The sequence below is a fragment of the Chrysemys picta genome, chromosome 2, assembly GCF_011386835.1.
Source record: "Chrysemys picta bellii isolate R12L10 chromosome 2, ASM1138683v2, whole genome shotgun sequence".
Lineage (NCBI taxonomy): Eukaryota > Metazoa > Chordata > Testudines > Emydidae > Chrysemys > Chrysemys picta.
Genome location: NC_088792.1, coordinates 247,638,663 through 247,927,020, shown reverse-complemented (window position 1 = coordinate 247,927,020; position 288,358 = coordinate 247,638,663). Strand labels below are relative to the sequence as shown.

Below are 288,358 nucleotides of genomic sequence, written 5' to 3'. Positions count from 1 at the left end.
CATCTGGCAAATATGGCCTCCCTGGAATGTAATATCTCCTCAGAATACCACAGTAAAAGTAAAGTAGGAAAGCTTGAAAGTTAAAGGTGAAATATTGTCTAGCAGATGGGAAAAACTAGTGCGTGATGGGCACAGATACATTGAATATGGAAGTTCTGAGGTTATATTATGATTTTAAAACTGCTAAATATTTTGAGGTTGCAAAAAGTTTAGCCAAGCTAAGGGATCACTTCCATTGGGTAAAATGCAGGTAGGATGTAGAAAACTGGTACAGGAAAAATGATACTTACATTGCAAAAAAAAAAAAAAAGCCTCCCCTAAGACAGGGAGAGCCCCTATGCAGTAGAATCTAATGGGGGCAGCAATGGAGCATATTACCATTGATGAGCTTAGGCCTCTGCCTGAGACACAATCTGGTAATCAGTATATGCTTGGTAATCAATATGGAAACCTTTACCAAACAACTTGAAGGTTACCCAATAGGGAATCAAGAGGCTGTGAGAGTAGCAGGGGTCCTAGTGAACGAATTCTTCACCAGATTTGGGGTCCAGAGGCAGTTACACAAAGATCAAGAAGAAGCTTTGACTCCAAAGTGTTTTAGCAGATTTGTAAGATTCTAGGCCTCCATAACCTCGCACCACCCCAACACACTCACAATCTGATGAAATGATGGAAAGGAGACTTCAGGGATTCAGCTGATTACCTCTGTAGAGTAGAACCAAAGGGACTGGGCCTGCATATCCCATTCCTTTGGATGGTTTATAGAACAGCAATCAATGGGAGTACATACGGTGACTGCCCTAAAAAGGAAAACGTGTCCTGGAGAGGCTATAGGCTGTAGAACGTGCCCTGGGGTTGGGGAAGGCTCAAGAGAAGGTAGGTGTGACCTACCCCTTGAAGGACCACGGGCCTGGAGCCAGCCAGCCCTGTCTGGAGACAGAGCCTCTTTAAGAACAATTGTTTGGGCCTGGTAGAAGGGATCCTCAGCCTCGCCTGGGAAGGGGTTGGCTGATTGCCTGATGAGCACTTGATTCCTGTAAAGGCTGGAAGAGTTCAGTTGAGGAAGAGGAGTTACAGGAAGCAGGTTAGCTGCTGTGGCAGGTCCCAGACCAGGAGGACTCATGGGAAGATAGCTTATAAGAGAACTGGAGCAGGGAGGCTCTGATAAGGAATCCCTGTGTCGGGGAAAATAAGCTGTTGGGTTTAGGTTGAATTGTTTTATTGTGAGGTTTGCAGAAGATTGTTGGTGCAACCGATACATGGTACCCTGAAGAAACAACCTTAACAGATACTGTGTGTGACGTTAACATACCTCCCAAAGTTTCAGGTGGCTAAAGTGGAACACAATGCCACTCAGGTTTGGCTTGTCTGCCCCTCTGTAGACAGAGACAGAGGCATGGCGGGGCCAAACCTGAGTGGTGCTGTGACCCCATGCACTGGGTCACAATGCTACTCAGTTTGGGGGCCCTCTCAAAGGAGGCCCAGGGCAAACTGCCACTTCCTCCTCCGGGCAGCCTTGAATGCAGGAAAAGTTCTACTGCAACCTGGGCAAGGGGTTTTGGGGCTCAAAGTGAGACAGTCCCATAAAACCTGGGACTGTTGTGAGGTTTGTGTTGATCCTTTCTGGACTGGGAAGACAGGCCAGCAGCCTACACCCTCATACATAGCTTCCCTTTCTGAGGCTATAAACAGGATCACAACCCAGTCTATTTTTAGTTGCTTTCTTTTTATTTCGATTGGAAAAGACTAACACTGGGCATGTAGCAAATAGCTGTTTTAGTTGATTCTACTCCACATGATGAGTTAGAAACCCCACCCATGCACTGTTTATATTAAGTCATATCCTGAGGACCAATATTTTATCTGTCAAATTAGGGATAAAATTGCCCATATAATTATCACACCTACGCCTTTTTATTTTCTGGGTTTGGCATTCCCTGTCCGGCTTTGCAGTCAGGCCCGGCTATACTACTGCTGCTATTAATCTGTCTTTCAGGAATGTCATTGCCTGCTTAGCAAATTATTACATTGGAATTTCAACTCATAAAATACACTAACTCCAAGACTATGTGCATGCTGGGGTTATGCCCCTTGCAGGTTTTGCCCAGATGACCACATCATCAACATAGACTCAGACACAATCTGTCCATAGCTCACACTAGTGGAATATTTCTGGAACTAAATATATCTCCAAGGAAGTCTCTGAAAACTTAATCTGCCATAGAACCTATGAACTCTACAAACGTTTGCACAGCCGTGATGTGCTCATGTGATGCATCCAATTTTTGTAAACAGCTCTGCCTCTGCCGTCTCAGTAATTATTTAATTCCTTTTTAGTATTTAATAATACACTTGGCTTATGTTCTCAGTAGGTTCTTTGGGACCCATAAGTATTCTGGGGGCCCTCTTTTAAAAAAAGGCACAGAGAAACACAGCTCATCCCTGTAGTGAGCTTATCTATTGGCTTTATGCCACTTAATATAATCATTCATAATTATTTTCTGAACTTTAGTGTTAAGAGCACCAGTGCTCACCCCAAAGTACAGAGACCTGGAAAAACTTGTCTACCCAGTAAATGCTGCACAGTAATGCTCCAAGCCAGCAGAGAGTGGTGAGATCTGTAAGTATGTGGGCAGACTTCTAGGGGGGGAATGCCTCCCTCGCCTAAAATGTTTATGATTATTCATGAAAATAGAAGAACATGATTCATTATAACCATGCCTGAAATCCAGACACATCCTCCCATCGTTATGTAAACCTAGCCCAGGGCCACAAAATTTGTGAAGAGCCACATCTCAGCCTGATTGAAGAAGAAAATGAAGTGGCAAATACAGAAGCCAGCAAGAGTCAGCAGGAGAAAAAACTTAGCAGCAGGAAACAGAAAGAATACAGGAAACATAACAATGAATATTCATTGCACATTATCCCCCAACAGTGTACTAAACAAATGAACAAAACTAATCTCAGTTATAACATGTTTCAATTGTTTTCTGTACATGTTTTTCTTTCTATTTCTCTATTCTTTTGGTCCTCTTTTTCCACATGTGCCTCTCATTTGCATCCTTATTGTCATCCCTATAGTCAGCCTCTTTCTGTCCCCCTTTTCCTTTCTTTCCCTTCCTACAGCCACCATCACAGAAAAATTGTCCCTCATATTGTATAATAGGTGCTGGAACTAGGGGTGCTGCACCCACTGGCTTGAAGTGGTTTCCATTATATCCCTGTATTGTATATTTAATTTACGCAGGGGCTGGTTTTTTAAAGCTGAGTCTCACTTCCTGCAATTACAGGAAGTTAGGCTCTGGCATGTTCCCATTTGTGTACAGTTATTTGTGGGTGCAAAAGGGAGACTAGGTTAAGGTTCCTTTAAAAATCATAACAGTAGTGTCTGTGTCTCAGTCAGTTGCTCGGTTTTTCAGGATTACCTGTTTCTTTATGATCTTTGTCTGAAACTTTAGCTATTTCAGTGCCTCAACCATGAGTGATACACTCCAGCTGTCTTTACAGCTCTCTCTTCTGATTTCTTTTGCATTGCAGTTTATTGTGCTGTCTCTGCAGGTGTGGTCCCTATAAATTATATGACTCTCCCCACAGCTTTCTGTGCATATGTGCACTACCACAGTTTTAAAGCATATTCTTACACAATTATTTTTTCCTGTATATACTTGACTGCACACAGGACATTGTTTTAGGGATTGCTTCGCAGTTTGTCTCACTAAGTATTGTAGAGAAAACACCCAGTACAGTGCTTTTCCCGCTCTGTGATCAGGGACGGCTCCAGGCACCAACGCAGCAAGCACGTGCCTGGGGCGGCAAGCCGCGTGGGGCGGTCTGCCGGTCACTGTGAGGGCGGCAGTCAGGGAGCCTTCGATGGCATGCCTATGGGAGGTCCGCCGGTCCTGTGGCTTCGGCGGCAATTCGGCGGCGGGGACGCCAAAGGCGCGGGACCGGCAGATCTCCTGCAGGCATGCCGCCGAATCTGTGTTACCAGTGGACCTCTCGCAGGCATGCCGCCGAAGGCTGCCTGACTGCTGTGCTTGGGGCGGCAAAATACATAGAACTGCCCCTGTCTGTGATTGTGTCCCCCCTACTGCCATTTCAGTTCTGTCTGTGGTTTTGCGGGGCCTCTCCCAAAGGTCATAATATGTTTTTCTCTCTATTCATTAGCTTGACAGATTTCTTAGTAAATCTTCCAGCATTAGCTGATTCTCTAAGCAAGTGCTCCCAAGCCTCCTTTCTGTTCATCCCCGAGAACACTTGATCTCATATCAAAAAGGCTCTCATGACTCCATTACTTCAGGAATAAGCTTTTAATCTCACATCTGTGAAAAACATCAAAGGTTTCTGCAGTCTGCTGCATCTAGAAACAGAGCATTCAGCATTCTGAAGTTTCTATTTTAATGCTGGTTAGAGAGAACAGCAGGCATCATGTTTGCTCAGGATGACGTCTAAATTGTCTGGACTGTATCTATTAGCAAGTTCAAGAATATTGTATATTCCAATTGTTTGAAACCCTGCCACAGTTAATGATAAGGCAACTGTTAGTTTACCAAACTTCTTGTTTGCTCCAATGGTTGTAAAGTAATAATACCAGTTTGAATGCTTGCCAGCTGCTATCCGTGTTTCCAATTATTTTCAGGGCTGTTGTGGGCTCTTATCATATCCATTATGTTCTATTTTTCTCCTCTCTTTACTTTATGGTTGGTTGGGTTGTCACTATGGAGTTCTCCCACCCTTGTAGTACCATGTCATGGGTAGTCAGTAATCATCCAGAGCTGTAAGAAATGGAGGTCTGAGGATTCAGTTCAACTCATTAAGGCTCATTTGTCATGAAAAGTGACCCAAGCATTGCCAAAACTTAAAAAAGAGACAGACCCCTCAGGTCTCTGTCAGAGGCAGTTGAAATCCATGCAGGCTAAGGCTGCATGATGTGTTTGATTTCCTGTAATCATTTGTCAGCAGTGCTCATTTCTGTACTGTTGGCAAGTTGCTACATTGCATGATGCCATCTCTCTCCTTTCTTCCAGGGTCAGACACAGGCACTTTTTGTTGAGATGTGTCTTATAATATGTGAATGTTTTTCTTGCACTTGTTTGTATTTCTGATATTGGAGTAGAAAATATATCTCTGTCTCAATCTGTCCTTTGTTACAGGGGATGCACAATCACTCTTCTCTGGGTTCAGACTATGCATTATACCTTCCTGTTTCTGCTTCCAAATTATGGTGATTGATTCTGTATTTGGTGAGAGTCTGTCTTCGTTTTACACATTTCTCTCTAAAGGGTTGTCTGCTAGTGTGATAGTTCTGTGTAGCAGTTTAATATTTTGCTGTTTTAGTTCTTCCTAATGACTCATATTTTTGTGTTTTAAGTGCTGTTCTACCCTCTTAAGCAAGTGCATTTGCTTCACCAGTCAGGCAATTAGCACAGTTGAGTTTGGGAAGTAATGGATCACGGATCATGTTTTTACATGGACTTTATTTTGGATCCTCTAGCACTTTGTGGTGGAAGAGCAAAGGAACATACAAAGTTGACTTTTATTGATGGCACTCTAGTCTTTAGTCATTATGGAGCCTTACTAGTTCCAATGAGCAGTAATGGCTAACTCTGTTGTAGGACTGTCCTCGGAGGTTATGACAAGAGAAATGTAGCTCACCATGGATGAAATCCATCCTGCACAGACTGCCTATGCAAGATTGGACAAGAGGGAGAGAAGGGAATGGAGAGGCAACACCAGGGGGCTTCTGCATCCCTTGAGGGTGAAGCCTGAGAGAAAGTCCCATTTGTAGGGACCACTTTTGTAGGCTGGTATAAAGAGTATGTAACAAGGCACTGAACACTGGGGTGCATGTGTGCATCCCAGTGTGCCTACTACTGCCCTTGGACCCTTTAAAACTGGGAGCTGTAGCCTTAGGGTACATGGTTAGGATCCAAAATGTGACCATTTATAAGACTTCTTTGCCTTTTAGCTGAGAGCAGCAAACAGGAGAGACCCAGGGTCAGAGCAGCCCTCATGGTGGTGATGGTGCAGGGGAGGTGTTTATTGTAGACAGAAAAGGCTGCTAATGTGTCTTCTCTCCCATGAAAGCTGGGGCTACCACAAGGGAAAGGTGTGTCCTGTCCTGTCCTCTCCCAGCTGGCTGAAACTGGTAAGGCCTCCGCTGGTTATTACTCAGTAGTTTCAGCTGATTTGTTCTGGTTTTGAGTTTGTGTTTTGGAAATAAAGCAAGCCCTGGACAAAAGGAAATGGAGACCTGAAGCTGGGCTTTATTTTCTGTCCCTGTCTGGTGAATCAGCACACTGGCCTAGAGAGTAGCATTGGGGGTGAGCCAGGGCAGGAACCAGGGAATCCATGATTATGTGTTTGCAATGCTCCCAGCATAATACAACAGTGGTATGGGGGACCCTCATCCAAATCACCAATACAGTTTTTGAATAAAACTGGGCATCACACAACCATTGTGTCAGCTCATTGGTCACCTTCCTCCTACCCCAACCCAATGCTTTCCCTGTTTCTCATCATGTTTTCTTTTGCTGTCCTTCTGGTAGCTTTCAGCCCATGTGACAGTGTGCAGGGCCAAGTCAAATTGGATTAATTTTGTAATTTAGATGTGAGGAACAATATCAGATTCTTTCCTAATGAGCAAATATCATATATTACAGCTACTTTTTGATCACAAGTTTTGCAATTTCCCAGTCTTCCACTGACAAGCAGTAGTAAGCTCGATGTGTTGTCCGTGTGTTTGTCTGAAATTATGTGGAGATATATGCCATCCTGGAAAGTTTCATTGATGTATTGCATTTAGGCGAGAGTGGGTTGGTATAGACAGAGAACCTGTGATATAGTCAAATGACCTTCCTGCATCATACAGTCTCAATGCACTGTGAAGTCATTACAATGGATGACATACTCCTTTAGGGCTGCATTAAGCCATAAAACTCACCCCTGAGTAAGGGGCAGCAGGAGGAGCTCTGGGGAAAAAAATACCTCACAGTCATCTTTCCTTCCCTGCTCCATACTTGTTTCCAGGATAAGGGAGAAAAGGAGAGAAAGTAATTACTACAGCCCATAAAAAGCTTTTCTTCTCCTCTCCTGCTAGCTAGCATGTATGTTGGGTGGCAGGGAGGAATCCTCATTCTTCTCTGCCCACCACCTCAGGGGAAATATCAGGCATGCAGCACCTACTCTTCCCTGCTGCCCACAATTCAGTGAGCCTGCTTTACCTTCTTTCTCTGCATGGCCACATTCTGGCATGGCACAATCGGACCCTTATGAAAGGTTTTGTGCTTTGCTCAGTTTGCTTAGTCATCCATAACTTGAAAGAGCTTAAACTGAGCTGTTTGAACTATTCCCATAGTTTCTCAGAGCCTGCCTTGCCACTGACTTGCTAGGTGAAGCACTGGCATTCACATTTGCTTCAGGGTATTGAAAGGTAATGGAATTTATTTACAAGTAGAGCTGTGTTTTCAAACCAAAAAAATCTTTTCTTTCAAGCTGATCCCAAAAGATTTTTTTTTTCAGTGGACCAAGAAGAAAAAAAATCATTTTGGTCAGACAAAACATTTCATTTTGTTTCTGATGGGTTTTTACCTTTTAATGTTTGTAAATTTAGAAATTAAAAGTCATTTTGAACAAAAAAAATTGAAAAATTTCATTCAGAGAATGTCAAAATGTAATGTTTTGATTTTTTCAGAAAATTTTTAAAGTTTTTTTCCGGTTTAAACAGTTCAGCAAATTGGATGTGAATTCCCAAAATGTTTTGGCCAACCTCAATCTGCATTTTTCAGTAAAGAAAAGTTTCTGCTCTATTGACTATTAAGATTGCCAACGTGGTCCCTTGTTGTCAGCAGGTAGCTGGTAGAATGGGCATTTCTAGATACCCATCCAAGCACAACAAAAGTGTTTGTTAAATGAAACATGCAACCATACAAATGTTTCTAGAACATTCTTACTACTAAAAATCTGGTTCAGGCACACCTTAAATATTCCTGTGTCTACCCCTACCCTTCAGCTGAAGCAATTCACATGGCTTCTGTGCATAGCATAGTGTGATTATGGATTAACAGGTGTGAACTCTGCACGGACTCTGATCATGGAATCTCTAGTGCTATATCTCCATAGGCAAAACAGGCAAACATTGCTTTTTCAGGACCTACAATGAGTTTAATAAGAAGTACAACAAGCAAGCAAAAAAACCTGAATAATGAAAAAGACTCAAGTTAGCACCATATTCTATATCTGCCATTTATTAACAGAGCTGCCCACTCCCGTGTCTACTCTTTCATTGAATTTTTCAAGAAAAAAGCCTAGTAGCCATCACGTTGTTTGCTTTGCACCAGGCTGACATAAACTAGCTTCCTCATAGGAACATTTGAGCAATGCCCTTGGCCGTAACAGAGTGGCCAAACTATTATCTGGCTCCTGATACTGCTTCCCTTCAAGTCCGTTTCTTCCTCTCTGGTTGAAAAGAGCTTGTTCCTTGGGTAAGGAGTCCAAAAGGAGTGGAAGTTAGCAGATGAGCATTCCACTCCACTTAAACAGCAGAGGATGGAGCATTGAAATCGGAAAGTTGGGAATGAGAGCTGGAGAAGAAAAAGTATTCTGCCAAAATGGAGAAGCGGGGAGAAAACAAGCAAGCAGGCAAGGAATGGCAGTGGGAGGCAGGGAAGGGTTTTCCCCTCCTAGCAGATCTCCACAAGAGAAGTGGAAATGAGGTGTAGAAAAGAGAATGCCTAGAAAGGGGGAAAAACCCACAAGAAGGAACAAAGAAAATTACTGACATGGGCTGCCCCAAGACACAGGTGTTTATGTAAAGGTGTTTTGAGGTGGGGGAAGCAACAAGCACAACAGCACTTGTTCAGGAATTTCATTTTGAGTTAGAAGAGGAAATATAGGAGGGAGATGAGAGGGAAAGTGATGCACATGGTGTGGCAATGCAAAGGTTAGAGTGGTGCTGAGTGAATGGGAAGGTGGTACTTGCACTCTGATACTTAACGGGTTACCCTTGCTATGGGGAAAATAGGGGAGGGGAGTGGTACATCTTTTAGGTGACAAATCTGAGGAACTGTCCCAGATTGAGGTGTCATTAGAGGAGGTTTTAGAACAAATTGATAAACTGAACAGTAATAAGTCACCATGACCAGATGGTATTCACCCAACAGTTCTGAAGGAACTCAAATGCGAAACTGCAGAACTACTAACTGTGGTTTGTAACCTATCATTTAAATCAACTTCTGTACCAAATGACTGGAGGATAGCTAATGTGATGCCAATTTTTAAAAGGGCTCCAGAGGACACCCCGGCAATTACAGGCTAGTAAGCCTGACTTCAGTACTGGGTTGAAACTATAGTAAAGAACAAAATTGTCAACGCATAGATAACCATAATTTGTTGGGGAATAGTCAACATGGTTTTAGTAAAGGGAAATCATGCCTCACCAATCTACTAGAATTCTTTGAGAGGGTCAACAAGCATGTGGACAAAGGGGATCCAGTGGATATAGAGTATTTAGATTTTCAGAAAGCCTTTGACAAGGTCCCTCACCAAAGGCTCTTAAGCAAAGTAAGCAGTCATGGGATAAGAGAGAAGGTTCTCTCATGGATTGGTAACTGGTTGAAAGATAAGAAACAAAGGATAGGAATAAATGGTCAATTTTCAGAATGGAGAGAGGTAAATAGTGGTGTCCCCAGAGGTCTGTATTGGGCCCAGTCCTATTTAACATATTCATAAATGATCTGGAAAAAGGGGTAAACAGTGAGGTGGCAAAATTTGCAGATGATACAAAACTACTCAAGATAGTTAAGTCCCAGGCAGACTGCGAAGAACTACAAAAGGATCTCCATTAAACTGGGTGACTGGGCAACAAAATGGCAGATGAAATTCAATGTTGATAAATGCAAAGTAATGCACATGGGAAAACATAATCTCAACTACACATTTAAAATGATGGGGTCTAACTTAGCTGTTATCACTCAAGAGAGAGATCTTGGAGTCACTGTGGATAGTTCTCTGAAAACATCCACTATCCATTAGGAAAGGGATAGATAATAAGACAGAAAATATCATATTGAGATGGAAAGCTCACTCTCCCAATGAACCTTTTCTGCCAATGGACTTTGATTTTTGCCCTACCTGTGGTTTCTTTAGTGAAGATAACACAATGTATCTGCTACAGCTGACATGGAGCTGGTTTCAGCCCCTGGACCAACAAAGCATTTAAAAGAGCCCAAAACACACAGCATCATCCACTTTCCATTAATGGAATGCAAAACAAAGACATTTTAAAATTGAGATGTTTAAAAAAAGAATCTATGCATGCCAAGGAGGAAGGTAATTTTCATCATCGTTTAAAGAGATCAGGAACTAGTTTCAATCTTTGGCTTCTATAAGCCAGTAGTTAAGATTAGCAGTTGTTATAATAAGACAATATTGTTTATTGACAATTCTAATATACATATCACCTGATAAGAGCCTGGTGGGATAGACGGGCGGTGGGAAGTGAACATATACTACTTCATCCATTGGGAAAGTTTTCTATAACAGAAAAATTAAAAAGCATCGATAATGTTAAACTAAAGAGTGTAATAAGTGCTAGCAGTGTTAGCATTTTACAACAGTGTGGAAAAAAGTTGCAACTGCTATTCACAATATATGTGCGTACATAATTAAAATTAGAGTACAAACTCTTACAGGGAGGGGCAATAATGATTTGTTTGCACTGCAATGAAACATGCTGTCAGTGCTGAATAAATAATTTACCCCTGAATATACTGGCTAGCCAGTTTCCTGGGTTAAGGGTGAACCTCTACAGGTGTCCTTGCTGTAGATGAGAGAGGATGTGGTTTTGTGGGAAGTGGAGCTGGTACAGAATTCAGACACACCCTGCTCCATCCACGGAATGAGAAACAAAATATGGAGAGTGACGGTAGCGACTCTGTCCTGGCACAGATCCCAGAATTTGGGGGCTCAGCACTTGGCAGTTAGTTGGGTGTATTAAAATGAAAATAGGACTGTGGAGAAAGAAGGGTGAGAGACAAGAATGGACTTCAATGCAGAATTCAAAGGACGAATGAACTCATCCCAAAGTATGCTTCCCTTTAAGCAAGCAAACTTTAAAGAGGAGGAACAGATAACTGTTCAAAAGAGTTAAATAGCAGCCAGGGCCGGCTCTAGGATTTTAGCCGCCCAAAGCAAAAACAATTTTGCCCCCCCCCCCCCCGCTTATTTAATTACCCCACCCCCGGCCCCGCCTCAACTCCGCCCCTTCCCCAAATCCCCAGCCCTGCCTCCTCCCCCCAGGCTCTCAAGCCTAGGAGGGAGGGAGGGGGAGAAGCGGCGCCGTGCCGCGGCCACTCGGAGTCTCCCCCTCCCTCCCAGGTTTGAGAGCCTGGGAGGGAGGGCGAGTAGCGGCGCGCGAATCAGCTGTTTTGCACGCCGTGGCAGCAGCAGCTGAGGTGAGCTAGGGCGGCCGGGGCACATTTTTAGGGGCGGCATTCTGGCGCCGGCCATGCCGCCCCTAAAAATGTGCCGCCCCAAGCACCAGCTTGTTTTGCTGGTGCCTAGAGTCGGCCCTGGTAGCAGCCAATAAGATTATTCAAATTCCCCATTAACATGACTAACCTTTAACATAATAATAATGAAAAGGCTCTGATCCCTTAGTCTTCCAGACATTTTAAAATATTTTAAACATTAAAAAAACAGCAAAATACTGCCGAGAGAAAATGTTATTTCACTTCAAAGGCCTGGTATTTAGAATGGACCTTGCTTGGCCTCCTTTTTTGGCTTAAGCAAATGCCTGAAAGCAAAAGTGAGGACACAAACTGTCTGATGTCTGGGCAGATTCACTTAGGGCAGTGGCTCTTAACCTTTCCAGACTACTGTACCCCTTTCAGGAGCCTGATTTATCTTGCATACCCCAAGTTTCACCTCACTTAAAAACTACTTGCTTACAAAATCAGATATGAAAATACAAAAGTGTGATAGCATACCATTACTGAAAAATTGCTTACTTTCTCATTTTTACCATATTATAAAATAACTAAATTGGATCTAAATATTGTACTTACATTTGTGTATAGTATATAAAGCAATATAAACAAGCCATTATCTGTATGAAATTTTAGTTTGTATTGACTTCACTAGTGCTTTTTATATAGCTTGTTGTAATATCTAGATGCGTTGATGTGCCCCCTGGAAGATCTCTGTGGACCCCCAGGGGTACGTGTACCCCTGGTTGAGGATCACTAGCTTAGACCATGTCTACATGGGATGTTAAATTGGATTAGTATGTTTGCTCTAAATATAGCAAATTAACTAATCAAATTGAAGTGTGGCCCACATTGCTTTATTATACTGATGTATGGTAGTTTGTTAATCACTGTGTCCACACAGGTCTGCACTTCTCTGAATTAACCGTACAGCATTCTGAGCAGTTACCCCATGGTGCAATGATCCACCACTTGCCTCTATGCATTCTGGGATTTTCTTCCATTATATTGCATTGCATTATAGAATGCCTACCAGAAGCTACAGGAATTCTGAGACTTAGGGACAAACTAATAAACTCTCATGATTCCTCTCCTGGTATTCCGTAATTCATCTGTATTTTGCTACCGCCATTTTTTATTTGCTGTCAGACAGCATGGAGGACACATTGCTGAGCACTGTGATAATGATAGTCATTAGAATAAATAGGATGATGCACATATTGGCAAACACACAGCTGGCTGGATTTGGGTCAGAGGGTTTTGAATCCATGGAAATATGACTACTGGTGGAGGAAATATGACTACAGAAGGATGAAATTGAGCAGTTACTTCTGCAGCTTTACTCAGTAGAGTACTACTTCTGGGCTCAGTCAACTAGCACTGACTGGGGAAACAGGATAATGATACAGAACTTGGATAACCAGCAGCAGTTGCATAACTTCAGGATGTGGAAGACCACTTTCCTAGAGTTCTGTGCAGAGCTCACTCTGGAGCTGCAGCGGCAAAACACCAACATGAGCTTTCCTCTCAGTGTGGAGAAAGGTGGCCATCACAACTGGGAAGTTCACCATGCCCGCTGGCTCCTGGTCAGTAACTAATCAGTGTGGTATTGGTAGGTCAACTGTTATGGGTGTTGTCATGGAGGTGTGCAGTACTATTCAGTGGCTGCTACTGTGCCACATCATAAATCTTGGTGATGCACAGATTGACCTTGCAGAGAAAGGGTTCCCAGACTGTAAAGGGACTATTGATGGGACCCATGTGCTTTTCCTTTCCATCATACCAGGCTGAAGTCTTTATCAATAGGAAGGGGTTTGTCTCTATGGTGACACAAGGCATGGTTGATCACCCTAGAAGGTTCACTAATAGTAACATGGGGTGGTCTGGAAAGGTCCAGGATGCCAGGATCTTTAGAAACTCAAGCCTCTTTTCTGGAATGAGCAAGGTAATTTTTGATTCTCCCAACCAATACAGAAATTAATGAAGTTATGATTCCTCCTGTCATTCTGGGAGACTCAGCTTACCCTCTGTTTGCCTGGTGTATAAAAATATTTACTAGACATCTGGCCAAGAGACAAGAGTGGATTAGCTATACCCTGAATGGATGAAGGGAAGAGTTTCTGAATATTATGGACAGCCAAAGATAGTGCCTCTGAAAATTGCCCCAAGTGCTTAGAGAAGCAGGGACAAGGAGACATTGTGATCTTACTTTGAGGCTGTTAGATGTTCGACTGCATGCGTGTGTTCTTTCTGTATGCTGCACTGGCTCTGGCCAGAGAGCTTGTACAGCAGGCTCTGATCAAATTGCTCAATAAGACCACAAGACTTGGTTTAATCGCGAAGGCACCTAGCCAGGTTTATTGCCAACGAAGCATGGTGCTAGTGCCCCGGATCAATGGTTACAGGTACACTAACACATGTACACCCATGACAATAGACCAGCTCAGTCAGTGGCGGGACTTTCCACTGCCCCCTAGGCCAGACAAAGGGTTAAAGCAAGGTATCCCATCATTTATACACTGAGACAGACAATCTGGGATAAACAACTGGTGTTACATGACATGTTTGTTACCTCCCCAGGTGCTTTTACTCCTGATGTTTCAGACAACATATCACTATTCATCACTTTTGTCAAACCATTTTATCGTGTGCTAGGTTGGGGTGTTCTTTTGCTGGCCTGCTGGAATGTGTTTACATATTCAGTGTGTTTTATCAGTGCTAGCAAAACCGGTGCCGAGTTCATGTACTGGACACTGACTTGCAGGCAAGCACCTGCTTTTGACAGGGCCTGACCATTGCTCACAGCATAACTTTTGCTGCCTTTGGTTCAGGCCTTGCACCAGGCTCATGCTTCAGGCTCTCACTTCCTGCTACAGCAGCCAGCACATAGCTGTGTAATGAATATACTCTAACCAAGGAAATGACTGAAAGGTGTTTGTGTATTGATTTTATTAGGACTTGAGATCATAAGGGTGATATTACATAATTGATGAGGGAGCTGTTCCACAAGGATTTTTTTCAGATGTTATGCAAAAAAAGGTTTTAGCTAACAAATAAGACTACTTGAATAATAACTAAGAACACAATGCAAACTTAAGACCCATGGAACCATGGCATGCCCAGCATACAGTGCTCACAAGCTCCTGTAGGTGGGGCACTTGAAACAGTTCTGCTTCTCCATCTCCCGGTGGGTTGAGTGGCATGGGAAACACCTGCAATTAGACTGATTGAAAGGGAGGTCACAGAATACACCTCTACCCCAATATAACGCGACCCGATATAACATGAATTCGGATATAACGCGGTAAACCAGTGCTCCGGGGCGGGGGGTGTGGATCAAAGCAAGTTCGATATAACGCGGTTTCACCTATAACGCGGTAAGATTTTTTGGCTCCCGAGGACAGCGTTATATTGAGGTAGAGGTGTAGTATGTTCACCATAGTCCGCAGGACAGTACAAGGGTGGGGGACAATGCTTGACCTTTGTAACAAAAGATGTCGTAGCATAGTTGTTGGCTTCTGTATCATGTCCCTTTCCAGGGCCATATACTGCCTTTCAAGCCTTTGGGATTGCTCCTGGATACCCTCTTTCTGCCTTTGTGGCCCTCTAGTGTGATGCAGGCATTAGTTTCCTGAACTTTTCCACTCATCTTTTTTCCTACTTCGGCAGTTTGAAAGCATTTTAGCAGGTGATAAGGCTGATGTATACAGAGGCAGTGGTGGTGTAGCTACTAAGGTAAATCAGGAAAAAAGCAAAGCTACACATTGTCACAATGCTAGCCCTATGCCAACACTGCTGGAGTGTTTTTCCTGCAGTTTTCTAATGCCAGTCCCATCTTCTCTTCCCATGTGGGGGTTTGCTTTGGCATGGTGAGCTGTTTTCTAAGTTACTTCCTCCCTTCTAGGATCCCTAGACAAATACTTCATGGGAGTAGCTAGGGTAAATGAGTCCATATATTAGAGCAGAAATCGGCAACCTTTGGCACGTGGCTCATCAGGGTGAGCCGCGACGGTTTGTTTACCTGCAGTGCCCACGGGTTCGGCCGATCGCAACTCCCACTGGCCGCGGTTTGCTGTTCCAGGCCAATGGGGGCTGCAGAAAGTGGTGGCCAGCACATCCCTCGGCCCACACCACTTTCTGCAGTCGGCGAAACCTGCAGACGCTGCAGGTAAACAAACCGTCCCGGCCCGCCAGTGGATTTCCCTGAAGGGCCACGTGCCAAAGGATGCCGATCCCTGTATTAGAGTATGTTACATTCCAGTCGATTCCCAGTGGACACAGAGGGGTCTTGTTACAAAAGGCAATGGGCAAAGTGGGAAGATACTGAGTTCTGGAAAACACCAGTTGCATGGGCATGCCCAAGAAGCCACAGGGATTTGCAATGTATGTGCCAAAGTGGAGCACTATCTTTTACCTGAAAATCTCTTTTCTGACACCTGTACCTCAGTCCAACATGCACAGCAAAATAAACCAATGTTTGCATTCAGCCAAGTTTCTGAAAAAGTTTAACAATGCTGAGGATGTGATTAGAAATGCTTTGCAATCTCTATGCATTTTGGAATTCCTTTGGAGCCTGATTTTGGCAATTTACCTCAATAGTTAACTGTACCTAAAATTTCATTTGTAGCAATGTATTATGACCCAAAATACATTTTTCTACTGCTGTTTTTGTCTGTTGCTACAACATGCCTGCCATGCAATGTGTTTGAGTTGTTTTCATGCACTGTGATGCTGACATGGGTAGAACAATGACTGGGGGATTGGGCACTTGAGGGAAAGAAAGCCTTTATAGCTTTAACACTCCAACCTGGATGCCAGTTTTTTGGGGAGTGGGGAGGTTGCAATTAAAAGCAGAGCAGGTAAACCAGGGAGACAGACTGTCAGAAGCTGGAAGTGATCACTCAATAATTGCCTGTTTTGTTCATTCCCTCTGAAGCACCTGGTGTTGGACACTGTCAGAAGACAGGATACTGGGCTACATGGATCATTGGTCTGATCCAGTATGGCTTTTCTTATGTTATTACTGTAACTAGAAAAGCTTAAATCCCCTTTCCCTGTAAAGTTTATTGTAATACAGCACAATACTTACTAGCAGAGGTTCCCTTTGAAGTATTTTCAGGGTGGCTGTACATGTGGGACTCTTATGTACTCTGAGTCCAGCATGCCCTACAGTTCCTGGCTGTCTGGAAAACTGTGCTCCTGCTCAGACCCCATACTATATGTGAGGTCTAAAGACACTTACTATGCTGTCCTGGGGTGCTTGCACTGTTGTCTGGTTTGCTTTCTGGAAAAAAATGTCCACCACATCATTCTCTGGGGGTGGGGGAGGTGGAAACAGTCAAGCTGCTCATAATATGGACAAGTAGTAGGAGTATTACCAGAGATCCTGTTCTTGTCCCTTGTCTTCAAGTACTTCTGCAGAAGCTCCTTTGTTTTGATTTGGTACTGGGACAAGATCTGGGAGCAGCCACTCACCTTCATTTGCTCTGACAGCATCTTGTAGATGACTGCATTCCAGTTACTCTTCTCTCCAGCTCGGATTGGATATGCAGCTCTCCATAGGTGGTAATCAAGACCAGGAACTGTGAAGGGATCCATGCCAAAGCGGGCAGTGTTGGGGGTTGGGGCAGCAGCATCACTGCTATCCTGGGTATACAACTGAATGTGTTAACTCAGCACTATCTGGTATTGAAGAGGAGCGCATATACCTGCATCATGCCAGCATTTAAACAGAGGTAATGTCTGGTGAAGATGATGCTCCTCCTCTGGCGGTGGAGACACAAAGGTAAACTGATTCAGGCATAAAGCAGTGCACTATGGGATAGCAGGGAATGCCTGATAGAAGCTACGTAGTTAGAAATGTGTTCACATGAACCTTAAAGGAACTATATCCTGAAGAGTTACTCCTGTTTCAAAGAGGATTAATTACTGTTACCTAAGACACCAATTTTGATTAAATAATGCTTGTACGTGGATACAAGGCACTTCAAAAAAAAAAAACCCAAACAAAAAAGACCCCAAACTAAAATTAATCTTATGCAACTTCCCAAAGTATAGAAGCCCATAGAAATGTACAAGTATATCTATACCTGCAAAATGATACCTCCTGGCACTTGTGGTTATAAGAGAAATACAAATACAAAAAATACAAAAAAAAATACAAAATACAATTTTGAATACAAAAAAACCCATCAAATCCTTAAAACCACAACCTTAAGTATCAAAGTAGACACCATAGCTAGTATCACAATTTAAGATTAGTGCTCCTCTTTTCCTTCAGGGAATCCTGGCCAACAGAGTGATTATATTCACTTTAACATGGATATATCATCAGAATATGAATTAAATATAAATTGTAACATTGAACTGCTTAACTTCTATTTAACGAGTGTTGTGAAAAGTTATTCAAGGCAGCTCCTACAGATTTAGTGTGTTTTCTTCAGTACCTCCATCTAGGAGGCATTTATTTTTGCAGTAGACGCAGAAGTGGTGGGGTTATTATATACCACTGCTAGAGGACTAACCACAGTGCATTGGGGCTCACGTCATCTATCCCATTAGATAGCTAGAAGTAAACACCACATATCTGAAGGTTAGGTTGCAGCAAGACAAACTATAGGAAGGGTATATATTTGCATTAAAATGCAATGGTGCTGTGAAGTTGCTTTAGGCAAGTTAGGAAGCAGGAGTGCCCCAACAAATGTCAGTTACTATTCTACAACAGTGTTCTCTCCCACAGCACTTAAGTTTAAATGTGGTCTTCACTTGACATCAACTATAAACAAAATTTAGGCAAGAAGTTAGTTCTATCTGACTTCAGAAATAGTTCCTCCCATCTACTCCTGGGGGAATTCTGGGCCACAGTGGATGCACAGACTTTATGTCCCCCACTGATTTCTTTGCTTCTCTGCAGAAAAATGACTTTCTGATGGGGAAGCAAAGGGAAGCCACAAGAGTGGTCAGGCAAGTATGTTTTGGGTGCCCAGGGCAGCTGACAGAGAGGTAAATCACTATGGGGCAAGGGACAGGATGGGGAATACTTGGCTGGTAGCTGCTACCCTGCACTAGGCTCAGCTGCTAGTCCCAGCTGGGCTGGAGAGGATGGGGCTTTTTTCCCTGCATGGCAGCCGGGGCCAGGCCAGACCCATCTCCAGATTTCTCCCCCAGCTGCAGGAAGCTCTGCAAACTCTCCCCCCCCCCCCTTCCTGCATCCATCGCTTCACAGCTGCAGGGGGAAGGGATCCATGTACAGGGAGCTGCTCCCTCATCCACCCAACCCCCATGCATCCAGACCCCCTCCTACCCAGACCCTCCTGCCAAGCCTCACCCACCCACAATAAGCCCCCTTTCCCCTGCAACTGGACCACCCCAACAAGCCACCCACACCCAGATCCCCACCCCACCAAGCCCCACTCCCCCAGCATCTGGACCCCCCTGCTGAGCTCTATCCCTCCCACACCCACCTGCTGAGCCTCAACCACCTTCACCTGGACTCCCCTGCAGAGTCCCATTACCATTGCACCCAGAACTCCCCCCCCAAACAAGCCCCTGTGCACCCAGATTGCCCCACACAGAGCCCTCTCAACCCACACCTGAATCCTCCAAACTAAGCCCCTCCACACTTACATCCTGCCTTGCTGATCCTACCCACCCACACCTGGTGCACCTGGCACAGAGGGGCAGGGCCCTGGGGTGATTCTGGGGCAGGCCTGGTCAGGGTTGGGTACAGCCTCACCGCTGAGTCCATGTCCCAGAGGGAGAGGGGAGCTGCATAATGAACTTACACCTTTATGCAGCCAGTGGACTGTGCTCCCCGTGGCCATGCTAGAGCCTCTACACTTATTTGACAAATAAAATTGGCAGAATTTTAAAATATTGTGCATAGAATTTTTATTTTTTTGTGCAGAATTTTTTAGGTACAGAATGCCCTCAGGAGTACTCCCATCCTCCTCTTCTACATTCTAAATCCCACCACCAAAAAAATACTTGGGAGTGCCACCGTACTGACTTATACCATTGCATCACATATTTGTGCATATTAGACATATTCATTTCCTTTTTTCAGGTTGAGTATGGTCCACTGCATGTCATATTCATAATAGAAAAGGTGCAGGCCCCAAGTTTAATAGAGAACAGTTTGAGCTTGACAGTTGGTGTTACCCTCCCCTTTCTTCTTGCCTGGTCATAACCAGGCTCACCCCCCAACCATCCATGAAGATTAATAGGAAGATCAATACAGGATATACACAGTAATAATAAATAATAATATGTATGGGAGAGACACAAGCTTCACAGTAGCTAGGATCAGAATTAAAGACAGCAATATAGTCCAGTAGCCAAGGCCCAATGCTAGGAGTTGAGACCTGCATTCTCAAACTGGCTCTAACTTGGTGTATTACCCTGGCAAAGAAGTCGCATCACTCCTATTTTCCTACCCAACCTTTTGTCTGCCTTGTTAATTTAGAATAAGATTTTCAGAGCAGGAATTGTCTCACTAGACAGTGTTGTACAAAGCCTAACAGAATGTAGCTTCAATTCTGGCAGTACTGTAATGTGTTAGAACTCTCTCCCATAGCCAGGCTTTTAGGGGAAGAAAGGCAAAATGTTCCTTGTGTGCTGCAGAACAAAGTGTTACCTTAAACAAAGTGACGTCTGTATAACTGATCTTTTTATTGAAGTCTATTAGAAGACGGTTGTAGATTATGTCATATGGCGTTCAATAAGTACAGTTATACTGCCTCAGTTCACTGCATACATTTTGAGTAAATCTCCAGCCCATACATAAATACTGGTTCATTTGATCCTGTATATGTGCATCTTTTGTATGAAAAAGATTTTTATAAGTGATTATTGTACACAGAGGATCAGTGTTAGGTTTAACAAGTTAGGTCTTGTACCAAACCCATATTGAGAGCCACACATTAAACATTTCAATATATGTATTATGTTTAACAGTAGAAAAGTGTAATGAAGTCTAAATAATGTAACAGCTTAAATACATTTCGTAAGGGAATGAAAGACAGCATAATGGAGGACAAAAGAGCATACTGACTTATCTAATGACATTTAGTCATTAATATGCAACATACAAAGCCAATAATGACTAACAATCAACACTTGTTTGGGACCTTATAGTTTGTTCTCTCCCCCCCCTCCGAAGGTCCAGTTTGTCATTCACATTCCAGACAACATCCTCAATTTGGGGTGGGGCAGGGTGAAGGAGGAAATGAAGCAAGCTCTGCTGTAAAGATCAAGTTTCTTCTACCCACACAGGGAAGACCAACATATTTTGTTAAGGCTGCAGGCAGTTAAGGCTGCACAGCATTTGTATGATGAAAACAGTGTGTACTATAAAGTTCAGTGGTTGTGGTAGGCTTACTTGGTAGTATTAATGTTTATTGGAAAACTCAAGTAGCTTAATGACCAACCAAGACAGGAAATTATGTTTTTACAACATATATAATATTAATTTGACTCAGAAGATTCCTTAAGTAAGTTAGTTATAACGGAGAACTCCAAAAGGGAGTTAACACCTTCCTGACTTTTTTTTTAATAATTATAATACAACATAGAAGATACTGAACATGGTGACCTATAACTGCTCCAGGGCCTCTAGAAACAAGATCACAACTATTTACTAGGAGAATACATGTAATCAAGAAAGTTTCTACAATAAAAGCCAGAATGATAAGTTTTTGAATTAAAGGAATACCACTAAGTGTATAAAGGGCCACTGATGCTATTTGAGTTGAGAAAGCCCTCAGTTTCATGTTATGCTTATTTAGATATAAAAAGTTAAAGAGGGACTGAAAACTTGATATGATGGCCTCTATGCCTACTTTAGAGTCATGTGTTCAGTAGTTACAGTTGTATAAAATTTAGTCTGAAATACCATGTCATCTCCTTTTAACTTTGCAATTCAGTCATTACAATACAGAGAAACATTTGAGACTTTCTTCTATCATGAAATTGTGGATGCAAGAGAACATGCATTCGCTGATTGAGTTCTTTCAAAGGATTTACAGTAATTGATGTTGTAATGCCAAGAAAACAACTATCGTTATGCATACAACATGCAGGCCACTTAGTTTTCTCTATTGGTACACCTATTTACAAGCTATTTTAATCTTTATGATGTTTTCAATTTACCAACCTATATAAAACATGAGTTAATTTCCCCTGATGTTGATATTTAAGTAATCCAGTACATGTGACCCAGCTGAAACTATCACAACAGAAGAAGTTAACATTAGTGCTAATGTATTGAGCCACCAAACAGTGATTTTCTAGTCTCTTCTTCAGTTCATATTAGAATTCATCATCATGTAATTAAAGGAGATTTTTGGTACCAAACAGTAGTATTGCCTGCCAAGGATGTGACCTTTTGAACAGGCATCACAGTTCTGACTGAAAATACTTCCATGTTTTGCAAAAGGCAGAGTTATGGTTTCATACTGCAAGATGAAGTCTTCCATAAGGGAATTTTCTTATGCAGTTGATTTTTCAGTAATGGCAGAAAGATATTATTGCCCTTAAAGTTGTGCAAAAAAAATCCCCCCCAAAAGCAGAAGACTGTCAACATGAGGGAATTTAAGACTGCATTTGTTTAAGTTACGATGAGATCCCAATATGCTTACCCTAGTTATCTTAAGTTCTGGTTGATTATGGCTTAAAGAGTTGCATTTGAAAGTTAAAAATACATATATATTTGCCTAGAATGTTAAGTGAAGAATGACATTGTCTAAGCAAAATTGGGGGAAAAAAAAAATCAAATCAAGTTAGTTTCCTATTACTTAAAGCATCTTCCTTTCCCTAGGGAGAAAAAAAAAATAAAGGTCAAAACACCACACATACATGCAGAATAACCATATCTACTTTGCAGACAAAAATTCATTCTTATCAATTCTGATATTCAGCAAGATTCCTATCTTTATCTAGTAAGATAGCCATATAGATATTTACAAGCAGATTTTGTTTCATGACTAGTCAAAACAATGTGATGATTAATAGTTATCTATTCCTCTCTCTCACCTACCCCTACCAAACCTCAAAATATTGTTCTAGCAGCATTCATTGATTCAATAGTGCAAACTTGTTTCAAGTCCCTCTTTCCATGTTGTGCCTTCTTCTTGGAAGACTTAGTTCAATAGCACTTTCCACAGTTAATAAAACTTTGGGCAATGGAGGGAGAAATGTACTTGCACACATTTTAATTCCAATGAGCAGACACTCTGGTTTGCTCACCAAGTATATTTTCATCTTCTGATCAGACTAGTCATTGTTATGACAACTTTGGTAAATTGTACATCCATTTAAAATTCAGAATTCCTCATTTTGACATGCACCTACAATATGAGAGTTGAACTGCACCACAATAATTGTAATGTCATCTCTGTACATCCTAGCCAACTCTTCTGGAAGACTAAGCATCTTGGACAGCCGTTCATGATCGACAGTGCCAAACTCATTATTTCCCACTGCATGACGTATCAGATGAGTTGCTGCATTCTGATCTTCAAATGCCGAGGAGATTCTGGCTCTCCTTTCTGTTAGGAGACCGTGCATCTGTCCCAGAGTTACCTTATAACCACCAACAGCTATTGGCTGTTGGTGATGAACTCCAGTGAGATACTCTCCTACAATTCTAACCACGTCCTGCCTATGCATGGTCTCCCACAGGCCATCTGTAGCCAACACCAGGAATTTATCCTGAGGCCTTAATTTGTGATGTATGACCTCTGGCTCAGCTGTGAGATATGGAGGAGTGTGATAGTTAGGAGGGATAAACTTGGTATACTCATTGTCATTCAACTGATCTGGGCCTGATTCTATAACTCTCTTCTGAAGTTCAATGCTCCACTTGAATTTCACATCACCAAAAGCTCTGAAAGGCATCAATAAGCCTAACAGCCTATCTTGTTTTACAACACTTTTCTCTTCAGACTTCGGGTGCTCCAGTTTTACTCGTTCTATTTCACTTTCATTTTGTGCATTATGATCGTAGGACAGAGTGACTGCAGACCAAGATCCATCTTCTTCTTGAACACCAAGCATTGCCCTGCTGTCACCAGTATTAGCAATATGCAAATCAACACCATCTACATGAGCCACGCAGGCGGTTGCTCCTGAAAAGGCCACTCGCAGTACCAAGTAATTGAGAAAAGAGTTTGGATCTCCCACTTGAGCTTCTAATGAAATATCATTATCAAGCCTCTTGAAAGCATTAATTAAAGCCTCTTTTACATCAGTAGTCTCTCCAGTGTTGAGGTCTATGAGCTCCTGCCAGTAAGTTCTTAAACTGTTGAAATACAGTTTGGAAGCTTCCTTACTAAAATAATCATTGGGATGCTTGTGCCACTGTAAGATGGGTAACAGGGCATGGCCACTCTCCACTGCATTTTCTATTTCAAGTAGAGTCTCATGAGGTAACAAAGAGACAGCAATGTAGTAGAAGAGTCTTTCGCTGACAGCCTGAGCACAAGCACAGCCTGCGTGGCCATCAAATACACCTAGAAGCATTCCTCTTGTTTGTAAGCATGTCGCCGCACTCCTCCTGTCTTCTATTGGAGCATTAGCAGGCAACTGGTTGCTATCAAAGCCAAGAATAGAACTTACGTTTTTGCCATCAAATTCTGGGACTTTAAAGCTGTATTCATTTGCTTTCAGAATGCTGTTGACCTGTGGAGGAGTGAGGTAAAATCTCTGTGGTGTGGAAACATAGCTCCTTGCATGGATAAACTGATTAAAATTTTCTTTTGGACAGAGCGTTGCAAGTTTCTTCTGAGGTGCACATCTCAAATGATTGTGAGCCAAATGAGGTGACAAACAACAAAGATGTTTGTGATGGCAGTAGCACACTGTATTGTATATCCTGCCAATCTCGCAGTTACGAATCAATGGAAACAGTTGAGTTGGTGCTGGCATGGCATCAGAGAACAATGGCAGTCTGGAGCTTCTGACAGGAATTGCTGAAAGACAAGAGGGAAAAACACAACATACCACTAGGTTTAGTGACGCAGTTAGCATTAACATAGATAGATTTATATCATAGAAAGCTTAGCTATAGAACAAAATAAGTTAGCGTTTCAAGACAGTGAGGAAAATAGTAAAGTTGATGAAATTGTACACCATTATACACCCACACCTGGAGTCCTTTTAGGGAAGGGGAAGAAGGAAAGGCAGTGTAAAAAAAATGCTTGCAGAAGTGTATCATCTTGTTCAGGAGCAATGTGAACTATACTGTACTTAAATATTTGATTTAGATATTTTGGTCTTCGGTACCAGACACAAAGTAGGAAGTTAAATGAGTACCATCCTTGTATGGTTAGGCGGGTTGCTAAAATAAATTCACAAAGAAATTGGAGGCTAGTAAGCCACTCCTTGGAAGTCTGCTTTCACTTCCCAGTCTCACTTCCTGGGCCACCAGGAGCCAGAGGATGCTGTGGAGGGAGCAAAACTAATTCCAAGCTAGAAGTGGTGAGGTGAGAAGAGTGCCTCAATGCTGGCAGATACAAGGAGCTCTGAAATTCTTCAAACTGAGGGCACATCTATACTGCCCTGCAATTCGGACTAAGGGGGGCACAAATAGCAGTGCACACCAAAGTGCTGCGCTTTAACTCACCCATGTGGATGATGCAGGTGCAAACTGAGCCTGAGTCCCAAGTGCACACTAAGTAGTTCTCTTTGAAGTTTCTACACAAATATCATTAAGTCTCGAGAGCATTAATTAAAGCCTCTTCTACATCAGAAGCCTCTCCAGTGTTGAGGCTCCTGCCAGTAAATTCTTAAACTGTTTAGATTAGTTTGGAAGCTTCTTTACTAAAATTATTGGACTTTCAAGGGAACATTAGTGCAAATGTGAGACCTTTAGGTTTATGCCCACAATGTCCACCTGGGAGAGTTACAGAGCAACACGTGGGTGCACACTGTGGGGCAGTACAGTAACTCCTCACTTAAAGTCACCCGGTTAACGTTGTTTCGTTGCTGATCAATTAGGGAACATGCTCGTTTAAAGTTGTGCAATGCTCTAACGTCATTTGGCAGCTGCCTGCTTTGTCCACTACTTGCAGGAAGAGCAGCCCAGTGGAGCTAGCTGGTGGGAGCTTGGAACCAGGGTGGACCGGCAGCTCCCCGCTCCCTTAAGTTCCCTGTGCAGCAGCTGCCCAGCAGGCTATCAATTGCAACTGTCCCTCCCCCCATTGCCATGTGCTGCTCCTGCCCTCTGCCTTGGAGCTGCTCCCCGAGACTCCTGCTTGCTGTGCGGGGTGTGGGCTGGGAGGAAGAGGGGGATAATGTCAGGGTGTCCCTCTCCCCCCTGCTCCTGCACCCCGCTTACCTCATCTTCCATAGAGCAGGGTGACACACGACAGAGCTCGGGAGGGAGGGAACTTGCTGGCAGCAGCTATGTCTCAGCAAGCTGATCTAATTAACAAGGCAGTGTACTTAAAGAGGAAATGCGCATCTCTCGCTCACACTATGCGTGTCTCTATCTGCTATGCTGTCTCCCCTCCCTCCATTCCTGCTGCCTTCTAGAGTGTGAGAATTAACCCTTGAGGGCTCAGCCAATTGTTACTTCATCATTTTGCAGTAAGGCATTCCCTGGGAAATATCCCACCCTCTGACTCCTCCACCTCAACCAAGCTTCACAATCATCATCACTGTGTACCAGTATTAAATTGTTTAAAATTTATAGTGTGTGTTTGTGTGTATAAATATAGTCTTGTCTGGTGAAAAAAAAAATTCCCTGGAACCTAACCCCCTCATTTACATTAATTCTTACGGGGAAATTGGATTTGCTTAACATTGTTTCACTTAAAGTTGCATTTTTCAGGAACATAACTACAATGTTAAGTGAGGAGTTACTGTATACACATAGTATCCTGTCTAAATTAGGCCTTCTAGAGGGGCCTACACAAAGTTATCTGCACTGACAGTTCTATTAACTTTAGGAATGCCCCCTTAAATTGAGAGTTTGAAAACTAAAGATTATAGCATAAATGAGCCAAGAGATTCATACCTGTAGACTAGGTCTTATAATAATGGCCTTCTGCCTTGTAGAAACAACTTGAGAGCATCTACATTTTCAATTACTAGAAACTATAGTTTGTTCCAATGTCTTATTCTCAGGGGAAGAGTGTCCAGAATAAGATGTTAATGTTCTTTATTAAAAAAAAAAAATTCTCATTACAAAACTAGACTCTCACTTATAAACTAAAAAGGGATTATTATTTTTTTTTTGTAGTTAAGGCTTTTATTTGCAAGCTTTGTGCAAGGGGACAGGAGGACAGATTTCAAATCCCCACCCCAAGATTAAAAAGTGGCTTCTTGCTAGAAAGGTTCAAGACAGGAGCTCTACTACAAAGGAATCAAGCAAAAGTATTCTACATAGCAACTGAATAGATTACTCAAGAACAACTCCCCTAAAAAGAAGCTAGGTTGAAGATGCACTGACCACCACCACATCACTCCAGATAATGGTCCCTGCTAAAGTCATACAATTAAAAATCAGTACATAAGTAATGTTACTAATCAGAATTGTGTGATGCAACTAACTTCAACAGTATTAAAGAATGCATTTGCCCCGCTATAAAGGTGGTCACATAATGAACCAAGTATTTGTTAATAAACTGACAAATACCAATGCCAATATAACATTTGGTGATTACAATTCAACCAGCTCTATTACTTCTCAGTTTCATTCTACTTTTTCTTTTTTCTATAAGATCATGGTATCCCTTTTCTTCATGTGTCATCAGCACATTTCCTCTTCCTTCACTCCCTCCACACTCTCCTCCCATTTTCCCCTCAAAAAGTTCCCCTCTTTATGTCTGTGTATTTTTAGATGAAACAAACACACTTCCTCTTTTTAGCTTCAGTCTCTCCCACCCATCCCACTCCCAGCCACATAGCTCAGAAGTTTTACCAGAGACCTAATACACTGAAGACTATACCCCTTAGTAACAATAGGCTGCCACCCCAATCCTAAGTGAACATGCAGCAGAGCAGGCAAGGCTCTCTCCAACCACAGACTACTTTGAAAGGGCAGGGTGCTAAAATTCTTACCAGCATGCTGTTCCCAGACTCAGCTCAAGGGCTCTATCATTTAGGTCAGCCTCCAGCTAATAACCATCTAATACATTTGAAGCTGCCCTCCCACGCAGGCTTTAGAAGGGATAATATTCCCTGTCATTTTCTCGGCTCTTGCCATAAGGTAAGTGGGTGTGAAGGTCTCCGCTACTCTACCCCTCCTTCACCTTTCTGTATTCAGCTATAGTGGTGGTGTCTCTGCTACTCTACTCCTTTTCTAATTCTGTTTTTGGATCTTCATCCACAATGAATAGCTTTAGTGTCTGCCTCAGTGAAAACTGACTCAATTGTTGTCTGTTTCCATTGCACCTTATGGGGCTCCTAAAACCAGCTGTGAAAACTCATAAAACTGGTTAGTTTTCACTTCTGCTGTTGTCCACAGCTTTCCCCAGCTTCAGCAGATGTACTGAAACACACCTGTCTGTAGACTTAATAAACAAAGCACTGCACTGGTTTACACACAATTCATATCTGGACCATAATAAGGTCTAGGTTGCTTGATTTATTTATTTTTAAAATTAGAGTGAAAGCTTATAACTTGTCAAAGTTGATGGCATTCACCCAAGAAAGCTTCCAACTTGACCTGGGCAAGTAGTTTGGAATGGACAGGCTTGAACACACACACAAAGCATTCCAGTATCACTTCACTAGCTAACTCTAATAGTCCCTTCTATTACAGAAGTATGCAGAAAGTTCTATATACATATTACTTCTGAGTGTCATGTTCACGTACCATCTTTTTTAGCAAGACAAAAAAGTCTCAATAGGTTCTTTAGGTATACTTATGGTCAGAAAAGTGGATATTGGGTGTTCTGTATTTTTTCTTCATCAGATGTTTATTGCATCAAAATTTTATGATTGCTAATTTCAAAGTCAAATTGTGTTCAGCTTCACAAATCACCCTACCCTAGCAATTTTGTAGAAAGAACTCTGCTAAGTTTTTGTTGTTTGATCCATGATGAAGCAAAAATACAAATAATGTTTTGCAGCTGTATTGGCTCTGCAGTGCCACCAGAGGTTAAGTTAGCGAAAACCTTATCTGTACCAGTTTAAAAAAAAACCCACACCCATCAACAACATAGGGAAAACATTCAGAGAGAGGACGTGAAGTAAAAGAGAAAAGCATTGAGAAGGCAGGCTCACGTTTTTCATTTTTGTTTTTGTAACTGCAAACATACTTAAGCTTTTCCTTGCCCTGTATGCTTTACAGCAGATCACATCCTATACTGACATGTGCATGAGCAGCCTATTTTGAATGTTAGCTTTAATAAATCCTGGCTCATTATGCTAACAGTTAAGTGAAGTGCTGAATTCACTGACAAGGTACAGAATTACTACAAGCCTGCTCAGTTACCCCTATAAAAACTGATACAAAGTATGGCCTCAGACCACAACTAGACAGGATATTTTCATGGTGGTCCACACAAAGTAATTTAAGAACCAAGTAGTGAAAATTTGGTACAAGACAAGACAAAGAAACAGGAAGAACTCAAAGGCAAAATTAGTTGGAAATATTACTAGTCAGCTTGTCAAGTGATTAGAGCCAAGCCTTCCTTAAAAGAGCCTCCAGGGAACGGCCTGGAAATAACACTTTTCAGACCATAAATGCTTTATAAACATTGTGTTTATAGCTATGCAGATTCCAGATCTTTTTATAGTGCTTATCACTATAGTAATGTACTATTTAGGTATGAATATATAATTTTGTAACATTTTTAAGGCCCTGGAACATTTGTTTTAGTCAATATATTAAAAGTCACCATATTTTGGTGCTACACAAAAAAATTTGGTTCCTCCCTAAAAAGTACTAATGATTAATTAATTGCATCAGAAACCCCCATATCTTACAATATGAAACCTACCCCATGCCAGTTTCAAAAGCCAACAGAGCTGTTCAGGAAAATGAACCAGTCTAGTCTATTGAGAATGGATGCTGGGGAGAGATGAACCATTAGGCAGGAGTTTTAGCTGGTCAGGTGTCAGCCCCCATTAAGAGCCAGCTAGCCCTTCTCTCGTGCAGGCAGTGGTTCTCAAACTTTTGTACTGGTGACCCCTTTCACATAGCAAGCCTTTGTGTGCAACCCCCCTTTTAAATTGAAAACACTTCTTTACATACTTAACACCATTATAAATGCTGGAGGCAAAGTGGGATTTGGAGTGGAGGCTGACAGCTCCCTCCCCCCATGTAATAACCTGGTGACCCCCTGAGGGGTATCAACCCCCAGTTTGAGAACCACTATCCCTTCTTTAGCTCCCACCCGACCCCAGTCCCAAGTACTCAGCAAGGATGAGTGCAAGATACATACCGATCCGCCTGGGCCCAGGACACACACACATTCTCCTGTCACAACAAGAAGCCGCCAACATCCACAAAGCAGCAGGACCAGCCCAGGGAAAGCAAGGCAGAGAGGTTACCAAGGAGAGCGCGGAGAAAGAGGAGCAGCAGCCGCTCTCCAACATTGAAGGGAGACAGGCGAGACACACACAGGCGGTTTGTGCCGCCAGCGAGCAGCCTTAGCAGCAGCAGCCGCACATCCTTGAGGATGGAGCGCGAATAACCCTACAGCGGCCCCCGCGCCACAGCCCCCGCGCACATCAGCCTCCCCCGCCGCACCGGGAGGCAGCGCGCGCCGCCCCGCCACCCACCACCCCGCGCGACGGCACCAGTCCCCGTCACACACACCCCGCCCCCGCCCGGCTCCGGACGAGCGGCACAGCGGGGTGACGCAGCCCCACAGCAAGGCACAGCGGCTCTGTGGACGTGCCCCCCGGCTAGGGCACTCGCGCAGCCCGCCGCACGCCCCGGGCTGTGTGGACACGCACCTGGCCACAGCCGGGGAGACCCTGCCTGCGCGCCCGGGAGCGGGAGGGGAGGATGGCGCGGAGCTGCCAGACCGGCGCGCCCGGCTCCTCCGCGCACCCAAACGGCAGCGACGGAGGAACACCCCGCAGGCGGGGGTGATGACGCGCCGCGGATTATAACCCCCTGCCGCTAGGGCCGGGCCGCCCATTGGCTGCGTGGGGAAGGGGCCACATGACGCAGGAGGTCCGGAGGCCTGGACTCACCGGCGGTGCCGCGAAGCGGTCCCAGCGCAGCGGCCCGTCCCCTCCGAGCTCCCGGGGGTGACCCGGCCGGAGCGGGCGGGGCCGGCGCGAAGGGGGAGGGGCGCCCACAGCTCTGCCCCTTTGAGGCGGGACGCCCGCCGCGCGAGAGCTAGGCCCCTCCCCCTGAGCCGCCGCCTAACGGCAGATGGGGTTGCCTCGCCTCTGCCGCCCTAGCGCGGGCCGCCGCCCGACCTCTCGGCAAGGGCAGCTGCTGAGCCGGGCGAGCCGTAGCGGCCTGACTCGCTGCCTGCGGGGAAACCTCCCTTTCCCAGGCCCCTTTTCCTCATACGCCCGCCGGAGTCCCGCACCGCTGCTAAACCGGGCTGGGGCGCAGCCCTGCAGCAACGTGCCTCGCCGGGGCACAGGTGCAAAGAGCCCGAGCGTCTCCCGCTGGGACCCTCAGAGTTTGCCCGCTCTCCTTCCTCAGCTTGGGGCAAACACAGCCTTGCCGCCCCCTGCTTTCAGCCGGGGGGAAGGGGGTTCTTGCAGTCCTCCCCCAGCCTAGCCATTTTCCTCTGGCCATTTACTGTACTATCGATTTGGCTGAAAAACTGAGCTACTCGTAAAGCAGCATTTAACATCTGTCCTTCCGTGGCCCCTATTGTACTGGCCTATTTTTAAATACCACCCTGCTGAAAATCATCAGAAGGTACCTCCTGGGCTGGGCAGCAGACTGGAAAACTAGAGCTTATTGCAAATTAGAGAAAACTCCTCTTCCTTGAATTTGCACTTCTGGTTTATGGACTGGCCTCAGACTCAGACTTTCTGCTGTACTCTTCTTACATGTGTCTAAACCACTGTGCTCTTCCACAAGCTGCTAACCCACTCGCAATAGTCAGATAAAGTGCAGAAGCATAGGGGTGTTGTGTTTTTTCCCTCTTCAAAGATTTTATGCATAAGGAGAGAAAGGGAGAAACATCCTTTCCATCAACTTTCTCCCTCTTTGTACAACATTCCAATTTAATCAAATCTATTCGGAATTCATTTTCGAGTTTACAGAATTAGAGATGGCATCTTTTAACAACAAACGTGTAAAATTAGGATGGGCAGACATTAGGAGGATTGCTTCTGGGATTTCTACCAGCCACAAAAATGGGTGATATGAATAAGACTGAAAAGTTAAAGCTAGGGAAATGTCTGGCAGTGTCTATTTGCTTGCTAGTTGTAAAAGTGTCCACATTGAAAAATCTTGGGAAACAAAATTATCTTCTCAACCCTGGAAGCTGCTGCTCTTGATGTGATTGAGGAACAGAGGGGAAGGTATGGGGAACTTTACTTGAAGCATTACCGTTACTGCAGCTGTTCTTTGAGGGGAAAGCAAGAGTACTGTTTGTGAATTATAAATTAATTTTAAAATTACAATACAATTTTCCTGTGGTGTTCACAAAATACTTTTTTAATAGGAAAAAAGTATTAATGCTCACCTTAACCAGACTATTGGAGCCTGCACTATAAAGCTTGGATATTCTGTCTTTTTACTTAGCTTATTCTTGTTTTGTCCTCAGTCAGGACCAGAGACTTTTAAGTACTTAACATGAGCAAAGCTTTTGTTGACTTGCTTACCTCTATACATATACATGGTCTTTTCACTGTCTCCACCCATTCCTATCTTTAGGCTGGAAGAATGCCCACTCACAAGTTTGAACCTTTGCTCTGGCATACTCTGGATGCATTTAAATAACTACACTGTGCAACGTTGGAAGTAACATTCTTTTTGCACATGAAGCGCTTCTATGATAAAATTAAAACATTGGCACTACCTGCATTTTTATCCTTCCTTGTATCTGTTAGTATATTAACATTTGTGCAGTGAAAGCAGTAAAAGAAATGACAGGTTGTATTACTTAAGTCCCTTTGAGATGTCAGAATGTTTGTACTTGGAAACTACTGCTCACTAACACTTTGTATGAAGGTCAAATAGTAGAATATAATGGAAAAATCCTCAAAAATACTGCAGTCATCCAAAACATTACAGTTTAAAATAGTAATATTGTGGTGTGCTGGGTGATTGTGTCATAGCATCTATGTAGGATCTTATGCCATGTCCATCACTGTGGTATTATTGGATTGTATGGTTTTTAAAGCACATTTACTGATCAACAGGATGACCTTTAAGGTGACGATTATTATAGAAAACATATATGCATAACCTAGCAGTGTCTGATAAACATCTCTGTACACGAAGGATTTCATCAAAGAGCATAGAAGATTAATCATTTATATTATTTTTTGTAGCACATAGATAAAAGTAGATTAGCAAAGTGTGCTATGACTATGAGGGATCAGAACTGATAAGTAGTATATAGGCAGGCGCAATCAAGACATTAATTTCCCCCCATCAATGTGTGGAAAGATGAGAGAATGAATGGAGTCAGACTGCATCTGAGTGTACTTGATTGATGATGATAACTACATTCTTTATGGGCATGCAGAAATGGGTTAGTATAAAATCACCACTGAGCTCATGCTATACGTGGATGGAAGCATGAATTTTGGTCATGTAATGCCCAGCGGGCATTAGTTACTGAATAGTTTATTGCTGTTAGGGCAACTCAGACAGCCAGTATCTGATGAAACCTTTGAGATACAAGAAGCATCCAAAAATCATGTCTAGTAGTCACCGAGCAACATTGCAGCAGCAATGGTCCAGTTGTCATTCTAAAATGTTCAAGGTAGGAGCCACCATCATGTTAGAGGTAGAAATGGGCCAAAATAAGTGTTACTGTATTTGAGTATGTTCCTAAATCTCCAAGTCCCTTCCACTACAAATAGGAATATGAGAGGGGCAGTCTTTCCCAGTTCACAGTGGCAAGGTAGTTTGCTTCCGGCTGTAAAATTGGCCCGCCAGCACAGAAGAGGTTAAAGAGAGCTTTTGGGCCCAGCAACCCCCTGCCTGTTATAGCAGCAGCAAATGCCAGGCCTGGAGGGGAGAGAAAAGATGGAAGCCTGACTCAGTTTGTGGCTGACTTGTGAAGAGGCAGGAACTAGCTGCTTCCCTACCTGAGGGAAGGCTCACTAGCCTGCCAGCAGAGGCAGCCACTAGCCAAAAGAGGAGGAGACCTAGAAGCACCCGGCCTAAGGGGAACCTGGATGACCGAAGCGTGGAAACCTTGTGAGGGTAATGACCCCATCAAATTTATGGCTGCCCCACTCAGAGGAACCTGGAACCACAGCAGGATGCTGCCTAGGGTGCACAAGGGGGCACTACTAGAGACAAGCCAGGAACTTGAACTATAGGGGCCATGCTGTAAACTGAAGGGGCAACAGTAGGAAATAGCACAGGGCAGTGAACATGGACTTCCTGCTTGGAGCTCCCCAACTCAGGAGTTGATTTACAAAGGCCCTGAGCTGGGGCCCAGTGGAGTAGGAGGGCCTGGGTTTCCCTACCCCTTGCCTTAAAAACTAAAGCACCCTGAGCACAGAAGTAGGAGGCAGGAAGTCAAACACTCCAACCACTAGGCCAACTGGCCCTTCAAGCCCTCTATTACAGAGGTACATAATCATCAGCCCTCTCTAGCCATGTGGTAGTTGAAGTCTGGTGGTGCCATTTGGGCTCCTCAAAAACTGAAGGATGTGATGCTGAGAGGTCCTGGTTCAAATTTCTTTGCCATTCTCCCTCCTCTTTTGTAAGTAATGTACAGAAGCAGGGGCAACCTGCCAGTTGAATGACTTGTGTCAATGTCATACAGGAGATCAGACTAGTTAATCATAGTCATCTTGAACTCTCTGAATTAGCTGAACTGTTATTAATTGTCAGTTTGGGGAATGTGGAGCTCTTGCAGCCTTGGACTTAGTCAAAGAGAAAATAACGATTAGCTGGGAGTACAGAGTGAGAGTCTCTTCCTGACAACTGTACTTCAAATTTGAGGGTTATAGTCCTTGAGAAGCGATTTGAAATGGGTTCTTGTCTCCACCTCTGAAGAAAATGATACTTCATAGTCTGCTCAGGAAAGACCAAGTACAAAATAAGAGATCATCATATTTAGCACTTTTATTCTTCAAATCACTTACAACCATTAATTCTCTTTTTCATAATGCCCTGTGAAGTAGCAAGATCGATATTATCTAAAGCTGATCATGAAATTGTTGATGAATTATTATTTTTCAGCAAATGCCACTTCCCAAGAAAAGTTTCAAGTTTGATGAAGGTTTTTCAGGTCCAGAATGGAATTTCTTGCCAAACTTAGAGAGGGAGAGAATGCCACCCCCAAATAGCCAAAAGATCAGTGGTTAGGGAACTCACCTGGTATGTGGGAGACCCAGGTGAAAGGTCCTGCTGTGCTCAGTTCAGAGCTAGGACTTTAACTTGGGTCTCTTGCATCCTAAGTGAGTGCCTAACCACCTGCCTTCAGCCTCTTGTTCTCTTTTAATCTCTCATATTGAAGCTGTTCCACTGTGTATAAATAATTAAATATACATTGGGCCAGAGAGAGACCGACTCTAGAGCACTGACTCAGGCAGAACAGGGACTTGAATATCAGTCCCCTACATGTCAGTTGATTGCCCTGCCACCTGCACTATTGGCTGTTCTGGGACAGGAGCTTGCTTACTCATTTTATGATGAAAAGTTTCAAAGTCTCATTTTCACTCTGCATCAGAGCAAACAAACTTTTAAACCTCAGCTTCTTTGTGCATGAACAGAATTCATGTTTTCTGGCCAGCCAGAAATGGGTGGGGAAATTAAGTCACTCTGCCGCTCTCCCTCATTCAAGGCCAAGGTGGAAACTAGCATGAGAGCTGTCAGAGAAGTGACGAGTCTCTGGCTCCCACTGTTGTGCTCAAACTACATATCTCGCTGAGAGCAAGATAGTAAGTGTCCAGATAGCAGTGCAGGTAAAGTGTGATGTAGACTGGAAAAGTTTGATAGTTAAGCTAGCAAGAGATAGAAACGGATTTGGCCATAACAGTCTAATATAAATTCTACAAACAATAGATAATCTGTGGACTTCAAATTCATGCTAGTTTATTGGCTTGCCAAGAATTGAGTTTCTGTATCTGAATGGAATGTTAGATTTTCCCCTCTCCTGTATTCCGGCTGACCAAAACATTTTGTTCTCTTTGAGCAATGCTCATTTTTGTAGGAAACATGCCAAAGATAAAGATATGTTGTTCTATGATTGGTTAGCATTTGATGTCACTTACTGCTGGGGATGCAAGTTCCCAACACTTCTTATTACTTAAGACATGGAGCATCTAGCTGTTTCTCTGGATGAATGGTTTATCATCCAAATATACTGAAATACATCAGTTCCTTTCAGTCGTGTCTGCAGTCAACAGTGGATTGATTCTGCAATGCAGAATTATAGGCAACGATGCATTATTACAGCAGTCAGAGTGTTTCAGTATTCAACCCTGAAGCCTCTGACACAGATTTCCAGAAGAACTTTGGTGTAGCTCATCAGCACACGTTTTCAGTCAGGTGTTTGTAATAAACTTCTGGTTTAAATATTCACATAATTTTACTGAAAGTAAGTTTGGGAACACTGGGTGATACTTCAACTGATTTTGCATCCCCTGCCTTCTTAATATTGTTGCAATATCCATCTTTGCATAGTATAAGAGGCACAATGCTTAAAAAAATGCCAACTTGCTCCTATGGCTTCCATGCCAAAAAGCAGAACAATCTACTATAAAATCTATCTCAAAGTTCTGTGCACAAACCAAACTTTTCTACTTCACAGGCTGTCATACCAACTGACAACCCAAAAATGGTCTTACGCAGAGGATCCATAAAATATTTTGTGGGAGTGGGAGTGGGAGTGGGAGTGGATGTGTGTGTGTGGACTGAGGAAATATGGGAAAACAAGGCAAAGCCAAATACCTTGGCTACTATCCTGGAAAAAACAGTGCATAAAGATGCAGTAGCACCTCTATATAGCATATTCATTAATATATGCAACTGTACAACTAGGGTTGAGAGTCTTGCCCAGATAATTTTCCTGGTTTTGGATGGGGAGGAGGGCTCTTTGGCTGCTGCATTTTTTTTTTAAAAAGTTGACAGATATATCGTATCTGTGGGCAGAGTTTGTCCCATTGCCTTTTATATGATATAATCTTTCAAAAAAAGTAACTAAATTTGCAACTACTACTAGCTACTATCCAGGGGAGGGATTTGTTTGCATTTTTCCTAAGGAAGATTAATATTATGCTTAGTAATAGACAAAATATGTTGTGTTTATCTAATCCTCGTAAGACTATGAAAAACATCCAATATTTAATCATTGTGACAGAGGCCTCATAATGGTTCGCTACTTTGTCAGCAGCTCATCTGGCCTCACATACTCATTGCACCTAACACTCTTGTTATAATCTGTATCTAAAAGGTATCATGTAAGAGATAACTGGAAAATTAATAATTCATCGATCATTAGTATTCTTGTATGATGTATGTATGGGGTATGTACAAAAAGTTATGGATAGGTGCTAGACTTATAGTTTAGAATGTGTTTGGCAAGCAATTCATAAACCCACTCTGCCCTAGACAATGGAATGTATTTGCTTGGCTGACTAGCTCAGTTGTCAGGCAGAAACAATGAAGGCAAATTTACATAAAATGTAAACAAAGCCATCAACCATAGGAGTAGGAGAGAGAGCCTCAACTGTAAAGATGGGGTCTGAACCTCAAATGATAAATAATTGAATTGATTGTATACAATATTACTGTATTATAACAGTGTATCATGCAAAGTCTTTTATGAAAGCTAATGACACTAATGGTGATTAACAGCATTGTAAAATGTATGTATTAACACTATATGAGGAATTATGGATACTCGCTGAAATTATATTTCAAAGTCTGTGACCAAACAAAGGGAGAAACAGGTTCTCTCCCAGACAATATAAATTAAGTATTATGGAATCAATGGAAGCCCTATTCACATATGAATCAGCATTGAGATGGGAAATCTACAGGAAGGGAAGAACAGCATGAGGTCACTCTGCCTCTTGAATCTGAGTCAATGAACTCAGAGATATGAGGGGACACAATGATTTTGGTTATCTTTCACCTATTAAGATGAGGGAAACCAGCACCTTGTACTGTGCTTGTACTGACAAAGTCAGCCCTGGCTGGAAAGAAGAAAGATTGGTAAGAAATCTACCCTGAACAAAGACTATGGTCTTGTCTATACTTACCGCGCTGGTTCGGCGGCAGGCAATCGAACTTCTGGGTTCGATTTATCGCGTCTAGTCTGGACGCGATAAATCGAACTCAGAAGTGCTCCCCATCGACTCCGGTAATCCTGCTCGACGGGGGAGCCTGCCTGCCGGGTCTGGACGGCGGTAAGTTCGAACTAAGGTACGTCGACTTCAGCTACGTTATTCACGTAGCTGAAGTTGCGTACCTTAGTTCGATTTGGGGGTTTAGTGTAGACCAAGCCTATAACTTGTTCAGTTAGTTCTTAGACATTAGAAAGCATATTTTATTTTTATTTGCTTGTATTTTTACTTTTATTTGCATTTTTGTCTTTATCCCTTGTACTTAAACTCCCTTAAAGCCTCCCTCTTTTTGATTAAATAGACTTGTTTTACTTTTCATCTAAACCCAACCCAGTGCTGTATTTGAATTTAAGCAATTGTTAATTCCAGTTGAAGTAATAAGCTGTGCCTTGGTCTCTTGTAACTTTAGTGCCCTGGTGGCCTAGATGGAGTCTGCTCTGCAGGTAGCTTTGGCCAAGAAAAGGCGAACAGAGGAACACAGCAGTCAGGACTGGCTCTAGGCACCAGCAAAGCAAGCACAATTCCAGGGGCGGCATTCTGGCCATTCTTTTTTTGTTTTTCGCTTGGACGGCATTCCGGCCACCCATTTAAAAAAAAATTTTTTTTTTGCTTGGGCAGTTGCGCTTTTGGAGCTTGGGGTGGCAAAAAACCTAGAGCCGGCCCTGGCAGCAGTGAAAGTGCCTTTCACCCCAGGGGCACCTGTTCCAAATTCCCCAGAGTGAACATACATACACACACACACAGGAAGAATACAATGAATATAGGAAAGGAAAATATTTATTTAGGGGGGAAGATAGGGAGAGCCGTAAAACAGGATTGCATTCAACATAAGGCCCCACAGGCCCAATAAAGGAGGGTTTCAGGACAGGTGGTGACACAACCCAGCAGAACTCCAAAACGTCACTATCATTATCTTGTTACTTTAAAAATTGGATGGCTCAAGGGATTGGTAATTGGACATAATCTTTCATTTCTACTCCAGATCATTGTAATCAAGAGTTGTTACCATATGGAAAGCTGTTTGGTGGCCTGTGTGGAGTGGTTTGTTGGTATTAGTTCAGTTCCCTGTGGACAAGTATACATGTTACAGAAACCACCACCATAAATGGTACCACTATGGACTTGCAGCAAGGGCAATCTAAGGAATGAGGGCCAGAACGTGCCTGGCTCTTATATCAGTCCACAAGGGGAAGAGATGAAGAAGCTACCCCAAAGTGGGAAAGGAAGAGGTGGCCATGACGCCTCATCCTTGCATTGACCCAGAGAGCAGGATCAGTGTAGCTCAGTAGAATACTCTGTACTTAATGAAGAGGGATAGCAGTGGATGTCCTCTTGCCCCCATGCACTGGGGAGTTCAAGAAAGAATTCTTCTCCCCCAAAATGTGTGTGGCTGCAATCCAGAGCTCTTTCTAAATGGGATAACTAAGGCCTAAATGAGCATGGAGACTAAAATATCCTCGCTGCTAGAACTGGTGCTCCCAGTCAGGCTAGAGGCACATTGGTGGGCAGTATGAGGAGGCTCAAATTACTGCTGCACTTCGATTTGTTCTGTAAATAAACAAAGGATTTCAGCATTCAGGGGCTGAGCACTTTCAACTTCCATTGAGTTAAATGTTAGGTGAGGGCATCCAGCACCTTGCGGGACTAGGACTCTGGGACTCACCAGTAAAATGCTATCTGAGCCTTTTCTAATAGTATGGTTTTGCAGTTCTTACTGAAATTACCAATACAGTTTCACTTGGCAAAGCCTTCCAGTTCACTTTGACCAGCTTCCTGATTTATGCAGCCAAAACCCCTTCTCTTTCCTGCTTCAAAACAATTCAAAAAAGCCATATGTTCAGTGAAGCATTATGGTCAGACACCCACTCTGTTTTCTATTGTATTGTACTGCATTATACCCGCTCATGCCTTTAGTCTGTTAGAGCTAAGGACTTTATTATTCATTTGGTACATTTAAGATGGTATATAGTGGATAATTTTGAATCCCATCAGAGTGATCATAGAAATGTGTTTGGCACTCTAACTTGCTGACATTAGCATGAACAAAAACTTTGTTTAAAAAGGGATTAAAGTTAAATGTGACGTCCCACCATTGCAAACTCTACAAAGCAAGTAAATAACTTATGGGGCACCTCTTAACTACACCCTAATTCCAGACAGCCTGCTTTCACTAACAGTAACAGACTCCACACTGTCACCCAGAACTTTCTGTCTTCAGCTGATAAAGAAATAGCCACATTAATTTCTTTCACAGTATAATGCAAAATCTTAATTAAAAACTTAACAACACTATCAAATATCCAGTGTTGACATATGGGCAATAGTTAAGTGTGCTGTGCATTATGTATTTGTGGAGGAAGCTTGAGGGTGTGAGTAGGTGGACTAGAATACACAATATTTAGCCAGCATTCAGCCAGTGCAGTTGCCTCTATGGAACCAAGCAGCAGAGATGATAGGCCACCAGTACTGGGGAAGCAATTGGTACCACCTCTCAGCTATGTACTGTCCAGTGCTTTTTTCTTAGCATGGAGGTCTGAGTTGAAGATGCTTATGGAGATAGAGGATAGCCCAGAAATTCAGATTTGGAGCCAGGCTTGGATTCTGAACCACTACCTCAGAATTCAAAGTTCTTAGGAGCTGAGGTTTTAGTTAAGGTCCCATCTGCACTTATAACAATGGAGATTAGAATATTTACCAGACAAAAGTGGTCTGTCACCCACTCCTATTTATTTCAGTGGGAGTAGACAGATAGTTGTAGACTCAAGATTTCTGACTGCTATGGAAGTAACACTAGACAAAACCTAAAAGGATTTTTATAGGAGTTCCCAATTTAAAATGACACACAACAGCCCTGCACCCCCACCCTTTTCTTTTTTTAGAAATGTCTTTGATATTAAGGGCTTGATGAGTTAGCTATAATGTTTTCCTTCTTGGTTAATAAGTAGATCTATTATCTTATGTAAACCCCTTTCACATAAATATTTACTCTGTGCTTTAGACTTTGTCTATTTAGTTTATATGAATATTTAAAAAAAAAATCAAATGAAAGTTAGTTGTTGTGCCCCTTGCCCCTAACTTCTGCTTACTTGTCTGGCTGACTGTCCTTGTAGTGCGCTGGAATTATTCAGACTGCAGATTCATCTCTGGAACATGCTTTTGGACCATTGTCGAGCTCTTTTTGAATTGACTGTATGTTATATAATCAGTGTTTTATTTTCCTTTTGCTTTTGATCATTTTGAGGTGCGCTGACTTCTTAAATTTTGGCAGTCTTTAGCGCTTATGTGAGGCTCTTTTTTGCACTGTTGTAGAAGTTGGTGAGCTGCAAAGGTCATGGGAATGAGTTATTTAAAAACTGACACATGCTGGGTGCCAGCCAGTATAATATAGATAGAAGCTCGAGGGGGCATTTTATGGTTTAAATTTCAGCTTTGGCTATCACAGACTAATCAGACTTTGTCAGTACAGTTTGTTAACAAACTGCACTAACATACAGCAGTAAGTATTCCTATTTCTCTTACGTGTATTTACATGGATATAACATTAATGGTACTTTAAAATACCAAATATATTAACAAGCACCACCATCATAGCCACATTTTAAATAATCATTCATCTTTGATATTTACTGGAGTTAATCACTTCAACCTTTGTTTTTCCTTTTTATCTTTCAAAGGCAAATGCTAGATTAACTTCTTAATCTACAGGTTATCAAAACACCTGTCCTAAGCACAGTGTTCCATCAAACCAACAACAGTGGGCCTCATCCATCCCTCAATATCTCACCAGAGCTCCCACAGTGAGTCTCACCCAATGATATTAACATCATTCAAACGAGAATATGAAAATGGATGAACTTGGAGGTGCTAAATGAACTTTTCCTCATCCTCTATGGTGAATATATTTAGACCGATACTGAACTATCTGGAAATAATTTAGTTTGCAAAATCCAACATCTGCCACTTTGCTGATAAGCTTTATCTCCAGTTTCATGTAGCAAAATGTTAGTAATCTTCATGTGATTGCATCTACCCTTAGCATAAATAAGATAACAAGGGTGCTTGCATCTGGGAGTATGAATAAAAATAATTTAATCAAATCCATTGAGAATTTATAAAGAACAAACCCAATGATTTCCTTTCCTTTTCCATTGTAATTAAATACATTCACAGATTTAAGATATGTGATTAAAATATTGCATGTATGTTACATATCAAAATGATAGAGACACCTTACATAGAATCCAAATGGTAATATATGGGATACATATGCGGAGAGGTACTTGAACATATTATTAACTAAAACTGTCTGCCTGCACCGGCAACGTACTTTTTCTTAAGATACAGAAGCTTAAGGAAAAGAAAGCAGTAAAGAGAAAAAGTGTCTGCCTCATACTCCAGTACAGCAGTTTCCCTCTCACCTTACTAGAGGTCAAGCAACTGGAACACAACATGTACTGCAGACAGATCAGTCCTGGCACACATACAACACAGCTGTGTATCTAATGCTGTATGCCAGCTACAAGCTTGTATTTTCTAGATTGTTGTTAGATCGTTGAGGACATCAGGATCACTATAGTCATTTCAGGGAAGGACAAACATGCCCAAAGGATGCAATTATAATAATCCATGCTCCTTGAAGCTTTAACTTGCACATATGCTGAGGCACAGTAAGCGTAGAAGCTTGTTGCACTATAGCGATATGAAAACAGGTGTGATGTGATGTGAAACGATAGCAGTGATCAGATGCAGTGATGTGAAACCAGACAGTTCTCAAAGCTATCAACACATATTACGCACTTTCAAACAAAAAGGGGTTTCTTGCCATTAATTTTTCTTATGGATTTAAATGAAAAGCAAATGAATCCCTTGAATAACTAGAATTGTGTTTCTTCTCATTAACTTTTTATTTGAAGCCCATTGTCTTTTTGGAGTTAGTGTAGCGAACTGGAAGTGATGCTTGGATCAGAAAGCCTTGCTCATCCAGGGCCAAATCCTGGCTTCCTGTGCAAAGCAGATACATAGGACCCATGTAAGTGTAGGCAGAAAAAGAGTCTTTTCTCCACCCCAGCCTGATAGCAGGAGTGGAGCAGCAACTCAGACATTTATGGCTGTTACTACATCCCATGGGCTGCAGTAAAGTCCAGTATCCTTCAACTACATGTGGTTTTGGCTAGTAAATCTACAGTCATCCTCCCTGACCCACTTCCAAACTCTCTGTGCTGTGGTGAAGCAATGCTCCAATGCACATACACAGGGCACACTGCCTAGACTGTGCCTGAAGGGACAAGACTTTCTCATAAAGATTTTATCTGTAATATTTACTACAGGCAAGGCTATCTGAACCTTCCACTAAAGCCATCTACATCGATCAAAAGAGTTTACAAATACTTTAATTACAAGCATTTTTTCTCTCCCCTCTTTTTCTTTATCCTCCCTCAGCTACTGATGTCCAGGTAGTAAAGACATTCTCACCAGTAGAGACAACCCTACCAAAACCAAAAAATTGCATAACTAAACCATGCCTGATTAATTTATAAATACTTTCTCCCCCATTCCATTTTAATAGGGTTCTCTCAGCTTAAGTTATGTTTTGAGGCTTTTCTAGCGACACCACACAAGGGATGTGGCCTTATCTTAAAGTCAGACACAAACCGAAATGCCTGCCTGAAGAGCCAGGGATTTGTGAGATCCCATGTTGTAGACCAGCAGGCAGAACAAATTGACCTAGAAGCAGATAGTACACAAGTAGTTAAACCCGGGGCTCACACAGTAGTTGACAGGTATTTTATTGCTCATTATGATCCCCAAAGTGTCACAGGCTGCCCATAACAAAATAGCAAAAGAACACTTTAATTAGCCCTAGCCTCTGATTTTGTGTACTTGCGTCCATAACAATATTCTTGTCACAAAGGCAGAAAACAAGAATGATATATAAAACAGAGCAGAACAACAGATATGGGAGAGGAAGGTCAGCATGAGCTTTGTTGCATTCGGAAAGAATCGAGCAAGGGAAGTAATCATCTCACCCATCAGACCAAAACGCTCGTACTTTGTCATTGGGAACCCGAAAGGAAGATTTGGAATCTCAGGGTGTTGGGCAGAGTTTAGGATATTACAGCCAGTCGGAGGTGGATTAAGATTTATTGGCACCCGGGGCACAAAGAACATTTGGGCCCCCCACGCTCCCCTCGCCATAGGGCCCCACCCCCCGCCCCTAGCCAGAAGCCATCCAGAAGCCGAAGCTGGGCCGTGGCAAGAGCCACCCAGAGAGTGCAGGCTGCTGTGGAGAGCTCCGGACCTTCCACCTGCCCTGGGCGGAGGCTCAGGATGCCTGAGAGCAGCCCCAGGCCCATGTCCCTGCCTCCCGGGGATGCTCTCCGGCCCTCACCCAGGATAGGTGGAGGGTCTGGGGCTCCCCACAGCAGCCCAGGCTCCCTGTGTGGCTTTTACAATGGTCCAGCTCCAGCTTCCACCCGGGCCAGGGGGTGGGGCCTCAGAGGGAAGAGGAGAAGCAGGGGGCAAGGCCACAGTTCTGGTGCCAGTGGGCCCCCCCTTCTTGATCGGGGCCCCTAGGTATGGGCCCCATGGACCTGTGCATTAATCCTCCACTGCATCCAGTCCTTTAATCAAGCTATTCTTGTACAGAGGAACACTAGGAGTTGCTGACATGAAGGCAACTCCATTGAAGCCAATGGGGGTGCATGAGCTACAGTGAGAGCAGATTTTTGGCTCAGTATCACAATCTCATGTTATACACCCACAGAAAATCATAGCATTTTACTCTGTGACTAGTATTTCTTAATTTAATTCCTAATTTCACATTTTAACTCTCCTTTGCCTCTCACTCTGAAATTTTACTTACTTAATATTTTGCCTTTAACTGTCCTTGCAGTCAACCTGAACAAGGAATGTAATGTTAATGTCAAATGGCTTCTTAAAATATAAAATACACAAAAAGTTCCATTTAAAATAGTTTATAATCTTTGGAACATCTGTAAGGTAACATTATATGCAATTTATTCTTGTCTAGTTAAGGTCAGTAGCTTTTTATGCAGACTGTTAAATACAGTGAATGGTTACCATAGTTACAGCTGAATCTGAAAATTAACTTTATTTTATTATAATTCCAGCCTCTTACTGCAATTCTTCTTGCTCTGGTACAGTTAAAAATACGTATCTATGTAATTAACCCTGATAGTCAAGATCTCTCTCTCGTTCATTTAAAATTGCATTTGGCTAGATAATGGCTTAAAGACATTTTTAGGTCAGAAATGCAAGAAGGTAGCTGCCAACTACTGTGAGCTAGCAGTAGTACAATATATTGCATTCCTGTTTTTCTGGTTTAAATTGGGTAGCTTAATATGTCATAAATACATATATATATATATATATATATATATATATATATATATACACACACACACACACACACCATAAAATAAATAGATTAAGTTGCACATTTTCCAGATTTATTTTAACAAATATGTATTGCCTGTATGTAATTGCATTATATTAGCATTTATTTTCACTAAGGGTCTGATCCAAAGGCCATTGAAGTTAATGGGAGATTCTTTCCACTGATTTCAGTGAGATTTGGATCAGGCCCGAAAATGGAATATAGCAAGAAATAACAGTGTATGACTTTAAATAATATATACAGCAAACCAAATTCCTATTCCTTTGGATGGAAAAATAACATTCGTATCCTCGTCTCAAAATGACATCGCCATGAACTTTTCCGTAGTTGTGAATAATTGATAATAATCCAGGACCACATGTCATAATGAAAATAAATTGAGCCACCAGTGATGATGTCATTAACTTCAGGGCTTTTAGTGTATCTGGATCTACCCCTTAATTTCATGGGGAAACAGAAGCCTAATCCATAGCCACATAAGAAATCACAATCATTAGTCAACTTCCTCCATATGGCCTAGAGATTAGAAATTTTGACTTTAGGCTGCAGAAACACAGGTTGCTACTTGGTGCCTTAAAGAATTTTTCTCTCTGAGTGAGAACAAACATGAACAGCTGTAATACCTTCCATCCAACAGAGGGCTGTGGGACACATTCAGAAGCCAATGCATTACACTGGGATGGCATGTAAGATTTTTCCTCTCTTTGTAAATGTTTTCCTTGGATTTTGATACAAAAGGATTGCGCAGATTACATTAGAATATTGATCAACTGACCACTTGGCACAAACCCCCGTAAAGTAACACTAGCAAATACAGTTGTTAACTTTGAAGGCTCCCAAAAGTATGGATTTATATTGTTACACACAGTTCTGGTATAACATTAAGAAACCCTACAACTATCACACTTTAAATATTAAAATCAAGCTTTAAAAGTAAACTAATTTAATAAATATAGGTATATCTCCATATCTATCTCATAGAACTGGAAGGGACCCTGAAAGGCCATTGAGTCCAGCCCCCTGCCTTCACTAGCAGGCCCAATTAACTTGCAACACATGTACTGTGATGGCATATGCTTCACAGCAAAATAGAAATGCCGTTGTTCAACTATCCCTATTCTAGGCTTCTTTCCAATCTGAGTCTGAGTCATCTGATGAGTCATATAAGTAAAATGCGCAGGAATTCTGCCACAGAGGAAAAGCACATTTCCCCAATTACTCATAAGTAAAATATTTTTGGAGCACAGCCTGGTGTGTGTTAGGAATATTAAGGGTATTTCTGTTTAAAAAAAAAAAAAAAGGATCAATCATTGCTTCAGCTGCCATTGAATTCTTTCAAAAAGCATGCAGCCTAGATTTCCTTTTTAAAATCACTTTTCATGGCTCTGTACGAAACAGAGTACAATACTGTCAATTTCAGAATCAAATAGAAAATGACTGTTTACTCATTCATCTCTGCATCATATTTAAAATCTATAGCCTGAGGACAAATTGGACCTGCACACTTGTCTGAAATGTGGGCTGTAGAAAGCTTATGGGTTTTAGAATCTTGAAGATGTACTTAGAAGATAAGGATTTTGAAGAAAGAAACTTTAATTGAGCTAGGGATGTATTTCTATCGGTGTACAAAATAATGTGTTGAAATCAAACCCTAGCAGCACTCTGATGTGTGGTCAGATTTCCTATACTAGCTAAAAGCCTGATGAGGGTCAGGGAAAAACAATGCTGGGGAAAAAAATCACAGCTCTTCAAATAGTGCAGGACACCTTCTGCCCTCAGACATTCACGAACAACTCCCACTGACTCCCAGGACATCTGCGGTTTGAGCAACTCAGAGATCAGAACTTGAGCTATCAGCAAACACTGCAGAGGTAGAAATTCAAAGAAAAAAGGAATAAAAGTTGATCACTGTTGTATCTTTGGGTTCGATTAACCATGTGTAAATCAACACAGAACCAAATATAGAACAGAATAATCCCCAAATCAAAGTATTTTCCCTTAGTACATTACATCATAACCTCTAGTATTTACAAACATTACTGCTTGTTATGGAAAACAGTAGTATTATAATTAGGCTGTGAAAAATGAATGAATCTCTGCATAAAGAGCACTTCTGATAGGCTCACTGATAACCTTGTAGCAGGGTCTCTACCACAGTTGCCAACTTTCACGTGGTAAATAAGCACCTCGACTTTCACAATAAGCCAAAAATCAAGCTAATCCCATTTCAAAACAAGGCCAAAAACAAGCCAATTCCTAAGAACCCCACTCTAGTGACTAAATCCCCATAGCGTGCAGTCTGGGACTGTGGTGGGCCCACTGTGCACCCCTGACTCTCTCCCCCCATTACTGTCTGCTACTTGCCCCTGCTTGCTGGGAGCTGATAAAAAAAAAAAAAAAAAAACAAGGCAACAAGTTACAAGAAGCAACAAGCTACAAGCCAAACAAGCAACAAGCTACAAACCAAAAATTAGCCAACAAGCAACACACAAGCCGATTAAGCCAAAAACAAGCCCAATTTCTGCATTTTCCCCCCCCACAGGTTTGGCACGTCTGATCTCTACTCAACGCTGGGATGCTTCCTTGTGATTGTGTCTGGGGAACAGCTCTGCCCAGTCTGACATCCCTTCCTGTCCCTCATTCATGCTGTGGCCCCTCTTACACTCCAGAAGTTGTGGAGGGCTCCCTCTTTGTCACTGGCCCTCCAGCCAGGTCTCTTTAGGGTTTGTGATGTCCTCTTCTGGAATAAGTCTCACCAAACTGGCTGTCTGGGTATCGTTCCCAGAAGTCCTCTGATTCAAAGCTATCCCACTTCCCCAGTGGCTGGTATGGGAACCTGGGCCCACCCACTGCTCCAGGTTCAATTCCGGGATGCTTAAATCTGCAACCAAGCTCCACACGGTTCCAAACCTTGCTGCTGTTTTGCTGAGGCTTTTCTTGCTCTTGCACTCTTCTGGGTAAACCCTTCCTTCAGGCCCTGGGTCCAAAGGCTTTTACTCTCCCCCTAGGTTTCCCTGTTTCCCTCTCTAAGCCCAGAGAGTGACTGCAGGCTTCCACACTGCAACCCTATGCCTTTTTTTTTTTTTTTATGGTGACACAGACTTGACTGAATAGTCTATAGCCACTGCCAACTACAATTCCTCAGTACTTAGCGGTTTATAGCCTCTTGCTCTTCCCTGTGTCTTTCAGTAATGTAACAGCACCTTTTTAATAATACTCCAGTTCCCCAGCGTTTTTAGTAAATCACATGATGTAAACTTTTTTTGCCTTAAGATGTTTGAATTGCTCAAAACGCTTTTCCCTTTCTTTATCAAAGCCCTTACCTACTCAAAAAAGGGGATCAATTGTTTCTTCTACCTTACAGAGTACACATAGTCCATCTTTGTGTCTATTTATTCAAAAAAGATTTGTATTTAAGCCACAATGGCCAGTTACTACTAACAAAAGCACTGCACTAGTCCTATCCAGACTCTGAAGTATGTTGTAGTCTTCAACTCTAGCGGACAATTCAAAAAATTCCGTTTTTACCCATTAATCCAAATTTTTTCCCATTCCTCATTTAAATTTTTCTGTAGTAGGCTTTTGAATTCCTGTTTACTCAAGAGTATTTCTATGGTAATCCTTGCATTTCTTGCAGACTTTTTAGCTGCTTTACCCACCATTTCATTCGGTTATCTGAGTATGCGCTGGGATCCAAGTTAATGCTGCATGTATGCCTATCTTTACTAACTCTGTTATTAGAAATACAATTTTATTGATTAAATCACCTCTACATGCTGGGACACCCTTTTTTATTGCCATAAGGCCAGAGATTGAATGTGAAACAATGACCACTTCTGCTGGGCGTAAGTCCCAGATCCAATTCAGTGCTAGCATTAATGCTACTAGTTCAGCTGTCATGACACCTACATAGTCAAATATTGTTTTAGATGTACTAATTCCAAATTTTGGTATATGATATGCCCTCCCTACTCTTCCAGTTTTTTCTTTTTTACCAGTATGTATTTGACAAAATTGACTCCACTTTTCATCTATTCATCTCTTTTTTACCCATAAGTTTATAAAATAAATCTAAATCCACATTTGGACATACAACTTTCCATTCATAATTAATTGTCCCATGACTGAAAGTTTTGACTTTGTTCAGCTTTCCCGCATCTTTCAACTCCTGCATCCACACTTTAACTCAAACGGCATCTGGAGTTCTAATATCATGTGCTATAGTTCACCTATCAAATTCCCAACAATCCTTATAAATTTGTTTGGTACTTTCATCATTGTAGTTCCCATTACCTTTGGCCCAAAAAGTTAGATCTAGTAGTTTCATTCATAGTGTAACACGCATTTCACTAGAAGCTATCTGTAATACATATATGGATGTAATAAACGCGCTGTACACAATTCCTAATACCTAATTCTAATTTTTTACATGCTGATTTTGATGCTGACCCAAAAGCTTGACAGCCATAGCCAATAACTGGTCTGACTGAGGCGCTGTATACCATCAGCAGTGTTTTCTTATCTACTCCCCAATTAGTCCCAGCAAGACTTTTAAGCAGGTTAATCCTTCCTGTACATTTATCATTAGCATAGTTTGTATGATCTCTCCAAAGTAATGTAGCATCAAATATTACCCCTTAGAGTTTGAACCTTTTAACTATATGTATTTGTTCTCCATACAGATACAGTTCACCTTCCTTTGCCTCATATTAAATGAGGATATTGATATAATAGGCATCACAGAAACTTGGTGGAATAAGGATAATCAATGGGACACAGTAATACCAGGGTACAAAATATATCGAAAGGACAGAACAGGTCATGCTGGTGGGGGAGTGGCACTATATATGAAAGGGCAGTTCTACACTATGGGACTAAGTCGACCTAAGTTACGCAACTCCAGCTACGTGAATAATGTAGCTGGAGTCAACGTACCTTAGGACAACTTATTGCAGTGTCTACACCATGCTGGGAGAAACTCTCCTGTCATCTTACCTTATACTTCTCATTCTGGTGGAGTGCTGGAGTCAATGAGAGCGCGATCGGCAGTCGATTTAGTGGGACTTCACTAGACCCACTAAATCTATCCTGGATGGATTGATCACTGCATGTTGATCCCCTGGTAAGTGGAGACAAGCCCAAAGGAAGCATAGAATCAAATGAAGTAAAAATCTTAAACCAACCAAACTGTCCCATAGAATCTGTCTGGATAGTAATTCCATGCTCAAATAATAAGAATATAGCAGTAGGGATATACTACTAACCACCTGACCATGATGGTTATAGTGACTGCGAAATGCTCAGGGAGATTAGAGAGGCTATAAAAATAAATAACTCAATAAAAATGGGGGGTTTCAATTATCCCCATATTGACTGGGTATATGTCACCTCAGGATGGGATGCAGAGATAAAGTTTCTTGACACCTTAAATGACAGCTTCTTGGAGCAGCTAGTCCTAGAACCCACAAGAGGAGAGGCAATTCTTGATTTAGTCCGAAGTGGAGCACAGGATCTGGTCCAAGAGGTGAATATAGCTGGGCCACTTAGTAATAGTGACCATAATATAATTAAATTTAACATGCCTGTGGCAGGGAAAACACCACAGCAGCCCAACATGGTATCATTTAATTTCAGAAAGAGGGACTACACAAAAATGAGGAAGTTAGTGAAACAGAAATTAAAAGGTACAGCACCAAAAGTGAAATCCCTGCAAGCTGCTTGGAAACTTTTTAAAGATACCGTAATATAGGCTCACCTTAAATGTGAAAAAAAACATAGTAAGAGAACCAAAGAAGTGCCACCATGGCTAAACAACAACGTAAAAGACACAGTGAGAGGCAAAAAGACATCCTTTAAAAAGTGGAAGTTAAATCTAGTGAGGAAAATAGAAAGGAGCATAAACTCTGACAAGTCAAGTGTAAAAAAATAATTAGGAAGGCCAAAAAAGAATTTGAAGAGCAGCTAGCCAAAGAAACAAAAAGTAATAGCAAAAAAAAAAAAAAATGTAAGTACATCAGAAGCAGGAAACCAGTGGGGCCACTGGTCAATTGAGATGCTAAAGGAGCACTCAAGGATGATACGGCCATTGCAGAGAAACTAAATGAATTCTTTGCATCAGTCTTCACAGCTGAGGATGTGAGGGAGATTCCCAAACCTGAGCCATTCTTTTTAGATGACAAATCTGAGGAACTGTCCCAGAGTGAAGTGTCACTAGAGTAGGTTTTTGGAACAAATTGATAAATTAAACAGTAATAAGTCACCAGGACCAGATGGAATTCACTCAAGAACTCTGAAGGAACTCAAATGTGAAATTGCAGAACTATTTGCTGTGTTTGTAACCTATCATTTAAATCAGCTTCTGTACCAAATGATTGGAAAATAGCTAATGTACCAGTTTTTTTAAAAGGGCTCCAGAGGTGATCCCAGCAATTACAGACCTCTAAGTTTGACTTCAGTACCTGGCAAACTGGTTGAAACTATAGTAAACAGAAGTGTTAAACACATAGATTAACGTAATTTGTTGGGGGGAAGAGTCAACATGTTTTTTTGTAAAGGGAAATCATGCCTCACCAATTTACTAGAATTTTTGAGGGGGTCAACAAGGGAGTGTGATGCCCTGTACCTCAGGGGAACACCCAGCACCCCCATGTTCATCCTTTTAAAATGACTGTGTGGTATCCAATGCAAAGTTTGTCATGTTGGGTGTCTTCAGAAGGCTCATGATGCACTGAGCATTGTTGTTACAATAATGTTATAGGTTATAAATTTCATGTATATAGTTATGAGGCTAAAAATGTATCCTCATGGCTTAAAATAAGCCCAGGAAAAAATTCTTCAAGAGCAGAGAGGCAGTTCACAGCTCATCAGGGCAGGTATGGGACAAACCCAGCCCAGCCTCACAGGAACAAAGGACGCTGGTCTAGGCAGCAACAAAAGAATCTGTTGGACTCTTGAGTGAGTCACCCCCCTTCAGTTTGGGACTACGATGAGGTAATGCTCACCTGACTTTGAAGGGGGGGGCGGGCAAAACCAAGAGCGAGGAAAGAACATGATAAAAGGGAGAGACATTTGCCATACACTCTCTCTCTCGTCCACCTACATCTACAGAAACCACACCAAGCGACTGAAGCGCTGATCAAAGGGGAGAGCCTGGCTGAAGAGCAACCAGCCAGCCTGTGGTGAGAAACATCTAAGTTTGTAAGGGCATTGAAAGTGTTAAGATCGGGTTAGAATGCGTTTTGCTTTTATTTCATTTGACCAAATCTGACTTGTTATGCTTTGATTTATAATCAGCTTAAAAAAATCTATCTTTATAGTTAATAAATCTGTTTGGTTTGAAGTGTGTCAGAGATTCCCTTTGGGATAACAAGCCTGGTACATATCAATTTCTTTGTTAAACTGACAAACTCGTATAAGTTTGCAGCATCCAGCGGGCATAAGTGGACACTGCAAGACGGAGGTTCCTAGGGTTGTGGCTGGGACCAGAGATATTGGCTAGTGTCATTCGGTTGCACAATCTAAGGAGCAGCTTACATACCAGAGGCTGTGCGTGAACAGCCCAGGAGTGGGACTTCTCACAGCAGAGCAGGGGAAGGCTGGCTCCCAGAGTCAAGAATTGGAGTGATCTAGCAGATCACCGGTCTGGATAACACCAGAGGGGAACGTCACAGGGGGATACAGTGGATATAGTGTTCTTAGATTTTCAGAAAGCTTTTGAGAAGGTCCCTCACCAAAGGCTCTTAAGCAAAGTAAGCTGTCATGGGATAAGAGGGAAGGTCCGCTCATGGATCAGTAACTGGTTAAAAGATAGGAAACAAAGGATAGGAATAAATGGTCAGTTTTCAGAATGGAGAGAGGTAAATAGTGGTGGTGATGTCCCCTAGGGGTCTGTATTAGGACCCGTACATATTTAACATATTCATACATGATCTGGAAAAAGGGATAAAGAGTGAGGTGGCAAAATTTGCAACTGATACAAAGCTACTCAAGATAGTTAAGTCCAAAGCAGACTGTGAAGAGCTACAAAGGGATCTCACAAAACTAGATGACTGAACAACAAAATGGAAGATGAAATTCAATGTTGATAAATGCAAAGTAATGCACATGGGAAAACAATCTCAACTACACATATAAAATGATGGGGTCTAAATTAGCAGTTATCACTCAAAGATTTTGGAGTCACTGTGGATAGTTCTCTGAAAACATCCACTCAATGTGCTGCAGTAGTCAAAAAAGCTAACAATTTTGGGAATCATTAAGAAAGGGATAGATAATAAGACAGAAAATATCATATTGCCTCTATATAAATCCACGGTATGCCCACATCTTGAATACTGCATGCAGATGTGGTCACCACATCTCAAAACAGATATATTGGAATTGGAAAAGGTTCAGAAAAGGGCAATGAGAATGATTACAGGTATGGAACAGCTTTTGTATGAAGAGAGATTAATAAGACGGACTTTTCAGCTTGGAAAAGAGACAACTAAGGGGGGGATATGATAGAGGTCTATAAAATCATGACTGGTGTGGAGAAAGAAAATAAGGAAGGGTTATTTACTCCTTTTCATAACACAAGAACTAGGAGTCACCAAATGAAATTAATAGGTAGCAGGTTTAAAACAAACAAAAGGAAATATTTCTTCACATAACACACAGTCAACCTGTGGAACTCTTTGCCAGAGGATGTTGTAAAGACCAAGACTATAACAGGGTTCAAAAAAGAGCTAGATAAATTCATGGAGGATAGGTCCATCAATGGCTATTAGTCAGGATGGACAGGTATGGTGTCCCTAGCCTCTGTTTGCCATAAGCAGAGGTGGCTCCAGGCACCAGCGCAGCAAGTGTGTGCCTGGGGCGGCAAGCCGCAGGGGGTGGCGTGCCGGTCACCGTGAGGGCGGCAGTCAGATAGCTTTCGGTGGCATACCTGCGGGAGGTCCGCCGGTCCCGCGGCTTCGGTGGCAATTCGGCGGCGGGTACGCTGAAGGTGCGGGACCGGAAGATCACCCGCAGAAACACCGCCGAATCCGCATGACCAGCGGACCGCCTGCAGGCGTGCTGCCGAAGGCCGCCTGACTGCCGTGCTTGGGGCAGCAAAAAACATAGAGCCGCCCCTGGCCATAAGCTGGGAACGGGCAACAGGGGATGGATCACTTGATGATTACCTGTTCTGCTCATTCCCTCTGAGGGACCTGGTATTGGCCACTGTCGGAAGGCAGAATACTGGACTAGATGGACCTTTGGTCTGACCCAGTATGGCTGTTCTTATGTCTTTATGTTTGTAACTTTCCTTCTCCTTTGGCAGTCGAGTTTTGGCAGTGGAGAACTTGAAAACCCATGCATTTCCCCAGTCAGAGGTCTCTCAATGCTTTGTTGATTCTCTTTTCTGCCACCTCAGTATTCCTTCTCCTAACTTATAGAGCACAATCATCTGTGAAGAGAGTGACACCTACCCTGACACTTATTTGTTTTGGAAGATCATTTATCATAATATTAAATAAGGTCAGGCTGATAAAAATGGTAAGCCACAGAGAAGTGTTAATATTATACATATTTCTCATCTCTGACCTGTGTGTTGCTTTTGCTCAAAAATTCTCTAATCCCTACATACATTCTTCCCCTGATGCCTAGTGCACCTACTTTGTACAATAAGCATTCCCTCCATGGCATGGCATACACCTTTTCAATATCTGGGAAAACAGCTATCATGAAACCCTTGTGTCTCATACTTCTTTGTATTTCAGTTTCTAATTTAGCAGTGTGATCAATGGTGCATCTTCCTCTCCTAAAACCACTCTGCACCTTATCTGTAAAACCATTGTTTTTCAAATAGGCAACCAATCTTTCATTCACCCTTCTGTCCATAATTTTACCCAGACAGGATGTAAGGGCAATTGGACTATAGGCATCCACTTTTGTGAATAGTTTTCCTGGTTTTCATATTGGAATTACTACTGCGTGTTTCCACTCAACCAGTATCACTCCTTTTTCCAATATGGTGTTAAATAATTACAAGATAACATAATGTTTATGTATCTCTCTGAAAGCAGTTTAAGGATTATGTATATTATCTTTACTTGGGATGTATTCTTGCTGATATCAGGTTTCAGAGTAGCAGCCGTGTTAGTCTGTATCCGCAGCCGTGTTAGTCTCTAAGGTGCCACAAGTACTCCTGTTCTTCTTTTTGCTGATATCAATAGTTCTTCTTCGAGTGCTTGCTCATATCGATTCCAATTAGGTGTGCGCGCGCCGCGTGCACGATCGTCAGAGAATTTTCTACCCTAGCAACACCCGGCGGGTCGGCTGTGGAGCCCCCTAGAGTGGCGCCTTCATGGCGCTGGATATATACCCCAGCCGACCCGGCGCCCCCTCAGTTCCTTCTTACCGCCCCTGACGGTCGTTGGAACTGTGGAGCGCGGCATAGCTGTTCTCCACTCTCCCTAGCTTATCCGTTTTTTTCTGTAGATAGTTGTAGTTGTAGTTGTTATATAGTATTAGATAGTTGTTCAGTTTACCTTTTCGTAGTTGTAGATAGTTAAAGGGGATTAAGGGGGTTGTTCTTCCCCCTTTTTCCCCCGGCGCATAGCCGGGCTCATGCCCAAGGCTCCCGGCTTTAAGCAGTGCGCGTCCTGCGCTAAGCCTATGCCCACAAGTGATCCGCACGACTCGTGTCTGAAGTGCCTGGGAGAGTCCCATCAAACAGATAAGTGTAAGATCTGTAAGGCCTTCAGACCGAGAACCAAAAAGGAATGGGACTTTCGGCTTCGGCAACTCCTCATGGAGGCGGCACTTAGCCCGGACACTCCATCGGCGCGTCAGGCCCTGGCGCCAAGCGCCTCGGTGCGCGGTGCCCCTGCGGCACCGACTGCCCCTGCACCGCGGGTGGAGTCGGACAAGCCTCCACGGCACCGGACCCCTTCGGCACCGCACCCGCCGCAAGTGCCTCGGCGCCGATCCTTGTCCCCGGGACATAAGAAATCCCGTAAGGCGCAGGAGACTGCTGTCCTGAAGACGCCGGCCCCCCCGGTGCCGGGGGTAGAGCCGCGTCCACCTGTGGAACACCAAAAGCAGGTGCCTCCTACACCGTCGACTCCGGCTCCGAGGCCATTGAGTCCGGTGCGGACGGGATCACCACCTCGGTCAGTGGTGGAGCCGTGTCTCCCTTCGACCCCAGAGACCTTCACGACGGCGAGAGACTTGATTACTCTCACGGAGCCGGCACCGCCCCAACCACCGGCACCGTTGGCTCCTCGTCTGGTGCAATCCAAGGGAAAACCTGCCATGATGCGCCCCCCATCTCAAGGACTGGACCCACGGCACCGATCCAGGTCACGAAGCAGGTCCCGACGCCGACTATCACCTCGGCACCGGTCGTACTCGCGGCCAAGATAATCGTCGCGGCACCGTTCCACATCCCGGCACCGTTATGATCATCGGTACCGTTCGAACTCGAGACGTAGTTCCTGGCACCGCTACGAGCGACGCTCGACGTCGAGGGGCCGCTCCCGGCACCGGGCCTACTCACGGTCGCCTTTTCCAGGTCCAGATCGGACTCTCGGCACCGACGCGGTCATCGGCACCGATCCCGATCTCGGCACCGCTCACCGGCACCGCATAGGGACCGATCATCTCCAGACCGGCACCGAGCGGCACCGTATCATTCGGAGCTCATCTCGGCGCGATCGGCACCGCCATGGCCCTCGAGATCAGTGTCCCGTTCCTCCGATGGGGCCTCGAGATCGGCATACCCCCCTCAGGGGCAGGCCGCTGAGGCGGACATGGGCCACTGGCAGGAGGTAGCGGAGGATCCCGCTCAGGGACCTTCACACTGGTCGTTCTGGACCCCGTGGGCGTACCACCAAGCACAAGGGGCTCCACCACCATCAGCCTCTCGCTCGGTGTGCTCTGAGCATAGGGCCCCAGAATCCACCATCTCTCGCCCTCTCCCAGGGGGCATGGAGGCTTCCGTGCCCGCACCACCTGACGACCTGGACCCAGGGGCAGGTGATGCTCCGCTCCAGGGCTCATCGGAACATGACCCGCCCTTAGATCCCTTGCCACCTGAGGCATCTTCCTCATCTTCCCCAGATGAGGCGGTGGCGGGCACAACGAGCACAGGTCCACCCCCGATAGATCTCCGGGCACATCAGGACCTATTACGTAGGGTGGCACGTAATATGGACCTACAGGCAGAGGAGATAGTGGAGGTGCAGGACCCCATTGTGAACATCCTCTCTGCGGATGCCCCATCCAGAGTAGCGTTGCCCCTAATCCGCACGATCCAGGCTAACGCCACTACGATATGGCAAACTCCTGCCTCTATTCCACCCACAGCCAGAGGGGTGGAAAGAAAGTACTTTGTCCCCTCAAAGGACTATGAGTACTTGTACATTCATCCCCAGCTGTGTTCACTGGTGGTGTCATCAGTGAATGCAAGGGAGCGCCACGGTCAACAGGCTGCAGCGCCCAAATCGAAGGACGCTAAGCGCTTCGATTTGTTTGGGCGTAAGGTTTATTCAGCTGGGGGGCTACAACTTAGAGCGGCTAACCAGCAGGCACTCCTGAGCCGCTATAACTTTAATTCCTGGAACTCTATGGGGAAGTTCAAGGAATTGGTCTCCCAAGACTCCAGGGAAGAGTTTGGGGCCTTAGTGGAGGAGGGTAAGAAGGTAGCGCGGACCTCCTTACAGGCCTCCTTGGACATAGCAGACTCCGCTGCGAGGACCCTGGCTTCAGGTATCGCCATGCAGAGAATCTCCTGGCTCCAGGTCTCGGGCTTGCCTCCGGAACTGCAGCAAACCCTGCAGGATTTACCCTTTGAGGGACACTGATTGTTCTAGGACAAGACGGACTCTCATCTGCAGAGCCTCAAGGACTCGAGAACAATCATGCGCTCCCTGGGGATGCATGTTCCGGGACCCCAGCGCAGGCCATTTCGGCCCCAGCCTCAGCGGTTCTACCCCCCCCCCCCACCTCGTCCGAGACAGGACTCTGCCAGAAGACGGGGGCGAGGTGGTAGGAGAAGGTTGACCGGCCCTCAACCCGGTCAGAACCAGGGGCCACCTAGGCCACCTTCAGGCCCTAGGCAGAACTTTTGAAGGTGCGGTCGAGGACGGCGCCCCAGTCATCTCCCAGGATCCAGCCCCCTCCTTTCGGAATCGCCTCTCCCATTTCCACCGTGCTTGGTCCCTTATAACCTCGGACCATTGGGTCCTTCGCACGGTGGAGAGGGGATACGCTCTCCAGTTTTCTTCATCCCCCCCCTCCCACCCCCTTCCCCGTCCCTCTTCAGGGACCCTTCTCACGAGCAACTTCTTATACAGGAGGTTTCTACGCTCCTGTCTATGGGGGCCATAGAGGAGGTTCCATTAGAGTTAAGGGGCAGGGGATTTTATTCCCGCTACTTCCTGATCCCCAAGTCCAAAGGGGGTCTGCGACCCATCTTAGACTTACGCGGACTCAACAAATTCGTAGTAAAGTTGAAGTTCCGCATGGTCTCATTGGGGACCATTATCCCTTCCCTGGATCCTGGAGACTGGTTCGCCGCCCTCGACATGAAGGACGCATACTTCCATATAGCAATCTACCCGCCTCACAGGCGCTTCCTGCGGTTTGTGGTAAACAAGTTGCATTACCAATTTGCAGTCCTTCCCTTCGGCCTATCCTCGGCCCCAAGAGTGTTCACAAAATGTATGGCCGTCGTGGCGGCATACCTTCGTCGGCAAGGGATACAGGTGTTCCCGTATCTAGACGACTGGCTGGTACGCGGTCGCACCAGAGAGCAAGTTCGAGCTCACGTCCACATAATAGTACACACATTCCACGAGTTGGGCATTCTACTCAACAAAGAGAAATCCACTCTAGAGCCTACCCAGAGGATAGAATTTATTGGGGCAGTCCTAGACTCCGGACGTGCACAAGCTATTCTACCAGACAATCGTTTTCATACCATCACAAGCCTCATTCGAGGACTCAGGGCCTTCCCAATTACCACAGTGAGGTCGTGCCTCACCCTGTTGGGTCACATGGCCTCTTGCACGTACGTGCAAGTCAGGCATGCCAGACTTCGGCTTCGCCCACTCCAGACCTGGGTATCATCGGTATACCGCCCATATCGGGACAGCCTGAACATGGTGATCACGGTTCCGAACTCGGTCTTGACCTCCCTCACCTGGTGGCTAGATCACAGTGTGGTTTGCGAGGGAATGCCGTTTCACGCCCCACAACCCTCTCTGCACCTGGTCACAGACGCTTCATCTCTGGGTTGGGGTGCCCATCTCAACGAACACCATACCCAGGGCCTCTGGACTGCACCCCAACTAGCCCTGCACATCAATGTTCGGGAACTGATGGCGGTGCGCCTGGCGTGCCAGGCATTTCTCAATCTCCTACGTGGCCGCTGTGTGTTAGTTCTCATCGACAACACCACGGCCATGTTTTACATCAACAAGCAAGGAGGAGCACGTTCCTCGATTCTCTGCCAAGAGGCCATTCGCCTATGGGACTTCTGCATCGCCCACTCGATCCATCTCACGGCATCGTTTCTTCCTGGAGTGCAGAACACTTTAGCGGACCGACTCAGCAGGTCCTTTCAGACGCACGAGTGGTCAATTCGTCCGGACATCATCTATTCCGTTTTCCAGAGGTGGGGATTTCCCCAGGTAGACCTGTTTGCATCTCGAGCCAACAGGAAGTGCCACGCGTTCTGCTCCCTACAAGGGCGAGCTCCGGGCTCTCTATCGGACGCGTTTCTCCTGCCTTGGAAAGACCACCTGTTTTACGCTTTCCCTCCATTTCCTCTGGTCCACAAGGTGCTGCTCAAACTATGCAGAGACCAAGCACAAGTAATTCTAGTCGCTCCAGTGTGGCCGAGGCAACACTGGTACACCACACTGTTGGAGCTCTCGGTTCAGACACCGATCCCGCTTCCGTTGTGTCCAGATCTCATCTCTCAGGACCACGGCCGTCTACGTCACCCCGACCTACAATCACTCCACCTCACGGCGTGGTTGCTCCATGGTTCACCCAGGCAGAGCGGCAATGCTCGCACTCTGTCCAACAGATTCTGCTGAGCAGTAGGAAGGCTTCAACACGGACCACGTACTTGGCCAAGTGGAAACGGTTCTCCTGTTGGTGCGAACAACGAGCCATGTCCCCGTTACAGGCACCCATTCCTCTCATATTGGAATATCTCCTCTCCCTAAAACAGCAGGGTTTGGCGATATCTTCAATTAGGGTTCACCTGGCCGCTATATCGGCCTTTCACCCAGGGGAACTCGCGTCCTCGGTATTCTCTAACCCGATGGTCGTTAGATTCCTCAAGGGCTTAGACCGGATGTATCCACAACAACGTCAGCCCGTTCCGACGTGGGATCTCAACCTGGTTCTCTCCAAGCTCACAGGGCCTCCATTCGAGCCACTGGCCACCTGTTCACTTCTGTACCTATCCTGGAAGACAGCCTTCCTCGTAGCCATCACCTCAGCACGGCGCGTTTCTGAACTCAGGGCGCTTACATCCGAGCCCCCTTACACAGTTTTCCATAAGGACAAAGTGCAGCTTCGTCCACATCCTGCCTTTCTTCCTAAGGTGGTCTCTCCGTTTCACATCAATCAGGATATATTTCTCCCAGTCTTCCATCCTAAACCACATGCTACTCGCCAAGACCAGCGTTTGCATTCTTTGGACGTACGCAGGGCCCTGGCTTTCTATATTGACCGCACAAAGCACTTTAGAAAGACGACGCAACTCTTCGTTGCAGTGGCCGACCGGATGAAAGGCTTACCGGTCTCCTCACAACGCCTATCCTCCTGGATCACGTCTTGCATCCGGACTTGCTATGACCTGGCCGGCGTCTCAACACTGCACCTCACTGCTCACTCAACGAGGGCCCAAGCTTCCTCGACTGCCTTCCTGGCTCAAGTTCCGATCCAGGACATTTGTAGAGCTGCAGTTTGGTCATCAGTCCACACATTTGCAGCTCACTACGCACTGGTACAGCAGTCCAGGGATGATGCTGCATTCGGATCAGCGGTTTTGCACACAGCAATGTCTCACTCCGACCCCTCCACCTAGGTAAGGCTTGGGAGTCACCTAATTGGAATCGATATGAGCAAGCACTCGAAGAAGAAAAGGCGGTTACTCACCATTGTAACTGTTGTTCTTCGAGATGTGTTGCTCATATCCATTCCAAACCCGCCCCCCTTCCCCACTGTCAGAGTAGCCGGCAAGAAGGAACTGAGGGGGCGCCGGGTCGGCTGGGGTATATATCCAGCGCCATGAAGGCGCCACTCTAGGGGGCTCCACAGCCGACCCGCCGGGTGTTGCTAGGGTAGAAAATTCTCCGACGATCGTGCACGCGGCGCGCGCACACCTAATTGGAATGGATATGAGCAACACATCTCGAAGAACAACAGTTACAACGGTGAGTAACCGTCTTTTTTCTCAAGTTCTCACATATAAAACCATTCATTCAGTATAGCATCTTCATGTTTACCCCAACTACATAATAGATCATGATTCTCTTCAATGAACTGTCTTTTAATTTGGAGGAAAACTTCACTTTGGTTTTCATCATTCTCACCCCTTGGAAAGTTTCTGCTAAAACTTCTGCTTTCTCACAAACAGAATTCTTGTCAACTGTCTGAAATGGGCCACTCTCATTACCACTTCAAAAGTTATTTTTCCTCCCTTGGTATCCTGCTGTTAATTGAATTGTCTCGTTAGACTGACCTCACACTTGGTAAGGCAACTCACATCTGCTCATGTATTTATACCTGCTCCTGTATTTTCCACTCCATGCATCCGATGAAGTGGGTTTTAGCCCACGAAAGCTTTTGCCCAAATAAATTTGTTAGTCTCTAAGGTGCCACAAGGACTCCTCGTTGTTGTAGTTTATGAGTCACTTTTGACCAAAGATTGCCTTGTGGGATTGCAATTACTTCGGTCAGAAAGACAAATCAAATCCAAGCCATGGGAATTGTTCCTGTCTCTCATGCTAAGAAGCTAAGACCCAAGAGTGAGACTTCTAATCAGACTGTGATCTTCGGAGAAGCAAAATCACAGGTAAGTAATATTCCCTCTTCCCCGCCCCAAACCCAGACCCTTTGGAGGGTCAGCCCTCCCATTCTTTGCCTTTGGACACACAAGAGGGAGGATATAGGCCTGTATTTCTCCCCAGCAGTATCTACGTTGTTTACCAACAAGAAAAAAAAACATATTTTTACATCTGTCAGCACTGCTGCAGAGACAATATAGCTGAGGAAGAAAAAGCAGACACCATCAGAAAAATTGTCAGCTAAGCACTGATTCCAGGATCCTTTTGTTGATGATGTTTGGCAATAAGGTATGAAGCAAAATGGAAAAACAAGTTGCATACTTACACTTTGCTGAGACATAGTTAGAAAAATCTTACTTTAACTTAAGTGATGAAATAGTTATAGACACCAAAACATCATTTTACAGAGTTACTTTTCTGACCATAATTAACATTTTAATTGCCTGGTTTTTATTTACTCTAAAATGCTTTAGCTTTTAACAGATTTGTGTGTGTAAATTAGATGTACCCTTAATTCCATTTATCATAAATAACCTACATATATATAGTAATGGTAGGAAGTAGTTGGCATTGCAATTATTTGTCTGTAACTCTATATAGGGGCATGCCAGTAACAACATTGAGATTATTAGATAATAAAAATGGATTTTAATTAATTTTGTCACCATATTTTCTATATCAACAATGGCTGTAACACCATTTTGTTCCTTTTACAGCCTCAAAAAAATATTGACGCAAAGAGAAATGATACTGCAATGTAATTACAGGCACTTTAAAAGAATACAAGGATAAGACAAATAAAAAATACAGTACAGAGACTGAGAATCACACAAACAAACAACAAACTCATCATGGCTACAGATATGATAAAGTAACAGATATTTGATATCATTAGTTTCTGGGGAAGAATTGGAGACAGGCTGTACTTTTACAAAAACTGGTTTTAGGTTTCAAGATCTGCTATTTTTTTTAAATCAAATGTTGTTCTATGATTTGCCACATAGATATAGCCACGTAATATTTCACTTTTCATATTGCTCTCTCATATCAGGTCCTATTTCCAAACATGGTTGTTTAGGGCTCCCGTTTTGCTTTTATTAAATAATTCAATAATAAAAGACTAGCTTTTGCTAAATGTTAAATAATGAAATAAATGCAAATGTGTTACAATGAACAAGAGATCAAACATATAAAAATATATTTAAGGCTAATTTGTCAAATAACAAAATGTACAGTTGAGAAAAGGTTCTACTTCCTCTATGCACACAAAAGGGAAGATTTTCAGAGGCACAAATAGAAGCTAAATGCCAAACTTCCATTGACTTCCTGTCATATTAATTTTGTGTCTGATATGTCATCTGTTGAGGACTCTCTTGCATTACAAGGGTGGTGGACTTGGTGATCTAATTTTTCTACCCAACACCATATGATCACAATATTGTAGCTTTGTTGTACCATTAGATCAAGTTGATCAGGATGTTATGGGTCATTTTCAACCTATGAAACGTTGCTGGATGTGAATCCTGAAATGGACCAGCATGCAGGTAATGTGGGCTTGTTGAAGAATATGAGGGATTATTCTCCTTCGCTGAAAACATCTGATATAAATGAGTGCAGTCCTCCAAACAAACAATCCGCCCAAAATAGAAACAAGGGGCTTTGCTCGTATACTGTATTCAGCTTCATGGGTGCAACTCCTCTTCACATCATTGGAAGCTGTCATCCAAGAGGAAGAATTCTGGCCAAAACCTTTTGTTATATAACTCCTCATGCTATCTATCATCTATCCTCTTGTAAAGAGTTCTCCAGATAGGGGACGAGATTTGGCCAGTCATGTAAAGAAAAATTGAGAACAAATTGTATGGCAAGTGGAGATACAGCATTTTTCCAAAAATTCAGATACCTCAAAATATGCTGTTTTGTTTTTAACCTTAGTTTTCATATAGCCACCTCACACCACACTACACTTGCATCACATGGGTTAAGTCATAGCTGTAGTGTAAAATTCCAGGGTATTTCCTAGAAAACGACGACAAACTTCAGTAACTGTCATTTTTGCCTGCGTTCCCAAACACACAAAAACCCCACTACAACAATAAAAAACCCTCCTAGGTCCTGGTGCTGCTTTCCCTGAAAAACATCCATTCTGAACACATTAGTATGTGAAATCTCCACGTGCCTGTTAAATGAGTTCTAACTGTACTTATAAGATATTCTTGTTGAAGAGATAAAGGTATGTGTGCTATCCTGGGAAACTCAGGGGCAGAGTGAACTGCAAACTACTTTCAGTTCCCTGTTCCCGGCGCCCTAGGCTTTTTGTTTGGTCTATCAGCTCTCATTAGGGCACTTTCCAGGGACAACCTCTGTGGCAAATTTTTCTGTGACGCTGCTGCAACTGGAGCATTCTGCTTTGTATTTTAAAAGTCATCTAGAGCGTAAACATTCTGCACTGTTGCACAAAACAATTGCTCCTCCAGTGCCACGTAAATGCCAAAAAAGCAGTTCCTGGGAACAGCCAAGAGCCCCTGGAGATTGCTGCTGATAGAACAGAGCAGAAAGCTTGGCTCGGCAGGTGCAGGGGAAGATGAAGTTATGATGCCTGTTTTTAAAGTGCGTGCATTGAAAATGCTCATCCAACCATTTCAATTTAGGGTGACATTCTGAATAGAAGAAAAAGGAAAATAAAAACAACATACAATGATTAAAAATCCGTAATGATGTGTCCCATGGTGAACAGGGTATAAATAACAACAGCAAGAAAGGGTGTATTAAGAAATAGCATCCAAGTGCTATTGAGTAACATGAAGATTCAAACAAACAGCCCGAGTCCATGCAGACACCTGCCTTGCAGAGGGCTTGTGCTTTAGAAGTAGGATGACCACATGTCCCTAAAAAACAGAAGATGCTCTATTTTCAGGACCTATCCTGGTGTTTTTACAGAAAAACTTGTTTTGTCCATTTTTTTTAAAACTCCTGCCGACTTTGACTAGTTGAACAGCCAGCAATGACAGCAGATGGGCTGAGTGCATATATATGGATCTCAAGAATCACATCCAATCAGGCCTGTCAAATGTCCCGCTCTGCCATCCCCACACCACCACCCTGGACAGACCAACAGTAACCTCACTGTGACACAGAGCACTTGGACTCCTCAGCAAACACTGCCACCTGTGCTGCCTCTCCAGCCCTCTGATTTAATTGACCCACTATACACTTTAGCAATCTGGGCTCCTTATCCAACGGTCAGCGTAGCACAGACCAAGCCACAGTGTTGGCTCAATTTGGGGAACCCCCAATAAATCACAAATACCATGTGTCAACATTTCATTAAAAAATATGTTAAAGAGTGGGTGAAACAGCATATTTCCTTGTGCACAGCAAAAGCACTCCCCTTTCAGCCTTAGTAACGTAATTCTGAGGTTATAGGTTCAGGCAGGAATCACCAAGTTGAGGTAGGTTGGAACACAGGAAAACTGTGATAGTATAGGCATTTACCCTCCAGTGCAACAGCACCAACCCCTTGTGACTGGGGAGTGAAAGGGGTTACCCAATCAGAACTTTAAAATCTATTGGGATTTTCTGAACGCATCTAACTGGGAAGTTAGGAATTCTCTCTCCAAGTTTCTGAAAAGAAATTGTAAAAAGCAACAGAGGGTCCTGTGGCACCTTTGAGACTAACAGAAGTACTGGGAGCATAAGCTTTCGTGGGTAAGAACCTCACTTCTTCAGATGCAAGAAGTGAGGTTCTTACCCACGAAAGCTTATGCTCCCAGTACTTCTGTTAGTCTCAAAGGTGCCACAGGACCCTCTGTTGCTTTTTGCAGATTCAGACTAACACGGCTACCCCTCTGATACTTGAAAAGAAATTGAAATTTTTATATGAGGAAACCTGTAAGACAATATTTTTAAAGTCAACACTGCTCCAAGACTAAATAAACAAGAGAAAAGCTATTTAAATATGTCCCTGTTTCAGTCTTGGCCAGATTACAACTTTCAATCCTCATTTATACTCTAAAGAAAAATTATATTTTATAAATACATTATTTAATCAGGGGCATTCATAACTTCCCCACTAAATCATTCATCTTACATGTACATCTTTCTGGAGCAAACATTTTCAGAGTCTATGCCTCTAGACAGAAATGGGAAATAAATAATTGATGAGGTTTCAACCTGTGCTTTTGTGGATTCTTCAGATATGTACATTCTCTGCAGCAGTCAGCTAGTGCCCAAATTAACTAGTAGGGCTGAAGGTAGCCAGTGCCCCTTCAGCTTCCTACCCTGCTGTAATATGTTCATAGTGAAAAACAGGACAGTGCCTCCAGTGGTGTGATAGAAAAGCATTTTGGGCAGGATGGAAATGGAGAAGAAAAGGGATCCTCTTTATTCCCTCCCCACTCTGGGAAAGAAAATCTGGGAATTGCACAGTAAAGGGCGGGGGGAGCTATAGTGCCAACACAGAAGTAGCTTGGACAGACATGCTTTTCAGAAAAAAATTATGAACATTTACAAAAAAAAATTAAAACTCTATGTGATTCTTTGTAGCCATTGGTCACATTGACCCCGCTTGCCAGAGGAGTAACACATACAACACAATTCAGGAGGATTATTTTTAAAGCAGAAAACCTCAATGACCACCTGATGGTCACCATATTTGTTTACAAAAGCAGTTCAGAGATGCCTGAGAGACATATTGAGCCAAACTCACCCCTAGTTACATAAGCCTTATGGCCAGAAGTTCCAGAGGGGAAAGTGCTCTCTAATATTTCTGTGGGAAAAAGGGGAAAGTGCTGCCATAGAGAGCTTCAATTACATAGGCTACCTACCCACAATGCCTCTAGTGATACCTTGTGAGTCATCATAAATAGACATGAACTTGAATTTTGCGGGGGTAGTGGACTCCCAGAAAGGCTCAGAGGAGAAAGAGCTCAATATGAAGTGGCCAAGGTTCAGCTCAAGGGTCCTAAAACGTGGTCTTGGTTCCTCTCTTATGAGTTGTCATGGAGGACAGCTTCAGCAAGGCCCTGCCTACCCTGCACCTGAATAACTAATCTGAATAACTGAATAACTAATCTGGTTTAGGGGGTGGGACCTCTAGGTATTACCACAGAAAATCTCCAGTCTCCATTTTGCCTTCCTAAATCTTTATTCTGAATAAACAAAAGTCAGTCCACCCTGAGATGGATGCTGCAGACCTTGAGCATGCTCAATACTAAGATAGGGTGAAAAATTCAGTCAATTGGCAAAGTCCAGAATTTCTAAGATGGCATCTTTGCAAAAAGCCATGTGTGTGTAGAGGTTGGCAGAGTTATAACTCTGAAGGAAACAGCAACAGTGAACATGCGCAAAAATATGTTCAGGCAAAAACCAAAACATGCCCAGGCAAAGACCTGACAGCAAATAGCAGTATATAAAGCCAGATACTTAGAGCACAGCAGTCAGTCGGGGGAGAGAGAAAAAGAAGATTTAGTCAGGAAGTGTGTGTCTGAGAAGGAAAGAGCCATGCAGGAAGAGCCGGGAAGCCAGCCAGAGAAGCCAAAGAAAAATTGCTGCAGAGAGAGAGAGAAAAGAAAGCTGGAGTGGAGCAGAGCTAACTGAACAGCAACCACAGTGATTTTTTAAAAGGAAGCAGCAATGGATTTATGTCATATGGTATAGTGTAGAATAGCATATAGAGTTAGTATGTGTGTGTGTTGATAAGAATGCATAAAATTCTGCTATTAATTGCAACATATCTATGTAAACTTTATAGCAATTTAAGATCTGCTTTCAGCAATTTGTTGCAAACTGTCCACTTGCAATAAATTGCTTCGCTTAGAATCATTTAAACTATATGCTATTGTAGTTTAAGTGCTCTTTAACTTGCAATAAGGGATTGGTGTCTCAGATTTTGTGCTTTATGTAGGATTTTTAGGATACATTGTATTAGGGATTATTAGTTACATCATTATTTTGGTTTTGGAAAGAATACTGCCTGTGTCAATTACTTTATCAGAGGATTATATCCATGTCCTTTAGTGTTTCCTTAACAACCTCAGGAACTTTTACCTCAGGAAGAACAGACTGAGGGGACAATAGACAGGTTATTATAGCAGCACCCTAAAATCCATTTTCTGGGGTAACACCTTCACCAAGATCCTCCAGCTCCTTAAAACACCAGTCAGGAAATTTGCACAATTAGATATCAACAGAGCATATATTAATTGAAGTAAGAACTGCATAAATGGCAGATCTCAAAAAGTAGGTGTCAATGGGGAATCATGATTAAACAGTGTGTTTCTAATGCTGTTCCACAGGGATTGATACTAGGCCTGATGCTAGTCAACATTTTCATCAATGATCAGAAAGTAAATATAAAATCACAGTTGATAAAATATGTGGAACAGTGTCCCCTAGCCTGCAAGCAGAACCAGGAAAACCTTGTCATTTAAAGTAATAGCCTGTTCTTCTTCAAGTGCTTGCTCAAATCAATTCCAGTTAGGTGTGTGTGTGTGTGCGCGTGGCTGTTGGAAACTTTTCCCTAGCAGTACCCGTTGGGTCGGTTGTGGAGCCCCCTGGAGTGGCGCCGATATGGCGCTCTATATATGACCCTGCCGGCCCGACCCCCCTTCAGTTTCTTCTTACTACCAAAAACAACAAGGAGCCTGGTGGCATCTTAAAGACTAAGAGTTATTTGGGCATAAGCTTTCGTGGGTAAAAACCTCACTTCTTCAGATGCATAGAGTGAAAGTTACAGATGCAGGCATTATATACTGATACAAGGAGAGCAGGGAGTTACTTCGCAAGTGGAGAACCAGTGTTGACAGGGCCAATTCAATCAGGGTGGATGTAGTCCACTCCCAATAATAGATGAAGAGGTGTCAGTTCCAGGAGAGGAAAAGCTGCTTCTGTAATGAGCCAGCCACTCCCAGTCCCTATTCAAGCCCAGAGTAATAGTGTTAAATCTGGGCTTGAATAGGGACTGGGAGTGGCTGGCTCATTACAGAAGCAGCTTTTCCTCTCCTGGAATTGACACCTCCTCATCTATTATTGGGAGTGGACTACATCCACCCTGATTGAATTGGCCCTATCAACACTGGTTCTCTACTTGCGAAGTAACTCCCTGCTCTCCATGTGTCAGTATATAATGCCTGCATCTGTAACTTTCACTCTATGCATCTGAAGAAGTGAGGTTTTTACCCACGAAAGCTTATGCCCAACTAAATCTGTTAGTCTTTAAGGTGCCACCAGACTCCTTGTTGTTTTTGTAGATACAGACTAACACGGCTACCCCCTGATACTTTCTCACCGCCAGTGACGGTTCTTGGAACATGGTCTCTTGTTCGCAAGTGTCCCACTAATCCCTAGCTCTTCTACTAATCTCTGTATATAGTTACCCATTGTTAGTTAATAGTTCTTAGTTGTTAATTGTAGTCTTTAGCACCCCGCAGGGCCTCGGGGCATGCTGTTTCAGGGCTTCAAAGCCTGTAGTTCCTGCGCTTAACCTATGCCCATTGGCGACCCCCACGACTCCTGCCTCCAGTGTCTGGGAGAAACCCATCAATCGGACAAGTGCAAGATCTGCAAGGCTTTCAAGCCTCGCACCAGGAAAGAGAGGGACATTCGCCTAAAGCAACTCCTTATGGAGACAGCCCTCCGTCCGGAGCAGGATCCGGCCCCGAGTGCCTCGGTGCGGAGCGCTCCTCCTGCGGTGCCGTCTGCAGTGTCGAGAAAGGACTCGGCACACCAACCCAGGAGCCACCGGTCCCCCGGGCCGCAGAAGTGCTCTCCCCTGCATCGCTCTCATTCACCGACTGCCCATATGAAACAGGCCAAGGAGAAGACCCCCAGTGGCCTGCTACAGCCACTGCATCCCCGGAAGGGGATGGTGCAGAGAACGGGCCTATGGCCAACAGACCCTCAGGCCGGGCACAATCATCGCAGGCCCGTCTCCCCAGGAAGCCCCGCTCTCCTGGACTCACCGCAGCTGCACGTGGGGGAAGTTATGATGCCGTCCACCCTGGACACAGTCGAAGCCACTAGGGGGCTCTCGTTGAGATGATGGCGCGTAAGTCTCCAACAACGAGAAATAAGCCTCCACTCCCTCAAGGCATGGAACCGTCCAGAGGCAAGCCTGCTATGTTCGGCCCATCTGCCCCCGTACCTGGATCTCCACACTGCTCCGAGTCCCAGCACTGCTTCGAGTCCCAGCGCCGTGCCTATGCCCCATGCCGGTCTGACTCGCGGCATCAGTCAGACTCGCAGCAGTGGTCTTGCAGCCCCAACCCTCGGAACCGCTCCCACTTGAGGTAGTCATCGGCGGATAGGTCGTGGTCCCACTCGAGGTCCAGGTCCTGATCTGTGACCTCGCAGCACCGTTCTCAGTACCCGCCTCAGCCTGCACGCTGCTCACCTTCCAGGTGTCGCTCAACAGACAGGCACCGCTCTATACAGTGGTACCGCTCTACATCACGGCACTGCAACCCATTGCAGCACCGTTCCACATTGCAGCACCACTCTACTTCGCAGCACCGCTCCCGCTCCCAGCATAGGCACCAACTTTTCCCGCCCCAGACCTGCCCTAGCCCCGCCCCGACTCCACCCCTGCCCCCATTCCAACCCCCTCCCCAAAGTTCCCACCCCAACTTGCCCCCTCCCTGCCCCTATTGGACTCCTTCCCCAAATCCCCACCTCTTTGCCTCTTCCCAAAGCGCGCCGAATTCCCCTTTCTCCCCCATCCCTCCCAGCACTTGCCGCCACAAAACAGCTGCGGCGTGTGGGGTGGGGAGCTGCCGGTGGGTGCAGAGCACCCACCAAGTTTTTCCCATGGGTGCTCCAGGCCAAGAGCCTATTGCTCCCGGCACCAGTCCCCACTTTGGCACCATCCTCAATCGCAGCACCGCTCTACATCGCGGCACTGCTCCCCACCTCGGCGCAGCTCCACGTCATGGCACCGCTCTACTTCGCAGCACCGCTCCACATCATAGAATATCAGAGTTGGAAGGGACCTCAGGAGGTCATCTAGTCCAACACCCTGCTCAAAGCAGGACCAATTCCCAACTAAATCATCCCAGCCAGGGCTTTGTCAAGCCTGACCTTAAAAATTCCACCACCTCCCTAGGTAACCCATTCCAGTGCTTCACAACCCTCTTAGTGAAAAAGTTTCTCCTAATATCCAAATATCCATTTAGTATATTATATAGTATTATCAGTAGTGAACATCATAAGTAATATCAATGTAGAAAACGTTTAGTGTAAAAAACACTGCCTATAGACAGAGTTCAGTGCAGAAATGAATTCTGTATTGAAATCCTTCTGCTTCATGCAAAGCTTGCTGAACAGCTAAACCAAACACATTGAGCTCTTGAAGTCTCTCACTGGGAAACCTTGTCTTCTACCCTAGAATAATTTTTGTGACTCTTCTGCACTCTCTCCAATTTTCAACATCATTTAAAAACTGTGAACACCAGAACTAGATGCAGTATTCCAGTAGGGGTCTCACTAATAGCGTATGCAGAGGTAAAATCACCTTCCTAACTCCTATTTTCTATTCTCTTGTGTATACATCCAAGGATTGCATTAGCCCTTTTTGTCACAGCATTGCCATGGGAGCTCATGTTCAGATGCTTGTCCACTATGAGTCCTAAATTCTTGTTCTGAGTTGATGCTTTCCAGGACACAGCCCCCCATTCTGTAGACGTGGCCCGCATTCCTTGTTTCTAGATGCCTAACTTTACATTTGGCTGTATTAAAACACATTTTGTTTGAATGAGCCCAGCTTACCAAACTATCCAGATTGCTCTGTATGACTGTCCTGTTTGGTGTGTAGAAGACTGTGGAAATAAAAACGATTACTCATCTTTTTGTAACTGTTGTTCTTCAAGATGTGTTGCTCATATCCATTCCAGTTAGGTATGTGCGTACGTCGCGTGCACGGCTGTCAGAAACTTTTTCCTAGCAGCATCCGTTGGGCTGGCTGTAGAGCTCCCTGGAGTGGTGCCGGTATGGCGCTCTATATGCAACCCTGCCGGCCCGACTCCCACTTCAGTTCCTTCTGGCCGGCTACTCCGACAGAGGGGAAGGTGCAGGGGAATGGAATAGATATGAGTAACACATCTTGAAGAACAACAATTATAAAAAGGTGAGTAACCGTTTTTTCTTCTTCGAGTACTTGCTCATATCAGTTCCAGTTAGGTGACTTCCAAACCTTACCTCGGAGGTGGGGTCGGAGTCAAAGTATTGCCGACCGAACTACTGCTCTGCCGAAGGCTGCATCGTCACTAGATTGGTGGACGATGGCATAGTGCGACGTGAAAGTATGCACTAAAGACCACGTTGCAGCCCTGTAGATTTCCTGGAGAGGTACTTGGGCTAGAAAGGCTGTCGACGAGGCTTGCACCCTCATGGAGTGAGCTGTGATGGCAGGCAGCGGAACCTTCACCAAGTCAAAACAAGCGTGGATACACGCCATGATCCAGGAGGAGATCTGCTGGGAAGAGACTGGCAAACTCTTCATCCACTCTACTATAGCAACAAACAACTGGGTTGTCTTGTGGAATGGTTTGTGTGATCGATATAGAAAGCGAGAACCCTCCTAACATCCAGCAAGTGCAGCTGTTGTTCTTGAGGCTGTTGTGTGGCTTTGGATAGAAAACTGGCAGGAAGATGTCCTGGCTAATATGGAAGCAGGACATCACCTTGGGAAGGAAAGCTGGATGAGGTCTAAGTTGTACCTTGTCCTTATGAAGATAATGTACGGAGGCTCAGAGGTGAGGACCTGTAGTTCAGGCACGTGTTGTGCTGAGGTAATAGCCATCAGAAAAGCAACCTTCCAAGAGAGGTAGAGGAGTGAACAAGAAGCTAAAGGCTCAAATGGGGGGGCCCATGAGGCGGGAGAGGACTAGGTTAAGGTCCCAGGCCGGGATGGGGGGGGGTGTATCTTCTCCAGTCCTTTCAAGAAACATCCCACAATGGGGTGTGTGAACACCGAATGCCCAGAATCGTCTGGGTGAAAAGCTGAGATGGCGGCGAGGTGGACCTTGAGAGAACCAAACGCTGGTCTTTCAGGTACAGAAGATAGTCCAGGATACAAGGGATGGGATCCTGGAGCAGGAGCACCTGCCTTTGGGCGCACCAGCTGGAGAGCCTCTTCCATTTTGCCCTGTATGTGGTCCTAGTAGATGGCTTGCGGCTCTCCAGAAGTACCTGCCTCACCAGATCCGAAAAAAGCGAGCTCTGCCTGATTCAGCCACGGATTCTCCAGGCCACGAGGTGGAGAGACTGAAGGTCTGGGTGAAGGAGGTGACCATGGTCCTGTGTAATGAGGTCAGGAGTGAGAGGTAGCCATCTCGGTGACCATGAGGATGGGATACCAACACTGGCAAGGCCAAGCTGGGGCCACCAAAATGATATCTGCCTTGTCCCTGCGAACTTTGAGAAGCACCTTGTGGATGAGCAGGAATGGTGGGAAGGCGTATAGCAGCTGACCAGACCATGGAATCATGAATGCATCTGCAACTGAGCCTGGGCTGTGACTCCTGAAGGAGAAAAAGGTTGGGCACTTCCTGTTGGCCCGTGTGGTGAACAGGTCGATTTGGGGAAACCCCCAACTGCGGAAGATGGAGTGGATGATGTCTGGGTGAATCGACCACTCGTGCATGAGGAAACGCCAGACTGTCTGCCAGCACGTTCTGAACGCCTGGCAGGTATGAGGTCTGGAGAAGGATGGAGTGAGCTAGACAAAATTCCCACAGTAGGAGGGCTTCCTGACAGAGAGGAGACGAGCGGGCTCCGCCTTGCCTGTTTATATAAAACATGGCCGTGGTGTTGTCTGTCAATACTGCTACACAGTGGCCCTGCAAGTGTGTCAGAAAAGCTTGGCAGGCGAGGCGGCTCGCCCTGAATTCTTTGATGTTGATATGAAGAGCCAGTTCTTCTACTTGCCATAAGCCCTGAATTGTCAGGCTTCCGAGATGCGCTCCCCAGCCCAACGCGGATGCGTCTGTGACTAAAGTCAAGGTGAGTTGGGGTGGGTGAAAAGGAACCCAGGTGCCTACCATGCAGGGATCCAGTCACCACCGTAGGGAATCGAGGGTGTGCTGAGGGATGGTCAGCACCATGTCCAGACTGTCATGGCCCGGGCGATACACAGACACGAGCCATGCTTGCAAGGGCCTGAGTCATAACTGGCGTGTTGAACCCTGTAAGTGCAAGATGCCGTATTGCCTAGGAGCCTGAGACACTGCCTCGCCGTGGTTGTGGGGAAGCTACAAAGGTTGCTGATTATCTGTGAGAGGGCCAGGCAGGAACGCTCTCACTTGAGTTGCATCCAGAACGGCTCCAATGAACTCTATCCTTTGAGTTGGGGTGAGCACCAATTTGTTGATGTTGAGAATGATACCTAATCATTCGAATGTCTCTCTGACTGTCTGCACCTGCGATTCCACCTGCTGATGGGAGCAGCCCCGAAGGAGCCAGTTGTCCAGGTAAGGGTAGACATGTATGTGGTGGCAGTGGAGAAAAGCTGATACAGCCACCACGCACTTGGTGAAGATGCAAGGTGCTGTACACAGCCCGAATGGGAAAGCCGTGAACTGATAATGCACCTTGTTCGCCACAAAGTGGAGGAACTATCTGTGAGCCGGGGTGATAGATATATGAAAATAAGCGTCCTTCATATCAAGGGCGGCGTACCAATCTCCCGGGGCTAGGGAAGGGATGATTGTGCTCAGGGAGACCATGCGGAACTTTAAGCTGACTATGAACTTGTTGAGCTCCCATAGGTCCAGAATGGGCCTGAGACCCCCCTTCACTTTGGGGATGAGAAAGTATCGGGAGTAGAAACCCTTGCCTTTGAGCTCCTGAGGGACCTCCTCCACCGCTCCTAGAGTGAGGAAAGCCTGAACCTCCTGGACAAGAACTTGCTTGTGAGAGGGATCCCTGAAGAGGGACGGGTAAGGGGGATGGGAGGGTGGGAAGGAGCAGAATTGGATAGAATATCCCGCCTGTACCGTGCGGAGCACCCACCGGTCCGACGTAATAAGGGACTATGCACAGTAGAAGCAGGATAGACGGTTCAGGAAAGGAGGGGAGATAACTGGGTTGTGGACTGGTAATCCGTCCTCGTGCACACCTTCAAAAGGGGCGCTTAGGGCCCAAAGGGGGTTTGAATTGCCCCTTGGCCTGCCCAGAGGGAAGACGTGACGGCTTGTGTCGATTGTATCTACTTCTCCTACAAGAGAAGTCCTGTCTGGGCCTAGGGGGTGGTCTGCAGTTTAAAGGACTGCTTTTGGGTCGCTGGAGCGTGCATGCTGAGGGACTTTATTGTGTTCCAGGAGTCCTTTAGGCTATGCAGTCTGGAATTTGTTTGTTCAGCAAGTAGTCCCTGGCCATCAAAAGGAAGTTCCTGTAGGGTTTGCTGGACCTCTGGGGGAAGACTAAAGGATTGGAGCCAGGCATTGCACCTCATCGCAATCTCAGACGCCAGAATATGCGCCGCCGAGTCCGCGGCATCAAGGGAGCCTTGAAGAGAAGTCCGGGCGACAGCTTTACCCTCTTCGGCAATGGCCCCCAACTCTGCTTGTGACTCAAAGGGGAGGAGCTCTTTAAATTTTAAGATCAAGGACCATGAGTTATAGTTGTATCTACTCAGGACCGCGAGTTGATTAGTGATCCTGAGAGAGAGAGAGAGAGAGACCCCCTGTGGAATAAATTTTCCTTCCAAACAAATCAAACCGTTTAGAGTTTGCTGGAGGATTCTCAGCAATTTGAAGTCTTTAAATCATGATTTGGGGACTTCAACAGCTGAGTCAATGGAGAGAATTCTTCCAGGAGTGGGTGGGTCAGCTTTTGTGGCCCACATCATGCGGGAGGTCAGACTAGATGATCATAATGGTCCCTTCTGACCTTAGAGTCTATGAGTCTCTTGATTTGGGTGCGGGGGCCTGCTGACCTTGCCTCTCTTTTTCATTTACCACCTCCACCACGAGAACATGGGGAAGGGTGGGTGAAGAGATACTTTATTCCCACTAAGGGATATGAGTATTTACATTCAGCCCCCTTGGCCGTAGGAGGAATGGCGGCAGGTGTTTGCCAAATAGTTTTGGTGTTTGATTGAATAGTTTTTATAATGGGCTAGACCACCCTAGAGGGCCCCTCTGGTGCCAGGATGTCCATTATAGGGTCCGCCTGTTCGACCCCCTCCTCCACTTGGAGGTTCATATTCAGGGCTACTTGTCGGAGGGATTCCTGCAGGGCCCTGTAATCCATGGGTAGTGGCCAAGACGTTGAAGTGCCTGCCACCGCCTTGTCAGGGGACGATGAGGAGGAAGCCACTAGCAGGACTGGTTCCGTGGTGGCCTCTTGATCCTCGGGGGACCGAGTCCTCATGAGCACCAGGCATAGCCTTCACAGGCGGATGTGGGGCTGGGTCCGGGTTTTGTGGAGGGTCCTGGGGTGGGCGGCTGAGAGTTGCCTCTGTAAGGCAGTGGGATGCCAGGGGGCACCCTGGGCCTGATGGTATGCCCAAGGGGTCCAGAATTCCCACTGAGGCTGCCATTGGGGTGCCAAAGCATCCTACCTTAAGCTCCCAGCCCTGATCTGGGTGCCTCAGATGCCCCCCGATGCCCTGCCTGAGCAGAGGGAGGGTAATCTCGAGAGGGACGGCCAAGGGGAAGCAGTGCGAAACTGCACTGGAGAGGCATCCTCCTCTGATGGACGGGATGGGTGCTGTGAAGTGTAGGGGGGCCTCGATGTCGATCGGTGCCAGGGTGCAGGGTGGTTCTGCTGTGGGGAGCGATGGCAGGATGATTCTATGTTATACTATGATTCTATGAAAATGCACATGTATAATGGATTTTATATTAGCCTTTTTGAGCATTTCAAATTGTGGAGTTCAAATTATTTTTAAGCAGTGAGAAAAAAATTATTTATTTAAAATGAGAAGTACAGTGTGTACCTTTCTAGAATGCAAACACAGCAAAGTACTCAAACTTAAAAAAAAAAAAAGATATCTGACATGAAACTTTCAGGCATTATGAACTAAAAACAGGAGATTATAACAAAAGCCCTGATATAACTAGATCTATAATGGGAGCTATCATTATGTAACCCACACACCTTCTGGGTGTGGTGTTGTGTTCCATCTAGTGGCACCGAGACCCCTTAGAGAGAGAGATAAAATGAATCTGCTCTACCGCCTTAGCTAACAGGCAGTTGGCTTTTAGCTCATGCGGTAGAGCAGGGGTCGGCAACCTTTGGCACGCGGCTCACCAGGGTAAGCACCATGGCGGGCCGGGCCCGTTTATTTACCTGCTGACGCGGCAGGTTCGGCTGATTGCAGCCCCCACTGGCCACGGATCGCCGTCCCGGGCCAATGGGGGCGGCGGGAAGCGGCGCGGGTGAGGGATGTGCTGGCCGTGGCGTGCCAAACGTTGCCGACCCCTGGTGTAGAGGCTCATGCACTAAGCTCCAGAGGCCCCAGGTTTGATCCTGTCCACTGATGACCAGGGTTTGTCAGCATTACAAGTGGCCAGCAGGGAGGGTGGCAGAGAGGCATGGCAAGCAGCCATCAGGGCGGCTGGCAGAGAGGTCCAGAGCAGAGCTCCGCAGAGGTGTGGGCAATCGGCCGTTGAGGCAATGAATGAGTGCCTGACCAGTGGAGTGTGTAAGGTACCTCCTTACCCCACCCCCCACCCACCCACCCACCCAGGCTGGGAGGTGAACTGTGCAGATGAACCTCTGAACTCTGGGGCTGCACTGGCCAAGGACAGCAATTGTGAGTGAGGTGCAGAAAAGGGACGGGCATGTTAAAGGGACTTTTGGGTTGCTGGACTTAAGAACCTGAGGGGAAAAAGGACATTACCCAACTTACTTGGGGGTGGGTGTTTTGCTCATGGTGTGTATTTATTAACCCTAGTTGTGCTGTTTTCCCAAATTAATGCTGAGTTACTTCCTCCTTTTATTAAAAGTTTTTGCTACACTCAGACTCTGTACTTGCGAGAGGGAAGTATTGCCTCTCAAAGGCGTCCAGCGGGGGGTAGTGTGTATTGTTGAAATGGAACCCCTAGATACTGAACCCGGCCCTTGTTGCTGCTGGCTCCACTTGGCAGAAGGGTTACATTTTTGGGGGTTACAATTATAAATGCTAAACTTCCAGAGAATAGACTGTGTTCAATACCCGTATGTTGTTAGCATAACTATTCTCATATTTCTAATATTCAATACTGAGTCTGGACTATGCTGAGATTCAAGAATAACATTAAGATCAATATGAAAAGAAAAGTAGATAGTAAACCTTTCTGAAACAAAGAATGTTGAACATAATATATTCACCATACTGAATGACTGTCTTCATGCATTTACTGCCATCTGCTGCCAGATTGAGATAGCCAATGATTCTGTGCATGAAACAAGCTGGTAACACAAGAAAACCCATGTTACATTTAGGGTTCAGAATGTTTTACATAATCTAACCTTTGAAATATAAATGTTCTTATAATGACAAACTAATGGCATTACTACATATCAGGGGTAGGCAACCTTTCAGAAGTGGTGTGTGGAGTCTTCATTTATTCACTTTAATTTAAGGTTTCGCGTGCCGGTAATACATGTTAACGTTTTTTAGAAGGTCTCTCTCGATAAGTCTATATTATATAACTAAACTATTGTTGTATGTAAAGTAAACAAGGTTTTCAAAATGTTTAAGAAGCTTCCTTTAAAATTAAATTAAAATGCTGATCTTACGCCGCCAGCCTGCTCAGCCCGATTCCAGCCTGGGGTTCTGTTCACCTAGGCCTGCAGCGGGCTGAGCGGGGCAACTCGAGGTCAGGGCAGAGGGCTGGGGGATGTGTGGGGGTGCAGGGCAGGGGCTGGGTGTTGGGGACGACTCGAGGTCAGGGCAGAAGGCTGGAGGGTGTGTGGGGGGTGCAGGGCAGAGGGCTGGGGTGCTCGGCTCGTGAGGGTGCTCCCAGCCCCCTGCCTTGAGCCGCTCATGGCAGGGGGCTGGGAGGGATATGCCCTGTTCCACCCTCTTCCCCAAGGCCCGTCCCTACCTCTCTCTGCCTCCTCTACGGAGCAGCGAGCACGCTGCCGCTCGGCTCCGCTCCCCCTTGCAAGGGCCGTCGCCGGCAGGGAGAGGGGGGAGGAGGAGGAGGAGGGGCCGGAATGCACCACGTTGTGGGAAGAAACGGGGGAGGGGGGAAGCTTGGCTGCCACAGGACCAAGCTTCTGCCTCCTGCCCCCGCAGGGGAGAGCGGTGGGCGGGGGGCTGAGTGGGGCGGGGGGCCGGGACCCCCCTCCCCCACTGCTCTCCCCTGCAGGGGCAGGAGGCAGAAGCTTGGTCCTGCGGCAGCCAAGCTTCCCTCTTCCCCCTTCTTCCCCCAGCGTGATGCTTTCCGGCCCCTCCTCCTCCTCCTCTCACAGGGCAGGCAGCGTGCCACTCAGAATCAGCTCGCGTGCCGTCTGTGGCACGCATGCCGTAGGTTGCCGACCCCTGCTATATATATGTTACTAATGGTATTGCTATATATTGTTACAACTTCATACAACCTGAGCAGATTTTGATAAAGCAAAAGCTCATGATAAATTTATTACATGAAATGTAAGGGCACATAACTTTGAAAGTTTTTGTCTTATATTTGAGCATGCTTTATTGGGATATATGTGCAATTCCACTCTCCTCTCTCTGGCAGATTCTTTCTTTTAGAGGACAGGACACATGAATGGTAGGGCCCTGGTTGAACTTTAAAAGCTCCTGCTCCCTGATATACTCAAATGATGGGTATTTTGACTTTCCCAACTCACAAGAACAGAGGTCAATGTGAGTGCACGATTAAAACGGTTCGGAAACCCCTGATCTGTTTCCTGGCGGCAGGAGCCGGTACAATTTTTGGCTTGGAGAGCTGATGTAAACATCTCATTTATCATTTTTAAGAAAAAACAAAGATTTTTTTAAATTAGATAAACATTTTTTGGACTAAGTGCCCCAACCAATGGCAAGGAGCACATTCAGCAGTTATTTCACTGTTTCTTCATCTCAGCTTCCCCAAAGCTGTACTAGCTGGCCAGCTCCTGTACTTGCCCTCTATAATGAACCCCGCATCCTCAGAAAGTAAAAGCATCTTCTGTGAGGTCACAACTACCTTTGAATATGGAGCTGTCCAATGGAAATTCAAGTAACTGTCTATTATAGACTACAGTTTTGCAAAACCTGTTTTATATCCCAAGAGCTAATCTGTTTTTCCTGAAAGAGAGATATGTGAGGGGTGCTGGAAAAGTGTCTACTTCAGTCCCTTTGCATGAGTATATATTTTCTAAGCATAATCTTAAAAAAAAAATAAACATAAGAACAGCCATATTCGGTCAGACCAAAGGTCCATCTATCCCAGTATCCTGTCTTCCAACAGTGGCCAATGCCAGGTGCTCCAGAGGGAATGAACAGAAAAAATGGTTACCTACCTTTCGTAACTGTTCTTCTTCAAGATGTGTTGCTCATGTCCATTCCAATTAGGTGTGTGCACGCCACATGCATGATTGTTGGAAGGTTTTTCCTCTAGCGGTATCCGTCAGGTCGGCCGTGGAGCCCCTAGGAGTGCTGCCTTTATGGTGGTGTATATAGGTCCTTGCTGACCCGCCGCCTGCTCAGTTCCTTCTTGCCAGAATACTCCAACAGAGGATGGGATTTGGAAGGGACATGAGCAACACATCTCTAAGAATGGTTATGAGAGGTAGGAAACCGTTTTTCCTTCTTCGAGTGCTTGCTCATGTCCATTCCAATTAGGTGACTCCTAAGCAGTACTCTTGGAGGTGGAGTCAGAGTTCATCTGGTCGCAGATTGCAGCACTGCCCTGCCAAACTCTGCGTCATCTCTGGACTGCTGCAAAATTGCATAATGCGAGGTGAAGGTATGGAGAGAGGACCATGTGGCTGTGCTGCATATATCCTGAATGGGCACTTGAGCTAGGAAAGCGGCAGATGATGCTTGGGCTCTTGGAGAGGGCGCTGTCAATATCGGGGCCAGAATCTCGGCCAAGTCATAGCAAGTGCTGATGCATGCCGTGATCTAGGATGATATGCATTGGGAGGAGATGGGAAGCCCTTTTATTCTCTCTGCAACAGCACTGAAGAGCTGTGGAGACTTCCGTAACGGCTTTGTGCACTCCATATAGAAAGCCAGGGCACGTCTCACGTCCAAGGAATGAAGCATGAAATCTCTGTTATTGGCATGAGGCTTGGGAAAAAAAAAAAACCACAGGTAGGAAAATGTCCTGATTTATATGGAATTGAGAGACTACCTTAGGAAGAAACGCAGGGTGAGGGTGTAGTTGCACCTTGTCTTTATAAAAACAGTGTAAGGGGGCTCAGATGTCAGTGCCTTGAGTTCGGAGACCCTTCTAGCTGAGGTGATGGCCACAAGGAAAGCTACCTTTCAAGATAGATAGGGCAAGGAACGTTGCCATGGGCTCAAAGGGGGGGGGGGGGGAACCATAAGCCTGACGAGGACTAGACTGAGGTCCCAAGGAGGAAAAGGCTGTCTCACCTGAGGATACAGTCTATGCAGCCCCTTGAGGAAGCAGCCTACCATTGAGTTTCCAAAGACCGACCTACCCTCCACCCCTGGGTGAAAGGCAGAGATGGCGGCCAAGTGAATCCTGATGGAAGAGGTCGCCAACCCCTGCCATTTCAAGTCAAGCAGGTAGTCCAAAATAAACGGGATCGAGGCTTCTGGTGCAGGAGTACCCTTCTGCATAGACCAAATCAAGAACCGCTTCCACTTGGCAAGGTAAGTGGCTCAAGTAGAGAGCTTCCGGCTTCCGAGAAGGACTGAGTCACAGCATTGAAGTTCAGACTGGTTTAACCATGGAGCTTTCACGCTGTGAGGTGCAGGGACTCCAGGTTGGGATGTCGTAACCTGTCGTTGTCTTGTGTGATGAGGTCCAGGAACAGGGGAAGGGCTACGGGCCTGTCCACTGATAGGTCCAACAGTGTGGTGAACCAGTGTTGGCGAGGCCACGGTGCTATGATGATTAATGAGGCCCTGTCCAGGCGGGCTTTGAGGAGGACCTTGTGTATGAGAGGGAAGGGCAGAAATGCATAGAGCAGGTGATTTGCTCATGACAGGTGAAACACGTCCGTGATGAAACCTGGGCTGAGGTTCAGGAAGAAGCAGAAGCGATGACGTTTCCTGTTTCTCCGGTGTTGTGAATAGGTCCAAGTAGGGAAAGCCCCACCTCCAAAAGATGTCCAGGGTGATATCTGCTCTGAAGGACCATTCATGCCCATTGAATGAGTGGCTGAGTCGGTCTCCTAGCTCATTCTGAGCTCCCGGCAGATATGACGCCTCCAGGTGGATGAATGGGCAACACAGAAGTCCCACAGGTTGAGGGCTTCCTAGCACAGGGGAGAGGAGCGAGCACCACCGTTTGTTTATATAAAACATCGCTGTGATGTTGTCCATCAGTACCGACACACAGTTGCTTTGAAGATGAGCTTGGAATGCCTGGCATGCCAGATGGACCACCCTCAACTCTCTGATGTTGATATGCAGCGACAGTTCTGCCTGGGACCACATGCCCTGTGGCCTGATAGTGCCCAAGTGTGCTCTCCATCTGAGTGCTGAGACGTCCGTGACTAACTCTAGAGAGGGCTGCGGTTTAGCAAAGGGTACTCACCCGCGGACCACCTGAGCCTGCAACCACCAACCAAAGGACTCTAGAACCTGAGGGGGGAGTGTGACTATTCTGTCCAGAGAATCCTGACTGGGCTTGTACACCTGCGCCAGCCACATTTGTAGGGAACGGAGACACAACCTGGCATGCTGGACCACATAAGTGCAGGCCACCATATGCTCCAGCAGTTTCAGGTAGTGGTTGTGGGGAATCGGCAGAGATTCTCGATAATGTCCCCGAGAGCTTGGAAGCGGGCCTCAGGCAGGGATTCCCTGGCTTGCGTGGAGTCCAGGAGAGCCCCAATGAATTCTATCTTCTGTGTTGGGGTCAGTGTGGACTTGGGCACATTCAGCATGAGGCCCAACCTGAGAAAGATGGCATGAGTGAGGGCCAGGTGCTCCTCCACTTGTGCTTGCGACCTGGCCTTGATGAGCCAGTCATCCAGGTACGGGAAGACTTGGACCCGACGTTTACAGATGAAGGCCACCACGATGCCCATGTACTTCGTAAATACCTGAGGGACCGCCGAGAGCCCGAACGGAAGCACAGTAAACTGGTAGTGCTGGGCGTTGACCACAAACCGGAGAAATCATCTGTTGGCCAGGATGATGGAGGTGTGAAAGTACACGTCCTTCAAGTTGAGGGTGGCGTACCAGTCCCCTGGATCCAGGGAAGGAATGATGGAGGCCAGGGAGACCATGCGAAACTTCGCTTTCTTTATGAATATGTTGATAGGTCTGAGCCCGCCTTTAGCCTTGGGGATGAGGAAGTATAAGAAGTAGAACCCTTTCCCCCTGAACTCCTGAGGAACCTCCTCTATTGCCCCAAGAGCGAGGAGCGACTGCACCTCCTGTAAAAGGGGTTGCTCGTGAAAGGGGTCCCTAAAGAGGGACGGGGAAGGGGGATGGGAGGGTGGGAGGGAACAGAATTGGCTAGAATATTCCACTTCTACCATGCTCAGTACCCAGCAATCTGAGGTAATCTGGGCCCAGGCATGGTAGAAGAGGGACAGACGGTTCGCAAAAGGGGGAGAAGGATCCGGGAGATGGACTGGTGCTCAGTCTTCGGGCGCATCTTCAAAAGTTAGGCTTAGGGCCAGGAGGCTGTTTGAACTAACTGTGGCCTTGGTCGGATGAGGATCTTGATGGCCTCCTCCTATTGTTCCTGCCCCTTCTTCTGTTAAAGTCCTGCCTCGTGCTCCCCCGAGTAGAAGCACTGGGGAGGCTGGGTCTTGAAGGGCTTCCTCTGCGGAGCAGGTGTATGGATTCCCAGAGACTTAAGGGTTGCCCTAGAATCCTTCAGACTGTGCAGCCATGAGTCTGTCTGCTCTGCAAAAAGACCAGCAGAGTCGAAGGGGAGGTCCTGCATGGTATTCTGGACCTCCGCTGGAAGGCCCGACACCTGAAGCCATGAGCTTCTGCGCATAGTAATCGCAGTGGCCATGGTCCGCATAGCCAAGTCCTGCTGCCTGTTAATTTCATTTGATCACCCCTAGTTCTTGTGTAATGAGAAGGAGTAAATAACATTTCCTTATTTACTTTCTCCACACTAGTCATGACTTTATAGACATCTATCATATCCCCTCGTAGTCATCTCTTTTCCAAGCTGAAAAGTCCCAGTCTTATTAATCTCTACTCATATGTCAACTGTTCCATACTCCTAAACATTTTTGTTGCTCTTTTCTGAACCTTTTCCAATTCCAGTATATCTTTATTGAGATGGGGCGACCACATCTGCACGCAGTATTCAAGATGTGGGCATACCATGGATTTATAGAGGCAATATGATATTTTCTGTCTTATTATCTATCCCTTTCTTAATGATCCCCAATATTGTTTGCTTTTTTGACTGCCACTGCACATTGAGTGGATGTTTTCAGAGAACTATCCACAGTGACTCCAAGATCTCTTTCTTGAATCGTAACAGCTAATTTAGACCCCATCATTTTATATGTATAGTTGGGATTATGTTTTCCCATGTGCATTACTTTGCATTTATCAACATGAATTCATCTGCCATTTTGTTGCCCAAGCACACAGTTTTGTGGAATCCCATTGTAGCTCTTTGGACTTAACTAGCTTGAGTAGTTTTGTATCAGCTGCAAATTTTGCCACCTGTTTATCCCTTTTTCCAGATCATTTATAAATATGTTGAATAGTACTGGTCCCAATACAGACCGTTGCGGGACACCACTCTTTACCTCTCTCCATTCTGAAAACTGACCATTTATTCCTACCCTTTGTTTCCTATCTTTTAACCAGTTACTGATGCATGAGAGGACCTTCCCTCCTGTCCCATGACAGCTTATTTTGCATAAGAGCCTTTGGTGAGGGACCTTGTCAAAGGCTTTCTGAAAATCTAAGTACACTATATCCACTGGACCCCTCTGTCCACATGCTTGTTGACCCTTTCAAAGAATTCTATTAGACTGATGAGACATGATTTCCCTTTAGAAAAACCATGTTGATTCTTCCCCAACAAATTACGTTCATCTACGTGTCTGACAATTCTCTCCCTACTATAGTTTCAACTAGTTTGTCCAATGTATCTGCAGATTGGCCAAAACAGTGGCTGAGTGGCTTTGTTCATTCCTGACGGGTACTTTTTAGCTGGTGCTGCTGGGTAATTTCTAATCAGCCCCCAAATGCTTTCTCCTATGGAGTTCCCCAGGGACAGATTTATAGACAGTGTTGGTGTGAGTGAAGTCGCTAAGAGAAGTGATAGGGCAGTAAGATCTCAGTGTCAACAATATGTGAAGTCCTAATCTACACTGCTGTCTCACCCCATCACAGATGATTAAGATGTGGACAAGAGATAGCTTGTTGAAGATCCACCTGGATACGATAAGAGATATTTTTCTTAGGGGGATGGAAATGCATTTCATTTGGTGATGATGACTATCTATGCAGAAAGGCAAAAAGATGGGTAACTAGGGTATGGTGTTTAGATGCTGCATGTGATTATTAGAAATGGGAGCACTGGCTGTTGGGAGTCTGAAAGGATAGGAAACAGGAAGGAGTGGGGAGAAGTTGAGGAGGCTGAGAGAGTTACAGAGTGTGCAGCTACAGCTTGGAGAAGAGACTTGCACTGTAAGTAAAGTTCTGTTGAAGTTGTTAATACTTTGCCTGGTGGAGACAACATTTTGGCGACGAGGATGGATCTTCTGCCTCTGAACACACCTGCACCCTTTCTGCAAAGCCCAGGTGAGCCTCCAATTGCTTTTACTGCCTGGATCTGTATGTTTGAGACTTATCTGCTTGCAATCAGTGCTACAGAGATTTCTGAAGTAAGAAAGTGTGCTCTGCTAATCCACTGCCTTGGAGCAGAAGGGCAGTGTATATTTTACACTTTTCCCCTTGCAGATGATAAATATGAGACTGCACTCACTGCATTAAAGAACTTTTTTGTGCCAAAAGTGAATGTAGTAGCTAATCGCTACAGATTTCGCGAGCGTGAGCAGAAACCAGGGGAGACTATAATGCAGTATATGGCTTCCTTGAGGAGTCTGATTGTAACTTGTGACTTTGGGAATATGGCCGATGAGATGATTAGAGACCAGCTCATTGAGAAAACAACAATGCTTCATGCAAGAGAACGCTTACTTCTAGAACCACAACTTACACTAGAAAAAGCAATAACCATTGCTACTCAGATTGAGTCAGCTGCAGCTGAAGCCAAAATAATGAGCCAGGGTACAAGAGGCCCAGTCCAGGCTGTGACTCCTTTGCAGAAAAGTTCACTCTCACTGCAGACAAACAATTGCAAAAGGAAAACTAATGAAAAGCCACTGAATCAGCAAATGCAAAATACAGTAAAAGCATGCTTTCACTGTGGATCCCCATAACATCTTGCAAGCTACACAGGATGTCCAGCAAAAGTATCTCAGTGCAATCATTGCAAAAAGATTGGGCATTTTACTAAAGTACGTCGCAGTAGCCAGTTCAATCAACAGGTGCATGCAATTACAATACCAGAGGTTACTGTGCTGAGTGTAGACAAAATCACTGCTGCACATATTCCAGAACAGATAAAGTGCACTGTAAATGTTTCTGCCATACCCTCAGGCAAATCACACTCTATTCAGCTAATGTTGGACACTGGCTCAGCAGTATCTATACTACCTGATTCCATCTATTTGCATTACTTTAAAGATATGCCTCTTACTGAACCCAAACTTCACTTGGTATGCTATTTGAAAAATCATATTCCAGTACATGGCTGCCTGCCAGCAATAGTTACTTTTGGTGATCGCTGTGTAACTGCGGAGTTCTACATTGTCCACAAAGGCACTGCTATCCTTGGCAGAGATTTATTAGCTGCTTTAAATCTCAGGGTAGTTAATGGACGAATTGATCTTCCTCAGCAAAGCACTCTTGCAGTACACACACCAGTTTCAGCTGGGACCCAACTCCAGGTTGAGGAGAAACTTGGCTGTGCTTATGGGTTTCTGCATAAAGTTAAAATGCGGAATAATGTGTTGCCTGTACGACAGAAATTACGGCGCTTACCATTTTCAGTCAGGGAAGCTGTTTCAGAGGAACTTAGAAAACTTGTTCAAAAGGACATTATTGAAGAGATTAACTCCTCGGAATGGGTTTCACCTATAGTAGTGACGCAGAAGAAGGGTGGAGACATTTGCCTTTGTGTGGACTTAAGGGAGCCAAATAAAGCTATTGTGATTGACAGCCATCCTCTTCCTCACATAGAGGAAGTATTTGCAGAACTCCGTGGAGCAAAGATGTTTTCTACTCTTGATTTGCAAAGCGCATACCACCAGGTTATGTTGCACGAAGATAGCAGAGACCTCACAGCATTTATTACCCATGAGGGACTATTTTGTTTTAAACGTGTTCCATACGGTCTCACATCAGCCCCAAGTGCCTTTCAAAAAATGATGTCATTGATTCTGAAGAATCAACATGGAGTTCAGTGCTATTTGGATGATATTATTGTGTTTGGAAATTCTACTGAGGAGCATGACAATAACCTGCAGTCTGTACTAAACTGCATCAGCAAAGCAGGCCTCAAGTTCAATAGGTCCAAATGCAAATTTAGACAAACTGAACTCTCCTTTCTGGGGCATACAATTTCACAGGCTGGACTAAAACCTGAGCCAGATCATATCCTGGCAATTTCAAATGCTCCTCCTCCAACAGATTTGCAAACCTTACGTTCCTTCTTGGGTCTTACCTCCTGGTATGCAAAATTCATTCCCAATTATGCTTCTGTCATTGAACCGTTACGAGAATTACTACGGAGAAGTTCAACCTTAGTGTGTACAACGGATGCACAAGTTAGTTTCGAAAGGGTGAAAGACTTGATTGTACATAGTCCAGTACTTGCATTATTCAGTCCCACATTGCCCACAATTGTAACTACTGATGTTTCTGATTATGGACTTGGGGCTGTCCTCACACAACTTCATGAGGACAACACAGAGAGGACTGTTGCATTTGCTTCAAGGACACTAAGTAATGCTGAGAGAAAGACAGTTGAACAGAATCAAGCAAAGTCTAAGGCTTTCAGAGACAAATGGCGGGGTGCTAAGGAACCAAAGTTTGAGTGTGGTTCCTTTGTTAGAATACGAATTCCTGAAATCTTACGCAAAGGGGACCATAAATTCACAGCTCCTCTTAAAATCATAGAGAAGGGACCTTACACCTATCGACTTTCTGATGGGCGGGTATGGAATGCTTATCTTGCACCTGCCTATGCACCAAGAGGAGATTATGCCAACACCCAGTCTGCATTGGATGACTTCACTGTAGAACCAACACAACAAGACATTGCACTGGAACTGGGGCTTGAGAGACGGCCTGTCAGACTCAGACGACCACCTGCCTGGACTAAACACTATGTTATGTAGTATCTACAGTGTTTTCAGTATAATAGTCCTGCCAACAGTATAGTGTCTTGTTTCATATTTGTTCCTGGGGTTAGAACAACAATGTTTATTTTAATTTGGAAAGTTTCTTAAGAGGGGAAGGAATGTGATTATTAGAACTGGGAGCACTGGCTGTTGGGAGTCTGAAAAGACAGGAAATAGGAAGGAGGGGGGAGGAGTTGAGGAGGCTGGGAGAGTTACAGAGTGCACAGCTACAGCTTGGAGAAGAGACTTGCACTGTAAATAAAGTTCTGTTGAAGTTGTTAATACTTTGCCTGGTGGATACAACATAGGGGCTAATTTTAGTCCATGACTTAATTATGAAAATTAAGTTTTCAGTAGCAATCAGGAATCATTCTTCCATCTTTTCAGTACTTGGAAGCTGCAGCTTTTCCTGAGGACAGTGATCTCACCAGTCTTTTGTAACCCACAGACTGACTTGCTGTACTGTGCTTTACTTGGAACAACCTTCTGTCTCAGAAAAGTCGCACTACTGCTCAAAGGCCTGTGCCTGAAAGAACTGGTGGCACCCAGGCTCTGAGACAGACACTCTTTGTATGCAAAAATCTTACTATCATTATTTAAAGCCAGGAGCATCCAAACTGACTACATATAAGGAATTTGGGTTTTTTTGTTTTTTTGTTTTTCATTCATTCTTTCCTTTTGATGTATGTAAAAAAAAATAAAAAAAAAATCTACCGACTTTTCCTTTTTACTGTTTTCTAGTATTTACATATGGATTTTAATTTTCCTTTCTGCACACTCAGTCCCTTAAAATGTGTCGTGGCATATAACCCAGTCATTGTAAGTTGTTTTTACTTTACATTGACTTTTTTAGCACTGTTATCATAGGGCATCAGCACCGAGCAATAAGCTAGTTCATCCAGCAGATGTGGTGATGCACAATACTGTATAGCGGAGCAGCCATTTTGCTATCCACTCACCATCTACAAAGCCCAGTTCCCATGATGCACCTATGAAAGACCTTCTGCAGGTTGAGGGACAAGGACGATATCACAGAGGCAGCATTCCTCTCCTGTAGATCAGTTCCTCTCAAGCTCCTTGAAGTAGGAGGAATAATACAACCCTCAATCATCATGATATAACCATTATCATTGACCAAAAAATCCCCAAATCCTTAAAAATTCCCTTACTCCTCAGAGAGACACGTACAATGGAAATATATGAAATATCATATGATTTATTACAAAATGTTTACAAGCATAAAGTAGAAATCAACTAACTGAATATGAAAAAGATCCACTATAATTAATTAGTAAAAATATGTAATTGGGAAATTCAATCAAAAGTGTTATTTCTTGAACAAATGTCCACCAAAATGAGAACAAAGCGCAACCGATGCTTTTCATGTAGCCATTATAAAGCAAGTATGAAAGAAAAATTCAACTGCCTAATGGAGGTTTCATCATCTGCAATTATTTCAAAACTGTCTCTCTCAGTTGAAACCACACAAAGTGGGTGAGGTAACATCTTTTATTGGACCAACTTCTGTTGGTGAGAGAGACAAGGTTTTGAGCTTACATAAAATTCTTTCATCTTGGTAGCTGTAGTACCCTCTTTCTTACCTAAATGCCCATAAAAAGGAAATACACAGGAGGAGAGATATTTAACTAACCCTGAAAGAATATTTTTGTATTTACTTAGAATTTGTTTTTAACAAGTGAAACGCGTCCCTCAATAAAATCCCTCCAAACTGTAAGGATTCCAAAGCTTTTGTGTGCTCTGCCTAAAAGTTGTATGCAGTGTTGTTGTACCCATGTTGGTTCCATGATATTAGAGAGACAAGGTGGATGAAGTAATATATTTTATTGGACCAAAAGTGGTATATAAGTTACCAGTGTCTTCTGTGAATTCAATCTCAAAATTAACAAAGAATGAGTGGGAAGCTGCTTTTCAAAGAGGAACTGACCATTTAGGAAGAATGAAAGGGAAAAGGTTATTTCCTATTCAGAGAGAGGTGTTCAGGTCAAAACTAAGCTGCGGATAGAACCCCCATCCATCCCCTCACATAGGCAAGTTTTCTTTGAACAGCTCTTTAACTGGTCACTGAGAGCCAATTACAGAGATAAAAATGCTAGGCAACACATCCATTCAAGGACAGTATTGATGATTCTCCTAGTACCTAATGACTCTCTTAAACCTAAAGTTACTAAAATGACTATAAAATGTGGTACAAATCTTGAAAAATATGCTAAAACGTAAAAAGAAGGGCTAATTTACAAACCAAATTTATAATATAAGACACACCAGAACTTCAGAAATTATATAGAAAGCTAACTTTATTGTAAGCAAATTAACACTGCTAGAGCATACTTTTTAGATGCTTCATTATGCACCTGAGTTGTGACTACTGTGTGATACACACAAACACTGTTATGCAGTACCTCCCCACTGAATTATTTCCAGACTATACTAGTGTAATAAATCTTAATTGATTAAGCTTACTAAGTACAAATTAAGAGGCAGTATAATTGCATTGACTCAAGTAAGCAATAAAATCAAAATATTTTTGAGAGGTATGTTTAAAGAGTGGTTCTACTCTGAAAAGTGACTATATAAAAACAGCATTTTCTTATACAACAGATCTGCATTGCATGCATTCAAGGTCTATTTGCTCATTTTAGTGACAAAAATTAGTTCCTAGACATTTTCACACCTGTTAGCTTGTGGTTAGTCTTGCGTTAGTCAAGACTCAGTGAGCTACCATCTTGTACAAGCCCATTTTGTACCTCAGCAACAGAATTGTTTATTAAGATCTGCTAAGTTACATGTGCAAAGGCATTCAAGGCAATGGGGCTGCACAGGTCTCATGAGGGCATACATTTGGGTTGCAGAATTTTTATTACTGGCCATGATGCATAAGATGGCAAAAGGCTCAGTTTGCAGAGTTGGCAGTTAGAAAAAAAATCTTTATACTTTTCAATAGAGCACATTTGATAAAGAAATAATTGAGAGACACCACCGCAGAACACTACAATGCCATTTATACAGCCGCTATTCAGAGGAGAACTGTGCTTTAAAGCTATCATAACAATAACAATGAACTAAGCTACAGTGAGCCCTATTTACTGTACCTGATTTCCAGGCTATGGCCTCCAATTTGTCCACACCAGCACACACAGTTTTGTGAACTAACACTTGTTCACACAGATATTGGAATTTTTGCACTGAAAACTCTTTACAACAAAACATGCCTGAACAAAGTACTGTGCATACACATACAGTATTAGTATCAGTTATCTGTGTGAACAGGTTTTAGTGCACAGGAACTGTGTATGGAAATATAGTCTTGTGATAAGCTGCATGTGAATAAATGGATGTCCCACTGAAAGTCAGGCCCTCAGATTATGTCATCTAACTCCACCGTGACCTCAGGAGAGTCACAACATTTTACCAGTTAATGGTAACTATTCTGAATTAGCAAGCAGCATTTGTTTTTGCAAACCAAAAGTAAGCATACTGGATCTGTAATGGCTTTGAGACTGAAATCTATGGTAACCACAGCTTAAAGACATGATATGGCACCATAAGAGACATCTTCCTCTTTATGTAGCTAAGAAGAATCTCAAATATAATACCTCTATCAGATATGTTGGCCCTGGGTCAGATAAGCATGTTTAAAATTAAACATCTGCTTAAGTCCCAATTAAGACAATGGGACTTAAGTGCTATTCTTAAATAGTGATGCTTTTCTGAACTGGGATCTTTACGTTTTTTGCTGATGATTGTTCCCTGCTGAATTATCTTAAGACAAGAGGCATGGCTATGAAACTGTGACACCATGCAGTAGAGTAATCATTTACTGAAAAACAAATGTTATTTTAAAACACACTAGAGCAGGGAGACTTTTCAAAGGCACAATTGGGGATTAGGTACTCACCTGCCCCTTTAGCCTTTGAAAATCTCCCTGTAAGTAGCATTTTAATAACTATTCAGCTGATTACATTCCAATGGCTGAAGTAGTTTATGTGGGATATGGTCACTATGTTAAATCATGAGGAAATGCTGTCAGAAAATGGAATAATCAGGGAATATATTAAAACAATAATATAAGAATAGGCGCTTGCACAGCCCTTTCCATCCACAGAGCATCTCAGTGAGTTTTAAAAGATAAGTATCAGTTCTTCAATTTCATGGCTATGAAAACAAGCCCAGAGCAGTTAAGTGACCTGCTCAAGGTCACATTAATTCCACAGAAGATCGGGAACAAGGAATCAAGGCCTCCTGCATCTCCACCCTTTGCCCTATTCACTGGGCCACACAGCTGATATGGTTGTGAGACTAGCAAATGTTCAAACACACATGTGCTATGTTATATGCAATCAATGCAGAAAAAAAAAAAGCAATACTGCCCCAACGATAAATTAGACAAACCCAAAGGGTGGGCTAAAGTGGATCAAACCGCATCAGCAATCACACAATTTAAAACTTTCACGTTGAAGTTATTTTAGATAAGTGAGAAAGATTCAACTACTTAGTCTCAATGGTCTTCTAAGTATTTGTTTCAATACTAGTTAGGAATTCAGGGCAGATCCTCACTTGTGGTGAACCTGAAATACATTTGATTGTATTTCATAGGAAATGCTGTCAGAAAATGGAATTCTGAAAATAAGGGATAATTTCTTTAAGCTATTTTGGAAACATGTATATATGAGGAAAATTATAACCCCAGTCAGCAGCAGAAGCACTAAAATTATCTCTTAAAAAGAAATGGCATATACCCTCACTGAAGGCAATAAATTGATTTTATCTTGTGTTAATGACAGTACTCAGCTTAATTTCTGACTGTCTTGGCGTCACGTATCATTCACTTCAAGACATATGGTTTACTATTCACAACACAAAAATCTGAAAGTTATACAAAAACAAAACTTTCTAGCACACAATATAAAAAGTCAAAAGATTTACATTAATATTTACATAGCACTGCAGACTAATCTGTAGCTCAGGATGGTTTCATTCCATGATTAGCTCTTGTACAAAAGTATTTAATCTTTTGAGTCAATTAAATAAGAAATCTTTCATCCACCAAGGTTTTGGATGCCAAATTCTTCTGCCCAGCAGTGTTACGAATAAACCTAAAAATCTAAAAATAATATTAAACAAGTTTCATAACAATGGAAGAAATATTTTAAATAATTCAATTTCTGTACATGATACAAAATAATCAATCAATTATGCACTCTGTCAAATGTTTGGACTTTCCACAACAGTACACCTGCATTAGACGGGCTTCTATACTAACACTAGGCTTTTTTATTTAGGAATCAAATGTTAAATGACAGATATTATTACATCTCAACAGTTAAGAGGCTGAGCCTAGGGCCTCTAAAAACCTGTAAACTATGATCGTGATAATGGTAACAACGTATGACCTGGATTGTCTCTGTGTCACACTAATGATACTGTAATCCAAGATGTTTTTCCAAGAGTGGAGAGTCAAGCAATTTGTTATCATGTCCAAAATAATAATCCTTTAATTATATTTGCAGCATCCCTTCCCTTCTGAGGAAGAGACTGAACCCTCCAAATATTTTTGATATTTGTACTTATTACATCAGATATTTCTATTCATATCTTAAAACAGTTTATATTCCAAAAATCTTTACTACTGGTGACATTTACAAATCTTATCAAGTTGATCATATATGGAATTGTGTGAAGGAGAAAAAGGAAGAAACTACACATTAATGGAAATACATTCATTTTGGTGGAGATTTCCAAAAGGGGCCTAAGAGAGTTAGGTGCTCAGCTCATTAGATTTCAATGGGATTTGGGCACTTAACTCCCGTTGGTCCCTTTGAAAGTCCCAGCATTAGCTATTCTGGGACTCTGCTTAATTTCCATTGCTCTGTGTATTTTCTTTTGAGTGCTGTTATTTGTGTCCTATACATACATGGTGCATAAACATGCAGTGTAAATTTTTTTTTGGTTCATAAGTCTTTTCTTATTTTATGAGAAAAGCCAGTATTTTTTTAAATAGTTTGTTAGTATAGTTTTCTGTGAGCACACCCTATTAAATACATAGATAAGATAAACTACCTTATTTTTAAAATATGGGGTTTAAAAAATGCAAATTTACCTCCTGTTGCAAATATGTGAGAACAGCTGCTAGGATAAAACTTTGGGAAGCCAAATCCACAACAGAGAAAAACAGTATATCGAAGATGAGAAGTGTGGCCTCATTGCCGTAAAAGAGAACATCGCTGAAAGAATGTCCTTCATCTATAGAAAGAAAATAACTTGTTGCAAAAAAATATAAATTAATTTCTGTGATAATAATTTGTGAAGTTCCCTAATACAGGTCAGTATACCTAAGATTATAAAATCTTAGGACGGGCGGGATCGCTCAGTGGTTTGAATATTGGCCTGCTAAACCCAGGGTTGTGAGTTCAATCCTTGAGGGGGCCATTTAGGGATCTGGGGCAAAAATCTGTCTGGGGATTGGTCCTGCTTTGAGCAGGGGGTTGGACTAGATGACCTCCTGAGGTCCCTTCCAACCCTGATATTCTATGATTGATAAAACAATAATGGAAATTTAGGACAAGGAAATACGTCACAGAAGCATAATCATGATATTGTTCTCATCCAAAAATAACATAATAGCTTTTAAATATAATCTACAATATAGCTTTCCTGACAAAGTGCCAGATTTTCAAAAACAGGTGTGCCACATTCACAACTGCATTCATATACCTACATGCACCTAATCTGAAAGTCTAAACCAGATTGTCCAGATTGATGGTAAATTTAGCCATTTTTATGTCATATGCACCTCCGAGTTCCTTGTCACTAACATCTTGAGCAAGTGCTGACTCTGGCCCTGATTCAGCAAAGCAATTAATTGCTTTGCTGAATCAGGGCCTCAGTAACAGGAGGTCTTTAGTTATGTCTCCTCATTTGGTTTTCAGGACAGAGAAATCCCTTTGTTTTAATATACACCTCTACCTCAATATAATGCTGTCCTCGGGAGCCAAAAAAATCTTACCACGTTATAGGTGAAACCACGTTATATCAAACTTGCTTTGATCCGCCAGAGTGCGCAGCCCCACCCTCCCAGAGCACTGCTTTACCACGTTATATCCGAATTGGTGTTATATCGGGTAGCGTTATATCGAGGTAGAGGTGTAGTATGTTTTCAAGTTCAGATCACTTATCCTCTTCTATGTCTTTTATCAATATGTAACATTCCCTACAGAGAAACATGAATTTATACACAATAACAATAATAATAATAGCAAAGAAAAAGAAACAATATAAAAATATCAGAAAACATTTTGACCAGGAAGCATAAAATCCAGTAACAGATCTACTTGAATATAAGTAATTGGAAAAGAGAAATCCTCTCCCAATTTTTCTACAGCTTCAACGAGGCATGTGTCTAATCTGGTTTCCTAATGGTTAGCCAATTTCCATATATTTTAAGGAAAATATCTCCTAATTGTGGCTTGGCACATTTCATGGAGTCTCTTATCTCCATTTTATTCTCTCAAGAACTAGCCAAAAAAGGCCCAAACCCAACTTACACTGGCTGTGGTTAGCATTCCACCTCCTCTGTCATTTTGTTCCCCTAGGTAGTAACATTCAACTGTTCATGTCATCTTTAAACTATCACACAGCTGCAGATTCCAGATATAGCCCAGGCTCCACAAAATACAGGTAATATAATACTGACCTGATCACCACATGAAGTGATGTGTGGTTATCCCTATATTATGGAAATTAAATGAGGGAACACATTAAGTCTCTCTGCTCTAGTTTAATGGATGCAATGCAGGATTTATCAACAAGTACAGCTGAAATCCTGTAATTTCCCCTGTTCCTCTGAAACTGGTCTTTCTTGTTCCCCCTAAGGAAAGTTACTGCTCATTAAATGTAGTTCAAGTGTGGCCTTGTACATCTGTGAGATACACACCCTTGGCACCACAGGAACTTTCTAGAAAGCAGTGCCTGTTGGGGTTGCACAAGTGCTGTTTCCCAGCACTGAGTATTTGGAGGAGAGGCTATAAAAAAAGGTGTACAGACTCAACCTCCTCGTTTTCTTCCACTAAACCTTGGAAACAGAACTCCAAGAAAGATGGGAAGGTGAGTGGATATTGTGAATATGCATAGGCAAAAGTCTCAAATAACGATAGATCGTGATGAGTAGCCTTGCTTTTCCTTCAGAAAATGGCTTCTGAAAATGCCCCACTTCAGGCAGTTTAACAAGCAATACAATCACCAACTATGCCGAGAGGCATTCTAATTAAACAAGGACTGCTGGCCAGTATCAGACCTAGATGTCAAATCATAAAGAGTACTGTGTAAATGTGTACACAGCTCCAAGTAGCAACCCTTCAGATACCTAAGACCTGTTACAAAGGCATGCCACTGAAGAACAACCCTCATGACCCAAGGTATTGTCACCCTGGCTAATGCACAGCAACTATCTCCCATACCATCACAATTCTCATCCTCACACTTCTCTGTTGTAAACTCCAATTTAGAGTGTGAACCCCAAGGGCAGGGACATGTCAATTTAGTTGTTTGAATAGCACCCTGCACATTTATAGTCAAATAAATATTAAGTCAAAGAGATCAAGCTGATACCATTGTAAAAGATACTTTTTTCCATTGGTTCCATGAACTCCATGCCAATAATTCGTTCCAGCAGCAACTTGTCCTTTACAATATAATCCATATCCTTATGAACCTACAAGAGGAAAACAAAACAAACAAACAAACAAAAAAACCCTAATAATTAGCTCTGGGATCCTCAGGGTAAAAAATGCTAGAAGTGCACTTTACAAAAGGTGGAGAATAACTACTTAAAATAGTAGCATGAATTAAAAGACTACTGTCCACTCTGTTTACTCCGGAGGGAATTCTGAGCCAAACAATTAAAAATTCTGCACACAATATTTTAAAATTCTGCAAATTTTATTTGTCAATAAATAGATGTGGAGGCTCCAGCATAGCAGTGGGGAACAGAAGCCAATGGCTGCACGGAGGTGAGAGATCACCCTGCAACTCGTCCCCAGGACACCAACTGAGTGGTGAGGCTGCACCTGACCCTGACCCTGACACAGCACAAGGGCCAGGCCTGCCCCAGTCCGTGCTGGAACCTCCATATTTATTTATTGCCTCAAGAGTAGCAGGTGAAGCAACTCACCACGGTGAGCAAAACTGTGCCACGCACACCAGGTGTGGGCAACCAGGCTCAGTGCGGCAGGATACAAGTATGTGGGGGGATCCAGGTGTGGGTGAGAGGGTTCTGTGTGGGCGAGAGGGTTCTGTGTGGGCCAATCTGAGTGCTGGCAGCTCAGTGGGGGAAGGTCTGGGTGCAGAGGGCATCTGGATGCATAGGGGCTCGTTGGGGGGTTTCTGGGTGCAGGGGCAATGGGACTCTGCAGGGGGCTCCAGGTGAATGTAGCTGGGATTCACGGGGGGGTGTTTCTGAGTGTGTGGACATGGGGCATGGTGGGGGGGAATCTGGGGAGCTCAGCAGGGGGGTCTGGGTGCTGGGGGAGTGGAGATCTGGGTGGAGCTGGTTGGGGCTCAGAGGGGTTGGGATCCAGGTGCGGGGGGCTCGTGGGATGGTCCAAGTGTATAGGGGGTAGGGCTCATCGGGTGGGGGTTTGAGTGCAGGGGGTGGTCTGGGTGTAGGGATGGGGGTCCAGATGCAGGAGGGTTGGGCAGACAGGGAAGCGGCTCCTCACACAGTGACCCCTCACCCTGCAGCTGAGGAGTGATGGGGGCAGGAAGGGGGGGGGGGGGAGAGGTGCAGAGCCAGAGGATCTGACCCGGCCCTGGCCCAGCCGCTCCGTGCAAGGGAAGTGTCCTTCTCCCCGACCCCCAGCCTTGCTGGGACTAGCAGCTGAGCCTGGCTCAGGGTAGGACCCCCCGGCCGGGACGAGGCTGGCAAGGGCTGGGTGCAGGAGTAGGGGGTTTCGGGGGGTGGGGATGGTCTGGGTGCAGGGGGGGCTCTGGGTGCAGGGAACTCAGCGGGAGAGTCTGGATATTGGGGGTTCCGGATGCATCGGGAGTGGGTCTGACCTGGCACTGGCTGGAGTGTCCCCAGCCCCACCATAGTGATTTACCTCTCTGCCTGTTGCTCCAAGGGGCACGTAACCACTCTTGTGGCTTCCCTTTGCTTCCCCGCCAGAAACTCATTTTTCTGCGGAGAAGCAAAAAAATCCGCATGGGCCATGAATTCTGCCCCCAGGAGTATCGGTTATACAATGAATTCATACTATCTAGGGAACTGATGTAAGTGAAAAGTGTGTTGGCATTACTGGGCCGTACAGTTATTTTTTGCCTTCTACAAAGTAGTATTATAGTAACAATACAATCTCCAATGACCAGTCTCTAACCTTACATCCCAAAATCTCAATCTAAATCACAATCTCTCATCTCTCACACTTTCATTCTATTTAGCCTGATAAATAAAGTCTGTATACGTACATGGTCAATAAAGGAGCCAAGAAATTTGTTCATGGTATGGTATGCCTTAGTACTCTGTTCAAAAGTAGTTGCAGATGAATCTAAAAGTCTAGCAGGACCATGTTTCTGAAAAATATTATGATGTGAACATTAATTTAAAGACTGCACACATCCTTGGTCTGTCATGTTTTAAATATAAACATAGAAAAATGCCAGTGTAAAAAGTATCATACATACCCTTGTTAGGGTTTCATGAATCCTATCATACTGCTGTCTCATCTTGCCTGAAATGGAAATCTGAAATGTTTGGCCATCTGTGTTGGGTAATAAACCTCTTTGACTACACAAATTTTCCTGCACAATTGAAACAACATAAAATAGCATAAAGAAATGGAAATACGCATGTACAAGCCAGAAAAGTCAAGAGTTGTTTCATCTCTCCTTTCTCATGCAAGTACAGAAGGTTAGATATATCTGAATATTTGAATCCTTTGGCACTGTTAAGTCTATGATAGCAAAAGTATTTTAGGACAAGAACCCCTGATCCCAGTTGTTGGGAGGATATTTCCTACCTTAGACCAGCACACAGTTTGTTAGTTTAGAACATCTTTGATCTTCACACACACACACACACACACACACACACACTCACACTCTTACTTCACTTATTGTTAGGCATTTACAATTTATTCAGTTATTTTCCCTTATTTTTTGCTTTCCCTCACCCTCCTCCTTTAAATTCCCAACTCTTTCCATCTTTTCCTTTGTTCCTACTTAAAAAACGACAACCCCCCCCCCCCCCCAAAAAAAAACTAACAGCAAAGGAGGAAAGACTGATGTTTCAAAAACTGATGTTCCCACAGAATGAAAATGCTTCTCTCTAAATTACTTTAAATTAAGCTATTAAAGTGGGGAGGAGATAATCAATTTAAAGGGAACTTTTTAGGGATAAAAAAAAACTACATTTCAAAATTAAGTTTTTCCTTATCTTATTTACTAGAATGTCAAAGTTCTTTGTATCTTTATGATACTCACCTTTTCTCCCTACTTCATCCTGCAGTGATGCAGGAAAACTGAAATTTAATGACAAGTCACTAATATCAAATTAACTTCACTGCAGGATTAAGCAGATGCATATTTTATGATGAGGGTGAAAACATCTATTCAAGCTGATTTCTACAATAAATTAGTAATGCCACCAGAGAGCTGCATTTGGAATTGAAGAATGCAGACAGAATAAACTGTTTTCTGTACAAGTGTTTTTCAGATTTGCCTCTTTATGAAGGTTTCTTAGTAGACACCTCTTTACAGAGTGTTAAGAGAGTCTAAAATCTGCAGTATCAAAACAACAGTATCTAAATACATGAGAAAAAATTCATATTTTAGAAAGACAGAACTTTCAATAACCCAGGGAATCAGTCTTTGAAGTAGAACAACTAATAAGGGATTGCTATTCCAGGACCAACTCTTACAATTCTTCCTTCTCTCCATAAGGAGAGAACAAACTCAGAGTCCAATATGGCATATAACTGTGCATCTGTTATGCACCAAACTATCTACATTCAGTTACAAAAAAGGGAATTAAAAGACATATATTTGTATTTTCTTTGCATACCGCTTCTCTCTTTAGGTTCATATTCATTTCTTCCATATTGGTATCTGCGTGTCCATGCACAGACCGACCATGGATATAATACCCAAAGCATCTGTGTGATAAGAGAAATACTGAAATCTAAAAAACAAGAAGGGGAAAATAATTTATTTAATACATAGATTCAAAACTAAAAAGTTACTAATGGATACCAGCAGAGCCAGCTCTACTACTTGGATAAAATAGGTCCTAAAATACCAAAATATGTGTGTCAGAAAAATGTTTAGTAATGATTTATGTGCAATACATATAATTCAATTTACCTAGGGCCACAAAACCCCTATTGCCAGTCCTAGAGTTCAGATTATTAACAGCAAGTGTCACTAGCTGTTCTGCTGAGTAGAAAAATCTAAGTCAAGGACTCTGGGGGGGGGGGGGGGGGGCGGGGAACAAAAAAACAAACACTATAGCTTTTATTCTAATAAAAAAGTTCAAAAGGCATTCAGTGAAGTAGAATAAATAAGTTCAATGGTTTCAGTTCAACTCCTAGCAAGCTATGTATAACAGAAATCTACTCAGTAAGGAACATCACTTGTCTGTCATACTAAATATGGTTTCTTAAAGCTATCTGGGTCACCTCCATGCAGTAGACTTTAGTTTAGCTCTCCAGCCTAGTTTACACAACAGATCTGGGTTCAGGTCTTTAATTCCACAGGGTAACAAAATCCAGAAACTTTGTGGATGTGATAGGTTTAGCCCAGGAGGGCTCAAACAGAAAAAATGCTGAATGATATTCAAAAACCAAACTTTTTTCTGGTCAAATAAATGACCTGTATTGACTGGTTCTGGTTGTGTTCTACCTTGGTTGATAAGAGGATAGCTACAAAGTCTCAAGGGTGGGAATTTAAACTGGAAGAAATCTGGGGTGGATCCAGAGGGCAATCAGTAAGTGGGGTTACAAGAGAAAGATGACATCAGTAAGGGGTATTTAAATTAGAGTAAAAGGAAATCAATGGATAACCAAAAGTAGCAAGTAGAAACTGTAACCATAAACATATTAAAACAGAGATGCTTCTAAGAGGAAAAAGTTATAATACAAACAAATAGAAAGGCCTACAATAAATGGACTGCATGCCTTCCTTCTGTCCTGATTTGTTATTGCTTCATTCTCAAATAAAAGCATGAAGAATTAGTCATATGCCTATATGGAGTTACATGCCTGAAACCCTGTATGATGTTTATGACAGTTTACTCTTTAGAGCCTAACCCAGGTGTAGGCAACCTATGGCACGGGTGCCGAAGGTGGCACGCGAGCTGATGTTCAGTGACACTCACACTGCCCGGGTCCTGGCAATCGGTCCAAGGGGCTCTGCATTTTAATTTAATTTTAAATGAAGTTTCTTAAACATTTTTAAAACCTTATTTACTTTACATACAACAATAGTTTCGTTACATATTATAGATACTTATAGAAAGAGACCGTCTAAAAACGTTAAAATGTATTACGGGCACGTAATACCTTAAATTTAAGAACCTTAAATTAGAGTTAATAAATGAAGACTCGGCACACCATTTCTGAAAGGTTGCCGACCCCTAGCCTAACCCATATTACAGGCAATTTGAAGCCTTCTTGTACATCACAGCAAGAACCCCAAGCCTCCTGAGGACGCACAGAATGGTAAAGAACATTAGCTTTGGATATTAGCTAGTACAGCATTATATTTAAAGCTAAAAAAAAAAAAAAAAATTGAACCGCTTAATAATTTCTAATATATTAATCAATTTTAAAAGATAACAATTACAGTGATGAAATCAAAATTACTTACATTGCTCATAGAGCACAAATCAACAAATTGTCTTATCTTATCTTCTACAAATCTCTCATAAAATACAGCAAAGAATATGATCTGAAACAAACCAGATTTTTATTTATTAGTTCATCAGCTTTGACTTTCTTTTCTTAACTATAGTACAGCTAGCTTAAAATGCAGCAGTCGCAAATGACAAACTGCAGGAATTGTCAGCTTCACATTGGGCTCAGTAAAACCTGGCTGCCCTTTCTGAGTCTCTCCTCCAAGGAGGAGAGTTTCAGCAATCACTTTAAAGGCTTGGTTTAAAATTTGAGGACACTCCATAACTATTTAAAAACAAAATAAAGCAGATAAGGGAAGACTTCTCAGAAAGGAAATTCAAGATGGTGACTGAAAGGTAAGATCTTATGTAAGCCATGAGATCCCTTGTGACTTGGACAAAATTTTGAAGTGATGACATGCTAAATAAGCTATAGGTCCTGATTCAGCAAAACACTTAGACACTTATAGCTTTGCTGAAAGAGAAGTTACTGATATCCTTCAAGTTAAGTGATTTGGTCAACTAGGGTCATAATGATGATTCAGAGTTACATATTTCAGAGCTGTACCTGTAACATGGCAATGACTAGCCAGAGGACAGTAGACACACCAAATCTCAGAATGCGGCTCCAGGGAGCTATGTAACTCTCACTGCTTCTTGTAAGACTCGAAGAAGAATCCATTAATGCCAGGTTTGAAAATCCAACAACCTGAAGAGAGGTTAAAGAAAAAGCTTATTCTTAAATCAGGCACCTATACATAATACAGCAATGAATAGCATCACTGAAAAAAAATCTGTTATTTTCATTCTAATTTCCTCTTCTAGAGAGTTTCAGTAAATAATAAAAATTAATATAAAGCAGGGACTGGGAAAGCAGGGTCTCCTAGGGACAGTGAGTGCACAACACATGGTGAATTTTAGAAATCACACTCCTCTAATGGGAATTGCTGCTCTGTGTTGACATGCCCTAATAGTAGATTTTTTGGATTCACATAATGGACTATAGCAATGGCATATAAAAATCATACCAAAACACTGGTTTCTTCCTTTAAGACAACTTTTCCGGATAAATCTTTGAAGGTTGCCTCCCATTGCTGTAGGGATTGCAAACATCAAAATTGGTGTTCAATTTTGTATATCAAATGGTATATCAAAATTTGATTTAAAAATACCTCCAAAAAGAAAAGAACTGCAAGGACTTGAAAGAGTGGATTTATCTTCCTCACAGTCTGAATTTCATTCCATTCATTTGCTATAAAATATGTCCTCCATATGCTCACAGGTGCAGCAGCACTTTTTATGCCACCTTCACCTAGAAAGAATACAAAGAGTAAAGCTTTCAAAATGTTATTCTTTGAGAAAGTAATGTCTGAATTTAAGTGAAGTTATACAAACCAGAATGCTTTCAGTTACCTTCAATAGCTTTAAGGATTTTGCCTTTAGGACGCTCCCAGTCAATAAAGAAAACATCTACAGTAAGTTGCGAAAATAGCTTATGCAAAAATTGCAGAGCCTAAGAAAATCATACAATGAAATGTAAATAAAAATAAACTTGCAGTAGCATTTATGAAAAGATAAAAAGTCATAAACAGATACTCTTCCTTTAATGTAACAAAACTATGAATAATACTCCAAACTGTACATGAGGTTGTAACTTCATTATGAAGTTCTGGTGCTATCATAAATTAATTTGTAAAGCATTTAAACATTTCAAAGAGTTACATGTTATTATAAATCATCAGTACAGCTCCTCTATGGGACCTCATACTTAATTGGTACAATAGTGATATGTGCAATGTCTAGTGTTATCAAGAAGATGCAAGCAATGTAAAGTGCATGACAAAAATTGACTTGTTCCAGTCGCCTTACTAGGGAGGAAAAGTTGATGGGCATATTACTATTTTTAGTACAAAACAGTATCCGGCATAATTGAAAATACTTTCCCCATGTAGGGAAACCACTAAATTCTGAAGTTTACAAACAATTTGCCACTCTACAAAGGGAGCGTTTAATGAATTGTACTCAATGGTTAGGAAAGTTTTTTGGCCATGATTTAATATAGTGATGTGTATTCTTCTCTTTAGAATTCAATGTTTTGGTTTCTGATACAGTTTTGACTGTTATTTTACTCAAGTCCCTTTCCACCTGGTACTCTTAAATGAATATGAAAGACTTCCGATATGTGATTATTCATATGATTTCCTTCAAAAGACAGGAAAAATCAATTTTTAAGGAAAAATTATTTTGCCCAAAAGCATAAAACTTTAAATAATTCTTCCATATTTTAATAAAAGATAATATTCAAGATATTTGTAAACAGGCATAATGAAAAACAACATCCATTAAAATGTCATGATTGCCATTAGAGCAAAACATCTACCTTTAGAGCAAAAGCACATCCTACATATGTAACAAAATCCTCTTCTTGAGATGGAAGTGGTAAAAGAACTGAGACAAACTGCTGTGCCTGTAAGTGAAGAGCTACAATTAAATAATATAGACTTCATGTGTAATATCATACTAAATACCAGAGTTGGTTGAAAAACAGTGAACATTTTTTAAATAGATTTTGTTGAAATTTCTCATGTAGTAATTTTGAATTTTTGAAAGATTTTGACTCACTTTATTAAATACACTGCAGGCACTATGAAGTCTCAAGGGAGGGGAAGAAGTGAACACAAACATTAGGCACAAAACACAGAGTATTATGTATATAACTTGCCTTGACAGTCTGACAGAAATGGCAAAAAAAGGAAAATAAAGTTGTGTGTAAAAATATGAATGCAATGTATTTACTCAGAAAATAATATCTGTATCACAAATCTGAAAATTCTACTTACTTTGAAGAAAATAAGCCAGTAAAGCCCTGTTCCCACTGTGATGATAAAGAAAACGTTGGCAAGGTCTCCAGCATAAAACAGCAAGAACTTCAAAACTGTCTGTAATTATAACAGTGTATTATTACATAGAGCTCTAAAACAGGAAAATTACTTTATATATGTATAAATATACTTTATATATATATACACACTGTAATACATAATATGTTATATAGTTCAGTTGTAGCTAATACTATAGTTGAAAATTGGTTTCCATTACAATCTGTTTTCATACCTGCAAGTCAATTATAGGGCTCCCTATCCGCCTCTTCCAGCCAGCAGTCTTCAGAAGAGACCATAAAACTGACAGTCCACCAAGCACACCCAATGCAATCTAAAGAGAATGAAAACAAATTGTTTGCATATTTGTTTTGTCTTTTTTATATAAAAAATTAACAAATACGCTGACAGATTAAGGGAGGCAAGACTTACATCTGTCTGAATTTGAGCCTCTGATTGGTTCATTTCATAATTAACTGAGAAGGAAACCTAAACAGTAGGATACAAAAAGTAAATAAATATAACATATAACAAACTAACTTAATTCAGGTTTCAGAGTAGCAGCCGTGTTAGTCTGTATCCGCAAAAAGAACAGGAGTACTTGTGGCACCTTAGAGACTAACAAATTTATTAGAGCATAAGCTTTCCTGGACTACAGCCCACTTCTTCGAAGAAGTGGGCTGTAGTCCAGGAAAGCTTATGCTCTAATAAATTTGTTAGTCTCTAAGGTGCCACAAGTATTCCTGTTCTTTTAACTTAATTCAGCTGCTACAACCAGTGTTCCAGCTATCCTCATAATGGTCTACATCCTTCACATTCCCCAGAAAAATTACTGAGTGCTTAATATTGCTCCTTCATCAACATGAATCAGGGATAACTTCACTGAAGTAGACTGAGTTACACTGATGTAAGGGAAAAAAAGCAAGCCCTTAATAATTAGTTTGCTCAGTCACAGATGATTTTCCATCAATGTAAAGGAAACCAAAAACATTAAAGGATCTAAAATAGCTCTCCTCAGACTGTACACCTGCTCTTAAAAAAAAATTGACTGAGGTCAAAAGAATATGTAAAGAAGATAGTAAATCTTTGTCCTGTGATTTCAGACTGAATCTCCCTAAGTTTAGCTTTGTGACTTTTGGAAGATCTAAAGTCTAGAAGTAGATGGAAATGGATAGCACATTCAATTGGATAAAAGACTGAGGCTAGTGACTATTGCCTTGGTTTCTGAAAACATGTGTGGCTGCTGCCGAGAGAACCAATATAGTCACTTTAACTGGATTTGAGACTAAAAATATTTAGCTGCAGGAAGACAAGAGTTCATAAAAGGCAGGATGTACTTTCGTAAGTGATTTTGTTGACAGAGCAGACCTTATGTCAAATTTGTCTAAATGAGAGAGTGCTCCATCACAACTGACAGACGAGGGGACAAAATTTTAGATGCATCAGGCCACCCAATTATTATTCTTTTTTTTTTAAACTTTCCCTACTTTCTGGTGTCAGATGATTTGGCCCACCCTACTGTTCCTGTCACTTCCAGCTGATTCCAAATGGCTTTTCTAAAGGCAGTTTTCTTGTCTGATGGGAGGCACTGTTTTACACACACACACACACACACTTCTTCTCTCTTATTTTTCTACACATGCGGTCTCCCCACTTCTTTTCCGTCATGCCACTCCAGCCCGAGCAGCTCTAGCATTCTAGACTGAGTCATCTATCTGCCGCCCCGACCGGGAAAACCGAGAGGTCTGCTGCTTGCCAGGAGCTAGGATACACAATGTGACGGAGAGACTGCCGAGACTCATCAAGCCCTCGGATCGCTACCCCTTCCTGCTTCTCCGCGTGGGCACCAATGATACTGCCAAGAATGACCTTGAGCGGATCACTGCAGACTACGTGGCTCTGGGAAGAAGGATAAAGGAGTTTGAGGCGCAAGTGGTGTTCTCGTCCATCCTCCCTGTGCAAGGAAAAGGCCAGGGTAGAGACCGTCGAATCGTGGAAGTTAACGAATGGCTACGCAGGTGGTGTCGGAGAGAAGGCTTTGGATTCTTCGACCATGGGATGGTGTTCCAAGAAGAAGGAGTGCTAGGCAGAGACGGGCTCCACCTAACAAAGAGAGGGAAGAGCATCTTCGCCAGCAGGCTGGCTAACCTAGTGAGGAGGGCTTTAAACTAGGTTCACCGGGGGAAGGAGACCAAAGCCCTGAGGTAAGTGGGGAAATGGGATCCTGGGAGGAAGCACAAGCAGGAGAGCGCAAGAGGGGAGGACTCCTGTCTCATGCTGAGAAAGAGGGATGATCGATGAGTTATCTTAAGTGCCTATACACAAATGCAAGAAGCCTGGGAAACAAGCAGGGAGAACTGGAAGTCCTGGCACAGTCAGGGAACTATGATGTGATTGGAATAACAGAGACTTGGGGGGATAACTCACATGACTGGAGTACTGTCATGGATGGATATAAACTGTTCAGGAAGGACAGGCAGGGCAGAAAAGGTGGGGGAGTTGCGTTGTATGTAAGAGAGGAGTACGACTGCTCAGAGCTCCGGTATGAAACTGCAGAAAAACCTGAGAGTCTCTGGATAAAGTTGAGAAGTGTGAGCAACAAGGGTGATGTCGTGGTTGGAGTCTGCTATAGACCACCAGACCAGGGGGATGAGGTGGACGAGGCTTTCTTCTGGCAACTAGCAGAAGTTGCTAGATCGCAGGCCCTGGTTCTCATGGGAGACATTAATCACCCTGATATCTGCTGGGAGAGCAATACAGCGGTGCACAGGCAATCCAGGAAATTTTTGGATAGTGTAGGGGACAATTTCCTGGTGCAAGTGCTGGAGGAACCAACTAGGGGCAAAGCTTTTCTTGACCTGCTACTCACAAACAGGGAAGAATTAGTAGGGGAAGCAAAAGTGGATGGGAACCTGGGAGGCAGTGACCATGAGATGGTCGAGTTCAGGATCCTGACACAAGGAAGAAAGGAGAGCAGCAGAATACGGACCCTGGACTTCAGAAAAGCAGACTTTGACTCCCTCAGGGAACAGATGGGCAGGATCCCCTGGGAGAATAACATGAAGGGCAAAGGGGTCCAGGAGAGCTGGCTGTATTTTAAAGAATCCTTATTGAGGTTGCAGGAACAAACCATCCCGATGTGTAGAAAGAATAGTAAATATGGCAGGCGACCAGCTTGGCTAAACAGTGAAATCCTTGCTGATCTTAAACGCAAAAAAGAAGCTTACAAGAAGTGGAAGATTGGACAAATGACCAGGGAGGAGTATAAAAATATTGCTCAGGCGTGCAGGAGTGAAATCAGGAAGGCCAAATCACACTTGGAGTTGCAGTTAGCAAGAGATGTTAAGAGTAACAAGAAGGGTTTCTTCAGGTATGTTAGCAACAAGAAGAAAATCAAGGAAAGTGTGGGCCCCTTACTGAATGAGGGAGGCAACCTAGTGACCGAGGATGTGGAAAAAGCTAATGTACTCAATGATTTTTTTGCCTCTGTCTTCACGCACAAGGTCAGCTCCCAGATTGCTGCACTGGGCAGTACAGCATGGGGAGAAGGTGACCAACCCTCTGTGGAGAAAGAAGTGGTTCGGGACTATTTAGAAAAACTGGACGTGCACAAGTCCATGGGGCCAGATGCGCTGCATCCGAGGGTGCTAAAGGAGTTGGCGGGTGAGATTGCAGAGCCATTAGCCATTATTTTTGAAAACTCATGGCGATCGGGGGAGGTCCCAGATGACTGGAAAAAGGCTAATGTAGTGCCCATCTTTAAAAAAGGGAAGAAGGAGGATCCGGGGAACTACAGGCCAGTCAGCCTCACCTCAGTCCCTGGAAAAATCATGGAGCAGGTCCTCAAGGAATCAATTATGAAACATTTAGAGGAGAGGAAAGTGATCAGGAACAGTCAGCATGGATTCACGAAGGGGAAGTCGTGCCTGACTAACCTAATTGCCTTCTATGATGAGATAACTGGCTCTGTGGATGAGGGGAAAGCAGTGGATGTGTTATTCCTTGACTTTAGCAAAGCTTTTGATACGGTCTCCCACAGTATTCTTGCCGTCAAGTTAAAGAAGTATGGGCTGGATGAATGGACTGTAAGGTGGATAGAAAGCTGGCTAGATCGTCGGGCTCAACGGGTAGTGATCAATGGCTCCATGTCTAGTTGGCAGCCGGTTTCAAGCAGAGTGCCCCAAGGGTCGGTTTTGTTTAATATCTTTATTAATGATCTGGAGGATGGTGTGGACTGCACTCTCAGCAAGTTTGCAGATGACACTAAACTAGGAGGCGTGGTAGATACACTAGAGGGTAGGGATCGGATACAGAGGGACCTAGACAAATTAGAGGATTGGGCCGAAAAAAACCTGATGAGGTTCAACAAGGACAAGTGCAGAGTCCTGCACTTAGGACGGAAGAATCCCATGCACTGCTACAGACTAGGGACCGAATGGCTAGGTAACAGTTCTGCAGAAAAGGACCTAGGGGTCACAGTGGACGAGAAGCTGGATATGAGTCAACAGTGTGCTCTTGTTGCCAAGAAGGCTAATGGCATTTTGGGCTGTATAAGTAGGGGCATTGCCAGCAGATCGAGGAACGTGATCGTTCCCCTTTATTCGACATTGGTGAGGCCTCATCTGGAATACTGTGTCCAGTTTTGGGCCCCACAATACAAGAAGGATGTGGAAAAATTGGAAAGAGTCCAGCGGAGGGCAACAAAAATGATTAGGGGTCTGGAGCACATGACTTATGAGGAGAGGCTGAGGGAACTGGGATTGTTTAGTCTCCAGAAGAGAAGAATGAGGGGGGATTTGATAGCAGCCTTCAACTACCTGAAGGGGGGTTCCAAAGAGGATGGAGCTCGGCTGTTCTCAGTGGTGGCAGATGACAGAACAAGGAGCAATGGTCTCAAGTTGAATTGGGGGAGGTCCAGGTTGGATATCAGGAAAAACTATTTCACTAGGAGGGTGGTGAAACACTGGAATGCATTACCTAGGGAGGTGGTGGAGTCTCCTTCCTTGGAGGTTTTTAAGGCCCGGCTTGACAAAGCCCTGGCTGGGATGATTTAGCTGGGAATTGGTCCTGCTTTGAGCAGGGGGTTGGACTAGATGACCTCTTGAGGTCCCTTCCAACTATGATATTCTATGATTCATTCAGCGCAGCGAACACTTTTAGCACCAAATACTTCCAAACAGAAGCCTATCAGTATCAGAGGCCTGAGTTGCGGAGAAGGGTTCATACAAAGAAAGAATAGAAGGATATTTTGATAGCAGCAGTTTGTGAATGTTTATTCACTGTAGAACAGCTATTCTACTACATGAAATCTCACTTTTTAAATTCTTTAATGCATAGTCATCTATTGCAAGTGACATAATACTAAAAGAAAAGACACTGTACTGTAGGTTTTTGATCTTTTACCAATACTTGAATTTGATTAAGCCAGAACACTCATGCCATATTTGCTTCCTGTTAATGCATGGATTTTAGAGGGAAATATGCCATTTCTTGATCAAAATATTATATTTAATTCACATGAGTTGCTTTTTCTTGCAATTCTTCATAAATTTGTTTCTATTTTTTAATTTGTACTTCAGCATGCTATACCACTATAAAGCAAATACACAATCTTAGATGACTTGTTTTTTTTATAGAAGGTTCAAATAAGGGAAGTGGAAGAGGAAAACATTTTCAACTGTTTTGTTTTAAAAATGTATTATATTTTATTGATATATACTATCTTAATACTGAACAGATTAGAAATTCTGCTCATTTCATCTTTAAATTTGTAAAGTGCAAACTCAAATGTAAGTGTCAAAGAGCTGTGAGCACCCCTGATAATTCTGTCCTGTTAGGACAACGACAGAGAAGAACTCACCATCACACTCTGGGTATCTGGGTTTTGGACAAGAACATCCTTGTAGGCAATGGTAATTAGAGGGGGATAGATAGTTCCTCTCTGAGTACTGGGAATAAGACGAATACTGCAGAAATACAAATAAAAAATATTTTTAGCTAGAAAACACAAACTGACTGGAAAGTAAAATACTAAATACAAAAAAAAAATCTGATCAATAAAATTGGATTTAGAAATAACACTATATCGCAATTAAAAAGTGACTGGAATACAAAGGTGTACTTTCACCCTCTCTACAAAAAAAAAGTTTACCATAGTAACGGATTCTTCAAGGTGATTTTTCATATGGATATGCTCTTAACACTCAAGCTTAGAATCTTCTAGATAGCCACTTACCCCTGCCTTTTAGAATTCTGAGAGTACACAAGCGGGAGTAACCCCACATTGCCTTTCAGTTTCTTCCCTTAATTCAGGGGACTCTGAAGAAGTGGGGAAGGTATGGGAGGAAGTGTTGATTCCATATGGGCAATCATCTAAGATAATGTACTAAATGTGGTTAAGTAACCATTTTTTCCTTTCAAAACTTGCCCCACTCTTAACAGATTAACAAGCCGTTAATCTCCAAGAGATTGGTCCAAAGGTTGTAGTTAAAAGCAACTGCAAGACTGCTCTTTCAGATTGGGTATGAGATCTAGAGGCAAAAGTTGACAAAATAATGTTACATAAGAACCTATACACCTCCAAGCAGCACACTTCCATATTTCACTGACAGACACAATGCACATATATTTAATAGAGGCTGCCTTAGATCTATTTGAATGTTAAGTGTATGGAACAGCTTCCATAAAAGGAGAGATTAAAAAGACTGGAATTGTTCATCGTAGAAAAGTGACGACTAAGGGGGGATATGATAGAGGTCTATAAAATCATGAATGGTATGGAGAAAGTGAATAGGGAAGTGTTATTTACCCCTTCACATACCACAAGAACTAGGGGTTACCCAATTAAATTAATCAGAAGCATGTTAAAAACAAACAAAAGGAAGTACTTCTTCACACAATGCATAGTCAGCCTATGGAACTCGTTGCCATGGGATGTTGTGAAAGTCAAAAGTATAACTGGGTTCAGAAAAAAATTAGATACATTCATTGAGGATAGCCATCAATGGCTAATGGGGACGCAACCCCATGCTCCAGGTGTCCTAAACCTTCAACTGCCAGAAGCTGGAACTGGACAGAGAATGGATCACTCAAAATTGCCCTGTTCTGTTCATTCCCTCTGAAGCATCTGGCAATGACCACTCTCAGAAGACAGGATACTAGATTGACCATTGGTCTGACCCAGCATGGGTGTCCTTATGTCTTCTGGTATGCATAGGTAGCTGAATGTCTCCCAGCTCGTAGCAATTATGCATAGTCTGATCAATCTAGACAGTCTTTGAGTTGAGATGGACTAACTCCTGGGTCCTACCTTCACATGCCACAACATGTCTGGGAAACCTGGGGAGAGGTTTGGCTCAATATAGATAACAAATTTAAGCCCTCCATAACATCTAAAATATTGGAGCATGACCTTCCTCGATACAACTGAGGCTTGGGAGAAAAGATAAAACATTATAGACAGGTTACAGGCCTGTTTGAGATGGAAATCAGAGATCACTTGACACAGGTGTGTGTGTGGGGCACACACAGGAACACTTTTTCCTTGTGAAACATAGTGGCTCAGCTGTCAGTATTATAGCTCTGAATCTCCTGGGCTATGTCATGACTTTAAAAACAGTGTCTTCACAGAGACCTGGTAGAAAGAACAGACTAAAGAGAGTTCATGAGCTTTGCAAGAATCTTATGATCCACATCCCAAGGCAGAGGTGGTTCATTGTACCAGAGGAAGTACATGGAACAAGCCTTTCATCTGTGTACCTTAGGGTGGAAAGATAAGATAATAAAGTGGACCCTGAAAGCTCAAGACAGTTTTCACTGTTTCAAAGTAATACATAGTCTATGATAAAAGCATTTGACTCTCTTGAATCTACTACAGTTTGAATTGTCCGCATGGAGAATCTCTTCCACTCTATCAAGTAGGTCTGGCAGGTCAAAGGCTTCCTTTTTTCCAACAGGATCTTTTGTATCTAATGATTCCAGCTATCCAGAAGCCAAGGTGTCAGCCTGAGACCCCTCAAATTTGCATTTCCCTACACAGGGGAATTCTCCACTGGCCATCTCCTACCATTTTAAGTTCACTTTGTGCACAGCTTATATGGTGAAAAATTGACTTAGACTGTAAAATCCTAACCTCAATCTTAAATGGTGACGAGAACCAGAGGAACTTCAGCACCGGCAAGTCCAGAATTGAACATTCTCATTTTGATGAGAGTGAGAGAGAGCCCTCAAAATGTCCTGCAGAAATTTTGCCTACTTCCTTCTACTTATGCAATAAGAAAGGTAGCAAAGGATACACAGAGAGGCATCTGTTCGAGGGATGCAATCTGTAGGCTTGGCAGAAACAGTGCAACTGCATTTCATAAGGTTAGCTTCACTTGTATGTATGTACAACCTACATGGTCATTTATTCACCTGATGGTTATTTTGCTAGCAATTCGAATTATTCTTGGTTGTTTTCCCAAGTCACTCTCTTGTCCACTTAAACTATCCACCAAAAACATCCGACGAGTCAAAAGCCAATTGTTCTTATTGCTGCCTATGAAAAAGAAATGATAAAACCATATAATGCTTTAAAAATAGTAATTCAAAACTACAACAGGAATGAAATAAGTCTGACTAAAATTGAAGTGATTTACATCATTGTATTAATGATTATACATATTTATTGCTATTATTTGTACAGGATTGTATTAAGAAATTCTTTAGATGATTCTTTGTTAATTACCATATATGTCCATTTAACCTCATAATCTCTGACTCAAACCCCTGCGCCCCTCTCCTCACCCCCTCAATAATGTATAACAGCTACAAAAACAAGGAAATTCAGATTTAAGGATGGGGATGTAGTCAGCCTGGAGTCCCCCACCTTGGGTTTAGTGGTTTTCACTCTCCTTTTGCCTTTGCCCTATCTGCCAGGACAATACAATTAGATGTAGTGGCGTATTAAAATTTTCTAACTTTTCTTACCTTTTCTTTATTTCTTCATTGATTCTCGCTTTCCATTTCTTTGTTTCCTTCCATCTCTCACCCATCTCTTCCTACTTTTTGTTTTTTATTTTCCCCATGCCTTAAATTATTTTTCTCCTTTTCCATCTCTTTTACTCTTAAGTATACACTTTCCTTTCCACCATCTCCTTCCCAACAAGCTCTCTTTCTCTCACCACTTAGCTCCTCCTGATCTCTCTCTACTGGGATTGGTCCACTTCCCAGTGTCCACTGTAGTACAGAATACAGCATATGCAACTGCCAGCCAGCACTGCTGAAGAGGCAGCTAGTGTGCACTTTAGCGTCTTCCCTCTCAGATCCATCGAAACCCTGCTCTTAGAGATGGTCTCTCAGCCCAGGCTAATAGGTCTACAGGCCTCCCTTTACATGTGTACCTAAGGCTAGGCTTCATCCAGAGTGAGAGAAAAAGGGGAGGAAGAGAACTTAAATATTGCAGAGAAGCAATTGATGCTAATTCAGTGGTAAGACACTAAATGCAGATAGTTCTACCAATGTTAGTTTTGATACAAGATCTGCATAAGTGATGTATGTTTGGAGACCTTTGGAATGTCAATGGGCATTAGGAAGTGTGAAAGACACCTTATCTGTGGGTTTCCTTGGCTTTTATAGGTTTCAATTGAATTACTATTTTCTGAAAAATGAACAAAAAACTGGATTTTCTTTTTATACATACTCACATATATAATATTGTGTGTAATGGTCTATGATAAAAACATACACTTTATATAATGGCCTAAATTCACTGGATTGGCTATGCTCTACTTTGCTTCAATGCTGGTGTATCTGGGGAGGGGAGAACAAGAGCAAAAGTGGCATTAAACCTGGGGCCAACAGATACCAGCCCTGATCCTTGGCACAAGAGTGAAAACCTCAGAGCTGTTCTGTATGTCTGAAATCTGGGCCATTACATGTTTGGCAGCTGGGAATCAGGGAGAGGTAGCAGCTCCATAGCCATACCTTCACTGTGTGGGGGGGAAATCCACAGGTAGCTGGTTAAACTGGCTTTAAAAATCTCCTTTGTGCTTCCAGAGCAGAACAACATTGATTTAACAAGCCAGTGGATCTGATCCAAATTTATTAGCACATGCATTATTCAAGCACCATGGTAAATGAATGCTACTATTGTGCTTGAATAAAAAAGACAGTGGGATATCTACATTTGCAGTAATACAACCATGAGCTTGAGGTGAAAGGCTATGTATTAAATTAAAAACAACATAACCCATTATGTACCCTCATGTACCCATTATGGTTACTATTTTACACGCTTAAAAGAAGTTTGCCTCCCCTACACAAATGCATGCAACCTTCTTTCTTCCACATGGTATTCTGTATTCTTAGTTTCCATAGGATGTTAATGTGCTATGCAAGATTCCTGTATCTAGTTTCTCATGTACATGGGCTCACACTTTTAAACAAATCCACACTCATTCATCTGGACAGCTGTATTAGGGGCCAAATCCTATATTCAGTGTGTATCTCAAGTAACCAAGTAGTGTACTGAGGAACTCTGTAGGAAGTGGCAAGGGTGAAGGTAGGGAGTAATCCTTTCTCCCAGATCACCAGAAAAGCAGCAGAATCAGTCCATTGTTCCTGTTGCTCTACTGCCACCTCAGGTCTGGATCAGCTCACATTACTATACCATCCCCACCTATGTAGGAGAATGGATGGTGGATCCCTGTCAATGACAATACTTCATCTATTCCACTCCCCTCCAAAAATAAAATGAAAATCCACCTATATATTAAAGGTGGAGGGAGCCCCCACAGATTTGAATCCCTGCCAGCTCCTTCTTCACTTCCCAAATTCCAGAGATCCTCCATGAGCCTTTATGCACTGGCATGACTGTACAGAATATCAGTCAGGCCAGTGTAGACCAAGCATATGCAGCCAAAATCTCTTACTCCTGCACAGAACGAGGGTCAGGTTTTGGCTCTAAAATTCAAGAAGATTTTGACAACTATGGTAAACTGTGATATATTTAAAATGGAGGAGTGATTTTTAGGAGCAATAAAAACTATTGGTATACTCATGTTCATTTATATTTTTACTGATGGTATGTAATGTAATTCAATTCACAGAACGTGTAGTCAGTATGATATTCCTACCTTGATTCACAGACATTTCATTGTATTGAAGATTTAAGTTTAAAACTGGCACGGCCCACAGATATTGCTGTCCACTATCATCATCATGATATTCAAGATACACATCATAAAATATCGGATTAGCAAAATCCGATAACATCTTGGAAACAGAAATTGTACACTATAGAAAAAATGTGAACAAAATATGTAATGAAATAATTAGATGACAAAAGTGACCTTTTTTATTTTAAAGTTCTGAATTCCTTCCCCAAACTAAGAAATCTCTTTCTTACAAAGAGCATGCAACAAGACATTCCAGCAATTAAGTTGTATAAAATTCATAATTTTTAACTAAGCCACTTGTACTTTAATGCACGTGCACAGACTTCAAACTCAGAAAGTAAGCCTCTAGCTGTTTCCTCCCGTCTTGTTTTATATCAAGAAGGAGAAAGAAACATACTTAAAGAAACATATGGAACAAATATTGTGGCATTTAATAATTTTTTTCCTGTTCTATCACAGAACTTGAGCCTGTTCTAATCATTGGATAGTTTTGAATGCAGCTTAATATGCAAGGTACTAATTAGATGGGGATGCAACCTTTATAATCCAGTTTCAACTTCTGAATCTATGTCTAAAGGTATGTCAACGCCATAGCAGTGTAAACAGGGGTGACGCAGGTGGCAGCTCAAGCTAGCTGCCTGAGTACAAATCTGCCCATACCCCAAGCATAAGTGCTAACTCTGGTCAAGCTAGAGCATGTCTGTCTACCTGCACTGGGAAGCACAGTTCCAGCTGTAGTGTAGACATACCCTTTGTTTATTAAATTTACATCCAACAAAGGGATTCATGTGGCTTATGCATTGCCTAGTCACAGACAAAGAAAGCAACTTCAGTAATTATGGACCAAAACATGACAACAAAACAAAACAAAAAACAAAAAACCCACCACCACAGAGGTGTGAGCCAAGCTGGCATAATTCAATGATCCACACTGAATGGCCAATAGCTTTCCATTTCTATTTTTGATATCTGAATACAGATAAAAGTGAACTCTACTGTGTTTATATATGTGTCAAAATAGTAAAGACTATTTAAAGTCAGAGACATTGGCATAAATAACTGGGCAAATATTTATGTGAAAACTAAAGTGATGTACTGTAAGATTTTCACATCAGCCAAAAAGCAGCTAGAACAGATCTGCTATTATACAGCAATAAATAATGCACTTTCTTTGCTACTTCCGTTAGGAAAATTTTCCAAGTGCAGATAAATTAATTAACAATAATTATAACAACGATGAATAAATAAACCTGTGCTAGGTGCTATACAGTTCCACATAACTTTACAAATGTTAACCAATATACCTAAGAAACCCCCCCCCACCATGAGGTAAATAATTTTTATTTCCATTTTATAAAAAGGGAGAGTGAGACAAGGTGAAAAAGAACTAGATAAGTTCATGGAGGATAGGTTCTTCAATGACTGTTAGCCAGGATGGGCAGGGATTGTGTCGCTAGCTTCTGTTTGCCAGAAGCTGGAAATGGGTGACAGGGGATGGATCACTTGATGATTGCCTGTTCTGTTCATTCCCTCTGAAGCATCTGGCCTTGACCACTGTCGGAAGACCGGATAATGGGTTAGATGGATCTTTGGTCTGACCCAATATGTCCATTCTTATGTGAAATGCAAAGAATCTGAGTGTAGGGATGTCAGGCATATTGTGTCTTTCTATTAATAGTGAGGCAACAGCAGAGCAGAGATTTAAAGAAAAAAGAATCCCTCATTGTTCCAAGTCTCATGCTTATTTCACCAGCCTTCACTGGCTGTATGGTATGTAATGCTGCATTGTTTTGTGATGTGATTGGTATCGGAGACTTAACAAATAAACTCATTTCACTCAGTATGCTAAAAGAATAAGCAACAGTTTCACAAGAGGAAAGCCCGTGCCACGACTCATGGCTCATCTTACTCATTTCTTTTCACACATACACCTTCACTGACAAGATTTAAAAATTACTCAACTAAAAGCTCCAAAATAAAATTTTACTTCATGCTTACACTTTGTTGATAAGTTGTTCCAAAAATATAAGCAGCATTCAGTCTAGTCAGTGTGTCAGGACAAAGCTGCACACAAAAAAAATCATTAGTTTAGACATTTTTGTGTACATTAATTCAGAGGCACAACTTTCTCAACTTGTAGAATACACAATACCTACCTAGTTTATACACCTGCAGTTCTAATTAAGATTTATTTAGTTTAAAAGGAGATACTCCTTTTAAAATCTGAAAACAGAATAAAAACTAATGATTTACAATGGTACTTTGAATATTGCCTCTGCTTGTTCATACTTGTGGGATGCTCTTTGCTCCACCATCAAACTTCTCAACCTTATGGAAAACAATGTCCAACAGGGCTGCATGAACATCCTCTCGTGGCACTGAATGTTCAGACCTGGGGTTACAAATACTATGCAGCCTCACTGCATCAGTTCCTGCGGCTAAACCCCAGAGTCCTATAAGAAAAGAACTCCAAGGGAGAGAGGAAGGTAAGTGGATTGTATGAATATGCAGATGTGACACTCTCAAAGCACCAGAATTACCCTGGCAAGAAACTATTATTTCTCCTTCAAGGTGGCCTCTTCATTTCCCCCATTTGTGGGAATGTAGCAAGCAATGCAACTCTCAGGAAGATTACTTGAGTTCTGATTAAATGAGGACTGCAAAACCATCTTGCCAAAGTAAGCACCAAATTTAGAGAGAACAGAACTGTGTAAATGTGACTAGAACCCCAGGAATCATTACAGACATATTATTGATATTGTCTTAGTCCTACACGCATAATGTAAGACAGGTACTGAGTTCCCTTACACTGGTTCCCAAAGGCTACAAAATGTTTTGTATTTAGGAAATGAACAGTAGCCTTCTTAGTACCTAGGATAGAGAGTCTAGTTTCCCACGGGTGATAATGAGCTTTGGAGGTTAGTGATCTGATTCAGAAGAAACTCAAGACACCACATTTGCAGTAAATTTGGGAGGCAGTAGCAGCACAGTCTTATCTTGAGGGAATATTGTAAAGAAGGATAAGATATTGAAACCTGCAACTGACTTACTCTTCCACAGTGATAGCAGAGTTTGAGACTCTCCAACAGCTGTCCTGATGAGCCTACCAGCGCACTCGATGACAACTCACAGACCTAAGGCCCTACTAAAATGCCTTCCCAATGTAAGGATCCAACAGAGCCAGACTCATTGAACGTTCTCCAGAAGAGTATGCACCTGAGAGCCCAACCATTTATTGTACACACCAACCACAAATGGAAGAGGAGGAATCATGGGCCATGCACACACAGCTGCTTGTGGAAGGGAAAGAACTGAGTTGGCTGGGACCTTGGCTCTAAGTGGCTGATACCACAAGAGGCCGATGCCACGAGAGGCCAACAAGCCATGCCTTCTAGAAGGTTTCTAAGTGCTCAGGAGTTACATTGGTGTGAATGGGAAACCACCTTGAGCAAGAAATCACCTCTAAAAAGCTATTTTTATTAAATAGGCAATTCCATGATCAGAATAAGGTTGCACTAAAATAACTGTAGTTATCTGAACACTCACGTGCTGTATTTGTGCTCCTCTCCATTTTGATCTCTTCTCTAACAGGCAACCAATATTTTGATAGTGTAGCAACAATGTAATTAAAATAAATAAATAAATAAATAAATAAATCACATCACACTTACCTGCAAGACACCTCCTTCCAAATTTTGCCATTTAAGAAAGTTTCCCTCTGCATCATATGAAGCTGCGATAAGCTGCAGTTTTATATTCTGACAACAGAAGGCAAAACTGTTTTAAAAGACTGAATAATAAATTTTAGGCACATCCATCCCATTTTTCAATAGTTTAATACAACCTTGGATATAACATTTCATTTTCTCCTTTTCTATTTGTAAATATAAATATTAATCTTGGTTGCAAGATTCCATGCTTTGTTCCACGCTTTTTTAATTTACTTTCCAACTCTTCTAGTATCATCATCATCATCATCATGTGTGATGTGAAAAGTAAAGGTGGTAAGAAAACTATCTACTAAAACTTTTTTCCATAAGAATTTGCTGATTTGTTGAAATCAAAATGTTCCAGGGAGACAGTTTGATTTTGATGAAGTTCTTTTAGAAACCAGGCAGGGTTCCAACATACTCAAGGCCAAGAATCTCAGGGCTTCCAGGGTCTGTAGTGCTGGGGCAACTCGCCAGACAGCTTGCCTCAGGCAAGGACTCCCTTTTGTGAAGAATTTCAAAATTTTTGGTTTTTGTTCCAAATCAGAATGAAACTAGTTTTCAAAGGAGCAAAATCCCTCATGAAACAGAATACTTTTCTCCACTCAGCTCTAGTGAGACATTAGTTTGGTTATTCCCTAAATATTGGGTGCCATATTATGGCATAGATTTCTAAACACAACGCTTCAGAGAAATTAATAGGGGATCTGCTTAATAATCAATGGACTAATACATTCCTCAAGATATATCCAAGGTGGCTGCTGGTGAAGAATAAGCATAAGGAGGACAACATTGTTTTGGCTAGGTTCTAAAAACAGTAGCTAGTTCTGTTTTTTTTTTTAAATTTCTCAGCAACAGACTGCAGAGAAGGGCATATTTTCTAAATAGGTAGATAGCATCCAAAGGATATTTCCACAGCAAATGATTGTCCCTTTGAAGAATTAAATAAATTATGACCAATACACACTTAGCCATAACATGAAAATAATGGTTTAATCGTTTAAAAAAAACATCAAAGCATTGCAATGTTAGTTAAAAAACCACTGACTAAACTGTATATGAAAACTTGATGATGGTTGTTATTTCTGAATTCAACTATAAGACAACTTATGATAAACTTGAAAATGTAATTGCTAGACAGCTTATTATAACCAGCACCCTTTTTTGGTACTTCATTCAAATTTTAGAGAGCATTTAACTTAAACAAATTTATGAGGATTGTGTGCAAAATAAGGGATTAATTGAATATCCTGGAAAAAAAGGACATTCTGTATTAAAATGTTAGCTAAATCCATGCCTTGTGCAACTCAATTAGCTTTAATGGAATTATACCAGAGATTAATTTGGCCCCTTAAAATATCGTCATGTCTTGTACCTCACAATGCCTACCTTGTTTGTTCCTTTAAAACTGAAGCTTGTAGGGAACTGGGTTGTATCAAGTACTTGAGATGCTAATCCTGGCTGGTCACCGTAGTACAGCCATGGAAGATTCTGTCTCCTGCAAACAGTTATATTTTGTTTTCTCCACAGGACTTTAATATTTCATGCAAAACTATACATGTGTAGTAATTTCTATGTAAACATTAATATTGAAAAAAATGTCTGAATTGATAAAATTATAGAAGATGTAACATACCAGAAGGATACTGAATGAACAGTGCCTAGCCCTGCTGTATTTGCATAGACATACTGAAACAGACCACATGCATCACTAGTGGTAGAGCTTAATGAGTTCATGTTCATCACACACATATTTCCAAGTGCTTGGCATGATGTTAGATTGGAGTACAGCTACAAAGAAAAAAAACAGTAAAGAAAACTATTGCTGATAGCTACATCTTGTTGGTATGGCAAAAATGAGGTAGTTTTAAACCTTAACAATTCATCCCTAAAGCATTACTTTTACTCTGAAGTTTATTGCTTTGTTTACATCTAATGTCTTCCTCCAAGCACACAGCCTACAGTTATATTTGGCTTATGCATGGCAACACACATTCAGTATTATCACCTTTTTATACACAGGCCACCTTGATTTTCAGATTTTATATGTTTTTTAATTTTAGGGTAAAGCAAACAGATGATATAATGGAATAGTAATTTCAAAGTTTGGGGGTAAAAAAACCCTGATTTTAGAATTCAGATTGCTCAGGTTTTACGTCAAAGATGATTTCTCCAAAGATCTAAGAACAATCAATACATATCTAACTTGAGTAAGTTGATAAGCATCTACTTCATCTTCAGCGCATGTTCCATCATACTGAAGATTTACATAACATAGGAAAAAGCAGAGAAGGCAGACTCTGTGGTGATTATTTCTCTTTGTAGAGATTAAAGCTCAATGATTAATTGAAAGCCAATTGGTAAAGCCAGCAGCCAATCATCACTGAAAATTTGAACCAATGATGAATATCAAACAGCCAAGGTAAGATGACCACTGGTCATGCAGGATTTTTTATTTTATTTTAAGTACATCTCTATCCCTATATAACGCTGTCCTCGGGAGCCAAAAAATCTTACCGCATTTTAGGTGAAACCGCGTTATATCGAACTTGCTTTGATCCACCGGAGTGCGCAGTCCCGCCCCCCCGGAGCGCTGCTTTATCACGTTATATCCGAATTCGTGTTATATCGGGTCACGTTATATCGGGGTAGAGGTGTATATCAGATTTCTAGGTTTTCAAATAAACCCGTTTACACATTGTAGCTCTCTTTCTTAAATTCCTTTTGTTCTAGTCACTTGCTGTGACTTGTACAAGACACAAAACTATACGTAGGTATTTATGTGGTCCCCACCCTCTTAGAGTCCAAGCATTTCTTAAACATTAATGGATTAATCCTAAAAAAACCCATTCAACTAATATCATCCCTACTTAATACTGTAGATGGTTGATTGAGGCACAAAGAGGCTAAGTGATTTGCCCAAGATCACACAAGAAATCTGTGGCAGAGTAGAAAAATGAACTCTGATCTTCTCAATCCCTGTCTAGTGCCTTAACCATAAGTGGTCTCTTCTCTGCGGTCAGAAAAGGCTCCAATTAACCAAAGCTGAGCTAATAAAAGAAAAAGCAAACTCAAGTAACAAAATATTTTTAAAAAAATCTAATTTAAATCTCAATTTTCAATAAAAGAAATTTACTCTTTGTAAATTAAGCAAAGGCTTCACCTTTAGGATAAATCAAACTAAAAACCTATACATTCTCATAACCTTTTAGTCTTTTGGGGGGTGGAGGGGGAGAGGGGTAGTCTTTCTAAGATTAATTCCAAAAAAGTGAAGATTCTCCTATACTATAACTCCCACTAGCATTGATTACTGTCTAATGTTCTTTTTAAAAAACACAGTATCAATTTTCTCTGCCATGTATACGGTCATCGCAAAATAAGTTTTCTTTAAAAATAAATTGAATACATCAAGTTTCAAAATTAAAGTGCCATGTATTATGTATTTCAGATTTATCAGATTAATATTTCTTTTAAGTAAAATACAAGATACAAATTCAAAACATGCTCAAAACTTACCCAACAAGCAGCCGCTGATGCTTGTAGGTTTTTCAGAAACCATGCTGATACCACTGTTATACCCTGTAAATAAGGAACCATTGCATCACAGTATCTGCTTTCAGCTGTAAACAGAATGTCAATTAACTCAATATATCAGAGTCTGGAAAATAATATGGCATGCCAATTGAAAGACTTGGGACTATTTTTCTAACTTTTCTAAAAGCTCTTTTCCTTGAAAAATAATGTCCCTTTGGAATTGATCGATCACTCAGAGCTACAGCTTGGTACAAAACAGGTAGACTATAGGAAAGGAAAAGTTTGTGCTGCTTCAGTAAGATACATTTTCTCCAAGATATTAGTGCCTGAACCAAAAAAGAAAGACTTACGCTTTGAACCTGCATGCTGCCACACATGGGCAGATCATACTGCCCTTGAGGGGTGTCAGTGACTTCAAAGGGGTTCTGGGCAGGTACAAGGGTCCATATATGTGAAACAGCTTCAGGGCTTTATTTGCTAAAACTCTCTGAGTTTGATAACAGTAATAAAAAGGGAAATAATGCAACTAGACAGATCTAAAATGAAAAAAGGTATCTTTTGTCTATGAAATACAAACTGAAGGCCTGTTTTCAGTAACTGAAACTATTGAGAAAGCATGACTAATCTTGCTTTAAAACACACTATTTTTCTCCTCCTCTCTTTCATAAAGCACTCTTCAATTCTGAATAGAAGAACAAAAGAATGGCCATACTTGGTCAGCCCAATGGTCCATCTAGCCCAGTATCCTGTCTTCTAACAGTGGCGAGTGCCAGGTGCTTCAGAAGGAATGAACAAAACAGGACAATCATCAAGTAATCCATCCCCTGCCTTCCAGTCCCAGCATTTGGCAGTCAGAGGCGTAGGGACACCCAGAGCATGGGATTGCATCCCTGACCCTCTTGGAGAATAGCCATTGATGAACTTATCTAATTGTTTTTTTTAATACAGTTATAGTTTGGGCCTTCACAATATCTCCTGGCAACAAGTTCCATGGGTTGACTGCTTTGTGTGAGGAAGAATTTCCTTTTGTCTCTTTTAAACCTGCTGCCTATTAATTTCATTGGGTGATTCCTGGTTCTTGCATTATGTGAAGGAGTAAATAACACTTCCCAATTCACTTTCTCCACATCATTGATGACTTTATAGACCTCTATGATATCCTCCCTTAGTCATTTCTTTTCGAGGCTGAATAGTCCCAGTCTTTTAAATCTCTCTTCATATGGAAACGGTTTCATATTCTTAATCATTTTTGTTGTCCTCCTCTATCCTTTTCCATTTCTAATATTTCTTCTTTGAGATGGGGTGACCAGAACTGCACAGAGTATTCAAGATGTGTACATATCATTGATTTATATAGTGGCATTTTATTTTCTGTTTTATCTATGCCTTTCCTAACGGTTCCTAACATTCTGACTGTTGCTGCACATTGAGAAGATGTTTTCAGAGAACTATCCACAATAACTCCAAGATCTCTTTCTTGAGTGGTGTCCACTGATTTAGACCTGTGGTGGGGCAGCTGCCCCACACAGGTAGGAGAAGGGTTTGAGGAGAGGGAAGGGAAGAGGCGGCATAGAACTCAGCCAATCAGGAGAAGGTTTGCTGGAGCAGCCCATATATAAAGGGCTGCTCAGCATAGCAAGGGGCAGTCTTTCCCTGGAGGGCAAAGGAGAAGGATTGTCTGCTGACGAGCACTGGAGATACTGCAGTGCTGGGCAGAGTAGCAGAACAATAGGGGATCTCTTGGCTGACCACGGCCAGACTGAGGCCTTGAAGCAAGGGCAGGGAAGGTGCGAGGGCTACAGGGGAAAAGGCCTAGGGAAAGTAGGCAGAGGGAATAGGAGGAGGGGCAGTAAGTGGCTGCCAGCTATAGGGTTCCTGGTATGGGACCCAGGGTAGCAGGTGGGTCTGGTTTGCCCTACTCTCTTTACCCCTACTTGCCAATGAGAGTAGCCTAAATCCAGACTGCAATTTGCCCCTGAAGCCAGAGGCTAGACTAGAGACTGCAGCTGGCTGCTGAGGTAAGTGGAAGGACTCAGGACTACCTGTCCCTGAAAGGGGGGAGACAGCAGGCTGGGGCACAGCTGGAGGGCTGTGTCCCGAAGAGGACTCTGTGGTCCAGGTGCACCGCTGGTCGAGACAGTGGAGGAAGTGGAAGTAACGGCGGGTGAGACACCGCTAAGAAAAGGCACTCTGGTGGTCCAAGAGAGCTATTTCCCAGCAGGAGGTGCCGTGGCGGTGGGTCTGAACTGCTACAAGACCATCGTTTTGTATGCATACTTGGAATTATATTTTCCGTGTGCATTACTTTGCATTCATCAATATTGAATTTCATCTGCCTAATCACGCAGATTTGTGAGATCTCTTCTTAACTCTTCGCAGTATGCTTTGGATGTAACTATCTTCAGTAATTTAGTATTGACTGCTAATTGTGTCACCTCACTGTTTACCCCTTTTCCAGATCATTTATGAATATGTTCATCAGCACTGGTCCCAATACAGATCCCTGGGGGACACCACTATTTACCTCTCTCCATTCTGAAAACTGACCCTTTATTCCTTCCCTTTGTTTCCTGTTGTGATGGGGTGTCAGCCCCACACTCGCAGAAAAAGGGTTAAAGGCAGCCCTAGGCATGCTTTGCAGAAGGCAGCCAATCACAGAAGGGCTTATAGGAGCAGCCAATCAGGGCTGGGCTGGCCCATATAAGAAGGGCTCAGAACTGAGCAGTTTCAGTCACTTCCTAGAGCTTGAGAAAGGATGAGGACAGGCTGCCTTGCAGGCAGAGGACAGCAAGCACCCTGGACAGCGCAGTGCTGCCGGCAGAAACCCAGAGAGCTCAAGGCAGCTCCTGGCAGGCTGCAGAGATCTGCAGATTGAGGCCCTGATGCAAAGGCAAAGAGGGTGCTGGAGCCTTGTGGCAAGTGGCTAGACGGTGAACTGCAGTTTGCCACTGAAGGAAGTGGCTGGACAGTAGACTGCAGGTCCCCCTGGAAGGGGGGGAACATAGTGTGCACAGCTGGAGGGCAGTGTCACTGAAAAGGATGCTGCGGTCCTGGGAGTGACGTGGGTCCAGGAACAGAGGTGACAGTGGGTGAGACATCACCAAGAGAGGGTGCAGTGCTAATTCCCAGGACAGCCAGCAGAAGGCAACACAGTGGTGAGTCATGCTGTCACACCTGTCTTTTAACCAGTTACTGATCCATGAGGGAAACTTCCCCCTTATATCAGGTCTGCTTACTTTAAGAGCCTTTGGTGAAAAGCTTGTCAAAAGCTTTCTGAAAGTCCAAGTACACTATATTCACTTGATCACCATGTCCACATCTTTGTTGACTCCCTCAAAGAATTCTAATAGATTGGTGAGGCATGATTACAAAAGCCATGTTGACTCTTCCCCCAACAAACTGTGTTCATCTGTCTAATACTTCTGTTTTTTTACTATAGATTCAAACAATTTTCCTGGTACTGAAGTTAGGCTTACTGGCCTGTAATAGCCAGGATCACCTCTGGAGCCTTTTTTAAAAAAAAAAAGTGGCTTCACATTAGCTATCCTCTAATTATCTGGTACAGAAGCTGATTTAAATTATAGGTTATAGACCACAGCTAGTAGTTCTGCAATTTCGAGTTAGAGTTCCTTCAGAACTCTTGGGTGAATACCATCTGGTCCTGCTGACTTATGACTATTTAATTTATCAATTTGTTCCAAAACGTCTCTATTGACACAGCTGCTTTAATCTATGAAAAACTAAGTCAACCAACTGGCAGCATTCCTTAATTTCATGTCTGGATCCTACTGCTGCTTTTTCAAAGAGCTAAAATTTGAGCAGGTTTCCACCAATAATATACATTCACTAGCTTTGACATTTTGAGGAACCATATATTCTCATGAGGTTTTTAAGGTCGGGCTTGACAAAGCCCTGGCTGGGATGATTTAGTTGGGAATTGGTCCTGCTTTGAGAAGGGGGTTGGACTAGATGACCTCCTGAGGTTCCTTCCAACCCGGATATTCTATGATTCATGCACAAAAAGATTTTTCTTCCATCATTAACCACATATTTGTGTGTATATCCAGCATTTTTGCAGAAAACTTCAAATCTTATTTGTGCCCATTTCCCTTTAGTCACACTAACAGACTGATGATGGACATGGTTAATCAGTCTCCTTTGATCCTGTCAGCTAGTTGTCTTAACATAAAACTACTAAATATTAGACCAAGAAGTCCAAGGCTCCCCATGAACTCTGCAGCAAATTGGCTATAAACTCTTTGGAAGGCCTCTGGTTTCTGTGGTGCATTGGTGTGGCAGCTTAGAAATTCTGCAGCAGTCTCATTTAAATTTAAAAAAAAAAATCAAGGTTTTAATATAAAAATTACAATTATTACAGTACATATTCTTGAATATACTTAAGCATATTAAACTGAAAATGTGGAGATGGCCTATAACAGGGGTTGGCAACGTTTGGCACACGGCTCGCCTGGGTAAGCACACTGGCGGGCCGGGCCAGTTTATTTACCTGCTGACGCGGCAGGTTCGGCCGATCGCGGCCCCCACTGGCTGCGGTTCGCCGTCCCGGGCCAATGGGGGCGGCGGGAAGCGGCACAGGTGAAGGATGTGCTGGCCGCGGCTTCCCGCCGCCCCCATTGGCCTGGGACGGCGAACCACGGCCAGTGGGGGCCGCGATCGGCCGAACCTGCCGCGTCAGCAGGTAAATAAACTGGCCCGGCCCACTAGGGTGCTTACCCTGGCGAGCCGCATGCCAAACGTTGCTGACCCCTGGCCTATAATGTTGGTAATCATACAGCCATTTATAGAATAGCTGATTTCACAGCACCTTCTGACAAGCAGCTGATGTTCCATGTAGTTTACCTTAACATTGACCATAGTCAATATGTCGTCACCCTGATATATTTATGTGGTTTTCATGACTCATCCAGTTTTCACGTTCTAGCTTTTCATTTCATATTTTTTTAAATGTTTAAGTTTCTACCCTCGTGGTTCCAAGAAATAATCTTCCAAATATGAATGGAGTCTAAATAATATAGAGCTGTTATTGAGCCTGCAGACAGCCTGAAAAAAAATAATTGAGGGGTGTGAACTCCTCCACTGCTTGTTAATTTTATTGAAGCCTTAATGCTAAAGACTAATGATGAGAATTAAGTAAACATTAACTATACAGTTGCTGATGGATTGAGAAAGGGTTAGGACAATATGCAGGCTTTTTTTAGCAAATCATAAACTTGCTAAAAATGTTACTTTTGGGGTATCAAAATTATTTGTGAAATCAGGTTGAATCTGACATTAGTTTCAGCTGAAAAGCTAACTACTTCAGAAATGTCAATGAACCATTTTGACATTTCATTTTGACTCAACATTTTTGGTTTGATATTTTGTTTTGAATCAACATTCTAAACATTTTGTTTGACTTAAATATTTCAGTTTTTAGTTTAATCAAGAAGACAATTCAGTTTCAGTTCAACTACTAAACAAACAAACAAAAAAAATCAATAATTCATTCAGTTCTAGTCAGGATTTAAGCACATGGAAAGGGAAATTACACATTAGTACATGAAAGAAATAAGGAGGGAAAGACAGAGGGGATGCACAAAGATGGAGAGAAACGGGGACAGGAAGATAGGATAATGTCTTAAATTTTCTCACTGAAAGATGCTAAATAAGGCCCTGAACAAATAGTGGTAAACTAAATTTTTAGTTACTACAGAAAAGAATATTCTACTCTGGATCTTTGTACAAACTTCCAACTTATATCAGTGGGAGATCCACTTTAGATTCAGGAAAGTATACAGTCTTAAATGCTTACATTTGTCCACAGACCATAAAATTAGACAAGAATACATCTTTCTCCAGGAAAAGTTAGACATCTCAGTGTACACAATCTAGAAAAGGATAAAGACTGATGTAGAAAGAGGACAACTGAATTACATAATCTCTGTGGTTTATAAGAGAAGAAAGTGAACACAGTTTTGATGCCTGGCCCTTTCTTTTTAATTATAGTTTTGTTTTACTGATTTCCGGAAGAGTGAAAATAAGTGTTCCCCAAATGGTGTCTCCAAACCCTTCTTATAACCCAAACTACCATTTTACTAAAAGAACAGGAGTACTTGTGACACCTTGGAGACTAACAAATTTATTGGAGCATAAGCTTTCGTGGGCTACAGCCCACTTCTTCGGATGCACGGTAGCCCACGAAAGCTTATGCTCAAATAAATTTGTTAGTCTCTAAGGTGCCACGAGTACTCCTGTTCTTTTTGCATAGGGTTACCATACGTCCGGTTTTTCACGGACATGTCTGGCTTTTCGGCAATCAAACCCCCGTCCGAGGGGAATTGCCAAAAAGCCGAACATGTCCGGGAAAATGCCGGCCAGGCACTTCCCCTCCCGCGGCTGCTCTGCTCCTCCCCTGACTCTTCGGCTCTGTTTAAGAGCCGAGCGCTACGGGCTTTGGGCAGCCCCCCATGCCTCCAGACCCTGCGCTGCCGGAGCCCGGGAGGGGAAGTGCCCGGCCGGGGGCGCAGGGTCCAAAGGCATAGGGGCTGCCCAAAGCCTGTAGCGCTATCGACTTCACAGTTTGCCGGGCAGCCTACAGACCCTGCGCCCCCGGCTGGGCGCTTCCCCTCCCGGGCTCCAGCTGCGCTGGGGAAGCACTGGCCGGGGGCGCAGGGTCTGGGGGCTGCCCGGCAAACCGTGAAGCTGGTAGCGCTCGGGCAGCCCTTTTCGCATGGCTGGGAGTGGGAGGGAAGAGGGGAGGGAGTTGGGGCGGGGCTGGGCGGGGAAGTGGCGGAGTTAGGGCGGGGTGGGAAATGGGCGGGGCCAGAGCCCTGTGGAGGGTCCTCTTTTTTTATTTGTTAAATATGGTAACCCTATTTTTGCGGATACAGACTAACACGGCTGCTACTCTGAAACCTAACATTTTACTGCATCACTCCTTTGGAAGACGTGTGTTGTAACAACCTTCCCTCAACAGAAGAATCTATCAAGGATATCACATTAGTTCAGTAGGGATAAGGGGGAGTTGGAGAAAACGAAAGCTAAACATGCTACCTCCGTTTGTGCTTGCAGCACCTAGGTGTCCAAGTCCTGAACTTTGGCACACACTTCTTAACCCCTTGAATTACCAGGCCAGACCCACAGAGTGAAGAGGTTAGTGTAGCAATTGCTTGAAGATATATTTTTAAAATCACTTCAACTATTGGTATGAATCCACAACTGACACATTTATACCATATTACACAGAATGTTGGTACAACTTCAACATAGTCCGCAACCCTTTTCAATCTTGAATACAACTTGACACTAATAGTTTTTTTGGAGACAGATTCCAACTGAAGCAATACAGTATTTAACTTGCATAGTTCTAATGGTATTTGCAATAATCTTGCAAATAGTTCTTATGTGTATCTTCCCCCAACCTAAAGTAAACTAAGCTAACCCTCAACTGTTTGGAGGTGGAGTGGCTATCATCTATTTAGTGTAATTGTATATGAATTAGCTCACATCTCCCCCCAGGTAGAAGTTAGCTAGTGGGTGCAGGGCCATAGAAAGGGTAAAAAGTGACAGACTATCCTCATGATGCGATAATCAATCTGACAAATCTTGCAGATGCCTTGAACCAATTCTGCACTGATCTACATGGTGATGTTGATAACCAGCCTACAAAGCCTTAAAAGGAGAACTAGGATGAGAGATACTGTTTTTTGGGGTAGAGTCAATGTGGTTTTTGTGAAGGGAAATTATACCTCAATCTGTTAGAATTCTTTGAAGGTGTCAGCAAGTATATGGACATGAGTGATCCGGCAGATATAGTGTACTTGGACTTTCAGAAAGCCTTAGACAAGGTTCCTCACCAAAGGCTCTTAAGCAAAGTAAGCAGTCATGGGATGAGAGAAGGTCCTCTCATGGATCTGGTTAAAACAAAGGATAGGAATAAATGGTTTGTTTTCGCAATGGCGATAGGTAAATAGCAGGGTTCCCTAAAGATCTGTACGGAGACATGTGCCGTTCAGAATATTTATAAATTATCTGAAAAAAAGGGGTAGGCAAAGCTTGCAGAAGATACAAAATTACTCAAGATAGTTATGTGCAAAGCTGACTGCAAAGAATTACAAAGGGATCTCACAAAACTGGGTGACTGGGCAATGAAATTTTTGTTGATAAATGCAAAATGATGTGCATTGGAAAACATCACAACTATACATACAAAGTGATGGGGTCTAAATTAACTGTTACCATTCAAGAAAGCTCTTGAACTCATTGTGGATAGTTCTCTGAAAACACCTGCTCAGTGTGAGGTGGCAGTCAAAAAAGCTAACAATATAGCAACTGTGACGTTGTGCAGTCTATATGGTTTTATAAAAACATAATAAGAAGTGAATATAATGTAACTGGAATATGCTTCATGCAAAAGATCTCTTGTAAGGTATCATTACAAAGCTTATAATCTACTGAGTGTGATCATCCTATTTGTATATATGTACCACTCTGTATCTAAAGCTAGAAATATGAACTATAACTCTGAGGGCCTATTGTAATTATGCGAAGTGTGGGCCACTAATGGTGGTTTGGAATCTTGATGACTCCCATTAACTAGGATCATTGTCTGCAGATGGCTGTGTTTACCTGTGAGTCTTCCTGTATATGTGTGTGCTGGCAAATGGGTAATGAAGTCTTGCAGTGACATGTGATCATGTCACCTGAACTGGAATCCATCTTTTACCTGGTGCTTTTCCAGTGAGGGTGGGTGGAAACCCAGAGGGACAAAAGGTTCCTGCCTTATGCAAAAGATATATAAAGGGGTGGAAGAGAACAAAGAGGGGAAGAGCCATCATGAAGAATCCCCTAGCTACCACCTGAGCTGGAACAAGAGCTGTACCAGGGGAAAGAATTGTGCCCAGGCCTGGAAGGTGTCTAGTCTGAGGAAAAGCTTACTGAAGCATCTCTGAGGGTGAGATTATCTGTATTCAGTTTGATTAGACATAGATTTGTGCATTTTAATTTTATTTTGCTTGGTGACTTACTTTGTTCTGTCTGTTACTACTTGGAACCACTTAAATCCTATTTTCTGTATTTAATAAAATCACTTTTTATTTAGTAATTTACTCAATGTATGTATTAATACCTGGGAGAGCAAACAACTGTGCATCTCTCTATCAGTGTTATAGAGGGCGAACAATTTGAGTTTGCCCTGCATAAGCGTTATGCAGGGTAAAACGGATTTATTTGGGTTTAGACCCCATTGGGAGTTGAGTGTCTGAGTGCTAGAGACAAGCGCACTTCTGTGAGCGGTTTTCAGGTAAACTTGCAGTTTTGGGGCAAGTGATTCAGACCCTGGGTCTGTGTTGGAGCAGATGGGAGTGTCTGGCTCAGCAAGACAGGGTGCTGGAGTCCTGAGCTGGCAGGGAAAACAGGAACAGGGGTAGTCTTGGTACATTGGGTGGCAGCTCCCAAGGGGGTTTCTGTAATCCAACCTGTCACAGCAACCATTAAGAAAGGGATAGAAATATATGCTACTATATAAATCCATGGTCCAGTCATACCTTTAATACTGTGTCAAGCATCAGAGGGGTAGCCATGTTAGTCTGGATCTGTAAAAAGCAACAAATAGTCCTGTGGCACCTTATAGACTAACAGATGTAGTGGAGCATAAGCTTTTGAGGGTGAATACCCACTTCATCAGACGTTGCATCTGATGAAGTGGGTATTCACCCACAAAAGTTTATGCTCCAATACGTCTGTTAGTCTATAAGGTGCCAGAGGACTCTTTGTTGCTTTTAATACTGTGTGCATATCTGGTCCCCCATCTCAAAAGATGTATTATAATTGGAAAAGGCACAGAGAAGGGCAACAAAAGTAGGGATATGGAACAGCATCCATATGAGGAGAGGTTAAAAAAAAAATTGGGACTGGTCAGCTTAGGAAAGAGACTACCTAAAGGGGGAGGGATACAACAGAGATCTATAAAATCATGACTGGTGTGGAGAAAGTGAATAGGGAAGTGTTATTTACCCCTTCACATAACACAAGAACTAGGTGTCCCCCAATGAAATTAACAGGCAGCAGGTTTAATACAAACATAAGGAAGTACTGCAAACAATGCACAGTCAACCTGTGGAACTCTTTGCCAGAGGACGTTATGAAGGCCAAAAGTATAACTTAGGTTCAAAAAAGAATTAGATAAGTTCATGGAGGATATGTCCATCAATGTCTATTAACCAAGATAGTCAGGATGCAACCCCATGGTCTATCTCCCTAGACCAGTGATGGCCAGGAGCTGGGAGTGGATGACAGGATGGATTACTCGAGGATTGCCCTCAAAGACCGGCACTGACTTCAGGCTGAAACCCCTTTTGTGTTCACACAAACATACACTTTTAAAGGCTATTGGAGAGAGATCAACACCCAACGCAGTTTTACTCAGACATGTTTTGTTATCAAGTCTGCATAGACCTGTTGTCTCTAGCACTTTTTCATCAGTGGACTGATGTCCAACCTGCACCAGCCAAAGTGGTTTTGCTGGTCATTATAACTATCACTAGAACTTAAAGATCTTTTCTTCTTCTGTAAGTTAGAGAGGGGCTTCCTGGCTGACTTTTAACACCCCTTGACACTCAGTATTGAGTGATGCTGGATAACTACCTTTCATTTATATAGTGCTTTATATCCCAGGATCTCAAAGTACTTTTCAAAAGGTAAGCAAGTTTTTTGTTTTTGTTTTTTAATAAACACAGACAAATGGAGCCATTGAAAATTTAGGTGACTTGTCCAAGGTCACACCAAATTATTTACAGAATCAGGACTATTACCCTGGCCTCTAGACTTCAGGCCCTAATTAAACCAATTGACCATGCTATTTCCTTGATAGATAAGTACTTCCTCACATAAACCATCTCACTGAGAGACTACTGTATGTGCAGCAGATTGGGGTAGAGCATGGAAAATAAGAAACTGACTTTGCAAGATACCTAAGTAGATGAAAAACTGAAATACCAGGCATAAGAAAATGTTCCATTAAAATTAAGTTGGGTAACAAAATGCTCTTAAAACATTTCAGCACAAAAAAAACCTATTCATAATATATAACATGAAGCTTGATAATGTTAAGAACAAAAACACTTACTAGCTGTCCATAACGTACAGTTGCAACTGCCTTTGAGGGGAAGTTTCTGCTGTTACTGAAGCATAACCCTCCAGTCTGAAAAGATAAAATTAAGACAAATTCCATTAAATATATTTATACACACACACACACACACACCACTTTACAACATAACTTTTTTCCTTTACACTTTGATATAAACTGTTTCGCTTACCAAAATATTTGGGTCCGAACAGTCACAAGACTCGCTTATATTGATGAATGTTTGTTCACATCTTATACACCTATAAATCACACACACAAATATAAACATGAAGAAACACTTAAAATAGGGTTAACTATAAGACTTTATAATGTTAAGCACGCTATTCTCTTCAAACGTTAGATTAGAACAAGTTTGTTCAATTACGGAAAGTGCAATGTGTAGCAAGAACCACAGAAGATGAACATGATATGTTGGGGAAGAATCAGCACAGCTTTTGTAAAGAGAAATCATGCCTCACCAATCTACTAGAATTCTATGAGAGGGTCAACAAGCATATGGCCAAGAGTGATCCAGTGGATATAGTTTACTTGGACTTTCAGAAAGCCTTTGGTCCCTCACCAAAGGCTCTTAAGCAAAATAAGCAGACCTGGGATAAAAAGGAAGGTCCTCTCATGGATCAGTAACTAGTTGAAGTAGGAAACAAAGAGTAGGAATAAATGGTCAGATTTCATAATGGAAAATGGTAAATAGCAGGGAACTGTATTGGGAGCAGTGCTATTCAACATATTAATAAATGATACGGAAAAAGGGGTAAACAGTTGTCTGGATATACCGAAAGGAGCACAGGAGACACCTGATATGGATTTTAATCATGCTGCAACTTTATTATATAGATGTCTGGGACTACCCAGCAGAAAGCATATAGTGCAGTCAAATTCATGCTTCTTCATATTACCCAGGGCTTCCCTCAGCCCCCCTTCATTTTCCATCCAGGTGCCCCCAGCCAACCCAGGGCTCAGACCTTACTATCCACCCTCCTCGTAAGATGGTTACGGTAAACTATAAGAACGGGGTGTGTGTGGGGGAAGCGTGGTTGGCTCCCTGCTGTACTAATCATAGGAGACCCCAACCCCCTCCCCCTATTCTGTTCCTTTATCCTGCATGTTCTTTTAAGTCCTTTGCCAGGCCATTTATCTGTTCACTGGATGCCTTCCCTATGGAGTACCTGCACTGGACATCCGCCTCACACTTACAAAATAAGTTGTGACATATAGCCTACCATCTTTTCTTCTTACCAGAAAAGGTCCTCCCTGATACCCGCTGTGGGGAAGGTGGAAAAAAATTCATTCCACTGAAGCCAATCTGGTGCAGGAAAAATTCCTTTCCAGCCCCCCTTAAAAAGGAGTGACTAGCACAATGCCCACAGCAGGTCCTAACCCAATCAGATATTCGCCATCTCTAGGGGAAGGAGGGTGGGTGCTGCCTTCTCTGCTGTATGGAAAAAGGGGCTTCCAATGCCCACCTTTATTAGTCTTCAGACCTGACATTCCTGGGGGGTGAGTCAGCACTGCAAAGCTGAACACCGTTCATCCTTTGCAGCAGTTTCCAACCTCGTTCCCCCACCCTAGCCATAAAGCACAGATGCCTTCCCTCAGCAAGCCCAGACAACATTCCCCCTGCTTTAGGAGCAGTGCAGTCAGTGGCAAAGTTTGCAGACAATACAAAATTACTCAAGATGTTTGAAAACCACTGGACTAAACTTTTTTTTTTTTCTGGGAACCCAGGTGAAGAAAATTATTGATGCCCGCGACCTAACGGAGCTGGGGATGAGGGGTTTGGGAGTGGCTCAGGGGTGAGGGCTGCGGGGTGGAGCTAGGAATTAGGGGTTCAGGGTGTGGATGGGGTTTGGGGCTGAGGCAGCATGTTGGGGTGCAGGAGGGGGTCAGGGCTCTGGGCTGGGGGTGCAGGCTCTGGGGAGGGACCAGGGATGGGGAGTTTGGGGTGCAGGAAGGGGTTCTGGGTTTGGGGGGGCTCAGAGCTGGGGCAGGGATTGGGGCATGGGGTTGGGGCCCAGACTTACTTCCAGTGGCTCCCAGTCAGCGGTGCAGCCAGGGTGCAGAGGCAGACTTCCCGCCTGTCCTGGCACCACAGACCATGCTGCACCCCGGAAGCAACCAGCAACAGGTCCGGCTCCTAGGCGGAGGTGCGCAAGCCGCTTTGCACAAGTCTCGCCCACAGGCACCGCGCCCCCTCCACCACAGCTCCCATTGGCCAGTTTCCGGCCAATGGGAATGCAGAGCTGGTGCTCGGGGTGGGGGGCAGCAGGGAGAGCCCTGTGGCTCCCCCACCTAGAAGCCAGATTCACTGCTGGCCGCTTCCAGGGCGCAGCATGGTGTCGGAGAAGGTAGGCACAAGCCTGCCTTAGCTGGGCAGCACCGCTGACGGGACTTTTAATGTCCCGGTCAGCAGTGCTGACAAGAGCAAGGCGACCCAGTGCCTTACATGCTGTGAGCCAGTACTGGGTCGCGACCCCTGGTTTCAAAAACACTGGTTTAGTCCAAAGCCAATCATGAAGAAATATAAAGAGATCTCACAAAACTGGGTGACTGGGCAACAAAATGCCTGATGAAGTTCGGTGTTGGTAAGTGCCATGTAATGCACACTAGAAAAAAATCCTAAACTATACATAGAAAATGGATGGGTTCTAAATTAGCAACTACCACTCAAGAAAGATCTTGCAGTCAGCTGTAAATAGTTCTCTGAAAACATCCACTCAATGTGCAGTGGCAGTCAAAAAACAAACAAACAAACAAACAAAAAAACTAACAATGTTAGGAACCATTAGGAAAGGGATAGATAATAAAACAGAAAATGTTTTCACCCTTCAGCTCCTTATATAAATTCATGGTATGCCCACATCTTGAATACTGCATGCGGATTTGGTCACCCATCTCAAAAAAGATATATTGGAAGAGGTACAGAGAAGGGAAACAAAAATAGGTAGGGTTATGGAACAGACTGCATATGAGGAGAGATTAAAAAAAGACTAGGGCTTTTCATCCTAGAAGAGAGACCAACTTCTACTGATGAGAAAGACAAGCTTGCACAGAGCTCTCCTTCAGCTCTGTGTAAGCTTGAAAGCTTGTCTCTCTCACCAACAGAAGTTGATTCAACCAAAGATATCCCCATCATGTGTCTCCAATATCCTGGGACCAACACAGCTACAACACTGCCGGTCCATCAACTGCTATTAGCCAAGATGTTCAGAAACACAACCCCATGCTCTGGTTGTTCCTAAATCTGGGACTGTTAGAAGCTGGGAGTAGATGACAGGGGATGGATCACTCAACAATTGTCCTATTCTCTTCATTCTCTCTGAAGCATCTAGCACTTGTCACTGTTGGAAGACAGGATACTGGGCTAGATGGACCATTAGTCTAATCCAGTATGGCTATTCTTATGTTCAAAACTTCAGATTAAGTCCTGGGATCACATTTCAGATCAAGTATCGAGTCTTTTTTTTCCCTTCTGTGTTCATAGTACAATGTTTATTAGAGGCCTGAGACTAATCCCAATGAAGTCAGTGGGAGGCTTTCCATGGTTTTCAATGGGGCTGGACAAAAATTAATTTTACAAGCTCATTTCCACTATTATTCAATTAGCAACAAATAAAGCAGTACATATTAATAAGAGAACACGTTGTTCCCACTCTACCATCAGTCAGAAGAAAGACTGGAGTTGCAAATTTAGGATACTGGCCCTGCAAGATATTTAGCAACCTCTACTCCCGCTGACTTGAACATGAGTTGAAACCTCTTGTCTTACTGCTATTTATATTGCCACAAAGCAATAGGGACATCTATAGTATATGCAAGAGAGAATGCCCCAATTAACCAGAAGTATTCATATTTTATCCAACAGATAGTTTGTTCCCAGGGAGCATTCCATTTAAATCACATCATCATCATCAGGATCCATACAAAGCAGATCTGAATACATACATTTAGAAGAAGAAAAAATACTTACCTATCGCCCAAAACATTTGAAGCAGAGAATGATGGTTCATTTGCATCACAGCGTATACACAATGCTTCATTCAACAACGTGCCATTAACATCTCTTTCCACTAAGTGGGGAAAAAAATGTAAATGTGAGCAATAGCATGCTATAGAGTATTCCGCATAGGTGTTAAAGCTGCTTACAAAAATAATGCTTTTAAAGAACATATCTAGGAAAATCTGGCTCAGAAATTAATACAAAATCAGTTTGCATTTTCTAAAACTCCTGAGTCACAATTAACAAATATCCTGTATAAGTAATACACACACCCTAGTAGTTTTAATTATAAGCCAGGGGCAAAAATGAAGCGAGTTTCTCTACACTTGTGTTAAGGAGGAATTTATATTCAAAACAGGATATTTGTAACTAAATTGCAAAATTTTGAAGTAAGAAATAATTCTCTTTGAACAGCAGTAATTTAATCATTTTTATGGGATAAAATAGCTTAAATTTCGAAATTTAAGCTTTCTAAAGCAACTAATAAAACCACAGATTAATAGTGTTAAAGAACTAAATTATAGATGTTGTGCAAAGATGATGCACATGTGAACATATCACAAACGCAAGATTTTTTTCCCCCAAAGCTCTTTGGTGTTTAAGTTTTTCCTTTTTTTTTTTTTTTTTTTTTTAAAACTTAGTTTTTAGACTATTTCCTATGGGGATAAGAAATGTATTTTGTAACCCTCATGATGCTTAAAGGGAGGGGTTTCAGCTAAAAATGTATTCTGGCTCTTAAACTGGTATTCTTTTTCTAACATTAAACGACAGTTGGGTGTATCTTAAAGCCACCCTCAGTCACATTATTAAGACTTAAATCAATGATCAGGAAGAATGAACCTAGTACAAAGACACCTGGTTTCTGTTTTTAAAAGAAAAAAACTCATTTGGATAACCAATACTAAACATTTCTACAGCAAGTTCCCGAGCCTGTATGTAGCCAGAAAGCAAGCTATGAGGCGAGGATAACGTATCTTGTATTGGTCTTATTTTCAGTGTAAGATAAATAATAATAATCAGGCTTCTCTACATCCAAAAGGGTTTGAAATAGGAGACATATGATTCAATTACAATAATTCCTGTTAAGAGTTTTTTAGAACTGTGCCACCTTGCAGCAATGAGCAAGATCTTAAATACACCAAATTGACAGAAGCCTTTTATGCTTCAAGCAGGTCTATAAAAATCAGGATATACAGAGATCATTCTATGCTTGCCAGGGATAGGCAGAAGGGGTCCGGTAAGAATAATCAGACTTTATTTTTATTTTCTACTTTCAAATGCAAGGAATAATGGCTAGAGGACACTGTTTTGTCTGCTATGGGTTTGTGGGGTTTTTTAGGGGAGATGGGTTTAAAAAACAAGATGAATACTTTTTTTTTTTAACATTAGAACTGTAAACATCAATACTTTGATAACTCTGCCTTGCTGTGGTAATACACAATGCTGTTTTGATAAACTCAGATGTTTAAGAACAACATTTCATATTGTGTATAGATTACTTACCTAAAATTTCATTAATGGCACATTTACATTTTCCTTCTGTAGTTAAGCCTTTAGGACAAGTAATACAATTCCACCCATCTTCAGTAACGCCACTCTAAATAAAGTTTAAAATATTTGTAAAATCCTTTATAAAAGTCCTCTAGAACTGAAATACATTATTTAAAATAGAAATTATTCAGGTATTCTAACACGCATAACATTCACAAAGCTGTCTGAAGAACATACTAAAGACCTTAGCAAGGAGAACCATCAATATATTCAATGGGGCTCCATTCAGATTTAAGGATCCGACTGATCTTTTCAGAGGTTTGGGGTCACAATACAGTACCTAGTTAGAGTACAAGAGGAGTTTTTACTTAGGTTTGTTCTTCAAAAGCATTAGTTGAAATCCATTTATGCCATCTTGGAAATAAAGTGTTTAAAAGTGCTTGTTTTACAATAGAAATGGAGTAACAACATCTAACAACAACAACAAAAAGAATGCTATGGTTATCACCAATGCAGAAGTGATTATAGGTAGGGCCTTACCAAATTCATGGTCCATTTTGGTCAATTTCAGGGTCACTGGACTTTAAAAATAATAAATTTCAGCTATTTAAATGTGAAATTTCACAATGGTATAATTGTTGGGGTCCTGACCCAAAAAGGAATTGGGAGGGGGGGGGGTCTCAAGGTTATTGTAGAGGGGGTTGCAGTACTGCTACCCTTACTTCTGCACTACTGCTGGCAGGAGAGCGACAGCTGTTAGCCAGGCGCCCAGTTCTGAGGGCAGCACCCTGCCAGCAGCGGCACAGAAGTAAGGTTGGCAATACCATACCTCTTTCTTCTGGGCTGCTGCCTTCAGAACTGGGCGGCTGGAGAGTGGCGGCTGCTGACTGAAGGCCCAGCTCTGCATGCAGCAGCACAGAAGTAAGGATGGCATCATACCATGCCACCCTTACTTCTGCGCTGCTGCTGGCAGTGGCTCTGCTTTCAGAGCTGAGCTCCTGGCCAGCAGCCATCGTTCTCCAGCTGCACAGCTCTGAAGGCAGCACAGAAGGAAGGGTGGCAATACCACGACCCTCCCCCTCATAGGCTTCCGACCAAATACTAAAAAATAAACAAGAAAAAAGAAGCAAAAAAAAAAAAAAACTGAGCCTAGGGACTTCATAAAGGAGTAGTCTTTGTGTATAGAGAGAGCCTAAGTGACTCATGGCTATTTCTACACGGCACACCTTACCCTGCCGCTGTAAGGTATACAGTGTAGCTGCTGTCAAAGTCAGACTCAGGACTCATAGTTTGTTAGACCACTCTGTTTTATTAGCACAGCGCTCTGCTAATACATTCAGATAATGTGAGCCTCCATGCAAGATTCAAACAGTCTTATTTATACAGATAAAAGGGTGCGAACTAAACAAAGGGACAGAGAGAGCAAAATTGTAAAGTTTGCATAGGGCACAATATGCATATCCTGCCTCCTTATTAACTCTTATCGATCTAAGGCTAATGCTTCACCAATTGCCCTTAAGTGGGGCAATTCATTAAGCAGTTAATGTCTGCTTTCCTGCCCCCTGGCTTACAGCATTTCTCATTTCTACTTAAAGGTACATACAGCATTCTTTAATTCATTATATTTCTTTAATATAATTCATTTCACTTTCACACTGCTCTCCTGCTGAAAAAATACCCCCACCCTCCACCCCACGAGGGATGGTAACTTTGTTGTCAGCAGAGCGTCTCGCACTGTCCACAAGGAGGCTTTTTGTTTGTAAAACTTTTGTCGGTCAGGCTGGGGGAGGGGGGGTTGTTTTGTTTTTCAAACCCCTGACCAACAAAAGTTTTACTGATGAAAGTGCAGTGTAGACATAGCCATAAAGATAAGACTATAACATAAATAAGAGATTAAACCAATATTTAGAATACCCGTAAGTTATTTGCTCACTCATGACATTTTATTCATCTATTTTTTCTTAAATCATGCTTAAATTGGTCAGCTTTTAATTAATTAATGGAGATATCCCATCTCCTAGAACTGGAAGGGACCTTGAAAGGTCATCAAGTCCAGCCCCCTGCCTTCACTAGCAGGACCAAGTACTGATTTTGCCCCAGGTCCCTAAGTGGCCCCCTCCAGGATTGAACTCACAACCCTGGGTTTAGCAGGCCAATGCTCAAACCACTGAGCTATCCCTCCCCGATGCAACCTGCTGTTCTACAACTTGTTTGATTGGAAAAGTATTTGGTTGAGAGAATGAGCAAACCAAACAGTTATTCTAGGCAGATTTACACTTGCCTATCGACTTATTTACATTCAGTATTACTGTTTATTTCAGTATCCTTATTCTAGCCTCATTGAACATTTCTTAGCAATGGCTCACTTTTGCAAACATAAAATTTACAGCCTTTAAACATTAAAAAAAAGTCAACTTTTCCCACAAAAATTAAAAACAATGTTCTCATCTTACATTCAAAGGAAGCTCCCCACATTTGTCATAGACAGCTAAAACTGTTGTAAGATGAATTACAAGTTTCATAAATATGGCACTCTTACCTATACCTGAATACAAATTTTGAATAGTTCTAAATAAAAAATACTGCTGTTAAAACAAAGTTTAAAATTTTCCAAACAAAATTAAATAAATTTTGTAATTTTTTTTAATCGAAACATGAAGACCTGTAAAACTGCAAAAATGTATCATCACATCACAACATGTAAAGTTTATACCTACCATATTCTCTGGGCATTTTTCACAAATAACAGAAGGCCCACCATTATTAGAAACCATCTTGAATCCTGGTAGACATACACATGAAATACCTAAAAAGTAAATGTTTTATTTTACACCCCAATTTATACAAATAAAAAACCCAACTCTATTTTAGAGCAATGGCTGCAGCTCTTAAATGAAGACTCTCAATTTCCTGCTTAAACAAGTACAATGTTTGAATAAGAACTGCAGTAAAAACACTCCTTTTAGAATGTTCATGTTAGAGTTCAGTTTTTACCCTTCAAAAGCAGAATAACTCTGAAAGATTAAAGATAGCCAAGGAAAACAACTGTCTTTTTTGTGTGCAAAGAGCGTCAAAGTTATTTTGTAAGCTATTTTAAATTTAATACTTTTAAAATATATTTTTTCCTTTATTCAAACATGAATAGTAAAATAACCTATCCTCAAATACTATTCCACGGGCTTGATGCTGTGAAGTGTGCAGTGCTTGCAACTTCCACTGGTTTCAGCTATGAAAGTTGAGGGCACACCATGCCACACAGGAATGGGCCACTAATTGTTTACATTTTTTGCTATTTCTATTACAAAACAAAAGCTGATATAAAATTAAATATGTAAAATATTGAGCTATGTCAATACTCAATTTGACAATGCCATTTAAAAAAATTCTCAGAACTTTTTCATATCACTATTATTCCCTTCTTTACGTGAATATACAATACTCATGTATCAACAGCATGTTTTTAATTTTTTATATATATAGACACATTTTAAAACAGAAGCAATTCTAAATGCTCTCAGCAGATCGCATAATAAAGTGGAACTCAGAGTTACAAACACCTCAGGAACGGAGGTTGTTCGTAACTCTGAACAAAATGTTATGGTTCTTTCAAAAGTTTACAACTGAACATTGACTTAATACAGTTTTGAAACTGTACTATGCAGAAGAAAAATACTGCTTTCCTTTGTTTAGTAGTTTACATTTAAACACAATACTGTACTGTATTTGCTTCTCTCTCTCTCTCCTGCTGCCTGTTTGCATATTTCCAGTTCCAAATGAGGTGGGTGGTTGACTGGTCAGTTCATAACTCTGGTGTTCATAACTCTGAGGTTCTACTGTAGTAGATCTTGCCTTTCTCACACCTAGTTTTTATATAGAGATTCAAAGAGGGAAAATAAGCTTTCCTGCTTTTTCAGCTTCCAATCGGTTTCATAATTTTGAACTAGTTATTGCACTGCCCTTGTAGTTCATTTCAGGCTATTCAACAGTAGAACCTCAGAGTTATGAACACCTTGGGAATGGAGGTTGTTCATAACGCTGAAATGTTCGTAAATCTGAACAAGCCTTTATTGGATGCTCCTCAGAGCAGACTACTCAGAGCAGGGGCTCACAGCCCTGCAGTGGCTGCCCAGTGAGTGGGGGTGGGGACAGGTAGCTGGTTTTAGCCCCCAGATGCAAGGGTGATGAGTGAGGCACCCTGGGGCACCGCAGTGTCAGTGGGTGCATGGTGCAGGCTGTGGTCCTTTAAAACTGAGCTGCTCCTCCAGAGCTCAGGTTCCATCTCCAGCAGCTTACACTCCAGGTCAGGTTTCAGTAGCAGCTCAGGAAGTTTTCTTCCCAGGCTCTGAGCTTGCAAGCTTGTCCTCCTCCTGCCCAGGGGGGAAGGAGAGGGAAAAACAGCATTCACTACCTCCCACCTGTAAGTGGCTGCCCGGTAGTGGGGGACAGGCAGCCCAGATGTGCCTACCTTTAAGATACAGGCACAGTAGAGTATTTGCTTTTTTTCTTTAAGTCTCTGCTGCTGCCTGATTGGTTACTTCTGGTTCCCCATGGTGTCCAGTTGACCATTTAGTCCAGTGGTCCCCAACCTTTTTAGTCTGGCGCCACCGAGGACCGTGGCCGGCGGACAAGCATCCACCGAAATGCCACCGAGAAGCGGCAATGTCAATACGAGTCGCCGCCAAAATGCTGCCGAGAAGCAGCGTCATCCAGAGACGTCGCTGCCGAAATGCTGCTGATTTTCGGCGGCGACGCCTCTGGATGATGCTACTTCTCAGCGGCATTTCAGCGGACGCTTGTCCGTCGGCCAGTACGCGGGTGCACTTAGACGCCATGGTGCCCGCGGGCACCATGTTGGGGACCATTGATTTAGTCAGTAACTCTGGTGTTCATATCTTTGAGGTTTTACTGTACTGGACCTCTCTGATCAAGTAAATGTTTGCAGAAATGTACAATTTTGTCAAAGACCCAGAATTGTCAAAGACCCAGAAATACTTATAATCATCGTATATCAACCACATATTGTGGAAAGAGTATTTAATCAAGTTTCAGAGTAGCAGCAGTGTTAGGCCTTGGCTACACTGGCAATTCACAGCACTGCACTTGCTGCGCTCGGGGGGGGGGTGAAAAAACACCCCCCCGAGCGCAGCGAGTGCAGCGCTGTAAAGCGCCAGTGTAATCAGCGCCTGCAGCGCTGTAAGCTATTCCCCTCAGAGAGGTGGAGTACTTGCAGCACTGCGAGAGAGCTCTCGCAGCGCTGGTGGCGCGACTTCACTCACGCTTCACAGCGCTGCCGAGGCCTTAGTCTGTATCTGCAAAAAGAACAGGAGTACTTGTGGCACCTTAGAGACTAACAAATTTATACATTTGTTAGACTCTAAGGTGCCACAAGTACTCCTGTTCTTTTTATTTAATCGAGGCTATCAACTCTTCAGTTAATGAGCACCACATTCACACATATTTAATATAAAAAGGAAAAAGACTAAGGGCTTGTCTACACTGGCAATTTACAGCACTGCAACTTTCTCGCTCAGGGGTGTGAAAAAACACCCCTCTGAGCGCAGCAAGCTTCAGCGCTGTAGTGCCAGTATAGACCGGGCTCCCAGTGCTGGTAGCTATGCCCCTCGTGGAGGTGGGTTTTTACCAGCGCTGGGAGAGCTCTCTCCCAGCACTGTGCAGCAACCACACAAGCCACATTAAAGCACAGCACTGCCAGTGTAGACTAGCCAGAACAAACTTTGTTCTCTCATTTCTAGGCTGTAGCTTGGGATAATTGTTACATGAAATGAAAAAGCTGATCACATCAGAATGACATTCAACTGGTCAAAATGATATAATAATAATTAATAATAACTAATGGAGATATCCCATCTCCTAGAACTGGAAGGGACCTTGAAAGGTCATCGAGTCCAGCCCCCTGCCTTCACTAGCAGGACCAAGTACTCATTTTGCCCCAGATCCCCAAGTGGCCCCCTCAAGGATTGAACTCACAACCCTGGGTTTAGCAGGCCAATGCTCAAACCATATATTTTTAACCTTCCTCTTTCTCTGCTTCATATCTGTCCAAGATTCACACAGTCCAAGGAGACTGAATTTCTTCCTCAGCTGTATTATTGTAGTAGAGCTAGTCAATAAAAATAAGACCTTCATTTCAGGTTTAATCCTATTCTTAAAAACAAACCCAAAACCACAAACAAACTAAACACTGCAGAAATGAGAAACTTGTCTTGCAAAGTTCCCACAAGGTGAAGTTGTTGCCCCACGATGGTGAATGTACTGCAAATTCAACCCACCTATGCTATTCTGAAAAACAAAAAGTCTTAGGACAAAATTCTCTAGATCCCCACTTTCCCCTGGCAGCATCACTACCCCACTACCCATGTTTGATCACTGGAGACATGTCACCATTTCGCAGGTAGTTCATGTGCAAAGAGCGAACATCCCGGTTTCTGACATGCAAAAGATGAATTGAAACAAACGCTTCAGTGTTGTAAGAGCCAAAGGTTGAACAACGCCCCCGTCCGCCCCTGATTAGGGTGACGCACTGCTCAGCTCCCAGGGGCTACCACAAACACAGCTTTAAAGGGTACTGTGTGAACGCAGCCCGCAGGCGGGGCGGACCGTAACATGACGCAGCCCCCTCAGCCCAGGGGCTCTGCCACCCCGTGACGAGCGGAGCCTCTCAGACCAGCTCCCCCCAGATATGGGGGTTCACCCCACCAGTGCCTAGTCGGAGGGGGCTGGGGGCAGGTTAGGCTTCTCACACACCCCACCCCGCCTGCTAGGAGACAGGACTCCCCCAGCCCGCGTCGCGGATGGGCCCCTCGCTCGCGCTCACCCCAGGCGCCCCGCCCCTGGTGGGGCCCGCACTGGCCGCACGCCAGGCTGGAGATATCGAAGTAACGGGCATCGCCGCAGTCCTGCGGCTGGCGCAGAGGCAGGGAGAAGCTCTGCCCAGCCGAGAGCCGCACGCTGAACACCAGGAGCAGAGCAGCGGCGCCATAGCGCTCCACCGTCGCCATGGCTACTCAGCTCCCAGCAGCCTCCAAGCCTCCCGCCGAATAAAGAACAGTCCCGGCTACGGACAGCCAGAGGGGCCAGAAACAGTTCAAGGCGGGTTCTTTCTCTTAGGAATCACGGGGAGCTGCACATGGGAAGAAAGGGTGGTCTGGTGGCCGTGCGACTCCTCACCTCCCCTGCACCACAGGGGAACTTCAAGCTTAGAAAAACACAATGTGGTGTGAGGGAGAAAAAAATACAAAAGACTGCCAGTTAATTTAGAGAATGGATGAGTGTGGCAGAAAGAGGCAGACCATAAGAACGGCCATACTGGTCAGATCAAGGGTCCATTTAGCCCAGTAGCCTGTTTTCCGACAGTGGCCAATGCCAGGTGCCCCAGAGGGAATGAACAGAAGAGGTAATCATCAAGTGATCCATCCCCTGTTGCCCATGCCCACCTTTTGGCAAACAGAGGCGAGGCACACCATCCCTGCCATCCTGGCTAGTAGCCAGTGACCCTGATGGACCTATCTTCCGTGAATTTATCTAGTTCTTTTTTGAACCCTGTTATAGTCTTGGTCTTCACAACATATTCTGGCAAGGAGTGCCACAGATTGACTGTGCATTGAGTGAAGAAATACTTCCTTTTGTTTGTTTAAAACCTGTTGCTTATTCATTTCATTTGGTGACCCCTAGTTCTTGTGTTATGAGGAGTAAATAACCCGTCCTTATTTACTTTCTCAGTCATGGTTTATAGACCTCTATCATATCCCCCCTTAGTCACCTCATTTCCAAGCTGAAAAGTCCCAGTCTTATTAATCTCTCCTCATATGGAAGCTGTTCCATACTCCTAATAATTTTTATTGCCCTTTTCTGAACCTTTTCCAATTCCAATATATATTTTTTCAGATGTGGCGACCACATCTGCACGCAATATTCAAGATGTGGGAATACCATGGATTTATATAGAGGCAAAATTATATTTTCTGTCTTATTATCTATCCCTTTCTTAATGATTCCCAACATTGTTTGCTTTTTTGACTGCCACTGCACGTTGAGTGGATGTTTTCAGAGAACTAACCACAATGACTCCAAGATCTCTTTCTTGAGCAGTAACAGCTAATTTAGATCCCATCATTTTATATGTATAGTTGGGATTATGTTTTCCAATGTGCATTACTTTACATTTATCAACATTGAATTTCATCTGCCATTTTGTTGCCCAGTCACCCAGTTTAATGAAGATCCTTTTGTAGCTCTTTGCAGTCTGCTTTGGACTTAACTATCTTGAGTAGTTTTGTATCATCTGCAAATTTTGGCACCTGTTTATCCCTTTTTCCAGATCATGTATGAATAAGTTGAATAGGACTGGTCCCAGTACAAACTCCTGGAGGACACCACTATTTACCTCTCTCCATTCTGAAAACTGACCATTTATTCCTACCCTTTGTTTCCTATCTTTTAACCAGTTACAGATCCCTGAGAGGACCTTTCCTCTTATCCCATGACAGCTTACTTTGTTTAAGAGCCTTTGGTCAGGGACCTTGTCAGAAGCTTTCTGAAAATTTAAGTACACTAATCCACTGGATCCCCCTTGTCCATATGCTTGTTGACCCCCTCAAAGAATTCTAGTTGATTGGTGAGACATGATTTCCCTTTACAAAAACCATGTTGACTATTCCCCAACAAATTATGTGCATCTGTGTGTCTGACAATGTTGTTCTTTACCATAGTTGCAAGCAGTTTGCCCACTACTGAAGTCAGGCTTACCGCCCTGTAATTGCCGGGATCGCCTCTGGAGCCATTTTTAAAAATTGGCATCACATTGCCTATCCTCGAGTCATTTGGTACAGAAGCTTATTTAAATGATAGGTTACAGACCACAGTTAGTAGTTCTGCAATTTCACATTTGAGTTCCTTCAGAACTCTTGGATGAATACCATCTGGTCCTGGTGACTTATTACTCTTTAGTTTATCAATTGGTTCCAAAACCTCCTCTAATGACACCTCAATTTGGGACAGTTCCTCAGATTTGTCACCTAAAAAGAATGGCTCAGGTTTGGGAATCTCCCTCGCATCCTCAGTCATGAAGATTGATGCTGTGATAAATGAAGTGGGGGGGAAGGTAGCTCCCTTTTATGGACACCCAGCCAACCAGTTAGCTATAAAGTCCCTCTTGGTGGCTGTTTTCTGCTTGCTTTACCTGTAAAGGGATAAAAAAGTCCCCCAGGTAAAGGAAAGGGAGTGGGCACCTGACCAAAAGAGCCAATGGGAAGGCTAGAACTTTTTAAAATTGGGGGGAAAAAGCTTCCCCTTTGTGTTGTTCTCTGGAGAGTGGATACACAGAGCAGCAATGCTGTAAACAGCTTTAAAACCAGGTATGAAAAATCATCAATTCATACCTCAAACCTACTTATCTAAAACCCCAGATATGTAAGTAAATCAGGGAATGTCTAAAAAAAATGCGATTAGGGATATTTCTTTTATTTCTTATTGGCTTGTGATCTCCTCTGTGCTAACCCCAAATGCTTTTCTTTTGCTTGTAATCTTTAAGCTAAACCTCAAAAGAGCTATCTTGATGCTTAATTTTTGTAATTGTTTCTTTTAAAATCTAGCAAAAAGCCTAAGTTCCAAATGTATTTAGTTTCTTTTTGTTTTTAATAAAATGTACCTTTTTTAAAAACAGGATTGAATTTTTGTGTCCCTAAGAGGTTTGTGCATATGTTGTTTAATTAGCTGGTGACAACAGCTGATTGCCTTTGTTTTTTTCTCCTCAGCTCTTCCCCGGAGAGGGTGTGTGAAAGGGCTTGAGGGTACCCCACAGGAAGGAATTCCCAAGTGTTCCTTCCTGGGTTCTCAAAAGGGGGGCGGGAGAGGGAGGGTTTGCACTTAGGTGGTGGCAGCTTCTACCCATCCAAGGTCAGAGAAAAGCTGTGACCTTGGAAGATTAATACCAGCCTGGAGTTGCCAGTATTCATTTTTAAAATCCTTGTGGGCCTCCATCTTCTGCACTCGAAGTACTAGAGGGGGAAATCAACCCTGACAGATTCAAAGAATTAATTTAGTTTCTCCGCAATGACATTATCATCCTTGATTGCTCCTTTAGCATCTCGATTGTCCAGTGGCCCCATTGGTTGTTGTACTTAAAAAAAACATTGCTATTACTTTTTGAGGCTTTGGCTAGCTGTTCTTCAAAATCTTTTTTGGCCTTTCTAATTATATTTACTTCATACACTATATACACTTCATTTGCCAGAATTTATGCTCCTTTTTATTTTTCTCACTAGGATATAACTTCCACTTTTTAAAGGATACCTTTTTGCCTCTCACTACTTTTTTAACTTTGTTGTTGTACATATTGGGTTCCGGGAAGTGGGCGGGCGTAAGCCCGCCCACTGCTAAAGGATCCCCCCCAGCCTAAGGGGAGGATCCACAGGGCCTGGAACTCAAATAATTACGGGGGACAACTAATGTAAAAACAGGGACAGGAGTGTGGTCAAAGGGTCAAAAGAAGAGAACCAGACGGGGACACCGAGCAGAGAACCCCGGACAGCGCCCACTGCTCCTCAAAGACTTCAAGGGAGCCAGTGGACGCCGCCCAGAGGAACTCTGCCCGGATACGTGAACGGACAGAGGATCGGAAACAGGCCCCACAGTCACAGGCACCTCCATCAGCCAACCTCCTCTCCCTGGTTTTATAGATGGCCTGTTTAGCCAGTGCCAAGAGGAAGTTGACCAGGAGGTCCCGCGACTTTGTGGGGCCACGGATAGGGAGTGCATAAATGAGAAGGTGAGGGGAAAAGTGTAACCAAAAACGTAACATAATATCGGTGAGGAGCCGGTGTAGGGGCTGCAACCTGGCACACTCTAAGTAAACGTGAGCCAGGGTCTCCCTCACGCCGCAGAAAGGACAGGTGTCCGGGACAGGGGTAAACCGCGCCAAGTACACGCCCGTGCTCACGGCCCCATGAAGGAGCCGCCAGCTGATATCCCCGGCGGGCCTCGGGACCAGAGTGGAATAGAGGCTGGCCCACCGGGGCTTCTCACCCTCGACAGGTGGCAGGAGGTCCCGCCACTTTGTATCGGGGCGGGACACGAGGGTGAGGAAGTGAAGAGTGTGGAGCACAAGCGTGTATAGATGTTTCCTTGGCGCGGTCAGGAAACGAACCGGCTGCAAGTCGTGCAGCCGGCTCATGGAGAACTTTGTTGTTGTACCTATTGGGTTCCGGGAAGTGGGCGGGCGTAAGCCCGCCCACTGCTAAAGGATCCCCCCCCAGCCTAAGGGGAGGATCCACAGGGCCTGGAACTCAAATAATTACGGGGGACAACTAATGTAAAAACAGGGACAGGAGTGTGGTCAAAGGGTCAAAAGAAGAGAACCAGACGGGGACACCGAGCAGAGAACCCCGGACAGCGCCCACTGCTCCTCAAAGGCTTCAAGGGAGCCAGTGGATGCCGCCCAGAGGAACTCTGCCCGGATACGTGAACGGACAGAGGATCGGAAACAGGCCCTGCAGTCACAGGCACCTCCATCGGCCAACCTCCTCTCCCTGGTTTTATAGATGGCCTGTTTAGCCAGTGCCAAGAGGAAGTTGACCAGGAGGTCCCGCGACTTTGTGGGGCCACGGATAGGGAGTGCATAAATGAGAAGGTGAGGGGAAAAGTGTAACCAAAAACGTAACATAATATCGGTGAGGAGCCGGTGTAGGGGCTGCAACCTGGCACACTCTAAGTAAACGTGAGCCAGGGTCTCCCTCACGCCGCAGAAAGGACAGGTGTCCGGGACAGGGGTAAACCGCGCCAAGTACACGCCCGTGCTCACGGCCCCATGAAGGAGCCGCCAGCTGATATCCCCGGCGGGCCTCGGGACCAGAGTGGAATAGAGGCTGGCCCACCGGGGCTTCTCACCCTCGACAGGTGGCAGGAGGTCCCGCCACTTTGTATCGGGGCGGGACACGAGGGTGAGGAAGTGAAGAGTGTGGAGCACAAGCGTGTATAGATGTTTCCTTGGCGCGGTCAGGAAACGAACCGGCTGCAAGTCGTGCAGCCGGCTCATGGAGAACTTTGTTGTTGTAGTGGGGTGAGCACCCGCTCCAGCCCTGAAGGGGTTGGAAAAGGCCTGCAGAGGGCTGGGGAAGGAAGCAAAACCCCGGCTGATTGGGGGAAGTGGCTGCAGCTGGGGCCATGCCCCAAACAGACTAACTGGGCCTTATAAGAAGGCCAGGGCAGCCAAGAGCTTAGCAGTCTCTCCTCTAGCTGTGGAGGGAAAGAGGCCTGACTGCTGGAAGGTTGAGAGGTACTTGGGAATGAGGCAGGGCTGGGGAAAAGCTAGAGGAGCAGGGGAGCTCCAGGCTGGTGATTCCCCAGGCTTTAGGGCCTGGTTCCAGGCCCATAGAGGTACTGGGTGGTAGAAGAAGGCAGCAGGTCAAATCCCCCTTGCCAGTGATGAGTGGCATACACTGCAGTCTGCCCCCAGGGAACGGGGGCTAGTTGGTGACTGGCAGTGGCCTTATACTGAGGTGAAGTGGGGATAGTGGGTGGGGGTTCCCCTGGGAGGGGGAGACCCAGAACTGTGGGGTTACTGCCTGGGGGCAGCACCCCAGATAACAGGGCACCAGGTCTGGGAGGGACATGGGGGGCAGTGGTAGCGGATCACTGGCTGACAGATGGTGCTGTAGAGGGCTGGTGAGCTAATTCCTGGAGACACCAGCAGGAGGTGCTGCAGGGGTGAGTCTTACCATGTTACAGTTGTTTAGCCATAGTGGCACTTTTTTAGTTCTCTTACTATGTGTGGGTTTTTTTTTTTTTTTAATTTGGAGTATACATTTAAGGTGAGTGTCTATTATGGTAGCTTTAAAAAGTTTCCATGCAGCTTGCAGGGATTTCACTTTTGGTGCTGTACCTTTTAATTTCTGTTTCATTAACTTCCTCATTTTTGTGTAGTCCCCCTATCTGAAATTAAATGATACTGTGTTAGGCTGCTATGGTGTTTTCCCTGCCACAGAGATGTTAAATTTAATTATATTATGGTCACTATTACCAAGCAGCCCAGCTATATTCACCTCTTGGACCAGATCCTGTGCTCCACTTAGGACTAAATCAAAAATTGCCTCTCTTGTGGGTTCCAGGACTAGCTGCCCCAAGAAGCTGTCATTTAAGGTGTCAAGAAACTTTATCTCTGCATCCTGTCCTGAGGTGACATGTACCCAGTCAGTATGGGAACAGTTGAAATCCCCCTTTATTATTGAGGTTTTTTATTTATTTTTATAGCCTCTCTAATCTCCCTGAGCATTTTGCAGTCACTATCACCATCCTGGTCAGGTGGTCGGTAATACATTTCTACTGCTATATTCTTATTATTTGAGCATGGAATTACTATCCAGGGAGATTCTATGGTACAGTTTGGTTAATTTAAGATTTTTTTACTTCATTTGATTCTATGCCTTCTTTCCCATATAGTGCCACTCCCCCACCAGCATGACCTGTTCCGTCATTCCGATACATTTTGTACTCTGGTATTACTGTGCCCCATTGATTAAATTGGAGGGAGGGAGGATGAGAAATAAGGAAGAAAAAAAGATGAGTAGGCTGGGAGAAAAGGAACAAAGAAAGGGGAATATAAGAACAGCATAAAATATAAGGTCAGAGAACCCAGTAAGAGGAGGTTCTATAGACCAAGGCAGGAGAAATAAACTTGGCTTAAAATAGGTGTGGGGTGTGTGTGTGGTTTCTCCTCCTCTCCACCCCCCCCCCCCCCCCCCCCCGCAAAGCAAAGGTAAAATAAGGAGCAGAAAACAGCAAATGGGATACAACTCTAAATACCTTCCTCTCTCAGCTCACCTTTGACTGTATCCTGCTTTACCTTTTTATTTGGAAAGGTTGGCAGACTTATGCTGCAGAAGAAAAGTGGCTGGATGAGAAGGTAGAAGAGAGAGGGTAACTTCTTCTCCCTTTTCCCCAGTTACCAAAACCCACCTGTATCCCTCATGCTTCTCTAAACCCTACCAAAACTTCTGTACACTAGATGTCTTCATTATTATTCCTGACCATCCTTTTCCTGACACAAAATTACATGACAGCTTATGATCCTGTGTGCTATTATTGCTTGGAAACTCATACCATGTTTATCACACCAATTGCTTCCTAGCACTTCCCAAATGAATATACATTTCAGCAGTAACAATGACTCTCTTAAGGGTCTAGTTACCTGGTGACAGAGACCTTTTTTATCTTCCTGTGCCAGTAACATCTCTCCTGGAGACCGCAAAGAGGCCCAGTTGTCATATAAACTCAATCTGCCTACATGTTGTTGTGTTCCACCAACTATCTTGTATTTTTCACAATAAAATAAATAAGAAAACTATGTCCCCATGCAGCATGACTAGAAAGCTGGAGAACTCCTTCCAGAAAAACTGGCACCTATTTCCAAACCAAAATTGAAGATAGTTGTTACTCAGATGGAGAGCAGAATCCTGACTTCATGCTCTATATCCTAATGCCCAGTCTCTAAGGCCTGGTCTACACTGCTAAGTTTTTTTGCCCAAAGGCAACTTTTGGCAATGAAACAGCAGAGGTGTACACTCCGCAAAGCCAATTTTTGCAATGAAACTCCTCAGTTGCAGCACTGTAATAAAACCACCTTGATGAGTGTCATAAAGCTTTTTTGCTCCAAGGTTTTATCGTTGTAGTGCCAGTGTAGACACCATGCTTGATTTTTAGCGCTGTTATTGGCCTTCAGAATGTGTCCCACAATGCCCATCCGCATCACTCTGGTCAGCAGTTTCAACTCCGCTGGCCTGCCACCAGGTAAACAACCTTCTATCCCTCCCCCTTTAAAGCTCCGGGAATTTTGAAATTCCCCTCCCTGTTTGCACAGCACGGAGAGCTCACATTGCATCCTCCCAGGTGACCAGGGCGGCTCCACGCAGCAAACAATCTCCCGCTTGGACCACTGGAGCTACTGGATCTGATAAGTGTTTGGGGAGAGGAGGCTGTCCAGTCCCAGCTGCGCTCCAGACGTAGGAATTTCAATACCTATGGCCAGATTGCAGGCAGCTTGTGTGAAAAGGGATATGACTGGGATATGCTGCAGTGCAAAGGTGAAAGAGCTGAGGAAGGCGTACCACAAAGCGAGGGAGGCAAACCATCACTCTGGTGCTGCACCCCAGACCTGCTGTTTTATAAAGGAGTTGGACGCTATCCTAGATGGCAACCCCACCTCCACCACCAAGAGCACCGTGGATACTTTGGCGGGTCTGGAGCCATTGGAAAGTGTATCTAACTCAGAAGAAGTAACTGATGAAGAGGTGGAGGCTGAAAAAGATGTGGAGCCCATGGCAGGGTTGCCCGATGGTGAATCCAGTCAGGAGCTGGTCTCCACTCCAGAAGTGTCTAGCCAGTCTCTGCAGTCGCTCTTTGGCGAGCCAGAAGCAGGAGAGGAGACCCCTGGTAAGTGGTTTTGCTTTGTGAAGTTCTGAAGCGGGTTGAGGGTAGAGAAATGTAGAAGGCTGGCTTTGTTTCTGCATGCTGGGCATTTCCCTGCACAGTGAGGCAGTATGGCCCTGGGGTATGTAGCTGCTCAAAATCAGCAGCCAGGCATTCTGCCTCGGCAGTCTACCCCTGAGTAAACTTTTTGCCCTTCACAAATATTATGCAGCATGCAACATGTGGCTATAACAATCGAAATATTTTCCTCATGAAGGTCTAACCTGCCATATAGGCATCGCCAACGAACCTTTAACTAGCCAAACACCCATTCAATAGTCATTCTGCACCTACTGAGCATGTTGAACCGCTCCTTACTGCTCTCTAGGTTTCCCGTGTACAGCTTCATGAGCCATGACATTAAGGGGTACGCTGGGCAGTGTTCCCTCTAATTTTTTGTCCATGTGTAGAATGAATTTTGTTATGTACACCAATATGGAGGTGATATATGACACATCACCTTCATATTGGTGCACATAACAAAATTCATGTGGTGGGGGTGGGTCCAAGAGGTTCTGAGTGTGGGAGGGGGCTCAGGGCTGTGGCAGAGGGTTGAGGTGCAGGGGTGTGAGGGCTCTGGCTGGCGATGTGGGCTCTGGTGGGGGGGGCTGGGGATGAGGGGTTCAGGGTGTGTGAAGGGACTGAGGGCTGGGGCAGAGGGTTGGGGTGCAGGGGACTGTGGGCTCTGGGATGGGGCCAGGGATAATAGGTTTGGGGTGCAGGCTGCCCTGAAGTTGTGAGGGGGGGGGGGGAAGAGAGAGGACTCCCCCCAGCCCTCTCACTGCAGCAGCTTGGGGCCAGGGGAGAGGCACCGCTCCCAAGGTGCAGCAGTTCCGGCAGGCCTGGGCTGAGGGAGGGGCTCCTCTCCTCGGAAGCTCTGGTGGCCCTGGGCCAGGCTGAGGGAGAGGCTCCTTTCCCCGGCCACACAAAGTCCAGGGCAGGTCCATGCTGGGGCCAGCAGGGAGGGGCGCCTCTCCCTGCCGCAGCAGGTCCACACTGGGGTTGTCGGGGAGAGGCGCCTCTCCCCACTGCAGCAAGTCCGTGCTGGGGGAGAGGCGCCTCTCCCCACTGCAGTTCTGAGCCCCTGTGCGGGGCTTAATAGACAGCTGCACAGCCATGCGGCCACACAGCTTAGAGGGAACTTAGACGCCGGGTCTCCCAGGATCACGATGGACATTTTGACTTCCCTGTACGGTGATCATATGGTCTAGAAAGAAAGTCCCTGCTTGCAGCTTTCTGTACAGGCCACTGTTCCTAAATATAGATGCACCTTTCCGGACTACCACACATTGATGTCAGTGAAACGCCCATGGTGATCCACAAGCGCCTGCAAAACCTTGGAGCAGTACCCCTTCCAATTGATGTACTCCATTGCAAGGTGGCCCGGTGCCAGAATTGGAATGTGTTCCATCTATCACACCTCTGCAGTTAGGGAAACCCATTTCTGCAAAGCCATCCACATTTCATGCACGTTGCCAAGAGTCATGGTCTTTGCAGTAGGATGTGATTAAGGGCCTTGCACGCTTGTGTTAATATAGCCCCAGTGGTCAACTTTCCCACTCCAAACTGGTTCACGATTGACTAATAGCAGTCTGGAGTTGCCAGCTTCCATACTGCAATTGCTCCATGCTTTTCCACTGAGTGTGCAGTTCTCATTTGGGTATCGTTGCACCGCAGGTCTGGGGTGAGCTCCGCACACAGTTCCAAGCAGGTGGCTTTCTGCATCCGAAAGTTCCCAGACCTGTATAACTACCACTCAGTGCTAGTTTCTTGAGCCCAAAAGCAACGTTCCACTATGTTCGGCTGTTCTGTGAATGCCAGAAGTAACCTCCTGTTACTGCTTTCCATGTCGGACACCGCTTCAGGCAACTGTGACTGCCATTGCCTTCGTAACTTCAAGAATAACTCCACTGCTATTCACAATGTGCTAGTGATAGCTTGCAGAGCAGTGGAGGTGAGCGCAGGATTCATTCCTGCAGATAGATGTGGTGGGGCAAGCAGAAGACAAGGGACGTTGAAAAATGCTGCAAACTGAAGATGGAAGCACATGGAATGCTGGGATGGAAAGCACTGCATCATGGGGCATTGAGCCCGGACCAATGATGTGCCACAATCCCCTCCACCTTCCCACAAGACCAAGTAGCAGAAGGGGGAGAGCTGCACTGTGCAATGCTCTCATTGCCGCTGCAAGTGTGAACGCGCTCTGCTGACAATCATTTACCTTGATAGCGTTACAGGTATCCTATGTCTCGTCTAACCAGAAAACAAACACTCAGCCTGCTCACCCCATGTTAATACTATTCCAGCCAGCACCAAGACAGGATGGGAGGACACTACTCTGGAAACAAGAGGCAGAGAGTGGAACAATTGATAATGCTAAGGCGGCGGTTCTCAAACTGGGGGTCAGGACCCTTCAGGGGGTTGGAAGGTTATGGAGGGGGGGAGTTTGCGATCTGTCAGCCTCCACTCCAAACCCTGCTTTGCATCCAGCATTTAGATGGTGTTAAATATAAATTAAAAACACTTTTTTATATAATTAGGGGTCACACTTAGAGGCTTGCTATGTGAAAGGGGTCACCAGTACAATAGTGTGAGAACCACTATACTAAGGTTTCAGAGTAGCAGCCGTGTTAGTCTGTATCCGCAAAAAGAAGAACAGGAGTACTTGTGGCACCTTAGAGACTAACAAATTTATTAGAGCACATGTATATATATCTCCTCAATATATGTTCCATTCTATATGCATCCGAAGAAATGGGCTGTAGTCCACGAAAGCTTATGCTCTAATAAATTTGTTAGTCTCTAAGGTGCCACAAGTACTCCTGTTCTTCTTTTTACTGTACTAAGGAGATGCCAAACTAGACCATGAGACTGAAGGTCGGGGAGTCCCCGACTCTGCACCCTCAATCTCAATCAGACAGGCCCTTTGCCCACTATGAGGCATGAGCTCCCTCCCAGCATATGCACACTGCCCACGACGGCAAAGGAAAAGTGGAGCAGCCTAGGACATGCTAGGCATGCGCAGTTGTGATCCAAGCACTGGTGAAAGGGGAAAGCAACGGCAGCCACGAAAAGGATAGACGCATGCTACTGAGCTCCGATGAGCCGGCCGCCTATGAACGTGCACATGCGCAGTGAGATGCGGTGATGACAGCGGGAAGGTCACGCACACATGTACACTGGTTCCGGTTACAAGAAGAGGTTGCAGTGACACTCTGCCATAGGAAGTCGAGTTTGCACATGCGTAAAGATAACCCTGGCGTAAATCACCCGGGCGGGAAGAGGCTGCAGGGTCGCGCATGTGTAGTGTAGGCTGAACTGTAGCGTAGGGGGCGCGCATGCGTGTGGGCCCGGTCAGTTGGGAAAGGGGAAAGAGAGGGAGGACGCCATCTTGTTGCTGCTTCTCCGGAGCTGCGGGGACCCGGAGCGAGGCGCTCTGCGGGGAGCCTCTCCCTCGTGTAGCGGGCAGCGGTGTGTACGGTGGGTGGGGCGAGGGAAGCGGGCTGAGGGAGATCCGCTTCCCCCGGGCAGTGCTCTTGGCCGCTGACCGGCCGCCTATCCCCGGGGCGGAGGGTCTGCGCTGGGAGATGGCCACGGGGCCGGAGACGCGCTGCCGGTTTCTGCAGCTGCCTAGGCGGGCTCCGCTGGAGTCCCGGCCTGGTCCCTGTGATGCTGTCGCATATGGAGGCCTATCGGCCGCTCCGGATGGTCCTCATCGCCCGTGAGCCTGGATATCCGCCTCGGTGCCCCGTCCTGTCCCCTCCCGCCCCGGTGCCGCGGGGAGGCCGGGCTTGTTCTCCGCAAGATCGGATCACAAACGGCCTCTGGCGGGACTGGGGCGCACCTGGCGTGGGGGGAGCGACCCCCTCCCGGGCCCCGTTGGCCTCTGGATGGAGGATACCGGCGAACGTGCGGGCTGGTGCTGGAGGCGCCCGGGTCGTGCCCCGCTTGGAGGCGGAAGGTGCTGTGTTTTCTAGGCTTGTGATGCGTCGTGAGTGGCCCTAATCAGGCTGCGGAGTGCGGGGATGCTGACCGAGGTCTTGAGTTTGTGGGATCGCTCGCTGGCTCAGGCTCGACACCTGCTGGCTTCTCCTAAATAGCAGCGCCTCGCCGAAGCCTTCCGTGCAACGGGCCTGTCTGCAGATTTCACTCAGATTGTTGCTCCAGTGAAACTAAATCTCCCAGTTGATAAACTTCTTGCTTTGACTGTTAAATCCATTTTTTTGCCAGCAGCTGAGATAGGGAATCGCTTATCGACTTACCAGTTTTTTTCTAATGAAATTCATAAACATTGTTCACCCACTTTAGTTTATTTAGTTTCAGTTAATGCCATCCTCTGGCATATGCTGGATTTTCTTCAGTTGTCCTTCCCAGACCATGAATTTGATTGCATGAGATCTGGGGATGGGAAATTATACAGTGATAAGTAAGCATCAGTGTTACGGAGACCTAGTTTTATGAAATGTTTGATTCTTTTTGATTGGTAGTGAAAGGGAGTATGGTATGAGGTTTTGCTAGGTGATGAACTGAAAGTATAGTCCTAGTCTTGTGTACTTCTTATTGATGCTTTTTTGAAGGTATTATTTAATGAAGCCTCTGTGCTTTGAATTGGTGAGTACGTAGAGCTTTCCCAAAAGCCTTACCCATTTATCTAAACATTCGTTCTTCTTTGAAGGCCTCATTCTACTGCTGATTTGGACTTACATGTGTTTAAAAAAACCCTTTTTTTAAAACTACATTTCCCTTCCTTGGGTTATTCATTTAAGCCATCTAATGAGTTGTCTACATTTGTTACCATCTCTTGATTGTTTGGATGAACAGCTAGAAAAATTTATTAGATTAACTTGCATTTCTATCTGTGGAGCAGCTGAACATTGATTTTATTTTATGTGGCGATCTGAAATTAACTTGTCTGGTTTAAGCACGAGAAGTTGTATATTGTGTCCATGGTGTATGATGGGAAAACTTGGCAGTTGTCATCACAGGAGTACTGAGCATACCTGGTTCTGGGTTGACGACAAAAATATTGGGAAATGATTTTTGGTCATAGGAACACAGAAAGGTGCTAGAAAACTGCTGAAATACTACATCAGAATGCTACATGAATTAGTGGGCAAATGGATTTGACTTTTCAAGAAACGAAGGCTCTTTCAGAGAATTCTCTCTCCCATTGAATTCTTTCCTTGCACGTTGGCACTGCTGTTTCAACTATTGAGAAGATAGCATATACAGATGTGAGGAGCTATTTATCTACAAGTGCAATTATCAAACATTCAGTCTTTCTAGCTTACAGACTTGTCTATGGAAAGGAAGTATTCAGACAGTTTAGAAGTAAAATAAGGTCTTTCAATTACAGAAATTTGGGCTCTTTTTGTGCTAATACAGGTGAAGTGTGATCAGCTTTTGTGATTAGTAGATGTAAGTTGATCAGAAATCTGAAAAATTTAGAGTGGTCAGTATGGTATCTTATATTGGTGATAAACTAGGGCTTTCTGTATAATGTGGTAGCATTCTTAACTACTTGTCGGTAGCAACTTGTTAAAAAAAGAATAATAATTTGGTAGTAATTCAGTGCATGGGTTTGTCTTGTTTCTGTAATATAGCTGTGCTATGTAATCCTGTAGCTTGTCAGAGCACATTCAGTGGTTCTTGGTTGCATGTTTGGAATGCAGCAAGCACTTGCGAGGAGAAAACCTTGCAAATGAGATTTGTTTGTAAATTCATGTACTCATTGAAATCTGTTTGGAATTTTTGGCTCTTCCATATGATTGTCTATCTTCAGTGCAATATTGGACTGGTGTTGATTAGCATGTTTTGTCGTGCACGTCAAAAGCAGGTGGATTTCAGAAGAATTGGACATGTAATCTTGAGCTGGATTTATACACCTTTCAAGGACTGAAGTAACAGAGGGTTTTCCCTCTACCTTATTGGCAGTTCTGTTGCATTTCAACAGTTCGGTGTGGCACATTTGATGACCAGTTAATCTCAGCATGTTTACATCATTTGCAGACGTCACCCTTAACATTTGAATTTTCTTTCCTACATCTAAAACGGATTCACAGACAGAGATGCAATGCATAGCAGTGTGCCGAAGTACAATATGTCTCGCTTATATTTCTCTTGGAACAAGAAAGGAATTCTCCATAGTACTCAAAATTGTGGTTTCATTACAGTGCTTGGCTGTTAATGTTATCCATTGATATGGACATGCCACAGTAACATGGCGCAATATGTAAAACAAAATTCAAATATCAGCCATTAATTATGTTTCATTTTCTTTCCACAGTTAAGTTGATTTTACAGAATTTATCAGGTCTTCCAAGCAAAAACAGGTAAGCTGCCTAAAGCTTAATGCTTATCACTGAATATTGTCAAAGATCACGCACGGCCTTTTCACACATACTTATGACTGGGAATTAGGACGTACTCTCCTGAGTGCATGTGGCTGCTGCAGTTAGCATCCTGACTACCTGAAGGAGGCAACGTTGTTGAACACTGAATAAACGTTCCCATTGGTGAGCAGAACTGGTCAGTTGGTAGACCAGCTTGTCTGAAAGTCTAAATTCATCGTTGTTGATGAATTACTTTAATTCTCAGTGAAGTAGTTATCCTTTTTGTCTGTAATCTTCTACCTAGACTTCACAGTGCTATGATGGAAAGTGTCCCGTTAACACTAAAACATAAGATTTTGGTCCTTAGTATCAGGTAGAGATTTCTGGCAGGTAGCAACCATGCCATGAAGGACTTGAGGCATTCCTTACTTATCTTGGATGGTGAGAAGAGTGACTTATGTGGATTTTGTTGCCCTTAAGATAGGGAATATTGACAGTTATGTGCGTACATCCAGGTGGAGTAGCTAATTGTTCTGACTACTTAATCAACCTTAAGATTAAAATAGGGTCACTGATTGATTTGAATTTGAGAGTTTTTGATTTCATAAATCTTGATTGATTGAGGCAGGGACCTTCCTTAAAAAGGCTCTAGCTTATGTATTAAGATACTGTAATAGATGAGTACTAAAGACTTGCTATCATGTGTACCTTTTTGTCTGCAGGTGATTTTTGCTGTGGGTTGAGCTCAGAATGGCTGTAGTCATCCGTTTACAGGGGCTTCCTGTTGTTGCGGGTCCTGCAGATATTCGCCGTTTCTTCTCGGGATTGAATATTCCTGATGGAGGAGTGCATATTATTGGAGGAGAAACTGGGGAGGCTTTTATTATATTTGCAACAGATGAAGATGCACGACGTGCCATGAGCTGTTCAGGAGAGCTTATCAAAGACTCCCCCATAGAGCTCTTTCTCAGCAGCAAGACTGAAATGCAAAATACAATAGAAATGAGCCGGAAAAGATTTGATCGTGGGGGAAGAGAACCAATGTCTGGGTCTAGACGAACAGGTGGTAGTAATTCTGGTGCATCAGGTGTTGGGAACCTTTCAAACTTAGTTGCAGCTATTACAAAAGGAATAAATAAATCTGGTTATGTCCCAGAGTCTGGCTTTCATACCAATGGCACAAGACATGGTGATCCAAGTATACCCAAATCAAACTATAATCAGTCAAGAAAGGAGTCGGTGAGTTCAGATGATGTTTATTTATTTCTACATGGCATACCGTACTCTGCAACAGAAGATGAAGTACGTGCTTTCTTTTCTGGATTACGAGTAGAGGGAGTGATCTTTATAAAACGTCGCAATGGCCTAAATAATGGTGATGGTTTGGTAAAATTTGCTACACCTCATGGTGCCTTAGAAGGACTTAAACGTCATAGACAATACATGGGTCCAAGATTTATAGAAATAAGTCCAGCTACTGAAGAACAATGGATTGAATATGGTGGCAGGGTAGACATGAAGAATGAGATTGCTCGTTACTTAAGCAAAGAGCGTTCTCCAACAAGAGGTTCAAACTATACTCATTCAAGAAAACATTCTCATTCAAGATCTCCTCCAAGGAGACAAAGAACACGCTCTCGTTCACCTCGTGGCCAGGAATTTTACTTACACTTAAGAAATCTACCTACCTATCTTGAGAAGAAAGATCTGAGAACTTTCTTTGGAAAGCTGGATGTGTCTAACAACCAAATCAAGTTTTTACTGGACAAGCATCAAAGGAAGACAAGAAATGCATTTTTGATGTTGAAGAATCAGAGAGATTTTGATATTGCTCTGGAACATCACAGGATGTCTCTCTTCAATCGTCCTGTTTACATTTTTCCTATTTCTAGAAAATCTATGTTGAAACTAATTGAGTCATATGAGAAGAAGAGCTCACAAGAAAGAGAGCGGCCTGGACAGGCTGTATCGGAAAAAAGTTATCGGGAGGGGCATTCTGGCCCCAAAATGTGCATATATATAAGAAACTTTCCATTTGATGTGACAAAAGTTGAAGTACAAAAGTTCTTTGCAGGATTTGCTATTGATGAAGATGATGTCTACTTGCTTTATGATGACAAAGGAGTTGGGCTGGGAGAAGCATTGGTAAAATTTAAATCTGAAGAGCAGGCAATGAAAGCAGAAAGTTTAAATCGTCGAAGGTTCTTGGGAACAGAGGTACTATTAAGACTTATATCTGAAGAACAGATGCAGGAGTTTGGTTTAAATGTTCTGCCATCAGCAACAAGTGGAAAAATGCAGGTTCATTCACAGGCATATGACAGAGGTGAGCATTCCCGTCCAGCTGCTTCACCACCTGGACAACCACAAGGATTACCTATGCACTCATTTGGTCCTCCTGGAAGCTTTAGGCATCCTTCTGATGTTAGACGACCTCCTGAGGATTTTCGAGGTCCTCCACCTTTTATGGATTTTGGTGGTGATGGCGAACCTTTTGGTAGGATGGAGTATGGAAACAATAACATGGGAGGCTTTTCTGAGGGAAGATTTATGTCCGATCCAAATTTCAGTGGTGGTTCTGATCGTGTAACTCCTATTAGATTAAAGAACTTGCCATTTAGAGCCACTCCTAATGAAATTTTGGATTTTTTCTATGGCTATGGTGTCATTCCAGAGTCTGTTTCTATACAGTGTAACGAACATGGACTACCTTCAGGTGATGCCATTGTTGCTATGACAAATTATGAGGAAGCAATGGCTGCTATTAATGAGCTAAATGATAGACCAATTGGCCCACGCAAAGTTAAGCTAAGCTTGCTTTAAAGAGAGAAAATGTTTCTCAGATTAAAAATTCTAGACATCACAGTATTGATGCAGTAAGATGGATTCTTATTTACAAGTTTTTGTTACTGGAAGATGCAGAAGAAACAGTTTCCATAAACAGAGGAAGTTGTAAATAGTGTCATGTTTAGTTATTTTGTATTGGTTCAAATTGACATCTGTAAGGTTTTTTTAGAAGACATCTTAGAAGTGTATTATGCTTATTTTTATTTTTATGGCCGACGGAGAGCTCAGTAATCCTAATGGATTGTCTGTTGACTTGTAAGGTGCATATCTTGATATTAAGACATACAAACATGGAGTTGTAATGCATTTGGGGGTTTTTAGTTTTGCTTTCATTCCATGGTTCCATGATTCTTTGCATCATTTGAAAATGTAAAACTGCTGGTTGACTTGGTTGTACAGACTGGTCAAAGAGAACAATTTCAGTGCCACCTTCATTAGTAAATATCCTTGGAGCTATAGTCAACCCTATATATTTAGAATAGGTAAACTGTAAACATGAGTGAATTTCTTATGTGTAAACTGTTTAGTCTTGTTCAGTTTCACGTGGTCGCAGGCATCTCAAGTTATTCTCATAAAATTAGTTTCCTGTTCATGTTAGCTGGCTGTGCAACTTCTAAAAAATAAAATAAAAGGATTTACAGCTATGTGGATTACCTGTTTAAAATTTATTTGTGTACACTTATTCATCGAACCCTTGGTCAGAATCATGCTGACCATCTTTCATGGAAGGGGTGAAAAATGGGTATTCAGTATACACTGCTCTTTGCACATGTTGGTCAGTTTTGGCTCTAAAACTGGTTCTCAACCTATTTATCATTGTGGGCCACAGGTTGAGAACCACAGCGCCCTCCCTCCCCCCACAACTTCCCACAGTCCCGTATGCCCAGTACCCTCCGCCCTCCTTGACCTGCTGCGCAGGGCCGGCAGCCGGACCCCACAACCTGGACCCCGGGACACTGCCACCTGGGGCCAGATAGCCGGGACCCCAGGCACCTGGGGCCAGGAGCGGAGCGCCTGGTGCAGGCGGGCAGCGAGGCCTGAGGTACGGGGCCAGGAGCGGAGCCCCACCTAAAACCTGGGGGTGCTGCAGACCCCTGCAAACTCGTAGTTCCAAGCATGCAACCCCCCACAAACCTGCCCAGGGACCCACTCTCCTGCACCCTGCCCCCCTGCGGCACTCACCAGCCCCCTGCTGGTAGGAGCGCTCCTGCAGGCTGCCAGAACATGTCTGTCTCTCAGCCAGCCCACCCCAGACCAGAGCAAATTTTGAATTTTTTTTTTAGCGCACAGCTGGGTTGAGAACCAGTCCTCTGAAATCTATGTTCAAAATTTGGTGGGATTTTCTGTTCTATCTCAGCATAGTATATTGTCAACAGTGGGGAGTGAAAGTAGGATATGGGTTTTTTAGTGTCCCATATCCACATTCTTGAAACTATTATTAGGAATAAGTTGGTAGTTATAACAAATTTCTTAGATGCAAGCTAGTTCAGTGACCATGCTGTACAGACTTACTAACATCTGAGCAGTATGTCAGTGGCAACTACCCAGTTACATCCAGTTATTTACTGATCTTTTCCTATAGAAATGAAAAAGACCTTGGCTTAAATCTAGATGTTTAGAATGTTTTTCTAAGTAGTATGCTGCTACTTTTAAAATTGAAACGAGGAATAGAAAGTGAGGTTGCTTCTTGTTTCTTTTGTGGTTCAGAAAATGTTAGGTTCCCTCTATTTGTGATATATTTTGCATTATAAGACATAGCAAGATCATAACATTACTGTTTAAATTGAGTGGGAGATTTACAAAACTGAACTAATAGAATTTAGATGCTTAAAAGTCTACCCTGTATTTTATCTGACTGTCAGAGTCCCCACCAGTGTCATTTTAATGCATGAGTTCCCTACTGTAACTACCTTCATACAATTCAAACGGTAAATATTAATATGCAATTTTTAATTCATTGTAAGTAGTGTAAGGTAATAAGGTAAAAAATCTCAATCGTGATAGTGGCACTCTTTCTGCAGCTCTAAACTGTACAGCGTTGTGGGTTATTACTGCGTTTTAAACAGGTCTTCTGAGTTTTGTAATAACTGTTAGTTCTACTGATGCCATGTAATGGATCCTTCATCATGTAAAGCACTGTTCATGTGGGTTCCATGAGGGTTTGCTAGCATTCTTGTACTGTAGGAGAGAGAGCAGCTTAGGCTTTCTTACTCCTTGGCCAATGAATTTCTGGGGTTTTGTATGAACTGGATAATGAGGGTTAGTGTGTGCCACCGCATATCAATGGAGAAAGGTTAAAGCAGTTCTTGTGTGGGGCAGATGAAGAGCCAGAACTGTCAATAAGAAAGAGCAGTTTTTGGCAGTAAAACAGGCATAGTAGATGAAACAGCCTGCCTTTTGAATTGAAAGAGGAGGGGGCTGATTAATCAAAAACATTCATATCATACAAGCATGCAATACAGTACATTTTTTTCCCCTTACTAATTTTATCTGGGACACCATGAAAGTAATAGTGACTTGAAATCAGTTTGGATTTTAAGATCAAAATAAAGTTTGGTTATGATGGGGATTTATTGAATGTTACCTACTTATAGGAACACAAACTTGCATAAAACTTCATATGAGACCCTATAATACATTAAACAAATTGCTATAGGAAAAGCTTAATTACAGTACCAAATTTTTAAAACCAAATGCTAGAAAACTTCTGGCTGCTTTATTGCTACTGCAATTTTTTCTATCATTCAAGACGTTTATTTTATGTACTGATGTTAGGAATAGAAGAAGAAAAGCAAGCAGCATTATCATCCCTTGTATTTTTTTAAAATAAAGAATTTAAATGGTAACTGTGTTTTTTAATTGTTCCTTGTGAGTAGTCCCATCTTTTTTCAAAGGCTAGCAAAATGGCTTTCAATACTTCTGCTTTAAAGATGGAAAAGGCATTGCTCTGCCTGTACATGGAGAAATCTGTGAGCTGAGAAATTAAGAGATACAGTAAAACTTTCAAAAGTGACTTAGGCTCTTGAGTCACGTTTAAAAATTTTACCTACTCTTGCCTCACATTTAAATTTCTAATTGAAAGTAGTTTCAGTAGTAAGCTGGTTTTGAGTCCTCCTGCCAGTTTTTATTTTGAAATAGCACTTAATATCAAATATCAAAACTACTACCCCAGAGTTGTCAAAACAAAGTGAACATAAATTTGTCTAATCTTGGAGTTAGAAAAAAATTCATCTGGAAAAAGGTTTTGGTAAGATTTCTGTACACTACTTTTAACTTATTTTAAAGTCCACAATTCTTCTAGCTCTTACAAAACCCAGTATCTCAACTAATGGAAAAAATTGCTAACTCTTTCAGCCACGTTCCTGCATTTTTGAAGAACCTTTATGCTGCGTAGTAACAGGCATCTGGAAGTAAAAACACATAAATCTCACAACATATTTGCTGTTTCTTTGAAGTGTGTAGTTCTCTGCAGCTGTCTATATAAAATGGCTTCTCCATCTGCAGCGCTGTAGTTCATTATATATTTTACTGACAAGTTTTTTTTATCAATAGGCTAGAACCAACAGTTATGATAGGGAAAGCTGGATACTTTTTCAGTAATTGTACACAGTAAGAAATAAAACTAACTAATGTACCGGGGAAGATATTTTAGTTAGACTGTTTAAAACACATTTTTTTACCATGTTTAACTCCAGTGACTAATGAACAGTGAAAAGAAAAGATGGCTTTGATAAAGATTTAGACCTCTGCCCCTTTACCATATAAACTCAGAGCCTGGAACAACAATGAAATCCTTAGGAAAGACCCAACTTGATATTCCTGACTTTTCTATGGCAAAAATCCATAAAGGTCATCTTCATACATTATTAAGGAGCAAAATTTAAACCCCTTGCAGGTCACCCATAATTTATAATTATTGTCTTGGATGCAATAGTAAGCACTGATCCCTGCAACCTCCAGTGGTGGAAATGCCAGAAGAACATTATTTAACTAAAAAATGTTGCCATGACAAATATGTACCTATCATGGCTTTCTTAACGTGTCAGGGCTTTCTTGGGTGTTACATTTTGGCTTTCTAGGTTAGCTACTGTCACATTCTACCATGGTTCAGTTACTTTCAAGCACATCATACAAGTCCTAGATAGATTATTTAGAAAAGTACATTGCAATACTCAATTCATCTGGCATAGAGGAAAATGACTAGGAAAGGATGCTGATGAGCTGCATTACTATAGTAGGAAAAGGTGGCTGGAAGCCTAGTTCTGCAGTATTTTTACATATTATCTATCTGCTTAGATAAATTCTCTACTTCTCTGGTATCAAAGAGATGGGGGCAGTGCATCCAGATTGAACAAACTCAATCTCAAACTCAAACTGAAAGTCGTCTTGAGTTGGATCAGATCTGCACTGATGCAGGCAGTGGTGACACTAAGCATTCTAGTATGGCTTAAAGTATGACTTTGTATCTTTTGAGACACTGGGCTGGTGTTTTATTAGTCTGCAAATATATCTGGCAATGCAGCACATTGTTGTTTCCTCTGCTTCGGAATCCGCCACAATCATTGTCCTCCTCTCTTTGATGCTGTTCTGACTGGGTGTGAAGCTGCTGAGCAGTCTTCCTTCTTAGATGCCATGCCTGAAGTACAGGAAATAACTCATTGGCAAGAGCTGGACCAGTAGAACAAATGCCAACCTCACTGAGCTTGGCTCAGGCAGCAGCGTGGCATGCCAAGATCACCACTATGCTAATGATCTGGAACAGGTAGGTCTCAGGTACTTGTCATTAAGGCAGAGGTGAAAGCAGATAACAAGGTATATTTGGGATCTGATTAACTGTTGAGGTTTGGAGGAGAGTGGTATGCTCATTGCTGATTAAAGTCAAGAAGGAACTGACTGGTATTTTCCGAAGAGCAGCATATATACTCAGCAGGGGCTGGTGTGCAGTAACAATTAAGGAGCCTGGCTTCTGCAATCATCAGTGGCCCCAAAGCCTTAAGTGCTAGGGAAAATGTGCTGAACTAAAACCCAGCATTTGTGCAGCCTTCTCATTCCTATTCTTAAATATTCCACAATCAGAACTAAGTTACTTCTATTGATAATGCAGAAGTGAGAACAGTTCTACCTCCACTGATAATAAAAATGGATTAGTCAAAATCAGATGCCTTGTATTACATAGGAGCATAGGTCTGCTGAAGGGGGTATCATTTTCACTCAATTTTTTCACTGTATCTGCATTTGAAGTACTTCTTGACAGTTTTACAAGAATGTGAAAATACAAATCTGTGAGGTCTGTTTTCAAATCTAGAATAAAATAAGGAAAGGCTTCCCAACTAGAATCTTGAGCATTTGATTCACTGATTTATAGATTGTAAGACTGAAAAAAAGACAAGTGTTCTTTCATGTCAGTTCCTGAATTTGGTCGTGTTTTTATACTCTATACCGTGCTTTGTATTTAGGGAGGCCAGTGTTTGACTTTTTCACCTCCCCTCCCTTTCCCCCACCCCTACTATTAATTCCAACTGAGGTTATGGTAAAACCATCTATATAATCAAATACGAGCACTGGAGGAGACATCTCACACGATCCCTTGTTGTAAATGGCACTTCAAGAAGTGCACTTCATACCTACTCACATAGTTCCAGGAATTAAATTGTATGCAAAAGGTTAATATTTCACACATTTCTTGATCACATTAATTTTATTCTGAATTATATATAACTCAAAAGAATTTTTTTACATCCCCTCCCCCACTTGTGATGTATTAAAGTCTAGAAGTATAGATATAATGGCTCTTTCTGCCTTAGAAATTCCAAAAATGTCAAATCTAGATTCCCCTGGTTTTACTGGAACAGAGGTTGGAGGTTTTAATGTGTACAGAAAACTCTCCCCACAATAACTGAAGGGGGGTGAGGCGATGTCAGATATTAAGTAGATGGCAACAAAAACAGTTCAAAGTAGTGGAACTAAAAATTCATTCCTCAGCTATGTTTTTTGTGGGGTTAGACCACTCTTTAGTTTTTCAGATACATTATAGTTTCAGATATTTTCTAAGAAACAAGCAGGAAATATTAAAACAAACCTTTCATATCTTTCTCATGCATCATAATACAGCAAAAGGGAATAAGTCCATATTTTGCACTTTTGCAGGTCACTTTTCAATATTCTTACTAAATTGAGCAATTTAGAAACCAGGCTAAAATTGTCCAGCTCACAGTATTGTGGCTGCAACAAGTGTTCAGTGTCAAGTTATGTTCTAATTAAAACTACTGTTTAAAAGATTGCTTGTACACACATACTGTAGATGTTTTAATATAACTAAATGGGGGAACAAAGAATGTACCCCATACTGTATCATAAAAAGCAGTGACTTTGAAAAAGATTTAGTGGTTGTGGTGGATACTCAGCTGAACATGAGCTCCCAGTGTGACACTGTGGCCAAAAGAACTAAGGTGATCCTGGGATGCATAAAGGGGAACCTTGAGTAGGAGAAGAGAGGTTATTTTACCTCCATATTTGGAACTGGTGTGACTGCTGCTGGAATATTGTGTGCTGTTCTGGTGCCCACAATTCAAGAAGGATGTTGATAAATGGGAGAAGGTGAAGAGGAGAGCCCAGAGAATGATTAAAGGATTAGAAAACATGCCTTATAGTGACAGAATCAAGGAGCTCTATCCCTTTAGTTTAACAAGGAGATGGGGTCTGGGTAATTGAATACTTAATGTGGGGAACAAATATTTAATAATGGGCTCTTCAATCTAGCAGAGAAAGATATAACACAATCCAATGCCTGGAAGTTGTATCTAGACAAATTCAGACTGAAAATAAGGTGTACATTTTTAACAGCGAGAGTAATAGAAATGTAGGACTGGAAGGGACCTCAGTAGGTCATCTAGTCCCTTCCCCTGCATGGTGGCAGGACTAAACATTATCTAGACCAGTGTTTCCCAAACTTTTTTGGCCATGGAACACTTTTTAGCCTATTACGGAACACTTAATATTATTTTGTAGTCGTTTGGTTTTCAAATAAAAAATTGCGTTATTAATGCTCAAATATATTTTATTTTATAAAACAAAGCAAAAATACAAATTTAAAATAACTTGAACTAACAGTTTCTAACTAGAAAACGCATATAAAGTAGTACAAAAATCAAGTGCAAGAGTCAAAATTAAAAAGTGTTCTACTTTAAAAAAACTGTTTTTATATATACACAAACACCAAACAAATTCTATTTTTACTAGGAAAATCTATTTTTATAAACAGAAATACAAATTTGGATTTAATGGGATGGGTGTTTCTGCGTTTTTCTATCACAAATTCGCTTAATATTAGGAATAATGCTAGAAAGTTGAATCCTCATGTCAGGCACATCATCAAGTCTATTCCTATTTTGGTTTTTGTTGCAGTATAATACGAAAATCCCGTCTCACACAAATAAGTTGTAGCAAAAGGAAGGAGCACCCAAACTGCATGTTTAGCCACATTAGGGTACTCTTCTATTAGGCAGCTCCAAAAATTATTCAGCAGAAGATCCTTAAACTTTTGTTTCAAATCAGAGTCAGAAATTAAGTCAATTAGGCTTTCATAATCGTGTGCAGTGAAGCCGACTGGTTTGTCTGTAACTACAAATGGATTTCGAACACAAGCATTATCACCAGTAGTCGTAGGAAAATATTCTAATAAAGAGGCCTACAAGTCGTGTAAGTGCTGTAAAATGGTGCTGGAAACTTCTTCATGGACTGTAGAATTTATTTCAGTCAGAAATTCATGTACTGTAGGGAAGCAGTCGAAGTTACTCTGTTCTACAGAAGATGTCCAGTATTCCAGTTTCTTTTTTAACGACGAAATTTTATCCATTGTAGTAAAAATAGTCACAATCTTTCCTTGCAGCGACAGATTAATTTCATTTAATTTTGCAAAAATATCTGCAAGATACACAAGTCTCATTAGCCATGAGGAATTTGTCAGACAGTCATTAAATTTTTGTCCTGAATTATCTGAAATGAAGAATACCAGTAGGTCACTATGAAGCTCAAAAAGCCTCACAAGCACTTTCCCTCTGGATAGCCACCTGTAAAAGAAGCGCTTTGTGCTGACTACCCATTTCCTCATACAAAATTTTAAATAACCTGGATTGAAGTGGTTGAGATTTGACAAAATTGATAATTTGTACTGCTTCATCGAGCACAATTTTCAGATATGCTGGTATTTTTTTAACTGCAAGTGCTTGTCTGTATAGAACACAGTGGCTCTTAGTGCTTTCTGGTGCCACACTTATGATTTGCGTTACAGCTCCCTTCATCTTCCCGATCATTGCCCGAGCACCCTCAGTACATACATCAATACATTTTCCCCAATTAATTTCATGCTTTCTGATAAAATTGTTGATGCAGTTGAATATTTCTTCTCCAGTTGTGTTGCTTTGCAGAGATTCACATAAGAGCAGATACTCTTCAATAATATTATTAAATCTATGTCGGACAAATACTAGTAGCACAGCAAGTCCTGAAACGTCAGAGGACTCATCTAGCTGCAATGCATACTCATGGCAAATTTTCAGTCAGCAAACTAGTTCTTTTTCTATGTCATCGGCAAGATCTTTAATACGGCGTGCAACAGTATTATTTGACAACTGTACAGCATCAATTTTTTTACCAGACTGCTCATTCAACATGCACATTACAATATCTTTCGCGCAAGGCTTGATAAGCATTTCTCCAATAGTGTGAGCTTCTCCGGCAAGCGCTATACAGTAACTTACTCGACAAGTTGCCTCTGTTACACTTTCGTTGTCTGTTTTAGCAATTGTAATCATCGAAAGTTTACAATTTCCAAGTGAGTCATGCTTCCTCTTGAAAAAAATTATATCTTTGTCTTTGTCTTTGTATTCAGCATGCTTGGTTTCCAAATGCCTACAAAGTTTAGCAGGAGCCAATGAACTGTTTGCCAGCATTTTGTTGCACACGACGCACTGCGCATCGGGAACATCTTTATTTCTAACACGTAAAAATGAAAGAAATAACTTTTATCATACTTTTGTTTCGGTCTTTTAACACCTGCTTCTTGTTTTTTGATATATTTCGGTGGAAATTCTTTCACCTTGGATAACTCACTAATACTAACAGATTTTTCAGCAACAAAAGCCTGCGAGGTTCATCTCACTTTGAAGCGTCACAATATTTTGCTCGTTTATTTCAGCCAGAGTTGGAGTACCAGAAGAACTTGCTTTTCGTTTCAAAGTTCCTTCTTTTAGCTGCAAATCCGTGATGATTAGGTTTAGTAACAATATTTAGAAATACTGATTTTTGTCAAATCTTGTTTGTCACAAATATTTATATTGTTTTAAGTGAAGCTAGTTTATTTGTGCTTATTGCACACATGGTAAAGACCCACAGGTTTGAACGTATTGAGTGAATGTTATATTCAACATGGCGTAAAGAGAATGGTATGTGCATACCACTGCAATTCACGCAGCCTCGAGCAGAAGGGGTACGACGTCACTAACTGAAACGTGCCCGAAAGGGGTAGACGTCAACTTGCTTGCATGCCACGTTCTCTTTACGCCATGATATTCAATATGAGATCTATCAATAACCGGAAAAAGAGTTTTATGTTAAATTATAGTCATTCAAGAAGAGTTGTGAACTATGCTTCAAATATGCCAAATTTAAAATTAAAAAAAATTTAAAGACCCTTTTTTAAAATAATGATTCTTTCATGGAACACCTATTCACATCGTGCGGAACACAGTTTGTGAAACACTGATCTAGACTATTCCTGACAGGTATTTTTCTAACCTGTTCTTAAAAATCTCCAAGGGTAGAGATTCCACAACCTCCCTCAACGACTTGTTCCAGTGCTTAACTACAGTTAGGAATTTTTTCCTAATGGCTAACCAAAATCTCCTTTGCTACAATTTAAACCCACTGTTTCTTGTCCTGTCCCCGGTGATTAAGGAGAACAATTGATCACCCTCCTCTTTCTAACAACCTTTTATGTACTTGAAGATTCATGTCTTCCCTGAGTCTTCTCTTCTTCTGACTAAACAAACCCAGTTTTTTCAATCTTTCCTCACAGGTCATGTTTTCTAGACCTTTAATCATTTTTGTTGCTGTTCTCTGGACCTACTCCAATTTGTCTACATCTCTCCTGAAGAGTGGTGCCCAGAACTGGACACAATCCTTCAGTTGAGGCCTTATCATTACTGAATAGAGTGGAAGTATGCCTTCTCATGTCTTGCTTACAACACTCATACTAATACATCCTAGAAAGTTTGCTTTTTTTTGTTTCAGGGTTCCATTGTTGACTTAGGGTATGTCTTCACTACCCGCCGTATTGGCGGGTAGCAATCGATTTATCCGGGATAAATCCCGGATAACCTGTTAAGATGCGATATATCGATCCCCAAATATGCTCACCGTCGACTCCGGAACTCCACCAGAGCGAGCGGCGGTAGCGCAGTCGACGGGGGAGCCGCGGCCGTCGATCCCGCACCATGTGGACCCCAGGTAATTCGATCTAAGATACTTCGACTTCAGCTACGCTATTTGCGTAGCTGAAGTTGCGTATCTTAGATCGATTTCCCCCCCCCCCCCCCAGCGTAGACCAGCCCTTTTGTAGTTCGTGATCCACTATAACTCAGATTCTTTTTTGCAGTACTCCTCTCTAGGCACCCATTTTGTATTTGTGCAATTGATTATTCCTTCCTAAGGATAGTACTTTGCATTTGTTCTGTGTTGAATTTCATCCTATTTCAGGTCATTTCTCCAATTTGTCCAGATCATTTTGAATTCTAATTCTGTCCTCTAAAGCTCTTGTAACCCCCTCCCAGCTCTGTATTGTCCACAAACTTTATAACTGTACTCTATGCCATTATCCAAATCACTTATGAAGATACTGACTAGAACTGGACCTAGGCCAGATCCCTGTGCAACCCCACTCGATATGCCCTTCCAGATCGATTGTGAACCATTGATAACTACTGAGTACAGTTTTCCAGCCAGTTGTACCCTCACCAGTTAGGCTCTGTTTCTCTAGTTTGTTTATAAGAAAGTTATATGAGACAGTATCAGAAGCCTTAGTAAAGTCAAGATGTATCACATCTTATCCACAAGGCTTGGTATCCTGCCAAAGGAGGATATTAGGTTGATTTGTTCTTGACAAATGCAGGTTGACTGATCACTTTATTTTCTTCTAGTTTCTTACAAAGTTATTTGCTCTATTATCTTCCCAGGTACTGAATTTAAGCTGACTGGTCTAATTGCCTGGGTTGTCCTTATTCCCTCTTTTAATAGATACTATATTGGCCCTTTTCCAGTTCTCAGGGTCTCTCTCCTGTCCTCCATGATTTCTAAAAGATAATCACTTATGGCTCAGAAATTTCTTCAGCCATTTCCTTAAGTATTCTTGGGTGTATTTCATCAGGCCCTGCTGACTTGAAGACATCTGAATTGTCTAAGTAATTCTTTACTTCTTGTTTCCTATTTTAGCCTCAGCCCCTATCCCATTTACACTGATGTTCACTGGTAGTTGTCCAGTCACTGCTAACTTTTTTTGGTGAAAACTGCAGGAGGGGTTCAGGTTCCAGACCGGTGCCGCTTATCTCGAGCGGCTCTGGGGTGGCAGTGGCGTGCAGCGGGGCTAAGGCAGGCTTCCTGCCTGCCCTGGCCTCACGCTGCTCCTGGAAGTGGTCAGCATGTCCAGCAGTGACCGGGTGGAGTGGGGAAGGAGGCTCCATCACGTGCTGCCCTCACCTGTGAGTACCACTCCTGAAGCTCCCATTGGCTGTGGTTCCCCATTCCTGGCCAATGGGAGCTGTGGGGGGCAGTGCCTGCTGACGAGGGCAGCACACGGAGCCCTCTGCCTCCTCCTACTCCCCCAGGGGCCGTGGGGATGTGGTGCCGGCCATTTGTGGGAGCTGCGCGGGGCCAGGGCAGGCAGGGAGCCTGCCTTAGCCCCATTGTGCCATGGGGCTGGCAATTCCACAGGCCAGATCCAGCCCACAGACTGTAGCTTGCCCTCCTGTGCTACAACAGTCCTTATGATTCTTCATGACTGTGCCCTCTTCTACTGTACTTTTAATTTCATCTTGCTATACCTAGCTAATGCTCCCTAGACTGGGCCAATTTGACTGTTAGTCACCTCCAAAGATGGAGACTGTCTGGGACATCATAATTGCCTCTTTTATTAACATAAGAATGGCCCTACAGGGTCAGACCAAAGGTCCATCTAGCCCAGTATCCTGTCTACCACCAGTGGCCAATGCCAGGTGCCCCAGAGGGAGTGAACCTAACAGGTAATGATCAAGTGATCTCTCTCCTGCCATCCATCTCCACCCTCTGACAAACAGAGTCTAGGGACACCATTCCTTACCCATCGTGCATATCTATTCAAGTGACATCATTATAGGACCTAATCACATCAGCCATACCATCAGGGGCTCGTTCACCTGCACATCTACCAATGTGATATATGCCATCATGTGCCAGCAATGCCCCTCTGCCATGTACATTGGCCAAACCAGACAGTCTCTACGCAAAAGAATTAATGGACACAAATCTGACATCAGGAATCATAATACTCAAAAACCAGTGGGAGAACACTTTAACCTGTCTGGCCATTCAATGACAGACCTACGGCTGGCTATCTTACAACAGAAAAACGAGAGACTGCTGAGCTGGAATTGATATACAAACTAGATACAATCAACTCAGGATTGAATAAGGACTGGGAATGGCTGAGCCATTACAAACATTGAATCTATCTCCCCTTGTAAGTATTCTCACACTTCTTATCAAACTGTCTGTACTGGGCTAGCTTGATTATCACTTCAAAAAATTTTTTTCTCTTACTTAATTGGCCTCTCGGAGTTGGTAAGACAACTCTCACCTGTTCATGCTCTCTGTATGTGTGTATATATATATATCTCCTCAATATATGTTCCACTCTATATGCATCCGAAGAAGTGGGCAGTAGCCCACGAAAGCTTATGCTCTAATAAATTTGTTAGTCTCTAAGGTGCCACAAGTACTCCTGTTCTTTTTGTGGATACAGACTAACACAGCTGCTACTCTGAAACATGTTTTAAGAGATTAATTTGGATTTTCACCAGTGTTATATTGTAGCAAGCCTTTATTTTTCCTCAAAACAAGTGTGTATTATAATATCCTACAGTAACAACACTTGAAGATTACACTTGTCCATGTAATATAAATTGTGAACTATTCCTCAGTGCATTCTTTTGTTTTCTACATAGTACCTAAAAGAGCGTCTTACATGCCAGAGAATCCAGTTGTATTTTACTTAGTTTAGTTAGTGCCTACTTAAGATACGAATTTAGATTGTGTGTTACTCATTCCTTGATACAGATAGTAAACAGTGTCAAAATTCCAAATGACGAAAAAGGAGTTCCTTAAAAACTTTTATTTTTCCATCCTGTACACAGATAGTTTCAATAACTGCAGATTAAGATTAGTAAATACTGAAGTTCAAGATCGATAAAATACTGAAATAACTATTTGGCAGACAGACTTTCACTCCATACAATAATACTGAATATAAATTTGATACAGGAATGTGTATAAGAGATACTTATATAGGAAAATACATTGAAATCTTGTATCAATGTCCATAACTGCTCTTGTGGTAAGAATCAGTAACTGAATTGACTAGTATAAAAGGCAGGTATGAAAAGGTGATGTATACTTATACAAGGGTTGTTTTATCATGAAGGCACTTTCACGTATAAAGGAAGCTGCATGAAAAAAAGAGTTCTTGGACTAGATCCTTGGTTCTGATACAAGCCATTTGCACCACCCCAGTAGTGTAAAAACCACAAAGCTATCTTAACTAGCCAGTTGAGGCTTTCCCCTGTTTGGGGAATCCCCAAGAAACAGAAAGGTAGAAGACAGCAATATGTTACCCTGCCTCCTACTCCATAACAGGGGCATTGGCAAGGCAAGGTAATATGCCAGGATTACTTCTGTATTCTGCTTTGCAGCTACCACAGCAGCTCTTTGGGGTTGTGGAGAGCCAGGCACAAGTTGCAATAGTAGCTGCATTACAACCTTGCCCCAAGATTGGGAGGGAGTGGGTGAAATGAAGCTAGTATACTGATACCCAAATCCTGTGACAAATACAGCTCAGCTAGACCTAAGAATAAGGATCCTTGTGTTCACTATCTGTCTAGGCAATAATTAAATATTACAGTATATCACTTTGAATTGCAATAGGAGACAAAAATGAAGTTTGACTAAAATTAAATAGACTATACAAGCTTGTAGTGTAATTTTTCTACTGAAATGTTACTTGCTTTTCATTTTCTGTCTACTGAAATCATCCAGTTTCAGTACACTTAATTACAATCTTCAAGACTGACCTGCTGTTCAAGTAACAAATAGCCAATCAAATGAACAGGATTAAATGTTGCTGCCAATTTCTTGCTGCTCTGCTGTAATTATTTTAATGGATGACCTCAGTGAAATTCTCAATCTAAAATATAAAAGCTGTTAAGCAAAGACAGGCCTTCTTGTCATGTGAAAAAAAACAAAATACTTAGAACAGTTCTCAAAGTTATCTCTCTTCCTTGGTAGCTTCCAATTCATCCTCCTCCTCCTCCTCCTCTTCTTCCTCCTCTTCATCTTCCTCCTCTTCTTTTCTTAGCCGACTGTTAGACATTTGCTAAAAATGGAATCCAACACATAAATCATACTTTTTGCATAACACTTTGGAAAAAAAAAATTCCCCACCCCAAATCCATGCAGTTTTAGGAGTGAACTGGTTATATATAAAATCTACATTTCCTGCAAGGAATATAATACCAAGCATAAGACACAGTACATAATATAAACTTCAGCTAGCTAACTGCAGAGACTGATTTAAAAATGTTGCTCATATGATACCAGTGTCAGTAAAAGAGGAAAAATAAATATACATTTATGGGACGGAGTTAATAAGCTAGTAGCAGTCCAACACAGCTAGGTGGGCCATGTCTAGGCTATGGCTGTTACAGTGACACCACTATGGTGCCATAGCACCAAAGTGTAGAGTGTTCCTGCAGTAATGGAAGAGGTTTTTCTATTGTAGGGAACTTCACTTGCCCAAGTGATGGTAGCTAGGTTGAAGGAACCATTCTTCCATCAACCTAGCTCTGTCTACACTAGGGTGTAGGTTAGCATAGCTCCAGTGCTCAGGGGGGATGACATTTTCAGCTCCCTGCTTGCTGTAGCTATGTCGACCTAATTTTTAAGCGTAGACCAAGCTGTGGGAAATCCAAGTTTATTTCCTTGATACCGCAAGCCAGTTGTACAGGGAACTCTGTGGAGGCCTTGTAAGAATTAGGAAAAAAGAATCCAACCTCTTCAGTTAGCCAAGAATCAGCAATGACAAGCTCCAGTGGTACATTCATGTCTTTCTCCTGAGAAAGGATCACCACAAGGTATGGTCTTGGTGTTCTTTCTGCAACCTCCCTATTCCCACCAATATCGGAACTCCTTTCTCACCACAGTTTTCCATGCATACGAGATGGTATTTCTGTCCCTGCCTTCCTGCTACTAGTTATCGTGGAAGGGTGCAATGTATATGTTCTTTCTTTGCTTCCCCAACCATAACCTACATCTGAGGAGGCTGCTGTCCAATTTTATTTTGTCCAGTCCCCCTTGCTACTGACATAAGGGCTTAAACTTGACTCCCACTCTTTTATGGGAGCTGGGATCATGCCTATAGTTAACCATTCAAAGACCCAAAACAGAGGTGCTGGAGGAGTAAAACAATGCAAATATTAAAACAAGTCTGGTTATTTTTCTTCCTGATTCACTTTTCTGAAAAGTTAAGGTTTTATTTCCAAGTGTCCTTTGAAACCATCTGATTTATAATTATTACCTAGCTATATTAACGGATCCTAGACTGGCAGCTATCAGATCATGTTTGCAGTTTTGGACCTGATCTTCTATGCAGATTCTACCTAGGAGTCCCATCTATTTTTAATCACTAGATGCAGAAAAAGTTTTTGACTGAGTAAACTGGCATTCCTTAAAAGATACTTCAGATACATTTGGTTTAGGCCCTAAATTTCAAAATTGGATTAACTTCTTATATTCCAACCCATATGCTATTATATGAGTGAATGGATAATTATCAGAAACATTCCTCATTTTTAGAGGCACAAACCGAGAATGCCTCTTATCACCTCTTTTTGCCACAGCAAATGAGTCATTTGCCCAATCACTCAAATAATCCTAATATAAATGGAATTATAATAGGAAACAGGGAACACAAGTCACCCTTATATGCAGAAGTCATGATATGTGTTACAAATCCAGCTCACACACTACTAGTTGCAAGAGGAAATCTTAAAATGTGGCAAAAAGTCAGGATTTAAAATAATCAAGTCAGAATGCCTGGATGTAGGTGAGGGCTCTGATTTATTGAATGCTATACAAGATAAATATAAATGGGTAACTACATCATTAAGATACCTCGGAATATACTTTTCTAAAAGAGGGCAAGACTTACATAATATTAATTATATTCCTTTGATTAAGAAAATCGAGACATCTGGAAATTTGGTAAAAATATGAAATTTCAAAGGCGAAACTACAGGTAGTTAAAATGAATATCGGATCCCTAATTAGCTTCTTTTTCCAAATGCTCCAGGTTTTAGTCCCAGGAAGTCTCGTAGATCAATGGCGTCCACAATAAATAAATTCATTTGGAGAAATAAGAATCCCAGAGTTAAGCAATCTATGTTATAAAGGCCAGGGTAAAAGGGAGGATTGGCTTTATAACCATTCTTTTATTAAAAACAACAATAGAAGCTCGGGATAATTTATTTAGAAAGGTAAACCCACATCTATCACCTCTAATATCCATGACAGACAATATAGAAATTAACACCATAAAAACCTAGGAAGTTTTGACATTTGGGAACTTACAGGTATATCAAAATTCTGCCATCAGTTTGGAGAAAATACATTTAGATCATTTGATGAAATATGACGCACAAGAGACAGCAAAATTCCAGTGTATCAATATATACTATTAAGACATTTTTCAACCCACCTCACAAAAAGGCAAACCTAAGAAAAAATGGTTGGAAATTGAAGAACTACTCACTACATCCATGAAACACAAAAGGTTACCTTCATTCTATAAAAGTAATTTTTAACTGTTACTTAGGGCTTGTACACACTAGCATTTATGTCAGTATAACTTATGTCACTCGGGTGTGCAAATGTAAGTTACACCGACCTAAGCGCCAGTGTGGACAGCACTATGATGGCCAGAGAGCTTCTCCTGTTGACATAGCATCTCTCGCAGAAGTGGATTTATTATGCCAATGGGAGAGCTCTCTCCCGTTGCATAGAGCATCTACACTAGCTGCACCACTGTGATTGATTGGCAATCCCTTGATTCGAGGATGATCTCTATCACGGATTTACATATGGGTCCTGAGATGACTCAGGAGTCCGATCCTGGAACCGCAAATCCACCCGCAGAAGGTACAAACATTTTGTGGCAGGCCAGCTGCCTGCTGAGAGAAAGTTCTTTCTTTTTCCTTCCTTCTCTCTCTCTTTTCAGCTTCAAGAGCAAGGCGCTTCTCCTCAAAGTGGGCCACTATCTGATGGAGGATATGGCGCTATATGGTCGGTTGGTGGCTTGCTCTTCCCAGCTTGTGATGTCTACATCAGTTTTCTTAAGATATGCTTTCAGTGTGTCTTTGTAGCATTTCCTCTGACCACCATGGGATTTCTGACCATGGGTGAGCTGAGAGTAGAGGACTTGTTTTGGGAGGTGAGAGTCTGGCATCCGCACACAATGTCCAGCCCAGCGAAGTCCCACTGCGGTGGCTCCATTTCAACGGAGAGACTAGCCTACTAAGCTCTTGTGGACACTACCACCTGATAGCTCACAAGTCTAAGCTCAGTGTTGCAAAAGAGAACATCTAGCTTACCTATCTAACTGAAGGGACAAAGTGGTCTTGACCCACGCATTTTAGCTCTTTGAATGGCAGCTGTCATCACCAATGAATTTGGAGTTGGGTGGGTCAGGAGAATGAGAATTCCTCAGCAAGCAACTGTATAATTTGTCTGCTTTCTTAGAAATTGTCTGTCCGGGTGCTGGGTTTAACCAGATACTTTTTGCCAGCTATAATAAACCATCAAAGACTGGCAAGGTATCTCACTTCTAGAAGGTGACCCCAGTATATCAAGAACAGATGTGTCATTTACTCTAAGGTTCCTAAAGGATGTTCAAGGTAATTAGTACCCAACCTTTCCATATGTTTGTGAAATTGGAACATATCTTCTGGAGGGGAAGAAGATGATGCACCCACACGATCATCTGGTGAAGTTTGATCATCCAGATCCATATCTGCATTCAAAGGTTCAACAAGCCCCTTTAGTTCCTCTTCAGGCAGTATGTCTGGGACAAGTAAAGGAGACTGTTCCTTCAATACCAGACAGTGACAAATCAGGGCAGGATATTTCACCTGAATTCTTTTGGGAGAAGGCTCTGTTGGAAGCTGCCTTTCTTCAGCCCTTTTAAATTCAGGTTAATACATAGGGGAAGGCAAATATGACAATAATACCCAGGTGGTTCTTCCTAGTCCAAGGAAGGGTGATCTTATGGTCTGAACAGTTGGAACGGAGAGTCTTAGGCCTGGTCCCCACTTAGTCCGGACTTCGGACTAAGGTACGCAAATTCAGCTACGTTAATAACGTAGCTGAATTCGAAGTACCTTAGTCCGAACTTACCGCGGTCCAGACGCGGCCGGAAATCTCCCCCCGTCGACGCCACGTACTCCTCTCGGCGAGCTGGAGTACCGGCGCCGACTGTGAGCACTTCCGGGATCGATCCGGGATCGATTTATCGCGTCTTAACCAGACGTGATAAATCGATCCCAGAACATCGATGGCGTGCCGCCGGACCAGCCGGTAAGTGAAGACTAGGCCTTGATAACTCTAATTTCTCTCATCCTTTCCTTGGCAAAAGACGGGCAAGGAATGGTATCAGGCAGGACGTGGCCCGATTCTGGATCAGAGGCAGTTTCTAAGGGTGACAACAATAGTTTGGTAAGCAAAAAGTCAAAGGAGGTGAGACATTTCCCTGAGGAACTAGTAGAGGTTCTAGGGGCAGGTTCATTTATCTTCGGAGAGATCTGTATAGATAGGGAAACTGATTTACCCCTATAAGGCATTTTCTTTTCTGGAGAAGGGGGAACTAGCATCCCACTACCTTACACTTCTTTACCTTTAAGCATTGAAGGTCCCCCTGATCTGAATGAGGGTGTTCCCAGGGCTTGATGTTAAGCCACCATGTTACTGAGTCACCCTATTAACAATGGATCCTCCAGTAGGAACTTAGTGGCTCACAAGAAGCCTCAACAGGCTCACAATGAAGTTTCAAGCATGGAACTGATGGCCTCTGGTCCTGACCAGAATACAGCTCTGTAATTTGGTTTTGGCCTTCTATAACCACTCTTTGCTGTGGCTCTGACTTCCAAGGCTGAAGCCTTATGAGGACACTTTTGCACTTCAGTGCACTGAACCAGACATATAAGTTCCTTAGAGATATGCTCTCGAGAATTAACTTTTTCAGCAGAGGTGTCACCTCTGATCTTATGGATTCACAGTGACTTAGGTTTGACTCCAGTCAAAGAGACAGATACCTATACTAGGACTCTGCTGGACTTTTTGATCCCCTTTGGGGCCAAAGCTGAGGCTGGTCTCCCAGCATTTGCAGATCCCTGGGTTTCTGGAACTGAAGTTTAAATGCTAATGCTTCCTGCAGTAACATAGGTTGGAGGCAAATGCAACTCCTTTCTGGCCATAGGGGTGAAGGTGCTACATATAGAGCAAAGAGAAGGTGAATGACATTTCCTCAAACAGGCCAAATAACACATGTGTATTCAAAGCACGAAAAGAAGCAGGGCAAGAAGGCTGATTTCTTTGTCTTTGTTTCCAACATACTAGAAACAAGGACCTGTGCCAGGGCACTAAGATCCTTAGTCAAAAACCCCTCGAAAAAAGAAGACAAGAAAAAAAGAACTAACATCTAGCTAAACTAAGGTGATGACACTGGGAACAATATGTTCCTTTGAATTGGGGGTGCCAGGACCTGGCAAGTGTCCTGGTCCATCTGCTACCGTAGTTGGAAAGAACAGAAGCAATCATCACACCACGCCTCCTTTATAGCCCTGCCCTCAAATCTTTAGAGCCATAAGGAGAGGTGCATGGAGCATGAGAGTGCTCCAATGAGCACTTTTATCAGAAGGTTCCACTGGTCCAAGCTACACTGTTGATGCAGTTCAAGAGTGGGAATGTGCAGAGGCCACTCAAAGAATGTGTCTCTAAAATGCTCCTATTACTAGACTGCTGCATAAAATGCAACATGAGAGCCAAAAGCCTGCTAGCTTGCTTAATACTGATCAGAGTCCTAAAACTTTTCATTTTAGAGATTAGGAAATGTTCAATTTCTCACAACCTGCGACTGTTTCGTTTGTATGATCTCTCTTCTTCTTACACTCCTTTTTTGCCCTATTATGGTATATTTTTAGACATCTTATTTCTTCCAACATTGTCAAGAATTTTTGCTTCTGTCATACCTCCAATTTTTTGCATGACTTTACTTTTTTTATTTCTCCATTATCATCTCCCTCTTCATATTTTTTCAATTTATTGGACACATTTTAAAATGTACTATGAAATCTCCTTCCTCATCCATACTAGATCATTTTACCCATCTTGATATATTTATCCTTAAGTGGAATGCATTCTTGCTGCAATCATTAATATTGACAAGTCTGTCCTACCCAATTTCTGTATCTTATTCTTATCACAGTCAATTCACATTTCCTAAAAAGTCACTGCAACAAAGCTGCTCTTCTAAAATGAAATAAATATTAAAAAAAGTTTCTACAGAATTCTTCTCCACATCTCATACTCAATAATGGCCAGTTTTTATTTCCTACAAAATCATTTTATAAAGTTAGTATTCTAAAATTAAGAAGAGAAACATGTTTTATCTATTTTATTCTTCTATCACCCAAGTGTTGGAAGAACTTTGTTTCTGACATGTCCCTTCCCAATTGTTTCTTTTTTATATAAAATAGTTTATAGTAGAGTATTTACTATTGTATGCAAATCTTAGTCAGTTTTAACAAGGTTATTATAATTCCTAGGTACAAGATACAAAATTAAAATGTTCACTGAATGTATCTGGAATGAACCCTTCTCCACGCTCAGATGGTGTAATTTGTCAAAGGCCCATTAAAGTCAGTGGGCCTATGACAATTTACATCACCTGAGGCTATGCTCCTGAGATACTGTCTCTAATTTAACACACCTTCTGAAATTAACCTTGAACCTAACATTCATGTTTTCTATCTTACCTGTATTATTCCAGGTGAAAATTTTGATGAACCAGTTCTTTGAAGGGGGGACTTTGAGTTTGCACGGACTATGTCTAAACGAGACTGATAGTCTGGTGGATACAGTGAACTCCGAAAAACCTGTTCAAGGTAAAATGGCAGTGACTTTAGTGCCATGATATAAATGCCAGACTGACAGCCCAAGAGACTGAAGCTCTCTAACATAAGTACAGCATTGGATAGTGACTATACAATCTTACCCTCCCAACTCTGATTTAAAGAGACCAACTCTGGAATAGAGAGAATAATTCAATCTATACTTAGTCTATATATAGCATACTATCTAATAGTCCAGTGGTTCCCAAACCGTAACAACCTGTGAACCCCTATCACTAAAATGTCAAGTCTTGCGAACCCCCTCCTAAAAATGAATATTTCCAGGGATTTTCTCCTTTACCTGTGTATAAATTATAAATACGGTGATCTTGGAAATATAAAATTTGTTTTTATGATAAGCTTATTACACACTATTTATTATTATTTATCATTACAGTATTTTTATTACATTATGAAAATGGCAACACTCTTTCAAGATCTCACTTTCATAGCTTGTATCACTTTGAATAAGCCTGTTATAAGACAAGGTTCCTATGGTTCATCAAGGAGTATCAGATGTGAAACAGCATGAAGGTATTTAAGAAGCCAACTCAAAGAGTTGCTCCTACACAAGCATTCAGGTCTTCAGCAGTCCAGGCAAACAATGCACGTTACAACAAAGCTTAAACTTGTTCTTCATAATAATTTTAAAAACCATACTACCTGCCTATTTAATTTTAAAAACAGCAAAAAATATCCACCTCCCTTTCCATTTCTTATAAGGAGTCTTGAAGTTTAAATCTCAGTGTGATAGATATGCTTGCTTTGATCTGCTTAGCTCTTGGAAGTCCAGAGGCTCCGGGCTGCTGGCCCTGTGCTACCCAGGGTCCCTAGCTCTGTCCGCCATTAGGGAATTTTTTCCCTAAGAACCCCCTGTAACATTTCATGAACCCCCAGGGGTTCACAAACCCCAGTTTGAGAACCACTGTAATAGTCTATATTAGTTAATGCCATTCAACATGGTTTTATGGAAGATACATCCTGGCAAATTAACTTGATAATTTTTTTTATGAGTTTTTGATGAGATTACAAATTAAGCTGATAAAAGTAACAGTGATGTAATATATTCAGACTTCTGTAAGGTATTTGACTTGGTACCACATGACATTTTAATTGAGAAAGTGGAATGATACACATGAAATGGATTAAAAACTGGCTAAATGGTAGGTCTCAAATATCATTATAAATGGGGAATCATCATCAAGCATTTCTAGTGAGGTCCCAAAGAGATCAGTTCTTGAGCCTACATTATATATTTTTATCAATGACCTTGGGGGGAAAATTACTGATAAAGTTTGCAAAAAACGCACAATAAGGGAGTGGTAAATAATGAAGAGTACAGCTCACTGATAGAGAGTAATCTGACTTGTTTGGTAAGGTGGGTGCAAGCAAACAATATACATTTCAATGCAGCCAAATATAAGGTCATACCATATAGAGGCAAAGAATGTACGTCATACTTACAGGATGGGGGACTCTATTCTTAGAAGCAGTGACTCTGAAAGAAACTTGGGGGGTTCTAGTGGATAATCAAATGAACATAAGCTCCCACTGTGATGTTGTGGCTAGAAGTGCTAACATAATCTCTGGATTTACAAAGAGGGGAATATCTAGTAGGAGTAGGGAGGTTATATTACCTCTGTATTTGGCAATGGTGCAACTGCTACTGGAATACTGTGTCCAGTTCTGGTGTCCACACTTCAAGAAGGATGTTGAAAAATTGAAGAAGGTTCAGAAAAGAGCCACGAGTATGATTAAAGGATTGGACAATGTGCCTTCTAATGAGATACTCAAGGAGCTCAATCTATTTAGTTTATAAAATAGAAGGCTAAGGGGTGACTTAGTTACAGTCTATAAGTATCTATGTGGGGAACAAATATTTAAACAATGGGCTCTTGAATCTAGCAGACAAAGGTATAACAAAATCCAATGGCTGGAAATTGAAGCTAGACAAATTGAGACTTGAAATAAGGTGCACATTTTTTAACAGTGAGAGTAATTAACCATTGAAACAATTTACCAAGGGTTGTGATGGATTCTTCATCGATGGACATTTTTTAATCAATCAGAATTGGATGTTTTTCTAAAAGAAATACTCTAGCATTCAACCACAGCTACTGGACTTGAAGCAGGAGCTAAGGAAGTTCTAATGACCTGTGTTATTCAGAGGCTTAGATGAGATGATAACAATGGCTTTAAAAATCAGTATATGAATCTATACCCACTTCAAGGCACCTTTACACAGCTGGAGTAGTGTAAAAGGGGCCTTAGTGTAAATGAGAATCTGTCCTTTGCATTTTCTGAATTAGGCAACATTTGTAGATCCAGTGTGCAACTTGGCCTTGTATGTAAATAATAAAGAATGTTGATTGCTCTTACCTCTAAATCTTCATTCTCATCAATATTGTGTATATTTTGGTAGGCAGCAGTGTAAATCTCTAAAGCTTTTCCATGGAATAACATTTCAATAGTTATAAATTCAGAAAATATGCTCTAAAAATTAATTAAGAGAGAGGTTTTATTTGTATGCAGATTTATTAATTTACATGACAAAACTACACTCCTGCTTCAAACACACAAAAACTGTATCAGAATTATATCACTGATATCCTAGGACACAAACAGCAAAATAGTTGAATGCATTTTTAAAAAAAAAAGTTGGACTTTAATTCTAGCTATTAACTCCTAAGTCTGCTGGCAGCTTGGCAAACACTATCTATCCCAGTAGTTCTCAAACTTTTACACTGGTGACCCCTTTCACTCAGCAAGCCTATGTATGCAACACCCTTATAAATAAAAACACATTTTTAATATTTAACACTATTATAAATGCTGGAAGTGAAGCAGGGTTTGGGGGTGGAGGCTGACAGCTCATGACCCACCATGTAATAACCTCACAAACCCCTGAGGGGTCACGACCCCAGTTTGAGAACACCTGATTATCCTGTTCCCACTTCATATACCATTTTAATTCCTAGTGAACAGTTGACTAGTGACATATATGACAGGCACTGAAGAGGAAAATGATAGATCAAAGCAAAACAAAACAAGCCTGCCTATGAAAACTCACACTAGCAGAGTGTTAGATTATCAAACTGATATATATCTGGCTGATTTACACAGCCCTTCTCATTCAAATGTTGCATTTCGTTTCCTTAAAAATATTCTGTGAATTACAGCTTACCAATAGCCATCTACAGAAAACTTGAAATTGGTTAGGAAGAATCTATGTCTATTTTTTATTCTACTGTCTATAAGGCTTTGGAGTGGAGCCCAGAGCTGTAGCGCGGAGCAGCTCCAGAGCAGTGGAGCTGCAGGTTTTTGCCTAGAGCTGGAGCAGAGCCGGAGCACAGCTCCAAAGCCCTAGTTAATACATACCACAAAACCCTACCCTCCCTTGAACATAAACAGTCACTGAATCTCCAAAACTATTGGGATGATTCTCATCCATGTTACTATATACTGCATAATGTTTTATCTTTTCTTCCTCCCTCATTCTTTCCTGTGTGGTCTAGTTATTTAATTTTTTTTTTAAAAGTAGCCCACTTCAGTAACTTTATAGTAAAGCTGTGATGACATTTTCTAACCCCCTTTCAGTCATTTATATCCTTTGGGCTTAAGTGTCTTACGTTTGTCCTCTCAGATAAGAGGGAAATGAAGGCCTTGCCCACTTGTAATCATTAAGAATCTGAAAACACTTCTTGTAATAGTAGGGGTTTTAACCCCCATAACCTAGCCGAATTCCAAGTTTGGTAATTATAATCTGCTACTGATAGCTGTTACTGTTGTTCAGCATTGCCACTTCATTCCACTCACAAACCCAAGTATTTACTGGGGGGAATATGGCAGCTATTTAACAGTTCAGTGAGACACTAAATGACATTTTAAGGCAACAGTTAATATTGTATCCAAATGAAATGAAGAATAACTAGTTGATTTTTTGTGTGTGTAATGTTATTTGAGTATTGAAATAGTTGTGAATATCACAGTATTTGCCCCAATTTGTATTTGTGCACAACTCACGTGAACTGGAAGTGTTGCCTAATCTTGCCAAACAAACTGCAACTAAAACCATTTCACATATCAAGAGTGATGCCATAAATTTAAATGTGAACTCTCTCTCTCTCTCTCTCTATATATATATATATATATTTACATGCACACCTTTATGTCCTTTATTTTCTGTTTCTCAAAATTGTCAATGGTTTCCTCCAACTGCCGACTTGTTCGAGTTGCATCCATCGAAGCTCTCTGTAGATCACTTTCAGCCTTTAAAAATAACCAAATAAAGACTGTTATTCCTCGAATTGATATTTAAAAAGTTGTGTACTATGCTTTACTTTAGAAACCAATAGGCTGTCCTGCACATGCAAGTTACTATAGTTTAGACTTCTTGTAAGTTGGACATTAATATCACTTACACAGAGGTAGAGCCCTTTAGAAGATTTTTCAAAGATTTGTACAAGAAAAAAAGGAAAATGTAGAGAACATGAACTATAAATCCTGATGTAAAAAAGTATGCTAAGCAAGTGAGTCTTTAAAGCAGTGGTGGGCAACCTGTGGCCCGCTGGCCGCATGCGGTCTGTCAGGGTAATCCATTTGCGGGGCCGCGAGACAGTTTGTTTACACTGACCGTCCGCAGGCACAGCCGCCCGCAGCTCCCAGTGGCCGCGGTCCACCGTTCCCAGCAAATGGGAGCTGCAGGAAGCGGCGGCCAGCACGTCCCTATTCTATGGAATTCTATGGCCAGCACATCCCTGTTCTATGGAATTAGTAATAAATAAACATACATCATCTTCATCTCCTCCTTTAGGCCCCAATTCAGCAAAGTTCTTAGCACTATCTTAATTTTAAGCATCAGTAATACTTCCCTGTTCAGCAAATCATTAAGTATGCGCGTAAGTGTTTTCCTGAATCCTCCCATAATGTGCTGCAATAGACAGCTTTGGGCATATCATATTTATCTGATACAGTTCTGTCCTTACTGGTATTTAGTAAGTAGTAGATATTGTAATGTTAATTATATTATTGTTATGGTAATAGAAAGTTATTCTTGATCCACTTTAAACAGATATGGACATATTTTATATACTAATTTCTTAGGGAAAACAGAATGTTGTGATACAATAGAATACTAAAACATGCATAGTTTGAAAATAAATAATTAAAAGATTTTATTCTGATGTTTCCTCTTCAGAAACACAACATGCACCTGTGACTGTAATTATTAATAAAGGAAAATATTTTTGATGAAAATGAAAGTAAAATATTTATAGTACAATTGTTACATGTGACCTTTGGTAAAAAGTCAATATGCTTACATAAAAATTATTTTTATCTACAATGTCTATCTTGAATACATTATGTGTGTTCATGTGTGAAAAATTTGATACACCAAAAATACCCAGTAACAGTGAATGTTCCTTCTGGGAGCTTGTCACAAATATGCTATAGCAGAAACAGTTGCACGCTTCTGTATACTTAAAACATAGAATGGAATATTATGCTGCAGGTAGTCAGCAGTCTTTTGGAGGGGAGAGCAGTTCTCTCAGCCTATTTCACTAATAATTTTATAGTAGTCTACCACTTAGAGTTAAAAACGGGTCTTATTAATGAGTTAAGGTAACCCATATGATAGAAAAACCATCATTGCTACTACATTTTGGGCACATATCTGGTGGTCATCACCAGGATAGACAGCTGCTAGAAGTGGTGCAGGTTTTCTTTTTCACATAATGTTTAATCATTATCAGACATCAATCTGAAAAAAATAATTAAATCGCAAAAAGGGCCAAAACTCAAAGAAACAGTTTAATTTTGACCAAAATTGGCAGAAAGCTAACTACAATTGATAATGCAATTATGTACTCAAATAGTACTGTTCTGAAAAGTTTGGGAAATATTTAGCCCTAGGTGATATATTGTATGCATTTTCCCCATACTTTTTTGCCTTCAGTTAAAGCAAAAGTCTGTAGTCACATAACAATATAAGCTTGTTTGTACCATGTAATACATTAAAATATTTGTCATTATTTGTAGAAGGGGTTGATTTGAGAAAAGATTTTCTGTCTGCTATTTTTATGAAGTTGTGCAGATAAGATGACCCTACCCCTTAACATCAAAAATATATGTTTTATAATTATCTGCTCGGCTGCAGACATAGGTCTAAAACACACATGGTACATCTGTAATTATCTTATCTTCTTACCATCATCGAATACAATGACAATACATGTAAACTACTTATAAAAGTAATGACTCTTAGGGCTTGTCTATACTTACGCGCTGGTTCGGCGGCAGGCAATCGAACTTCTGGATTCGATTTCTCGCGTCTTGTCTGGACGCGATAAATCGAACCCAGAAGTGCTCCCTGTCGACTCCGGTAATCCTGCTCGGCGTGAGGAGTACGCGGAGTCGACGGGGGAGCCTGCCTGCCACGTCTGGACCATGGTAAGTTCGATCTAAGGTACGTCGACTTCAGCTACGTTATTCACGTAGCTGAAGTTGCGTACCTTAGTTCGAATTGGGGGGTTAGTGTAGACCAGGCCTTAGTAGAAGAGCTGTAGAATGTCTTGTATGAATAGATCGTCTGAATAATGAAGCATAACCATGTACTCTTATATAATCCTACATACAATTATGAACTACTGAATGTCTAATGTAACACTCTTTTACCCTCAGAAAAATAGCCACAGTAATTTGCAGATAGTTGAAACATTACTATTCTCCCTCAGAACCTGTCTGAAGTGCTTAATAGTCTCTTGCTACACTCGTCACTGTCACAGTACCATGTATCAGAGCACACCGAATCTTCCCTACAGCATTTCCATCACCTTGTTTCACAAGTACTCTCACACTCATACGGTGCAAAGGCGAGGATAGCTTCAGGAGCAGGTAGCAGCACCATCATGTTAGAAACAAGATGTTCTGGGCTAAATATCACCCATCCATTTTTGACAGGGGACACTTAAAAATATTGAGCTGTTGTATGATTCCATCTGTATGATTGATAATTTGCATGTTTCAGGTGCTACCTGAAGGAGACCATTGTTGGTGGCAATTTCTCACTTGTTTTCATCTTCTTAGCAAACATTATCCAGAGATGTTTGCTTCTTATCACAGTACAATAAAGATACCATGGAGGCATAGAGGAAGAAAGAAAGCAGCCTATCTGAGCTGCACTGATCTCAAGATGTTTCAAACTTCTGTGAACTCTGGATGCTCAATTTTTGACTTCAGTCATCTTTTTGTACATGAAAGCTGAAGCAGAATTACATCCACTGACAGCATGAATGTCTGACAGTGTAAGACATATCCATTCCCAGCTCCATAGCCATTCTGTGCATGGGAATGAATCTCTTCTTTTGGCCAACACCAGTTTTGAAATAGAATTCATTTTCCCCAAGAGTAGAGCAATATCTTGGGCACATAGATGCAACATCTGGATCTAAGCTCCACATTAGCACCCTATTTACTGGAGTGTTTGCTTTGCATGAGCAATATGCAAGAACATGTGTGAATCTGCTTCCTTGTGATATGCCTTGAGTTCTGGTATTGCAGAATGGTTGCCAGATACTACTTTTACTGCTTGTGAGATGTCATGAAATCTAGCAGCAAGGTATACTTCACAACCAGGTAACAATCTCTGTTCATACTTCATAATTCAGTCACAGAGAAGAAATTCTGTAACATCTGATTTACTCTTTGAATTTGATATCTTCAAGCATTGCTTTGGTAATGATATTAACACAGTGGGGTTCCAAACGTCTTGCATTTGGACGTTCCCCCTGAGGTCTCTCTCACCAGATGACGGATTCTTCATTTGCATGCTTGTCACCAACAAGAGCAGTGTCTTGACATTTTAATCAAAGGATAACGTTCAGCAGCTGATCAGGCAGCTCCCCAAAAGTTTTGCACTTGGCAGTATTAGTGCCCACCATCTGCAGAAGCATCATGAGGTCAATAAATAGCTAATGTTCGCTCATCGGATGATAGTAGCTCAACCATTGACAGATTTTTCTCCAGCCAAGATGGTGTGTTGCTCTTTTGGGTCTTTCTTAGAGATCCATCCAAATTGAAGAAGGAAAGCGGGAGAGGTGCCAACTCATACTTCAACAAACCCTGGATATCAACATATCTGGACTTGGCAAGTGCAGTTAGCTTGCTGAATGTCTGACAAAAGTTATTGCTTGTGCTGTCTGCTTCTGCTGCTCGATTGGCTTGTTGAGATTACCAAATGATTTGAGATTATATCTTTTTATGGAATCAAAGAGGTCTACCTCACCCCTTTGCACTCGACTGGTTACAAACCACTTCATTTATTTTATGCCGTTCCCTCTTATTATGCACAAACTTTCTGCAGTTTCAGGTGGAGCCACAGTAGACACTGCAATGTACACAAGTGGCTTTCTGCTGTCTGGGCTTGTTTCAGGTTCAGTACTAAAAGGATTTGTCATTCTTTCAGTCACAATTTTTGTAGTATCTTGGACATTTTCATCAGCAGTCATGCACTCTATGGTTGTTTCTTTGTGGAGATCTGCCGCTGAAGGCTGAATTCCACACATTTATTTTGTCATAGCTATTAATGAGTCAAGTAACACTTGGTCAGAGCCTTATCTTCTGTGCAAAGATGCTGATGCTTCCCATAATCCTTGTTGAGAGATTTCTCAATGGCCACGCCATGCCATATATCACTGAAGGGTCAGGCAGTCTGGTATACTGCTCCCAGATTATCAACTAAGGCATGATATATATCTGGCTTCTCCTCCTCCAGAAGTCTGTCTTCTGCTACATTTACACAACCCCATCTAGCAAAATTCACCTGACCACACTGGAAGTCAAGTGGAATAATCTCTGTGAATGTCAAGCTCCATGAACCTATCATCATCTCTCTTTGCCTTTATGTAATCCATCAATAGTTGGACGAAATCCATTACATAGTTTTCCCAGAAGTGTATTTGAACAATTTTTTCCTTGGGTAACATAAGTGACTATGAGCTGGCAGAGTGATTGGGTGCTGGTCATGAAATCTGCCATGGCATTTTAAATATTGATAACATTTTATAATTAGGATGTAGGGGTCTTCTTATCGGCAAACTTCATATAAATGGCAGACAAAAAAAAGAACCTTCTCAAATCAGTGCATTCTAAAAATAATGACAAATATTTTGATTTATTACATGGTACAAACAAGCTCATACTGTTATATGGGAAAATGCATAAAACATATCACCTGGGGGTATATATTTTCCAAACTTTCCAAAACAGTACTATTTTTGAGTACATAGCTGCATTATCAATTGTATTTAGAAGCTTTCTGCCACTTTTGGTCAAAATTAGACTGTTTCTTTGAGTTATGGCCTTTTTTGTGATTTTATGATTTTTTTCAGTTTGGATGCCAATAATGTTTAAACATTATGTGATATAGAAAAAACAGTACCATTTCCAGAATCTACATCCGCCCTGGTGATGACCACCAGATATGTACCTAACAAGTGGTAGCAATGAAGTTTTCTAGACGATGGGTTACGCCTTAGTGCCTAAAATGGGTCTTAGCTGGTAGACTACAGATTTCCCCACCCCAATCAGCCTCAATGAGCAACATCAACATCAACTCTGGGGGAAGTTCATGTCCCTATGGCTGCAGGAAAGATCAATAAAATTGCCAGGGTGGTAAGGAGACAAAATAATGGAAAAAAAGCTAAAATTAAACAAAACATAAGGCGAAAGTTTGTCCCACACTTACTTTCCAAAGAGTTATTCACAATAGGATATAATCTTTCCATAACCCTCAGACATCATACAACAGATATTTAAACCTACTATCAATGATCGAAAAATGTAGAAAAATTGAAAATGTGAATATGGTGACTGAAAACATGTCAGATACTCTCAGGCACTTTTTGTTTAATAAATGCTACTATAGAGCAAATGTTATAAGCTATAGCCAATTAGCTGTCACAAAATATAGCATAAAGAATTTGTGATTCATGATCAATGTATGAAATGATCACTTTAAAGACAATTGCTTTTACATCTCTTTCTAAATACAATATTTTTAATTACTGGAGAATCAACTACTTCTTATATTCATTAGAAACAGAAAGGATACAATAATGTGTCGATCTGATGGATTCCTCTGACGTGTCCTTTCCAGTTGAGATAACTGTTTAGCCTCTCGATTCTTTGCTGTTAAAGTTGCTTTGAGATCATCCTGCAAATATATTTATACCATTTTGTATATATTGAAATAGAGCTAGGGGCATATAAAATACATTTGTCTGCATTTATGAGTTGTCCTGAAAACTTAAGACAATTTTTTTTTGCTTTAAATCAAACCAGGTTTTTTCTAGACTAATCCTGTGAAGTGATGAACACTTCCTGAAAAAGAGATCAATGGGCACTGAGGGTACTCAACACCTTGCAGGATTGGGCCCCAGGCTGTGTGCGCCATCTTTTAAATTTTTGGAATGAAAAATGTGAACAAAAATCAGGAGTTCTTAAAGCAGAGTTTATTAGATGGGCAAAAAGCCTCAATTCTACAATCAAGAAAGAGGTCAACTTTGGCTGGTCAACCATGCTGGTTCAGTGGCAAAGTGTAGCCAGTGTTTAGAAATAAAAAAGCAATATATAACAGAAAAAGGAGAAATAGCAATCAATATAAATTAGAAGTATGAAGTGCAGAAGATTGATAAGGGCAGCTAAATACATTAGGGAAAATCCAAGGCGGGCAAGACTAGAGTTTTAAAGTACATTAGGAACAAAAGAAAGCATAGCAATGTTATAGGCCCACTACTAGATTAAAATGGTAAAATTGTTATTAATGATGCAGAAAAGGCAGAGATGCTCAATAAATATTTCTGTTCTGTATTTGGAAAGAAATAGGATGATATACTCATATTATATGAGAATGATGAAGTACTTTACAGTCCATTAGTAACTGAGGAGGATGTTAGACAATATCTACTCAGGATAAACATTTTTCAATCAGCTAGCCTGAATAACTTGCACTCAAGAGCCCTAGAAGAGTTAGTTGAGGTTATCTGTAGCCCACTGATATTAATTTTTAGTAAATCTTGGAATTCTGGGAAAATTCCAGAAGACTGGAAGAATAATAATGTTGTGCCTATATTAAAAAAAGGCAAACAGGATGATACAGGGAATTATAGGGTGGTTAGCCCAACGTTAATCCCTGGCAAAAACAGAACAGAAGCTGATACTGGATTCAATTAATAAAGAATTCAGGAATAGGAATACAATTAATGCAAGTCAACATAGTTTTAAGGAAAACAAGTCTTGTCAAACAAATATATTTAGTTCTTTGAGGAGATTATAAATTAGGGTGATATAACAATTATACTTGTAAGGTGTTTAACTTAGTATTGTACAACATTCTGATTAAAAAATGGGCACTATACAATAACAAGAGAGCACGTGATAAATGGATTAAGAACTGGCTACCTGAAGATTCCAACAAGTAGTTGTCAATGGGGAATCATCACTAAATGGGAGTACAGTAACTCCTCACTTAAAATCATCCCGGTTAACGCTGTTTCGTTGCTGATCAATTAGGGAACATGCTCGTTTAAAGTTGTGCAATGCTCCCTTTTAACGTCATTTGGCAGTAGGGTGACCAGACGTCCCAATAAAATCGGGACTGTCCCGATATTGAGCAGTTTGTCCCGCATCCCGACTGCAGTACGGTCAGGATGCCATTTGTCCCGATATTTTTTGTTTTGGGCACGGTGGCCCTTTTTTTTTTTTTTTTAAATTAGGCGGCGGAGAGAGGCAGGGGGAGCGCCTTTTCAATTGTTACACTCACCAGGCACGTCTATGTCTTTGGCAGCATTTCGGCGGCGGGTACTTCTGTCTTTGGCAGCCAGATTTATTATCTGCCGCCGAAATGCCACCGAAGACCATCAGCAACTGAAGGATCCACCGCCGGAGTGCTGCCGAAGACCCGGACGCGGTGAGTGTAACAATTGAAAAGGCGCTCCCCCTGCGGCAGTCCCGATATTTTGAAGTTATCATCTGGTCACCCTATTTGGCAGCCGTCTGCTTTGTCCACTGCTTGCAGGAAGAGCAGCCCGTTGCAGCTAGCTGGTGGGGGCTTGTAACACTTGACAGCCCCCCATCAGCTCCCCGCTCCGCTAAGTTCCCTGTGCTGCAGCCGCCCAGCAGGCTATCAATCGGCAGTTCAGCTGTCCCTCACCCCCACTGTCTTGTGCTGCTTCTGCCCTCTGCCTTGGAGCTGCTCCCAGAGACACCTGCTTGTTGTGCAGGGTGGTAAGGGAGGGGGCTAACGTCAGGGTGTCCCCCGCCCTCCTGCTCCTGCACCCCGTTTACCACTTCTCCATATAGAGCAGGGAGGGGACACAGACAGAGAGAGACAGAGAGAGCTTGGGGCAGCAGCTGCTGTCTCAACTTCCTGATCCACTTAAAAAGACAATGCACTTTTTTTACTTAAAGGGGCAGTGTGCATCTCTCTCTCTCTCTCCCACACACAAGGTGTGTGTCTGTCTCTGTCTGTCTGCTATGCTGTCTCCCCTCCCTCGCGTTCGTGCTGCCCTGTGTGAGAGGCTACATTAACAACAATGTGTTAACCATTGAGGGCTCAGCCGAGTGCTAGTTCATCATTTAGCAGTAAGGCATTCCCTGGGAAATATCCCTCCCTCTTTCACTCTCTAACTTCACCACCTCAACCACGCTTCACAATCATCATAGCTGTGAACAGTATTAAATTGTTTGTTTAAAATGTATACTGTGTGTATATCTATATAATATATAGTTTTTTGTCTGGTGAAAAAAATTTCCCTGGAACCTAACCCCCCCCATTTACATTAATTCTTATGGGGAAATTGGATTTGCTTAACATCGTTTCGCTTAAAGTCGCATTTTTCAGGAACATAACTACAACGTTAAGCGAGGAGTTACTGTATTTCAAGTGAGGGTCTACTGGGATCAGGACTAGGCCTGATTCCTATTCAAGATTTTCATCAGTGCACTGGAAGTAAATATAAAATCACAGCTGATAAAGTTTCCAGATGACACACAGACTTGTTTTAATTCAAATTAAATTAGTTCAAATGTGAGGGGTTAATTCAATTAACACAGTAAAGTCTCTTTATTTCATATATACAGAAATGTAGTTGTTGTCCTAAAGCATTTGCAAACAAGTTTTACATATCTCTTCAAAATAAAAATATACCAGGATTTACAGGGAATGCCATTTTGGAGTTCTGAGATGTGATATGATGGGGTTCTGTTGCTTTTGCAAGTTGCTGCACATGCACACTATTCTACATGTACTCTATAAGCCACTCTGTCCTCCCACCCCGCAGCTGGACACCATTCGCTAGAGGATTGGACCCCCTCCTCTCAGCTGTTTCCTGAAGTGCATCTGCTTCACACATGTTCCCAGCTGCAATTCCAATGTATTGTTGTGAGTTACACATCTATACATTTTTGTTGCAGTAATTATTTTTAATAAGAAAAGTTTAAATAATTTGGTATACTTAACAAGCTTCACAAAAATGGCTATAAGAATACACTAAATTTTGAGAGAAAATACACCATATAGTACCTACCCTTTTAAGTTTTACTATGGTCCCATAACTTTTCAGAGGGTCCACAACTTTGGCTTCAAGCCTTTCAACCTGGAAAAAAAGTCAAGTTACCCAAGTCTTCTGCATATTAAATGTATTTCTATAAAACTGATTGCTTTAAGAGTAATGTTGATTCTATCCAACTAGGATTTTAACCACATTCAGTGAAAAAACAGTGGAAGCAGAGGTTGTATGTGTATATATATATATATATATATAGGCAAATGCAGAACCAATAAAACTAATCAAGAAATAACTTGTCTTGATTAATCCCTAGTGTAACTTCTTTTATTTCAATAGCACTATACCAAATTAGAACTGACTACTGGAAATAGACAATGTTAAATCTCTTACATTCTACAGCTTTTAAGAGATTAAAAGTAAACATATTTGTTTTTAAATGTTAGATTATGATTTAAAATTGTTTGCTCATTAATATGCTTTAAGAGATGCAAAGCTCCAGATTCTTGAAAGCTATGGGAGCAGCAAACTATATACTTAAAATATCAGAAATATTATGCACATATATGAAGGCATTCAGAGATATTTACATTTGAGATTTTGTTTTAATACCTTCTACATGGAAAAACAGATGAAAACAGCTAGACAGGTAATGGAGCTAAGACTATGCATGTCATACAATATTGTGTCTGTTTGTTACTTTAGAACAGAAGTTGGCACAATAAAAGATATTACCTCACCCACATTGTCTCTCTAAGGCCTTGGCTACACTTACCCGCTAGTTCGGCGGCTGGCAATCGAACTTCTGGGTTCGACTTATCGCGTCTAGTCTGGACGCGATAAGTCGAACCCGGAAGTGCTCGCCGTCGACTGCGGTACTCCAGCTCGGCGAGAGGAGTACCGCGGAGTCGACGGGGGAGCCTGCCTGCCGAGTGTGGACCAAGGTAAGTTCGAACTAAGGTACTTCGACTTCAGCTACGTTATTCACGTAGCTGAAGTTGCGTACCTTAGTTCGAATTAGGGGGGTAGTGTAGACCAAGCCTAATATCCTGGAATCAACACAGCTACATCATCACTGCATACAAAAATGGAAGTTATTGTTACTTTGTCCTTCCTCTCTCTCTGCTTCTACCACCCCTTTTGTCTTGCCTACCTGCGAGCTTTTGAGGCCAAGGACTTTTTACTGAACGACTGTAGAACACATAGCATGCTAGTGTCCATAATAATAAAGTGTGTGACACTGGCAGCCAATCAATGAACTGCCATCCTTATTCACTCGTTTACAATTATGCCTTTCATCATACTATGCTCTCTTTTATATAGATATGCATTCTTTTATAGCAAGAGATGTTAAGAGTAACAAGAAGGGTTTCTTCAGGTATGTTAGCAACAAGAAGAAAATCAAGGAAAGTGTGGGCCCCTTACTGAATGAGGGAGGCAACCTAGTGACCGAGGATGTGGAAAAAGCTAATGTACTCAATGATTTTTTTGCCTCTGTCTTCACGCACAAGGTCAGCTCCCAGATTGCTGCACTGGGCACTACAGCATGGGGAGAAGGTGACCAGCCCTCTGTGGAGAAAGAAGTGGTTCGGGACTATTTAGAAAAACTGGACATGCACAAGTCCATGGGGCCGGATGCGCTGCATCCGAGGGTGCTAAAGGAGTTGGCGGGTGAGATTGCAGAGCCATTAGCCATTATTTTTGAAAACTCATGGCGATCGGGGGAGGTCCCAGATGACTGGAAAAAGGTTAATGTAGTGCCCATCTTTAAAAAAGGGAAGAAGGAGGATCCGGGGAACTACAGGCCAGTCAGCCTCACCTCAGTCCCTGGAAAAATTATGGAGCAGGTCCTCAAGGAATCAATTATGAAACATTTAGAGGAAAGGAAAGTGATCAGGAACAGTCAGCATGGATTCACGAAGGGGAAGTCGTGCCTGACTAACCTAATTGCCTTCTATGATGAGATAACTGGCTCTATGGATGAGGGGAAAGCAGTGGATGTGTTATTTCTTGACTTTAGCAAAGCTTTTGATACTGTCTCCCACAGTATTCTTGCCACCAAGTTAAAGAAGTATGGGCTGGATGAATGGACTGTAAGGTGGATAGAAAGCTGGCTAGATCGTCGGGCTCAACGGGTAGTGATCAATGGCTCCATGTCTAGTTGGCAGCCGGTTTCAAGTGGAGTGCCCCAAGGGTCGGTCCTGGGGCCGGTTTTGTTTAATATCTTTATTAATGATCTGGAGGATGGTGTGGACTGCACTCTCAGCAAGTTTGCAGATGACACTAAACTAGGAGGCGTGGTAGATACACTAGAGGGTAGGGATCGAATACAGAGGGACCTAGACAAATTAGAGGATTGGGCAGAAAAAAACCTGATGAGGTTCAACAAGGACAAGTGCAGAGTCCTGCACTTAGGACGGAAGAATCCCATGCACTGCTACAGACTAGGGACCGAATGGCTAGGTAGCAGTTCTGCTGAAAAGGACCTAGGGGTCACAGTGGACGAGAAGCTGGATATGAGTCAACAGTGTGCTCTTGTTGCCAAGAAGGCTAACGGCATTTTGGGCTGTATAAGTAGGGGCATTGCCAGCAGATCGAGGAACGTGATCGTTCCCCTTTATTCGACATTGGTGAGGCCTCATCTGGAATACTGTGTCCAGTTTTGGGCCCCACACTACAAGAAGGATGTGGAAAAATTGGAAAGAGTCCAGCGGAGGGCAACAAAAATGATTAGGGGTCTGGAGCACATGACTTATGAGGAGAGGCTGAGAGAACTGGGATTGTTTAGTCTCCAGAAGAGAAGAATGAGGGGGGATTTGATAGCAGCCTTCAACTACCTGAAGGGGAGTTCCAAAGAGGATGGAGCTCGGCTGTTCTCAGTGGTGGCAGAGGACAGAACAAGGAGCAATGGTCTCAAGTTGCGGTGGGGGAGGTCCAGGTTGGATATCAGGAAAAACTATTTCACTAGGAGGGTGGTGAAACACTGGAATGCGTTACCTAGGGAGGTGGTGGAGTCTCCTTCCTTGGAGGTTTTTAAGGCCCGGCTTGACAAAGCCCTGGCTGGGATGATTTAGCTGGGAATTGGTCCTGCTTTGAGCAGGGGGTTGGACTAGATGACCTCTTGAGGTCCCTTCCAACTCTGATATTCTATGATTCTATAGGGGCACATTAACTTGTTAAGTAACAAAAAAGAGCTCTGTTGCTACACAATTTATAAAGCAAAGTTCCAACTCCAATTGTAAAGCTTTACAATTACAAACAAAATAGAACCAACGATTTTAAAACCAGGGATCTTAAAAAGAAAATGTTGTGATGAAAGAAAAAATGCCAGCCAAGATAAAGTTAGGTTCCACAGAGGAAGAGAAATTTTGGGGAAAGACTTGTTTCCTAATTATTATTAATGGACAAAGCTTAAGATCTAAGTAAAAACTGCTTTACAAGGTACATGACTGTGAAGGGTACTATCAATTATCTCAATTGTTCCAAAGTTCGACATGAGTTAAGCACTGCATTAAGAACTGGACTTTTTAGAACCATAAACGTTTATCCTAATCTTTACAGAGCTAAATCCCATTATTTTTCTTTGCTGGCTTTTTGTCTCCTGACTTTCCTCCCATCCTCTGCATGTTTTTCTAATCTTCCTCTTTTTTACTCAACAAAGAAACCAGGTTTGAAACTGGAGATCTGCAACACTAGATGACTATAGCATGCTGAAATTAAAAGGCTCTTAGGCTAATATTACTGGAACTTTTATGAATTAAATAACTTCAAAATCTTTTTAAGTATCTGGCGCTGTTACTGAAGAATGAATGGAATCAGCAGTCCTTATGAGCTATTTCACTTGCTAGTTCTGACAAAATACATATGAAAGCTGCTGCATAAATTGATGCCCACAAAGAGGAGAAGGGGAATGGAGACAGATGGATAACAAGAGATCGAACTTATGTAGCCATTCCCTGTTCGCTTTTTTATCCTTTTCTCTTTAATGTCTTTGCCCCCCAACCCCACCCCAATTAATTGTTGGAATGGTGGAAAATGGCTTGACTGAAGGGCCACATTTTTAAAGGTATCTAGGTGCCTAAAGATGCAGAAATGTGTGCCTAGTGGATGTGGAGAACTTGGAGGGCTACTGATTTTTTTTTTTTAAATATGCACGACTGTTTCCCTTCTCCCTTTGTATGGTTACTCAGCAGGCGTGAAGGGGTTAATTTCTTTCTTGAAACAAGACAAGCAGTACAGTGACTGTGGGGAAGTTGCCTAGCTTGAATGAAGGAACTATCAGGAACTAAAATCACTGGGGGGTAATTAATGCAAAACCTTTGACAGATAAACATGTTTGGAGTGGAGAAGTATCACCTTCTGGAGGAAACTGGCTATATTTGTTTTGTTTTTGACTGGGTTCAAGATGCCCAGCAAACAAAGTATTATATCAAGTGACTAGCCTGATATAGAAGAGGAGTCACTTTCTCTCCATGGAAGAACTGATATGAACTGTGAACAAGAGGGACAGACCCCGCAGAAAGGGTTTGAAGGACTGAAACGGACCAGGGTCCTGTATGGTAGAGAAGTATTACATGGTAAGCATGCAATAAGCTATTTATTGTTTTATAGTATGTTTTCTCTGTAAAGCTTTTGTTCTAAACAAACTGGCTGGTCACTGGTCTATCCTGTCATTACCTCAGGGAAAGAACAGGACAGCAGGTTCTGAACTAGACTCCAACTTGTTAAGATGATCACAGTGAATTGCAGAAGGAATTACAGCCTAAATCCCTGATCTGGAGTGAGAGGAATGTGGGTTCCCACCTTGAGAAAAGTGACAGATAGGACCTGAGTGGGGTTCCCTCAAGGAAATCAAGAAGGGGGCAGAAGTGCAACTATCTTGGGAACTGTGACAATGAGATTCTCAAGAGTGCTTAGATGCCTAACTCATTGAAATCAATGGGAGTTAGGCATCTATGTGCTTCCAAAAATCCCACTAGGCACCTATCTGCATCTCTAGATGCCTAAATATCCTTAAAAATCTGGCCCTAAGTACATAGTGAAAGGACCAGATATAGCACTTTTATTTTCAATTGCCCTTTCTGAGTAACAAGGGCTGAACCTCTTAAAGGTGAACGTCGAAAGAAAAAAAGGGATTTATGATTTTTTCTTTTGTTTCTTAATGTATACAGATGACTTTAAAGGCTTCTTTGGGTTTTTTAAAGTTTTTTTCTATTTCCTTTTTTCTTTATAAAAACAGCAAGAAGGTCAACAATTGCATTCCCCTCTTCAGTTAGCATACTGCTTGGTGACTCAAATGTGAAGTAGGAGCTTTCTGAGCTCTTTAGTAAAGGGGTAAGAGATATCCTTAATAAACTCCCAGAAGTTTTAGTTAAATAGGTGTTAGCTTAAAACAGAATTTTAAACAAGCTGAATAAAAATCCATTGCATTCTAATTATGCCCCAATCCTGCAATTAGATTCATGTGGCTAGACTCTTGCACACGTGTAGAGACTCACTGAAGTCAGTGAAGTTCCAGGCTAGTGCCAGGGTTGACCCTTGCAGATCCACTGCGGGATCAACACCTCTCTTCCTTGATACATTTGATGTCATAAACTCACCCATTTTCCAGCTGTCTACAATAACTTATAACAAAGTGAACAATACCTGAATTCTAATTCAAAATATGAGCAAAAAAACCAACAACTTTAAAACACATTGAGGCTTTTTTAGGTATTATAATGAATGGAGAACATCCCCATCCCAATAAATAGATGGCCACTTTTTCTCTTTCGCATGTTACCTTTTAACATCAAAATAAGCTTTGTTTAGAGTGAACTTAAAATCATGAACCAAACTCATCTAGGTAATATGGCCTATTTCAGGACAGGGTCAAACTATTCTTAGGGCCCTGATCCTGAAAAAAAAAAAAAAAATTATGTGTTTAACTTGACTCATATGAGTCATCGCATTGAAATCAAAGAGACTATTCACGTGTGAAAAGTTAATCATCTGCATAATTCTTTTCAGGTGCCTAATTTTGGGAGTACAAAGCATAATAATTTAACATAGAAAAAAAACACAAATAACATTTAATAGATTTTGCAGAAGAAATGACTTACAGTATCATTCCAGTTTCCAGATGACAGCCCAAGTCACAAAACCAAAAAACAAATATTTATTAAGCATAATCTATAGCCCAATAAAATCCATTGGCTCTTCTCATCTCCACTGAAGACCTGTCTGTCCCTCATTCTTCAAAAGGTGTGAGAAGCTACTCAGGGTAACTATTCACAAGGCATGAAGTTAAGCATGAGCATAAGGCATTTCACAATTGGGGCCTAGGTCTGCAGAAAGGTAAACTATGAAAGTTTGTGGGGCTTATTTTGCTTTGTTCCTAACACATTTGTTACTAATGCATTTAAAAGTGGTTTCCCTCAGTCTTAAGAGAGAACCAAGGTATACATTATGGTAATCGTATTAAAAAGTTAAGTTTGCAAGCACAACATGCACGGCTTTAATTCTATACCTCTGCTTGGCGATAATCTTGAAGTTTGGAAAATTCATCTGCAAAATTTTTCAATCCAAGTTTTAAGCTTGGTGTCTCTGTAGCTGCATATGCATATATTTCATTTACTAGCAGGTCTGCTTTATCTCGTAGTCTAGCAGTTTTACGTACATATGCAGCAAATATTTGGCACAATTCACCAAAATGTTTTTCCACATTTGAAACAGCCTCTCGTACTTGTCTAGTTTGATTGTCCCTAGAAACCAAGGAAAAATGAAAAACAAGCAAAAAAAAAACAATAGGATTACAATACATACAGATTAAACAGGTTTGACAGTACTGTCATCACTATACCATAAATATTTCAGATTGGTCATTTTACTTCTTGGCAAAATGGAAATTTACTAGAGGAAAATTATACTTAATATTCCGATGTGGTGTTTGCTTATCTAAAAAAAGACAAATAAAATAATAAAAAATTGAGATTTTTTATTTCAGCCTGGGGGGAAGGAATAGCTCAGTGGTGTGAGCATTGGCCTACTAAACCTAGGGTTGTGAGTTCAATCCTTGAGGGGGCCACTTAGGGATCTGGGGCAAAATCAGTACTTGGTCCTGCTAGTGAAGGCAGGGGGCTGGACTCAATGACCTTTCAAGGTCCCTTCCAGTTCTAGGAGATAGGCTAAAATTAAATTAAATTAATGGAGCTATCCTAAGACTCACCAAACTGAAGTTTAAAAAGTAAAAATGCAGTAACTGAAGAGCCAAACCAGATACATCTATATACTTGAGAAAATCTTCATAAAATTCCTATGCAGTTAGATGCTTTGGAAATCTCAAAAGCGATCTATCTGCATCTTTAGACACCTCCATACATTTAAAAATCTGTCCCAGAGAAATGAAAGCCCCAGACACTTACACACAAGCTTAAATTTAAGCATGAGTGGTCTCACTTAACTTAGTTGCCCAAGATTGACAGGAAGTCTGCGGAAGAGCCAGGAACTGAACCCAGGTCTCCTGAGTCCTAGTCCAGGACCATAACCACAAAACCACGCCAATCTCTTAAAATATAAAAATCCCCAATACATTAATGTGTGAATGTTAAACCATTATTAGAAATTACATGCAAGTCTCTGAATGTCTATCTGTCACTGGGTAGTAGAACATGTTATTGGAATAGGTGGATGGATGGAAACACCTTTTTCATCTGTAGTTCTCAAAGCCTTTTTCAAAGAATCCAAGGATCCATATCCCCATTTTACAGATGGTAAAACTGAGGCACAAAGTGGTGAATTGATTTATCCTAACTCACACACAGCAAGTATGTGACTGGGAACAAAAAGCCAGGTCTCCTGATTCACAGACTAGTGATCTTTCCTTGGAATCTACTCAAAAGTGCCAGTGTGCATTGGTTTTGAAAGTAAAGTGGTGTAACTATAGAAGTAAACAAAGTCTATCAGATTCAGGAACTCATTTTTTCCCCTGAAGTCCTCAATACCAACTCCATAGTTAGGCTCATTTCAATTTTCCAAAGTGCAAGTTTAAAAAATTTGTTAGGCATGACAGCAAATACTGAATACAAACAAAATTACACCACTTATGTAAAGATCCATCTTTATTATCGTTTGAAGTAAATCCGTTCAGTATTTTAGAAGTCTCAGTGACTTAAAGGACATAATCAATTAAAAAAAAAAAAAAAACCCTGCCTCACTTGTCTGAATTTTTTTAAACTTACAAATGTTATACCTAATTTACTATAACTGAAAGAATAAAGAGTTTTTCCCCTTGTTTTTAACTGTATTTAATTGACAACAGTTTGGGTATAGTCATTTTCAATGTTTCTTTTGTATTGTTAGTCTGTTTCTCCTGTTTTAATGCAGGTTTTTCACACAGCAGCAGAGGAGAAAAAGTATTTTAAAACAGGAAAATATGAACGTAAACCCCACAAAAATCAGCAGTGAGACATTGAGGCAGGCATAGTACCAGAAAACAACTTGATTTTTATGGGGTACTGCGCAAGCATAGGGCTCTGCTTATGTCGATTGCAGGATCAGGGCCTTAGTTTTAATGGTTCTAACTTTCACAAGAGGTAAATAAAATCTAGCACAAAGAGTATTAGTTATTTAAACAAAACAAAAAATAAAAAGCCTAATTGTAAGAAATATTAACAATGCTATCTCCATCACAATAGCAAACAAAGAAAGTATTCATTATGCAATGCCAACAACATAAAATGTTGCAGGTGCATAACATTTTATGTGAGCCCTTTGGTTAGGTGGGAGGAGGGGTATTTACAGAAAAATATGCCTGTTCAATGGAACTGAAACAATATATGCTCCAATAGAGCTTAGGAAGTCCTTGAAGCAGGTACCTTCTCTACCTAACATCCTTAGAGTTCATAGGTATGGTCTTGTGAAACAGGGTGGGTTGTCAAAAACATGCAAGGTAAATTTTCACATATCAACATCTTAGATTGAATGTATTAACCATAAGGGTAAAATAATATATATGTAAATTACTTTAATTGGTTATATTTTGCTTTTTATATGAGTATAAATTTTAATACTAATACAATAGCTATGTATTTGATAAGAATTTTATTAATTAATTCAGAAACTCAAGCTAATGATGGGTTATGAGTGGGACTTAAATTTTAACTTCCAATCAAACACTTGCATATTTTATACCAGGGATCGGCAACTTTTGACACGCAGCCCATCAGGGAAATCCGCTGGTGAGCTGGGACGGTTTGTTTACCTGCAGCGTCCGCAGGTTCGGCTGATCGCAACTCCCACTGGCCGCAGTTAGCCGTTCCAGGCCAATGGGGGCTGCAGGAAGCAGCGGCCAGCACATCCCTCAGCCCACGCCGCTTCCCGCAGCCCCCACTGGCCTGGAACGGTGAACTGTGGCAGCTGCGATCTGTCAAACCTGCGAACACTGCAGGTAAACAAACCGTTCTGGCCTGCCAGCGGATTTCCCTGATGGGCTGCGTGCCAAAGGTTACCGATCCCTGGTTTATACTTATTAATCTTCTTAAACCACTCCATGTATTGAAGTCAAGACTTACTCGGTTGGCATTAATATTTCGCTTGATACTTCAGTCTCCTCCTCCTCCTGTCTGCTTAATGAGTGCCTTCAGTTGAGGGTCTCACCTCTGCTGGTCCTACATATCACTATATAGTAGCACTTCAATGCTACTGGCAACACAATTCTACTGCTGCTGAAGTTCATATGATTCTCATCGCATTCATTCCATTGCTTGGTGCCCACAACATTATGCTACAGACCCAATTCTGCAAATGTTAACTACCAACTGCAGAGTACTGTAAGAAATCCCATTGGCCCCAATAAAACTGCTCAAACACTGTGCTTGCTAGGGTATGGAAGATCAGGCCCTATGTTATTAGCAACACAGGACAAGATCCTTAGCCTTGGAATTTGCTCACATCTCACTTATTTGTAGGAAAAATTTAAAACTTCTTTCATCTGTGTAAGTTGTGATTCTAACAACCTGAAATGATCCTGGCTCTTAATTTTGACCACTGTCACCAACCTTCCAAACCCAGAAAAATCAAAGCAAATTTAGTACTTCAAGACCAAAATATTGTCTCACAGTCTAGATTTTCTTGACAAAACAGATATGTGAAAATACATGCTGAAAATGAACATGTGTGTTATCCTAAGTCTTTCAGAAGAAAATACCATTGCAGAGGAAGATCAGTTTATGTTACCTCAAAGTAAGCAGGCACAATTTGAGGTAGGGAGGTTGTTTTCTTTTAAAGACAAATACCAGGGGATAGTCTCCTAGCTCCCAATGGTTTTCTCAAGTCTGCTACCATCTAAATAAGGAATATTTCACAAACTGAGTGAGAGTATAAAAAATCTCATTGAAAAGCCCATCATAAAAATCTTTCTTCCACAATTAACACTAATCTAAAAATAATCTCCAATGTGGGGTCCCTCCCCTCTCCTATTGAATCATCTGACGCTCTATACATATAACCACCACCTCCCCCCATCAAGTAATGAGAGTGACATTCAGCAACTTTGTGCCTACAGTTTCCCCATGTGAACAGCATTCAATTCTGAGAGATAGGAATTACATTTCCTTAAAGGAAGGTGTGAAAAGGTTAGTTTGTTTTTAAAAATGCTACTTAAAGGCCACAAAAGGACGGACACCACAAGGCTTGATTATATTAGCAACTACTCTTCATTTTATCCCAGAATACTAAACCTAGATACATTTTGTTGCCTAGACTTTATAGTGATGGGCACAGTATGAAATGGCTTAAAACAGACAGCTGGGATGAGTGGACAAGATTGGTCATGTATAGGTGCAGGTAACTTTTTTGTTGGAATAGAGCCAGCTTTATTTTCACTTTGAACATCCTGTTACCCTATCCAAACTATTTTCTTTAGATCTTTAAAAACTATTTTTGGCAATTCCCCCCCCTTAAATTAAAACACAACATAAAGACTGGATTCATTCCCTTTAGACAAATATAAAAGAGCTAATCTGAAGACAATAAACCCAGCACCCCCAAACCTCAGGGCACCCTGTCTCAAAAGCCTGGGGCTGATGGGTAACAAATCAGGACTGGAGAAGCCAAAGAGCCAAACCCTCCCTCCTTCCCTCTCCCCCAAGCCTAGTCACAAATAACAGGGAGGGACTCTGCCCCCTCTCCCACCTCATTAGCAGGGGCTCCCGCCCCTCCTCCCACTAACGGGACTCCGTCTGCCTGCCCCCCTCCGCGCCTCAATAGCGAGGGCTTTGTCTGCCCCCGCGCTCCAACAGCCCAGACCTCTCGGCCAGACGCGGGCGGGGGAGAGGAAGCGCCATTCTAGGCCCCCGGGGCAGGGGGCACCGCTCTTACCTGGCGTCCAGCCCGCGGCCTAGCATCATGATGGCGGCCGGGAGCGAAGGGGAGCCGCGGCGCACGCTCCGCTTACACCCAGTTCCCATGGACACCGAGCGCCGCCCACGGCCCGGGCTGCTGAGCCTGGCCCTCCCCCAACGCCTTTCTAGGGTAAGAGTGAGACTGAATGATGCCAAGACTCATCGCCTCCCAGCCAACCCCCTGTATACGACATAAAGGACGATTCTGTAGCCTAATAATGACAATTTCTATGCACCAGCCACATACGTCTCTTTTTCTAGGGCTGAGGACAAGGTAGCTCTGACATCCAGCTGGCACTACCATCCAGAGTACAGAGAGAATTTGCAGCATTCCTGCAAGAGATATACAGCTGTGTATCTGATCTCTATTGAGGATCGTCTAACCCCGAGTTTAGAAATGTTCTCATCAGGTGGCCTCACATACACTCTTACCCAAAGCCCATTGAAGTCAAAGAAAGATTCCCACTGACTGGACTAGGATTTTTGAATCAGACCCATATCCCGGACGTTGAACAACACGGGAGATATGATCCCCTTGAGGGATACTAGGAGTCTTTCAGCAATGGCAAACAGTTGTCCATCATCACAAGGAACCCCTTGTGTGCAAGCCTCAAGCACATAAACCAGGGCAGAATCTGGCAATCCAGAAATCATTTCAACCACCATTGAAGTGCAACCACCTCTGGACTGGAATGTAGCAGCATTTCAGTAGTTAGCATATCCTGGATATATATGTAGAACATCACTGCAACATACAATCACCTTAATTTCAGATAATGGAATAGGCCAAGGTGCGTTACTACAAACTCATCTACATGGGCACAGAGATCCATCTGCAAGGATTAGCTTGCATTATCAGGGTCTTATACAGTATTGGTCTGTGGTATATGTGTTGGTCTGACTGCCCCTTTTGACCCAGCACATATTGTTTTTATGTTTTATAACTTTATAAGAATGTTCTTTAAGTTTATTATTATTCTATTTGCAGATGTAGCTATGCCAGCAACCTCTCCATCTTTCTATCAAATTTGAGGCACATCAATCACAGTAGTATGTAGGTGCCTGACATTCTTAAAATGAGCTTAAAAATGTAATTCCTGGTGAACTCTGCTATTGCCATTCTAGCTTCAACAACTTCTATGTTGGTTTTTAAATCCCCCCTCCCCAGCTCTCTCCCTTGTATTTTTGTTCATTTTTTGAGAAGAGGATCCTACAGTTCCCTTGCTTGAACCATGGGTCTTGACCAGCAATATTTCTGTCTTTTTTTCTCAGGATCAAGAGACAGGTTCTGGGAGCGATTATTTGCTAATGTAGTAGTTATCGGTTCCAGGTTCAGGGTTGTGACGGGGTCCCCGGGGTGCAACGTGGACTGTGGAACTCTTGAGCCCTCTATCCCACCAACTTGAGCTGCCTCAATAGAGAGGCTCCAGCCAATTGCCCCCAGCTCCCCAGTCTTGCACCTCGGGACTGTACTGTCTTACACTGCTCAAGGCTCCCTTGGGCAGTGCAAGTTCATTAAGTAGTTCACCTCTCCCTCAGTGTGGAGTGGACACACACTAGCCTTTGTAAACTGACTTGAGATTTCCCAAGCACTTCAGCCAAAACACTCTGTTTTAGGTAAAATATAAAACAGATTTATTAACTGTAGAAAGATAGATTTTAAGTGATTATAAATGGTAGGCATAAAGGTCAGAGATAATTACCTTAAGAAAATAAAAAGTAAACACGCTTGCTAAATCCTAAATTTTTAGTCTAAGCAAAAATTGAATCACACAGCTTTTCTCGTCCTGATAGATGGTACAAGCAGGTTGCAGTACCTTAATCCACATGCTGGGACTAACTTCCAGCTAGGGACCAATCTTTCCCCAGTTCAAAGTCTTTTTCCTCCAGACCTTATTATTGAGATGGGGGGAAGGGAGGAGAAAAAGGCCAAGTGATGATGTCACTGTCTCTCTTTTATACTTTCTTCCAGTTTGCTGGAAAGAGCTTTGCTGTGACATGGGTGAGTCTGCACCCAGGGCATATGTGCCTCCTCCTCTGTAGGATAGTGGATTGTGTCTGGATGAGCCATTAATGCTGGCTATTGATGGCTACTCCTTTGTTGTAACTGAAAGGCTGGTTGTGGGTGTTCCCAGCCTTACAACACATTTCAGTAACACATATAGTAATACTTCATAACTTCACATACAATGATAGTACATACAATCCAACAGAATATTAATGTTCAACAGATCAAGACTCTTCAAATGATACCTCACAAGGCATGCATTGTAAAAAACATAATTCACAGTGGTGAATATGGGGGCTCCAGGTTGCTACTTTGAGGTACAGAGTGTCACAAGGGTGTTTTATTTAAAAACAAGTTCATTAGAAAAAAATAAGAACATAAGAACGGCTATATTGGGTCAGACCAAAGGTCCATCTAGCCCAGTATCCTGTCTTCCCACAGTGGCCAATGAGGGAATAAACAGAACAGGTAATCATCAAGTGATCCATCCCCTGTTCCCATTCCCAGCTTCTGGCAAACATAGGTTAGGGAAACCATCCCTGCCCATCTTTGCTAATAGCCATTGATGGACCCATGCTCCATGAACTTATCTAGTTCTTTTTTGAACCCTGTTATAGTCTTGGCCTTCACAACATCCTCTGGCAAAGAGTTCCACAGGTTGACTGCATTGTGTGAAAAAATATTTCCTTTTGTTTGTTTTAAACCTGCTGCCTATGGAAGTTTTGCCATGAAAGTAGGAATAGAATTTGACCCTACTGGAATATTTTATCTCTTTCCCCAGCAGTATCGCTTCCCGTCTCTCCGAGCTCTGGTCCAGTGAAAAAATTCTCTAAGTTATTCCTGTTCCCAAAAAAATGCTGTATCAGGACACTAACTTTTGTAACATTAAATCAATATTTCCTGAAGTTGAAGTGCTGGCTTAAAATGGATAATGCCAAGGATATTGGTATGTGATAACAGCTACCACTTGGTGGCATCCAGTACATACGTTATTTATCTTAAAACTGTGCCTTTGTAGATTGGAAAATCTTGTAAACTCATGGTTGGGTGTTTTTTATGGATACTGAAAACTGCTAAACTTAAACTACTCTTGGTTATTTTGTTTAGGACTTGAAATACAGCAGTCTTTAAATATATAAAAGGTTGTCATATAGAGCAGTGCTTCTCAAAGCCGGTCCGCCACTTGTGCAGGGAAAGCCCCTGGCGGTCCAGGCCGGTTTGTTTACGTGCCGCGTCCGCAGGTTCGGCTGATCGCGGCTCCCACTGGCCGCGGTTCGCCGCTCCAGGCCAATGGGGACTGCAGGAAGCTGCGGCCAGCACATCCCTCGGCTCACGCCGCTTCCTGCAGCCCCCATTGGTCTGGAGCGGCAAACCGCGGCCAGTGGGAGCCGCGATCGGCCGAACCTGCGGATGTGGCAGGTAAACAAACCGGCCCGGACCGCCAGGGGCTTTCCCTGAACAAGTGGCGGACCGGCTTTGAGAAGCACTGATATAGAGGATTCTGATCAGTTGTTCTCCATGTCTGCCAATGGTAGGGTAAAAAGTAATCAGCTTATTCTGCAGCAAAGGAAATTTAGGTTAGACAGTAGGAAAATCTTTATAACTATAAGCATAATTAATGGCATAGGTATCACAACACTTGTCTCAAACCCAGGCCCACAGGGTTATTGGGAAACAGTCTTAGCTGTCATGCAATACCAAATTATTGAATTACCGTGGAATTCACAGACTTGCGTAAACCAGCTTCTAGGGTTCCATGACCTACTTCCTGATAGGCCAAATAGTCTTTATCCTGATTACCTGGTCACAGTATACAAACTTCCTGCTTCCTTTCTGGTCTTGTTTGAGCAATAAGCCATTCTGTGCTGGTTGTTTCTTGGACCCTGTTTGACTCTGCCTTGCTATACATTCCTCTTGAATTGGATCTCCTGGCTATCAGACCTGTGATAAATGAAAGGGGTGGGGGGTAGGTAGCTCCCTTTTATGGACACCCAGTCAGCCATAAAATCCCTCTTAGTAGTTGTTCTCTACTTGCTTTACCTGTAAAGGGTTAAAAAAGTCTCCCTGCATAGGTAAAAGGAAGGGAGTGGGCACCTGACCAATGGGAAGGCTTGAACTTTTTAAAATTGGGAAAAAAAACTTCCCCTTTGTCTGTCTGTCTGTTGTTCTTGGGAAGAAGCAGAGACAGGGCTGGAACTATGCTGTAAGAAGCTTGGGACCAGGTATGCAAAGTCATGTGAATCATACCTAGAAACTACTTACTTGAAACCCCCAGATATGTAAGTAGATCTGGAAGTGTCTAGGAAGACGCGATTAGGGTTATCTCTTTTATATTTCTTTATGGCTTGTGGATTCCTCTGTGCTAACCACAAATGCTTTTGTTTTGCTTGTAACCTTTAAGCTGGACCTCAAGACAGTTCTTCTTAATGCTTAATCCTTGAAACTGTTTTTTTTAAAATCTAGCAATAGCCTGAGTTTCCAGCTGTATTTTCTTTCTTTTTGTTTTTAAGAACAGGATTGGATTTTTTTTGTCCTAAGAGGCTTGTGTACGTGTTGTTTAATTAGCTGGTGGCAACAGATAATTTCCTTTGTTTTCTTTCTCAGCTCTTCCCTGGGGGGCAGGTGGGGGTGAAAGGGCTTGAGGGTACCCCACAGGAAGGAATTCCCACATGCACCTTCCTGAGTCCAAAGGGGTTTTTTTGCACTTGGGTGGTGGCAGCATTTACCCATCCAAGGTCAGAGAAAGGCTGTAACCTTGGGAGTTTAATACAAGCCTGGAGTGGCCAGTATGAATTTTTAGAATCCTTGCAGGCCCCCACCTTCTGCACTCAAAGTGCCAGAGTGGGGAATCAGCCTTGACAGAGCTGCTTGTGTGAACTCTGACCACTGATCTGGACTGCCCTTTGACCCATCTGATCCTTGGGCATTACTGTTTGCTCAGGCCACCTGTAGCATCTGCTTAAAGAATCCTTGACACCATTTGGCCCTCCCCTCTTCAGTGTTGAAAGACATAGCCAATTAGGCTCAATGGAGAGTCCTTGTTTTTGATCAGTGCTTACCAGAGCTCAGTCACTGATGAGCTGGTCTTAGAGCTAACCCTTAGGTCTAGTGTGGGGACAATGTTGCAGTGAAAACAGTGCAGTTGCTGTAGTAGCTGTGAGGTTCCCTGCTACCCAGTGAAATCACTAAGAGCTGGGCTAAGCAGTGGAACTTCAGAACACTGCATTACAGAAGTGGCAGTGAGTGGCAGAGAAAACAGCAGCAGCAAGCAGCCAGCAGTGGCAGCAGAGACAATGGCAGAGATAACAGCCGCAGACATAAGCAGTCACAGGGTGTGCGGCAGCAGCAGAGTCATGGCTTGACACCCCCTCCTTTTCAGGGGTGGCAGGTGAACCCACATGAATGCTCCCTCTGAATACTGAGCCTTTGCTGATCAAAGACAACCAGTTGTGAATAGGATGCAGTGGAGGGAAAAGGGAATGGCATGTTAAAGGGACATTTGTTCATTGGACTTTCACACTGCAAATGGGAAACTGAGGCAAAGGACACTGCCCAACGTACTGTGGGGTGGGGAGGTTGGCTCATGGTTACATACTTTTGAATGTGGTTGTGGTGTTTTCTCAAATTAATGCTGGATTCCTTTCTCCTTCTAATAAAAGCTTTCTGTTGTTATACACAGACTCAGTGCTTGTGAGAAGGGATGTATTGCCTCTTAGGCCTTGGCTACACTTGGGGATTCACAACGCTGCCACGGCAGCGCTGTGAAGCGCGAGTGTAGTTGTGCCGCCAGCGCTGCGAGAGCTCTCTCGCAGCGCTGCAAGTACTCCACCTCTCTGAGGGGAATAGCTTGCAGCGCTGCAGGCGCTGATTACACTGGCGCTTTACAGCGCTGCACTCGGGGGGAGAGGGGTGTGCGTTTTCACACCCCTGAGCGCATCAAGTTGCAGCGCTGTACAGCACTAGTGTAGCCAAGGCCTTAGAAGTGCCTAGGGGTGGGGTTTAGTTTTCCCAGATTACTGAATGGGGGCTTGCACTAGTTCTGTTTTGTATTGTTAAGAGGAACCCCTAGGTATTGAACTCAGCCCTTGTTGCTTGCCTCCACTTTCTAGAAGGCTTATATAAGCATCAAGCTGGAGTCAGTCTAGCTAAGATAAGCAGGAACAAATTGGTAGGGACAATGGACAAGATAAACCTGGAATGTAGAGATCAGGTTATACATGGACAAAGTATGCTACACAAGGATTGATTCCTGAAAAGTAACCAAGCCAATCATGAAGCACATGTTGCAGTGTATAATCAGGAATGCAGATGTTACTAAAGATGTATAGAAAGAAGTGTTTTGCTATGTAACTTTGGATATGTGATGGCAAAATAATTTGTGGTTTTTACTGTGGCAGCATGGGCCATGTGGCTTCTGTTTACCCAGACCAGGTCCTGAACTGAGTGGCTTTGGGAAAATGCCCCTGCCTAGCTAATGGGGGTTGAGCTTGCGTAACATAGGAAACCTCACTTGGCAAGTCCTTCCAGGCATCCTTCCCACCTCCTCAAGATCATCCCTTCACCTACAGCTGCAGCTACAACTCTGACTTTAGGGCTCCAGACAGTTTTTTTCCCTTCAGTGGGCTTTGACTCTGGGGCAGAGAATAATTTCATGGATGCCACCATAGCCCAAGTACTTGGTCTCCGCATACAATCTAAGACACCTCTGATCTGGTCGAGACAGTTGATGGCCGCCTCTGGTCAGGAATCAGGAAATCAGGAAACTCCAGCTCTGGAAGCAGTAATTGAGGAACACCATGTATTCTTTCAGTTCAGCCTAATCCAATCCCGACACTCTCCTTCCAGAGGATACTTGGAATCCCTGGCTGGCCAAGCATGACCCAGGTATCACCTGGCAATGGTACACAGTGATATTTAGCTCAGAGTACTGCCAAACCAACTGCCTTTTGGCTCCCAGACCAGGGTTCCTGGGATTCCCACCCAGGCACCACACCTGGGTTTTGTCCAGAAGTTCCTAACCTCTGATACCAAAGACTTCAGCTGAAAGTACACAGAGAGACTGACTCCTTCATCATTATGAGCATACTTGTCCCCTCAGGAAAACCCTTGTCTGGAAGCTTTTTGCCTATGCCACGATGTCCCTTGGATGAGCCATTTCAGCCAGGTAAAAGCCAAACATGTTGATCGTTCTTGTGGCCAAAACTGCGGTCTGATGTTCAGGCTTATGTCAGATCATGTGACATCTGCACCCACATAAAGTGACTGCAAACTAAATCCTTCGGAATGTTAATATGTGCTGAGACCTCTGCAAGGCCCTCAGGCCAGTTCACCACAGGCTTCATTGTCTAACTCCCTAAATCCAAGGGTTGCTGTACCATCTTGACAGTGATGGATCAGCTTACAAAGATGGCACTTTTTATCCCCTGCACATAACTCACCCTGCTGAGGACACCATCTGCTTCCTCATCTCCCATGATTTCTGCGTCCACAGCCTCTCAAACCACACTACTTCAAACAGGGGACCCCAGTTTGTGTCATGGTTTAGAAGGAGGTGTTGCACTTACTAGAAGAGTGTCTTCATATATGTACTGAACTACCTATCATCCGCGAACATGGCCAACCAGAAAGGATGAGCCAAAGTACTAGAATAGTAACTAGGGTGCTTCACAAATTTCCACCAAGATGACAGATTCCATGTGTGGAATTTGCATATAATAATGAGGACCACACCTCTAGCCCATATTTTGGCTATCTATGATTTTCACCTGTTTTCATCCTTCACTGCCCACAGCACCCATTGTTCCTGCAGCAGTGGACCTGATATACCACAAACCCAAGGGGAGCTCAAGTGACATCTTGATGTAGCCAGGACAACACAAGAATTATGCTGACTGCCACCAACAGCAAAGTCCCACTTTTTTTTGCTGTGGGACAGAAGGTGGAGCTATTGGTCAAATACCTCAAGACAGGCTGACTCATCTGCAAACTAGACCACCAGTATGTGGGTTCTTACCAAATCTGCAGACGAATCAATCCATGAACCTTCAAGCTTTGGCTTCTCTGATCCCTCAAGCTGCATTCTGTATTTATGCTTTCCTCCTGAAATTGTTGTCTGATAATTCTTTCCCTAACAAAACACAACCCTTCCCCCCCCAGTTCAGATTCAAGGGCAAGAAAAAGTATTTTGTCCACAAGATTATAGATTCCCAGCTATGATGAGGAGGGATAGCTCAGTGGTTTGAGCATTGGCCTGCTAAACCCAGGGTTGTGAGTTCAATCCTTGAGAGGGCCATTTAGGGGTAAAAATCTGTCTGGGGATTGGTCCTACTTTGAGCAGCGGGTTGGACTAGATGACCTCCTGAGGTCCCTTCTAACCCTGATATTCTATGATTTTAAGATGTGGTACCTCCATTGATTGGGAAGGCTATGGGACCAAGGAGCAGACCTGGGAACCAGCTCACCTGGTACATGCCCCTGAAAAAGTCGGTGCCTTCCGCAGGGCACACCCAGCTAAACCCAGACCTCTGGCATGCCAAGATCACGGCAAGGGGGGGAGGGAGAGAGGTGATGTCAGAACCTTGGAGTAATAGGGTCCACTCGCCATTGGGGCACTTCCTTGTGGCTCCATCTGAGAATTAGGTCCTTTCATGTCTGACACCTCCCTTCCAACAACTGTTTGCACTGCATCCCTCCACCCCTTACTCTCTGAGATTTGCAGTGCTTCTTTGTGGCTCAGTCCTCCATCCAGGTCACTGTATATTCCTCCCCTTCTGGGGTATCAAAGTGCCACTAGATTTGTTGTCTGCATGCCATTCCAGACAGTCTTCTGCTCCAAGGTCAGGTCCTGTGCCACTTACATTGATGTAAACCAGGCAGTAATTCCAGTGAAGTCAGTTGAATAAAAAATAGTATAAAACTCATGTATGAGGAGAATGAGCCTCCCCTATCTACTGGCAATTGATGCCATGCTCACCTGCAATCAAGCTTTTAAAGTGGGTGACTAGTCAATAGCTGGGTAACTGATTTACAGAGCCAGTAGTTGCAAGCATTATTGGAACTTTTGATTCAACTTTTCAAAGGAAGCACTATACAGAATGGCTCTGGGAGGTCTGGAACATTAGCATTGCTACTAACACTGTGGTTAGTATTAGAGAGGTTAGGAGAAAACACATTCCAGGTATACGAGGAGTCTGGTGGCACCTTAAAGACTATCTGAAGAAGTGGGGTTTTTTACCTGCAAAAGCTTATGCCCAAATAAATCTGTTAGTCTTTAAGGTGCCACCAGACTCCTCTTTGTTTTTGTGGATACAGACTAACATGGCTACCCCTCTGATACGTGGTTCCAGGTATAGTGACCAAAAAATTGCAAATGGCACAATAGCTTTCTTGACTTCTCAGGAGTAAAAAAAACTTTGGATTTAAGGCTGCAATAGCATTCTCAGTTTTGCCACCTTGTGTGATTGTTTTATGAATGGATATGAGCCAAGATTTTTCCAAAGTGGCTGCTGAATTTGGATGCTTCAGATTTTTGTTGCCCAACTTCAGACAACCTAAAGAGGCCTGATTTTTCAGAAGGTGGGTCTCCAGCACATCCTGAAATTCAGGTTGGGCATACAAAAATGCAGGCATCCCAAATCACTAGTCTCTTTTGGAATATTTTGGCCACCAAATCTATTGTTCACTATATGATCACATAACTCAGATAATACAGAGATGAGCATGGTATAAAGGCTTAGATAAATAGCAACTGGCAGTTCGCCACATGCTAGGTACTGGGACAGTATTTGTATTCTTGAAAATTTCAGCTGTAACTTTTCAATTTGTGTTGATAGCATGATAATAAACACTTCCCTTATGAAAAATCTTTATATCATTGCCACTTGGTGGCTAGAACAGTGGAGTGGGACTCAGGAGACCTGAGTTCTAGTCCTGGCTCCATCATTGGACTGTTGGGTAACGGTGGGCAAGTGACTTCCTCTCTGTGCTTCAGTTTCCCCATCACTAAAATGAGAATAGTGATACTGACCTCTGTAAAAGTGCTTTAAAATCTACTGCTGAAAAGTGCTATCATAGAGCTAGGTGGTATTAATAATATTAATGATTGTAAGATAATTAAGATTACATCAGGATTTTTATTTTAAGCACCCATTTTCACACCCAAATCTCCCTTTAACTTTAGCCCAGAGATGAGGGGAGTTTGTTTTTAAATTTGAAGAAAATCCCATTAGCCATTCTTGGGTCTTTGGAAAGTTGGTAAGAATCAGATACTTTTCCAGAATTTTATTTTTTCCTCATTAATAACTTAAACAACTAAACAAAATCCCTCCAAACCTCACATGCAATTAGTCCTTACTGAGGAGTAGGCCCCTAATTAGGTTTGGAGGGGGGGAATAAAACATCAAAAAGTTACATGGGATTGAAAAATCACTTCTAGTTCTGAGCATGCTGAGTTAAAACCTGGTAATTTTAGCAGAGCCTAACAAAGCCCCCTTCTTTTTTGTGTCATCACAATGCACCTAGATGGCATGACATGCCCAGGAGCTATAGCTAAGTGTGTGGTTTAAAAAAAATCAAGACCACCTGGTGCTAAGAATAGGCAAATATTCACTGGAAAACAAGCCCCTTTCACAAAAAAAAGTCCTTAAGCAAAATTTTTCTTGGAAGTTGTCTAAGTTTTGATTTTGCAATGAAGTGTGCAGTTTTAATTATGAGTAATTTTTTTTATTTATTTTGGGGTTTTGTGGACCTTCTCTGCAATGAGGGGAACATGCACAGCTTTGGGATGTAAAATGGCATCAAATACCAGCAAATAATCTAGAATTAGACAGTCACACTTGTTACTGCAGCAAGAGCTTTTGAATAAACTCGACAGGGAACAAATTGAATAAAAAAAATAAATCCCACCTCTATGTAACCTCTTACTGCCATTACCCCGTCTTCATCCTCTTTCTCCCTTCACCCTTCTAACCAATTAACTTCTGCAAATGTATTTTAAAGAGGTTGCAACATATTTTTTCACACTGTGTCACATTTTTCCTTTAATTACACCTTTGCAACCCTGCTGAGGTCACTGGGTTTACAGAGGTGTAACTACGGTAAAAATATTGCTTATTGTTCCCAGGAGAAATAATGAAGGAGGTACCTCAAGAATGACACCACAATATCAGGATTAACCATTTATGTAACCTGATTCCTGGAAGTAGATTTGTGTGCAATAATTCTAATAGTGACACAAAGTAACATGATCTGCTGTAGGTTACCAGATTACCATGAATATGGTACCAAAATACTATGAACCTGAAATTCTGGGATAACCCACATTTTATCACATCTATATGCTTCTTCTTCTAAGCCCCGATTGAACATCCAGTGAAGTCAAAGGAAAGTAGCAGTGGGTGAACTTCAAAGTTAGTTTCTTTAACTTAAAAGTTTTATATATTGCATTGTAACTCTTATGATTTATCCAGAGTACTTAAAAACAACGAACATTTCCATATTGTTTTGCATTGTCATATGTATTTTCATTTAAACTCAGATGGCTGTCTAAAGATGGCAAGTGTTGCATAAAAGTAGAGTATATGCAGTAATCTACTTCTAGAGGGCAGCAAATGACTGCTTTTCAGCAACAAGAGAAAATACAACATTCAGATAATGCATTGCTAGCAATCCAAGGGCCTAATCCAGCTCCCATTGTAGTCAGTGGGAATCTTCCCATTTTCTTCAATGGGAACAGGATCAGGCCTCTACTGCTTCCTTCCCCCCACCCCCTCATTTGTATTTTAAGTGAATAAATGCTGCATATCAAATAAATTAGACCCTTATTATTAATCTTTTCCTTGTTGTTTGAATGGAGTGAAATGAACTATAGATACAAACATCATGTTTCCTATTAACATTTTGAGGACACAATTCAGTTATGGAAAAGAGTAATGACATAATTGTACTAGTATTTATCTAAATATCAGGTCAATAGTTTTCTTTTTTTATTTTGTTGTGGCATTTAACGGAATGTGAGTGACTTTTTCTTTCTGCCCACACATTGTGACTAAGGACCAGAGTAGGAGAAGTGGGGGTGCCCTCTCTTATGGAAATAAATGCCGATCACTTCACAAATAGGGTTTAATGCAACCAAAAGGGAGAGAGAAGATAAACAAAAGATCCACTTATAATACATTAAATTTAATTTATATATAGGTATTTCTATAGCCCTCTTCACTAAAGCATCTGAAAATCCACTGTTCTTAAAAATGTGTTCCATCTGTGAGCTTTCCAGGGGCAAGTTTACAAAGTTTTGTAGTGCTGGGAATGCAGATTTAGGGGTGACCTTGGTCTCTTTGAACTCATTTCTAATGGAAATTAAAGTGCAAGTTGTAGGAATTACACAACTCTTTGATATCAGCCATCCACTAATGAGCCAATAAGTGGTATCTACAGTAATCTCAGTGGACAGTGCAGGTTCACCTTGACTGGAATAAGGTGACTCCATGTCAACTAGCAGAGGTAAGGAGACGATGCTATGTATATAAAATTAAGAATATAAAATGGCCCAGAGTGACAAGAATCTCCCTTCTTCCCCCCCCCCCCCCCCCCCGCATCCGAGGTGATATGCATGTGATAAAGCTGTGGAGCGATGTGGTAAATTATAAAGATATGACTACCTGCCCTGCTCTCTGCTCACTAATCCATCTCACTAACATTCTAATCCCCTAAGAAACTTCAAATAGCCCTCATTCATTTTTTTTAAGCAACCTGTAAGGAAAATGTTTTCTCCTTACCTCCTCAAATGTGGAATTTCTTCTCAAAATTACACCTGCCTGAGGTCCAGAATAGGCAAGATTCATGCCTGGACCATTAACAGCTTCATTATAGATACAGTTCTTGATTCTCAGGGTATGTTTACACTGGAGCTATAGGGTATATGTTCCAGCTCAAGTAGGCATACTAACTCTGATCAAGCTAGCACACTAAAAATAGAAATGCAGCAGTGAGAGCATATGTGCAGGAGGGTTAACTGCCCTGAGAACATGCCTGCATGATTGTACTCAAAGCAGCTAGTTCCTCCTGCTGCTTGCACGGCTGCAGGTATGCTTTGATTTTTAGTGTGAGCACTTGATCAGAGCTAGCATGGGTATGTCTATTCAAGCTGGAAATTGCATCTCCAGCTCCAGTGTGTACATACCTTCAGTCATTCTATTGCTTTGCTTGGAACAGACTTTAAAACCATCTTTGTGCTTCCCATATTCTGGGGCTATGCAGGGAACAACCTGGTCCCTGGTGTGTGTTAGAGAAACTTCAGGGCTACTCTATCATATACTTTGCTTTTCAAGGCCCCCTGTGAGCCCTGAGAAGCAGAGAATACCCATAGTGCATCTTGGTTATACCAAATCCCAATCTTCATGTTATGTTAGGGTCTAGGAGCAGTATATTCCTCTTATACACCTCTACCCCGATATAATGTGACCCAATATAACATGAATTCGGATATAATGCGGTAAAGCAGCGCTCCGGGGGCGGGAGGGGGGCTGCGCGCTCCAGTGGATCAAAGTAAGTTCGATATAGCGCGGTTTCACCTATATTGCGGTAAGATTTTTTGGCTCCCGAGGACAGCGTTATATCGGGGTAGAGGTGTACTAGCATTACGCCAGTTGGGGAGCACACGGGGCATTTTTAAGGGGCTGTTTTTCCCAACTGCAGCCAGAGTATCATAAAGAGCCTTTAGTGTCACTGAGCATTCACATGCCTTGAATGTCATAACTTTAAAGTTATCTCAGCCATACAGGGCTCAATATTGGAGTGTTAGACTTCTCCCCTTGTCCACATTATATCATTCAGCTCTGGAATGGTCCAATATATAACATCTTTGTGTATTGAAAAGGTATTTTAGATGTAAGCAACATTTGGATGATCCATCCCCTGACAGCTAGTGATGAGCTGGGGAGGGGAAAAGGCTTCAGGACCGGACTGTATTTACATGAACACACCCCTCTGCTTAGGTATGAGCAGACAGAGCTGTATTGCCAAAGTTATCAATTTTTGGTTGGTGTTTTGCTCATAGTCAGATGTGTTTGAATCATGGTTGTGGCATTTTTCCAAATTAATGCTATGTTCCTTTCCCCTTTTTATTAAAAGTTTTCTTTGCTACACACAGACTCAGTGTTCTGAGTGGGGAAGTATTGCTTCTGAGAGGTGCCCAGGGGTGGTTTTTAATTTTCCCAGATTACTGGGTGAGGGCTCACGCCGGTTCCGAATTATATCATTAAGAGGGACCCCTGGATATTGAACCCGGCTCTTGTTGCTGCCAACTCCACTGGGCAGAAGGACTACATAGGTCATGTTTACAGGTTTCTGTATTACCCTTTCAACCCTGTGCAATTGGACTTGTGGGGACAATTCACCCCTGAGCCCAGGATAATGACCAATGGGAGTAGGATGGCTTATGCCTCCCCTATCCTGGGAATGCTGGGGACCAGTTTGTTCTCAAGTGCAGGCTAGAACAGCGATCTTACTTGCTCTCAGCAGTGCTCACTGCTTGCCCTATTCTCTGGTGAATATCACTTGGGATGCAGTGGCTAGGCTGTTGCAAAGGAGTCATTTCAATCACACTTTCTGAAATAGCATTGAAAACATCTTAGCTCTCAATCTGTTCTCAGTGCTGCATCGGGGGTTCTGTCGCTGAAAAACCACTGTCAGCAATGGTTCACTGTCCTAATACAGATAAAGGCAAAAGAGTGACTTTGGCCCATAGTTTCAAATCTTCTTTTCATCAGATAGCAAATAAAACATAGTGTAGAAAAAACAAGCTTTTGTTGTCTACATCTAAAATTTACAAAATCCACATAGAATAGTCTATGTAACTTTTGTGTCAGAAAAAGTAAATCACACTAAGGCATCCAGAAAAGTCAAGAGGTGAAGTATGTAGACTACCTGTGATATCTTTGAGGTGTATTACCTAGGGAACTACTGTAAAAAGTTTGGTGTCCATAGGAAGAGGTTTACTTTTCTTATGTCCCAAACTGTTGGTTTTATTTTTGATAAGTTTTATATATTAGTGAAAATGATGAGGGTGCAATGTTGTAGCTGTCGTATCTATTTGTTGGTCCTGTTTCTCAGAATGATAGTACATTTCTGATTTCTGTAACTTTACTCAAATGTTGCCATACACAGTATTGTAGTTTAGGCTATTGACTACACTATTACTTGGCTGACATAAGTTACTTTACAGCGCTGGCCACAGAAGTGTTCCACAGTCCTGCAGCAGAATTGAGTATGGTTGTGTGGCTTTCAACTTTAATTATACTTAATAGTTATTACAGGTACAGTAAAAATGTTTAGAACTTTCCATACTTAAAAGTGGTTCTTTTCTGAAAAGTGACTATTTTAAAATGATAGCATCATACTCAGCAAATAAATTCCCGATGTTTATTGAATCATATCTAATTAGTGTACTGACAAGAATAAGTTTTACTACCTTCTATTATAATTAGCAGTACAGAACCAACATAGCTTTCAAAGAATGAGCTGGATTCTCTCTGGCTTGGAAATCATCCACCGAATGTTAAGTTTCAAAAGGGGCTAGTAAAATATGGATTTTTCTCAAACAAACAATCCAAGGTTTGCCTACCACCCGTCCTCATTGTACAAATTCTCCACAGCCACATGCTTTCTCCCTGTCCCCCCACACCTGGTTCCCTCCCCAAAGTGCTCTTGCTCCAGCTCCTCTGCGCCCAAACCAAAAATTTTAGATAGACTGTCTGCTTACTATTCTGCTGTGTTCACAGTAAATATCCCCATAAAATACAAACAGATTATATTATCACAGAGAGAGCTTGTAGCAAGCAGCAGCATGAGTTATCAAATCTTTACTGCCACAGGAGTACAAAAATTTGGACTAGAAATGTCAGTGATGGGGTGTTCACTGGGGCCAATGATGTCAGCAAATTCCCTCAAACTACCCAGGCAAGTATAAAGTGGCTACATAGAAACCCTAGCATTTTTTTCTTTATTGGTGTGTACACACTGTAATCCTTCCAGTATATACATTGTGACAGACCCAGACCAGTGGGGTACAGGAGTCTGGTAGAGGACAAATATACTGGTCACTGGATGAGTAGTTTTCTGTTCCCTGAGTGACCACAGCAGGGGCTGCACTAGAGTAATCAGGAACCTGCTAGAACCAGTTAAGGCAGGCAGGCTAATTAGGACACCTGGAGCCAATTAAGAAGAAGCTTCTAGAATCAATTAAGGCAGGCTAAGCAGGGCACCTGGGTTTTAAAAAGGAGCTCACTTCAGTGGGCGGGGGAGGGGGGAGTGTGAGGAGCTGGGAGTAAGAGGCACAAGGAGCTGAGAGTGAGAGGGTGTGCTGCTGGAGGACTGAGGAGCACAAGCATTATCAGACACCAGGAGAAAGGTCCTGTGGTGAGAATAAGGAAGATGTTTGGAGGAGGCCACGGGGAAGTAGCCCAGGGAGTTGTAGCTGTCTTGCAGCTGTTACAGGAGGCACTATAGACAGCTGCAGTCCACAGGGCCGTGGGCTGGAACCCGGAGTAGAGGGCGGGCCCGGGTTCCCCCCAAACCTCCCAATTGACCTAGACTGTGGGTTCTCCCAGAGGGGAAGGTCTCTAGGCTGTTCCCCAACCCACGTGGTGAATCTGTGAGGCAAGAAAATCCGCCAATAAGTGCAGGACCCACCAAGATAGAGGAGGAACTTTGTCATAACATCTACACATCGACATTAAGAAAATGTTTAGTTTTTATAAATACATTCTCAGTGTGGGCCCTCCAAAGACTTAGTGGGTGCCATGCACTGCCCTGAGTAAAACTTCTCAGATTGAGACCATTCTGACACATCAGTAGTTTGGTCTCTAGCTTTGAGCACAAAAAAACCCACCTAGAAACTCTTTGAAAAATGGCTATTTGTGTGGGGTTATATATCCACAAAACCTAACTCAAATGATCTCAAATTTAGGTCACTAACTCTATACTGCACACACCTGAGGAACACCAAATTTGAAAGGAATTTGACTAAGCATATCTATTGTAGGGGAATTAAAAGTATCAATCTCTAAAACGAAGTCTCATAGACTTAAAGGTCAGAAGGGACCATCGTTATCATCTAGTCTGACCTCCTGCACATTGCAGGCCACAGAATTTTACCAACCCACTCCTGTAATAAACTCCTAACCTCTGTCTGAGTTACTGAAGTCCTCAAATCATGGTTTAAAGACTTCAGATTATAGACAATTCACCATTTACACTAGTTTAAACCTGCAAGTGACCCATGTCCCATGCTGCAGAGGAAGTCCTGCTGTAACCTTAAGTATAGTTGCCACTATAATTTATCCTTCTTGGTATGCATCTCACTGTGCCAGCCTGGCCCCTTCTATCCCAGGAGGCTTTTTCCATGGGAGACGACTGACTTCGTTTTCACTGCCTCACTCCTCTGGAACGTCTCTCGATCAGGCCAGTTTAATGTTTGCTGGAGGCTCCTTAGGAGACTAGTCAGTAGAGGCTGAGAGCAACTCCTTCTTGCTCCTTCTTCTCATTGGATAGCACAGCCACCCTGTCAACAGCACTGCTCACTGTTGGGGCTATGCTGGACACCTGTGGGCACGCTGATGAAGAGGAGGTTGCAGACACCTTGCTGTCATACTTTTTGCTTTTGAGAGCCCTCTTCCAAAGTCTGCACAGTTCTAGGAGGAAAGAGAAGGTGGATGAAGTTTTGGTTTATTATTGTTTCTTATATGCTCCTATTGGTTACACTTCCTGCTACAACCCCTGACTGTGTAAGTTATCCCAGTTTACACTCTCTTACAGTGGCTTACGTTACATTGCATCAATTTGCAGTGACTTAACAATGTGTAATTTACATCCACCATCTATGTCAATACTGAACTGGGTCAGCAATAGCAGGTTAAAATCATATGGTCCAAGGAACACTGGGCAGAGCTAAGGAGGAAGGACCAGAAAGGAGCCCTCTGCAGCTCTTCAGTCCTGCAACCCATCTCCAGCATGGTTTCAAGCAGCATCAGGATTATTGCAAACTAATGGTGATGCTCCATGCCTTAGCTTTCCCCCTTGCTTCTAGCTGCATCCCCTGTGCTGGTGGCTGGAAGCAGGGGTGATGCAGGAGGCTTTAGGACAGCCCTATGCCACTACAGGATTCTGCATACACCAGTGGAATATTCAGGAGCTAGGATCCAATTAGTCTGCTTTGCTTCAGTGCTTTGAAAGGTGTTCTTATATGGGAAATTTGGCTTCATTCTAGGCTAACAAGCAGAGAAAGCATCTGGCAGTGACACTTTCCTTAGAGGTGGGGCATGTTAGAAGGAAGGGGTATAGGAAAGGTCATTGCTTGATCTGGAGCAGACCCCCCCCCCCCCCCCGCAGTAGTATTGGAGATACACTTTGACTACACTCCTATTCACAACAAGGTTCCAAATAATTGAAACGACATGTATCGTTCTATAGTTAATACAAATATTTTCGTGCCCAAAGTGTATGCTAGGTACCTCACAACAGCAAGAAGACCTAGCCAGGAGGAGCTTGTAAAATGCAGAGAAGACACGATCCTAGCCAGAAGGAGCTTATAGACTTATTTAAGACTTGACATTACTGGGGAATACCAAGACTGGGTCTGAGAGAGACAGGATGGGATATTATCAATAAAATTACAATGTAATTTAGAAAGGCTAATGGACAACATGATGGAATAAACAGCGTTTTGTTTAATAACTAAAATAAAGTGAGATATGAATGAGGAGAGGGCCCTTGTGTAGCAGTTCAGCAAGGGTATTCCATGCATAGGGAGCAGCCTAGCAGAAAGTACAGAGATGATTGTGGGAGAAGAGGACAAGCAGGGTTCAAGGTTGACATCCCTGGTGGAACTCAGGAGGCAGGGAACTATGCAAAAAATATTAGGCTATTAGTTAAGGAGGGACAGGGTGACATAGGGCCTAGCAGGTAAGGACAAAGACCTTGAACTTGCTATAGTGGAAGAGGGCAGGAGTCATTAGAGAGGGGTGTGATCAGAGCAACGGTCATTTTGAGGTTGCAGTTTGTATGATGTGGAGGGGGTGATGTAAACGTTGGAGAGGACAGAGAGGAGGAGTTTTAGGCTTGGTCTACACTAAACCCCCAAATCGAACTAAGGTACGCAACTTCAGCTACGTGAATAACGTAGCTGAAGTCGACGTATCTTAGTTCGAACTTACCGCCGTCCAGACCCGGCAGGCAGGCTCCCCCGTCGACTCCGCGTACTCCTCTCGGCGAGCAGGATTACCGGAGTCGACGGGGAGCACTTCTGAGTTCGATTTATCGCGTCCAGACTAGACGCGATAAATCGAACCCAGAAGTTCGATTGCCTGCCGCCGAACCAGCGCGGTAAGTATAGACAAGCCCATAGTAACCATGGCAGGAAATAAAGACCTGGTGAGAGCCTATTGAACAGAGATAGCTTTAAAATATACAGCTGTGGGAGCAAAATAATGTTTTATTGTGTTTGATTAAAGAAATATTTCACATATTATGAGAAACATGACATACTATGTCACATTTTCATTTCATTTGTAAGGGATTGTCAAAGCCTAACATACTCCATGTTGTGGAGCTGAGTAATATCTATTTCTAAATATTACATTTATTCTTTTAATTAAATTCTTTAGGAAGAAAAAAGGAAACAGAAAAGAGGAATAAAACACTTATTAAAATACATAATATGGTACAGTTCCCTAGTCTATTAGATCTTTAAATCACAATTTGAAATTCCCTATCAAATAGTTCATAACCTTCAATACAAAATATACATCATGTTTTTTAAAAAAAAATAGTTTTCTCAAACATGATAAGCTCCTTCATATTATGTAAAATAAAGGAAATAAAATATTGATCTCAGAAATGTTAAATAGTTCGATGGAGTGCAAGGTATTAAATCTACAGCTCATTAGTTTTGAACATATGTCTGTAAACCTGAGAATTTTTTCCATATTTATTGTTTGAATAAAGTTTGAAATTCAAAGAGACAATAATAACTTATTTCCAACATTGCAATATTTGATATCTGGCCACTGATATTGCAAATCCACAATTTATATTTCAAATCTAGGAAACAGTAAATCGTTTAAAAATACATATTATTCAAAGTGACAACTGCAACAATACTCTTCAGCTGTTTATCGTAAATTAATGAATTTTGGCAATACATTTAGAGAGGCAGCAAGTGTACGATCTGAATGAAAGCCAGGCATTCCTGAGTTCTAATCTCAGTTTCACCACTGACTTGAGCTTGCAGTAGCAGCCAGGAAATGGCTCCAATTATTATCAGCATCCTACATGAACAGGATCTGTTCCCCCTTCAGCCCCTCCTGCCCCCATTGGAGAATTCCCAGTGTGCAGCCTGATCTTTGAAGCTGCTGGCAGCTGCTGCTGCTTCCAGAATTTGAGTCCTAGTGATCAAGGGGGCTGGTTCAGTACTCACTGAAGTCAATGGAAAGAGCTCCTATTGACAGATGCTGGATCAAGACCTAATTTCTGAGTTATATGCCTATGGGTATATCTACACTAGAATAAAAGCCCTGCGGCACAGCTGTGGCTGGACTAGGCTGTGGGGCAAAAAATTGCTGTGTAGACATTTGGGCTCGGGTTGGAGCTTGAGCCAAAAGGGGAGAAAAGTATTTCAGTGACCAACAAGCAAGATAAGAATTGAATTGTAAGAGTGCATGTAAGACTTAAAATGTCACTTGGACACACAAATGAATGTAGTGTGCAAGTTAACCGAGGAGATAAGGAACATGGTTTCCACATGAGAGCCATGAAAAGAGGAAAGATGAGACAAGGAGAGGAAGCAGAGAAGGAGCAAAACTGCAATGATCATTCTTGTTTTGGAATGGGCTAGTAGCTGGTTATTAAAATAGTGGATTTGATTCGATAAATTACTTTAGTTTCAAATGAATTTTGCAGCTCAGGTGTGGACATAAACCTCTTGTCATCAGAACCCTTTGACTTTGATTTATAACCTCGTCATCCATCCATCTCCATACATCACCCTCTGTATACTGTACACTTCTGAGATCTCGCCTCCTCAAAATTGGAGAAGTCATTGGAACCATTTAAAAAAAAAAAAAGTTCTTTGAAGTTCAGATGGTTTTGTTATCTTGTGTGAGTCAGCTTGCGTGGGAGTTCTAGTACTTTGTAGCACCATTCGTTAACTCTGTGCTGCTGGGGAAATTTAGCTTTTAAAATAAGTGCTTATGAAATGAACGTCTCATCTAACTAAATCAATTTATGTTTAAGTCTTTGCAACAAATCTATTCATACAGTCTCTTTGGTATTGGGTTAAATTCCTCAATGTTAAACGGATTGCTTATCAGTTTTTTCACATTATTAAAGCTGTACACAGTGTTGCCAGGCTCAAGTCTATTAATTGGTGGAATTTAAAGGTGAATACAAATGGTAAGCCTATTAATAAATGATGGGTAGAGAAGTACACATTGATTCTTAGAAAAAAATTATGTGCGGTATACTGTGTAATTTTAGATAAGACTGGATATTTAGCCTCACAGATTTTTAATATATACTTGAAAATTAGACATATTTATGTTACAGAAAACGACAACTGTGGTAGGATGAAATTGCTCTGTTTTTGAGGAAAAATATAAATATTCTCATTAAAATAGCAAGTTAAAAAATAGAGAGAGTGAGCATCGTTTGGCTAGGGATAAATGGAAAAACTAATTTGAACCAAAAAGAATGTATTTCTCTTCAGTGGAAGGTAATGCGACGAATCACTTTTGAAACATCCAATTGTGTAATTTCATAACTCTGCACAGATGTTACATGTGCTCTGTGAGGGTACGCAGACTATGTCAGGAGCCAGTAGAATATTATGAAAATGTCACAAGTGAGTTAAAACCACTGGCCAATAATACCAGACTTCTGTGTAGGATGGACATATTGCAGTGTAGAAACAATCATAAATGACAACCATAGTCTTGGAATTTTGTTCTAGGTTTCAGATATGATGTGTGGGTGAAGAGAGTTATGTTTTGGCTTACTGGTGGCATGCCATTCCAAAAAAACAATAATATATTGGGATAGTTATGGAAGGGTTTCGCATGTAGGGCTGTAAGTACTTTAAGTTTCCTCCTCTGTGGAGAGGAGGAATCAATCCTCTTGTTGTGGAGTTAGGGGGGATGTTGATATCATCTCCAAGTGAAGTACCTGGTGTGGTGGAGTGTGTGATTCTGTACCCTGGGCAGCAGGAGGGGTTTAGTGGCCAGGGTGGCATTATGCAGCTGCACCTGAGTGGGGATCCTGGCACAGGTTATGTGTAGAACCTCCCTGCTGCAGAGCCGTTCCAGGCTCCACACCTCCAGGAGGACTCCATACTATAGACACATCACAGACAGGATCTGACTCGGTGAGTTGCAGTGTTCTCCAAACAATATTAGGAATTTTAAATGTGATCTCTACAACCATGGTAAAATAACCTTATTTTAGCTGTAGCTTTATAAAAGAAAGCCTTTCCATATGGAACAGTCATATGGAATCTAACTTTAGAGCTGAAACCAATAAGCTTCAATAGTAATTAAATAGATTTTTATAGAAATGACTCTAAAAACTACAGAGTATAATAGGGAATGGAATCCTTCCTGTAGAATTTTTAAACTAACCTATAGGGTTCAATAGATAATTATATCACTGCTGAACAGTTCTAAAGGTTTGTTTGAAAATTGTATAGAAAAATGATCAATCTCTGTTTAATTCTACAGGATGTTCCCAAAAGGACGACAATATTTGTAATCATTATATGGAAAAACTGCAGATGGACAGAAGTACTACCTTGTCCTGAATTATAAATAGTTAATTTTAGTATGTTTAACGTAATATTCCTTCCTGAACATCTTTTCAGGCATTCCGTTTATCCTGAAAATTGTATCTGGTTCTTTAATTGCAGTCTCTCTTCTGGAACTGCTGTGATCTGAACCAATTTTAGCAGTTTTTGTCTTAACCAAATGGTCAAAGATGTTTTTAGCTGACTATAGAATGAAGTTACAGCTTAGTAAACAATTAGCTAATGACTATATTTATTCTAATTGGCCCACAGACAGTGTTAGGCTATGTTATGTGTTACACTAATTCATTTCTTTGAGAAAGTTGTGAAAATTGTCATTTTAATTACCTACCCTTCTACTCACTGGGGTCTAATGGCTCCATGTTCTGATTTGGCTCCCTAGATATATAGTGCCTGCTATTGCTGATAAGATTTCAGATCAAGTTATTGTATGCAGCTGCATAACATTTTATATCATCATTTTTTTTTTGCAAGCGTCAAAATTTTAGGCATCTCACAAAACAAGTAAAGAGGCATCTCCTGTCCCAAAGATTGTATAGTCTACATTAAATATGACACAAGTGAAGGTCATAATAAAGATTCTGGGGGCGCGGAAGCAAGAGGAGAGGAAGGACAAGGGTGATGGTAATAAGGTAACATAGGTACAGTGAGGCATGTACACATCTTGATTTGGTTACCTACCTTCCCCATCACGTATAGGCAAAATGATGGAAATGAGTATTTAGCAGAGATTTGAATATGGTAGGGACGGTGGCGTAATGAACAGGTTTGCATAAGGACGTGCCATATATCATGCTGAAGTTATTAAAAAGTAAACAAAAAAAAATCGCAAGCATCACCAAGTTTTACAGGCACTTTCATCATGAATGTCATTGTATATATTTCCCTATATGCTATAAATATGGGGTGAAATCCAACTCCAGTGAAGTCAATGGCAAAATTCCCATTGACTTGAATGGAGCCAGGAATTCCCCCATATTCTCCATTATTTAAAAAAATGTCTCCTGGAGATTCTTAAGAGAATATTATGTAGATTATAGGGAAGGGGAAGAGTGTTCTTATTAAAGCATCTAAGTGTTTTCCAATTTACAGCAAACCTAGACTGATCAAACCCACAATCTTTTACAGGACCCTGGGATAATCCTTCAGGAATACCTTCAGTAGGTCAGAGCTTTAGTTTGTGCCATTGCATGATTAACCCTTTGTGTTCACTGTACTTCATTGCTGCACTTCAATGAGGCTTTTGTCACTATCTTTAATCTTCCAAATATACCTTTATTTTTGTTTTCTGCCTGTGTATCAGTAGGAAAGTTCACCCTTCCAATTTATACCTGACCTATACACACAACCTGCCGTGGTTTAACTAAACTTGTTTTAACTCGTACCTTTAATTAAATCAATGAACTTTTGTGTGTGGACACTCTTATATCAGATTAAACCTGGTATATATCAATATATTCCTGGTGCAAGCTAAACCAACAAACTAGGTTTAAGCTGATATGAGATTGGTTACACACAACACTACATTGATTTAACTAAATCAGTTTTAAAATAAATTTAAATTAAATTGGTGCAACTTCTGTGCATAGACAAAGCCTTAGAATTTTTTTCTTTTACATATATGGAAATAATAACAGCATTTTTCAGTGTTGTGCAAACAATAGGCCTGATCCTTAGAGATGTTGAACACCCACAACTTTCAGTGAGTTTAATAAAAACCTCCAAAGCAATAGCCATACAGGACATCAGGGAGGCATGTATGTAGTGGGGAGGATCTGAAAGTGTGTGGTGCATGGGTAGGATGGGACAGTTAATGGAATAGCCACCTCAGATGATTGAAAGGCACTTTTATAAGTGTCCTTCATTAGAAAGTAAATATACAGCTGAGGAAGGTTAAAGACCCTTCTATGAAATTCTGAACTAGAGCTGCCACTGATGACAACTATTTTAAATGTTTATCTCATAAGCATAGCTGCAGATGTGAGTTTGGTAAAAGTAATGCGGTGGTGACACACGCTTGATGGTTAGTGCTATCCTAAGTCTTAGTTATATAGAATGATGTTACCCCTTAGAATCCTCTGGATCAGTATTAGGTAGGGAATTGTAGTGGGAGTTATTTCAATGAACACTGATTAAGTGCAGTTATTGTTTGTTTATGGTGTGCATGAAACAGCTGGGAGCTCTGACATAGAACCTTTATAACCCTGCTGTGACTGTCATCTCATAAATGGAGTTTGATAATTGGAATAATATGAATAACAAATAAAATGATGGTGATTTGCTTTGCTTTTCTTCTTCTTGTTGTTTTTCCTTGGGATTTTATAGCCTGGTTGTGTAAAGTGTCTATTAGTAGTCTGTAGGAAGTCCACGCCTATTAAAAACAAATAATAAAATTCTCTAATGAAATTACAGAGGTGATATGATCTGAATTTTAATATTTTTTAAAGAATTGAGCTATTTATTTTATTTTGGTAACTTGTGCCTCTTCACCACTTCTGTGGAACAACAGATGAACTCTTCATTTTAACACTGATTCTTGGCAATGTGTGCTACTGTCCATGGTCTACATTTGTCAATGGCATAAGCAGCCCATTGACTCAGTGGAGAGTTGTGCCTGGTCTCATATCTCTTTGTTGGTGCCAAAATATGAGTATAAACATATACACTGAAAAATGGTAAAAGGAAATCTTATCGTATTCCTTTCAAAACTTCAACAAACTTAATTGGACTTGAATCCATATTATTTTCCTTTGGGAAGAAAGCTTGTCTAGAAAATAGAAGCAAACCAATATCTCAAGTCATTTTTGAGTGGTTAATCACAAGTAGTTACAAGTTAATCACAGTTCCAAGCCTCATTAAAATAGAAGGTGAATTGCTATAATACACAGGATCAATTTTGTTCTCATGTTCCTGAATGTAAATCCAGAGCAACTCAAGATTTATACTGGGGTAAGTGAGAGTTAAATATGGCAAGGAGAGAGCAGACAGGAGGGCTGATTCTGCAATCCTGCCACTTTTACATCAGTGTAACTTCACTGACTTTCAGTGTAAGTAGGAAACTTGGGCCCAAGATGTATATTCAGAGAGTAGAGAAGTACATGGAGGGAAGCAATAAGGTGCCTGATTTTCCTCTCTCATTGCTGTGTCACCAGTGGAACCCTACTGAGTTTAATACAGTTATTCTTATTTTACATTACAATTAGTGAGATCAGAAGCAGGCTACATAATTCCTTTGCAAAACTGGGTAACCTTTAATTTAAAAAAAAAAATCATTTTCAAACAAAATTCCTAGCAGCTATTGTACACCATGTCTAAATCCATGGATTCCAGTACCAAAAACACCAAACCTCTCATAAATCACAGGAGTCCCCATCAGAAATTCTTTAAAATCAGCTAAAGAGAAGCAGCTTCTAACCCCCTCCTTGATGCTGCAACTGCCACTGTGAGGTCTTTCATGTTAAGGGAATGCGAGTGCCTCACTGAGTGGGAGCTGTCAGGGAGATTTGGTCTTGTCCTGGAAGAGGTTTGATGTCAGTAGGAGCAGGATGGGAATGGATTGGGGTGATGGATGTATATATTATATGAAGTACATAACAATTTCTGAATTACAGGGCTATAATTCTGCAGAGGCTGAGGACTACACAAACCCATCAAGCTTTGCTTTTTTGGTTTGATATTATGAGAGCTTCTTGAAGGAATTGTATCCCCATAATTCACACTTGTCCTTTATTTATTCTCTTTATCACATATATAGTGAATATACATGTAGCATGTGTATGCAGCCTTTATGTATGTGATTTTATTCTTGTGTGTGCGCATATTCATGCATTGCACACAAATGCCTTGCAAAATATGGCTGCTACACATTTTAAAGTGTATTCCTGTAGTATCTGAGAAGTGAATAACAAACACAACCCCACACTGTTCTCAAAAACTAAATAGATGGAATTTAAAAAGCAAATGTCAAGAAACACAAGAACAAATTACAAGAAATCTTTAAGTATATCAGAAACATGAGAGAACTGGTCAGTTTCTAGACTATCAAAGGGTTAAGGGAGCAATTAAGGAGTATTAGTATATTGAAGAGAAGCTAAGTAATTTATTTGCATCAGTCTTCCCCACAGAGGATGTTGGGGAGATACTTACACTGGACCTACTCTTATCAAATAACAAAGAGGAAATAATGTCAGAGACTGAGTTTTCAAAAGAGGAGATTCATAGATTCTAGGACTGGAAGGGACCTCGAGAGGTCATCGAGTCCAGTCCCCTGCCCGCATGGCAGGACCAAATACCATCTAGACCATCCCTGATAGACATTTATCTAACCTACTCTTAAATATCTCAAGAGATGGAGATTCCACAACCTCCCTAGGCAATTTATTCCAGTGTTTAACCACCCTGACAGTTAGGAACTTTTTCCTAATGTCCAACCTAGACCTCCCTTGCTGCAGTTTAAACCCATTGCTTCTGGTTCTATCCTTAGAGGCTAAGGTGAACAAGTTTCCTCCCTCCTCCTTATGACACCCTTTTAAATACCTGAAAACTGCTATCATGTCCCCTCTCAGTCTTCTCTTTTCCAAACTAAACAAACCCAATTCTTTCAGCCTTCCTTCATAGGTCATGTTCTCAAGACCTTTAATCATTCTTGTTGCTCTTCTCTGGACCCTTTCCAATTTCTCCACATCTTTTTTAAAATGCGGTGCCCAGAACTGGACACAATACTCCAGCTGAGGCCTAACCAGAGCAGAGTAGAGCGGAAGAATGACTTCTCGTGTCTTGCTCACAACACACCTGTTAATACATCCCAGAATCATGTTTGCTTTTTTTGGAACAGCATCACACTGTTGACTCATATTTAGCTAGTGGTCCACTATAACCCCTAGATCCCTTTCTGCCGTACTCCTTCCTAGACAGTCTCTTCCCATTCTGTATGTGTGAAACTGATTTTTCCTTCCTAAGTGGAGCACTTTGCATTTGTCTTTGTTGTACTGTACTGTACTTTGTGCATAGTACTAGTAAAAGTGTTTCATGGATGGAATTGCATCATGAAGATGCAGGAACAAATTGACAAATTAATGAGCAACAAGCTTCCAGGACTGCATGGCATAACAATCAAAAATTCTAAAGGAACATAAGAATGAAGAGGTTCAGCTTCTAACACAAATACATATTCTATCGTTAAAATCAGCAAGTACATTGGAGGACTGAATGATAGTTATGATATTTGCTATCTTTCAAAAAGATTCTAAGAGGTGATCCTGGGAATTATAGATCAGTAAGCCTTACTTCAAGTAATTTGGTTGAAATGCTAATTAAAAATGGATTTATAAAGCACCCAGATGACATGATATGACAAGGACAAATGAACACTGCTTCTATAAAGGAAAATCTTGTGTTTCTAAGCTACTAGAATTCTTTGAGCATGTCAGCAGAATAGTGGCTAAAGACAGATTGGATGACATAATTTATGTGGTCTTTCAAAAAGCCTCTGATTTCAGTCAGAGTTCTGGTGGAATAAAGTATTAGACATAAGTTAGGGTGGCTGGACTGAAATAATTAAAATTTAAATTAGGTTATGATTTACTTTGAGATAACAGGCCTGATTCTGATCTTATGCTGGTGTAATTCAGGAGTAACTTATATATGATTTGCTTATATAAACACATGATTAGATTCCACTGTATTTTAAACATTGCCTCCTCTCAGCAGTTTTTCAGTCTGATTCTCTTAGTTTTCTGTTTCCTCTATTTTTTTTATTTATATTGACTTTATTGCTCTATGTTCTCAACTCTTTTCCAACTAATTGATTTTCCTTTTTGCTTCCTGGATCAGTTTCTTCTTGGGGTTTTCATTTTGGATCTTCTGCAAGTTCCTTCTCTGAAAGCTAGTCTATTGCTTGCATAGTACTAGTAAAAGTGTTTCATGGATGGAATTGCATCATGAATGTTGTCTGGGAAGTGACAGAGGTTCTGTCTAGAAAGATCCGCTGATTGGTCAAATGTGGTCCGCTGATTGGATCATCAATTTCCTTGGTATGAACCAGATACTCACTGGGTGCGCAACAAGAACACTGCTCCATTGCCCCCTCATTACTCTGCAGCAGAATACCATGCTCTGGTCTGGCTCCATTTATCTCATGTCAAGTTGGTTGACTCACAACTACACTCAACCATGCTCATCATAAATAGGACAGTTCGACTCACACCAGTCCTGTGGATCCCCATGTTAAGCAACATCATTCCTCCACACATCCATCATGAGGGAGCCAGATCGGTTGAGAAGATCAGGGCAAACCTGAGCCTATCACTCAGAACTCTTCAACCACCAAAGAGTGTGCTTGTCATTAATGTGTCCATTGTGGGCCCTCTTGCCCTGCCCAGATTTCTCTATGACATCAATGTGGCATGAAGAATGGTCTGCAGCTGACATCTGAAACCAATCTCTCATAACTGACCTGACCATGTGTGCACCTGGCTTTGATTTGCCATGAGGCTCCAGGGCCATTCTGAACCAATTATGAATGGACAGGGTCAATGTACAGCCAACCTTCACGCCTGGGGCCAACGGAAGGATCTTACATGTGACTGTGGCCAAAGATGGACAATGTCACACGTCACTGATGACTGCCCTCTGACCAAATTTGATGGTGATCTGAGGGCTATGTACTTTGCTGATGAGACTGCCACAAATTGGCTTGGCAAACTATGCATCCAGTAAGAAGAGGACTCAAGATTTACATCTGTGTGAGGGCAGAATCAGGATCACTTGTGTCCATTTTCTGGAATTGTATAGCCAAAGATGTTTTTATTGTCTCTCAAACCTCAACCCTACCTTGCTGGATCAGGGATCAGATTGTGTTAAATGCAAAAAAGAAGCTTACAAGAAGTGGAAGATTGGACAAATGACCAGGGAGTATAAAAATATTGCTCAGGCATGCAGGAGTGAAATCAGGAAGGCCAAATCACACTTGGAGTTGCAGCTAGCGAGGGATGTTAAGAGTAACAAGAAGGGTTTCTTCAGGTATGTTAACAATAAGAAGAAAGTCAAGGAAAGTGTGGGCCCCTTACTGAATGAGGGAGGCAACTTAGTGACAGAGGATGTGGAAAAAGCTAATGTACTCAATGTTTTTTTTGCCTCTGTCTTCACAAACAAGGTCAGCTCCCAGACTGCTGCACTCTGTGGAGGTGACCAGCCCTCTGTGGAGAAAGAAGTGGTTCGGGACTATTTAGAAAAACTGGACGAGCACAAGTCTATGGGGCCGGATGAATTACATCCGAGGGTGCTAAAGGAATTGGCGGATGTGATTGCAGAGTTGTCATAACTATAAAGGGAAGGGTAACAGCTGTCCTGTGTACAGTACTATAAAATCCCTCCTGGCCAGAGACTCCAAAATCCTTTTCCCTGTAAAGGGTTAAGAAGCTCAGGTAACCTGGCTGGCATCTGACCCAAAGGACCAATAAGGGGACAAGATACTTTCAAATCTTGGTGGGGGGGAAGGCTTTTGTTTTGTGCTCTTTGTTTGGGAAGTCGTTCACTCTTGGGACTGAGAGGGACCAGACATCAATCCAGGTTCTCCACATCTTTCTAAACAAGTCTCTCATATTACAAACTTGTAAGTAAACAGCTAGGCAAGGCGTGTTAGTTTTACTTTGTTTTCTCAACTTGTAAATGTACCTTTTACTAGAGTGTTTATCTCTGTTTGCTGTACTTTGAACCTGAGGCTAGAGGAGGGTCCTCTGAGCTCTTTAAGTTTGATTACCCTGTAAAGTTATTTTCCATACTGATTTTACAGAGATGATTTTTACCTTTTTTCTTTAATTAAAAGTCTTCTTTTTAAGAACCTGATTGATTTTTTCCTTGTTTTTAGATCCAAGTGGGTTGGATCTGTATTCACCAGGAGTTGGTGGAGGGAAGGAGGGGGGGATGGTTAATTTCTCCTTGTTTTAAGATCCAAGGGGGTTGGAACTGTATTCACCAGGAGTTGGTGGAAGGAAGGAGGGGGGGATGGTTAATTTCTCCTTGTTTTAAGATCCAAGGGGTTTGGATCTGTATTCACCAGGGAATTTCTCAAGGCTTCCCAGGGAAGGGAATCCACTTGGGAATCGTGGCAGCAGACCAGATCTAAGCTGGCAGTTAAGCTTAGAAGTTTTCATGCAGGCCCCTTCATTTGTACCCTAAAGTTCAGAGTGGGGAAGCAGCCTTGACAAGAGTCATTGGCCATTATCTTTGAAAACTCATGGCGATCAGGGGAGGTCCCGGATGACTGGAAAAAGGCTAATGTAGTGCCCATCTTTAAAAAAGGGAAGGAAGAGGATCTGGGGAACTACAGCCTAGTCAGCCTCACCTCAATTCCTGGAAAAATCATGGAGCAGGTCCTCAAGGAATCAATTCTGAAGTACTTAGAGGAGAGGAAAGTGATCAGGAACAGTCAGCATGGATTTACCAAGGGCAAGACATGCCTGACTAACCTAATTGCCTTCTATGATGAGATAACTGGCTCTGTGGATGAGGGGAAAGCAGTGGATGTGTTATTCCTTGACTTTAGCAAAGTTTTTGATACGGTCTCCCACAGTATTCTTGCCAGCAAGTTAAAGACGTATGGGCTGGATGAATGGACTATAAGGTGGATAGAAAGCTGGCTAGATCGTTGGGCTCAACAGGTAGTGATCAATGGCTCCATGTCTAGTTGGCAGCCGGTTTCAAGAGGAGTGCCCCAAGGGTTGGTCCTGGGGCCGGTTTTGTTCAATATCTTCATTAATGATCTGGAGGATGGTGTGGACTGCACTCTCAGCAAGTTTGTAGATGACAATAAATTGGGAGGAGTGGTAGATACACTGGAGGGTAAGGATAGGATACAGAGGGACCTAGACAAATTAGAGGATTGGGCCAAAAGAAACCTGATGAGGTTCAAGAAGGACAAGTGCAGAGTCCTGCACTTAGGGCAGAAGAATCCCATTCATTCTTACAGACTAGGGGCCGAATGGCTAGGAAGCAGTTCTGCAGAAAAGGACCTAGGGGTTACAGTGGATGAGAAGCTGGATATGAGTCAACAGTGTGCCCTTGTTGCCAAGAAGGCTAATGGCATTTGGGCTGTATAAGTAGGGGCATTGCCAGCAGATCGAGAGACATGATCGCTCCCCTCTATTCGACATTGGTGAGGCCTCATCTGGAGTACTGTGTCCAGTTTTGGGCCCCACACTACAAGAAGGATGTGGAAAAATTGGAAAGAGTCCAGCGGAGGGCAACAAAAATGATTAGGGGGCAGGAGCACATGACTTATGAGGAGAGGCTGAGGGAACTGGGATTGTTTAGTCTGCAGAAGAGAAGAATGAGGAGGGATTTGATAGCTGCTTTCAACTACCTGAAAGGGGGTTCCAAAGAGGATGGATCTAGACTGTTCTCAGTGGTACTAGATGACAGAACAAGGAGTAATGGTCTCAAGTTGCAGTGGGGGAGGTTTAGGTTGGATATTAGGAAAAACTTTTTCACTAAGAGGGTGGTGAAGCACAGGAATGGGTTACCTAGGGAGGTGGTGGAATCTCCTTCCTTAGAGGTTTTTAAGGTCAGGCTTGACAAAACCCTGACTGTGATGATTTAGTTGGGAATTGGTCCTGCTTTGAGCAGGGGTTGGACTAGATGACCTCCTGAGGTCCCTTCCAACCCTGATATTCTAAGATTCTATGTGTTACCCTTACTGATGATGAATAGCATCTTACTTCACAAATAGTCCCTTTGGGTGAAATTCCTGGCCCCAGTGAACTCAATGTGAGTTCTGCCATTGATTTCAGTGGGGCCAGGATTTCACCCATTGACTTCAATGTGGCTACTCATGGTGCAAGGTACTATTCAGTGTCAGTAACGGTATCATAGATGGAGCCCTAAATTAGGACTCTTGTTGATTATTCATAATTAGGGATGAAATTTCAGATTTAGGGCCTAATTGTTTCCTCCTTTACGCTCATGTAAATAAAGAGCTACTCTCCATAAATCAATGGATCAACATTATAGAACTGGTGTAAGTGAAAGGAAACCAAAGTCAATTGCTTTGAAATTTCCAGCTGATCTACTAACTGAAGCACTGTTTACATATGGGGCCAAAGTCTGTATTCATCTGCATCCATCCAAACCCACTGATTTCAAAGGGCTGCCCAAGCAGAAGTGAGAGTAGAATTTGCACCATAATCTTTTGGGGACTGGATGTTTTAAAAAATTAGCTATGGAATACAGAGCTTTTTAACTTTGGATCACTGGTTCAAATCCAGCCCAGATTCTTAATGACTGAAAATTGTCATCTGACAGCTGTCAGACAGTAGATGGTCCTACTCCACTCCATAGTGAACAGGGGTTTTAGTCCTGTTGGCACTCGCAGCAGAGGTCTAAGACTGAATGGCAGACAGATTGATCTATCCTGTCAAACCTAGTAATCGTCCCTCAATGAGAGGGCTGAGGTACATTGGTAGAGCATTGCGTGGTAACTTGCACTATGACTGTCCTCATAGTAGATGAAGAGGAGCAGTATTCGGGATTGTATATCTACTATCTCTCCTGAGCAGTATATTTCCTAAAAACAAAAACCAACAAACCAAAAAATGAAAGGTGGGCAGGGAATGGTGCTGTGACAGGGTGGAATTTCTATTCTATGAGGTAGGTTTTCTATTTCAATTGCCTGGTTTATGCTTGTGGGACATTACACCCACTTGGACAGTTATACATTGTTATCTAATGACATCATTAACAATGTTTATATATATATGTATATATATATATTTTGAAATCCATAGATCACCACAGTTTAAACTTTGGATAATTGTACATCTTAGTCTGGAACCATTGCAGGTTTTTATCTCAAGAAATAACTAAAAGCCTGTGTTTGATTTATTAAACAGTGGCTAACATATCTCATAGAAGATGAAAATGTAGTTCAGAAGCTGTTGCAAATATGTGGTAATTAAAGGTGAATACAGGTACAAATTAATTTTTCATATTTATAAAGGCCAATGAACTAATTAAAAAGTAGATTTGTAATGAGTTTTATTTCTAAATGCTAGTATTGTTAATTACAATAATCTAACGTCTAACAGTGAATACCAGTGAAAATGAGGTAGTGTAAGGGTACGAGACTCACCCCTGCGGTGCCTCCTGCTGGTTACTTCCGGAAATTAGCTCTCCAGCTTCTGGAGCGCCCTCTTTAGGCCAGTGTCCAGCTACCGCTTGGCCCCCATGTCCCTCCCGGATCTGGTGCCCTGCTGTCTCGGGTGTTGCCCCCTGGTAGTAACCCATCACAGCTCTGGGTCTCCCCATCCCAGGGGAACCTCCACCCACTATCCCCACTTCACCTCAGTGTTAGGCTACTGCCCAGTCTCTATCTATCCCCATTCACTGGGGCAGACTGCAGTATCAGCCACTCATCAGAGGCAAAGGGGTTCGGACCTGCTGCCTCTGCCTACCCATGGGCTGCCCCCTGCAACCCAAGTGCCCTTTTGGCCTTACCCTAGACCTGCAGCCTGGGGCTTTCTAGGCTGGAGCTCACCGGCTCCCTTGGCATTTCCCCAGCCTTGCTCCACTCCAGGCACTTGGCTAAGCTCCCTACAGCCAGGCCTTTCTCTCCCTGAACGCAGAGAAAGAGACTCCTGAGCGCCTGGCTCCCAGCCTCTTATACAGACCAGCTGTGGCCTGATTGGGGTGTGGCCCAGCTGCGGCCGCTTCCCCAATCAGCCCTCTCCAGGGCTGCTTTCAAGCCCTTCCAGGCAGAAGCGGGTGTCCACCCCGCTACAGGTAGGATCAGAGTCTAAAATAGGGAAAGAACAAGTCAAAAATTACTTAGACAAGTTAGATGTCTTCATATCAGGGCCTGATGAAATGCATCCTAGAATACTCAATGAGTGGACTGATTTGATATCTGAGCCATTAGCAATTATCTTTGAAAAGTCATGGAAGACAGGAGACATTCCAGAAGACTGGAAAAGGGCAAATATAGTACCCATCTATAAAAAGGGAAATAAGGACAACCTGGGGAATTACAGATCAGTCAGCATAAATTCTGTACCTGGAAAGATAATGGAGCAAATAATTAAGAAATCAATTCGCAAACACCTAGAAGATAATGAGGTGATAAGTAACAGTCAGCATGGATTGTCAAAAACAAATCGGGTCAAACCAACCTGATAGCTTTCTTTGACAGTGTAACAAGCCTTGTGGATAGGGGGGAAGCAGTAGATGTGGTATGTCTTGACTTTAGTAAGGCTTTTGATACTGTCTCGCATGACCTTCTCATGAAAAAAATTAGGGAAATACAACCTAAATGGAGCTACTATAAGGTGGGTGCATAACTGGTTGGAAAATCATTCCCAGAAAGTAGTTATCAGTGGTTCATAGTCATGCTGGAAGGTCATAATGAGTGGGGTCCTGAAGGGATCGGTTCTGGGTTCTGTTCTGTTCAATATTTTCATCAATTTTTTAGATAATGACATAGAAAGTACACTTATAAAGTTTGTGGATGATACCAAGCTGGGAGGAGTTGCAAGTGCTTTGAAGGATAGGATTAAAATTCAAAATGATCTGGACTAACTGGAGAAATGGTCTGAAGTAAATAGGACAAATACAAAGTACTCTACTTAGGAAGGAACACTGTGGAAAGGGTCTGGGGGTCATAGTGGATCACAAGCTAAATATGAGTCAACAGTGTTGCAAAAAAAGCAAACATCAATCTGAGATGTACTAGCAGGAGTATTGTAAGTAAGACACGAGAAGTATCAGAGGGGTAGCCGTGTTAGTCTGAATCTGTAAAAAGTAAAGAGGGTCCTGTGGCACCTTTAAGACTAACAGAAGTATTGGGAGCATAAGCTTTTGTGGGTAAGAACCTCACTTCTTCAGGTGCAAAGATCTGAAGAAGTGAGGTTCTTACTCACGAAAGCTTATGCTCCCAATACTTCTGTTAGTCTTAAAGGTGCCACAAGACACGAGAAGTAATTCTTCCGCTCTACTCCGTGCTGATTAGGCCTCAGCTGGAGTATTGTATCCAGTTCTGGGAGCCACATTTCAGGAAAGATGTGGAGAAATTGGAGAAAGTTCGGATAAGAGCAACAAAAATTATTAAAGGTCTAGAAAACATGACCTATGAGGGAAGATTGAAAAAATTGGGTTTGTTTAGTCTGGAGAAGAGGGGACATAAGTTTTCAAGTACATAAAAGGTTGTTACAAGGAGGAGGGAGAAAAATTGTTCTTCTTAACCTCTGAGGATAGCACAAGAAGCAATGGGCTTAAATTACAGCAAGGGCGGTTTAGATTGGACATTAAGAAAAACTGTCAGAGTGGTTAAGCACTGGAATAAATTGCCTAGGGAGGTTGTGGAATCTTCATCATTGGGGATTTTTAAGAGCAGGTAGGACAAACACCTCTGAGGGATGGTCTAGATAATACTTAGTCCTGCCTTAAATGCAGGAGACTGGATTAGATGACCGCTCGAGGACCCTTCCAGTTCTATGATTCTATGATTGTTTATTACAATAATCAAGAAGCTGTGCAGTCTAGAGAAATGAACAAAGGTTTGGGAGACAGGAAATACTGCATTCTAATCATACTTCTGCCTTGGGCAAGTCTTCTGACTTCTCTTCTTCAGTTTTCCCATCTGCAAAATGGGGATAATAATCCTCATGGCACTTCTCGAAGGTAAGTGAACATGCATTAACTAGTTCTTTTCTGTACAGCACATTGAACATTTGGGGCCATATTCTCCTTTTTGATGTCCTCTGAGGGGCTCACAGTGGTATCAGTCAGCAGACCATTTGGGGCCAGAGTCTCTAATATTTTCTGGCCCCTTTGCATTTCTCTAGTGGCATAAAAGGGCCAGAAAGCTGCTGGATCTCCCCAGCTGTGGATTCCCCTGGTATGGAGATATCAACACTGCTGCACCCCCAAAAGTAGGAGGTGGGTGTATTGAGGGTCTGGGGGGGCATAACTGGAGCTCTATTGTGCTCTGGTTGCCCTTGACTGGCAAATAGCCCCTTAAGTATAATAGCCAGCCAATGCAGATGAGTAGCCCTGAGGCTAATCTGATCTATCTTGGGGCTGGGGTAGAAACAGGCTCAGAATCAAGGGGTCAATCCCTTGCAACTTTCCTCTCTCAGCTGCACCAAGCAAATACTGGGCACAGATGAGAATATAAAGTGCTATATAAATGCTAATAATATTGTCTGCTCTTTTGGCTCTCAGCTGCTGTCTTGGAAGGAAGCCAACCATCTTTGGATTTCCTTGCTGTAGATCCTCCTGAGAGACTACATAATTAGGCCAGATTCTGATCAGTTACCCTGGTGTAAATTGACAGTACCTCCTCTGATTTACTTCAGTGTAACAGATGAAAATCTGGCCCCTGATCTGTATTGCTGCATCTGTATAAACTATATCTCAGTCCTTAGTCTTATTGCAGATGAAGAGCTTTGAGAAACTTGATCCTAAAGGTACTGTATACTGCAAAGTACCACAGTATAGACCCAAAATTCAACCTATCTTTAAACTGATAGCCTGTCAGGAAACAGTGACAGTTTATTGTAACAGAAACAGAGAGGCAGGGACTCAAAACTGTTTTTGAGTGGCTAAGGGCTTTCTACAAGGTGGGGTCATTTACTCTACAGGGATGCGATTGTGATGGGTTCGGTCACCTGATGTGCTGAGACTATCTCTGAGCCCATTTTCTCTGTCCCAGTTTGGGCCTTCAGAACCCTGTCTTGTTGAGCCAGATATGCTAATCTGCTGCAACACAGACCCAGGGTCTGATACACCCCCCCAAAGCTGCAGTCTTAACTGAAAATGGCTTATCAAGTGCTCCTGTCTCTAGCACCCAGACACCCAGCTCCCAAAATGGGATCCAAACCCTAAATAAAACCATTTTACTCTGTATAGAGCTTATACAGGGTAAGCTCATAAATTGTCCACCCTCTATAACACTGATAGAGAGATATGCACAGCTGTTTGCTCCCCCAGGTATCAATTACTTACTCTGGGTTAATTAATAAGCAAAAGTGATTTTATTAAGTATAAAAAGTAGAATTTAAGTGATTCCAAGTAATAACACACAGAACAAAGTAAGTTACCAAGCAAAATAAGACAAAACACGCAAGTCTAAGCCTAATACATTAAGGAACTGATTACAAATAAAATCTCACCCTCAGAGATGTTCCAATAAGCTTCTTTCACAAACTGTACTCCTTCCTAGTCTGGGCCCAATCCTTTTCCCTAGTACAGTTCTTGTTAGCTACAGCTCAGGTGGTAACTAGGGGATTTCTGATGACTGGAACCTCCTTTATTCTGTTCCACTCCCCTTATATAGCTTTGGCACAAGGCAGGAATTTTTTGTCTCTTTGGGTCCCCATCCCTCCTTCTAGATGGAAAAGCACCAGATTTAAGATGGATTCCTGTACCAGGTGACATGGTCACATGTCCTGTGAGACCCCAAGCCTTCATTCTTCCTGGTCTGACTCACAGGAATTCTTGCAAGTAAACAGAGCCATTTACAACCAGTTGTCCTCGTTGGTGGGAGCCATCAAGATTCCAAACCACCATTAATGGCCCACACTTTGCTTAATTACAATAGGACCTTAGAGTTATATTTCATATATCTAGTTTCAGATATAAGAATGATACATTTATACAAATAGGATGACCACACTCAGTAGATTATAAGCTTTGTAATGATACCTTACAAGAGACCTTTTGCATGAAATATATTCCAGTTACATTATATTCACAATCATTAGCATCTTTTCATAAAATCATATGGAGTGCAACGTCACAGTGATATCTAAATTTCACTAACATGTTGCTCATTACTTGGTCTACCCTGTTGGTGTGCTTTAATGTAGTACTGTTTCAAAACAGTATGATGTTAAAGCACATGGAGGAGCCTTTAGCAATAGCAGGGATTGGGTGATTGTGAGGGAGTTTAAGATGATAGGCCTGTGGTATCCAAGGATGTACTGCTAGAGGGAGAAGGAAAATGATGGCAGGAGAATAGAAGTATGGTAGCAGGGAATTGGTACCAAGATCACTTTTTATAGATAGTGATCAAGCTCATACAAGTGTGATCTACTTGCCTTATGCCAAAGTCTGGATATTGTTGCGTGGATAGATGCACAGAGCAGGAAAAGAATCCGAAATTAGATAGGCAGGAAAAAATAAGGGGTAGGAAGAATGAAAGAGAGATTCAGGATGACATTCAAGTATCTTGACTGGAAAGTGAAGGAAAAGAAATGTAATGCTGGCTTTGTGAAGGGTTTCAGACACATCCAAAACCTTAGAGTTTCGATTAAAGGGAGGGAGCAGGAAAGGGGTTCATCGTGATCCCTTTTGTTGTTGTTGGGTGTAGCGGGGTGGTCTGCCCCGGGGCGCGGGGGCTAGTAGGTGATTGACAGTAGCCTACGAGTGAGGTGAGGTGCAGTTAGGGGGGTGGGGGTTCCCCAGGGAGGGGAGACCCTGAGAGTGAGGGGTTACTGTGAGGGGGCAGCACCCCAGATAACAGGGCACCGGAGTCCAGGGAGGGATGTGGGGGCCCAGCGGCAGTGGGACACCAGCCTGCAGAGGGCGCTCCAAGGCTGGAAATGAGCTAATTCCCAAGACACCAGCAGGAGGCGCCGCAGGGGTGACTCCCACACTGCTACATTGGGATATGACTGACCTTTCATTAGGTGGAGGGCAGGTAAACAGGATTATACTATAAATAATTAATAGGTCAGTTTTGAAATGGTAGGATAGTGGTAGAGGGGTTTATAGCTGTCCACACACAGTGGTAATGTTTTAGTTGCCAAAAAGCTACATGTCAAAATAGGGAAAAGAGGCAGAGGGAGAAGAAAGTGGAGAAGGAAAAGTCAAATGAATTTTGTGCCAGTGCTAGGATCATACTAATAAGATTCCCCCTGAAATTAGAAGCATATGTGTAGAATGGAAGCATGATGTAATTGGAGTGACATAAACTTGGTTATTATTAAGACATTAGCTAGAAAATTAAACCACTTGAATAGAATTGAGGGAAAGGATAGGCAACGCAAAGTGAAGGGAGAGTGGCAATTCCACAGCAATATGACTGAGTAGGATCCCTGTGGAGAATCATTTAAACTAAAAAAATAAAAACTATGGGCCAAATTCTGCTCTTGCTGAATTCAGCATTTCCCTCCATTTATGTTGTTGAGAGCTGAATTTGGTCTCATCTTTGAACCAGCATTTTTCTTCATTACAATACCAGTACCAAAAAGTGATTCAGATCATGGCTGACTTGTCCAAAGTGAAACAGAACTGTAACATTTCACTGCACGTACAGACAGATAATGTGACATCATTATACAAAGAGATATTTTATATTTATTTATTTGCTAATAATAATTTAATAGTATATTAGGTTGGGATGTTCAAAGATTCTTAGTGGAGTAAGGTGCCCAACTGCCAGCAACTTTCACTTTATTCCTTTAGGTCTATTTGAAAATCCCAGCCTACCATTCTATTTCTGTTTCCCAAAAATATATCTGTCTAACTCATGATTAGTCTCCCTCTGTCTCCCTCATGCTTGCCCTGCATGTCCTGTCCCACCATTCTTTCTTTAAAGTTCTCTAAAAATGCCAATAGATGCTCAATGGCTAGAACATAGGTGCATGAGGAAAAAAGGCACTTAGAATGTTTAAGTGGGCTTACATGGTGCCTATCTACTCTTATAAAAAATGTCACAAGTGCCTAAATGGTGTGCTTGCAAACCTATGTGTATCATTAGGTGCTTGAATACCTTTGTAAATCAGGACCCATGTCTTTAACTTTGCTGTGCTGGTTTATTGTTGTCTTACTCCTTCCTCTTTTTTTCTTGTTCCAGGCATTAAATCTTCTCTAGAAATAAGTGGACCTTGGGGTTCCATGGTTTCTGGGGGAGGAATCTCTGCTTGTTCATTTCAAATGCAACCTGGAGGGATGATTGTCATGACTGGAAAATTAAAATCAAAGGTTATAATCTATTTAGGAAAAATCAAGTGGGCAAAAGGGGAGTGGGAGTAGCATTCTATGTCAAAATGGCATAACCTATTTCCGAGTCACTGATAACTTGGAAGAAAATGATCTTGAATGCTTATGGATCAATGTCCTACTAGATAAAGCACAAGATGGGGTATTAATTGAAGAAGAATTAGTGGAGATATCCCATCTCCTAGAACTGGAAGGGACCCTGAAAGGTCATCAAGTCCAGCCCCCTGCCTTCACTAGCAGGACTAAGTACTGATTTTGCCCCAGATCCCCAAGTGGCCCCCTCAAGGATTGAACTCACAACCCTGGGTTTAGCAGGCCAATGCTCAAACCACTGAGCTATCCCTCCCCAAATTAGAGCTGCTACAGACCATCAGTTCACACTAGGAAACAGGATAACTGCCTCCTTACTCACCTATCCGTAATGTATAGGAAAAAAAGCTGCATGATCATGGGGGACTTCAATTTAAGTGACATCTGCTGGAGATATCATGCTGCCAATATTAAACATCCTAGGAATTTCTAAATATTATAGATGACAATTTCCTAACTTTAAAAGTGTTGCATGCAACAGAGGGGAATTCTATATTAGAGAACAGCTTGACAGATAAAGAGGAACTGATCCTAGAAATAAAAATTAATGGTAATTTATGTACAACCAATCATGACTTGATCACATTTATCATGTGCAAGCAGAATAAAGTCCAGACCAGTGATACATATACCTGAGGTTTTAAAACGGCCAATTTTATAAAGTTGAAAACAATTATGAGAGACATCAGCTAAGGGGAAGAATTTAATCAGAAAAATGTAAATGATAATTAGGAATTGTTCAAGAACACTTTACTGGATGCCCAAAAAGCCACATTCTCTCAACAGAGAAAGAAGGTTAAAAATGACCTAGTTTAGAGGAGAGGTAAAGGCAGCTATAAAAAAATGGAAGAAAGGGGAAGCTGATAGTAATTAATATAAATCAAAATCTAGGAATTGAAGAAAACTGATAAGAGAAGCAAAGGGACCCAAGGAAAGTGCTATGGCCAGCAGAGTTAAGGACAATAAGGAGTTTTTAAAAGTAGGTTAAGAACAAAAAGCATCCTAACAATGTAATTGGTTCATTACTAGATGAAAATGTTAGTATTATCAATAATAATGCAGAAATGTCAGAAGTGTTCAATAAATATTTCTGTTCTGTTCTATATTTGAGGGAAAAACAGATGATATAGTCATATCATATGATAAAACCCTTTTCATTTAATTAGTGTCTCAGAAGGTTGTTAAAGAGCAGCTACTAAAGTTTGACATTTTAAAATCAGCAGGCTTGCAGAACTTATATGCAAGAGTTTTAAAGGCGTTGACTGAGGTGCTTGCTGGACCATTAATGTTGATTTTTCAATAAGTCTTGAAACACTGGGGAAGTTTCAAAAGACTGGAAGAAAGCTATGGTGCAGATATTTAAAAAGAGTAAACAGGATGACCTGACATCACTCTTTGGTAAGTGGCTGACATGTGACTTGATTGAATAAAGAATTAAAGGAGGATAATAAAATTAATGCCAGTCAAGAGGGGGTGTCAGGAAATAAGGCTTATAGCTGAGTCTGGGATCGGCTAGCTCCACTTCCCTAGCAAGCAACAGAGGACTCACAGCTAAATCACAGTTGGCTTGCAGCAGAATTACCTGATTGGCTGGAGGAACCAACAGATGTGCTCTTAAGCCTAGTAGCAGCATTAGGCTGACGACTGCTCAGGGCTTATGCCTTCAGCTGTGATTGCTTGTGTGCCTCCTTGTTCCTGTCCTTGCTCCAGTCCACTCCAGTCCTGTTCAGATCCTGATTCATGACTCTGGCTTTAATCCTTGGCTCTGACTCCTAGGTCTTGACTTTGGCTCCAATCAGTTGGCCTGGCCACTTACCGCTCCAACCAGTATGTGTGACTGCCCATGCCTTGGTCTGTGACAATGGGTTTATGGAAAATAGATCCTGTCAAACTAACTTGATATTTTTTTTGATGATTACAAGTTTGGTTGAAAAAGTAATACTGTTGCTTTAATATACTTAGGCTTCTGTATGGCACTTGACTTGGTACCACATGACATTTTGATTAAAATGCTAGAGATATAAAACTAACATGGTGCATATTAAATGGATTAAAAGCTGGCTAACTGATAGTTTTCAAAATGTAAATGGGGACTCATCATCGAACGGGATCAATTCCTGGTCCTACGCTATTTAACATTTTTATTAATGATCTGAAAGAAGATATAAAATCATCGATGATAAAGTTTGCAAGTGACCCAAAAATTGGAGGAATAGTAAATAATGAATGCGATCTGGACTGATAAAGAGCAATCTGGGCTCAAGCAAACAATATGCATTTTTAATATGGCTTAATTTAAATAAATAGATCTAGGAACAAAGAGCATAGACCTTACTTACAGGTTGGGGGACTCTGTCCTATGAAGCAGAGATTCTGGAAAAAGATTTGGGGGTCGTGGTGGATAATCACCTGAATATGAGCTCCCAGTGTGATGCTGTTGTCAAAAGGGCTAATGTGATCCTTGAATGCATAAATAGGGGATCTCAAGTGCGAGAGAAGAGATTACTTTACCCCTATATGTGGCACTGGTGCAACTGCTATTTGAATACTGTGTCCAGCTCTGGTGTCCTCTATTCAACAAGGATGTTGATAAATTAAAGATGGTTTAGAGAAGAGTCATGAGAATGATTAAAGAATTAGTAAACATTCCTTATAGTTGTAGATTCAAGGAACTCTATCTTCACTTTGTTAAACTAACTAGATTGAGGGGTGATTTGATTAGTCTATAAATACCTACACCGAATACCACTTTGGTGCAGGGAGCTAAAAGTAGGGATCACAGTGACCGCTAAAAATAAATTAACAGTATAAGCAGGAAGCTCAGGAAGAAGTATTTCACATAACGTACAGTAAACCTGGGGACAAGGCTAATGTGGAAGGCAACTGAAACAAAGAATATAAGTGAGGTTAAAAGATATGTACTATTGTTTGTGAGGAGAAAACTATATGAAGATGAATTTAAGGTCAACTAGGGTTAGGAGGACAGAGAGAGAAAGGGCCAGACATGTTGGTCCAGGTGCTCCCCCCCCCCCATCTTTTATTTCTAAACTTTTAGTTTTGTGGGGGACAAACAAACAAAACTATCTGAGCTTTCTCAGCATCTGTTAACTAAATACAAACCTAGTCCCTATACTATACAGACATCATCAGTGATTATGCTGGCACATAAATGGGGAAGTAAATCACAAGCTCCATGTTAATTTAATCTCTCTTAAAAACAAAAGGAGAAAAAAAACATGTTTGATAAATGGAAAAGGATAAAAACAGTGATTTTCAAACTTTTTAGACTGTATTGTGACAAGAGAAAAAACAGTCACTTTTTAATATTGGGACAGATTGTGCTCTCAGTTATGCTGGCATAGATCCAAGGTAATTCTATGGACTTTAGTGCAGTTACTCTGGATTTTTACCGAGCAGTGATTAGTGGTTTACACACCTGACTACTGTGAAATTTATGAAAGGCTTGATCAGGACCTTCCCACTGGTCTTCGCCCAAATAGTGTGCTCCTCCACACCAGTCAGCTTCCCCTAACCCTGAGTTTAAAATCTCCTCTATGACATTTTTAATTTTACATGCCAGCAATTTGATTCCATTTTGGTGTAAGTGGAACCCATCTCTCCTGTGTAGGCCTCTCCTTCCCCAAAAGGTTCCCCAATTCCTAATAAATTTAAATCCCTCCTCCCTATACCATCATCTCATCCATGCATTGAGACCTTGCAGTTCTGCCTATTTTCCTGGTCCTGTGTGTGGAACTAGAAGCATTTCAGAGAATGTTACCATGGAGGTCATGGACTTTAATCTCTTACTTCGTAGCCTAAATTTGGCCTCTGGGACCTCTCTCCTACCTTTCACTATGTAACTGGTATCTACATGTACCACAAACACTGGCTCCTCTCCAGTACTGCCTATAAGGTTATCTAGATGTCTTGAAAGGTCTGCAACATTCACATCTGTCAGGCAATTCAACCTGTGGTTCTCGGATCATCGCAAACACAACTATCTCTGTTTCTAATAACTGAATATGCCCCTACTATTGCCTGTATCTTTCTAATACCTGGGGTCCCCACCTCTGGAGGGATATCCTCAGTGTGAAAGGCTACCATGACATCATTTGGAAGGTAGATCCAAGCTATGGGGTCATTTCTCTCTAATCCAGCTTGATGGTTTCCTGCCCCAAGACTTCCATCTTCCTTAACAGCACAGGGGCTGTTGAACAGGTAGTGGGACCACTGTACTATTTTCCTGAAAGTCTTCTTTGTGTACCTCTGCTCCTCCATTTCAGCCACTCTAGCCTCAAGAGCCCATACTCTGTCTCTGAGTGCTGTGAGTTGCTTGCACCATGCACAGTCTTACACTATGTGCCCATGAGGCAGGTAATCATGCATGTTGCACTCTATACAATAAATGGGGTAGCCTCCACCCTGTTGCTGGTTTTCTGCCTCCCTTTTTTGCCCTTGTTTTTTTTAATGTAACCTAAATTTAGGGAATGTTTGTTAGGCACATTGGATTTTCTTTATTCTGTTTGTTAGTTTTCCTGGGGACTTGGTGCCTTTCTAATTGTTATAATCCTTCAGACTCCCCCCACTGCAGCTGAACTTTCACTGCATCCAAGCTCTCCTCACCTTGATGGCTAATTTTGTCATGGGCTGTCTCTGCTATAACTGTGCTAGGCCACCCCCACCTCCCATTGGTTACTTGGGTACTGGCCTCTCCAGTACCCAAGTACCTTTGATCAAGGAGCATTGCTAATGCTGATCACTATGTTTGGAGGGGTATTGTTTAAGCAAAGGAGCCTGATGTGGAGTCCTTGAGGTATCTGAAAAGGGCAACTGAGGCAGGTGTGCCTGTCATGCTGTGGCTTGCTGCAGGAGAGCACCCACTGACCCTGTCATTTGTATTTAGAACTGAAGTCAGGGGGAATTTTGAGTGTGATAGGACTGCAGGATTGGGTATAGATTGTAATATTGGCGTCTCGGATTTAGATTTGTCTTTTGACTGAGTTTGCTTACCAGTATTAGAAGATAGTTTACTATTGTAGAGTACTCTAAAATATTTCCAATGGTAGTTTTTAGAAACAAGAGATGTACTTCTCCAGTTGATAGCAAGTTCTTCTATAATATTTTCTCTTTAATTATTTTGCTCTGTTAAACTGAGATGTAATTGGCACTTCAAAGTGATAAGATTATTTTAAGAACCTATTTAAAGAAAAACAGTGGTGTAAACCTAACAGAAAAAAAACCACTTTTTTTCTTGCAATATCCGTTTTTGAATCCATACCCATATTACAGTGTGTAAGTTTCTAATAAAGACATCTCTGGAATACCGCATTGAATCTTGATTATGCTGCTCTTGAGAGGTCAATTCTTTCAGTTATGTGCATATTCCTCCATAAATGTACAAAGTCTTTCAAGTTAAGTGTGTTTAAGGGGCTTTTTTATGGAAAACTAATGCTTTCTGTCATATGTATAGCCCAGGGATTGTGGAGTTGGCCAATGGTGCCCTGGGCATAGAGCAGCAGAAACATTTACAGTGACTGTAAGTGGAAGAGAATGACCAGGGATTGCCCCAGCATAAAAAGTTGCTGAGTAGGAAAAAAAAGGATGAGATTGGACGCTGGGGTATGCCCTTCTCCTGCTTTCTGAAAGGGCAAGGTGCTTTAGCGTAGCTGTATGGCTGGGACTATAATCTGAGGCATGCTAGGAGCATTTCCATGTTCTTCTCAGGATGTGTCCTTTGCCCACTCCCTCTACGCGACAAGAAGTTCAGGCCCATGAGCGGTAGTAGGCAGGAATCAGACCAGGGAGAGATGGGGCAGCTAGAGGCACGGATTGCAGTCCTGCTCTCGTTTTCTGCAGGGATACTTGAACAAAATAAATACTTTCCTGAACATATCTCTGAGTGGGCCTATTTCTGGGGTGGGGTAGGGATAAATAGATGCATGTTGACACAGAAGGAAACATTCTTGCATGCAAACAAACATGCTGGAGAGCCTCAGATTTGGTTATAAAATCATATGGAAAAGCCCAGAAATAACGAATTGTAGCACTTAACCTATTGCTCATGACATCTGTTTACAGGATAAGGAACAGGAAAGAGGGATTGCATATGTACTTTAAGATTGGTATGTGAGAAATTCCTGGATGGTTCAAAGAATAGGATAATGAAATATGGAGCCATTTTTCCATTAATCACCAAACTGAATCTGGATCTATTTGATAGTGGTAGACATGAAAATTTGTCAATGGTTTGGTGGCCTGTATGAAATGAGTTAGTAGTGTAAAGTCCAATTCCTAGTATATAAGTGGCAACTGCCACAAAAACTACCAGTATAATGGACATTCATTGACACCCTTGTTGGCAATCTCAGGAGAAAGACTAATGACTGAGTGTGAAGGCTGAACTCTCCTCCTCTTTAGGTCAGTGTTTGGGCACTTTTCCATATCAGTGGGGAAGACTAAGGCTTTGAGACTTTGCTAAGTATTCTGGAATACTCGTATACAATATATCATTTACACTCGATACATTACTGGAGTGCTCTGTAAATGAGGGGCATGTGTGTATAGTTGATAGATAAGGTGCCAGTGATATGCAACATAGTTTCTGGGTTTTGTAGGACCAATGACACTTGTGCACTGCAAATGGTTTCTTGTGTGTAGCTCTCTATATGTTACTCTTAACAGTAAGCCTATTGAACATGCAATGTTAACACATGATGAGCAGAGCTGCCCAGCCTTATTCAGCAACAGCAACTTCCTCTCTATATTTACTGCTCATCTTTTCACCTGTGCACATGTTTACTGTATTGTAAAGTTAATTGTAAAACCATAACAATTTCTGCTTTCCACCCCATAAAATAACAAATAGCGAATATATAATTAAACATACATGAACGGGAACAGAAAGGATTGTTACAGTTCAGGACTGAGAAAGTAAAGAAATATCAAATGAAGACATTATCCTCATTTAATAAGTACCAAACTTGTAAAAATGGAGGCCCATGTGCAAAAAAAAGCCTACATTTGTGTACACAATTACCATGGTTGCAAGTGGTTGGTTAGGAGCTTAACTATCTAGTGGTACATGTAATTACCTGATTAATATACAGTTGTGGTAATTACACTCACACCTGCAGATGTACAATTGCACATGTCAGCAGGCCTCTCCTTTTTAACAGTTAAACCCACAGAATTTGTACAAGTGGGATACAGGCTGAATATTATGTGTGTATACTACCAACACCCATGAATCTTCTACAGTAACTGATTCTGGATGTGCTCCACATACAAACTCCCATTGTTTTCAATAGGAGTTACATGTGCAGAGCACTTGAAGAAATGAGCCAGTAGTGGTGCTCGGGTAAAATTGTAGGCCCAATTGTCATAACTGTGAGCTCAGCCCAGTTGAAGTTCATACTATGTCACAATAACCTATAATAACAAATATTGATGGGAAAAGGTACAAAAGGGAAACAGACTGAATTAGTCCACACAAAAAGGCCTACTGATGTAACTCAAGGACTGTGTTAAGATCATGCTTGGTTTAAAAAAAAAAAGTGTGCAACTGGAAGTCAGTGAATCAAAATCAGTGTGTCAGAAACTAGGTCCAATTGGACAAAATAATGAGGAGATGGACTATTCTGCCCATGACCCCTTTGTGATTCCTTAAAGAGACTTTGGGGAGAAAAATTGGCTACTGGAGTGAGCTTCACCATCATGAGCTGCTACCCCCACCATCTCCTGGGACACCAGGCCTCCATCATCCTGTGAGATGTCCTGACCATACCAGGCCAGAGAGAGGGATCCAGATGACATTACCACCTCTAACAGCTCCAGCTGAATCCCAGACACCATCTGGGATGAAATGGGATTGGATTTTAACAAGAGCAGCAACAGCAGCTCCAGCTCATCCCAACTAACATCATCTCTTTTTCCTAAAAGGACAGTTATGATTATCTTAAAGATTTTCAGCTAAGGGGGAGATTTCCATCTTAAAACTCTCTCCAGCAAAAGGGAACAGGGATATTGTTAAAATGAAAGACTTACTTAATACTTTACATTTCAAATGCTTTAACTGGGTTTCCTTTTCTGTGCTTTTAATAAAAGGTTAAAAGGATTTTAATGGTGTGTTTGCCATGGTACTCAGCGGGCTGAGGTCTCTGAATACCAAACCCTGAACTTTAACACTGTTTAATGTTGGGCAGTGACTGGGTCATATTAATACCTTTGACTCTTTGGGCCCATATATTCCATCTAAATTAATACAATAGAGGGTGGCTGTATCTGATGGCTAGTCTACACTAGAAGCTTTGCCAGAGCTGGTAGCTATGTCGGTGGGAGAACATCTCCCGCTGACATAGCGCTATCCACGTAGCACTTAGGTTGACATAACTTATGTCACTCAGGGGGTGGCTTATTCACACCCCAGAGCGACATAAGTTATACTGAAGTAAGTGGTAGTGTAGAACTAGCCTGAGTTGCAAATGTGTTCTCTAAAGGCCCAAATCTGCATCACTAGAACTCCCACAGACTTCAGCAGAAGTTTCATCCACAGAGTGTCTGAAGGATTGGTGTAAATAGCAGAGTTCTAACTTAGGGAACTGTTAGAAATTGTTGTGAGGAAGTCCTGGTGAGTTCCCACAGGTTCTCTTCATTCTGTGCTTCTGCATCCATAAAAAGTGTCATTCAAAAAATGGGCTAGAAACCCTGCCACCGCCATTGCTGTTTTAGACAAGGAAAAGTGATTACATGGTGCATATTCAAACAATGATTATTTGGTGCTTGTCTTGCATTATTTATGTGCACATGCCTCCCATTGAAGACAGTGGAAGTTTTTGATACGTACAGGCCATGGGAAGGGGGACCAATACAATTAGAAAAAAGAAAATAAAACTGAAGGAGAATTAATTATTTTAGGCATTTTTTTGGCTTTTTAATGAGGAAATGGAATTGTGAAATAGAACTACTGTATGTGAAACACTTTGACAGTTTAAAAACTGTTATCCAATCTAGTAAGACTGCTAATTTTTATTGCTATTAGCAGAACCATTCCCAGAACAACAGTTCTACAAGATGCAGTGATACTTGGAGCTGATTTTGCTATTTGTATCTAGATTCTTCTTGTTTTTTTGGTTCCTTATCACTCCCCATTTATTTGTTACTTATGATAAAAACAAGGGAGGAGCTATCTCACCACATCTCACCACATCTTATCTGATCCTCCTGGGGATCAGCGGAACTGGCAGCTGCCTTCTTAATCCTTCCCTGTGTGTATACCTCAGCAGATGGCAACTTTCAGCCAGCGTCAATGGGCAGACGAGGGGCAGTTTACTTTATGGAATGAAAAAGGTTTAACAAAGGAAGGTGTGCAAATTGTTACACTTTCCATGGGTGGTAAGTAATGTTCAATACAAATAGTTATGACATGGCACCCTGTGAAAGTAACACATTTCAAATCTATCACATGAATGTATGTATACATGTTTAATATTTTCGATGGAAATGTAGCTTTTCCATCACAATGACTTATTTTTCCTAAGCCATGATGCACTTTTTCTAAGCAACTTGGCTGGAAAAATAAATGTCTACTTTTGATACTTATTCGTAAAACAAACAAAACAAAAACATTATTATAGAGGGGAAAGACTGTGGTGGTGGTTTTTCTTCTGTTTTTTTTTTTTTATTTTTCACTCTTTTTGTAACCAAGATACAAGAAAAGGTAACCTTAGCTTTTCAAATTTATGACATTTTCAAACCCTGGGGCCTCCTCTTCAATTCCTTGAAATGCAAAATTCACATTAAAGACAGTTGGATATTTTGGTGTGCAAAGTTTGGAAGATCAAGCCCACTGGATTGTACAGTATATATGGTCCTTTATGTAAAAGCGGTAAGAATTTGATCATAGGATCATTTTACTTCTCCTACATTCTCATATTTTATTTTCATTTGTAAATCCACATGTAGTGAAATCTAGCTTGCATCCTAGTGCACAATTCTTTATAGCCTAATCTTTTCCTTTTGAATTAAGGATATAATACGCATTCTAACTCACATGTAAAATAACCAGAGAGGGGGGAAATTGCACAGGGCCAGATTCTTGCACCCGTATTCACCATAAGAAGTACCTTAGGTCACATACAGTCCTGTTAATTGCACAGGCTACTATTCAGGGTGAATAAGGGGCCAAATTCAGACCTGGAATCAATTGCTATTTGCCTTTCTCATCTGGATAGTTTTACCAAAGAAGGCAGCTACTTGCTTGAGTAAAAAAAGCAAGATTTTCCCTCTCTTATAAACATATGAAACTCCACTAATAGCAGTAGAGTTGCATCCACTGCATTAGAGCTGAATTTGACCCAATGTGAATACAGTTTCTGATTTATTCGTTTTGTCATATCTCTATTAACTATTTTAATTAGAAATAGCTTAGCCTACATGTCCCTCCTTTTCTTTTTATGTTTATAAAAGATTATCAGAAGTGTGATGGCAGCAGTTTGTTTTCTTGATGCTAAATTGTCAATTGCAGCTCATCCTGAAAAGGACATTAGGCCTAATTAGACACCTCTGCCTGGATAAACAAAAGGGATATTGCATGTGAGTGAAATTTCAGTGGAATGCTCTGCAAGAACAAATTCTAAATTATACGTACACTTATTTTTTGCTATCAGTGCAACAAGAATATTTGGTTCCTCTGAACTATGTATAAACATTTGACCTATTTATGACCTCAGGTGCACTTGGTTCACCTCCAACGACCAAATGAACCGATAACTGTAGCTAGTCAATAATCCAGGATTTAACTGGCCCAGGAGACATTAACATTAGTGTCCTATTGGTGATGTCTAAATTAGATGGCAGTCAGGTATGTGTACACTAGAGCAGCCATTAGAGTGGGCAGATGTGCTAAACTAATGGCTTACAGTGGGGATTGCTGCAAGGGGAGTTGCTGGAGAAAAATGAGACTTTGGGTAATACAAAAGGGTGCTTTTCTACAAGCTATGTTTAATTGTAACAACAATGTATTTTTTATAAAGATTCATTTGCGGGAAAAAAATATTAATTTAATTAACATAAAATATTTAATGTGGGGATATAAAGCCTATATTGTAATATTAAACGTGGACAGTTTTTCTAATTATGTAAATACAGTGGACCTAAACCATAAGTGCAATGTGGAGTCATAATGTACAGTGGGGCCCTATTCACAGTACAACTAAAGCTTTATACATGTAAGCAAAAATGTCCATGATCTCACTACACCATAGAGAACTAACCAGCATTACTCCCACATCACAAAGAAAACTAAGTGCACAAGTGACCTACGTAGCAGCATCTATGCAAATATCAGGCAGATGCTGAGATTTATATACACTTTACACACCCCTGAGGAAATACCCATTTTATATCATTGATGGAGCAGATGTATTTTCCTGTGTGAACAGAATATAATCAGAACAAAGTGTTCAATATATTCAAAACAAGCAAATACATACACCATCCCTTAATTTTACTGGTAAACTGGAATGGATCGCAATGTCATACCAGAGCTAATTAGAAGCTTTATTGTATGCTATGACTATATATTTGCATGGGTGTATTAGCAGAATCTTATGTCCTTCCAATTGTACTGAAAATCCTTATCCAGACCAAAATAAATCTTATATTGTGATTATAATTGGCAGTGATAAAAAAACTCTCAAAAATGAGAATATGATTACTTGAAAATTTTGATGTAGATTTCCAGTAATTTTTGCCCCTGAACCTTTTATCTTTACTGATATGGAAGAAGAAAAATCAAAATGGCTTTGGAGAAAAAATCCATCCTTAACAGAGCCTGTATATTTTGTAATAGGAAAGTGATTATTATGCTTCAGAATTTGAACTTGTGGACTTTTAACTGTTTTAGTGTCATATCATAAAAATACACAAAACATGGTACAGTTAATGTCTGTTGTAATCATAAACAACATAAAATTAGATGTATATTTATAATGTCAAGGCATTTGAATGGATCCTGTGGCACAAGCATGGACAATTATATACAGATCCATGAATAAAACATTTTCTGTGCATAAACAGAATAGAGACATAAGTAAAAAGAACAGAACATGTGCAGTAATGAATCAAGAAAGAAATTCATCCTTTAATCTTTTCCAGACTTTGGATCATAGCATTTCAAGTGAAGCAGAATTACTCATAGTAATGTCCAGAGCAATGCATAATTTACAGCCTATGTACTGCAGAGATTTTAATCCTCAGTTTTGTATGAGCCCTGCAGATGGATAAATTATTGTTAGTCGTTCTAAGCCTTTGATACTTCACTGACGAGATCCAAAAAGGGGGGGCATTAGTGTCCATAGATTTAAACACAGGATTAGCAAGATGTTACTGCTGAATTCAGGACAAAGGAAGCCAACATCACAAAGCAAACAAATCACTCATGCTGTTTCTGGGTATCAGCTGGCAATAACGTTGCAAGGAACACCCTCATTCTGAGGAACCTGTAGCTCATGTAGTGACACAGATATTTGTCAGTATAATGAAAGCCTAGGAGAATGGAAGATATTATTTGGCAATAATTCAGGTAGCTGAGTTATTGAGGGGTTAAACATAATACAATTATTTCAACATGCCAGATGATATGGCAGCCAATTTTGAGATGTGATTTTTTTAATGATAAATGAGTTTCTTGGAGTTTCAGCTTGCTCTTACTGAATGCTGGTCAGACAGTTTTGGTACACTTTACATGAAAACCCAAGATCTGTCAGAGACACAATACTAAAGAGCTCATTTACATTGGCTAATAAAAATGAAGAGCTCTGGTTCTAGAACAGATTCTTATTAATATAACATTACAATCAATGAAATGATACAAGAAATGCCTACAATACAAAATGTCTCTCAAGATTATTTCTCAGAACACCTCAGGCCTTTCTCAAAGCCCAGAGCTTTCTGTTTGCAAAATTTAAACTGATGCCTTATCCTGACCAGCTGAAAATGCAGTAGTTATGATCCAGATTCTCAATGGTACATACATCAGCCTAACTGCATTGCTGTCAATAGAACTGTACCTAGTTACACAGCTAGGAGTCGGGCCCTAAATGTCTGTATTAGGTCAGATTTAGAGGATTCTGTTTAAGTTTCTCCAATTTTTTTCAAGGATTGAGGACTTGTGGAACTATAATGAAAATTTACCAGCCCAGGCACAAAAGCTACTCACTCATGCTTTACCATAATAATTGACGATAAGGAAAAAAATGATTGGTCAGAAGTGGTTGAAAGTCAACATTTTTTCCTTCCTTGGGAACTTCCAACATTTTGGAAAAAAATGCATTCCATTTCAGAATGAAAAGTAGAAATTTTGCAATTGCATGTGGCAGGACAATTATGAAAAATTAATTTAGAAATAATTGAAATGTTTTGAAAATATCTAAATGAATCTGTGCCTAGGAGCCCAAGCCCCGAGGCTCCCGGCTCAGCCGTGGTTCCCAGGGCTCCCTGCTGTGGAGCTGGAAACCTAGACCCCAAGAGCCTTGGCTAGAGCGGGGCTCCCAGAGTTGCTAGTCTCTTGGCTCCACTGAAGGGAGTCTGGAAACCTGGAAGTTCTGGGGTGCCTCCGCCAGAGCTGTGGACCCTTAAAGCCCTAAGGTCCTGACTCTGATGAAGTCCACCAGGAAGGTGTGATTGCAGAGCCATTGGCCATTATCTTTGAAAACTTGTGGCAACTGGGGGCAGTCCAGGACTATTGGAAAAAGGCAGATATAGTGCCCATCTTTAAAAAAGGGAAGAAGGAGAATACAGGGAACTACAGAACGGTCAGCCTCACTTCAGTCCCTGGAAAAATCATGGAGCAGGTCCTCAAGGAATCCATTTTGAAGCGCTTGGAGGAGAGGAAGGTGATCAGGAACAGTCAACATGGATTCACCAAGAACAAGTCATGCCTGACCAACCTGATTGCCTTCTATGATGAGATAACTGGCTCTGTGGATATGGGAAAAGTGGTGGGCGTGATATACCTTGACTTTAGCAAAGCTTTTGATATGGTCTCCCACAGTATTCTTGACAGCAAGTTAAAAAAGTATGGATTGGATGAATGGACTATAAGGTGGATAGAAAGCTGGCTAGTACATCAGGCTCAATGGGTAGTGACTAATTCAGTTGGGGGTTGGCCCTGCTTTGAGCAGGTGGTCAGACTAGATGACCTCCTGAGGTCTCTACCAACTCTAATCATCTGTGATTCTATGAAGGCTGCCAAGGCGCAGGGTGATGAGCTGGCAGGTAGTGTTCCAATGGCTCTCTGCCTGTGTTCCTTCAGAAGATTTGTCAAAATTGGCATGTTCCCACAGAATGTTTAGATTTAGATGAATCTGCATTTTCTGATGGAAAAGTGTTTCAACAGAAAATTTCCAATGAGTTCTATAATTGATACAGTGTTAAGGCAGTTAAAGCAATCATCCATGCAGCTGTCTAGTGTGGTACTATTTCCTACCATGTGGAGAACCTGAGTCCAAGGAGAACAAGATCAACCTGACAGTGAATAGCACAGAAGAGAGACAAAGGGTTAGGGAGAGGTAAGACTGGCAACTGGAAGAGAAGACTGACACTGCAAGAGGAGGAACGAGAACAACAAGGACTGTGTGAAATCACCATGTGTTCATCATGCCATTTTTGTAACTGTGTTTTGTCTGTTTTCACAGACCCGACACTTTTGTATTTTCATTAAATCAGTAATTTGGTTGTGAAAGCTAAGGAAATTCTTGACATTTGCCTGGTTTAGTAATGAAATCCATTTCACTTCAAAATGGTCCTGTTCTCCTTGGAAATTATCCAGTTTAATGCAAAATCAGGACCCATTTCCGATTGGCAATGTAATTTAAAAATTGCTCAAATGTTAAGTCCTTTGAATTTAGTACAAATATTTTGCAAACCTTTCCTGAAAACCATGATGGAAGAGAGACAAGGACCTCAGAGAAAAATGATAAGCAAGGTTGAGGAGGAAAAAGGAGGAGAGACAATGAAGCTACTATACAGCTCTTTTTTTTCAAAACGAAGGAGAGAGGTAGGGAAATTGCTGATTTAGAAGAGAGAAAATATCTGTTAGAAAGAGGGAGGAGGGGAAAGAAAAACAAAGATGAAGAGGAGAGAGTGAAAAGAAGGGATAAATACACAACAAAGAAGCAGAAGATTGCTGATGATCTGGTTTTTGGGTGAGCCTCTTATTAATGGAGAATGTCTTTAACCCCTGTAAAGGAGGACCATGGCACTGAACATGTAAACCAGTAGCTAAAGATTTAATCTGAAGCCTATTGAAGTTAATGAGTGTCTTTCCAATGACTTAAGTGGGCTTTTAATCCACTTCAACTGCAGGAGGTTAGTGGGGACCTAAAGATTCCTCACCCCTTTCTCCTCATAAACACTTGTTATGTAAAGTTAGTTAATTAAGTCTGTGGTGTATCCCAAAGAATCATCTCACTAACTCTTCTTGAAATTATTAGGCCAGTGTTATATGTAGTGTGGTGATAATGGTGGTCAGGAACAGGTTAAAAGTGGTGAAGAAGCAGCAAAAAACTGTTTCACAACCCATGCCAAAAAGGGATGGTCAGCTTGCCTTGTTCAAATTTTCAGTCCAGAGCATGACTTGTAGGATCTGTCATGACTGGCTCTCTCTTCTTGCATTCCTCACCAGTGCCTCTAGGTGCATGTGGCAGATGGGCTACATAGCTTCTGTAGCCTCATCCCCTCTCCTTTTGAAGAGGTGTTTCAGCAGCATATGAGGAGGAGGAGGAGAGGAGACAGGGCCAAGCTGCTCTTCATTGAGTGGGATTCTGGGAGCCGCTGCATGCGCCTTCTCTCATTGCTGTGCTTGTCTACACAGCCCTTGCCTGGAGCCTGAAGTGCTAGTACTGAAGGAGCGCATGGAGCCCTTGGGTGGGAATGAGTATGGAATTGACATGTTTTTTTTGCTGTGTGTGTGTGTGGGGTGGGGTGGAGATGGGAAGATGGGTCTAGAAGAATATTTACCCAAGGAATTAATCATCAACTGGAGCAGAAGAATTCATTACTGTAGAGAATGGAACTCTACTAGGAAAAGAAAATAGTTCAGTCCTGAGCCAGAGGGTAGAATGTTACCTAGCAAATCAGCCACCATACAGGGTTTCCCACCCAAGAATGCCGAGACCAAAACCTGCTTAATTTATTACATCTGACAAAATGAAACCCTGAGCATTTTGTGGTTTCCAATCCCTAAATAGCTATGATTTAAAGCTAGTGTAAATACTCTGGGCTTGATTCACAGTCACACTAAGGCCCCCTTTACCTTGCTTTGGCATTCGTAAAGTGGGTAGAAATGCTCCCCCAAGAGCAACACCTTCAGAGGGGGCCTTCCAAGCAGTGTTGATTTGTGTAAGTGATCTGCTCTGGCCCTGCTCCCAGCCCCCCGCCAGCATAGGGAGAGGATCAGAGGCATTTTGGGTGTGCACTTCACAGCACTGACCATTCTTTGTCCCTCATGGCCAGTAGGGTGTGATGGGAAGCAAAACATAATACTGCATGGTCTCAGATTACTTGGAGCACAAATGTGGTTTAAAGCCTCCTTTGTCCTGTCTCTGTCCCATCCCTGTCCCAAGCACAAGGATGGAGGCTGAGAATTGGGATCTTGGACTTTGTTTTGGCTTGAATTGCTGATCTGACATCATCCTCTCTTTCTCATGTAATTAATCTAACTAGATCTACGGTAGTGTTATGCACTAAAAATACTGAGAAGAGATCATCTTTAAGGGGACAGTATTGCAAACGTTTTGCTTATTTTTTGTTGTACAAAGCAGAGGGATAAAAAGTCCTGATTGTCTGTGGCATTCCTGGAAATACAGTCTAAATATTTTTCAAGACTGGACACAAAAGATTTTCTAAAACTTGGAGCCTACAGGGCTGAATCTACTTTTCTTGTTCAAATGAAGTGGACATATAGAGTGTAATTTGACAATATAACTAAAGATGAGTCAATTGGAGTTGCTTGTAATTCTGGGAATAAGGAACTCTGGGAATTTAATTCAGGAGCTTGTCCCATTGCAATTCTCCAGCTTGTATATGTTTTCTATATGTTTACAGTGTGATTAAAGGGACATTTAAAATCTCCTTGCAGGCTAGATTTGTTAGCCACTGTGAAATAAAATGGAAAATCTGGGATCCCTCTGATTACAGAATTGATTTGTCTTTTTAAATTTTTTTTTTGCCAATCATCCTGTTTTTTAACATAGTCAAATATTGGTGTAGACAAAGAGCCCAAAAGTTTCCATTAAGGCATGTTCCCAGCTCACATGACATGGATTGTATTTTTCCCCCTCTCCCAGATGTTGTATTCTGCATCTGAGCACCCACTCTGCATCTACTGCATAGCGAAAATGTACACACAGCACTTGTGCTGGCCAGTTATAGCCTGAAAAGTGACAATGCTAATTTCGGCCACAATCCAGCAATGCATTTAGCACGTGCATAACTTCAAGTATGATTAGTCCCCTTCAACGTCAATTACCTTATTATCCATTCCTGTTTTGATGGAATAGGTGGTTTGTCTAAATTTCATGGGTATTTTTAAATCAGGGAGACTAGTAGTAATAAGAGGCATAAACCAGTTGTTTTTGAGTCACTCCTGCAATCCTTGTTTTTTCAAGTGGGTGAAAGTTGACTCTGATGCTTTAAAGCTAAGAACCTATCTCCTGAAATATTAAATATATTTATTTACATCCTTACATAAAGGTGTGTTTTCATCAAAATCACTTATCTGTGTGTGGGAATTTTAGTGGTCATAAAAATAGTGTTAATTGTGATGCTGGTGTTGTGATAAAGATGCCTGTGCACTGGGAACTTTAATGAAATGACTAAACTCATTTCTCACAGGTTATTCAACACCGATTGGATGATAACGCTTCTCAGTTACTGTTGACCACAAATGAAGCTAATGAACCCCAGAGATGAAAGGTTCTACATCCTTTAACAGTCCTATGAACTACCCACATTCCCAGTTATGAAAGATTATTAAGAAAACACAAATAAGGAATCAGATAAAATTTTGCTATCAGCCAGAGTTTCATTAGAAGCATATTTTCTTGAAATGTGTTGAATGAACTGATAACTTTCTTGCTTATTTTCTGCAGCACTATTTGAGCCCTTTATTGCAATTGTGTGCATTTATCTGAGCTACAACTAACTTCTGGCTAATTATGCAGATGATGTGTGAAGTTCATGCAAAATTCCTTTTCTCATTTCAGTTCAGTGCACAAATAATGGCAAAACTAACATACAGCTGTAGACTCAAAGGTAGAAGTAGGTTATATGCTGCTGACACACTCTGATTTACATTAAAGGGAGGAGAGAACTTTCTCCTCCCTCTTCATGGATTCCCTAATCTATTTTACAAAAATGTATTGAACACCTCAACCGACTTTTAAACAGGGAACTGGGTATATTGGGTCAAGTTCTCTGTTGGCATAACTCTATGGAAGTGATTTTGAAATGACTGCATTGGAATTACACCAGCTTAAAATTTGGTCCAGTGTATCCAGAAAGAGTATTAGGATCTTGTTTTTAATTTAAAAAGTTTTAAATGTTTTCTTTCCTCACCTCCCAAGAAGCCAGTTAAGCCAGACCATCTGTGTTCTTCCCAGTGGACTTGCTTCTCCATACCAGAGTCTTCCACTAAGCCCAGCATTCCCAGTGAGAACACAAAGGGCCAGATTTTCAAACATTGGCCTCATTTTTTCCCACCTCTTCTGACAATACACCCTCCTCCCTCTTACCAATTATCAACACCACCTACTCTCATCTTTCAGGACTTTTGCAATGCTGCCTCTCTCCGTGTGTCTGTTCTTGACTGTTACTGCATCCCCCCATCTCTTCTGCTCCTCCTCAGTGGGGCCAGCCTTGTCTATCCATTTGTCAACTTCTCTCACAGACATCTCCAAGCCTCTATTTTGCTCTTTGTGCATGGGATGTGCTCCTTGAACAACTGCTCCTTTTCCTCCTTCAGATCTTCCCTCAAGAGCCACCCCTGCTACAGGGAGTGTAAAACATCAGCCAGTTAATGATTGTATGGGGGGGCAAATGGTTTAGAGGCATTTGTTTATTGATTCATATGATAAGGAGCATTATTTGGATTCTGAAAAACTGACAGTGGATGGAACGGAGTTAAATGTGAAGTATGGTGGGCCAGGGAGTGAGGAAAGGGGGAGCACCACAAGACCAGGGGAGAACAGAGAGGTTTTTATCTTTTTTAATATGATCCCAGTTACAGGTGCCTTTAACCTGAACTTACAGTTATAAAGGCAAGAAGATGCAGGCAGTGGGATTGTCTGAAAGATGGAAGCAGCAGTGTACTGGCAGGGAGGGGACATGAGCTCTCCTATATATATATGGAGACATACCTATCTCCTAGAACTGGAAGGGACCCTGAAAGGTCATTGAGGCCAGCCCCCTGCCTTCACTGGGAGGACCAAGTACTGATTTTGCCCCAGATCCCTAAGTGGCCTCCTCAAGGATTGAGCTCAGAACCCTGGGTTTAGCAGGCCAATACTCAAACCACTGAGCTACTCCCTCCCCCTATATAACAGCAATACTAAGTGATAATAGTTATTGTTGCTCGTATGCTCCCATCCTGCTCCTCCCTCTTTGTTAGTACAACAGCCAGTAGACTTTTGGAGGTCCTGCATCTCTCTCTTTAGGACTGATCCAAAGCATACTAAAGGCCCAATGGATATTGAAAGGGCCTCTGTGCTTCACTCTCACCTCTTTCTAATCCTGTGACAAAACAACACCACAATCATTGAAGGGTCTTTTTAGAATATGTAGTTTTCTTGGCATGGAAATTTAACAGTGAGATGTTTGTCTCGCAGAGCAGTAAATTGCTTTATTCTCAAAACAAGCCGGGAAAGTCAGCAAAATAACAGAGGCCCTGTCTACACTCAGGGGCGGTTCTATGTATTTTGCCACCCCAAACACGGCAGTCAAGCGGCTTTCGGCAGCGCGCCTGCGGGAGGTCTGCTGGTAACGCGGATTCGGCGGCATGCCTGCGGGAGGTCTGCCGGTCCTGCACCTTCGGAGTATCCACTGCCGAATTGCCGCCGAAACTGCGGGACTGGCGGACCTCCCGCAGGCATGCTGCCAAAGGCAGCCTGACTGCCGCCCTCAGGGCGACCGGCAGGCCGCCCCACGCGGCTTGCTGCCCCAGGCACGCGCTTGGAGCGCTGGTGCCTGGAGCCGCCCCTGTCTACACTACAAATACAGCCATGTCAGTTAATCTGGTTTCACCTTGGTTTTCGCCAAGTTCCATTGCTACAGGGTTCCATTTTGTGACATAGAGTGGATCTTAACCTTGTTCCATAACCATGTAAAAGGCCAGATGGTCTTTAACAAGGCTTTAGCCTTCTTATAAGCTACAGTTAAAGTCTACTAACATTGAACCCTGTTTTACCTGGGTTTGGGTAAAGATGTGCTGTAAGCATATTCCCTGATGTGGCTGTATTTGTGTTATGGACTACCTTGGAAATCTCCCGCTAATCCTCACCTCTAGCCCTGTTTTGGCATTCATGCTCTCAAAGTAATTTCACTGCTGCCACCAAAGTTACTTTGGATTGACACCAGTGTAACCGAGAGCAGAAACTGAGAGCAGAAGCACAGAATTTAGTAGTAGAGCTAAATTTCTGTGGAGAAAGTGTCATTGTGCACTCTGAAAGTTACTACATGATGCAAAATGATTGCTTTAGAAACCAGCTATCATGTCAGTCACTTAGCCTCAGCTGTGTCAGGTTATGAAATAATGAGATTCAATTCTCAAAAATGCCAGCTTCTGATACTGTTGCTTGTGCTGAGTAGCGCCTAACTCCATGGACAGTCCCACTGAAACGAGTAAGACTATTTTCAGAGTAAGGTACCCATCAACATGAGTAAGGGTCTCAGGGATTGGCTCTAAACTATCACATAGAATATATTTCTGAAAAAAGAATAAAGCAAGAAGAAAAGGCAATGAAATAAAACTGCTAAAATTGCAGTGCCTCTTGCTCTGTCACACAGTTGTACTTCTCATTATGTTTCCTGTTGCCTTTCACAAGGCCGATGACTCTGCATGAACTGCTCAGGGGTTAATCAGTTTGGTTTACTTAAAAATTCTAAACCGCGATAAAAACATTTTAGCACCTAAGAGGAAAGATTGCTGGTGAAAAACTGAAGATACATGATTTATCGCTCCCCTCACAAATAAAATTTATTCATTGCATCCACCAGCCATCACACAGATGGTCAGAAAATTGGCTTTGTGTAGGGATGTGGATTCAGGCATGAATATTAATATGAGACAGATGTAAACGCATATTAATATGCATTTGCTTTGCATGGACTGACATTACAATATTTTCATTAAAGAATCCGTGTTTGAAATGGAAAGTATAGGTCACCTTTTAAAAAACATAAAATAGTATGGTACAACGTATTTATCATTCCCTGAAACAACATCAGTAACATAAATAAATAAATAAATAAATTAAAGGAACAGTAACTGCCAAATTTTTAGTAGAATATTGTGGATGCAACACAATAATTGATAAATAGAAAGATCTGCTTATTTTGATTTGCTGTTTAGTCACATTTTCTTCCTTTTTCTTTATGGTGCACATGCTGTTATTTTATCTGTAATGAATACAGCAGTGTTCAGGTGATATATATAGAATTATATATAAGCATAAAGCAAAATTAAACTATATTAGCTAGATTTACTAAACTAATTCTACCTCAAAGCACCTCTTCCAATGTGTTACTATTTTTCCAATGGCAGTAATTCATAAAACCCATAAGATTTATGAAGATACAGTACTTTGAGTGTTTTCTGTGTGGGACAATGTTTATGCTCACATCAGTGTTCGTATCTGTATAGAGTTAGTATCTGTTTATGGTAACATCATAAGTTCTCTCAAGGCTGAGATGTCCTAAAATTCTATTCACGGGTATTTGCTAGCACATTTGCAAAAATGTTGTAAAAGAAATATTGCTTAATGGGGAAAATTGAGCAATTTTATTTGTGAATAAAAACAGACGTGTGTTCCAATCTGTAGTCCATTAGATCAGAGTATTTGAATATATAGGTTTATAATGATAATCTAAATGTACAGTACACTGAAGCAAGGTTTAATGATAGTATCAAATTATCTGATGTGTATTCTAATCTCATACATTTTTGTTGTCTAGATATCACAAGGGGAGTGATGGATTGAAAATGTGTGCATAGACAGATTTTATAGGGTTAACAAAAAACAAAGCTGGTTTTCCTAAAGAAATATCAGATTTGTTGATTTCTGAAATCCTGGTGTCCATTTACATATATGCTGGTATGTAAAGATGCACTGGTACGTTCACTGTTTGATATATTTTTCCATCACATGGCTCCTAATCAATGTTTACTTACTGTGCTCAATTTTACTCTACATACTATCTTATTATCTATTAATTGTAAAACAAGACAATGTGCTTGGTGCTGTACAAGTCACAAACCAATACAGTGCCTGCCCCAAAGAGCTTACAATCAAAATCACCAAGATAGAAAAAGCACCTATTTGGGAAGTAGTTTTAACTTGCACATATTCTACTGCTAAGATTGTGTTAACTGCTGGAACATACCATAAATCTTCTTGATCTTGCTCCACCTTGACCACTACAGACTTCTTTCATTAGAAACCTAGAGCTGAGGGAATAATTTGTAGAAAATAATGTATATTATCAACTTAGACTCTTTTTCTTTGCTCGTTATCCATGAGCTTCCTACAAATTTTGGGAATTTATTCATGATTCAGAGTTATTCACTGGATAATTTCTATAAATAATTATTGGTCTGTAGATTGTTTGCCAGCAAGTTGTCACAAGTATTGGAAAATCAAGATTCAAGCTGTTCTGGTTAGCTTTGATTGGACATGTTATTGCTTCTCTTTCTGATTGGATGACTATAACTCATACAATCAGGTTTCTGTTGTGAACAGTAGTGAGAGTTCAAAATTCATTTTCTATGAAGATTCTGCAATATTTTTGAATATCTCTAATATTTGCTTCAAAACTGCTTCTTCTGTGAACATTCCTGCCAGTAAACTCATTCACAGACAGTGAAAACGAAAGAGATGGGAGAGGTACCTGCAGCCATGGGTTTGTCTGGCTACTAGGCAGCTTCAAACTCTGCTACCATGGGTCATTCAGGGCATCAGGTGTGTAGGGTGCAAACAAATATCACTTGGAAAGGCTGATGGGTCTGGAAAAAATTAACATGGGTCTGTAACCAGTGAGCTCACCAAGAGAATGATGAGATGCATGCAGCTGAGAATCATGGAGGCCCCCAGATGGGATAGGGAGGTCAGGGGTTGGAAAATGAATTTGTCACCATGGCTGAGAAGGCCAAGAGGATGGTTGGATGTATGAAGTCATGGAGCAGAGTGATCAGCAAGCAGGTCGGGAATTTGACATAGATGTGTCCCGCAGGGGACTTGTACACATTAGAACTTGGAACTGTGGCTGAAAGAATTTTCAAGAGTTACAGTCAAACACAACTGTAAGATGGTTTGAGTCCCCACACAGCAAAGTTACACAAATGTTTCAACAGTGTTAAGAATCCTTGCAACATATAATTAATATTTATATGGAGCCTATTGCCATAGCAAAAAGCATAGGTGTAGGGGGTGGGCTCCACAAAGGGATGTAGACATTGCAGCATTGAATGTCACAGTGCTTAGAAAATCAGAGGAACAACACTGCAATTCACGAACCCAAGTTAGGTGTGTAGGCTAATGAATATGGAGAGATAGATGCCTTAGAATAGGATCAACAAAAGCCAGCAGGTTACGTTGTGGAGCTTCTTAAACTAGCCAATGGGAGATACCAAGGAAAGGGGTGTATGCTAAGCTCTCAGAGATAGGCTCCTAAGTCTGGGCTACAGGGAGATGCCTAGCTCTGTTAGCAATCCACAAATGGGAACCTGTTGCCTGGAGTCAGAAGGCTTAGGCATTTCTTGAGGGAATGAATTAGGCTCTTGCCTCACTCCACACAAAACAGGGATGGTGGTGGCAGCCACCTTATATCTGTTAGCCCAGTGATTAAAGCACTTGCCTGGGATGTGAGAGACCCAGGTTCAATTTTCCCCTCTCTGCTAGAAGGGGAGAAAGGATTTGAACAGAGGGTCTCCCACCACTCCAGAGAGTGCGAGAACCATGAAGCTATGGGATAGTCTGATGTAGGAGTGCCCTCAGTCTCTCCTGTGGAAGTTGTTTCACTTTGAATAAATAATGAAAGAGCAATTGCAGCGGGGAGACTGGAACTGGGATTTCTCAGCTCCCAGGTAGGTACCCTAATCACTGGATGGCAGAATCATTCCCACTCTCTTGCCCTGGCCCAGATACTAATGACATCAACAGAACCCTCCCTTCTTCTGATGGGATGAGGGGAAGAGGTAAGGAGAACAGGATTCTCACAGTAAGCTGCACAAGCCCCCAAAATGTACCTTTGTACAACACTTTGAGCTAATTTGAAAAGCCCTACAGGAGTGTGAAGCATTTATTAATAAACACATTAGGGGTGATTCATTTGTTAACTCTGCCAAAGGTGCAGGCCCAAGAACAGGAAGTCAGTGTTGCGCTTTACAGAGACCCAGGCAACCTGTGTAGATACCACTCAATGAAAAGATAGTGTGTTACAGTGGCAGCATATCAGAGGCCCCTTCAGTAGTAATTACCCGCACTAACTCTCCCTAGTGCCAGGTTGCCTTCTTACAGAAACATTCTTTCCCAGCATGCATCTCTGGTTCTAACCCTTTAAATCTGGCAGAGCGAAACAGCTGTGGCCCGGAAGTGGCCATTTTGTAACTGGTTGCTGCTTACTGAATTCTCTTTTTCCCTGCCAGCAAGTCTGATGCATTCAATCTCTTTGTGACTTCAATGACTAGAAGACAAGAGACCTGAGAACTTAAAGCAATTCTCCCCAACAGCCCTGTTTTGGTTCTGACCATGTCTGTTTTTGAAAAAACACATCATATAACTGCTGCACTAGTCAAGTCCCTGGGAGGGACAGGCAGCCCAGCTGTTCATCAGCCCACTCCCCTTGTCCTTGTCAGCTTTCTTTCTTAGCTTCAGGCAGCTGGCTCCGTCTCCAGCATCTGCCTCTCTACTGGGCTCAACAAGAGGCTTCCATGGAGACTGAAAGCAGAGGTCAGTCCTTTAGGGGAAACTGTAAGTGGGAGTAGATGGGGCACTACAGGAGAAGGAACATGGAGAGGTGTATGATGGGAACTAGGAGTCATGGGGGAACTGTGAGGGAACAGGAGCAAAAAACTTTTGAGGGACAAATTTTCAAATAAACCAGATGTCTGGGAGCTGCTGAAGGACTTCATGTTTACCCTGGTGAATGTGTGATTTCATTCTCCTCCCCTTCTTGCCCTTTCCAGCATCTAAAAGGAAAATAACCTAAAAGCCAGCAGAATGTGGACAGAAATATAGGACCAAATCTTGCAAACATTCACTCATGCTTAAATTTACTGATATGAGTAGCCACACTGAAGTTAATTTAACTGCTTGTGCTTAAAGTTAAGCACTTGTGTACGTGTTTGCATTTTAAGAAGGGAAAAGTTGTAGTTTACCAAACAAACCTTTATTTGTAAAAGGGGCATTTTGTTTGTCGCCAGCATAGTTTTTTCATTTGAAAATTTAATAATAATAATTAATAAACATCTGCCTCTTATATAGTACTTTTCATCAGTATACCTCAAAGCACTTTATGAAGGTGGTCAGTATCATCATCCCCATTTTACAGATGGGGAAACTGAGGTACAGGGAGGTGAAGTGGTTTGTCCAGAAGGCAGTAGTAGAGTCAGCAATAGAATTAGGTCTCCTGAAACCCAGTCCAATGCACTATTCTCTAGGCCACAGTGACTCCCTACCTTTCTGGTTGCTTTGTGTTTTAGTTGTAATTTTGTTTGTGCTATTAAAAAAGGAAGTTTTTATAACTAGCCTATTTTTTCAAGTATAAATTGAAAACTTGTTTGGTGCTTGTTTGCTTTTATTTTTAAAATGGAAAACGTATCTTGGCAGAATATTTTATCATTTTAAAAATGAAATGATTTCCCATAAACATGCATTTTCAATAGAAAACTGAGAAAAATTGGTTCAAACTAGGTTAGCTTTTTTTTTTTTTTTTAAAGAAAGGGGACCTTTATAGTTAGACAGCATGGAATTACTGGTTATTATTTGTGTGAAGCATTAGGTCTGTTTCCTAAAGACACAACTATCATGTATAGTATTTTGCATAACAATTACATATTTGTTTTATCTACTGCACATCCCTCCCTTGCAAAATTCCAGACCCACTGCTGCACTCACATCTATACAGCACAGGATGTTGCCTACAGAATGACACTCCTGACTAGAGCTGAGTGAAATGTGGGGGAAAGTAATTCAGACACAATCTTGTGAATTCTGAGTTACTTTCCAATTTAAGCATGTTTATAGCCCTTTTTACTCACTGTTTTCACAAACATTGCAGCAAACAGGGAAATGGGTATTCTGGTGAAATACCTGTATTCACACCTAACCAAGAATATATATGTGTTAATATGGGGATTCTCCATTTGCTGTTTGTTTGTAAAGTTTCAGTTTGGAAGCTGAAGCATATTCCCTGTAGTTTAGGTGACCAGTCCCCCACCAAGAATAACAAATAGACACGCTAAAAAGAATGGCTGTTGTTATATTGTCATAGGCAATATAATGAGACAATTCAGAACAGCATGATAAGTGATGATCATGTGGCTAGTAACAGTTTGAGAACATCCCATAGGCTGGGATATATTTTGCATAAAGACAAAGTGTTAATCAGCCATTTACAAATAACTCATACAGCTGGAAGGATCAGAGTTTACCTTTGGAGAATTGCAACCTGACAAATAAATTAAATTAATCAAGTAAGTAGCTCACTACTTACAGTTTTCCCAGCTCTGCTCCAGACAGTGTTTTTGAGGAGAATTAATTGGCCAGTCTCAAATAAGTGGTTGATCAGATTGCTGCAAAAGACTCTGACCACTTGTGATTTGGATCCATGGTGCAAAAGTGTGTGTCCTGTTGTTTCTGGTATTGCAAATGCCCACAATCCTCTCATTGATCCCTAGTTCAGTAGTTGTGCTGGACACTGAAGAATTGAGCAGGGGAAGGGGGTAGCTTCCATGAACCCATTTTTCTTAGCATAGCAGCAGATTCTTCATCTGTCTCTGTCTACGTAGGGAGCCATGGGAGAGTCTCTTTGCATGGACTCTCCAAATCCTGACTATTCATTGAGCAGTGGAACTGCACTATTTTGCAGCTGGAGAGGAGAGGAGAGGACTTGGCCCTTACAAAACACACTTCTGTTTCCCACGTGGTTTGTGCTAAAGATCCTGTTTACCTTTAGCGGCATGAATAATTGTTGGCCATTTCTCAGTAAGGAGTAGAAAAGGGAGTCAGGACTTAACTCTGCAATTAATTGTTTGTTTCACTTTATGCTGTATGAGATTGCATCTGCTTATCATCAGGGCAGTGACACTAATATAATCTTACTTAAGGTCTGCAAGTTTTTTGGCTGCATTGAATGAGGTTACAGGGTTACCTTGAAAGCTATTGCTCACCTGTCTTCTAGGCAGTGTTAGCTTTGTTGTAATATCTCATCTGAATGATTAATTTTATAGTGTTAAATTCAGTTCATATCATGAAGCACCTGTTCTGTATTCAACTTGATTGTTTCCTATAGGTATGCTGCCCTTAGGAGCATTTATTGAGAAGTACAACTTTGCCTTTCCCTTTTATGAATATGATATCCACCTAGGATTGTTTTCTGCATGGGCTGGATTTTTCCAAGATGAATGGTTTCCAGTGGTCTATAGCTCAATCCAAGTTCAAACTGGAGAAGACAGTTTTTGATTTTCAGCAGGAGTTACTGTCTATCCAAAAACTTCAACAGATTTCTGTGCAGAATTCTCATTTCTCCATCTGTGAGGAATTTGGAAGGTTAATGTTGAATTTGCAGATTTTCTTTGATAAACATATTAAAAATATTGTTTAAAAGAACTTTTTATTATCTGAAAAATACAGTGGGAGTGAAATCCTGCCTGACTTCTGTGGTTTTGGAGACAGTTTTACCTGCTCTTGTTGTACTTATTTTGGATTGCTGCAATTGTGTGTTTGCAGTTTTGCCAATATGGTTAGTGCAGAGGTGCCTTTGGCCCAGAATGCAGCACCAAGAATGATTCTGGTGGTACCTATAGGAATAAGCATATTTTCTTTCCTAAACTCAGTGTGTTCATATTTCAGTTTTGTCGATCTAAAGGAGGCTTAATGACTTAAGCTCAAACTCATTGGCAGAGCTTCTTTTTTGAGAGTGGAATGAACAACTTATTCCTAATGCCAGACTTTGTCATCCCTGAAAGCTGTGGTCTGGTTCTTCTCATGACCTCTGTTTTCTTGGCATAGAATCTAGGTTCCAGACTGGGGGGGCTCAAAGCTTCAATCTTTTAGTTTCTAATCGGTGTTTTCCGTCATACTCCCTCCCATGCCCCAAGTATCTAATACTGTTACCTGCAACCCCTGGCTGCAACAGGACACACCACAATTGTCAGCCACATACTGTCCATATGCCAATCAGAGTACAAAAGCTTATCTGGTCTTTTCAAAATGCCTAGGGTGAGAGATTTACAAACAACTAAATAGCACTTGTGCAGGCTGATATATTCCATTCACCTTTTTGGCAAAATTCTTCATTTGAGGAGTGAAACAGGAGGGTATTTTTAAAGCGGCAGATTTGGCTAATGTATCAGGATTTTTCATTAAAAAACATAATTTTGGTCATGACACTTATATTATAAAGCTTAACATAAATATCCTGAAACAAAAAGTATCACAGTCGAAATGTGCACTGGAAGAAACTCTTGTAGAAGCTCGTGGTTTTTTAGGTCTTGCCTATAGTGGTTTCTTTGCCTTCAATATTAATTAACATTAATGTAAAGAAACCTACTGCACAGATATCAAACATCTGATTGCTAGAATTTAAATTATATATGTATCTTCTTTTTAATAGAGAATTTGCTTTTCTGACACTACGAGCAAACGCTATAAGCAAGCAGGGCCATAACAGCATGAAAATGGGGTGCTTCAGAAGAAACTTTTATTGTGCAATGCAGAAATCAGTCTTCAATCACAGAAGAGTCCCCATAGTCACTAAGATCAGGCAAAGCAAATGTTTTCTACTGATCTTATTATATTTGGTTTTAGATTCAGTTGAGAATCCAAGCTACGCTGTTTTCATCTCACTGAGGTTTTTGGTTAAAGGTGGTGAACCAATGTGCATTTCCTCTAAATGTCTGGGTTCTTTGTTGCAAAGGGAGGATTAATTTTACAATGGCCATTTTACAGTTAGGATGTGACTGATATTAATCATTTTTAGTGTGGAATAAGATTTGTATTGATCTGCAATGTTTGAGATAAGAAATAGACTGTCATAGGTTGCCTGTACACCTGGCTTACAGAATAAAGCAGCTGTGTTTTTTATTAAAGTAATTTTGTTTCAGATTGTGTAGGCTTATGCTGAAAGTTCAGTTACTAAAAGAATTCATTAAAAATAATTGCTTGCTACTATTTTAACATTAATTCACTTTCCAGAACCATTCATTTTGTTTCATGCCTTCATGTGACCATCCTAAGTCCATGAAATAAGATAATCCTAGACAAACGCTGAAAGTACATATTGTCCTAAACAGTTTCCAAAAACTCAGTGAGGGCAGAGCAGATGAATATAAACTGACTGTACAACTGGACTTGTAGAGTCAAATGATCAGTTAGGGACAAGTGCATTCCTAATTTTTCTGAGCAAACACACAATGTACATGCGCAAATCAGATATTTGTGCAAACACACTTGACCAGATACGTGCCTACCAGGCTGTGTTTCATTTGATTTGAGAGACAAGGTGGGTGAGTTAATGCCTTTTATTGGACCAATTTCTGTTGGTGAGAGGGACAAGCTTTCGAGCTTCCGTACATATCCGGTACATATCACCACCTGCGTGTGCTCTAGTTTGAAAAATCTGCCCCACAGACTACCACATGGTAGTGGCAATGTAATGTTTTCGATGTACCTCAACACTGACGTAGTGGGGGTATAAGTCAGTTCACTCTCCATGCCTAGTCATCAACAGGTCAAGAATTATCACTAACAAGGATGCCAAACGTGATGTGGAAAACTGCACGCTAGAAATGTCATTGAAGCCACCAATGGTGTTCACAAAGGCCTCAGAACCGCTATAAACTGCTGGTAACTGCTTTGGGCAGCATCAATCTGGATTGAATTGAAATGAAATCTCTCTCGGTGGTTTCTCTCACTCCCTTTAGATTCTTTCTTTCTTTCGCTTAGACCCTTTAGACCATGTTTTCTGGTCTTTGGTTTTAGACAGATGAACAGCAGGGTATTATAAGTGGATTGTGTCCCAAAGCCCATCTGCAACAGTCATTGGGACATCCAAATGCTGTGTTGGTATAATATTTTGCAATAGATGTTAGAATTAAACCACAAATAGACACCATATTATTAATTGCCTGGTTTAAACCCACAAAGACAAGGAAGCTTAAAGACAATGTAAGAATAATAAAGTGGTATGGAGTTGATAAAAACATACAAGTTTGGGGCTAAAGTCTTGTCCCCCATAAATGCTAACTTTGTACAAGGGAATTTATGGGATAGAATCTTCCTTCCAGTAGCCATAACACAAAATAACTGTGTCCAGTACTGCAGCCTCTGGGGTGTGTTAGCAACAGTAGCCTGCTGTGTTGATGGTCAGTGGATCTGTGGATTGTGGACTTGCTAGCAGGGTTGGATTAAGGTTATGAGGGGCCTAAGCCTAATGGGAGGGAAGGGCCTAAGTATGAATTACATATTGCAAAAAAATTATGAAGTCATCAAACATTTATCTACATATATATTTACATATTATTTATGTAAAATTAACACATTTATTCTACTCTCACTGCACGTCGTTCTTCAAACAATTCCCCCGCCCCCAGCTTTAGTTGTGGCAAAGTCATGAATGATGTTGTCATAATTCAAAGACCTGATGATTTCATTCTCAATTCTCAAGAGGGACAAAGCACTGAGATGCTCTTGAGTCATGGAGGATCAGAGGACATTTTTGACCCTTCTTAGAAAAGAGAAAGAACGTTCTCCACCTACAGTTAGTGATCATTAGTGACAAATACAGCCGTAAGGCACTTTCAACATTTGGGAAACATTCTATCACATTGGATTCAGTGATAACTTGGTACATCCAAATAGATTTGCTTTCATCATCTTTTCTCTCTATCTGAGAGTGATGTGAATTCAACAAATGGAAGAAATTCTTTAGTAAAATCAACTGGGAGATCTTCTGGGTACTTTTGATACAGACATTTGATACCTTCAGTGACTTCGGAACTTGCAATGTTAAGCAAAAAAATTGTCAGTACACTAAAGGTTTTGTCAATATTTTCGTAAGCCTCGATCCAATGGTCTAATGAACTCTTCAGTTTGTCGATGATTGTGATGAAGGTATTAACTCTGAAGGCCTCTTTGTCACTGAATGAGGGGGCATTTGCATCATTGCATGTCTTCTGTCTTTTGTGGCGTTTGACTGACTTATACTTATGGTTAGCAGTCCTTGAAGCCCCCTGAATTTCATACTCATCAAAACTATCCCGCATTTGTTGAAGAACAGTTCCAAGACTCCTCATTAGGCTTACAGCAGTGGAAAAGTCAATTGGAGCTCTTTGCTAGCTTAGACTGCACCTGCTGAATGGCTGAAGTATATCATTCCAGACCTCACACAAAATACCAGTTTCCAAAGTGTGGATTGCATCACTCAGGATCTTCGCATCTTTTCTTGTTGCTGATTTTTGAGATTCATCATCCTTGATGCTCTATAGTGCTTCAAGGATGTTGGTGTATCCCAGAACAACTGCATTCACAGCTGAGCATTGGCACTCCACTGTGTCCCTGAGAGTGATTTGGGAACTGGGCATCCCTTTGGTAGTGAATGTCTAAGAATCATTCAACAACTGGTTGATGCAGAGAAAAAATTGTACAACTCTGGGACAAATCCAAAAAAGGAAATTGGTTCAACACAACAATCCACAGCAGACTGGCCAACAAAGTTGCGTAAGTGTGCAGCCCATTGAATATAATGAACCAAAGCATTGTGCTCTTTTATCTTCGCCAGCATCCCTGAATATTTGCCAGTGCCACTCATATTACTTTCATTGTCATAACTTTGGCCATGACAAAGGCTGATGTCAATCCCATTTTCGGTGAGGAAATTGAGTCAGTACGAGGCAAGTTTCTCCCCTGTGTGGCTGGTGATGTTTATGAGGGTCATGAAATGCTCAACTGGTCCGCTGGGTAGCACATAATGCAAGATGACTGTCAGATGATCTACAAATCTACAGCTGATCTGATTCTGGAAATTTCCATTACATGCATCCCACGAAAGCTTGTGCTCCAATACATCTGTTAGTCTTAAAGGTGCCACAGGACTCTCTGTTGCTTTTTACAGATCCAGACTTACACAGCTACCCCTCTGATACCTGATCTACATGTGACACATCCGGTCTTGAGTTGACGGACAATGAAAAATATCCCACATCTTTGATCTCATCTACAATGGCTAATAGCGTCGTCTTTGTGATGAATTCATTGCACTGCAGGCTTATAGTCTTTGATAGATATGATGTATTGCCTTTTTCACGATTTGTGTCTTCGTTGATGTGCTGTGCTAGGAAAGGGTCGAACTTGGCGATTAGCTCTAGAATGCCAAGGTAATTGCCATTGTGTTTTGATCCAACAGTCTCATCTGAGCCACGGAATGGCAGGCCATGCTTAGCAAGAAAAACTATGGTTTCAACTATGCATCAGAGAACATTCTTCCAATAAGCACGAACTTCCAAAAACTGGTTTTCCATTTGGGTATCAGTTCTGCCACTAACTTTCTTTTGGGCATGGAAGCTGCTAACTGACAATGTATGCCCATACGCAGTCTCTGAGGGCCATGATCTGCTTGCATTGAATGCACACACATGTCACCTGCCCACAAGGCAGGTAATCATACATGCTGCATTCAGTGCATAAACTGGATAGTCTCCACTCTTACTGGACTTCTGCCTGAATTATTTTTTACTCTTGCTGATTTTTTTGTTGTGTGTGTATTTTGGGGGGTGGTGGTTGTGGGTTATTGGCCTACGTTTAGAGGCTGTTTATTAGGTATCACTGTTTATTAGGTGTTCCCTCTCTAAAGTCCCTCACAAAACTCCCTCGTTTGCTGCTCCTTTTTGCTATCTTCTCTGCTCGCTTACAAGCTGGGTTTTTAAATCCTTGTTCTCCCTGAGTTAACCCTTCCCCCTTGTGAAGGGATCCTAAAGCGATTAGGAATCAAAGGATGGCAGGTTATAGAGCCTCATTAGAAAGCTCTCAGCCTTGACTAGCATGCCGCTAGGCTCAGCGCACAGCCACCCAAATGACCCACACTATAAACTTCAATCAAGCAGGCACACAGCAAGCAAACAGATAACAATCTCATCCCAATACAACACACTGGGCCAAATTCTAGCTTAGTGTAAACTCTGTGAGGTTACTGGAGTTACAGTGTGGCCTTTTGTGGCTATATGATATAACATGTTTTTTTGGCAGCCACTATTTGGAACTTCCTGCTATTCCCAGGTTTATTATTTGTATGTAGGCTATTTGTATTAAGTCATTTGTGACGAGACTACAGTGCAGTAAATATTGACTGAATGATGACTATCAAACATAAAGTGTAATTAACACAGACGGTGTTTATTGCCAACAATGGCATGAAACAATCTTATTCCTCTATTTGCTGCTAACTCTGATGTGTTAAGGAGCGTCATGTCATATTAGAACATTGTTGGTGCATGGGGAGTTCAGCATGTGCCTCTAGGCTTTGAAAACAATTCAGACCGGTTGTATTTTTACTGGCTGGCAGGCACTAGGATTTGTGTCAGTATCACGTTCCCCTTAATTCTTGTGTGATTGAGGTAACATATTGTCCATACACTTAGATATTGCTCAAGTTACTTTAGTGTGCCGGGGAACATTTTATTAAGGGAAACTAGTGGTGAACAGCCATTTTATGTTACACTGGTCTACAATTTTTGAGAAGTCGTCTGCTTCAGAGATAAAATGTGCTATTTATTATGTATTTTGATGTGCTGAATTCAAATATGACAATTAAAACAACTGATTGGCTACTGTTTCTAAGATATTTAAGTTTTTACATTTTATGTCTATGTATATTGTGTAGATAGTAGAGTTTTAATCATAAATTGTAAACCTAGGTCTTTTCATGTGTTTATGGTTGCTTTACATGATAATATTTCACCTGTCCTGTTTATGGAACACTTTAAAAATCAGCAAAAGGGCTATACAAATAAAATTTATTATGAAACAAAAGGCAAAAAACTATTATGTACATAGTTTAGTCCTATTCAGTGTCTACTCGGCGCTTCTTGGCTTGTCTAATGTATTCATTAAATGGAGCATCTCTTGTCACTGTCCAGCAATAGTCTGCAAGCATTGATGGGCTCCATTTGCCCTGATAGCGTTTCTCCATTGTTGCAATGTCCTGGTGAAATCGCTCGCCGTGCTCGTTGCTCACTGCTCCGCAGTTCGGTGGAAAAAAATGTAGATGAGAGTGCAAAAAATGTATCTTTAGTGACATGTTGCAACCAAGGCTTTTGTATGCCTTGAGGAGCTTTTCCACCAACAACCTGTAGTTGTCTGCCTTGTTGTTTCCGAGAAAATTTATTGCCACTAACTGGAAGGTTTTCCATGCCGTCTTTTCCTTGCCACGCAGTGCATGGTCAAATGCATCATCTTGAAGAAGTTCACGAATCTGAGGACCAAAAAAGACACCTTTCTTTATCTTAGCTTCACTTCACCTTGGAAATTTTCCATGGAGGTACTTGAAAGCTGCTTGTGTTTTGTCAATGGCCTTGACAAAGTTCTTCATCAGCCCCAGCTTGGTGTGGAAGGGTGGTAACAAAATCTTCCTTGATTCAACAAGTGGTGGATGCTGAACCACTTTTCCTCCCAGGCTCCAATGACTGTCGGAGTGGCCAATCTTTCTTGATGTAGTGGGAATCTCTTGCACGACTATCCCATTCGCGGAGAAAACAGCAGTACTTTGTGTATCCAGTCTGCAGACCAAGCAAGAGAGCAACAACCTTCAAATGGCCACAAAGCTGCCACTGATGTTGGTCATAGTTTATGCACCTCAAAAGTTGTTTCATGTTGTCATAGGTTTCCTTCATATGGACTGCATGACCAACTGGAATTGATGGCAAAACATTGCCATTATGCAGTAAAACAGCTTTAAGACTCGTCTTCGATGAATCAATGAACAGTCTCCACTCATCTGGATCGTGAACGATGTCGAGGGCTGCCATCACACCATCGATGTTGTTGCAGGCTACAAGATCACCTTCCATGAAGAAGAATGGGACAAGATCCTTTTGATGGACACGGGGATG

General features: G+C 42.1%; 4 protein-coding genes and 1 pseudogene across 10 annotated transcripts; 1 reads left to right on the top strand and 4 right to left on the bottom strand.

Annotated features, from left to right (window-relative positions):
- Nucleotides 1–20,132: 20,132 nt before the first annotated feature.
- PDP1 (pyruvate dehydrogenase phosphatase catalytic subunit 1) lies at nucleotides 20,133–30,158 on the bottom strand. The gene is given in 4 exon segments (XM_005291586.5): nucleotides 20,133–24,454; nucleotides 29,435–29,458; nucleotides 29,461–29,505; nucleotides 29,879–30,158. Coding segments are annotated over 4 exon segments (1,872 nt in total). The 5' UTR covers nucleotides 30,033–30,158; the 3' UTR covers nucleotides 20,133–22,805.
- A 59,918-nt stretch (nucleotides 30,159–90,076) lies between these two features.
- Nucleotides 90,077–147,765, bottom strand: TMEM67 (transmembrane protein 67). Of its 5 annotated transcripts, XM_008168373.4 has the most exons (28): nucleotides 147,532–147,764; nucleotides 143,414–143,502; nucleotides 140,709–140,802; nucleotides 139,176–139,275; nucleotides 135,378–135,447; nucleotides 135,185–135,259; nucleotides 124,042–124,104; nucleotides 122,162–122,316; nucleotides 121,915–122,023; nucleotides 120,487–120,573; nucleotides 118,814–118,879; nucleotides 116,774–116,933; nucleotides 114,072–114,195; nucleotides 111,520–111,625; nucleotides 106,092–106,148; nucleotides 105,895–105,993; nucleotides 105,621–105,719; nucleotides 105,161–105,247; nucleotides 104,194–104,293; nucleotides 103,953–104,092; nucleotides 103,349–103,489; nucleotides 102,756–102,836; nucleotides 100,954–101,070; nucleotides 99,576–99,692; nucleotides 99,360–99,464; nucleotides 97,506–97,608; nucleotides 94,999–95,141; nucleotides 90,077–94,002 (listed from the first exon to the last, which is right to left on the bottom strand). In XM_008168373.4, the coding sequence occupies exons 1-28, from the start codon at nucleotides 147,713–147,715 to the stop codon at nucleotides 93,922–93,924; spliced, it is 2,952 nt and encodes a 983-aa protein (XP_008166595.2). In that variant the 5' UTR covers nucleotides 147,716–147,764; the 3' UTR covers nucleotides 90,077–93,921. The 5 variants fall into 5 exon arrangements, with proteins under 5 accessions (XP_008166595.2, XP_023961010.2, XP_023961011.2 ...); XM_024105242.3 differs by lacking the exon at nucleotides 102,756–102,836 and having other exon boundaries at nucleotides 147,532–147,765; XM_024105243.3 differs by lacking the exon at nucleotides 143,414–143,502 and having other exon boundaries at nucleotides 147,532–147,663.
- Nucleotides 147,766–159,444: 11,679 nt separating this feature from the next.
- RBM12B (RNA binding motif protein 12B) lies at nucleotides 159,445–165,999 on the top strand. Of its 2 annotated transcripts, none has more exons than XM_005291582.4 (3): nucleotides 159,445–159,647; nucleotides 162,463–162,508; nucleotides 163,231–165,999. In XM_005291582.4, exon 3 carries the CDS (start codon nucleotides 163,259–163,261, stop codon nucleotides 165,329–165,331), a length of 2,073 nt encoding a protein of 690 aa, XP_005291639.1. In that variant the 5' UTR covers nucleotides 159,445–159,647; nucleotides 162,463–162,508; nucleotides 163,231–163,258; the 3' UTR covers nucleotides 165,332–165,999. The 2 variants fall into 2 exon arrangements, with proteins under 2 accessions (XP_005291639.1, XP_023961009.1); XM_024105241.3 differs by having other exon boundaries at nucleotides 159,445–159,656.
- Nucleotides 165,531–174,378, bottom strand: LOC135981769 (zinc finger BED domain-containing protein 5-like; annotated as a pseudogene).
- Nucleotides 174,379–178,760: 4,382 nt separating this feature from the next.
- CIBAR1 (CBY1 interacting BAR domain containing 1) lies at nucleotides 178,761–211,954 on the bottom strand. 2 transcript variants are annotated; one of them, XM_008168328.4, is made up of 8 exons: nucleotides 211,800–211,954; nucleotides 206,950–207,184; nucleotides 200,463–200,531; nucleotides 196,988–197,089; nucleotides 191,041–191,145; nucleotides 189,256–189,369; nucleotides 186,742–186,861; nucleotides 178,761–180,032 (listed from the first exon to the last, which is right to left on the bottom strand). In XM_008168328.4, exons 1-8 carry the CDS (start codon nucleotides 211,886–211,888, stop codon nucleotides 179,925–179,927), a joined length of 942 nt encoding a protein of 313 aa, XP_008166550.2. In that variant the 5' UTR covers nucleotides 211,889–211,954; the 3' UTR covers nucleotides 178,761–179,924. The 2 variants fall into 2 exon arrangements, with proteins under 2 accessions (XP_008166550.2, XP_065441983.1); XM_065585911.1 differs by having other exon boundaries at nucleotides 211,614–211,818.
- Nucleotides 211,955–288,358: the final 76,404 nt, after the last annotated feature.

Bases quoted from the DNA above. Each gene is read 5' to 3' on its own strand.
- RBM12B (XM_005291582.4), top strand. From the start codon at position 163,259: ATGGCTGTAGTCATCCGTTTACAGGGGCTTCCTGTTGTTGCGGGTCCT.
- TMEM67 (XM_008168373.4), bottom strand. From the start codon at position 147,715: ATGGCGACGGTGGAGCGCTATGGCGCCGCTGCTCTGCTCCTGGTGTTC. The intron at 143,503-147,531 runs GTGAGCGCGAGC...TTTACTTTTTAG, and splicing joins CCAGGGGCGGGGCGCCTGGG to GTATTTCATGTGTATGTCTA. The intron at 106,149-111,519 runs GTGAGTTCTTCT...CCTACTGTTTAG, and splicing joins CAGATACCCAGAGTGTGATG to GTTTCCTTCTCAGTTAATTA.
- CIBAR1 (XM_008168328.4), bottom strand. From the start codon at position 211,888: ATGGGAACTGGGTGTAAGCGGAGCGTGCGCCGCGGCTCCCCTTCGCTC. The intron at 200,532-206,949 runs GTATAGAATTAA...CTTTTTTTCCAG, and splicing joins AAGATTATCGCCAAGCAGAG to GTTGAAAGGCTTGAAGCCAA. The intron at 180,033-186,741 runs GTAAGATAGAAA...TTCCATTTTTAG, and splicing joins TTTCACCTGGAATAATACAG to CAAATGTCTAACAGTCGGCT.